Source organism: Mustela putorius, unplaced genomic scaffold, assembly GCF_011764305.1.
Source record: "Mustela putorius furo isolate JIRA1106 unplaced genomic scaffold, ASM1176430v1.1 tig00000275_pilon_pilon_pilon, whole genome shotgun sequence".
In the NCBI taxonomy this organism is placed as follows: Eukaryota; Metazoa; Chordata; class Mammalia; order Carnivora; family Mustelidae; genus Mustela; species Mustela putorius.
This window is the reverse complement of record NW_025421341.1, coordinates 21,918,035-22,155,589: the sequence shown is the minus strand read 5'-3', so window position 1 is coordinate 22,155,589 and position 237,555 is coordinate 21,918,035. Positions and strand designations below refer to the sequence as shown.

General features: G+C 54.5%; 1 protein-coding gene across 12 annotated transcripts; it reads left to right on the top strand.

Annotated features, from left to right (window-relative positions):
* The first annotated feature begins 7,754 nt into the window (after positions 1 to 7,754).
* TNS1 (tensin 1) lies at positions 7,755 to 206,474 on the top strand. Of its 12 annotated transcripts, XM_013061542.2 has the most exons (36): positions 7,755 to 7,907; positions 27,440 to 27,554; positions 38,691 to 38,728; positions 96,459 to 96,500; positions 109,481 to 109,522; positions 110,536 to 110,586; positions 116,344 to 116,393; positions 118,417 to 118,588; positions 120,737 to 120,787; positions 121,911 to 122,033; positions 122,460 to 122,524; positions 123,495 to 123,578; positions 126,988 to 127,100; positions 127,681 to 127,741; positions 127,975 to 128,050; positions 128,620 to 128,749; positions 130,209 to 130,274; positions 131,626 to 131,742; positions 161,652 to 163,256; positions 169,333 to 169,416; positions 173,801 to 173,997; positions 174,966 to 175,041; positions 178,548 to 178,640; positions 179,242 to 179,265; positions 179,707 to 179,745; positions 186,347 to 186,545; positions 189,475 to 190,541; positions 193,565 to 193,651; positions 194,364 to 194,495; positions 194,863 to 194,955; positions 195,621 to 195,698; positions 197,514 to 197,585; positions 197,838 to 198,006; positions 198,943 to 199,011; positions 199,477 to 199,509; positions 201,714 to 206,474. In XM_013061542.2, the coding sequence occupies exons 1-36, from the start codon at positions 7,812 to 7,814 to the stop codon at positions 201,856 to 201,858; spliced, it is 5,754 nt and encodes a 1,917-aa protein (XP_012916996.2). In that variant the 5' UTR covers positions 7,755 to 7,811; the 3' UTR covers positions 201,859 to 206,474. The 12 variants fall into 12 exon arrangements, with proteins under 12 accessions (XP_012916996.2, XP_012916999.2, XP_012916997.2 ...); XM_013061545.2 differs by lacking the exon at positions 109,481 to 109,522; XM_013061543.2 differs by lacking the exon at positions 179,242 to 179,265.
* Positions 206,475 to 237,555: the final 31,081 nt, after the last annotated feature.

Below are 237,555 nucleotides of genomic sequence, written 5' to 3'. Positions count from 1 at the left end.
TCCTTTCCAACCCAGTCCAAGCTTTCAGGAACAATAATGGGGTTCCATCAGCCTTTCCCTGTGAGGGGTCCCCCTGCCCCCAAAGTTGTTTCACAACTCCCGTGTTCCCTGCTCCCACCCTCAGCCTCTGGACCTTTCCCGCTGCCTCCCAGAGAGAAAACGTAAGGAAGGGGACAACTGATCTAGACAGAGCCAGGTCTGAGTGGTCCGGGTGAGGCCTGAGGGGTTAGGAGTAGATGTCTGTGTGGGAAGTGGTCCCCTACTCCAGGCATCCGAGATGGCCATGGATGGTAGGACTGAGTAATGGCTTCTGCCAGGGAATCCGTACGGAGAGTGCTGGGCTGAGTGAGTCTGGAGATGTGGCGATCAGGGAAACAAGGCTGGCCTATTTTCCTGCTGAGGAGAACAGGGATTCCCAATACTGAGGTTTTAGGCTGAGTAATGGAAAGCTGAAGACTCAAACGTCACTTGAGGTTTAAAGGAGAGTAGGGGAAGGAATGGGGTGAAAATAGGGGCCTCTCTGTAAGTGTGGTGTGTCATTGGAAGTTCTGCCTGTTGTCTAACTTGAGTCTCTCCTGCTTTAGTCCAGATCCATTTCCTCGTGTTTATTCTCAGGGTGGGTGGGGAGCTCAGGAACTCACCGTTTGGCTTTTTCCTTCTGTTTTCTTTGCCTGAGAGGCTTCCCTCAATCCCTCTTTCTTCTTGAGTTCCGGCTTCTTCTGGGCTCATGTGCCCCCATTCTCTCTCTCCTCTGGCCTGCTTCCAACATCGCATAACAATGCCGTTTTGGCTCATCCGGCTAGGACTCCTGGCTCCTCTTTCTTGGGTGTCCATTCCCCAGATGGTGGTGTGAACTGTGTGTTCCAGACAGGGTACTCTTGCCGAAGGTTCTGGTGGGGAGCGTCTGTCTGGTGGGGGTGGGTGAACTTGCTTTTAGAGTTGCCCCAGGGTGCCCCCCCCCCCTTACCCCCCTGCCCCAGGTTCTGAGATATTTGCTCAGTAGCTCCCCAGGGTGCCTTGATGACTCAGGTCTGGGGCCAGGCATTTTCACATTTAATTCTATTCTGACAATTACACATGAGGTTAGGGTCCTTGGCTCCATTTTGCAGAAGGGGAAACGGGCTCAGAACAGGGAACTAATCTCTTCCAGGTCATACAGCTGGTTAAATGTCAGGGTAGGGATTTGGACCCTGGTCTCTTCTGGCTTTGAACCTGTATCCTTTCCTTTGGGAGGTGATGCTTCCCATAAGCTCTCTCCTGGCACACTCTCAACGGCCCTGGGAGGGGAGAAAGGCAAAGGTAGCAGTACCCCTTCCACAGATGGTGCTGGGCTCCTGGAGGGGCTGTGCCCCAGCCTTGTCTGGGATGTTGCCTTCTGTCTTTGGGCCTGACTCCTTACCCCCCACGGCCTTGTGACTTGGCTCAGACACTCGTGGGGCTGCATCAGTAACTTCCTCTTCTCTGGTCTGCCTGGGGTCAAGGCCTGCTCTGCTCTGCCCTGAAGCTACCAGACAGAATGAGACTAGAACATGCCAGAAGTCGAGACTGAGGGCATCACAGAGGGGCTGTGGGACCCTTTGGGAAGCGGGAAGAGGGAGCCCTGTTGTACATTTCAGGTCAGGGGAGCAGAAGGAAGTCTGTGGGTCCCGGGAGGATGTGGGATCCAGGCAAGGGGCACAGAGGAGCCATTCCTTCTGGCACCTTCCTCCCTGTCTCCTTGTCCTGGGGCCGGCCTCCTGCCTTCCCATTTTGCTTGCGTCATCCTTCTCTCTACTCACGGGCTTCCTCTCACGTCCTGTCTTTGACAGTCTCAGCCCCAGTGCCTTCCCTGTCCCTGCTTGTCTGTCTTGGAGGCTCTGTTTTCCCTCCTACCTGCGGCTCAGTCTTCGGGTCCATCTGGGATCCGTCTCAGTGACTGGGCTCCTGGCTCCTCCTGGCCCTACTTCCTTCTCCCACTTCCCCGGAGTGCTGTAGGGCACAGGCGGAGGGCCCTGGGCCGGGTGGGGAAACCGAGAGTTCTGGGATCTCTTTTCCCGGACTCCCTCCCATTTCCTCACCCTTTGTCTGGGGTGGGCCAAGGAGAGGAGCCCAAGGCAGGGGACTGCGGGGAGGATGGTGCGGTGTGATAGGAGTGGGATGGGAGGGAGCTTGTTGGGCGAAGAGGGGGCAGATGGAGATCTGCTTATCTGTCTGTATCTGCCTCGTTTGGTCTCCGGATGTCTCTAGCTGTCTGCCAGTCACTGCCACTGTCGTTGCCTTTCTGTGTCATCTTGGTTCTGGGACTGGGGGACTTTAATCCGGCTCCTCTCCTCTGTCCTCCACACTCATCCCCCACTCTCTGTCCAGTTTTGGGGGCAGACTAGTCAGCGGGCTGGTTTCCCAGGAAGGGGAGGGGGCCGGGTGGCGGTGGGAGGGGGTGGAGGGGAATGGTAATTGAATTCTCTAGTTCTGATGCCACTGGGCTTCCCAGCCTGGGCCCTTCGCGGTCCACCTCCCTTCCCTTCCCCCCTCCCTTCTCCCCTCTTCCCTGCCCCTCCTCCCCACTCTCCATTCATCTTCCTCCCTCTCCCAGTTCCATCAGAATCAATTAGACAGTCCCTGCTTTAATCTCATGCAGGAGCCTGGGCTCAGACCCAGCTGCCCAGCTACTGGTCTGCAGTTTCCATGGGGGGCCCTGCAACCAGCATCCCAGGGGCGGAGGGATGACCAGGATGACCCCAGTGCCCCTGTTCTTACTTCTCCACCCCCAGATGCTCTTGCCTTCCCTGGAAGGGAGATGAGGCCTTGGGCTTCCCAATGGATCGATCCTCACCATCCCTCCAGATCTGTCCCCACCCCTCCCCCCTCCACCGTTTTTCATGTCAGCCGCTGGGTGGTGATGGAAGTCGTTTGGAAAGGGGCCCAGAGGACCCAGGATTCTCATCCTGCAGAATAGAGAGGGGTGGGGGTGGGGTGGGGATGGGGGCTTGAATAATGAGCTGCCAGCGCCTGAAGGCATTCATTGTACAGAGGAGAGTGACCAAGTTGTTCTCCCTCCCCGGGCAAAGCAGTCTAGTTTTGGCATTAGAGAGTGGGAAATGCAGGTTAGGTATCAGGAGGAACTTCCTGCCTGTTGGGGTCAGAGAAAGGGAGAAAGAGAACTTAGGGACTCACCTCTTTGGGCTATCTCTAAGAGGAGAAGCCTTTCCTGCCTTTCCTCCTCCCTGCCCCCTTCATTGCCTCCTCTCCTCTGCTCTGCAAAGCAATGGACCAAGCATGGGGGCCCTGCATCCAGTTCCGGCAGTGCTGCTTTCTAGCTGAGTGACCCTGGCAAGTCACGTTACCTCTCCGCGCCTCATGGGTAAATGAGTGTGTGTTGGGGTGGGGGCAGGAGAAGATGTGGGGTCTCCTTGGAGTTGAACTGGAATCAGGACTGGATATTGGGGAGCTGTTTTGGAGTAGGAACATGGGGCCCCTAGCTAGGGGCGAATGGAGAGGAGTTGGATCAAGACTTCACTGTACTGGCTGCCAGAGCCGCCAGAGCCTGAAAGCCACATTCTGCACTGGCCCATAATCCAGGGCTGGGGGACCTGACTGACTGGTGCACTTGGAAGCAGGAGTGGTCTTCCTTTCTTCTTTCCTTCCTTCCTTCTCATTCAATCAACCAACCAATCTACCATGTAATGTGTGTCCATCAGCCACACACTGGGCACCATACCACACGCCAGGGGTACAGTGGAGAGGCGGGTCGGCTCTTCAGGAAGCTGGCATTCTGGTGGGGAAGGGGTAGGATAGGGAGTGAGCGAATCTGTCAACAAGAGATGCTGAGCGCTGTGAAGAGATGCTGGTGGCCCCCCAGACGGATGCTGGAACAGTGTGCAAGGACTTAATGGGGCTCTCCGAGGAGATGACATTGGAGCCCACATGAGATGGGACCCCAGCCCTGCAGGGACCCCTATACTGTTTTGTGGAGGGACAATTGTTTGAGTTCTGAACCTTGTAGATGGTTGGGCAGCGAAATGATGGGAGCAGCCTGTGAAGTCTGTCTCCGCATGGTGATGGGTTCTGTGGAAGCGGCCTGGGCGGTGAGACCCCAGCCAGAGCCCCCTGGAGGCCACGGGAGGACTCGTTGTGGCTGGGAGGTGCTGAAAGGAGTTGGTAGCGAGGAAGCCAGGCCTGCAGAGCTGTCCCCATCTGATGCGGGAGAAAGGCTGGGAGGTCCTTGGGGAGCGGCCTCTGTGCATCTCTCTCTGGGTGTGAAAAGAAGACCTGGAGCCTCTGATCAGATGCCCAAGCCATTCTCCCCAGACAGGAGCCGCCTTTGTCCCCCTGCAGACAAAACCAGCGGGGGGCACCGTGACCCTGGGGGCCTGGGACAGAGAAGGCTCTGTGCCTCCCCTGAGTGGGTGGGCCCTCCTCCCAAGGCTTGTCCCTAGGGGTCTCGTGGCTGTGACCTGCTCTCTTATTTCTCTGACACCTTTGCTGGCAGCCTCTGGGAAGTTTCCCCTTCTGACACTCAACGGAAAACTCTGACCCAGGGAAAACTTGGGGAGAAAAGCCCAGAGTGGCCCCGTGTATGCCCCCTGTCTATGCCTCCATCTCACCTGGTCTCCAGGGGTTTCCTCCCTGGCCTGCAGTCAGCATCCGGGTCTCTGGGCTCCATGAACAAGAGTGGGCTGTGGAGGAGAAGAAATTCCTTCTCCCTTGAGCCCTGGCAAGTCCTGCAGCACAGCCTAGCTTGTCAGGGTAGACTCTAGCTGAGGAGAGAGGAAGAGAGAGGAACAGAAGCGGTCCCAGAGGGCGGCAGTGCGGGGAGCCAGGCCCAGGGACCATGGAGGCGTGAACAGGGCCATGTCAAATTGGTTGGGGGGGCGGGAGGTGGAAGCAGTCATTGAAGGTTTGGTTAACCCTCTGAGGATGGTGCTCAGCTTTTCAAAGGTTCCAGTGGGAAAGGAGAGTAGGGAGTCGGGGGGCTCTCGCCTGGCACCCACGTGGGCACTGTAAAGGTTGGGGGTCTGATGTGAGGTCCTCTGATGGACCAACCCCCCTTCCCCACAGCCTCATCCCGACCCCTCACTCACTCCATCCGTTGACTCTAATATGTGGTCCCCTGGGTCTGATCATCCATGTCTGGTCCATTCTGTGGAGCCTTGCATCTCTGTCCCTGATGCTCAGGGGCGTGGAAGAAGAAGGAGAGGGAGAAAAGATGTACTAAACCCTGACGGGGAGCTGGAGGCAATTTCTGGTGCTTTGAGTACTTTGCAGGAAAAGGGGATTGATATTGAGACACCTTTTGGGATTTGGCTCTTCCTCACCTTCCCCCACCAACCCACAAAAGTTTTGGTGGGAGAGGACGTGAAGGGGTTCTTGCTGAAAACTTTCAGGTGGTTCTGGGGATCCTGCAGCTGTTACTCTCAGGATTCTGACCTCCTCTGGTGGTGAACACGGAACAGAGGACTTGTGATTTGCCACAAAGCATCAAATTCCCAGGGGGCAGGGGGAGGCACATTTCTGGGTGTTGTCACAGCAGTGCATGTTGGGGACACGGTTACGTGGATCTTCAGGAATTGAGACATGGGGCATGAAGCTAGGCGGGAGGCTGGGAGGGGTGCGCTGGGGACCAGCTCCAGGCAGTGATGGACCTGACTTCATGTCCTTGTCAGCTGCACACTCTTCTTTTCCTCTCTGGAGGGTCCTTAGTTTAAGGACACCTCCTGCTGGGCAGTGGCTGAAGTGAGGGGCTCTGTCCTTCTGAGCCTTTCTCTTCAGGATCTCCTTGCTGGGATCCTGAAGTCGATCCTGAAGCTTGCAGTGGGTCTAGCCACTGCTTTCTTCTCTTTATTCCTATACCCCCTCCCCCTTTTCTTTCTGTGTTTGATGAGTGCCTTTGTGCCCTAAGTGCTGGGAAGACTTCAGGATGCTAGGAAGAAAAAGTCATCTGGTCCTCCTCTCTTTGGCCGAGCAGAGCCACACTTCACCCAATCCTATCTGAAGGACTTCCTCCTATTTAAAAAATTCAACAAGTGATTCCTTTCGATTAAACTTTGTTCCACTCACTATGGATTAAGCCCGGTTTCCTCAGGTCTCAAGTCTTATCCATTTCCTCTGGTGCCTTGTTGGGGAGGGAGGTTGTGGAGATTGCCTGACTTCCAGGGAGGAGGAAGGCCCCTGTGCATGTCTGTTGGAGGGAGGGTGATGTTGGGCCCCTTGCTTGGGGGATTGTGAGGGACTGAGAACCCTCCTGTCTGTCTTACCCCCTCTCTAGCCACATACCGGAGGGGACCTCTTCCTTCTCTTTCACTGTGTTTCTACCCGTCCCCCCTGAAGCGCTGCCCGCCCACTGCCTGTCTCCTGGGGGGGATCTGAAGTGGGGAGGGGGCAGGGGTCTGAGAAGTCTGCTGGAGTAGGGGAGAGCTTGGGACAGGGGTGTGGGGAAGGGGGCAGGGAGAAGGCATTGCCAAGAAAAAGGCCCCAGATGGTCCCAAGGAAGCCTGGCTGGGCAGTGCAGGCCGTGGGCCCTGCGGGAGGGGTCCCTAGCTCCCTGCTCTGGTGGCTTGTTGCTGTGGAGGCCCTTATAGGGCTCTGCTAGCATGCCACACCCCCTGGCCTTTTTCTTTCCGGGCTTGGCTGGCTGGCTGGCTGCCCTCCCTTTTTCTCTGCAGTAGTGGGCTGGGAACAAAGCTCATGGCTGCCGGTCCACCTCTCTGTTTTCTGGCCCTCTGGTCTGTCTGTCTCCGCTCTTGTGTCTCTGTGGCTGTATCTCTTTCCTTCCCTCCTGTGTCTTGCACCTCCTTCTCACTTCTCTTTTTTTCCCTCTCCCTAGTTCCAGGGGCACAGGATGGTCACCTCAGACAAGATTCCAAGAGGAGCAGTCCTCAGCTCACATCTGAGGACGGCAGGGGCCTAGAAGGGTCCCCCGCTCCGGGGGCAGGCATGGGGCAGGACAGAAAGTAAAAACCCCCAGTGGTGCGCCTGAACCCTGAGCAGAAGGTTCAGCCATAGCTCCGCTCTCATCCAGGCGAGCTGGTTCAGCCCCGGAGGCAGGGTCTCTTCCAGTCTGGGTGGGTTCTGGATGCTCAGAGCACACTCACTCTCTGACTTGGCTGGAGAGAGCTCAGGCAGAGGAGGCTGAGAGTGGCCAGGATCAGAGGGTGGTGGTGAGTGGGGACAGCTGGCTTAGGCTGTGCTTAGCGTCCCCCATGTGCACGCCCCAGCTCATGGATGTTCTGCCGGTCCTGGAAGCCGGTGGCGTCCCTGGAAGTTAATCACATTATGCTCTGGGGAGCAATATGGGATTGGAGAGAGGTCTGGAGGGAATCCACGCACGCACGCACGCTCGCTCACACACTCACTGCAGCTTGGAGCGCAATGCTGCCGCCGCCCAGGCTCCCAGCGCCGCCGCACCCTGCTCGCAGGTGGACTCCTGGCGCCTGGCACCGCCTCGGCCCGGTCCGGACCCGCCTCTCCTGCACCGCCCCGCCGGCCGCCCAAGTTGCCGGGGTGCTCGTGCCCGCCCCTCAGCCCGCCCGTGAAGCAGGCGGGTCAGAGGGAACCGCAGGACCAAGTCCCGGAGGGGGGAAGAGCCCAGCAGCGGCCCGCGCCTCCCACAGGGGCTTTCCGGGAGATGGAGCCCCGTCGGGACGGCTCCTCCGGCTAGTAGGGGGCCGGACACTCGGGCTGCTCCCGCGGGGCTGGGGCTCCCGGACACCCCCCCCCCCCCCGGGGCCGGGCTCTCGCCTTCCTCCTCTTCCCACTCCAACTCAAGCGCCCGGAGCGGCCGGTCCTCGCCCCAGACCCTTGCGCCCGCCAGAGGCGCCCACCCTGGGGTCACCATGACTCGGCTGAGCTGGTGCTTCTCCTGCGTGATCCGATGGGGCAAGTACTTCTTCACCTGCCTGCTACCCCTGCGCTTCTGCCTCCGCAGCCAGGTAAAAGCCCTCCGCCTCTCCTGGGACCTGTCCTCCCCAACCCCCGCCCCCACCCCCGCGCCCCCCTCCCCCCGGCACTCCCCAGTCCGTGGTCTCCTCTGCGGCCGATGTGTGGCCCTCCTACCATCAGGGACACGCCGTCTTGACCCTCGTCAGCCTGGCTTTCATCAGAGTCTGGGGACTCCCGCGGATGCATGAGGGAGGAGTGGCTGCCCCTCCCCCGCGCATCTGGAGTTTGGGTCAGAAGTCGGAAGGATAGTACTGAAGTCTGAAGTCTATGGGGATCTGGGCACAAAGGAGTGTTTCTAAGCGTTTTCAGCATCCCAAGTTTCTGTGGGAAGGGAGGACGAATTCCTGGACTAAGAGGACCCAGAGTTGAGGCTGGGGAATAGCGCAGTGAGATGGAAGTGGGGGCTGAAGGGGCTGGTGGTCTCAAGAGGAATTTCCCAGAGGGTGGAGGAACCAGGGAACTGGGCAGGGAGAGGACGAGGGCAGGAGGCAGTAGCTGGGGAGGAGTGTGGAGGGGTCTTGGGGACCAGACCACAGTGCTATGGGTCTGTGGGTGGGCGTGTCCTGGGGGATGTCTCTCTGTCTTTCACAGGGATGCCCCAGAGAAGTTCCTTGATGGTGCCTTCAGGGTGTGTTTGCTTGTGTGTATGTGTGTGTGTGTGTGTGTGTTTAAGGGGGGAGGTTGGGGAGAGGGTGGAGGTGGGGTCATAGCTAGCCCGCAGAGTAGGGAACTGGAAAATCTGTGGGTAACCTTAAATTCTCCCCTGGAGGGGCAGACACAACCCCAAGACCATGACCATTAGCCCTTAGATGCTTCCCCTCCAGTGAGGGGAAGGATTTTGGGGGCTAGGGTTCCTGAACAGGGAACTGGTTTTATCCGTTGTGCATTTTTTTGGGGAACCCGCAGGGTCACTGTCACACTGGGGGAGAGGGGCTCAGTACAGTTTTCTGATTCAGAGTGCTGGATCCAGAGCCTGTCTGCCTGGCTTTGGATTCTGGCTCTCGCATTTACTAGCTGTGGACCTTGGGCAAGTCGCTGAATCTGGCTGTATCTTCATTTTCACACGTGTCAAATGGAGATAATGAAACTGTCTTCCCCACTGGGTTGTTGTGAGGATTAAACGAGGCAATACATTTAAGATGTTTACCAAAGTACCTATTCCATAGTAGGTGTTCAATAAAAATTAGGGATGTTATCTTGATGATTACTGTGCCTTTCCAGCACAGGTCTCCTTCCTTGTAGACCTCCAGACAGGCTGGGACTGGGGTATGTGGGGATGGAGGGATTTCTCCTGGTATCCACTCTCTCCATCGTATGGGATTGAACGTTCAGCTCCTCCTCCCAGGTGCTGCCCCTGGGCCTCAGTTTCCCTCTCTGTCACTCCGCAGTGGGGAAAGGTGCCAGCAGGCTTCCACCCCAGTCACCCAAAGTGTGCTTTGAAATCTTCTAGCAAAATGCACTGTCCCCAGTGATTGGCTGGGAGGCAGGCGCTGCAGCTGTGGAGCACGGGGCCGGAGCCCCATCCACGGTCCAGCGGGCTCTGAGTTCACATGCTGCGGAGTCGGGTTTTCCCATTTGGGAAAAGGCAGCCTACAACGGGAAATGGCCAGCCAGGACCAGGTCAGTTGGACCCCGGGGTGCTTAGCAATCCCCCCAGTCCTCTTTTGCAGAGGGTGCAAACTCAGTCCTCATTCGGAGGGTGACCCAAACTCCTCCTGGGCCAGGGTCTGAGCGGGGCACTGGGGGTGAGGGGGTGGATGAGCAGCTGCCCCCTCGCCTCCGGTCAACCTCTGAGGGCCAAAGTCATGCGGAAATTAGAGCTGGGGGGAAAGATCAAGATGACCCACTAGAGCCCTGGGAATGATTTTATTAAAAATTGTTGGGATTGGGCCCAGACTCTGTCCCCACCTAGGGCGCTGATGGAGGAGAGGTTAGGGGAAGGGGATGTGAGTGATGCTCCTTCCTGTGACTGCTAGGGAACATGAGGCCCAGGCAGGGCCCAGTTGGAACCTCACCTTCTGTTTCAGGGAGCAACCTGATTTTTGGAATGCAAGGGGATGACCTCCAGCTCTTACTAGAGGGGTGGTGGGCATGGGGGCAAGGGGCAAGATCTCCCCAGCCCAGCGGGTGCCTCGGTAAGCTTTGGGATGGATGCCTCAGGCTACGGGCTGATGTGTCTGTCCCAGGCCCAGCTTGGCGAATGGAGTGTAGGTGGGACTTCAGCCCCCACTGACCCCTGGCACCCTGTGCAGTGGTACGTGGAGGCATGCTAGGATTCTAGCACCGTAGAACTCAAAAGCCGAGTGTGTATGGGGCTGGGAAGCAGGGCGAGGAGGCCTAGCTTACTGGAAAGGAGGCTCTCTGGCAGCGCAGGCCAGACCCCGTGCTCACCCAGACTTTAGGCCCTTAGAGGTTGCCAGTCTGAGGCTTTTCTCTTCTTGTAGGCTCTTCGGGAGCCATGAAGAAGCCGGTCAGTCTTACCCCAAACCCTGTCCCGGGCTTCCCTCTTTCTTCCCCTGACACCTTCCACCCAAGCCAGACCTGGGCCTGGGTAATGGACCCTAGCTGCGGAGCTGCAGCGCCAGCCCTTGGATCAGCAGTGGGAGGAGAGCTAACACATCACCGCCCCAGCAGACCCCAACGCCTCGTCCCTGGGGGGCTATATTGTGGTGATAGGAGCAGCAGAAACATTCTCAGTCCCCCACGAGAATGTTGAGTCAGTCACCCACCCTAGCTGTGTGACTCTGAGCGGCTTGCCGAACCTCTCTGTACCTCAGCTTCTGCATCTGTAAAATGAGAGCTGGTCGGAGCCTTCACCGGATGCTACAATGAAGTGCCTGAATAATTAGGATTGATCTCTCCTGAGGCAAGGGGTAGAGCAGTACTGTCTAAGGGACCAAAGGGTATAGAGTGGCCGAGTGCTGGGTGTCGATGTCCTGCGTGTCCCTGGCTGTCAGACTCCGTAGCCGGGCATTGGAGAGGAACCCCAGAGCCAGCAGTGCCCCCACCTATTTGACAGGAGGCATCTGGGACCGACTGGGAGGAAAGCTGTGGTGTGAGCAGCCCCTGCGTGGAGGGCAGTGGGCGGCAGGTTTGGCAGGAAGCTGGAAGCATGACTCCGGGCTCACAGGGGCTGCATGGCAGGCCACTGGGGAGATGTGCAGGGCCTAGGAACCATGAGATTGGGACTGTGTTCCCGACCAGTTCTGTGACCTCCCTCCTCTGCTGTGTTGCCGTCTGTTTGATGAGGGGGCTGGGTCAGATAAGCTGCACCCCAAAGGCCAGACTCTCCCAGTGGACATGTTTAATTCGGCAAGCAGAATTTTTTTTTAAGCCAACATTTCAAAATTTGGGTTTTTTGTGCATATCTTGTATGAAAGATTTTATATGATAATTTAGATTTGGGACCTTTTGACAGATTAAAGGATCTGGTGGTCTTTTGTCAGATGTCCCTGATGCCACAGTGGCTGCTGTCACTGAGGAGTCCATGTCCTCTTTAGCTGGGGCTGCCCTCTTGAGATCCCCAGAGACCCCTTCCTTGCCCACTCCTCCCATTTAACTTGTGTCGGGCCCCTGAAGGCTCTGACCATCACCTTCCTCATCGCCCTGACTGTGACTGCTGGCTGAGCCTGAGACTCTTTCCACCTCCCATGTTCTTGACCTTCAGCTTCTGTGCTAGTGGTGACAGAGACAAGGCTCTTTACCACCGCAGGAGATGGGCTGGATGACAGGAAGAACTTTCTGATGGATGAGTGTCGAGGGATAGGAAGAGTGGACTGGAGGGACCTGGGGCCTCAGCCTGGGAACTTGGGGCCATCACAAAAAGTGAACCTGGCAGGGGCCCAGAGGCCATCAGCTTGGTCATTCCGCAGGTGAGGAAACGTCAGGGGTGTCACAAAGACCCTGAGCTTCATTCCCGCCCTCGCTCATCCATCCCTCTGTGCCAGCTCAGTCCCCCTGTGACCACACGACAGCCCCAGAGCCTGCAGAGCGGCTACTGCTGGCTGCTGGGTCTGGATCTGGAGGGCATCTAGCAGGTAGGGTTCTGCGTGTAGATGGCGGAGCAGAGTGGAACTCAAACCTGGCAACGACAGTGGGGAGGCAGTGGGGGTGGCAGGGCACAGGGTGGAGGCGGGTTCTGAGGCTTCTGGGATCCCAGCCCAGAAAATCCGGCCAACCCACTGGCATGTCCCTGAGGTCTGCTGCAGACAAGACCCTGGTCCAAGCCCAAGGTGGAGAATCCCAGGCTGAGCAGTATTATCTGGCCCCCCTGTGAGTCCTTGGCCTGAGAGAGCCCAGAAGCCAGGGGGTGGCAGGAAGAGACGGTGCTGAAGCTGGGTGGGTGTCACAGTTGTGTGCAAACATGCACAGGCAGGACTGCCCGAGGCCCGTCCAAGGGGGTCAGAGGGGGAGAGAAGCAAGGTTTAGGAAGCAGACAGTAGATGCTAATGGGAGGAAAATAGCTTAGGACCCACTGACTGATAGAGCGACTCATTCATTCTTCAGCCGCGTCTGGTACCTGCAGTATGCCAGGCTTTGGGGACATAAGACACAGGGCATGTCCTTGGCCAAGGAATGCTCCCCTTGTGTGTGTGTGGGGAGGGGACACCAGGCTGTGAAGGATGAAGAGTGGGTGATAAACCAGAAATGGGGTCATTACGGAGTTAGAGATGCCTCAGGTGACAGAATGTAACATTCAACAGGGTGGTTAGGTAGCAGGAACGACTTCCTTACGGCAAGAGGTTCAGATCCAAGAGAGACCCCTGCAGGCTTGGAAAAGAGGGATGGGGACATTCTGGGAGAGGGTCCTTCCAGGGGGACCCCCAGCATGAGGGTCCTCTGCAGCCTAAGGGGATTGGGGAAGAGCTGGCTTGAGGTCTGCGGGGCTGCTTTGGGCTTTGTGGGAGACCCGACAAGCTGGTGTCACTGTGACTCGGTCTTCAGGCTTGTTTTCCGGCATTTCTGGGAAGCTGCAAGGTGATTTCTCAGAACTTCTGAGATAGCTGCCGGGAGGCGTGTCTAGCGATGCCAGCAGCAAAGGGTGGTGGGAGCAGGCAGGGGGTACGGGTGGACCAGGGTGCTGGGATGTCAGGATGTAGCTGGCTGGGCCCTCTGAGCTGTGGGAAGGCTGGAAGGGCTGGTGGCTGGGGCTGGGCTCTGAAGGGCCTCCTGAAAGCTGGTCCTTCTTGCTTGCCCTTGGCTCCAGTCTGTGGAGGGTGGGAAGGTTCTTGGGGGTGTCTGTCTGAGGACGCCCCCAGCGGTGGTCACAGGACCAGCTATGCGTGGAAATCTGGTGCGCTCAGTGTCGGCCAAACCATCAGTGAGCCCCAGCAGGCCTGGTAGGGAGCTCACTTGCAGCTCTGTAGTTCTGCAGAAGGACCTGGAGAGACTTGGAGAAGGGGTTCCTTCCCTGATTCCTCACTCTGTCTCCTTGTCAAGAACAAAGACTCTGAACTCAGGCATCTGCTCTAGCAAGGACCAGAATCAGACACCTTGCTTCGGTGTCCTCCCCTGACTTCTCAGAATCCCCAAAAGATAGAGTGTCAGTCCCTTGTGCAGTGCACAACCTGCATTTCTGCACATGGTAGCCTTCCCCTGGATGAAGTGTGAAGGGATCCCTCTCTTTCTGGAGTTAGGCAGGTAAATGTCTCAGTTGGACTGGGAGCCCATACACCTGGCTGGACAGGTCTGGCTGAGGGGAGAGGCCAGTTGTAGGGACCGAACCCTTGGGTTGTGCCATGGTGTTGACAGAGGGTGGCAAGGGCATGTGTTTGGGTGAAGTGGGGGAGAGAGTCAGGGGATACAGAAGGCTTTGTGCATGCCAGGGGCACGCATGGCACACTCGTGTATGTGCAGGGGAGCCAATCGAGGGGACTTCCTTGCCAGATGACTCAATCTAGAAAAGTGGTCTCAGAGTGCCTAGTCTAGGTGGGGCCCTGTCCTCGGTGCTCTGCGTGTTTATGTGAGTTGGACTGTGTGTCCTGGTGTATGTGTCTGCAGAAGGGGGTGGGGCTGAGTCCTCTTTCCCTCCCCTGGAAGGAGAGGGAAAAAGCAGAATGGGTGATTCACCAGCCCCACCCACCCTCACTTGGTCCAGCCTTGGCCAGAGCTCAAAGAGGAAAGTCTTTGGGGGGAAGGTGGGGGTGGGGGTGGGGGGGATCAAGACAACAGGGGCTGGAGCCGATTTTGCTGCATTCCCTTGCAGTGCTCCCCGGGAATACATTTCTATTCCGTACCCTACTTTTTACCCCTCTCTGGACCCCAAACTCTCACCCCTGAGCTAAGGTGGGAGTGAGGGGAGGGGAGGGCTGGAGGGGAAGGGGAACCCCGTGGGGGAGAAGCAGGCAAAATGGTGGGAGGTGAAAACTGGGCCCAGGGAGGGGGAGCAGGGGGGGTGGGGGAGGAAGTGGGGAAATGCAAACCAAATGTTGGCCCAGGCTACAGTCAAGAAAAACAGACTCTTGCAGGAGCCCGGAGCGGGGCTCCCTTTAGGAAGGGCAGGAAGGGCTGGGACAGATGTTTGGAGAAAAGAAAGAAAGAAGGGGGGAAAAAAAAAGTAGGAAAAAAATTGGAATGAAATCCACAGCCTGGGGGTAGGGCCATTCTCCCACAGTCTTGGGCCTGGTTTTTCTTGCGTTAGGGCCTGTTGCTGAGTGTGTTCCCAGGGCAGGGGAACTGGGACTTCAGACTTTAGGTCTGGAGGGCAGGAGGGCCTGCATCTGTTCTCAAGAGATGGGATGGGGCCGGGGAACCCCAGGATGTACAGATTGTGTCTGTCTGTTCATCAGGGGCCTGGGGACAGGGAGGGGGGCTCTGCAGTGAGGACCGCCAGCCTCAGATCAGAAGGCAGGAGCCCTGGTGGCTCATAGGGCCGCGTGTGTGTGTGTGTGTGTGTGTGTGTGTGTGTGTGTGTGTGTGTGTGTGAGGTGGGGGTGGGGGCGCAGGGTGGACAGGATGGTGATGGCCTGGCGGGGAGCTGTCTCCAGTAGCTGTCCCTTTGCCTTGTCTTGTCTCCTTCACCACCCCCCCTCCGCCCCCCTACAAAGCAGGGCTTCTGACCCCCAAGCCACCAGCAGCAGAGCCTGGGAGGAGGGAGGAGACAGGAGGCTGCGACGAGGGGGTGGAGTGGGGGGAGGAGGCAAGGAGGGAGGGTGAGCTGGAGCAGGCAGGGTGAGAGGCCCAGCAGATGCTGGCTGGAGTAGCGGCAGACTCCGTCTCAGAGCTGCCTTCTGCCTGCTCCGCGGGGGCGGTGAGCTCAGGGGGGCCGTGAGCAGGCTCCAGGCTGGGCCCGAGGGACGGCACCCGCCGAAGATGACGTGGATCTGTCTGTCCTGCATGCTCTGGGTAGGTCCGGCTGTTCCAGTTGGGAGGTCGTGGGTCTCCCCCCACCCACACACCTTCCATCTTAGGCTGAGGCTGAGAGCCAGCGTGGGGGAGTGTTGGTAGTGAAGGTGGAGGGCCTCTCTGCCTCTTGCGGACTGACAGAAGGACAGACAGACTAGAGCGGGCCCTCAGCCGGGGTCCTTCCCCATCAGCAGAGACCTCGGCCCTGGTTCCACTGGTTAGGACATACCCCCTCAGCCCCTCTCTTGAGTCCGGGAGCTGTCGTAGAAGGAAGCCATCCAGAAGTTTGTTTCTTTTTGGAACCTCTCCTTGGCCGCCCCCGCACCCTGCCACACTGTGGGGAAAACACTCTACGCCCTCGGGGGGGCTCAGCCCAGGCCAGAGGAGGTGGCCACGCTGGGGGCCTAGGGAATGGGAGACACTGACCTAACGAATGAAGCCTGAGGAAGCCTGGCTGTGGAGAGTTCTGCTCGGATCCCATCACTTTTATCCCTTCTAGACTCACTGTCAGCTTCTACCCGCTGCTGCCGCTTCCTTTCTAGGCCTCCCATCCTTACCAAGACCCTCCTGCCTCTCTCCCCTCCTGCCTCTCCCTTGTTGTGTCCCCCACTTCTCCCCACTTAGGGAGGTGTGTGTTGGGGTGAGGGTGCCGGATGGTGGGCAGACAGGGTTGGAGGGCCACATGATGAGGTTAAAAGTCTCCTGGGAGGGAGGGGGGCTGAGAGAGTCCTGACTGCCATGGGAGGGGTGGGGGGAGGGGCAGGAGACACCCCCCCCCCCCTTCCTCAGAGGGGTGAAGGCATGCACGGGGTCAGGAGGGCGAGGAAGTCATCCCTGGCTGAGGTTCATGTGGGTCTCCATGAGACTGATGGCTGGTTGCAGAGGGAGGGGGCTTTGGGCCCAGGATCCAGATGTGGCCTTTCCTGCCCCTTTCCCTGTTCCGGCCAGTCCCCAGGCATGCCCAGGCTGGGGACAGCTGTGGGAGATCAGATGGGGGCAGCCAGGTGTCCTTGGGGCAGAGAGGGGAAGGGTGGAGAGGGGGCTGGAATAGGGGGGTTTGGGTGGAGCTCGGGTGCAGGGGTGGGTTAGAACAGTCGATGGAGAGAGCCTGGAACGCCCTGCACAGAGGCTACACCAGTGATTTTTCTGGGCTGGTGTTAACATCTGTAGAATGGGAGCCTTGGCCAAGTTCATCACTCTAGGCCCTTCCAGCTCCTAGGACCAGCTCTGGAAGGCCTGCCTACAGGGCTGAGGATTGAGGTGGGGAGCAGGGGAGCCCTGCAGTGGCCCACATGGCTGTTAGGTTTCCAGGGGTGACAGGCTGCTGTGGATGGAGGAAGGGCCACTTCTGCTCAGAGGTCGTGGGAGAAGTACTTCACCTGGGCAGGCCTCAGTTTCCCCGCGGGTGAAATGAGGGTAGTGAAGGGCAGTTGCTGAGAGGTAGGCAGCAGTGCCCTGTGGACCTTCCTGCCCTTTCTGAGAGCTGGGAGAAGGTGATGGTGACCAAAGGCAGGAGTGGATACTGCCACTTTGGGGCCTCTGAGCCCTTTTCCTGCCCTCTCTCCTGGTCCCTTCCCAGCTCTGCCCTTCCCGGCCCTGTGGGCCAGCCCAGTGGGTGCTCGTCTGTGGGAACAGGGAGAGCCAGTGAGAGTGGGCTGGGCAGAGGGGATGGCCATTGCCGGGGGGCTGGAGTCTGGGGAAGTGTGGGGTGGACAAGGCACAGTTCTGGCCGTGTCAGAACTCTTGGCGCCCCTTCCCTCACAGTGGCTCCCCTCCCGCCCCCCACAGCTCTACCAGCAACCTTCCTCTCTTCCTGGTGGGACTTGGGTGTATGTTTGTGGCAGGCAATGGAGGGGTAGATGGCCCGGTGAGGAGAGGGAGCACAGAGGCCCTGGAGACCTCGCCAAGGGGCAGCTGGTGGCAGGAAGTGTGCAGACTCTGACACCAGATGAGGCTAGCTTAAAATCTTAGTTCCAGTATTTACCAGATGGGCCTTGGGTAAAACAGTTTCCTTCGTGAGACTCCGTTTCCTGGTCTGTGAAGTGGGAATAATAAAGCACACCTTGCATGACTGGGATGAGCACAGAGATAATGTATGTCGAAAGATCGAGTGTCCAGGCACACAGTAGGTGCTCAGTAGATGCTCATCCTCCCCCCACTCCAAAACCTCCTACCTGCCTCGTGGGATGCTCTGAACCCCTGTCTGCTGTGTGAGAAGATCTCCCTGGGAGGGCTGTGGTGCGATGGGGCCCCACCTCTGAGGCTTGTGACCACCCTGGGACCGCCCAGCTATCCTGAGGCCAACAACTAGCTGGGTCTTCCGCCTCAGGGAGGTAAACTGAGGCATGGAATGAAAGAGATAGGTCTTGTGCCCTCATGTATGTGCATGCTTGTCTATGCGGACGGAGATGAGGACAGGTGCTTTCTCTGGGCAGCAGTGTATCTGTGGTGCACGGTTTTCATGAGCTCAAGGAATAAAAATCATTTATTAGTGGAGGAGCGAGGCTACATGTTATGCATAACTTGATTTTCTCATCAGATGCTCCTGTTATTACATATTCAGGGAGGGTTTATTTAGAAAATAATTACATGCCCATTCACTGAGGCTTTTTGGGCTTGTGCTGATGGGGTTGGAGCTGCAGGTCTTGACCCTTCCAGAAGGGCTTGCTCTCCTCTCTGGAACTGGGAAGGTGTGTATTGAGGTGCTGGGGCTGAAGGAGTCCACAGAGGGCCCCGGGTGGTCGGGGGAGGGCAAGCCCCTGCCTTGAGCAAGCCCCGTGGCCTCTGGCTGGTCACTCGACTTTTCTGGACCTCACAGATGCGGAGAAAGTATTCTCAGAGGCCCTTTCCAGCTGCAGACAATGAGCGTTCTCTTTTCTGGAGCTGGTGTTCTTCCCAGAGCTAAGCGCGCGGTTTGGTTCAGAAGGATCAAGAATCCTCACGAGCCCACAGATTCTCGGTGTGTGTTTTCTGCCACAGAGACCCCCAGTTTGAACTCTTGGTTCTGAACCCGCTGTTTCTGGAGTGTTGTCCACTTCTGAGGACCGTGCCGCCCCCGTCCCCCGCCTTCCGGGCCTCCTGATAAGTGGGGCTTGGAACCTAGGCTGGGCTACACAAGACTGACTGGGGTCTGAAAGAAAACCGTCCTTTTGCAAAGCTTTCCAGAATGACGTCTGAGGCATGAAGTCAGGGACAAGTACCTCACTGTTTCTCTGCAGTGGTCAGAGGAAGGGCAGTGGGCTGGCTTTGATCCCAGCCTGCTACTTGCTAGCTGCAAGACCTTAGGCAAGTAGCTTCATGTTCGTGTGCCTTGGTTTCCCCACCTGTCTAGAGGGTCGTTGGGTTTTAAATGAGCGAATGGGTGCCTACATTTAGAATAGCGGCTTTCACACAGTCAGGGCTCAAGAAATGTTAGCTCTTACTGTCTGTTGGCCTGTGTTCAGAGCCCTTGGCAAGCTAGAGCAGAAGGAGAGCGGGGTTCTCCTGGTCCCCCATCAAGGGCTTTCCATTCTGGGAATCCTCCTGGGCAGGGTGGGTGGGGTGCGTGTGAGTGGGGCCAGGAGAATCAGGAGAAGGATGAGAAGGCGGAGAACAGTCAGGGCCTTCTCCTGCTGGCAGCGGGCACGAAGGTCTGAGCATGGCCTCTGGGGCCAGCCTGCCTGGATACCACGTGTTAGCTGGGTGCCCAGGTGAGCTACTTTGCCTCTCTGTGCCTTCCTTGGGTACAGTTACTTGACTTCAACAGTTTCGTTTGAAGCTCAGTGTGATTCTATACGTCCTGAAGGGCCGGGACGACAGTTCCAGTTTCCAGCCACGGTGAAGGGCACCCACAAAGGGGAAGGAGCCCGCCCAAGGCCCACATGGCTTCTGGGTTCAGTGTTCCTAGACAGAGAAGGGTAGGGGCTGGCGCTCTGGGTTGGGGGTGTGGGGGTTGGGGGTAGCAGCCGGTGTCGGGAAAGCGTTGTGTGCAACAGAGAAACCATCCAGTCACTGGGCCGCGTGGGCACCCCCACCGCCGGTCTGTCCATCGTACGGGTGGTTATGGGTGCCTACTTTCTTCAAGAAGCTTCAGATCTTGGACTAAAGATTACAATAAGGTGGGTGTTGCCAAGAGGGAAGCTGCGGGGGTAGGTAAGGGGGACCTCACCTGGACTGGAGGAGGGGGAGGTATTGCGGAAGGTGAACTTCAATGTAGGGGTGAAGCTGAGAGCTTAGAAGTCCAGGTGCAGCAGGTAAGGATAACTGTGGGTGGACGGGACTGGGGAAACTGCCAGGAGGTATTTGGGCAGAGGGACACTGAGGACAGAACTGTTGGGGCTTCTGGCCCATTGTCAGAGACATGGGAGTGCGGTGCTAGGGACTTGGGACCCTGCCTCTGAGAGGCTTGGATTTGAACCTCTGTTCCACCTTGCCCTTCCCGTGTGTCCAGAGCAGGTTCCTCAGGCTCCTCGTCACATGAGGGGTCGGTGAGGGAACCTGTGGCAGCCTCTTGCTGTAGCACCAGCGCATGCCTGGGGATCAGCCCATCGCATGTCTGAGCCCTGCCACCTACCCCAGGAGACCACTCACTTTAGGGCACAAGAAAGGACCCGGGACTGGCTGCTCAGGCATGTGGGGATGGTGTTTGTGAGGTTGCTGAGCAAGGCCGTGAGGCAAACAGGGGAGAGGTGATCCAGCTCCGGAGACTGACTCTGGTGCTGAGTGCTGGGCTCCCAAGCCTCCGTGTGCCCCTCTGTCACAGGGGAGGAGCTCAGTCAGTGAGGGCCTCCTGCCCTCCTCCCTCCGTGGAGAAGCAGGGCTGCTGAGAGTCAAAGAGCTTTCATCTCAGCCTGGCATCTGTGGCTGGTGAGGGGGGTGACCCGTGTCCTTTCCCTGAGGGCAGGCCGGTGGGCGTGTTGTATGATTACACACGGGGTAACTGAGGCCAGGCAGCAAATCCATTCAGTTCGCTCCTTCAGAAGTCGTTTAGGGATCGCATTCTTCCAGGTCACGGAGACATGGAACAGAAGTTCCGGCAGACACGGGCTCCCTAGTGCACACATGAGTGACAGATGACATGAAACATAACCCATGCCTCGGGGTTTGCTTACCAGGTGCCAGGCATTGTCTCAGAACAACCTGTGGGAGGCAACTATCATCAGCCCATTTTACTTATTAGTAAAGTGAGGCAGACGGGGTTAATCCACTTGCATGGGGCCACCTGGCTAACAGGGGAGGAGCGGGGACAGTCAGGTGCATAGAGGGCTCCAATGGGGCACCAGCAAAGTGGGACCAGGAGAGGAGGGGGTGCCTGAGGGTGAGGTGGGGGTGGGGAGTTGCTCAGCTTGAACGGATTCCCCGGGGAGGATTCCCCGTGGAAGTAAGCAGACACATCCAAAAGGAGGGACCTCCTGCAAAACAGCCCGGAGTCCTCACAAAAGGGAAATCAAAAGGTGGCGTAGCGGTCTAGATGAAAGCTGAAGGAAACCCAGCAAGGAGACGTGGTGCAGGGTCCTGATGGATGCTGAGTCCCAGAGCAGACCCAAACCAAAGACCCAGCTGTGATGGACGCTAATGGGGCAAAAGCGGGAATTCGAATATGAACAGAATCTTTGAGAACAGTACCCTTGACAGGGGGTTTCCTGCATGTGACCCTCACGGCGGGCTTGCTGTAGGGGCTGAGGCGGGAGAAACCACGCAGGCAGGAGAGGCACAACATGAGCAAACGGTGAATCACGGTGATCGGAATATGCATGCTCATCCTTTCCAGCGCTTTCAAACCCTTCAAAATGAGAAAGAAGGCAGGGGTGGAGACTCTGAATCCCGTGTGCAGTGTAGCACAGGGGGAGAGGATCTGGGAGGATCTCCCTGGGGGCATGGGGCTTGAGGGTGGACCCCCAAGGACCTAGAGAGGCTTGGCAGGCTGAGAGGGAGGATGAACATTCTGGGAAGGGGGAACAGCAGGGCAGAGACTCAGAGGTGGACACAGGGTGGGGAGCTGGGGAGCAGGGTGTGGGGTTTGAGATGCCAGGGTTGCCGGGGCTGGGTATGGACGGAGGCTGCTTCCCCTGCGGGCTTGAGGGAGGGCACATTTCGTCTTGAGTACCTGTGTAGCCATGGAAGGCCTTCGGGTAAGTGGGGGTGTCGGTGATCCCACAGAGCTGTGCTCTTTGGAGGCTGCATAGATGCTGTGTGGGGAGGAGGGCCTCGGGGTCGGCGGCCCAGGAGACTGTGGCAGTGGCTGTGGACAAAGTGACCCGGCCTTCCACAGGGCAGACATCCCGGAATCAAAAAGCACAAGAAGGCTGAGAGTGTTCGGGAAGCAAAATTCAGAGTCTGGCAGCTAGTTGGATTGGAGGGTGGAGGGCTGGGAGGAGTTGGGGGTGACTCAGAGTTTTCCACCCGGGCGACCAAGAACACCGGCAGGCCCTTAGCTGGCTAGCAGATTGGTGGTGGTGGTGGGGGGGGGGCGGTTTAAGGAACTTTGGTGTGTATGTGAGGGGAGGTAGGTCTGGAGGTAGCTTGCACTTGAAGTGACTGGGGTCTCCCAGATGCCAGCCTGCGGCTTCTTGGGGGGTCCGAGTCTTCCCCACAGAATTGACAGCTGATGCCAATCACGTCCTTGTGTCCCCACCCAAGAAGACAAGGCAGGGAGGGGTGGATGGCCAGGAGGCGGGGATAGCACCGACCAAGCGCCTGCTTTTTGGTGACTTTCTTCCCCCAGGCTCACTGGCCTGCAGACGTCTGCCCTCTGGCCACATCATCTGGGGGCTCCTAGTGGGGGTAGGGCTGGGGGAGCTCCTTGCGGAGGTGGCCCGAGGCCTGAGCTGAAGGACCTCTAGGGCTGTGAGTCCCCTTTCACTCAACACCCCCACCACACTCTGCCCCCATAGGGCAGGGAGGAACCGACAAACAGCCTTTCCCACCCCAGGGCCCAGGACTCCCGCCAAAGCTGTTCTAGCCAGATGTGCCACGCCCCTCTGGATGGAACTGTCTGGCAGTCTGGCTTGGCTGAATGGAGGGTGGGAAGGACAGGATCCCCCTGAGGCCCCGGAAAGCCCTTGGATGCTGGGTGGGGGTGCTTATCACAGACTCCGGCTCTGGGCTTGGAGGGTGGGGAGGAATGAGTTCCTGGCTAGGACCCCTTCCCTTCTCTGGGCTTTGGCTCTTGAGGGAGGCAGGTCCTGCCATGGCTGTGCCTCCTTTGCCCGCCAGGATCCCCCAGGTCCTCTAGGAGCTAATCCAGCTAAGACGGGTCGGGGAGTGCTTTGGGAGGCTGGCTGCCACTTGTCAGGAAAACATAACCAGTGGCTACCCCTGAGCAGAGCTTTGCCTTTGTGGGCTCGTTCCCGTCCTCTACCCGCGTCTGCAGAGTAACCCTGGGTGAGGGCCATGTGGGTATCAGACACCTCAGTTTCTTCTTCGCTAGGATTTTAACCTCAGGTTGGTCGTTGGGATGCTCTTGTACCCCCTTGCATTGAACCACACGTCCTCGTGGCTCCTGCGCCCTGAGTTTTGCTTTGCCTTGAATACTTCATAGATCATGTCTGGTGTCCGCTTACAAGGACAGTCCCTTCAGATACTGGAAGATCTAAGACTCACCCACCCTAGACTTTCTCCTCCAGCAGACTGGTACCTTAAGCTCTGTAAGTGACTCTTTCGATGACTTTGCCAGACACCCTGTCTTATAGCAGGACAAGCTAATGTTGCCCGAGGAGGTCACAGCCTGGGGCCAGTTGCCTGGAGGTGGCCTCCTCCCTCCCATCTCACTCCCCAGCCTCTCGTGGAGGGCTAAAATCCCAGGAGGCTCCCCTCTCTGTAACCATGAGCATGTCCCACCCCAATTCCTGCAGCCCCTTGTGTCAAAGTGGCCTAATGTTTCCCCTGCTCTTTCTATACCCAGACTATCTTGTCCAAACCCATCATTTTCCTTTGGGGTCTGTGAGGCCCAGAGAAGGCCACTGAAGTCCTCTAGACTCCCATCCCAGAGTTCCTTCAGCAAGAGAGCCAGAATGAGGTGGGGGGAGGGGCAGGAGTGGGCTTGGCCTTGGCCTACAGGCTGCTTAGATGAGTGAGGGTGGAGAATGCTTCTGAGACCCTGTTCCTGTTCTCCACGCCCGTGTGTGGAGAGTTTGTAAACTCAACATTTATGAGTTTGGGCAGGAGGTCCCAGGGGAGAAGTCTGGGCGTTTGCTTGTCAGCCTGGAAGTTTCTGCCTGCTTCCCATCTGTTCATTGGGCTGCCAGGAGCCTCTTTTGGGGGATTCCACTGTTCATCTATACTTTGGGGAGAAGGCCTCCTTCTGTGGGCTTTGGGGGCGAAGAGCTGGATTTGGGGTATAGACAGAGAGGTCCAGGGGCTCAGCTGGAATGGGGAGTTCCGCTTGACTCCACGGATTGGGAGAGGCAGGCTTGGGGGGTGGCTGGAGTAGGCCTGAGAAGTTTGGATTATAGGGCTTCCTGCCTGCCTCCTTACACAGGCCTTAAACGGAACCCCAAGTCCCTTTCCTGCACCTCCCCCCAGCCCAGGGCTGGGCTGCTGCCGTTGACTTTAGGCCCAGCCCCCTCCCTGGAATGTCTAAGACCAAGATTATTTGGAAGGCTGCCAGGCAGGGCCAAGCCGGGCAAACAGGGGAGGTGAGACTTCAGAATGGTGGGGGCTCACCTGTGTCTCCCGATGGGCTGGGGGACACTGAGTGAGGTCTAGTGCAGGACAGTGCCCAGCCCTGCCCCTGCTGCCACCCTGCCCCCACCCTCTGCGGAAGGTGGAAGTATAGCTCCTAGGACCCAACACTCCAGACCTGCAGGTCCCAGGCTCTGTTGCCTGGTTTAGCCACCAGGGGGCAGTGCCAGGCTCCCAACTCCACCGCCCACCGCTCCCTCTACCTCTGTCTGTCCTGGGCTTTGTCTCTGCTGGGGCTGCCTCCCTGTCATCTCTGTCTGCTTGTCTTCTCTTTGAATTTTGAGCCCATCTCCAACTTCAGAAACGTTGCAAATATAGTGCAAAGAACTTGTTTTCCCGAGCTGTTTGCGGGCGAGTTGCTGATGTCCTTTACGGGCTGGGGGAAGAACCCAGTGCCAGCCAGCCCCTGCCTTTGACCGCCGTATCTCCTCAGTCTACGGCCATACCACCCTGAACGCGCCCGATCTCGTCTGATCTCGGAAGCTAAGCAGGGTCGGGCCTGGTTAGTACTTGGATGGGAGACCGTATCTCCTCAGACTCCAGCGGTCTTTCTCATCAGTCTGGAAATCTCAGACTTGCCTTGACTTCTGTGACCTTGTCACTTCAGATGATCACAAGCCATTTAATTGGTAGACTGTGCCTCGATTTGGGTCGGTCTGATGTTTCCTCATGATTACATTCCACTTGTCCCTTAGGCAGGGACATGGCAGACGTAGGGTCCTGTTCTCCAAGCTTCCCCTCTGCGGGGCACGATTTCCATTCACCCCGTTACTGGTCATGTTCGCTTTGATCCCTTGATTAACGAGGAGTCTGCCAGGCAAAGTTACTTTTTACCCCTTTGTAATTTAGAGCCGTGGCGTGGTGAGGGTCTTTGAGATATGTGAATCTTCTGTTTCTCATCAACTTTGAGCTTTTTCACTTATTTCCCATATGGGCCTGGACTCATTTAAGCACTATTACCATTCCATATTGTGATGCTCAAATCTGCCCAGGTTTAAAAGCCTTTGGGGGCCCATTCAAGCTGGCGCCTGTGTCCTTTTGTCTGTCTGCTTCTTTGATTCTCCGGTTCCCTTTATAGTCTCCGTGTGTTTCTGTCTAATTTCTCTTATTCTCTGTGTGTGCTGGTTCGTCTCTGCCTTTCTTTGCCTCTGCCTTATCTGGGTCTTCTTTCCTTCCTCTTTGACTTTCTGTTGCTTTTCTACATCCTTCTCTGTTCCTCTCTCTCTTTATCTGTGTCTCTCTGATTCTTTCTGTCTGTCTGTCTGTCTCCCTTTCTATCTCATTGCCTCTTTGTTTCTCTGGCTTTCTGTCTCTCTCATTCTGTCGGTTTTTCGCTCGTGGCTCAGCTTCTCTCTTCCCTGGGACTCCCCACTGCAGTCAGTGTCTTCCAAGAGGATTCTGGACATACTGGGTTTGCGGGAGGCTGCCTCCCTCCCTCCTCTGAACACACAAGTCGCCCCCTCCAGCCCCAGCCCAGAGGCAATGGCGCAGGGTATGGGGAGGGAGACTTGGCAGAGAAGAACACTCCCTCCCCGGGAACTGCAGGGTCTGTCATCAGCTGTGTCTCTGTGTGTGGCTATGCGTGTAGATGGGAGTCAGGACGCTCTGGGCCCCGGAGAGGGAGAGAGCGATGGAGCTGCCAAGGTCTGTGCTCTGCTGGCCCCTGCTGCTGAAGCTGGGAAATGAATCCGGTTGGACACCACGGTGGGGTCCCCTGAAGAGGCATGGTGCTGTGAGCAGGGATGTCTTCCTGAACGGGAAGCTCCCCCAGCCCATGCCTGGGCTGAGGGCCGCAGAAGGAGGTAGGGGGTCTAAGCCCCGGTGGTGCAGGGCTTTGCGGTTTAGAGTGCGTTCCTGTACCTGGTTACAAAAGACAAACTATTGGGGCTTGAGGGTGTGGGGTCCAACCTTGCGCTGTCTAGAGTAGGAAACTGAGGCCGTGGTAGCGGTGGGCAGTGACTGCAGCAGGGGCTTACAGCCGGTCAGACCCAGAGAAGTCTTGGACCACCTGCCCACCTCTCATCTCATGTGTGTGGTTGGGCTAGTTTTAAAAAGGAGATTTAACCAGAACGCCTGTGTGGCTCAGTGGGTTAAAGCCTCTGCCTTCAGCTCAGGTCATGATCTTGAGGTCCTGGGATTGAGCTCCGCATCGCATTGGGCTCTCTGCTCAGCAGGGAGCCTGCTTCCTCCTCTCTCTCGGCCTACTTGTGATCTGTCTGTCAAATGAATAAATAAAATCTTCAAAAAAAAAAAAAAGAAGAATTAACAGAGCAATATTTTCTTTCTCTTTCTTTTATTCTTTTTTTAAGATTTTATTTATTCATTTGACAGACACAGATCACAAGTAGGCCGAGAGGCAGGCAGAGAGAGAGGGGGAAGCAGGCTCCCTGCTGAGCAGAGAGCCCGATGTGGGGCTCGATCCCAGAACCCCGGGATCATGACCTGAGCTGAAGGCAGAGGCTTTAACCCACTGAGCCACCCACGTGCCCCCAGACCAATATTTTCATAATGCAAAGAACTGCAAATAAAAATAAAGACGGCAGAGGCTTCTGGGCTGGGGCCCCAGGTGGTAGCAGGAGGGTAAGAGAGAGCAGGGGGGGTCGTGGCATTCCGTGGGTAAAGAGGCTAAGGACCATCGCCAGTAGAATGGGTAAAGGAAGCAGCAACTCTCACACGTGGGCTACCACACAGCAGTGAGCCATGTGGCTGAATCCCACAGATGAACCCCGAGCTCCAGACGCCAGACACAGGAATGAAGTTCACGACGCAGTGAAGTTTCAAACTCCGGCAAGACGAGTGTTTGCCCATAGAAATCACAATAGTATCAGGGTGCCTGGGTGGCTCTGTTGGTTAAATAGCTGGCTCTTTTTTTTTGTTTGTTTTTTTTGTTGTTGTTAAGAGATTTTATTTATTTGAGAGAGAGAGAGACCACGTGCACAAAGGGAGAAGCTGACTCTCCACCGAGCAGGGAGCCCGGTGGTGGGGCTTGATCCCAGACCATAACCTGAGCCAAGAGCAGATGATTAAACCACTGAGCCACCCAGGAGCCCCGCATCTAACTTTTGATTTTGACCCGGATCATGATCTCAGAGTCTACTTGGGATTCTCCCCATTCCCCCTCTCTGCTCTCCTCCCGCTCTCACACACAAATAAATACATAAATAAGATCTTTTTAAAAAAGTCACAATAGTATTTACCTAAGGGGGCTATTGACTGGGACGGCTATGAGAGAGTCTTCTGGAGTGTGGTGACATGGCGTACGTGTGTGAAATTGTATTGAGTAAGTCATGTGAAATCAGTGTCCCCGTATGCCGCCCACCTCGGTGTTTGGGTTTGGGTCCTGTTCAGCTCTCTTTCCTGGGGCATCTCCTCCCAGAAATAGGCTCAGGCCTGTCACCCCTGAAGGGGCTCTCTCACCTCTTGTTTTCCCCAGTCCTGGCCCACTTATCCCCGAGTTCCCCCGGCTCCTTTCCCGGCCTTGTGCCCAGGCCTGATCACTGTGCCTCTCCCCCCACAGCCAGAGGATCTGGAGGCCCCCAAGACTCACCACTTCAAGGTGAAGACCTTCAAGAAGGTGAAACCCTGTGGCATCTGCCGTCAGGTCATCACCCGCGAGGGTTGCACTTGCAAAGGTGAGCAGCTGGGCAGGCTACGGGGGACGGGAAGTGGGTCGTTGGGGGAATGAGGTGGCCTGGGACCTGGGCGGATGTCCTTGGGGTCCTGGCCAGGGGGGCGTGGGGGGTGGTTGCTGAGCATCTGAGCATCTGAGCACACCAGATGACGAGCTTGTGGGCGTTTGTGGTACGTGGCAGTGATGGGTGGCATGGAGATGGCATATGGCCTATGCGTGGATGCTGGGGCCTGTGGCAGGTATACGCCCAGTGGTGTGTGGTGTGTGGTTGGCACGTAGTGAGCGTGTGGACGGCGTGTGGAGGGGGTGTGAGTGGGGTGCGGCCAGCCTGTGGGTGTCGTGTAGCTGGCACGCACGTGGGGTGTGGGGATGTGTGGGTGTTGTGCGGCGAGCACGTGGATGACCCGTGGAGGTCCCGTGATTGGCACGGGGATGGGGTGTGTGGAAGGTGTGTGGGTGGCGTATGCCTGGCACTGGGAAGGGCACCAAATTTAGGGGTGAGTTTAAGAGTTTAAGAGGCCCCAGCTCAGACCGGGGTGGGGTTGGTGGCTGCTGGGCTTTTTCAGTCTCATGGGCTTCTGACCCAGCCTGGGGTCTGGCTGCCACTCTTGTCAGAGAAATCAGTGTCTTGCCCCAGATCGCACCGTAAAATCAGTGTAAAATCAATGGGAGGCCCCTGCGCCTGATCGCGGTGCCTGATGTCATCACTCATCCAGTTGCCCTGCCAGATGCCTTCCTCCCCTTCTCCATTGGCAGGGCCTCCCAATTTAGTTTGAGCTTCTCTGCTGCCAATTCCGGCTGTCACACCTCTCACCCGGAGGGCTGACTGCAGCCCCTTTGCCTCCTGACCCATCCTCTCCAACCCACCGCTCCTCACCCTCTCCCAGCCGGACTCTATGCAGACCTAGTTCTGTCTGTCCCTGGGTTCAGCCTTGGGAGCCTCCCCGGCCCCCAAGCCAGAGCCCTGTCCCCTTCCTTCACTGTGAGGCCTGCCGGCATCCACCCCTTGCCAGCTCTCTGACCCGTCTACTCCTGTCCCCCAAGTCCACACTCAGCCCAGCTGCACCCTGCTCGGCTCTTGCATAAACCAAGTGTGTCAAACATGCCGAAGGGGCCAATCTTGTTCTCGCCCTGGGCCTTGACTCGCGTGGCTCCACCTGGTCTTTCCCCTCCACGTCCTCCTCCCCACCCCCAAGTCTTAGTGGGGCTGGGAAGCAGAGTAATTATCAAAGCCTTTTGTATCACAGCGCTCACAAGGCTCTCCTGTGGTGCTCACAGCGTGGGGCAGGGGTGGTGCCTGTGTCACCCTCGATTTACAGAGGAAGAAGCTGGGGATCAGTCCCTAAGACTCTTGCCAAGGCACACAGCTGGCTGGGTCTGAGTGGGGCTGTCGGGGTGCGCTCCCTGGGGGTGGGAAGTCTTCCTAGACAAGGAGTTTCAGCGGCACAATGGAGTGGGGAGTGGGTGGATAGGAGCGTGTGAGTGTGTGCGAATGTACATGTGCAGGACATTCTAGGCACGTCCCGCTCTCGGCAAAGGGTTAGAGGTTAATGGTCCTTCGCTGAAGAGCTGGGATACCCAGATGGGATTTAAGCGGCCAACAAGGCCTTCTGCAGTACCCAAATTCGCCGCATAGTGTCACCCTCCTCCCCAGAGGTCCCACTAGGACGGGTGGTGGGTCAGCGTGGGGAGGTGGGAGGAGTCAGGCCAGAATTGCTGGAGGCGGGGCTTTGCATTTTCCTAGCGTCACTGCCCCACGTGACCCCGCCCCCTGAACCTGCTGAAGTTCACCCGTGAGCGTCCCCCCCAGATTCTTCCTTCCTCCCCCAGCGTGCCTTCCCTTCACCCCAGCGACCGCTGGCACTTCTCTGATAGGAGGCAGCACAGGGGTGGGGAAGAAGGAAGTCCGGCACTCACTGTGACCTTGGGCACACATCTGTGGCTGAATTTTCTGTGATGGTCTGTGGTCCTGGGTTCCCCTGGGTCTGTGGTCTGTGGTCCTGGCTTGAGGGCCTGGGTTGAAGAGGGGATGTGACCCGTGGGACTGGAAGGCTCCCGAGGTGAGACGCGGGTTTTACCTGGTTGGGAGCCTGGCCCTGCTGGTGTGAACCAGAGTGGAGGGCAAATGGCCAGTGGGCTGCTGGGCTGGTTTGGCAGCTCTGAATGAGTTACTGAGAAGTGGAAAGCAAGCCAGGACTAAAGTCCAAAGGCACCACCAGGTGTCAGCACTGGGCCATGGAAGGGCTGGGGTCTGGGGCCCAGCAAGGGAGGATTGAAGACTCCCAGCTCTACAGGCTACGGTGTGGCTTTTCAGCAAGACCGTCAGTGTCACCTGGCCTGAGGTCAGTGTTGGGGTCACTGAACTAACTGGTGGGCGACGCAGCAATGAGCCGACTCTCTGTGCTTTGAAACCGGGAGGTGGCACAAGCTGGATAGATGCTCTTATCCATCCATCCATCCATCCATCCAGGGCCACAAGGTATGCATTGTTGCTCCCTGGTGAAGGGGGTGATTGTGGACTAAAATCCAGGTCATGTTTTGTTTGCCAAGCCCAGGGTTTGCTGTGCTCTGGTTCCTTTTCTGGGGCTTCAAGTCTGGGGTTACAGAACCCTCTGGATTCGTGGCTGGGGGTGATGAGGGGCAGAGTGTCTGGAACATCGAGGCTGTCAATTCAGTCTCCACGGGGCTTGTGGCACCGAGGGAAGTCCTGCAGGCAGGGGCAGTGAGGACAATTTCCTAGAACTAGAGAAACTGGGGCGCTTGTCTGCCTGAACTAAGGTGGCAGGACATTCGGGCGTAAGTGTGACTGATAAACAGGCCAAGAGGTCACTGTGAGACGGCTGCCAGTCTTCTCCTTCGCTGAGCCCGCTTCCTCCTGTGTGCTGTGGGGTTAATAATAAACCCTGTCCCGGGTCCCTGGGCAGGTGGTGACTGTGAGGAACACGGAGGTTCTGTGTGTGGCTGTAACACGAATGCTGGCGTTAGGGACTAAGTGTCCGTGTTGGGGGAGACGGACGGATGAGACAATGGCAGGAGAGGAGGCCCGGGCCTCTGTTAGGGGTTTGGGCTCTATTTGTGGCCCTGCCACTCACAGGCTGCGTGACCTCAGGTGAGTTATGTCACCGCTCAGGACTCCGTTTCCTCAGCTAGAGAGAGTGGGCTGGACAAGAATGGCACTGAGGGCCATATGGGGGAAGGGGAGATCTGGAAATCTCCCTGGTTGGAGTCTGTGAAGGCCTGCTAACTGTCCCAGTGGAGGTGGCCGCTTTACCTGCTGCAAACACACGTGTGTCCATCTGCTGATCGTGAACTGTGCACCCTCTGGGCCTGATGCGGAGCCAGGTACTGGAGCCAAGACCCAGCCCCTGACCTGAGAGGCAGACAGGCCACCCGACAATCACAGAAAATGGCAGCAAAACTGACAGAGAGGTGTGTGTGAAAGGTCCTCTCTGACTTAGCAGAGATTTTCCTACCAGGGTTCATTAGGTAAGGCAGATGTAGGCTGAGTCTTGACGGATGTGTAGGAGTTCCTCCGTTCAAACAACGGGTTTCTCACAGATGCTTGCGGCAGTGCTCTAGGGAGGCTACAGCCTTGCCAAAGGGCTCTGGCCTCCTGCTAGGCTGAAGCCCAAGGGAAGAGACCACAATGCCAGCTTAAGAGCCCAAGGGCTGCCATCTAGGCCTGGATTGGGGGGGGCAAAGCTTAGATTACTTCTCTTCTCAATGCCTCTGATTGACCTGGAAGATCGGGGAAGTCGTCTGCTGTTTCCCCCAAGGGGGATGCACTTGGGAAAGATAATTAGGCAAATTATTAGGCAATGGGACAAACCTACCCAGAAGCCCTTACCGGCTGGATGTGGGGAAACCTGTTGCAGGGAGCTCTTTGTCCTCTTGTTACTTCACTGGGGACTCCAGCTTCTACCCTCTGCCTGAGGACCTCTTTGGGGGTCATTAGAGGCAGCCTGGTAAGGTGGGAAGACCCATGGGTTCTAGTCCTGGCTTGCCATGGCCCGGCTGTGTGAGCTTGGGTGAGAAACTTAACCTCTCTGGGCCTAGCTTTCCCATTTCTCTAAAGGACAGATTGGACTAGATCAGAGGCTCTAAACTCATCCAACAGACCTGTAAGGTTTTTCTGGACACGATTTAGGGGTCTGAGAAGGTAGGAAATGGGGAAAACTAAGGGGGAAGGCTTGAAGGGCTGGGGTTCTGGAACTCCTGTACACTTTAATCAGAACAGCTCTGGTTTTAGAGGTTAGACATATTGGGAGGCAGAATGGATGGTGGTCTTGCGCTTAGCCCAAATGTCCTGGATTCGTATCCCAGCTCTGCCCCTTACCAGTAAGAACTCGAGCAGCCTGTGTCACCCGTATGAGCCTCAGTCACCTCTCCTTTCATTTTTTTTTTTTTAGATTTATTTATTTATTTATTTGACAGAGAGAGAGAGATTACAAGTAGGCAGAGAGGCAGGCAGAGAGAGAGAGAGGAGGAAGCAGACTCCCCGCTGAGCAGAGAGCCCGATGCGGGACTCGATCCCAGGACCCTGAGATCATGACCTGAGCCGAAGGCAGCGGCTTAATCCACTGAGCCACCCAGGTGCCCTCACCTCTCCTTTCAAATGAGACACATAACACACCTCCCTCCTCAGGTTACTTCGGGAATTAAATGAGATAATATGTACACATAAAGAGCTCAGATCAAGCATTTAGTCAATGTTGACCAAGATCAACGAGGTTCCCCGTAATATTCCATCTGCATAAAAGTTTGAAAACTACTGGATGGGAACATCAAGGTTTCTTCTTGCTTGAACTTCAGAGCCACACGGCACCCACACCCCTGGCCATGCCCTGAGATACCTTGTATTACTTGGGGTACCCCAGAGAAACAGAACCAACAGGATGTATGGATGGATGGATAGATAGATAATCTATTTTAAGGAATTGGCTCATGCAATTATGGGGACTTGGCAAATCCAAAATCTGTGGTCAGGCTAGACACCCAGGGAAGAGTTGCACTTCAGATTCAAAACCAGTCAGCTGGCAGAGTCCCTTCTTGCTTGGGGAAATCAGTCTTTGTTTTATTCAGGCCTTCGACTAATTGGACGAGGCCCATCCACATCATGGAGGTTAATGTGCTTTACTCAACGTCTGCTGATTTAAATGTTAATCTTATCCATAAAAGCCCCTACCCAGAAACATCTAGGATCATGCTGAACAACTATCTCGGTATGATAGATAGCCTACCTGAGCTGACACATCATAGAAACCGTCACACACCTCCAGGCCAGGCTGTGGAGATAAGTGGGGCAGGGAAAGGCTGTGAGGCTGTGCACGCAGGTGGGTGGTTGGGCCAGTCTCTCTGCCAGCTGGAGAAAAGAGTTGAGGCCCACTGGGGGTGTGGGCAGTTCCTGCTGGGGTCAGGTGCACACCGAGGCTATGTGCTCATTTTCCGAGCTGAGGCTGGGAGGAAAAGGCCATTTAGATCCCAACAATGTTGGCTTCCTGTGTTCCCGGGAGGGCAGGAAGCCACCTCAGGACAGAGTCCCAGCAGCCCTGCGAGGCAGGAGCCGGCTCAGAATGGGGTTGGGGGGGGTGCGGTTTTCCATCCCAGCAGGTAACCTGTGGACCCCTCCACACTCTGAGGCTCTCAGCCCTGCCACTGGCTGGGCCCTGCTGGGCGGGGATGGGGGTGCATACTGACACCCATGGGCAGAGATGAGGCTCCTGGGGCTCTACCAAGCTTTGGTTTGACAGGATCCCTCCCCAGGGGGCTTCATCTTGTGGAGTCATTGGCTTACGAGGCCAGCCTTCTGCGGGAGCCAGGGGACCAAGGTTGGGTGGGTCCTGGGATGTGTGTCTGGGGAGGACTCAAGTGCGAAGCCCAGCAGGATGGGAAGGCGGCGTTTTCTTGCCCTAGTTTCCCCACAATGAGGAGGGGTACTTTGCAGAGTGGGCCTCCCTGTCCACCGCAGGCTCGGTGTTTCATAGAGTCTGGGATGAGTTCGGGGTCGGAACCCAGGCTTGCTCACGATTCCATTGTCGGAGGGAGGAAGAGACAAGTGGTGACTGGTGGAAAGACCAGTGGGTTGCCCCAGGCTCTCGCAGCGGGGAGATGGCTTGAGGATCCTCTGTTCTAGGGCTCAGCAGCTTGGGGACTTTCAGGGCTAATGTAGGCTAACTAACGAGTTTGAGTCAGCAGGGTGTGGTGGGGACCAGAGAGTGGGAGGTACTTGCTTCGGGTCACACAGCTGTAAGATGGTCCTCAGGACTAGAACCCGGTGTCCTGATTAGGAGACAGGGGCTCTCCAATGCTGATACCAGCTACAACCTTCCACAGAGCATCCTCGGGGCCAGCCACACACACGAAGTCCGTCAATTCTCACAACATCCCTGGGAAAGATGCTCCTATTGCCCCCATTTTACAGATAAGGAGAACATAGAGATTCAGAGTGGCTTACTGGTCCCAGGTCACAGAGCATGACCAACATCTGGGCTGAGAGCCAGTCTCCATGCAGCCAGATAGGAAAGCGGGTACATGGAGAGCTGGACCAGGCTGGATCATGGGTGGTGTGTGTCCTGAGACACTCAGAAAGCACTGGCCATGGTCCACACTGGCCCTCTCCCAGCAGGGGCTGGAGCGGAAAAGTGGGGCTCATTCACCCTCTCCTGTGGCTCTTCCATTGCCCCAGAACATCAGCATCGGTCCCAGTGGTTTAGGCTGGGAAGAATTCTTCCAGTTTTTAAATTTACATCACATTTGTTGAGCCCCATCTGTATGTCAGACCTTGTGCCAGGAGGAGGGGCAGGACACAAAACTGCCAGGTTGAACAGGACCTCACTGGGAGCAGAGAGGAGGGAGGGATCATCTTTGAGTGCCTGATTATTCAGGGAGGGACATTTTTGAAACGGGTCTTGGAGGATGTATATGAGTTCCCCATTTCAGACATACTAGATTCAGTGTCCTTTGGGGGAGTTCAGGATGGCAGATCTCTTTTGGGGCAGTGGCTGGAAGAGGCGGCAAGGGCGTTATAAGTGTGCTGAGGGGCTGGACAAGACCGTTCTAAGCAGGAGTGCAATGTGGTCAGTTTGCACTTGAGAATGGCCTGTGGCTCTGTGGATTAAAGGGGGCGGGGAAGGCTGGAGGAGAGACAGGACCCAGGGAAGATTAATTGGTCTGAACTGGCAGGAGGTAGGGAGATTGGACAGTCTCTTTGGAGTTACTTTCTGGGATATGATGACTAATTCTTGGTAGGGGGAAGGGAAGGGAAGAAAGAATTTCAGAGATGAACATGCCTGTTCCTGGTGTGCAAGGAAGGACTGGGGAGATGCCTTCTGGCCTCAGTGTCCAGTATCAGCCTTTAGCCTCTTGCTTTCTGAGGGGTCCTGGGCTCTGGTCTTTGTGTTGGTTATCTGGAGCCACACAACAAATTTGTCCCCAAACTTAGCAATTTGCCACAGATATGAAATTATGATCTCACATGGTTTCTGAAGGTCAGGGTTTCATGTGTGGCTTCATGGGTTGGTCTGGACCTCTCGCAAATGTAGTCAGGATGTCAGCTGGGGTCATAGTCATCGGAGGGCCTGACGGGGACCGGAGGGTCTGCTTGCAAGGTGGTTTGGTCATGCGCCTGCCGAGTTGGCACTGACTGGTGGTGGGGGACCCGAGCTGTTCATCATGTGGGCCTCTCTATAGCATCGCTTGGGGGTCCTCACACATCCTGGGTGGTACCTGGCTTCCCCCAGAGACAGTGATTGGAGACACCAGGGCTGAAGCCACCATGCCTTTGATGACAGAGCCGCAGGAGTCACATGCCAGTGTTTCTACAATATTCAGCGGGGTACATAAGCCAGCGCTGTTCACTGTGGGAGAGGATGACAGGAAGGCGTGCCTCCAGGAGGCAGAAAACACTGGCTGCCGCAGTTTCCCTTCCTGGAGCACATTTGAATGTGCCATGGATCTGGAAAGTGGGAAGCCAGCAGAAAGTGGCATGCCCAAATTCCATGTGACAGCAGGGGAACTGCCAGTTAGAGTAGGAAATACTGCCCCCTGGGGGAGACCGGAGAAGGGTGGCCAGACTAGGGGGCACCATTCCTGGAGGGCGCTTAGTCCAAGAGGGCCTCTCTGGGGGTGGGCATGGGTGCTCCTAAGGTGTACAAATCCACCGGCAGAGCTGCTGGGAACCTGCCACTTGAGTGGAGTTTGAGGAGCTTTTGTGTTCCGGGCTGGGGCCTGGGGAAGGTCTTCCTTTGCTCCCCACTGGAGAGCTCTCAAGGGCACCCTCTGCATTCCAGCACTCACGGAGCCCTCGGCTCACTGTACTGCAGTTGCCCAATGATCTCTCCATCTGCCCTCCACCCAAGGGCATTTGTTGAGTGTCTGCCCACTGTGCAACAGGCGGGGCTGCCCCGGACGGTCAAGCAGGCTGTTCACTGCCAAGGGCACCTACCCGAGAGAGCGCTGGAAGCAGCCACGCTTTGCTCTCCAGACCATGCACCCAGGTACAGAGTTGGGTCTGCCTGGAGAAAGGGCACCTTCTTGCCATTTCCACAAAGATGCTGCATTCAGCTGTGCATCCCAGGGGCTGGATCAGAAAGTGTTCTAGCTACTGGGGATTTGGTGTGAATGAGACAGGCATGCTCCCTGCCCTCATAGGTCTAGTGTAGGGAGGCAGACTTATTCATAAGCGAGCAGTAGTTACCCATGTTGACTTCAGACTGTGAACTGTATTAAGAAGGAAATTATCAGGGTCTTGCCGAGAAAGAATATTGGAGGTGCCTAATGTCATTTGGTGGTTAGGAAAAGGCTCTTGGGGGAGATGGATGGCTTTCAGTGGATTCTAGAAGGAGAAGAAGGATTTGGCTTGGTGAGCAATGGACAGACAGCTGGGGTGAAAAAGAATGGTCCAGGCAGCCAGAACAGCAAGTGCAAAGGCCCTGAGGTAGGAAAGGGTTTGGCGCATTCTATCAACTGTCAGATACTTGAAGTTGGAGTCCCAGAGGTCATTGTGCTATTGGTATCTTGACTGGGGTCAGTAGGCCCAGAGTGGACACTTAGGAAATGCTTTTGTGATGGATCATGAAATGTTGGGGGCAGGCAGGGTATGGCTCAAGGGAAAGCCGAGAGTGGGGTGGGAATGATTAAATGGGGGAACACATAAACTCCAGGGGAGATCTTCAGTCAGGTCCAACTCCTTAATCATTTATTAAGCTTCTACTGTGTACCAGGTATTGTGTAGTGAGAGAAAGAGAGAGAGACAGGTCCTTCCTCTGAAGGAGCCCACAGTTATAGGGACCAAGGCGGTGGGGGAAATGTGCTCTGTGTGGTGATAGCTGTGAGGAGGTAGGGAACAGAGGAGGGGCCCAGGACTTATTCCAGGAGGGTTGGGATTTGATCAGCAGAGGAAGGGGAAAGGTCCTTCAGTTTGGAGGTAGTGGCCCAGTGGGGCGCCTGCCTGGTTGGAAGGGCCAGCCCAAGCCACATGGCCTGAGGCTTTCTCAATTCCACATTCCAAGGCCAGGAGAGAAGGCATGGGGGTGGGGCTGGGGTGTCTGGAGGGGAATTGCCATCCTGGGGTAGTAGGGGTGGGGTGGGGTAAGGCAAGAGAGAAGCAGAAAGGCTAGACAGATGGGCATGATTTGATTTGGGTGGCCAGGGGTGGGTATGTCCTGGTGTGGTCAGGGGTGCAGAAGTTCCCGAGCTGGCCTGGGTGGCTGGTGGGGTTTGGAAAGGCTTGCTCAGCAACAGCTGAGTCACAGGCCTGAGTTGGGGCCAGGACTAGGTTCTGGGAGAACAAGGTCCCAGGCAGGGCCAGTGGCCAAGGTCACATCCTAGACTTCCACTCCTACAGACCAATTAGAAGCCTTAGTATGGACAGCCCTCTTTTGGCAGCTCTGGGCCTTCATCTATGCCTCAGTCTCCCCCTTTTGCATTCTGCTGAGAATCAGGTTGGCTCAAAGCCAGAGAGGGGTTGGACGAACTGTAGATCCAAGAGGCCATGGCAGCGGGCTGTGGCCCAGGGCTGTGCTTGCCAAAGATTTGGGGTTGGGGCTGCTCTCCCCAGCCTCCCTGACTCCTACCCCCACCCCCCCGCCCCATCTCAGCAGCTAACAAGGTCAAGTCAGTGCAGAAGCTCAGCTCAGGAGACCCCTCACCCCATCAGTGAGACCTGGTGGGAGGGGAACCACCAAACCCCAGGGAGGGCCCTGGGGGTGGGGCAGGCAGGGCTGGGACATTCCAGACTGAGGGAACCCCATAGGAAATTTGATTCCAGCTTCTGGTGGTGGGAGGGCAGAGTTAAGTCTGCTGTGTGTGTGTGTGTGTGTGTGTGTGTGTGTGTGTGTTTCAAATGATGCACAAGGAGTTTGTGAGCCTGCGTAAGGCTCATCTATACGTGTGTCCGTGTCCAATGCCTGTGTCGCGCTGTATGCTGGGGGTGTCCTGTGAAAGTGTGTGTGCTGGTGCCCCTGAGTCAGAGGTTTCCCTGGGGCATGAGTATGAGTGCGAGTGTGTGTGAGGCTATGTGTGTATATATATGTGTATGTGTAGATGTCTGGCCGGGTGCAGGGGGTAGTGGTTATTGGTGAGTGTGAGTGTGCATGTGTGTGTGCACCCAGGTTCTCCTGGACCGTAAATTGGGTGTGTGCGTCTCTCTCTGGGGGAGAGTCAACGATCCGGGTTCCTGGGCTGCCGGCTGCCTGCCTGCCTGGTGTGTATGTAATGGGAGAACCCCCACCCCACCGCAAGCCCTATTCCTTGGCGCGGCTGCCACTGGGCCTGGGTCCCGGCCACCTCTGCCCCTGGCACAGATCCAGCAGGGGAGTAGGTTCCCCCCCCCCCCCCCCCTCCCCCTGCCCCTCCCCCCTCCCCGCACACGCCCCCCCCCCCCCCGGGGGCTCTGGCAATGGGGGCTCGGCGCCTCCGCGGCCCGCGGGTCCGCAGTCCCGGGCGTTCCCGCCCCGCAGGCTCCGGGGAGCTGCGGCAGTCGCCCCCCTCCGCCCCCTCCTCCCTCCGTTCCTCCTTCCCTCCTTCCCTCCTTCCCTCCCGAGAGCGGAGTGCGGGCGGGGGTGGGAGGAGATTTCGCCCGAGTTTCCATTTCATACCTCGCGGCTAAACTTTCTTTCTGTGTCTCGCCCTCTCGCAGTCTGCAGCTTCTCCTGTCATCGGAAATGCCAGGCCAAGGTAAGCGGCCGCGGGCCGGCAGGCTCGGCCGGGGGGGCTCGGGGACGGGACTGGCTCGGGTCCGGGACGGGAGCAGGGGGAGCCGGCGGGCCGGGGGCGGTGCCCGGGTCGTCCCCCTGCCCTGCTCTTTGTTTATGCAAAGCTTCGGGCCGGGAGCAGGCTCGGGTCAAGGTGAAGGCGAGGCCCAGGGTGGGGGGCCGCCGTGCGGGGTCTGAGCAGCTCCTGAAGGTGCCTGGCAGGGACCAAGCTCCAAGGGAGGGGACTTGAAAGTATTTCCCTTAGTTGGGGGAGGGGGCGCTGGTTCAGGGAATGAAGGAGGAGGGGGATGCATTTCATTTATCCCCTGGGCGGCACAGAGCCCTGGTTGGCCCAATTCAGGCAGTCTGGAAAAACTTGGGATGGAGGCCACAGCCAAAGGAGGCCAGTGGCGGGAAAACAGGATAGGTGGGGAAGTGGGGATGAGGTCGGAGGTCAGGCTTTCCCCGGGCACAGAACCTCTCGCAAGATCATCTCACTCTTATTATTGGCCAGGTGGCACTTTGGTCCTCAGTTTCCCCATTGGTGTTTCAAGGCTGGCCTAGGTGAGAGAAGGAAACTGAGGCAAGAAGGCTAGAGGGTTGGCCTGGCTGGCTTGGAGCCCTGCTGCATCCTCTCAGGCCTGGACAGAGGGGTGATGGGTCAGGAGCAGGCTTCTTAGAGTGCTGCGTTGTGATGGCTTATCTGGGAGGGCGGCTGTTCTGTCACATGGGCCAGCTTTCTGGAGGTGGAAATGCCGGGCCTTACCTGTCCATCTGCGCCGCCCGCCATGATGGCTCATCTTCCCCTGCCCTTGCAGTCCACCTTTGCTGTTCACCCCAGATCTTTCTGGAAGGAGTTCAGTGAATGGAAGGAGGAGGGAGGAAGTTTCAAAAGCATGCAGGGGGCAGTGGAGACTCAGTATCTGGTTCATCTCATCCTTTGCTTCTTTATTTGCCGAATGACCTTGGGCCAGTCATGCAACCTCTGTGAGCCTGTTTCATCCTCGAGGGGACGGGAATAAGAAGAGGTTATTATGAGGATGAAATGGGATAATGGGTGTGAAAGTGCCCAGGACAGTGCCTGACGTAAGGTAGGTGCTCCAGAATGGAGTAACTGGTCATTATCATCAACCGGTCACTCCAAGCGCCAAGGATTATTTTAGAGAAGGGTGCTCATGGAGCGGACAGATCTGCGAGGTAATCCATTTCCTCCCTGGAGACCTTGCTCAAGCAAAATCCTTGGTTTTGCTGGGGCCGTCTCCCCATCGGTAAACTCCAGGTAGGAGTGCCCTCCTAGCAGAAGTGCACAGGGCCTGGCTCACAATGGGCACACCTGGAGAGCTGCCCCTCCCATCGCCTTCTGCTTTTCTGGTTCTCGCAGCCTTGTCTCCCGTGGTGGGGGCGGGCAGTGAGTTTCTGCTTCTCCCTCCATCTGCCTCCCTGTTCTGTTCATCCAGAGCAGAGCTTCTCCACCCTTTAACCCCAGAGGCTGCGCCTTCTCGCTCCTCCCCTGTCTACTCCCTTTCTCTCTTCCCTTCTGCACCTGCTTCTCTTAATAACAATGAATGTTTGTACAGCGCTTTGGGCTTTAGAAGGCACTTCAGTGCATTATCTGACTTTATTCTTTTAATCCATTATGGCGTAAAACAGGCTAAAAGATCCCATTGTTTTATGAATAAGGAAACTGAGGCACCCAAAGGGTGAATGACTTTCCCAAGGTCTCCTGGTGTAACTCCTCACCATCTTTGTCCCTGGGCCTTGGTGCTTCCTTCTAAAGATCCCATCTTGCTGATGTTCCTTAATCTTTCTCTGCCCCTCCCCCTTGGCTTTCTGTCTCTTGCCGCAGCAGATGCCTTTAGACAGGATGAGGGAATGAACACACTGGCAGTGAAGGGTCTGAGTCTGGCTGAATGGAGGCTGAGATGCCAGAGGGGTGCCAGAAATGATTTCTGGGGGCATAACCTGCCTGGCAATTCTTGGAAATGCTGGGGACTCAGAATCTCCCAGGCTGTTGGTTGTAGCAAAATTCTGCTCTGCCTAGCCCTGGAGGACAGCCCAGAGGGTAGAGGTGGACTGGCAGGGCATGGCCAGACAGACAGAAAGAGCCTTTTAGAGGATTTTCCTCTATAGGAAATGGGATGCACTGGTGGCGTGCACTCCACCCAGCTGGCAAGTCTTTCCCCTAAAACCACAGATCTTACTACTGCCCTGCCTTTTCCTCCTGCTGGGAAGGGCGGTGGGAGCCCCAGCGCACACAGCAGAGCTCTGTCCTCTGGATTTTATAACCAGATCAACTTGGAGGTCATCTCATCTATCCCCTTACCTCTAGACAGGGCTCATTACACAAATGCTTGCTGAGCTCTTTCCAAGGGCCAGGCAGTGTTCTGGGTATATAAGACAGATAAGGCATTTGCCCTCATGGGATTGACATTCTCCTGGGGGAGACAGACAATAAGTATGATAAACATGCTATGAAGGAAATGAACTAAAGCAGTGTGTTAGAGAGTGATTAGGCTAACGAGACCCAGGAAGACTTTTCAGAGGAAGGATCACATGAGGTGAGACTCAAATGTTGATGTTCCTTGGTGACCTGGAAGTTGGAAGAGCAAGTGCAAAGGCTCCGAGGTGAGATGAGCTTATCAAATGCTTGAAAGAAGGTCACCTCACTGGAGAATAGTGTGCCCTGGAGCATTTGGAGCACATAGGACATGATCGGATCTCTGTTTTGAGAAGGCTGCTCTGGACTTGAGCAGGCACAGGGTAGGCTAGGGAGATGGGCCAGCAGGTTGCTGACATAGTCCAGGTCGGGGAGGCTGGTGGCTTAGTCCATGGTGCTTGTCGGAAAGGCAGTGAAAAGGGGCCAGATCTGGGATACATTCTGAGGTAGAGCCCAGAACTTGGCTGATGAATGAGATGTTGGGTGTGTGAGAGAGAATGGGTCCAGGGATGACTCCCAGGTTTTTGGCTAGAGTCACTGGGTGCACGTGGTTCCATTTACCGAGATAGATGGAGTGTGTGAGAAATTTCTAGGGAAGAAGGTGCCAAGTTTTCTGCTTTGCTTGATTTCTTATTTCACAGCTTTTTTCCCACATGCTGGGGATTTCTTGCATATGTGTGTTCTCTCCTGTCCTCTCAAACTCAGCCTGCACTGGTCACCCCTCTGGAGAGTGGGTAGTTCTGGATGCCTTAACATGCCACCTTCCGGACTGTTCTTGCAACATGAACCACGATCTGATCTGAGAGGGGCTGTATTATTTACACAGCAATAGGATGTAACAATCTCCCCCCAAAGTTAGTAGTGGAAAGCAGCCACAAGCATTTAGTATCCCATGCAGTTTCCATGGGTGAGAAATTTGGGAGTGACTTGGCTGGCTGGTTCTGGCTGGGGATGTCTCGTGGGGCAACAGTCAAGACGTCAGCTGGGACTGTGGTCATCTGAAGGCCTGACTGGTGCTGGAGGAGCTGCTTCCAAGTGGTTCATTCATGTGGCTATCAAGTTGACGTGGACTGTTAGCAGGAGGTCCTAGTTTCTTGCCCCATGGCGCTCTCCATGGGGCTGCTTGAGTGTCCTTACAACATGGTGGCTGGCTTCCTTAAAGTGGGTGGTTCAAGAGAGAGCAACGTGCTGGCCACAATGTCTTTTTGTCCTCTCCTTGGAAGACAAATACAGTTATGTTTACAGAATCCTGTTTGTTGTCTAGGTCATTGTCATTGACTATGGGAGGGACCTATGTAAAGACATGATTACTTGGAGGCAGGAATCAATGGAGGGGCCACCTTGGAGGCCGACTTCACGGATGCTCAGAGAGAGGGCCAGGTTGACCTGGCTCCTGGGAGGGTGGTCCTTGGCAGTGTTGGGAAGGGCAGAGAGGTAGGAATCAAACCTGTCCCTCTACCCCTGCTGCCTTCCAGCTCTGTGACCTGTGTTGTAGAGAAACAAATGCACACCAGCACACAGTAGGCGCCTTTCTCCTTTCTTGAACCACAGGTGAAGACTGGAAGGGATCTCAGGTATTCAGTGCCCAGTTCTTGCCACTGGGACCTGCTTGAGAGAAATGCTCCTTGCTACTGAGCAGGGGCCCCTGAGTAGATATGAAGTACCTGTTTAATTGCGCAAAGGAGGGCTGAGAGCTAGCCTGTACCCTCAGCTTCCAGAATAGTCCCTGACTCATAGTAGGGGTCCGATGAAGGAGTAAAGGAGTGGAATAAAGGAATGTTGAGGAACAAGAGGTTCCTATTTAGAGAGAGGCAGAGGAGTGGGGATGAGGGAGGGCTTGAGAGCGGGAGAGAAGGAGCAGCAAAATCATTTCGTAATATCCTTCCAAATAGCCCTCTGACCTTCTGACGGAGATTCACGCTCCATATACGTTTAGTCATTTACATTTTCTAGCGGGAGTATAACTCACGTACCGTCAAGTACACACGTCAGTAAGTTGGTACCTGTATATGAACTAGATCAGTATCTAGAACATTTCCAGCTCCCGGAAGTGCCCTTTTGCACCCCTCCAAGACAGTATCCCCTAAAGGAAATTTCTAGTTTTACTTCTGCCATCGCAGATTAGTTTTGCCTCTTTTTGAACTTCTTATAAATTGAATCATACAGTACATTTACTCTTTTTTTAAAAAAATGATTTATTTGTTTTAGAGAGAGAGAAAGAGCATGGAGGGGGGAGGGGCTGAAGGAAAGGGAGAGGGAGTCTTAAGCAGACTCCATGTTGAGTGTAGAGCCTGACATGGGGCTCGATCCCACGACCCTGAGATCATGAGCTGGGCTGAAACTAAGCATCAGATGCTCAACCGACGGCGCCACCGACGGGGCTATTTTGAACAGACGTGACTAGGAACTTTTAATCATCTCTGTCGACACAGAAATTTGTAATACACAAACATCTTCATTCACTTTCTCGGTTCTGTGAGGTGGGCTGGGCTCATGGCAGCCCCATTTTATAGATCCAAGACTGGGGCCTGGAGAGGGTAGCCGACTTGGCTAAGGGCCAGAGGCTTTCTATGCGATTCTGGCACTGCCCTAATCCATGGGTGGGGAGCAAGTGAGAAGGGAAGAGAGTGAAACAGACAGAGAGAGGGCTGGTTTGGGCACTGGAGAGTCACCCCAGTGGATGGAAATGCCACCCTCCAGTTCCTGACTGCGAATCCCTTGAAGGAGGCAGATCCGAGCCTCCTTAGTCCCCATCCGTCTGTCTCATGGGGTCTTTATCTGTCCCCAGTTGCTTCGCTCCTGTTGAGGGTTAAAATGGATGGTCCAGGATTTGTCTTCCACTTTTATTCCAGCATACGCACAGTGTGTATATATACACGGCAGATTTTCGTCCGTTTTGTGTTTCTTCTCGCTCCCCTGCTCTAGGATTCCACAACCTCCAGGTGCATTTTATCAAACTAGCTAATTCTCATCTGTTTTCCTATTATTTTAAAGGGAACTTGTAAATTTAGAGTTGTCTTAGATTTACGGAAAAGTTGCAAAGATGATCTGCGGGGTACCCACGTAGCCCACACCGTTTCCCTAAGCCCTAATATGTTTTTGAGAAATGTTTTTCTTGCTCTTGATTTGCCCTTGTTTAAAATTTTCATCCCAGATGAAAAATGCTGCTCTGTCCAGCAGAATGCTCATTCCAGGTCAGATATGAATGAAAGGAAGGTACCAGGCGACTGCTGGGCAGGCAAACTGTCCCCGCCTCAGCCTCCAGGCGGCTTCTACTCACCTCCTGTTTCTCTTTCTCTTTCTCCTTCCCGCTTCCCAGACCCTGGCTCTTCCCTGTCCCAAGCACCAGCAATTACTTGGTCTCCTCTCCTGTACCAGAGTGTTTAAATCTCATCCTTGAAGCTTGAAAGGAAAGGAAATCCTATAATGAATTCCCGCCTTTCAGTCTTACGACACACCACCTTTCCCGCTCTCTCATAAACACACCTGCTTATGTTTCCTTCGTGGTTGTGCTGGAGGCTTGGGGTACTCTCCTGCTCCGGGTTATAGCTGGACTGGGGGAGGCTCACAGCCCCAGGACCCATCCGTTGTTCTTTGGCCTTGAAGGCAGAGTATTGCGTTTAAATCCTGAGTGCATCCCTAATTGGTTGTGTGACCTTGGGTAAGTTCCTTAACCTCTCTGTGCTCCAGTTCCCTCCTAGGACGGGGATGAGAGTAGGACCTATCTCGCAGGGCTCTCGGGAGCACTGAGAGTGATGACCCAACTATATGCCACGTTCTAGATCAAGTGGTGAAAAAGTTGCCAATATTTATTATTTTATATTCTTCCTGCCTTCTAACTCCTGGAAGGTGGGGAAAATCTGAGTGACCAACACAGGGCAAAGTGTGGACTTGGCAAGATACTGGCTTATGTGTTTCTTCTTTTCTGTCCATTATCAAGAAGGCACGAGGAAATGGTGCAGGCAAATATGATGTGTCTTTTGCTTGTTTGCTTGCCCCAGGGCTCCTGAGATTATAGCAGTGGTCCCAAAGACTTTATCTATACAGGAGAGTCACTTAGGGCGGTAAGAGTTTGAATTTAGTTGCTTTGGGGCAAGATCAGGCTTTGGGAATTTTTAAAGTGGCAACCAGCACTGGGAATGTAAAATGGTACGACCATTCCAGAAAGCAGTTTGACCATTCCTTATGAAGTTACACACACACTTGCTGCCTGACCCAGCAAAGCCATTCCGAGGTATTTACCAGAGAGAAATGGAAACATGCCCACAAAATACATGAATATTCATAGCAGCTTTATGCACAATAACCCCAAACTGGAAAAAAACAAATATTCAACAACAAATGAGTGGAGAATCATGTGATATTGTGGGCTAGTGGAAAATGACCAAGCGACGAAAAGCAATGAACAGTTGTTGCACATGGCGTTGTGAGTGAATGTTGATGATACTGCTGAGGGAAGGAAGCCAGACACAGAAGCGCATGCTAGGTGATTCCATTTTTCTGAAGTTCTTGAAAGTCGGAAGCCATGATGGCAAAAAAGTTGATTAGTAGTTTTCTGGAACTGGGGGTGGTGGGAAGCTTGCCAGAGCGTGTGTGGGAAATTTTTTGGGTGATAGAAATGTTCTTTATCTTGATGGTGGTGATAGTTATGCAGATGTATACATCTGTCCAACTCCTTGGACTATATCCTTAAAAGGGTTGCATTTATTGTATTTTTTCTCTCTTGATAAAGTTGATTTAATGAAAACCTTGCCAGGTAAGTCCCCTTGGAAGCCAAATTTGAGAACCACTGGTCTACAGTTTCCGAAGACCCGTCTCCATCATTTCTCTCTTGGTCTGGCACTGACCATCCGTGTCAGAATCTTTTTGTCCCCTTGAAAAGAAACCTGTACTCGATAGCTATTGCTACTCAGTCCTTCCATTCTTTCCCCCCACCTCTGCCCCAGTTCTGGGCAACCAGTGATTTACTTTCCGTCCCAACATATTTCCCTGTTCTAGAGATTTCATATGAATAGAATAATAGAAATGTATGGCTTTTGTGATTGGCTTCTTTCGCTTAGCGTAATGTTTTAAAGACACATCCTTTTCGTAGCTGAATAATATTCTATCACGAGAGTCTACCACATTTTGTTTACCCATGCATCAATGGGTGTACATTTGGGTTGTTTCCATCTTCGATTATCATGAATAACGCTGTCATGAATATTCATGTCCAAGTCTTTCTGTGACTGTATATTTTCATTTCTCCTGGATGCCTCGAAAAACACAGGTATGAACTGCACAGGCCCACTTTATACACAGATTTTTATAGGATGGTAAATGTATTTTCTCTTCCTTATGAGGTTTTTGTTAACATTTTCTTTCCTCTAGCTTACTTTATTATAAGACTATAGTATGGAATATATGTGTCAATTTCAATGAAAAAAATGTGTTAACTGACTTGATGTTATCGGTGAGGTTTCTCAGTCAACAGTTGGTTATTAGTAGTTAAGTTTTGGGGGAGTCAAAAGTTAAATGGGGATTTTCACTGCTCAGACTGTTGGTGCCCCTAACCCCCTTGTTCAAGGGCCAGTTGTATGTGCCTAGGAGTGGAATTGCAGGGTTGTAGGGTAATTCTGCTTAACTTTTGGAGGAACTGCTAGATTGTTTTTGAAAGTAGCTTCTATTAGTTTTCTACGTCTGCTGTAACAAAGTATTACAAACTCGTGACTTTAAACAACAGGAATTTATGGTCTGACATTTCTGGGGGCTGGAAGTCCAAAATCAAGGTGTTGGCAGGGCCACGCTCCTCTAACAGGTGTAGAGGAGATCCTTTCTTGCCTCTCCCTAGTGTCTGGGGGTTTGCTGGCAATCAGTGGTACTTCTGTCTTCTCATCTCGTCTCCAGTAACCAGGCATGTTGGATTAGGGCTCACAACAAGAAGCTCACTCTAACTTGATTATCTCTGTAAAGAACCTACTTCCGCATAAGGTCATGCTCTCAGATGCTGGGGATTGGGACCTCAATATATCTTTTTAGAGGGACACAGTCCAGCCCATGACATAGCTGCACCATCTTACATCCTCACCAGCAATGGGGGAAGGTTATCATTTCTCCCCTTCCTCGTCGCAGCTTATCTGACTTTTTGATTCTAGCCATCCTAGTGGATAGGAAGTGACCTCTCATCGTGGTTTTGCTTTGATTTCCCTGATGACTAGTGATGCTGAGCATCTTCTCATGCGTTTATTAGTCATTAGTGTATCTTTGGAGAAATGTCTATTCAGATTCTTTGCCCACTTAAAAAATTGGGTTGTCTCTATTAATTGAGTTGTAACTTTTGTTTTTATGTTCATGATACAGGTCCCTTACCAGATTTGATTTGAGGTATTTTTTTCCTATTCTGTGGGTTGTTCCTTTCACTTTGTAGCACAAAAGTGCAAAATTTTGATACAGTGTGTTCATATATATATATATATATATATGCAAATATATATAATCTTCATGACCTTGGATTTGGCAATGAATTCTTAGGTATGACACCAAAAGCAAAAGTCATTTTATATATATAAAATTCATTGCCAAATCCAAGGTCATGAAGATTTGACCCTAAGTTTTCATCGAAAAGTTTAATAGTGTTGGCTCTTGCAGTTAGGTCTTTCATCCATTGTGAGTTATTTTTAAAAAATATTTTATTTATTTATTAGAGAGAGAGAGCGAGAGATCATGGGTGAGTGCGTGAGCTAAAAGTTGTGTGGGGTAGACAGGGGTGGTGAGGGAGATGGAGAAGCAGGCTCCTTGCTGCTCAGGGAGCCAGATGTGAGGCTTGATCCTAGGACTCTGAGATCATGACACGAGCCAAAGGCAGACACTTAACCCACTGAGCCACCCAGACACCCCGAGTTAATTTTTATATAGGGTATGAGGTAAGCGCCCAACTGCATTCCTTTGTATGTGGCTAACCAGTCGTCCCAAAACCATTTGTTGAAAAGGCTGTTCTTTCCCCACTGAATGATCTTGGCAACCCTGTCAAAAAATCAATTGACTTTGGGTGTATGGGTTTATTTCTGGATTTGATTCTATTTCATTGATACATATGGCTATCCTTATGCTAGTAGCACACTATTCTGATTACTGTTGCTTTGTAGTAAGTATTAAAATTGGGAAGTGTGAGTCTTCTTTTTGAAGATTGCTTGGGCTGTTCTGGGTCCCTGAGTTTTAGGATCAGCCTATCAATTTCTGCAAAGCAACCTGCTGGGATTCTAATAGGGATTGCATTGAATTTAATCTATCCATCTGGGGAGTATTATTATTTTAACGCTATTGAGTCTTCCGAGCCAGGAGCGTGGGATGTCTTTCCATTTATTTAGAACTTCTTTAATTTCTTTCAACACGGTTTTGTAGTTTTCAGAGTATGTTTTGTAAAATGTATTCCCAAGTATTTTATTCTTTTCAATGGAAGAAATGGAATTTCTTTAAAGGGAATTGTTTTCTTAATTTCATTTTCAGATGGCTGTATAGAAATACATGCATAGTGTGTAGAAATACAGATTTTTGAACATTGGAGATTTATCCTGCAACCTGATGAATTCATTAGTTCTAATAGTTTTTATTTTTTATTTTATTTATTTATTTTTATTAACATATGATGCATTAACTGAGGGTTGCTGGGGGGAGAGGGCTAGGGAAAGGGTGGTTGGGTTATGGACACTGGGGAGGGTATGTGCTATGGTGAGTGCTGTGAAGTGTGTAAACCTGGCGACCCCTGGGGCTAATAATACATTATATGTTAATAAAAAAATAAAAAAAATATGATGCATTATTTGCTTCAGGGGAGTTCTAATAGTTTTTAAGTGAATTATTTAGGATTTTCAATATATTAGGTCATGTAATCTGTGGATAGAGGTGGTTTCACTCCTTCCTTTCCATCCTGGATTTTTTTTTTTTTTAAGATTTTATTTATTTATTTGACAGACAGATATCACAAGTAGGCAGAGAGGCAGGCAGAGAGAGAGGAGGAAGCAGGCTCCCCGCTGAGCAGAGAGCCTGATGTGGGGCTCGATCCCAGGACCCTGGGACCATGACCTGAGCCAAAGGCAGAGGCTTTAACCCACTGAGCCACCCAGGTGCCCCTATCCTGGATGTTTTTGATTTCTTATACCCTTCATCCCCCCAGTTTGCTGTCTAGAACCTCCCATACCGTGTTGATCAGAAGTAGCAAGAGCAGAAATCTTAATCTCATTCTTGGCTTTATTCACCGTTAAGCATGATGTTGGCTGTGGGTTTTTTGTGTTTTTTTTGTGATACCCTTTGTTAGGGGCATTTCCTTCTATTTTTAGTTCATTGAGTATTTTTTTTTTTTTTTTATAAATCAGGAGATATTACTGGATTTTGTCAAAATCTTTTTCTGCATCTATTGGGGTGATCAGTGGTTTTGTTTTTTCTATTCCTTTGATATGGATTGTATTAAGGAATTTAATTATGGAATAGGATTACTCTAGTTGATTTTTAGGTGTGAAAATAGCCCTGCATTCCTGGGGCAAATCCCATTTGGTCATGGTGTGTAATTATTATTAAATGTAGCTGGCTTTATTTTTTAGTGTGTAGTTGAAGGTTTTTGTGTCTTTGTTCATAACAGATACTGGTTTTTAGTTTTCTTTCTCTTATAACGTCTTTGTCTGATTTTGGCATCAAGGTAATACTGGCCTCACAGAATGAGTTGGAGAGTGTTTGCCCCTTTTCCAACTTTTGGAAGAGTTTGGGAAGAATTAATATTGATTCTTCTTTAAATGTTTGGTAGAATTCACATGTGAAACAGTTTGAGTCTGAGCTTCTTCTTCTTTTTTTTTTTGTGGGCAGTTTTTTGATTGTGAGATCAATCTCTTTACTTGTTAGGGGTCTCTTCGGGTTTTCTGTTTCCTCTTCAGTCAGTTTTGGAAGTCTGTATCTTTTCTAAATATGATTTTATTTATTTATATATGAAAGAGAGAGAGAGGGAAGAGCAAAGGGAGAGGGAGAGAGAATCCGAAGCAGACTCCATGCTGAGCGTGGAGCCAATGTGGGTCTCCATCTCATGACCCCAAGATCATGACCTGAACTGAGATTAAGAATCAGACGCTTGGGCGCCTGGGTGGCTCAGTGGGTTAAAGCCTCTGCCTTCGGCTCAGGTCATGATCCCAGGGTCCTGGGATCGAGCCCCGCATCGGGCTGCAGAGAGCCTGCTTCTGCCTCTCTCTTTCTGCCCGCCTCTCTGCCTACTTGTGATCTCTGTCTGTCAAATAAATAAATAAAATCTTTAAAAAAAAATAAAGAATCAGACGCTTAACCGACTGAGCTACACAGGCGCCTCAGGACATTTGTGTCTTTTTAGGAATTTGTCCATTTCCTCTTGGCTATCTAATTTATTGGCATATGATTGTAGTCTTCCTTCACGATTCTTTTTATTTCCATGAGGTCGGCAGGAACATCTGTTCCATTTCTGATTCTAGTACTTTGGGTCTTCTCTCTTTTGTTCTTGGTCGGGCTATCTAAATGCTTGTCAACTTTGTTGGCTTTTTCAAGGACCCTACTTTTTTCCTCTTAGTTTTACGGGATTCTTCATTTCAGTCACTCTGTGGCCACTGTTTCTTGAGTGTCCTCTGCGTGGCGGCTATGTCTCACTTGACTCCTTTCGTCCTTGAGAAAGCACACCTAAAGCAGATGTTGTTGGATGCGCTGTTGAATGAGAACACCGAGGTCAAACTCTGGGAAGCTGGGGCTCCCAAGCCTGATGACTGTTCCCTGCAGCGGGGCCCACCCCATTCTGCTTTTGGCCTCTACCACCTGCTGTGGAGGCCCGTTTTCCGATTACTAAGGGGGAGGAGCCATGGGTCGCTCTTTCCTCACATCACCTGTCAGTGGGTCCCACATCACCTGGTGAGCCCGTTAAGCATGTTCCTGCCACCCTCGGCTTTGGTTCAGTGAGCCTGGACTCAGGTCCAGGGATACGTAGTACTACGTAATGTCCCCAAAGATTCTGATGGTGGGGTTCCCTGACAGCACCCAAGTAACCCGTGTTTGCCCTGGATACTCCTCAGCTTTCCCGGGCTTACGTTCCCCAGGAAGCCACTGGTTCCTCCGGGCTCTGTGTTCTCCTGGCTTCCACTTCCCCCCTGGGTTATGGGTCAAGGATAACGTAGGTCTTGGATGGGAAGTTGTTTCCTTGTTGTGTTATAAAAATTTGCAAGAAGTTGTACATTTTTATTTCCCTGCTCACCCCTGCCCCATCTTCCTAAAGTTCTCTCTGAGGTAATAGCATGCAGGACCTTCAGGAGTTAATAAGTGAGCTTGGGGCATGTGTCCTCGCAGTGAGTATGCACGCACACACATACACACCCCGGCGGGGAGGGGGCGAGGCGGGGAGGGCTTGGGGGGGCGGGGGGGGGGGGAAAGAAAGTGACACTGAGCTTCTCATTTTCCTGGAATGTGGCTCCCCAAAGGTCTCATAGTTTGCAGTGTTTCTGACTCTGGGGCTGTGTAAACATCCCATAGGGGATTGCTGCCTCTGAGGGAACAGAGGACTTTGAAAGGGGGAGGGTGCGAGCCCAGAGCAGGGAGAGGGGGCGAATGGGAGTTGGAGACTTGGAGCCAGAGAGGGGGAAGGGAGAGGGAAACCCTGGGGTCCTGTTGAGACAGGACGTGTGGTAAAATATGTGGGAGGGAACAGAGGCCAGCAGTTTCCCACTGAAAGTGTGAGAGATCTGATGAGGCCTGGGGTCCGTGGTGTGGCGCAGATGGGGAAGCTTGTCCGTGCTGCGGGAGGGAACAGGGTGACTCCTAGATCCCTGGTCCATACCAGTCTCCTCCACTGCTTCCAGCTTTTAGCGTGAGGGTTTACAGTTTCTGCTGGAGCCGGCTAGGCAGAGAGGGTAAGGGAGAAGTGGGCTCCCCCCTCCTGGGGCACGGTGAGCCCCTCCCTCCTGGGGTCCTGAGCTGCCTTCCCAGAACCCAGCATTCTTTCCTGCATGGCTCTCCCTAGCGGCCAAGACTGTCTTAAACTTCTGAGCCTCCCGGGCCACTGCCCTCGAGCAGTTTCCAGAGCCTGCCTGTCCCAAGAGGGTACGCTGGGGAGTTGGAGCTCCTCTGGCCTTGGGGTCAGGTAGATCTTGACTCTGCCATTTATGTGAGCTGTGTCATATCAGACAAGTCTCTCAACCTCCGAAATCTGCCTTCCTCATCTATATAGAACTGGTGACATTGATATCAGCCAACCTTGCAAGGTTGATGTGAGGATTAGAGAAAATGGATTTGGTAAGATCCTGGCATGAGATAGGCTCTTTCTCAATACATGGAAACTCATATTTTATTCTGTTATTCTGAGACCCAAAGATAACAGACAGCCAAGTGCCCCAGAAATCTACCAGCTTGCAGGTCTGGCCAGCTCCGCCACAATGACAATGGCCCACACTCCCTCCCCCTCCCCCACATTGGTTCCTCTGCCTGGGGTCACCTCCTGGCTCCTTTTTCCTGTGCCCTGCTTTGCCCTGCCTCTGAGGACCTCTGAGGCCCTACCCCCTCTTCTCTGAGGGTTCTGGCCTCTGGCTGGTGAGTGACTTGGTCATTTGTACCCTGTAGCTGGCAAGCAGGCTGGGATGTTCGTGGGGGGTCATTAGGAAGAGAGGGGTATGTATGTCCTGAGGCAGAAGAACGCTCGGAGTGAGTCACAGATTAACCCCCTGGCCGGCTTCCACCTGCTGGGCCTGGGCACCCAAGCGAGGGTGTCCAGAGGTGTCTGGGTTCAAACTGGGTTCTGCTGAAGGAAGCCGGGGAGGAAGGTCACTCGTGGGTCATACGTGATTGGAGGAACAGCAGAAAGGCTCCAATGCCCTCTCCTGCGCTAGGAAGAGCACACTGGCTTGAATTCCACCACGAGTGCCTGGCTTACAAAGATCCCCTATCCTGGCATGGACAGGAGCCATTTCATCTAATCCTCACAATAACACGAAAAGGTAGGCATTACGGTAATCCCCTAGGACCCAGAGGAGGAGACAGGCTGGGATGGTTGAGCCTCCTGCTCACCCAGCTGGGAAGGTGGTGGGACTGGGGCCCAGAAATAGAATCCAGACTTACAGAGAGCCTCGAGGAGAGAGTCTGACCTGTACACGGTAGATCCGTTTCTGAGTTTTCTTCTTCAACACGCTCTTTGTGATGGGCTTCTGATCTGTCCCTGCCTTGTCACATAAGGGTTAAATGAGTGAATGCATAGACAGTGCTCAGAGCTGTCATGAATCCCAGCACTTTGTGTCATTGTCACTGCCTTGGGAGTGGGGTCCCAGACAGAGGCTGCCGGGTTGGGTGGAGGGAATTCTGTATGACCAAGCCAGCTTTAATCTTCAGGGAAGACAATGAGTATGGTCCCCCCAGACCAGGATGTCTGGTGAGATGGTAAGCTCTTAGCAGCCATCTTGTGCTGTGCAGAGGAAAGATGGACTGGGGGTAGTCAAGGTCTCTCTTGTTTTTGAGGTTTGGGAGCTTGGGAGTCTGAGCTGGATTTATTCCCTGCTTCCCTTGTTTATAGTGGAGTGACTTGGGGTCATTTACTGCAGATTCTCAGTTTCCTCATCTATAAACTGAGGTCATAAAGACCTTCCTGCAGGATTATAATGAGGTGAAATTAGTCAATATGGAGCGTGCTTTCAGCTCCTGGTGCTTAGTGGCCTGTGACCCGTGACATCTATGGTGGTGGTGGTGGTGTCATGGTCGTTAGCCAGGTCTGGCTCTCTCTAGGTGAGGGTCCCAGAGCTGGGAGGCCCATATACTCTGTGTCTCCTTATCCAGAGGCCAGATCTGTGTGCTGTGCTGTATGCACCCTGAGCAGCCTGCCTTCTTCCTTCTCTCATCTGAGCATCCCTCCTCTGATTCGTGGAGGCATCTGGGGACTTCCCACATCGAATCCCTCTTTCCTCCCAAAGACCTAATTCTTTAACTGCCCTCCGGCTCTCATTCTGACCCTTAATCTGTGTCTTCTTTAGAACTCACTTAAAAATTTTTTTTTTTTGGAAATGATTTTAAACTCACGGAAGGTTTGCCAAAATAGTTCAGAGTTCCCATATGCCCTTCATTCAGCTTCCCCAAATGTTGACAGCTTTACAGATCTGTTGTGTAATGATCGAAACCAGGAAATTAACACTGATGGGATGCTGTTACTAATCCACAGATCTTAGCAGAGTTCGCTGGGTTTTCCAGCACCGCCCCTTTCCGGATCCCAGACCCACGTCAGAATCCCATATTGCATTTAGCAGTCTGCCGGCTTTGCCTCTACCCAGCCGGGACAGTTCGGCAATCCCTCTCTGTCTCTCATGACTTGGACACTTTTGAAGAATACGTGTCAGATATTTGTTAGACTGTCTCTTAGTTTGAGTTTATTTGAGTCTATGTTTGCATCACTCCTTCTACATGGATAGATAGAATTCGACTGTTCTTTCACATTGTACTGTCCCTATTCAGCCCACTGTCTATGAGCCCTTATTGTTTTATTCAGTTATTTATTTATGTCAGTATGGTACCTGGATATTCACTTTTGAAAAAAAAGTTGTAACCCAATGCTATTATTATTATTATTATCATCATCATCATCATTTGGTCGAATTGACCCTGCCACGGCCATTGGGAGTTTACGTTGGTAGGAGTCACGTTTTTTGACATCTTATTTGCATCCAGGGTTCTTCCCAGAAGCGACCAGTAGGAGGTACACACAGACATATCTCTTTATAGTGTGCTTTGCCGGGATTGCCTTTTTCACACCCCCCCCCCCCCACCTACTGGAGGTTTAAAACTTCAGTGGGGAAAGTAGCCGCAGACGTGGTGGAAATGGCAGGAGAACTAGAGTTCGCCAAGGAGCCTGAAGATGTGCGGGCCTGGCTGCCAGCTTGTGATCAAACTTGAGTGGGCGGGGAGTTGCTTCTTGTGGACGAACAAACAAAGCGGTTTCTCGAGAGGGTGTCTGTTCCCGGTGAAGATGCTGTGGGGATGTTGGAAAGGCCATAGAGGATTCAGAATCGTGCACACACTTAGTGGACAAAGCAGAGGCAGGTTTGAGAGGATTGGCTCCAGTGATAAAAGAAGTCATGCTGTGGGTAGATGCTCTCAGACAGTGTCAGAGGAATGGTCTATGAAAGGAGGAGTCCATGCCGTGGCTAAGGTTATTGTCTTATTTTGCGAAGTTGCCAGCCTTTGGCAGCCCCTGCTCGGATAGGTCAGCTGCCATCAGCACGGAGGCAAGACCCTGCACAGGGCGGAAAGGTGACTTGCTGAAAGCTCCAGTGATGATTAGCTTTTTTTAGCCATTAAGTATTTTTTAAATTGTGTAAAGTTTTAGACATAATGCCTTTGCACACTTATTAGATTATAGTCTAGTGTAAACATAACTTTTACCTTTGATATGCACTGGGAAACCAAAAAAGTCATCTGACGGGCTTTACTGGGGCAGTTGGCTCTAGAATGGTAGTCTAGAATTGAACTTGTGCATCGTCTCTGAGCTATGCCCGTGTGTATTATGAGACTTTATTTGAAGGCAGTGGCTCACGCGGCAGCGGGGACTGGCTGGTGTGGGATCTCTAGGGCAGGCCGGTGGTCTAGCCAATCAGATAGAAGCTGGTGTTGCTGCCTGGAGGCAGAATTTCTTCTCCGGGAAGCCTTAGTTTTTGCTCTTTGCACCTTCAGTTGTTAGGAGGAGGCCTGTCCTCATGTTGGAGAGCGATTTCCTTTACTCAAGTTCAAATGATTGTAGATGTAGATGTCCTCAGACAACGTCCGGATTTTGTTTGGTTAAATCACTGGGTACTGTGGCTGAGACAAGTTGATGCAGACGGACATCACATCCACCCATTCTGCAGGAAGCACGATAGTCACTTAGCTTCTCATTTGTCAGGGTAGGTAGAGGGATAGAGAATACGGGGGCCCCACCAGGCTGATCTGGGATGGAAGTCTGCGCTTCTGGTCTGGGCCTGTTAGTCTGCTAATTTGATCTTTGACTCTTGCCCTCTGTGAGATTTGAGTAGATCCCTCCTTTCCTCTGTAAAATGCAAGAGTCATTTTTGTTCTCAGAGGACTCGGGGGGGATCAGAGGAAGGCTTTTGAATATCTCCTCAGAAGCCTTAGTGGGAACATGCCCTCCACAAGGCTTGGCTTCTGCTGCCTTCTGGGACGTGTGGCCAGTCTTCTGGGGACACACGAGCCTTCCCTTCTGGGAGAGGAGACGTTGGCAGCCATAGTCTGTCTGGTGACTGATCACTATGGGAGACAGTAATCGGAGTCATCAAAGTGGGCTAGTCACAGAGCACAGGCAGGAGTTGTGGCTATGAGGGGTGTGTGTGTGTGTGTGTGTGTGTGTGTGTGTGTGTGTGTGTGAGAGAGAGAGGGAGTGAGAGAGAGAGGAAGAAATACCCTGTTAGGGCCTTGGGTCACTTGTCCTCCTTCTTTCCATAAGAGAAAACTGAGGCCCAGGGTGGTTCTAGCTCCACTAGAGGAGTGGGTATGACCCCAATCACTGAGGGGACCCAGAAAAAATTCCTGGTCTTGGTGGAGGACAGTCTAGGAAGAGACAGGTTGAAATGGTAGTTGGAGTGAGTTGGGTTCATTCCGGAGGGGCTGTCTTCTGGGGGTGGGGAGCCAGGAAAGGGGCACCAGGGGACCGAAGGAGCAGCTGGGGCCCCTTGATTGGAATGTCAGGAATAGAAGTGGTTGTATTTGGCCAGGGGAGGGCTGAGCTGTCCTGACCTGGCAGCCAGTGTGTCTGTAGGACAGTGCATCTCAGCCAGCCTTGCACTGACCTGGAAAACCAGTGCAGGCCAACCAAGCCTCCTTAAGACCATAGCCTTTCTCACACTGACACTCCCCTGCCCCCCTCCCAGGCAGCCACTCCCATGAGAGGCCTCTGGGGTACGGAGGAGACCTAGGAGTTGGGGACTGGTGTCAGTGAGCGTCCTTGGGCAGTGAGCCTGACCAGCCCCAACCTTAGTTTCCTTGACTGTCCGATGAGGATGATGAGGTCTAGCTTGCTGGGTTGTTTTGAGGATCTTTGGGAATGGGGCCCGCGGTGAGGTGGGTGTCCTGTTCCTAGCTGAGGCAGTGAGTGGGGGCCACCTCTGTGTGCACCCGGCTCTCCTCCTGCCCCCCACTTGCGGAGTGAGTTAGCGGAGGGGCCCAGGGTCGGGGGTCTCCCAGGACACCAGCAAAGGCATAGTTTTCTCTCGCTCGGGAGTCCTCCCGCTCCTCCCAGCAGCTGCTTCTCCTCCTCCCCCTCTCCGATCTCCACCACCCCCCTCTCCCCCCACACGTGAGGATGATAAACACTCTGCCAGCTCCTAATAGGGCCTGACCTCAGCGTCGAGGCATCTCCCCTCGCCCCCCGCCCTCCCAGCCGCCAGCCGCATTCCTGGAGAGGATGGGGTTGGGCTGCTCTCCCCTCTCAGCCTCCTTTGTCCTGTGGGCTGCTGCCCACCCTAAGGCTTCCTCTGGTCCAGGCTCCTTGGGGCCTTGAGGGCCAAAGGGCCCCACTGTGGCTCTCAGACAGGATAGTTAAGGATAATCGCCGTGGTTATCAATGATCAAGCAATTAGACACCAGGTTCCGCACTAAGCACATTACATGGATCATGACAGTGAATTCTCCAAACAGCCTCACGAGGAACTCATTATTGCTATTATTATTCCAGTCGTGGCTGGACGGGCAGGGGAAGGTGGGAAGGCCCGGAGAAACAGGACAGAGATCAAGCTGCTTGCCCAGCCTCACTCAGGGAATGAATGGAGCCAGACCCCTGTGTTGCTGATAACACGCGACCCCCTCCCTACAGCTAGCATTAGGCAGCTCCTCCAAGCCAGGCTCCGGGCTCCAGCCCCGAGAGCAGATACAAGAATGGAGCGAGACTTGCTTAGCAGTCTGGGCACCCCTGGGGCATCTCTGCTGGCCAGAAAGATGGATGGGGATCTTCTGGGTGCCCAGGGCTTTATAGAAGCTTTGTGTCCCTCAAGCATTCCTTTCCCTGTTTTCTAGCTTTGCCAAGTTCGAACCTTGGGGAGGCAGATAGACTTGCCAAGGGCACCACCTTAACCCATTTGTCCTCGGGTGTGGTCCAGGTTCTGGTGCACCATGAAAGGATTCTTTTATTTCTATTTCCCCCCTGAACCTCACATTTGGAGAAATTACATGCATTTCTCCATTTTTGTTAGTCAAACACATTTTGGGTACTGACTTCCAGGAGGCACGGAATGACCTATGTTCCCGTGCTGAGTTGGTGTAATTCTAGCCCGAAGCTCAGAAGTGCGTTTTGAAACGTTGACCAAGGCTCCCAGCCTTCCATCTCTACCTTCCAGTGCCCCCAGCTGTCTGACCTTCCTTCAGCTTGCTGCAGTCCCTTTCCTGTCTGCCACTTTTGGGTAGCAACTCTGTGGACACTCAAGCCGATGGTGCAGTCCGGGGCCTACAGGCCCGCCTCTCCCTTCTTTCCCTCCCATAGCGCCTGTTCTTCTTGTCTTCCTTCCCAACTCTTTTAACACTATAGATCCGTGCTGGACCTTAGGCTCCGGATGGCCTGGTTACCTGGCTGCCTTCTTGGTTCAGCTTCAAGCCTGGGTGTCAGAGAGATGGGAGCTCAAATCCTGACTCTGCCATATACTGGCCTTGGGACCCTGAGAAAGTCCCCTCTTCTCTGAGTCACACTTTCCCCATCTGTGAAATGGGTATGATGTTGTCTACCTTGGAGGGCTGTGTGGGGATCAGGGACGGGAGATGGTGCAAGTACAGAGCCAGGGGGTTGCCCTTGGTAGACAGCAGCCACTGTTCCCCACTTCGGTCCCTGCACTCCAGCGGCTCACGGGCATCACCTGGTGCAGCCTCTGCGGTGGTGTCTTGGCCATGCTGGCACACCTGCTTGTCCAGGATGTCGGCAAGGGAGGAGTGACTCCGCCGCGGGACTCTGTGTGGCTTCCCTGGCGATGGGGAGTTTGGGTGGGCTTGGTGCTTTCCCAGCTGTGCCCGGGTGCATTTCCTTTGCCATTCGAAGGTTTCCGTTCTCACCAGCCTACACTATTATGGCATTAAAAAAAAAAAAAAAAAAAGACTTGGCTTTTATAACCTTTTGCTCATTTAAGTGATAGAATGTTTAGGCTTACTCTGGGGCATCTGGGTGGCTCTGTCAGTTAAGTACTTGACTCTTGGTTTCAGCTTAGGTGATGATCTCAGGGTCGTGGGATGGAGACCTGGGTTGTGCTGTGCTCAGTGGGGAGCCTGCTTCAGATTCTCTTTCCCTCTCCCTCTCGTTCTCTTTCTCTCCCAATTAAATAAATAAACTCTAAAAAAAAAAAAAAGTGTAGGCTTACTCTACAATTGCATATTTTTAATTTCTTTCAATATGCAAAAATATTAAAAGAAAATTGTTGAGCCACGTTTCCAGCTAAAATCATCTGAATACCACACTTTGGGGAACACGGATCAGATGAGTCCCCTTCCCCTGCTGTGCGTGTGTACGTGCATGCGTGTGTGCGTGTGTTTGTCAGTTCGTTATTGTGGGAGATTTAAAACATCTGCATGATGCACTCCTTTGCACCCGTGCTCCACAACTGTGAACTCTCCTTGTTTTCGTCTCATCTGCCCCCTCCCCCGCCCCCCCCCTTTTTTTTTTGCTGGAGTGTTTTTAAAGCAAATCCCAGACATTATATCATTCCACTGTAAATACTTCACTGTGTATCATTAACAGATAAGGACTTTTAATTTTAACATTACCATAATACCATTATTATAGTCAACATAATTAATAACAATTTCCTAGGAGCAGCTAAAACCTAGTGCATGTTCAATTTTCCCTGATTATCTCAAAAATGTCTTGTTTTTCGGTTGGTTTGCTTGCATCAGGCAAATGAATGTGCAAACCCTGCTCTTGCCTGTTTCTGGAATAATCATGTGTCTACATATATTCTTGGCTCTGCCCCTTCACCAATCAGCAGAGCATCTGTGATCCCTTTTCCGATGGGTCCTCATTCCTCAGTTTGTAGCCCTGGTGTGAAATCCACAGCCCAATATCCCCCCCCCCCCCATCTCAGCTTCCCCTCTTTGGCCTTGGCCTGCAGGTCTGCTGCCCTGTCCCCAGGAAAGAGGGGGGCTCTGGAAGGAGAGACGGTGGAGAAAGCGCAGCACCCCAGGGTGAAGCTGGGGGGGGAGGGGGAGCTCACACGCCTGTGTCCCTGAGATGTCCATGTAAGGCTGCCTGGCTTGCTCAGAGTGGGAGGGATGGGGTGCTCAGCAGGCAACGCCAGCTGTGGGGTCACACAGCTCTGGGAAGCACAGCTGCCTTACCAAGCCAGTGGCTGGGGGTGGCCAAGTCTTCATGGGGACACACCCCCTCTTTCAGCCTCACTCCCTACTGTGACCCTACCTCCTTCGCCTCTGTGCCCTCTGCCTTCATCGCCAGCCAAGGTCAGCTGGTGCCAAGCTTGGATGCTGCTCTGATCCTCCCTGATCCCATCTCCTTGGGGCTGGGAAAGTCACGCCCCAGAGTCCCCGGGGCCAGCTTCCTTCCGGTCTCCCTTTGCTTCTGAGGCCTCTGGCCTCAGCTCTGTTCCTTAGCAGGGCTGACTCCTGATTCTAGGGTCCTCTTCTTGGCTCCCCCAACCCAGCAAAAAGGAAACTTGGCGCCTTCGGGAAGCCACAGCCCCTCTCTGGGCCCCACTGTTCTCGTATGAGAAGTGTCCAGAACAGCTCTTGACCTCATTAACTGGGTTACCCAGAGAGACACTTGAGATGTAAGGGTGTGTGTGTTTGTGTGTGTGTGTGTGTGTTTCCACACACACAGACTTTAGAACTGCTGCCCTGGAACAGGGTTGGGCTATGAGGTGAGAAAAAGACAGAAGTGTGGGCTGCCCGGGATCACCAAGGTACACCAGAACTTTCGTAACCACATCTCTTATTTTTCCCTGTTGCCTTTTTCCTTTAGGGACCTCAGGTTCCTTAGCTTTGTTCTTTCTCTTTCCTGTCTGTCCTCTCTGTGTCCCTTCTGGGCCCCTGAGGACTCCATATGTTCCTGTCACCCTCAGGATCCTGCCTTGTTCACCAAGGCCCGGCCCTTTGTCCTGATCCTCTGGCCCTAAAATCCAAAGGACTTTCCCTTTTGGCTCCATAGGTGGGGGAGCCCCTTTCTCTGTCTTCACTCCATTTCTTCCCAAACCCTCGGGGACTTGGGGATTTGGGAGCTCATAGTCTTCTGTCCCTTGCCCCTAGGAAAATCCTGACTCCTCAAGGCAGCTGCAGGTGCCCCAGAACACCTGACCCTTCTGTGGAGGTATTGCCTGCGTGTGTGTGTGTGACTGAGAGTCCCCTCCTAAGCCTGTAAGGAACACGAGTCTTTTCCTCAAGGATGTCGCTGATCTGCATGGTGGCCCTGGAAAGATGTAATTTTAGAGTCAGCTGGGAAGGGGGATGGGTTGAGGTCCTGGGAAGAGCCCTGTCTTAGGAGCTGAAAGACCTTGGTTCAATTTCAGGGTCTCTTCCTTCTTAGCAGTGGGGTCTCTGTCGACCTCGGTCCCTTCCCCTGCAGGATACGGTGATGTTGCGGAGCGGGGGTGAACGCAGATGTGATGAGGTTCTGGCTGGTGTGTAACGAGCAAGGGGTGTGTGTGGGGGGGTGTGCTTGCTGGCCCTGTAGGTTAGCCCACATCTCAGGATGGACACATATGTCCCCTCCTTCCCTGCGTGCGTGTCTTCATTGGGGAGACCGAGACCTGCCATGTGCCTGGGGTCCCTGGCGAGGGGAGGGCGGCCAGCCCTCAGCCAAGGTGTGTGCACTGGCGGCGCCGGCTGCTGGGGCCCTTCCGGGACGGGGCTGCGGGTGGGTGGAATCCACGGGGGTGAGACAGCGAGGCCAGAACGTGCCGAGGATGCTTGGGGCCGCTTATCTCAGGCCTGGAATGCGCCGCAGTATTCTTAGCCACCGGCCTTCTCGCCTTTGGGATAACCACCCTGGGGGCATGGCAGCCGTCTGTCCGGTTCGGCCTGCCCAGACAGTCTGCAGGGGTCTATGCCAGGCCACCCGTGGCTGGGGCTCACAGGTGTGCTTGTGTGTGTGTGTGTGTGTGTGTGTGTGTGTAAGCACACATGCTTGTGTGTAGTGCATGGATCCCTGTGCATACATGTGTGAGTGTGTGTGTGTATGAGTGTGTGAGTGTGCAGGGCTGTGTGGCTGCATATGCCTCTGCCCTGGGGGAAGCAGGAAGCCCCAAGGGGGCCTAATGAGCTGGAGGGAGGGAAAGGACAGAAGGGGGGCTGCGGAACCCACCAGGGCAACACAGAGGCTGGGGGGTGGCAGTTGGATGTGCAGAGCGGAGAGGAGGGGTTGCTGGGGTGCTTGGTGCTTGGGGGCTGGGCTGCTCCCCTTGGTCAGAATCTCCAAGGCCAGCCGGCTGGTGTGCACATTGAGCCTCTGTCACGCCCACCTTCCCTCTGTGGGTAAATGGGTCCTCCCCCGCTCCAAGCCTCGGTGTCCGCCTCTGTTTAGGGGTCGGAGTAATAGCACCTGCCCAGCAGAATTAATGACAGAGGGAAACATACAGGGCCTGGACCATCCTGAGAGTTTGATAGGTGCTAATGCATCTCCCTCTTCATCACGATCCTGGACTCCTCCATCTGCCTTGCATCTGGGCTTGGCAGTCCCTCTGTGTTGGGACCCCCAGCTCATCCTGGCATAGCAGTAAGATGGAGGCCCAGAGAGGACACAGACTGGCCCTGGGGTCATCAGGGAGCTCTGTGGAGCTGTGAGGACCCAGTCCCTGGCTCCTGGCACCTCTTCCCACCCTCTGCCCTGCCTCACTCCCATTTCTGGGGTGCCAAGCCGGATAGGCAAGGGGCATCTGGCCGGCCTTTTCACCTGGGCCTGGCGCTGCACGTAGCTCAGGAGCAATCTTTGCAATACTGGATCTGTTCTTACAGGACTGAAAGTTCCATTCTCTGTCCTAACTCCCCTCCCGTGAGGCTTCTATTTTCCAGCTCCCTTGATTCTGCTGCAGATTCTCTCTCAGATGGAGATGAGTCGCCCGAAGGAGGGCAGGGCCCCAAATCCTCACCCCTTCTCCCAGTCCTTCCCAGGAGAGCTGGCCGTCTGGCTCTGGACTTAGGTCCTCGCACCTGGTTGGGCTAACCCCGGCTCCACCTTCCGTTCCTGACTGCAGCCAGATGGGGCGGAATTCCTAGGAAGCGCTGGGCCCATTTAGTGTTGAGCCCCCACCTGCCCTTCCTCTGCCCCCGCCAGCACATCCCACATCCTCTCCCTCGGCCCTACTGGGCCTCTCTGGACCTCCCAGGTGCCCGGACAGCTGCCCGCCCCTGGGAAGCAGGCCCAGGGTGTCAGCAGGACCGCGGAGGCGGGTGTGGGCACTTTGGCGCCTGGGCACGGTGGGAGGGGTGGGCAGAGGCAGGTGGGATCTGCCAGGATCCCTTAGCCTGGGCAGGCGGTGGTTGCCTTGGACCCCAGCCAGGGGACACTTGTTCCTCATAACCATCACCAACTAACCTGGAAGGAAAAGAAAAAAAATCAACAACAAAAACAACCATAAAAAAAATTTTTTTTGGAACCTGCTGTTACTGGCCGATCGGCTGTACATTATTAAACAGGCAGCTGGAGATCTGCCAGGGTAGGGTGCTTGGGCCAAGACTCACAGCTTGAACACAATGTTCCTAGGAAAACAGTCACCCATGGGGGTCCCCGGGGAGGAGCCCCCAGAGGGAGGGGCTCCAGCTGATGTCCCTTGCCCTGCTTACTCTTCCTGCCCCAGCCTCCGTTCTGGTCATTGGGGGAGAGTAGACCTGGGCTGCACCTGGAGCCCAAGAATCCTTTAGCTGGTCCTGTGGGCCCCTCACCAGCCCAGGGACCCGGGCCTCTCTTGTCTTCTTCAGGATTAACTGGATCCCTCTCTGTCAAGGCCAGGACTGGCTCTCCTGGAGGCTGCTGTGATATAGGGGCCTGCACCGGCCACATGGTTCTTGGGTTGACGCCATTGAGTTCCTCTCCGTGGTGACTTTGGGACTCCCTACTTAGCCTTTCTGGGCTTCACTTTGCATCTAACTACAATGTGAGGGTTGGATGCGTCAACTCTAAATTCTTACCATAGCTGTGAGCCTCACTTGGGTGGCCCTGGGGAGAGCCTGGGATGATTGTGTCCCAGAGTTTGGAGCCCTTCTCGACCCTTCCCTGGTCCCCTTGGTGACACTAGGAGCCATGTTTCAAGCAAGCCCTGGTGGGAGGAGCTGTCCCCAGCCATCCTGAAGCCAACCAGAGTGAAAAGGTCAGCTGTCTGAAGGTGACAGCAAGGTGAGAATAAGCGGGGAGTCCAGGGTTGGGGTGACTACCATCTTGGTGAAGCTGATGCTGCTTGAGGGGTAGATGGGTGAAAAGCACAGTGAGGGGTCCGGGTCCCACCAGGGCAGGCCTGCTACCTTCTGCATGGCCCGCTGCTGCTGCGCGTGTGTGGGGGGTGTTGGTGTTTGGGAACTGAGTCCTAACCTCTTGGTGATAAGGGGGTCCGGGTGCTTGAGAGCAGAGTTGGGGCTCAGGCCTGTTGCTGTGGCCACCGCTGCTTAGCTGTTGTCTCACTGGTTTTGGGCAAGTGACTTGGCCACTTGTGTCTGAGCTCCCCCCACTGTTCAAAGTGGGGTTAGAAGGACATCTCCCAGGGCCATGGTGAGGAGGGAACAGGCTAATGAGGCATGTGGGGGCTTTATATCGGGGTCTGGAGCATGTCCGGTGTACACGAGCTGTCAGGATCCATGCCACCCCTCCCTTGGGCTTTCTCCTCTTCCCCTCGCACGGCTCAGCACTGTTGGTGTGAAGTGTTGAGGCTTCTTTTGGGTGGTGTCCCCTCCTCTAGACCAAGGACTCCTGAGGGAAGGTGCCCTGTCTTGGCTTTCCCCTGGATCTGCCCTCAGTGCTGGCCCTGGGCCCCCCTCCCCGCAGGCACTCAGGAGTGTTTGTTGAATGAACGGGCGAACGGAGGCACAGAGGAAGGCCAGCCGGGATGGGGTCAGAGGCGGGGAAATAGGCAAGCACCTGGAGGGTGGAAAGAGCCAGAAACCGCAGCAGAGCTGGGAATGTCTATCCTGTGAAGTGAGGACTTGGGGGAGATTGTGAGCTGTTGTGTGTGTGTGTGTGTGTGTGTGTGTGTGTGTGAGACACACAGAGAGAGAGAGAGAGAGAGAGATTTCTGAATAAAGCTTTGAAGGGACTTGCGCTCTGCAGCAGAAACTAGAGGCACAGGAAGCAGGCTGCCTCTCAATGGAACCTTCCAGCCTCAGCAGGGCGTGGGGTAAACTCCGAGGGCCTGGTGTGGGAGAGGAGAGGCTGCGAGCGAGCATCTGTCGGACACCGGAAGGTGACGGGCCCGAGGCCCCCTCACACGCGGCTTCAGGGAGGAGAGCAGTGGCAATCACAGTTGATGTCTCTGAGCGTCATTCCTTACCTAGAAAATGGGGTTAACGGTGGTCAATACCCATAGGGTTGTTAGGACGATCGAAGTTATTAACCGCAAAGCTCTAGGAATAGTGTCTGGCACATGGAAAACTCTTAGTAAATGTATTTATGAAACAGGTCCTAAGAGACACACAGGAAGGAGAGATGAATCCCGACTCCAGGGTCCGGATGGTGATGGCATCTCTGAAGGAGGAGAGGGTGGCAGGAGCTTGGGTATAGGGAGAGCCACTCTGGGTCAGACTCTGCGCTCATCTCAGAGGGGTTAGTAACTTGCCTGAGGTCACACAGTCTTCGGGGACAGGGGTGGGGGGGAGACAGGCTTCAGAGATGGTCCATGCAGCACCAAAGCCTAGACACTTTCCCCTCTAGCCCTGGGCCTCAGAAGGCTAGGGCCTGGTTTTCCTGGCTCTCAAACTCCTAGAGGGACAGCACCGCATTTCAAAGTGGAGCATTTCAAAATGGAGCGGAGAGATCATTATCTGGTGGGGGGCAAGGCTAAGTCCTCAGGAGAGAGTCTCCAGCTCTCCAGCCCTGAAAGCACAACATAAATAAGAAAAAATGGGGGAGGAGGTGGGAGCAGGGCAAGGGCTGCCATTGTTAGCAGCCTACAGCCAGGGAGCAGAGAGTAAGAAGCAGCCCTAAGAGCCCTGGAGGCATGAGGATCAATGTTAAGGAGGAGGGATGATGAGAGGAGGGTCGGTTAGGGGGTGAGGGAGAGAAAGTCCATGCACATAAAATGAGCTGGAAAGCCATGCAGGTGATGGGAGACAGGACCAATCCCGTGATGGCAGGACCTGGGCCACGGGGCAGCTCCCCACGTCGGGCTAGGCTGCCCATTTGGGGCCAGTCCCCACAGAACGGTGGTGAGGGGTGAGTCTTGGGGGGTGGGAGGCCGGCTGGCCAGCATGAGAGCCGGCCTGGGACAGTGTGTGCCAGCCAGACGTTCAGCCACCAGCCCGGCTCCTGGCCTCCTCTGGCTTCAGCAGCAGCCAGCTTGGCGGAAGCTCAGCTCTAGTGCCGGGGCCAGCACGCTCCCTACTAATCAGTGCCCACAGGCCTGGTCAGGATGCTGTTTCGTCCTTCGCAGCTGCTCAGCCCCTGACTGATTCTGCCCTTTGGACATTCAGAAATGAATGGGAAATGGTCCCAGGCTTCAGGGAATTCATAGATGAAGGGGCAGAAAGGCAAAGGAGGTGGATGTGGGCAATAGAGTTTGTCCTGGCTCACTTTCTCCAAGACATTTTTCAAATACTTGACGATGTGTGTTGTGTCCTCTTTTTTTTTTTTTTTTTTTTTTTTTTTAATGATTTGAAAGAAAAATTGGCCCAATTTCTTTAACCTTTCTTGTACTTTGATTCAATAATACCTGACACTTCTGGTGGTGTCTGAGAGTCATGGAGGAGAGTAGAACTTTCATCTCCCTTGGTCTATATTCTATACCTCTCTTAATGCAACCCAAAGACCACGTGCCTGTTGGTGGCAGCCATAGCCTACTGAGAACTGAACTGAATTTCTGTTTTCATTAAATCTTAGGCCTTTCCTTTCATGAACTATTTTGTTTTTGTTATTGCACGAACTATTATTAATTCAGGGTTTTTATGACTTTTGGAACCTTAGTTTAGGACTTGACCCCAAGAGAAACGTTCCCTTACTAATTCTGGCCTGTTTATAAAGTCAGTTTTGCATTTTGGTTCAAGAGCGCCTTAGCTCTTCCTTTTTTGCGTTTTTACCTTTGTGTACTTGGTAAGCCTCTGTTCTAAGTCTTCATCTAAGTTACTGATAAGTATGTTGGACAAGCCAGGGCAGAGGACAGAGCCCTTTGGCAAGTCAGGAAGTTGACATTGATCTATTAATCAACACCCCTTGCCTTGCTGGTTAGGAATCTGCTCGGCTCTCTATCTCGTCTCCAAGCATTTCATCACAGCTCCTGCCAACACCTTCCTGAAATCCAGATAACTTCAGGTGTGGGGGATCCCCGACTATCCTGTCCAGGCTAGGGGCCTTGTAATAGTGGGGTTAGGGTGGTGGGTGTGCTGTGCGAGGGAGAGCTGTGGGTTCTATGAGGAGAAGTATCTGGGATGAAGCCGGTGATCATTGCTGGTGTAGGCTTGAGAGCAGTTCTGTCCCAGAGGCGATTAAAGCCCAGAGCTCTTACAGCTTTAAAATCGGGTTTCTCAGGGGAGACAGGGATTTGTGGGCAATGAACTGGCACAGCAGGGACTTTCTGCCAAGGACCAATGTCTGCCTAAAAATGTGTTCTGGGAATCTTCCAAGGGATCTTAGAGGTTGTCAGATGAGGGGATGGAAGCCAAGAGGGACCAAGAGTGTCATCTGGTCACCAGGGCATCGGTGGCTGGACAGGGCTGGAACTCAAGACCCTGACTCCCAGTCTGAGGCCTTGGGGCTAGATCCAAGGGCCTTTCCTGGCTGGAAACTGAGGCAGGCTCAGGAGGGAGGGGCTGCCAGCATGTGTCTTAGGCACAAGTTTTTGGCAGACCATTTCTTTCAGGCTTCTCCTGCCTTATTGATCCTTTGCTCTCAGACCCTGGGCACAAACCTGAGAGTAGGAAATCCGAATGCACAAGGCAGAGTGTGCCTCCCTCCCTGGGGTGGGGGGGAGAGTGTGGCACTGGGCTGAGGCTCTGCACTTGGCAAGATGCTGGGAATGCATGCAAATTAGATGCAAATGGGGTGGACAGGGGTGAGGAGGGGGTGCCCCTTGCTGTTGCCTCAGTCTTTCTTGCCTGAGTTTTTTTTTTTAAGATTTTATTTATTTATTTGTCAGAGAGAGAGAGAGAGAGAAGAGAGAGCGCGCATGCGAGCAAGCCCAAGCAGGCAGAGAGGCAGGCAGAGTCAGAGAGAGAAGGAGGCTCCCTGCTGAGCAAGGAGCCCGATGTGGGACTCGATCCCAGGGCCCTGGGATCATGACCTGAGCCGAAGACAGTGGCTTAACTGACTGAGCCACCCAGGTGTCCCTGGCCTGAGTCTTGAGGATGACAAATAGAAAAGAGACCTGGGCTGTGGAACCCAGCATCAGGAAGGAAGGGAGAGGGGCTCTTTGGGGCAGCAGGGTGAGGGTGTGGCTTTTGAAGCCAGCTCTGGGGGAGAGGGAGGGCCAGCTGAGTTGGGGGGGGGTGGTTCCCAGGAGTTAGCCCTGAGATGAAGGATCCTGGGAGAAAGCCCAACTCCTCTCTAGCTGGGGTGTTGGTAGGGAGACGGTCGTCTGAAGGGGGAGAGGGGAACCCAAGGCATAGACATTGACCAAATGCCTAGGGTGTTACCCAGGGCCTGGCTCCCAGTCAGCTGTGGTGTGGGCCAAGCAGGATCCTGAGGCCCAGGGCCTCTCCCCTTGGGACCTGGGCCTGTGGCACTGCCTTCCCTGCCATGGAGAGGGAGGACGAGGGTGGGGGCCAAGGGCGCTAGACAGGATAGCTCCAGCACCTCCTAGGAAGATTGGGAAGCCAGTCCTTGCCTGCTGGACGGTGGTGGTCTACTCTCTGCCCTGCTCAGGGTGAGAAGGCCCCAGGGATCCGGCCCCACAAGAGTGGGGGTTACATGACGCAATGGCCTCCAGAGGGAGTGCCAGGGACCCGGAATTCTCAGTTGTGTCGGTTGGCGAAACAGCCTTGAGTGGCAAGACCTGGGTTCAGATACCGTGTTATCAGCTGCCCTGTGGTTTTAGGTAAATTTCTTAATTGCTCTGAGCCGGTCTCTAAGACTGGGATAAGAATTAGAGACATCTCTTGGGTTTTTAATGGAAAAACACATGGGAAAGGTTTGGTGCAGGCTGGGCTTTCAAATCCTGACGCAAACAGAATAAGAGAAAACCCGGGAACTGCTCTGTGCTGGCCCATGGGGCCCTGAGGCCGGGGGAATCCAGAGTCGACATTCTTAGGCAGTCAGTCTTTCCCTTGACTTTATCTTTGCCCTTTCTTTTGTGTCTCTGTGTGTCCCTTTGTCCTCCTTTCTGTCACATCCCCTCCTGTTCCACTGGAAGTGCCTAACTCAGCACCTGGCCCCGACAGACACGATTCATTTTCTCTGTTCTTCTCAATGGCTGCTCTGTGGCCCAGTGGCGCTGTCCCACCACCCCCAGCTTCGTCTCTTTCCTCCTTCTAGGTCTCTGTTTCTGACCCTCTCTTTGTCCTGCTCTCTCTCCTCCTGGCTTTCCTGCCCTCTGTCTCTCTGGCTTCTATCGCCCCTCAACAAGCACCCATTGAATCTTTGCTAGATGCCAGGCGCGGCCCTGCTCCTTTCTGGGCTCTGTGTCTTTCTCTGCCTTCTTGCTGCCCGCTTCTCTCCCTCCCGCCCCTTCAGCCTCCTGCTCTCCCTTCCCCCAGCTCCACAGGCTCCAACACTGGTATTATTCAGTTTTATGAGAAACCCCCAGGCCTACCCCTGAACGGACCAACCACAACTGGAACCAGATGTGCAGTCCTGCACTAGGGGTGGGAGGGAGGGAGGGCGGGAGGAGGGAGAGGGGCATGGGCTGGCTTAGGAGGCGGGGAGGGGAGGGTGGAATGGGAGATGGGAAACCCTGGGAATCCCTTGCCTCCTTTGGAGGAGGGCGGTGAGGAGGGGAGGGAAAGGGGGCTAAGCAGCGTTCTGTAGAAAGCAGCTCTCACTCTGGATGTGAGCATGTGTGTGTGTGTGCACGTGCGTGTGTGCAGGCATGTGAGAGGCTGGGACTGACACTGGGGAAACCCCGGGGTGTCAGGGAGGGGTTCCGGGGGATGATCGGCTATGGGACAGCTCTTGGAAATCAAGGGGAAGGCTACTCTTTTGCTTTGAAATCCTCTAGCTCCTTGATTTCCTGTCTGTGTGGTTTCTAGAGACTTGCTGGATTGGTGCTGGAGCAGGAGGGCTGGGAGAGAGGGGGTAGTGTTGGGGTGGAAGTTGGAGCGCGTCCCTTCCAGTGGCTCCTTGCAAGGAGCTGAGGACAGCATCTCTTAGACACCCACCCCACTCCCCAATCTCCTGTGGAGGGTGTGTGCCTGGGAAATCAGGTACATGAACCTCATGTCTTAACGTGGTCAATTTTTCTGATGGTCAGTTTTTTATACAGCCTTGAAGATAAAAGTTGTCTTTTATCGTCTTGGTACAGTCTTGGGCAGAATCAGGCATTTAAAAGTGCTCTTTCCTTCTGTTTGTAACCAGTCATCCATCATTCATCCGTCTGTCCATCCATCCGTCCATCATCCATTCATCCATCCATCATCTGTCCATCCATCATCCGTCCATCCATATGTCCACCCATCCATCCATCCATCATCTGTCCATCCATCCATTCATCCATCCATCCATCCATCTCTTCACTATTCAGTTATTCAACCTGCATTCGTTGAGAGTCTGTGTGCCCACCTTGTGCTGGGCATTGGGTGCGCTAGGATAGCGGAAGGGAATGATGCATAAATCTTGGGATCTAGATCTCACTGGGAGATCTAGAAGTGCTCCTAACAAGTGAGTGTCCTGGTGTCAATGTTTGAGCAAGGGCCTTGAGGGTCCAGAGAAAGGGACAGTACCTACCAAATGGTGCAGATGCAGAAGGACCCAGGGAGGATGTGGCTTTTGAGTTGAGGCCTGATGAATGATAGAGAAGAGAGGGAATTGTGCCTTCAAAAAGCTCAGAGTTGGGGCTATGTCACAGGGCATCCTTCTGCAGAGCTGGGACTGGATCTGGTAGGCAGTGGAGGGCCCGGGACAGTTTCGTATTGATCAGGGTGACAGGGGGTGTGGCTTGGAATGAGGAGATGGGGAGGATGGCCCTGGAGCCAGTGTGCAGTCCTGCACATGAGGCTGGGGGGCTACTCTGTGGCCCAAGACTCAGGGAGGGGCTGCCACTTTCATGGCTGACTCCTCATCCACCTCTAGGCGAGTCCCAATTGGGACTGGCCTATGGGGCCCTGAGGCCGGGGGAATCCAGAGTCAACATTCTTAGGTGGAATCTCTCACTTTCCTCACCTGACCAGGACTGTCCCAAGCCCCCGGGCCACCCTTGGTCTGCAGGGGTGCAGGGGTTAGTAGGACAAGGCTCTCAGGATTCACCTTTGCCCCAGAACTGGGGCCAGGGAGGGCTGGGCAGGGAGCTGGGCTGGGTAGTTGTCAGGCTCAGAGACACAGACATTCAGCGGGGCACGTCTCTTCCATCTCTGTCCCTGCCGGCACCATCACTCTCACACACCAAGGCCACCTGCAAGGCTGGTAGGTTCTGAGATGCTGGCATCTGGGGCCCTGGGAACCCAGACTCTCCACCTAGGAAGGGGTGAAGTCATCTTGTCCTGAAGGCCGGGATAGGGAGGGCACAATTAGGCTCTGTCTCTACCCTGCCCATACAGGGTCCACAGGAAGGTGCCCCCTTCCCTGAATCCTGAAGGATCTCACTATCACCAAAACCAGGGAGGTGGGGTGGGGAGGGAGAAAGCCATCCGAAGCTTTGACCATTGGTGGCCCCAGATGCCCCTAGATCTTTCCTGAGGCTGTTTGTCCCTTCTCTGGCCTTCCCTGTCACTTTACTCTTTGAAGAACTGAAATCTGGGGAAGGGTTTGGCTGAATTAGTGAAGTCAGAGTGTTCGAACTGGAAGATATCCTGAGGAACTTTGGATTCAAACTCTTCAGACAGCAGGGGAACTGAGGCTCTGAGAGGCAGGTTGCTGGCCCAGGACCTCCCACAAAGGCGGCCTAGATGGGGAAGAGAAGGGCCTTTCCACCTCTGGAGGACTGAGTGGTGGGGAGCTTGGCTCTGGAGCGAGCTTGTCCAAGGCTGAGTTTCCACTCAGCACCGTCCTGTGTGGTCTTGGACAAGTCACCTAACCACTCCAAGATGGCTTTCTTCAGCTGGGATGAAGGAGATTCATAGATGAAGTGAGAGAGAATATTCTTTCAGAGTCTGGAGTGCGACAGGTGTTCAGCGAATGGCTTTTCCCTTCCTCACTCTTAGTTCTATGGTGCTTCAGACTTTCAGATCTTGTTTCCGCTGATATTCGCGCGTATAGAAAAGCTGAAAAGATTATGGCAAACTCCCTAGAGTCTGTGATGAATTCTTTGGTGTATTTGCTTTATCACATTTCTGTTTCTCTCTCCATCCATCAGTCCATGGTATTGTTTGATGCGTTTCAAAGAGAGCTGAAGCATGTGTCTCTTTAACTAGAGTTCACATCACTTTTTTTAAAAAAATATTTTTTTATTCAAGAGAGATAGCAATGGAGATAGCGAGAATGACAGGGAGAGAGAGAGAGAGAGAGAGCGCGCGCATGTGCTCTAGAGAACTAGCTGGATGGAGAAAAGAGTTTGGGGCTCGATCCCAGGACCCTGGGATCATGATCTGAGCCCAAGGCAGACGCTTAACCAACTGAGCCTCCAAGGAGCCCCCACTTCACATCACTTTTAAGAATACAGTCACAGGGTTTTCTGCTCAGCAGGAAGCCTACTCCCCCCCAACCTGCCTGCCTCTCTGTCTACTTGTAATCTCTGTCAAATAAATAAATAAAAATCTTAAAAAAAATGAAAATAAAAATACAGTCACAAAAGCTTGAACTCAGCCAAGAGAAGAAAGCAGGGAGTGTTTCAGAAAAATGGGTTCAAAAGTGAGATTCTGGGTCTCCTGCCACCAAATGAGTGGGGATTGGCAGAGAGCAGGGTACGCTACAGAAACTGGGAGTTGCTCCTCTTGTGATTATCATTGTCATTACCATCTGACCAAATATCCTTTTCCAGCCGGCAGCACTGTGGCCATTTCTCTGCAGCTGTGTTTTTCCCTGGTGTCCCAGACTTCTTGGCCACCTGTCCCCTTTCCCCACCTGTGTCCCCAGGCCCTTTGATGCCTCCCTACAGGTCCGGGGGAAACTGCTGGGCTGGTGGCTGAAGGAGGGGAGTCCGAACTTCTGGGCCCCAGGGCCCCAGTCATGTGCCTGCTGCCCAGCCATGGAGCTGGAAGCGGGTAGCCCGGAGCTGGGAGCCGGGAGCCAAGCGCTTCAGGGGTTAAAGGAGGCGGCGGCGGGCAGGCTGCTGGCCGGCTCCGGGAAGGAGGGGAAGAAGGCGGTGCGCTTGCCCGCCCGCCTCGCCGGGGGAGGGAGCCAGGCCAGCAGCGCCCAGGCTCAGTTGCTCCCAGCAGTGGCCCTGGGACCAGCTCCGCTCCCCTGCCCGCTCCTGCCTAAACACAAGGCTCACTCACGCCCTCCTCTCGGCAACCAGCTTCTGGCCTGCCACAGCTGCTGCCCCGTCATTGCCCACTGCTCTGTCCCGTGAGACCTGACACCCACCCCACCCGGTGGCCCTTCTGTTGGAAAGGTGAGTGTGGCGTGTGTGTGTGTGTGTGTGTGTGTGTGTGCGCGCGCGCGCGCGCGCGCGCGCGCGCGTGCACGCACACACACACGCATGTTGGCCTGTCCTACTGATGCTGTCAGGACCCCCGATCCTATAAATTAGGGGAGGGGGAGGTCAGCCCACCCGGTCACATGCCCTGGGGCTGGTCTATACCCTGGAGGCCAACCTGTCAGTTCCCTGCCTTCGGGGTCTGGTTCTGGCAAGGATGTCTGGGGTGTGGTTGTCCCTGCTCTGAGCCCATCCGCAGGAGTTTGGTTTGCTGGGGAAGTTGTGGGTGTCAGGGGCTGCTCGAGACTGAGGTCAGCAGGGCAAAAGAGGGGGAGGCTTGAAGTATTAGTCTCTTCCCCTACCCACTGGCCTTCCTGGGGCTGCCTCAGAGAGGGCTATGAGAGACGTGAGCCTGGGCATTTTTTCCCTGCCTCCCACTGGAGCTGCTGCTGGGCCCTGTACTCCTCCTTGGGGCTCTCCTGGCTCCCACCTCTCATCTCCCAGAGGGCGGGCCACAGCTGCACGGGAGGGTTAGGCAGGCCTGGAAGGGTTTCCCTGCTGCACTGCCCTCGGCTTGGGTCCCTGGGCATGCGGGCCCAGCCTGGCATGCGTGCCCGCTGCTGCCCTCCCCCAGCCAGGAGCTCTTAGCCCCTCCTCACCCCTCCGGGCAGAAATGGCTAATCCAGGTAGTTAATGAACAGACACACACAGCTGCCTTCTACCCCCCTTTCCTCTCCTCCCACCCCCCCATCTCCTCCTCTGACCCTCTGGTGCCCTGCCTGCCACCCCTTCCCAAGCGGGAGAGGCTCTGCCAACCTAACCTCAGTATCTGGCACACCCCCCTCCCCAATTCAGGACCAGATGTTCTTAGGCTGAGGCCACTATCGGAGAAGAGAAAGCCGGGTGGGGAGGGGGACCTAGGGGAGACCAGGAGAAGCCTGCTGCGCGGTGGGATGGGGTTAGCGGACAGGATGGGAGCTGGGTAGGGGAGGGCTAGACAAGCCACTGTGGGATGAGGCTCAGAGGAGGACCTGGAAACCAGGGGTTTCTCTTCTGGAAGTTGCAGAACTTCTTCCATGTGGCAGAGGGAAAGCAGGGGGGTCAGGAGGGCGTGGGGAGCACTCTCTTTCCTTGAGTCTCTGCTGGGCCCCTTCCTGGAGCTGCCGGGTGGGGTGGGGACCATTGTGGCTCAGACTTGGCCTTAAGTTGCTTCTAGTCCTGCCAGTTGGCCGCTTCTCCTGTCTTCCCCACCCTCGCTCTCCCCCAGGATCTCAGAGCTTGCTACAGCTGAGTGCCCCCCTGTCCGACCCCTGGCCCAGGGCTGTGGTGGGGAGCTGGCAGGAAGAGCTCTCCATGGAACAGTGCTGGGATCCCAGGGTGGTGAAGGTCTCTGCCAGTCTGTAGGACCCCTCCACCCCACCCTCCGAGCTGGGAGCCAGGTCTTTGATCTGGAAATGAGAATTTTCAGGTGGTGGAGGAGGCAGCATGGGACCCTCTGCTTCCAGACACCTGCCTCTCCTTCCCTATCACTCTCCCAGTGCTCTCCATACCTCACCTTGCTCAGAGCCCCAGCTTAGAGTCTCTGACGGGGTGGCTGCCTCCAGGATCGTATACACCCGGGAGCTGGTAGCTGGGTGGGTGGCGGGTGCTGGCTGCGGTGTGGGTGAGTTCAGAGCTGACCTTGCTGTTGGGTGACCATCTTCTCATCTCTGACGGGTTATAGCAGAAGACCTGGAGTTTGGGACTTCTCAGTGACATGTTTATACTGAGGTTGGAACAGGAAGCGAAAAGGGAGAATGGATTTTTGTTGGGTGAGGGAAGCTTGGCTCGGGTTTAACAGAGGGGTTCTTAACTAGCCTGGCTGGCCAGCCCAGGAGAATGGGGTCCTTGTAAGGTAGTGAGCTTCCCGTCTAGGGGGGAGTTCAGACAGAGGCTGGAAAACAGCATGGAAGGATTCCTGAGCTGGGATGCGGTTAGGAGAGATGACCCTGATGGTCTCTTGGGATGCTGAGGTCCTGGGATTCTTGGAGTCAGGAATTCTCTGACAGCCAGAACGGGGAAGCAGGAAGGCGGTGGCCTCCAGCCTGGGGTGTGGGCACTGCCTCCTCCTCCCTGCCGGTGTTTGGGGAACAGAGAGCCTGGTGCTCTCTGCTCGCACCCACTGCACACTCTCCTACCAGGTCTGCCCCAGCTGCTTCCTGCAAAGATTCTGAGTTTCTTCCGATTCTTCCTGTCTCACTCTGAGCCTTGCCCTGCTGGTTAACCCGACGAGGGCCAGCACAGATCTGTGGGCTGTGTGACGTGGTGTGGAATGGAGGGGGCGACCTTGCCCCCTGCCCACCTTCAGTTAGAGCCCGTGCTCCCTGCTGAGGGGGCTAACTGGTGGCCCGTGCGGGAGGATTAGGGGCTGGGGTGTGCTTGAAGTTTGACAGCTCAAGCCCCTGCCATTTTGTTGTCTTCTACCATAGTCCCACTACCCCCCACCATGGGAAGGGGCCTCCCCAGGCTGCCTGGAGGTAGTAGGCAGAGGAACAGTGTCAAGTTCTGAGATGCAGAAAGTCCCAGGGCTGGCCCTTGCTTGAGCCTCAGTTTCCAAATTCGTGACCTAACACAGGGTTGTCTGGGCAGCTTGAAGTGGTATGTGTGAGTCGCGATGGGGTTGCAAGGGAGGAGTGTGGGGGAGTGGGTCCCCTTGCTCCCTCCCTCCCTGCCACCTCTCCAGACCTGTTTCCCTCTGGGGTGGGCACCAGGCAGTGGGCGGAAAGGCAGGGTGGGGTTGAGGTTCGAGGTTTCTGAAATCCACACCCTGGGAGGCTGGGGCTTTTCATGATGTCAAATGTGGGCTTCTAGGCTGGGCTCAGGACCCGCCTGGGCTCGGTCCTTTCTGTCCCAGCCTGCATCTCCCCTCGGTCTCTGGGACTCCTTTTCTCCTTGGTGGGGAGAGTGAAGGAGTAGGGCCTGAGTTGCCCTGGTTATCCTCCTGCCTCCTCTCAGTCCTGGCTTCATCTGAGGATGAAGTCCTTCTCTGTGTCGAACTGGAGTCCTGTGTCTCCGGTCGGGACTAGATGAGGCTGCTTCAGGAGGACACGCTCTCCTCTGGTCCAACAGGGACCTAGAGGTGCGGGAAGGTGAGATGCTGAGTGTGCCCTTGAGTCTGGACGAGTCAGGGTTAGAGCTGGCATGGATGGCAAAAGCTCTCAGCAGCGGGCGGTTCTGGCTTCTTGGCTTATTTCTGGGGCCACGAGTCTCTGCCCAGAAAGGGGAGCTGAGGTTTGTCTGAGGGAGAGGAAAGCCCTCTCCGTTACTGGACTCTGAAAAACAGCCAGTGGGCACGATGCCGGGGGAGGGAGGGAGAGGTTTTGGGATACTGGAGGGACCATTGTCTCCAGAGCTGTATTCCCATAGCCCTGGCTCTTAGCTTTCAAAGCCATTAGGCACGCAGAGGTGTGGGCACCAGCGAGCTGGAACGGGAGTAGCCAGGTGGCTGGGCTGCCAGCCTTGCGGGCCGTGCCCACCTCCCTGGGTGCTCTGCTCCATTATGCAAGGTCACACTTGGCCCTCCTCTCCTTCCTGTGCTCAGATTGCCTTCAGCACTTTCCCAAGACAGAGGTGGCAGGAGGCACAGCTGGGTCCCTTGCTTGCCTCCACTCAGGTTGGTGACCTTGGCCATCTTTCCTACTTGTTCACACCTTGGTTTCCCTCAGAGAGATGGTCGGTCTCTGCAGAGTTGGAGCTTGATGGGGTGGGGTGGTGGGGGGTTGGGGGGCCCGAGCCAGTCCCTGGTGCTGCCTCCTCCAGGGCTAGTCTTGGCTCTGTAGTCCCTGCCTTTTTAGGGCTGGAGGCTTGTAGCTCAGGCCTGAGTGTTCTGGGAAGCAGGAGGGAGCGGGCTGGGAGGGTGTGGTCCCAGTGAGCCAATGAGCAAGGAGTGAGGTGACAGACTAGAGTTCTGTCCTGCCACCATGGTGAAGGGGAGTCCCAGTTTGAGGTCCAGTTTCCCCAGAAACTGGCCTCCTAGGCCTTCTCCAACAGAGAATATGGGACCCCTCAGTTTTCCTTGCAAACTTGCTGAGATCTTCTAACTGGATTCCAAGCTCCTTGAGGGCAAGCCCGTGCCTTTTGCCTCCCTGGTGGTCCATGCCGTGTGCCTGTCCAAGGGTGCTCAGCGCTAACTGACCGCCTGAGGAGGGGCGGAGGAGTGAGGGATTTAGACTGGGCCTGGAAACAGGGCTGTGTTGGCCAAGAGGTCTAGAGCGAGGCAGAAAACGTAACTCTGAAGGCCAGACTGCTGGGGCTTAACTCAGGCCGACCCTGTTTATTAGCTGTGTGGCTTTGGCAAGCAGCGGAACCTCTCTGAGCTTCGGTTTCCTCATCTGGAAAGCAGAGTTTTGCACCTGTTTTGGGGCATGGTTGTGAGTATAGAATGAGTTAGTTTATTTGAAACACTTTGAGCAGCGCCTGGCACATAGTAAGGGATTGATGAATGTTAGTAATTGTAGTTATTTTACGGGTCATGGCAGTGGTACTGGTGTTTCTCCCGGAGCCCAATTCTGCGTGGACTCCTTTCTCTCTCTTGTGGTGGTTGCATCCCTAAGACGGGAGGATTATGGGACCAGAGGGTGGAGACAGTGGCATCAATTTCCCTCTAGGAGACCCAACATCAGAGCCCAGAGAGGAGACTCTCCCCACACCCCCACATATGTCTCTCTCCTTCCCCCTTCTGTGAATGGGGAAAGGCAGGGAGCTAAGGGGACCTCCCAAGGCCTTGTCTGCCCAGGGGAGCCGATGCAGAGCTGTGTTTATGAAGGACTCTGAGAAAGCGGCCATCAGTGTAAACAAGATGCATTATTATAAACCCGTCCAAGCTCCCTTCCTTGGATCCTATCCCATTCCTTGAAGAGAGTCACTGAATCAGAGACTCCCACGCCTGGCAAAGACGTGGCTGGCCCCGCCTCCAGGCAGGCTACTCTTGATCCTGGGCTATACCCATAGGGATGGTGTCTGTATTTTAAAGTGGGATCTCTAAATAGCTCTGGGTATCTCTGAAGTCTAACCTGCATCCCTCTTGCTGCAACTTTAAGTTCAGTCCCTTGTTGGTGGGAGGTGGGGGAGAACCATGGCCAACCCTTCCTGCATGCGCAAGGCTCTGAGCGATGAACCCGTGGTAGGGGCGGGTCCTGGCCACACTCCTGCCTCATCCCAGACCTCTGTCCTTTCTGGGGTCCTCCACTTCTGGTGCCTCTGACGTCCCTCATTAGCAGGGGTCAGCCCCCAACGGCCTTTCCACCTACCCCTGGTTCCCACCCAGGGAGGCTGGGGTCGCTCCAGGTCGGGGGTGAGCTCTATTTCCGGACCCCTGACCCGCCCAGTTGCAGCTGCAGAAGGCATTAAGCTTTTTTTGGAGAAAGAATGGGTTTGGGTTGATGATGATGACAGCTGGGGAGGGTTTCTGAGCTCAGCCCAGCCCTTTCTCGCTTCCCCTCCCCAGCCCCTGCTCACCTCTGCTCCATTTCTAGGCCATTGCTCATCTAGAGGAGGGGCTTGCCTTTGGCTCTTGACCTTGACCAGACCTGAGCAATTCACTGGTCTACAACAACCTTTTCTGGGGAGCAGTCTTTGGGGTTGGCCCTGGGCTTGGTGCTGGGGTCAGGGTCGAGGGGCGGACAGAGGTCTCAAAGGGAGCATAAGAAAGGCCCAGAGCATGGGGGAGAGCAGTGCTCTTGCTGTGTTCCTACACTCTGGAATCAGAGTCCCTTCCTTTGCCCGGCCTGATGTCCTCACCTGTCAGTGAAAGGCTGGGGGGTGCAGGGGCTGGAAGAATCTGTGATTCCATCTCCCTGACTGAATCTTCCTGGTCCCAGGCTGCGAGAACTTCACCTTGGATTGACCTTGCTTCCCTCCTGCCCTGCCCCCACCTCTGGCAATTGCTGGCAGGAAGTCCTGCTGATTAGGGCCCTAATCACCAGCTGAGACTCCCAGAAACAGCCAAGCTGGTTGGGTAGAGAGGGGCAGGCAGCTGGGCACAGGGAGAAGCTCCCACCGAGGGACACGAGCAGGGTGTTAGGTGGTGATGGGGGGCCCTGCCTGTGACTGGGGGTGGGGCTTCTTGGGTGGAGGCCGTGCCTGGGGACCCACAGTGGTGGCCGTGTGATGGTGGCTGAGTCTGGCCTGGTACATGAGGGCCCTGATTATTCACTTCCAAGACTTTCTGGGGCACCAACCCTTTGCCAGGTAAGGTGCCGGGGGTATGGGGCTGGAAAGACCAGGGGGACACCGTCTAGAAGGAGACGAAGAGGAGTAGATGGAAGGTTTCTACCAAATGCAGAGGGGAACTGAAGAAGGAAGCAGTGTACACGAGCTGGTGGGGTTAGCAGAACTTTGGAGAAGAAGCACTCCTGGAGGTGGGTTTTGAAGTTTGAGGAGGAGTTCCACGGGGAGCAAAAGGGACAAAGACTTCTTCAGGCACAGGGGGACGGCATGCCTGAAGGCACAGTGGCACACATGTCACGATGGATGAAATAATGGCCCCAGCCCTGTGTTAGAGTCAAACAGAACGTGCTGTCCCTCCTGGCTCCGCTGTTTGCTAGCTGGGTGACCTTGGGCTGAACCTCAATGTCTGCATCTGTCAAATGGGGCTGATATCCAGCCTCATAGAGCTATGACTGGGAGGAAATGAGATCGTCTCTGTGAAGTGCCCCGCTCAGGGCCTGGCACAGACTAGACCCACCGGAAGTGTGTGTGTGAGAAAGGCTGGCTTTGGGCGAGCCTGCCGGTGTTGCCTGGGGCCCCGCCATGGAGGGATTTCTGGGTCAGGTGAACGAGGGAGCAGCAGAGGGCTTTCATGTGGGGAAAATGTGATGAGACTGTTATTTAGGATGATGATTTCGGCTGCTGTGAAGGCTGTAGTGGCCAGGGAGATCTGGGCACAGCCCATGAGCCAGTGCCCTTGGAGTCTGCTGTGTGAATTTCTCAGCCCCAAGTTGGGAAAGCCTCTCCCACTTTGCTGCATCTCTCCCGGGTCCTTCCCACGGGCTGCCCTCCTCTCCTGGATCAGGTGGCTGAGGAGGCCCTGGGATCTCCTTCCTGGGAGATCTTTCAGGCCAAAAGAGAGCCGTTGCTGGCAAGGCTTCCCACACAAGACTGGCATGGATGGATCACAGCGGGCAGGAGTGAGGGCAGAACGCGGGCAGCTCGTGTCTGTAAGGAATCGGGACGCTCCTTTTGGGGGCGTCTTCCGCCATCTGCCTGGCGCACGGCGGGCCCTCACTCTTTGTTGAACGAACAAACAGACAGGAGTGTCCCCAAGTCAGGGTGGAGGAGCCTGCCTGCTCGGAGGCCAAGGGTGCCTGGCCTGACCGTATGTGGCCTGGTACAATGTCTGCGCGGGGGCTGCCTGTCCAGAGCCTGAGGACTGCTGAAGGGTCACTGAGGCCGACGTGGCTGCAGGAGGTCTGTGGCGGTACGTGGATGAGGAAGCAGGGGTTTTGGGAGCTTGAACTTGGAGTGAGGTCCTCTTACGGGGCACGATGGGGCCAGAGGCCGGGGCGGGGGCAGGGGGTGTCAAGATCAGAGGCCGTGGCCATGCCATCTGGGTTTTGGTCTTGACCCCAACCTGTCGGTATTTTAGTTTACTCATCTGTCGAAAGTGGGAAATAAATAGAGCCATGGCCAGCACACAGGGCCATGCTCTGTGAACCTTGGTTACTCTTACTACTATTGTTGTTTGTGGTGCAGAAGGAGGGAGGCAGGCAGGGGCCTCTCAGGGATGAGTGCCCCAAGTGGGTGGGAAAGTCTAGGAGAGACGAGACTCCTTGAGAGGACCAGGCTCCTCGTCCCCCGTGAGCTGCCTCCAACCCCACACATGGGGTTGTGTCTGATGTGGCCAGCTGGGCTGAGCTGGGCGTGGGAGCCGAGGCCGCGGCCAGCCTGGATTCCAGGCTGGAGCCCTGGGAGAGCAGGGGTGAGCCGGGGCAAGGGGCAGGGGGAGGAGAGGTGAGCAGAGAGGAGGCCAGGACTCTCCCAAGTCCCCAGCTGGGACCCCAGGAATTCCTCCCATCTTGTCCTGCCAGAGGGCCTGGCCTTCTAGCTCCATGGCCTCCTGAAGGCCTGTGGTCTATCTCCCGTCTGCCGGGTAGATGTTCCTGATGCTCCGTCACTGTTAGAAAGTGATTGCTCCCCACAAAGCACAGATTTACGGCAGCTCTTTCCTTCTCCTCTCATCTGGGCTTCAGCTCTCCCGAGTCCAGTGGTCCAGCTCTCCCCAGGCCAAATTCAGCTCCCCTATGTGCAGCTGCTTTGCAACAGGAGGGCGTGAGGGTGGGCTGCTGGGGTAGGCTGCAAGGGCCGGCCCAACGGACTCCCTGTGGGCTGAAAGGACTTGCTGTGAGTGGAGGGACTGGTGGCAGGGGAGCCAGACGGCCAGCTTCCAGTCCCTCTTTGGCACTGTGCGACCTTGGGCAAATCATGTCCCCTCTCTGGGATTCGGTTTCTTCATTTGTAAGATGAGAGGTTGGCCTTAGGAGGGCCCTCCATTTCTCTAACCAGTGCTGAAATTCTGCAAGGCTGCGGATCTTTCTGAACAGAGAGGCTCTTGTTCTTGGGGCTGATGGAGGAGCCATCTAGCGTGGATGTGGGGGTCCTGGAAGGTCTTCAGGCATCTGCTGGGAAGCCAGCTAAGATGCTGGGAAGGTCCCTTCCAACCCTGGGATTGGAAGGTTCTTTGCCCAGTGAGCAGTCCTCTGGGCAGCTCTGTTTCCTGGAACAGAGTGGAGGGTAACAGCTGTCCGGGGTGAGTGGGCCAGAGTCTGTGGGGCTCCGTCCCAGTGACTCAGGTGGGGCTGCGCTGGCAGGATCGAGGCTAGCAGAGCGAGGGTGGGAATCAGCCCGATCTGCTGGCTCCTCTTGGCCACTCTCAGGGGGCAGAGTGGGAGTGAGTGATGTGCTAGGGGGCAGGGTGCCGAGAAGAGTGAGTAACCAGCACTTGTGAGTAATGGTCCAGTGTCTGCGCTGGGCAGGTGGCTCCGAGGCTGCCCAGCTGTCTGGGGCTCCGGAAATGCTCCCCGGAGGCCCAGCCACTGAGTCACGACAGCCTGAGTGCCTTAGATGCTGGGGGTCCAGGCCGGCATGCCCACCCCCATACCCCCTTTGCCTCTCTGCGCCCCTCTGCCTTAGCCCTTCCTCCCTGCCATCCCGCCACGCCCTCCAGGCCGCACAGCTGCCCCATCTTGTCGGCGAAGCACGCGGGTGACTTGGTGTGCCCGAAGGGGTATAGATTTTGCGGTCTGGCTATCCCGGGTTTGAGTCCTGGCTCCATTGCTCCTTGCTGTGTGACCTTGGGCAACTTAACTTCCTCTCCCGGAGCTTCTTGACCCACATGGAGAAGGGAGATTTGGCTGTTGTACGTGCCGTTGAGAGGACTCGGTCTGTAATACCCAGTACGTTCAAGAGGGTCTGAGAATTCGGTGGTACATCAAGCCCTAAACTCTGTTTTGCGACTCCTCCCCACCTCCACCCCTAAAACTTCTGCTCCCAAGCCTGTATTCCACGTTTTCCAGGATAGTTGTTCTCCTATCAGCTCTGCCTCACAGCTGGTACACTAGCCCTCCTCTTTCTGACATCTCTTCCCCAGCTTCCATCAGTGAGCCTTGGCCCTCACCTGCTTTTCCAGGAGGGTGGGCGGGTTGCGAGGAGGGGGCAGAGAGCAAGGGGAATTTGCTGCTGGCCCTGCTAGGTGGATAGGCTGGCTCCTGGGTACACCTTGAGATCTGGGTGAGCATTCACCCTCGACCCCCCGCCCCCGCCCCCCCTCTGCTGCTTCCCGCTCTCCCCTCCTCCAGTCTGCACCCACAGATCATTCCCTGCCCTAGCTTCCTGAGATCAGCTGTGCTCCGGGACCGTGTCCCCCGCGTCCCCCCTCCCCTGGGTGTGGGGGTGAGGCTTCTGGGCAGCAGTCAGTGCAGGCTCTGCTCAGGGTGGGGCTGGCAACCCTGGGGAGTGACTTTGCATCTGGAGCTGGCAGGGGTTCTGTGGGCTGTGTCTGCGCTGTGTGTGTGCCTTGGGGTGTGTGAACTGTGCGTCTGCACCTCAGCAGTGTCTCTGGGTCCCCGGGTCTGTGGCGCATATGAGCCCTTTCCCCCATCTGTTTAAAATCTGCCTATGCTTTCTGAGCCAGCTAGAGTTGGGTCTTCCGCTGCCCCTCCCTTCAGCAACCCCTTCCCTGCAGACCTGGTTTCAGAGGCGTGCATCTCCGAGGTTTCCCCGGAGAACAAGGAAACATTGCGGGGAGGTGGATATGCGTCAGATCTAGCCGAACAATGCCGGTGACAGCCAGGCCTCCGCTGGCCTTCAGTGCTGGCTTCGCTTCAAGTCTCTGCTGCCGGCTAATTGCGAGAGAGAGGGGGGCTTCCTGTGCCTCACCGCAGATGGATTTAAAGGAGCAATATGGGGCTGGGCCGCCCTGCCCTTGGGACTCTGGCTTCCGGGGCTCCTGGTGTGACCCATCAGACCAGATGGGGTTCCAGAACACCAGTCCCTGCTCTGGGTTAATTGTGCACAACTGACCTGCTAACTCCTCCTGGAGCTGCCGTCTGGGGCCCAGGACTTTCCTGTGTGAGTGCCTTTTCAGATCACTGAAGCTGAGGCCAGTGAAGCTGAGGAGGATTTTTTTTTTTTTTTTAATATTTATGGGAATCTTTTCCATTGTATTATAGGGTCCCAAGGTCTGATGGCTCAGTGGATGGGACCTTGTCAATCAACTACCTCTTCTCACCTGTTATAGTTCCTCCATTCTTCTTCCGCCAAGTGGGCTTAAGAACAGAGCCTACCTCCCAGGGCTGAAGTGATGACTTTTTTCTTTTAACATTTTCCTTTTTAAGGATTTTTATTTGAGAGAGAAAGAGCGAACACGAGCAGGGGGAGAAGCAGAGGGAGAGAGTCTCCAGCAGACTTTGAGTGCAGAGCCCAACACAGGGCTTGATCCCAGGACCCCGAGATCATGACCTGAGCCCAAACCAAGAGTTGGATACCCAAATGACTGAGCCACCCAGGTGCCCCAGATATGATGATTTGATGAGCTGAGATACATGCAGCCTTTAGAACGGGACCCCTGCGCATGGCCCATGCCGTGCAGCTTATGACCCTGGACATGAAGACATGGGGGGCACCATGTTGGTGGCCGCCAAATGGAGGGGATTCCCATGTGCTAAGCATGGGCTGGGTTCTGGGAGTTTTTAATTGTGTCAATTCAGTCAACGTTATTTAGTTGCACCCTACCACATAGGTCTCCTTCTCTCCATTTTCCAGACGAGGAGACTGCCTTGGGAAGTAGTGGAAAGTGGCGGTCTGTGGCAACATGAACTTGGAAGCCACACCTGGCTCCCAGCCCATTGCTGCTTGGGTCCCAGCTCTTGCCCTTTGGTTGGAAATTCACAGTCTCTCGATGTGTTGAGGAATTTGGAAGGAGGGATCCACAGAGAGAAGGTGTTAGGTGTGATTTTGCAGAACAGAACTGCTCCCAGCTCCTGGTTTTGGCTTAGAGTCAAAGCTGTCTGCTCTCAGGCGATGGGACAGAATGACCTGCAGGGGTCCAGGGGTCCACAGATGGCCTTTGAGAATATACACAATTTTCTCCTGGTAGCATGGACTTGGGTTTCCTTTTCACTTTGTTCTTTCTTTGGGCGTCCTTCAAATTTTAAAAAAGGAAGTAGGTAGATGCTGGGAGAGACTTCCTGATTGTCAGCAGCATAGGGCAGTTTGGGGAGCCTGAAGGACTCTCTTTTTTTTTTTTACATTTGAGTATTGCTGAAATTAGCATGCATCTTGCAATTGAAATGCCCATTTGGGGTATCATTTTTCCCACTCAAAAGCTGTTATCCAGTGGGTGGTACCCTCGGCAACCTGTAGCACCTTTAAGATTAGGAAACAGGGTGGAAAGCCCTGCCCTTTGCAGAGGTGGAAGGGAGAGAGAGAGGCCGGCAGGCCCTGGACCTGGCCTGCGAGCTGACTCTGGTCTGGTTTAAGAAGGCAGAGGGACCGTCTTGTGTTGGCGTGGGTTTGAGGGTGGCCCCCAGCCTCAGAATTCTCCATTTGGTGGCCTGGCTGAGTCCCAGCGGCTCCCCACCCCAGCCCTCCCTCAGCCTCCTTTGCCACGTTACAAGACTGCTGGTGCGCCTTGCTGCAGTTCTGAGACCTCTTGACTCCTTGGGCTTCCCCCTTGCTCTTAGCTCTTTTTCCCATGCGTCCTTCCTGCCTTACTCTTCTGGCACAGTTTAGGGTCAAAGACTTTGTCCCTTCAAGTTCTCCTCTAGGGACAGAAACCCTCAGTGGGGAGAGAGGGGGGTTGGGTGGGCAGTCTCCCTCTGGGCGTAATTTCTGGAAAAACAGATGGATTTGAATCCCAGTGAGATAATAGCCCTCTTCATACCTTCATTATAGCAGTTACTGGGTTCTTTTATAATTCCCGGTTTACATGTGGGCCCCAAGTTCCCCTCCGGGGCCAGGCCATTCTTATTCATCTCTGTCTCCCTTGCTGGGAACCTGGCACCGAGGGAGGGGACTAATTTAGTGCTGTTGGGTGAATGCAGGGTCTTGCTTCCCATGCCTGTCCCCCACTGCCCCCCCCAACCCCCCAGTTCCACCGAAACGTTGACCACAGACCACAGCCCTTTCCTTGACCAGATTCTTCGAGGAACTTCCTAGAAGCTGTGTTTTCTGTGCTGCAGGCCCTGTCACACCACCCCCTGCTTCGGAACAAATGGCCCCTCTCCAGGCGGGGAAGAAGGGCTGGGGTTTTTCCCGGGCTTTGGGTCTCAGGAGAAGGCAGTTCTAAATCTCCATTTCTAACTGCGCGTGGACACTTCCACTTGTATAGCACGGACACTGCTTGCTCCGAGGCCTCCAGGCTGGCCCCTTGGTGGTGTCCGGCTTCTCCAGCTTCTTCCATCCCCCACTAGCCTCTCTTTTCTGCACCCGGCCCTGGCTCAGCGCTGGTCTCACTTCGGCAGCCGCTGACTATTTTGGCCTGGATGTTTGGCCTCCAACCCCGTGCCTCGCCTGCGCCCTCTCTTACTGGCCCTGCAGGCATTGGGCTTGTCCTAAGCCGCTGGCCATGGGTGTCAGTTCAGCCTTCCATGCCTTGCACAAAGCGCCCCCTTTGACCCTCTTCTTCCATTTTGCCCTGCGGGCCTCGGGCCTCGCTGGCAGGTCTCCTCTCTGTTCTCCTGCCCCACCCGCCTCAGAAGCCATGCCCTGCGGGAAAGCCTTGCTGGGCCTCGGAAAGGTCCGGGTGGCATGGGGCTGAGCACCGCTGAGGCTTGCGACCTTGGGCCAAGTGTGTGACCTCTCTGAGCCTCATCTGGGAAATGGGCTCAGAGTGCAGTACGTGGAACGGAATTGGACCTGAAAGGAGGTGTCCCTGGCTGGAGCAAGGGCTTTGAGGCCGAGAGGTGGGGAATGGGGCCTGAAACAGGGAGACCCGGCCAGGTCCCGCAGGGCCGCAAGGACCATATTAGGGCATTTGGACTCCATCCCATGGAGCTGGGAAGGACTTTCGGCAGGGGAGTGACAGGACTAGATGTGCATTTTAGAAAGAGTTCCCTGGCTGCTGAGTGGAGGATAGGTTAGAGGGGTAGGACCCGAGGCAGAGACCTGAGTGAGGAGGTTCTTGTAGGTTCTTGTAGTCATCTCAGTGTGGCGGGCCCGGGCAGCCGAAGAGGTATTGGGGCAGAAGAACAGTCCTCCCACCTGGGAGGGAGGGGAAGGAGGAGTTAGGGCAGGCGGTCAGGTTTCTGGCTTCAGAACCTTGGGTGGCCAGCGGTAGGGGAGTGAGGTGGAGGCATTTGGTTGTTGGGGGGCAGTAGGGCTGTGGCCCAGGATGCTGACCAGTGTTAAGCCCAGGGCCCAGCTGTGCCTTCTTACCCCTGCTGGTGCTTTCCTGCGGCCCCACGTGACCCACCTCACCTGTGGGCCATTGCCCAGCCCCTCTGCGACCGCTGGCTTCCTCTCTTGGGCTCCCAGGGCCTGGCAAACACTAGAGGTTTCCCTGAACTCAATTTCTCTGTTTCTCCTGATCGTGGGGGTTTCATCAGAAGAAGACTGGCCTGGTTGCAAGCTCAGGCCTCCTGGAGTCACTACAGTCAGGCCTCCCGCAGTCACTCCTGTGAGTGTCTGGTGTCTCGGCTTGGGTTTAAGGGGAGGCACAGCTTCCCCTTACCAGAGAAAATGCCCTGCCACCAGCTGGGCCTCCAGCCTGGGCCAACTCATGCCATCCTTTGAGAGGGCTCTGCGGGGGACCAGAGCCTGTGTCCCACTAGGTCCACTGCATGCCCCCTTTCCTGGGGGTGCTCCTCTTGGCCGGGCACAGGAGGAGCCCTTCCGGCTCCCCGCCTTGCGGAGGGCTGGGCAGTGCAGGTTCGGCTGCTGCGTGCGAATATGGCTGGAGTTTGGCTGCAGAGAAACGTCTCTCTCTGGAGGTCCCTTTCTTGAACGTGTTACCAGACCTAGAGGTTGGCAATGGGCTGGGTGGCTGGTGCGTGGGGCCTGAGGAGAAGGTCCTGAGACAAGAGGGAGGACCAGGGAGAAGGGGCTACTGCCGGAGCGTGGAGAACAGGTTGACCGGGCCATCAGTTCAAGAGGCCTGTGGCCCAGGAGGGTTTATGCAGACAGTGTGGGCAGGAGTCCCGGGGGCATTGCCCAGAGTTGCCTCACTGGGACTCTCCTCTGTTTCTTGTTGGAGTTGGAGTCTGTGCTGGGTTTGGGAAAAGGCCTGGTCCCTGCCTCTGGAGGGGACTCTCGGCTGGAACATGCCCTGCCCCCCTCAGCTCGAGGTGTCCCTAGGAACAGGCCCCTTCTTGCCTCCAGGAACTGGATGCGCTTCCTTTCCTGATCGTGAGCAGAACTCTATATAAGGGAAGGAAAGAGCCGGGCAGGCTGGGAGCACGCTCTGGTGAGGACAGGCGGCCTGGAGGGGGGGCATAGGCCTGGGAGGAAATGGAACCAGGGTGGTAGCCATCTTCTCTTTAGTAGCCCCTGGCCCAGGGCCTGGGCCTTGGAAAGGGAGGCCGGTGTCTTGAGGCCCTGAACCAGGTTGGGGCTCTGCCTTTCTCAGCCCTGGTCTTGTCCTTGCTACCCCGACCCCGGCTGAGGCATTCTGTAGCTGCCTGCTGTGGACACTCAGGGCACACTGGTATCCCACCGGGCTTCTAAGCCATCCTTCTGTCCACTTGATGGGCCTGCCCGCCTGCCTGGCCCGGCTCATGGGGCCCAGCTATGGTCTTCCTTCTGGAGCTCGGCAGACTCGTCCCATGAAACCTGAGGTGCCGGGCTGTCCACGGGCTATGGGGTCTTCTGGTTCTTTCCTCAGTGATGTGGCATGGAGTCTAGATCCTCTGGGGATTGTGGTCTCTGTTCTTCTTGACCTCTGTGGTGTCGCCTCAGTGACGAGGGCTCAGAGGTGGCAACATGCTGGTCACGGGTTTCCCAGGTGGGGCCCAGAGGGTAAGCAGAAGCCCTGTGGGGTGGGTCCACTTGCTCCTCCTCGCAGGGCAGGGAGGGAAGAAGTCGGGGCAGTGCTGTCCTCCCGTGCTGTGGCTGGGGGAAGAGAGGGCAAGGCTGGAGGTCGGGGTCTGTCCAAATGTGTGTTTTGATAGGGTGGAGATGATGACCTCTGGGTTTTAGGGTGCCCAGTGGCCCCTTATCTGTGGGCTTTGGGCTCCCCTCCCCCCCCATTATTATTAGTATCATTACATATCTTCTGTCTGCCTTAAGCTTCACTCTTTACTTCTCTCTGCTCCCTATCCTCCTCAGGCACCTTTGGTGGCTCCCCAGTACCAGCGTCTGAAAGTCTTAACTTCTCGGCTGGGCCCTCCGAGTTGCCTGTGGTCCAGCCCGGAAAGAGAGTTTGCAGCCAGTCCTCCTTCCCTTTGTCCTCTTCAGTGTGTCCTTCCTCTTCCCCTTCCCCCATCCCATGTCCCACCAAAGGGGACTTGTAGTGGCTTTTTCCTCCCTGCCTTGTTCATGTGACCATTTCCACCCAAAATGCCCTTTCCTCATCTTTACCTTTTAAAATCCCATCCACATGCTCGGTGAGCCCTGGGCTCTGGACCAGGCCTTACCACCCTCGGGGCTCTTGGAATGGTCCTAGGTGAGATGCCCAGTAGACAGAAGCAATATGTCCTGAAGGCCTGGCGTAAGTGTCCCCTCCTCTGTGGACCCCACCTGGGACCCCTGAGTGCCTTCTGCTCTCACAGCCCCGGGTGCCCCCATCTGGCTGTGGAGAGAGTGTGGCGCGTGGGGCCAGGTGGCATTGGAATCAGGCAGACCCTGGTCTGTGTCAATTAGTGGCCATGCCATCTTGGATCTCACAGGATTGCTGAGAAGATGGCTTGAGATCCTGTGAGATGAGGGCACTCGTCTCTCCTCCAGAAGGTCCCAGGCAGTAGAAGGGATAACACAGAGTGCCTGGTACACAGTGAGCATCTTTTTCTGCCTTCTTCTGCGTCTGCCATTCCTCCTACTCTGAGCTGTTTGACTTTGGGCCGTTACTTGACTTCTCTGAACCCACGTACCACAAAGACCTGTCATGAAGACTATATAAAATGTATGTAAAGCACCCAGGTCAGTGACACACATAGGTGCTCTGCTCCTTCCTTCCTGTGTACCTTTGTGTATCGACTGAGATGGGGGCCTGGAGTTGTGGGGGCAAGGGCGTGGAGGCGGTGTCCGCGGGAACAGCCTGCATGTCCGTCGAGGACAGGTGTGTAAATACAGTGTGCGGTGCTTGCCCAGTGGACTAGTATGCAGCCCTGAAAAGGAGGGCACCTCTGATGCCTGCAGTGACCTGAATGAATCATGAGGATGGATGCCGGGTGTGACAATTGCTGGGGCTGCTTTAACAACATGTTGGACATTAGATGGCTCGCATAGCAAACTCCTCCTCAGCCAGTTCTGGAGGCGGGAGCTCTGAGGTCCAGGTGTGGGCACTTTTGATTCCCTCTGAGGCCCATCCTTGTGTCCACTCATGGCCCTTGCCTTTTGCACGTTCCCCTGGTGACTCTCTGTGGGTCCTAATCTCTTCCAATAAGGACACCGGGTCGGGCTGGATTAGGTCCTGCTGATGGCCTTGTTGTAGCTTCATCACCTCTTTCGCTCCATGCAGTCACGTTCCGAGGTCCTGGGAATTAGGACTGCAACGTGTGAATTTGGGGGGATGGAACTCAGCCCAGGACATGAAGTGAGATCAGCCAGATTCAAAGTGCTGTGTGATTCCTCTTATGTGAGGCGCCTAGAACACATAAATTCAGAAACACAGGAGCTGAGAGATCCCCAGGGGCTGGAAGGGAAGGGGGATGGGGCTCTTATTTAAAGGATGTGGGATTTCTTGTTTGGGAAGGTGACGAGGTTCTGGAAGTGGGGAGGAGTGATGCTTGTACAGCAGTGTGAATATGCACTTACCTGCTGTTGAAACGTTCTCTTAGAAATAGGTAAAATGGTAAATTTTATGTTGTGTGCATCTTACTACAATAAGATTAGAGAGGACTAGCTAGAGATAGGGGAAACAAAACAAAACAAAACAAAACAAAAACCAAAAAACCTTCTGCTCTGATCTTATGAAGCTAGAGTTAGAGGCTTGAGTGGTTCTCAGTTTTGGCTGGGGCAAGGTGGTCCTGTCTGGCCCCAGGGCCAGGCGGATGTGGGGAGCTTCTCAGGAGGGCTGGGCAAGTTTAGGAGCCCAGGGTTTTATGTAACCAGGGCCAACAGCTTGAGGCCCCAGGGATGGAGTGTCACCTAGTTGGGGACCAGGTCCTGCTGCTTGCGTGCTAGTGAGGTGACGGGAGGGCCGTGACAGGTACATGCCTGGGTTTTCTCTTGCTCTGCCAAGAACAGTGCCTGGAGCTCCCAGACCAAGATTTCACCTGCAGTGAGCCCTTTCCCAGCTGACTGACCTGGGACGAGTGGCACAATCTCGTCGAGCCTCTATTTTTCTCATCTGTAGAATGGGAACAATGTTGCTGACTCTGCAGGATTGGAAGGGCGCAGAGGGACAAGCATGTGGCAGGACTGGCCCCAGCACTTGGCGCATAGGATGTGCTCAGTGATGGTGGTGACTTTGGCCACTGGTGGCTGCAGGTGTCTTCCTTCCTGGGGCCTGAGTGTCCTACATCCTTCTGCAAGTGCTTTGTGTGCAGCCAGTATGTGTTGGGTCCAGTGCGATGAATGAGATGTATTCTCTGCCCTCAGGACACTTGTTCTCTCACAGGGGAACCAGGTTACAGACAAGGAAATTGACACCTGTTTAATTGCAAATTGCAATTAGGGCTGTGAAGATAGAGATAAGAGGGCTGGAGAAACAGTGTCTGTGTGTGGGTGTGTGCATGCGTGTGACTTAAGGGAAGCAGGGAGGACCTCTCGGCAGTGGCGGCATTGAACCCAAAGCCAGAAGTCTGGGAAGGACACAGCTAATGCAGACGGCTGGGCTGAGAGTGTTCCAGGTGGAGGCAACAGCATATGCAGAGGTCCCGAGGAGGCCCACAGCTAGGTGTGCTTGAAGGACTGAGAAGAGTCACTCCGATGTGTGGCTTTAGGTCCTGGGTAAGGGGGATGGACACAGAGTACTGGTGGAGAGGAGGGCAGAGCCCAGATCACACAGGGAGCCCTGGCCTGGAGGGCTGCTGTCTGGTGCGTTTGACCCCCGGGGGTGTCTCCACGGGTGTGTCCTGTTGTTGGAATCGCATCCAGGGACCTTCGAAATTCAGAAGGTATTAGTGGGTAGGGGACTGAAGAATGCCAGGCATTAGCTGTGGTCTGGGCCTGGCAAGTCACGCCCAGCAGTGCCCCCAGCTCTCTACCTTGCAGGATCCGAGCCAGACTGCGCCTCTGCCGTGGCCTTGGATGAATTGTTACCTTTTCTATGCCTTACTTTCTTCATCTGTGAAATGGGGAGAAGGAGTCTCTACCCCAAACATTTTGAGAGCTTAGGCTAGGAGCAGACAGAAAGCCACGTTCCAGGGGCTGTTGCTGTTGTTGGACACAGCTGTCCGGACATTAGTGTGTACGGAAGCACCACGTGCCCCAGAGCGCAGGAGCGCATCTCTGCCTGGAGCCTCCCTGCTGGGTTCACAGCCCGTCTTCCCTATCGGCTAGCTTCTTGACTTGTCCACGTCTCAGGCTCCTGGTCCGTAAAATGGGATGTTGAAGGTTGTTGTAGGAGCAGAATGAGGGAGTTCATGCAGACGGGCCTATAGTAAGTGTGATGTACGTAACTGTGGCTGTTGCTAGTTTTATTGGTACGTTTTTCTGAGTGGACAGACTGAGCATCAGGCCTGCTCAGCCTCCAGTGTGTAGCTGGGTTTTTGGAGCTGTACTGGGGGAGGAGGCTTACCTAAGGCTGACCTCCTGGGCCAAAGCCCAGGAATCCCTGCCAGTGGCTGGGAAGCGAGACGATGACATGGCTGGGACCCCGAGCTCCTGTGGATGTCCCAGAGTCTGCCCCCTCTGCAGAGAGAGGATTCCTAGCTCAGGTCCCTACAGGGCAGAGGGCGTGGTCACCGCTGACACCAGGGGTGTGGGGCCGGAGGGCACAGGCCACAGAGTGGCAGGGGGCCCTGGCTCTCCCTGGCACATTCCAGGCTCCTGAGAGGGTGGCCAGGGGCCAGGGTGCCGGAGGGAAGGAGAGAGCCTTTTAAGGAAACATTTCTCTGCTTACAAAAAAAAAAAAAAAAAAAGAGAGAGAGAGAGAGAGACAAGAAACACTGAAACACACAACAAAGTTAGTGGGCTGGCTGGCCGGCTGGCCTGGAATGCATAGCTGTGGGTGGCGGGTGGAGGAGATGCTGGGGGGCAGAAGACCACGAGGGGCACCCGGACATCAGGCCTTCCAGCTGGGGGTCCACCGCTTTGCTGCAGAGCTCAGTCCTTAGGGGTGGTGCTGCCTCAGGGGAAACAGGAAAGGGACCTGGGGTCGGGACACCTGGACCCTCCTTCTTTCCACCACTGCCTTAAGGTGGTTCTGGGAGAGAGGCCCTCCCCCTGTTTCAGAGGACACTGTCCGTTCCATCCCCACTTTAAATGGATCTGTAACCTCCCCTGACTCCCTAAGTCCCCAGACCCAGAAGGGAGACTAGAAACCCCTCATGTAACGGCGTGGGAGACAATGGCTATGGACAGGACTTGCTCAGGTCTGGAGGCTGAGGCCGGAGCCCGTAGCGTCCCTCCTGCAGGTTCCCAGCCTCACCCGAGCCCCAGCGCCAGCGCCAGCTCCAGCTCCAGCTCCAGCTCCGGAGGAAGGAGCAGAGCAGAGTGCTCTGCACTGGCTCCCACCCAGTGCCCGAGGGACCCCTACATGACAGAGTGGTGGGAGAGGAGACACTGGGAACCTGGCCCCATGAGGTTGAAACCTACAACCTGTGAATGGGGTTAGGGGCAGTAGGGCACGGGAAGAGGCCATGGTTGGATGCAGAACTCCTGCCCCACAGGTGCCGGGGGGGCAGTTGTGTCCCCCATGACTGAGACCTTGTCTGGCCCGCCAGCCACAGCCACCTCTGGGACCTTTCCTTCCTTCCCAGTCTGTTCTCCTGGGATCCTCCACCCCGCCCTGGACTCTGTCTCCCCCAGAAACTTCTAAAACACTCACTGATGGCTCCATGCTTGTGTGTATCAAGAACCCTGAACTTGGGAGAGCATTTGGCCCCCTGTTTCCTCTTTCTCTTGAACACAGGGGAAGAGTTTCCCTTCATATTTCATTTTGGGACTCAGACTAAATCTTCACCGCTTATCAGCTCTGTGACCTTGGGCGAGTTGTGTAACCTCTTGTGTATCCTTAGCCAAAGATGGACTAGTACCTACCTTATTGGATGTTTGAAAAGATCAAATGAGTTAATATGGGTCAAGCATTGATAATAATGCCTGTCACTCCTACAGTCCGTATCTAATGAGCGTAGCAATTGTTCCTTTCCTTTGGCCCCACATGTGAGTCTCTCAGTCTCGGGGTAACGGTGAGCACAGGGCGATAGACATGGAGACTCAGCTCAGGCTTCTTTGCTGGAGAATGAGTTGGGCAGGAAGTCTGTAGCTGGACTGGGTCGAGAACCCTGGGATGCTGAACTCCCAGCTTCTCCGCCTCTTCTAGAGCTCAGGGCACACTGTCACATGAGCCTTGCCCCTTCTGGGCTGGTGTGTCAAGCCTGGGGATCCCTCGGGCTGGATGGAGGACAGAGCTGGGTCAGGCAGAGGGGGGCCCGGCTGAGGGTGGCTTCTTGTGGGGAGCCAGCTCTAGCCGAGCCTGGAGGCTGTCACCATCGCCGCTCCGCTGAGCTGGTGGCCGGAGCTGGGGTTGCCTACTGTTTGAAGAGGCAGCAGCCCCGTCTTTGGCAATCAGGGGCTTGTGCCCAGACCCACTTATGCCTGAGGGAGAGCCTCCCCCCAGTCCCCTCTGTGGGCCCCTTGGGTTGGGAATTGGAGCCAAGATTAAGGTATGAGCTCCAAGAAAAACGTGTCCCAGCTAGAAAAAAAGAACACACTGAGTCTCTGATAAAGGGCCCTGCTAATTGTCAGGGTAGTGGTTTGGCTGCCTGGCCAGGATGGAGGTGTTATCTCAGGGGAGGGGGCAATGCAGCCCTCCCTCTCCCCTCCGTCTGTCTGGAGGCCCACGTGCCGGTCCCCACCCTCCATCTGAGAGGAAGATGAGGATGGTGTTAAGAATAAAATCTCGCCCATAAAGGGTGCTCTCACCCCTCAAGGCTTTCTTCAGAAGAACTGGCAGGGCCTTTCACCAACCTGCTTCCCTCAAGCTGTGGGGACCCCAGACTCTGTCTGCAGCTTTGGGTGAGATGCCTTGGCATTGGGGAGAACCTCCTTTCTTAAAGCTCTTAAACATGTTTTTAAAAAATATAAAACAAACCTTCGTATATTGTAGAACATTTAGAACATAGAGCAAAGAAAAAAAAAAAAAACCTTCTTCTTATGACCTGAACCCACTGCTACTAAAAATCCTGGTGCACTGACCTCCAGTGTTCTGCCTATTTTTCTACAGAATTTAAAAATTGTATGATATACGGGGCGTTTGGAAGGCTCTGTCATTTTAAGCTTCCGACTCTTGGTTTCAGCACAGGTCATGATCTCGGGGTTGTGAGATCGAGTCCCACATCGGGCTCTGCACTTAGCGCGGAGTCTGCTTGAGAATCTCTCCCTCTCCTGCCCCTCCCCACCCTGAACGTGCACACGCACGCTCGCTCTTGCTGAAATAAATAAATAAAATATTGAAAAAAAAAATCATGATTCCATTTCATTTTTGCCTTCTGCCACTCCCTGTCTCCCCAGTGTGATTGCCTGAGGGACCTACCACGTGGCCGCAGCATCTTCTAGTGACCTCTCAAGCCGGAGATGGTCAGTGTGTTAAGCTGAGGGAAGGGGTGTCTGGCATGGAGGTGGGGCCGTGGAATGGCCTCAGGAGGCCCTGGTTTTCTGTGTGGATGAAAGATACTAACCTTGCCCTTTCTCTGTTCCTCCCACAGGTGGCTGCCCCCTGCATCCCTCCATCCAGCCGTGAACTGGTGGTGAGTGACAGTCCCTTCCCTACCCTGCTGGGCTCTCTCCCCTCTTTCTTCAGCTCCTCTGTTACAGCTGCCTTTAGGCCTAAGCATGCTGCTGGCCCCAGAGGGTTCTGGGCCATTAGGTAAGGAGGAGGAGGGGGACACTTCCCCAGACCGAAGCTGGACTGGGAGGAAATGAGTCATGAGGTCCCTTCTGACGAGATGCAGGCCCTCTTAGTTCCATTTGAGACCAAAGTCCTTGGAAAAACCCATAAAAGGGCATCTCGCATGCCTCTGGGCCAGGCCAGGTGCCTGTTGTTCTGGGGCTTCTGGGACCAGGGGACGGCACCTTCTTCTACCTGCCGGGTCTCGGGTCAGGTACCCTTCAGCCGGAGGGAGGAGAGTGGATGACCTGACCCACAGAGCTCCCCCGCCTGGGCAGTGGCTCGCATTCAGGTGGCCCAATCCGCCTCCAAGCTCCTTGGCTGACTCTGCTTTTCTGTTCTGTCTCCGTGTCTCCCAGCCCAGCCTCCCCTGTCAGTCTTCCAGAAGAGTGTGGACAGGGACGGGTCTCCTATGAGTTGTGGGCTGTGGGGAAAGGGGCTCGTTCCAGACGGATCCCAGCTGGGCTGATCTGGAACACTGGGAGCTTCTCCTCCCGTTGCTCTCAGGCGTCCCCAGCGCCCCTTCTCCCCAGCCCGGTGCTGGAGGTAGGCAGGGCCCTAAGGCTGGAGCGGAGGGCTCTGCATGTATGTGTGTTTGCGTGTGTGTGTGGGGGGCACACAGGACAGAGGGCCCCTATGGACACAATCCTGTTTATTGATACAGAGGAGCCTCTGGTGACACCAGTGTGGGTGGCCGTTGGGGAGGGGGCCAGGGTGTCCTGGCACTTTCAGGCGTCTGTGCGTCCACTCAGCCTGGACACTGTCAGGACCCCTGGTCCCTCCTTTCCCTCGGACACCCACTTACTCAGTGACAGTGGTCGAGCCCATCCTCTTTCTGGACCCCAGCTTCCCTTCCTGTCAAGGGGAGTGCTTGCTCCCGATGCTCCCAAGGCCTTCTTGGTGCTGGAAGTGTCCCCTCCATGGAGGGTCATGGATGGGGTGAAGTAAGGTTTGTAGGGGGACTCTACGCTCGGGTCTCGGACGCTCAGACGCTTCGGGCCCATGGCCGCGTCCGTGTCCTCTGCAGCCCTGGCCGCCTCGGGCCCATGGCCGGGTGCCTGTTCTCTGCAGCCCTGGCCGGGCCCCGCCATGCTATTTCTCTTCCTCTCGGAGGCCCTGCCTCCCCGGTCTCATGGGGCTCAGACCCTTCTGGGCCTCAGCTCTGCCCAGCCATGCCTCTCCAGATGTGGAGTGTTCTTCGCACAGAGCCTGGTCACAGGTCATCTGACAACAGCAGGGGGTAGGGGGGGTAGGGGGAGGCCAGTGCAAGGCCTGGTTTGCAACCACCAGCAAGAAGTCGCTCTGGGGTTGTAGAGGGTCACCGTAGCGGGTGGATGGGGAGGGGATGGAGGAAGCAGGGAGTATAAGTCTCATCATTTCCACTCAACTGCCACCTCGCCCCTGAGAACAGAATGTCCTTGGCTGGTTCAGGGTAGCTGGGGGGTCTGGGGCTTAGGGATCTGCAGGCAGAAGCCAGATTCCTGGCCACTCAGAGCTTGTTTGTGTGAGGAAGGGTCAGGGGTTGGAACAAAAGGGAAGAGGTTGGCATTCGGGCCAGAAGGATTGCAGTTAGATACCAGAAGGTTCTTCCATCCCTGTGTCCTGTCCCACCTGTGAGGAGGGGGGCTCTAACATTCCAGGAGGCTGGGTCGGCCACGTGGTGATGGAGTGGTTGACGTACCAGATTGTGCTCCCTGAGGCTCCCCCCACCCCGCACCCCGCCCCGGCATGGTCAAGAGTGTGAGGGGGTTAGACTCCTTCCCTTTGGATCCTGGCTTCTCAGTCTCCGCTCTGTGACCTTGGACACAATGCTTAACCTCTCTGGACCTCAGTTTCCCCTCTACAGATTGGGAGTTGGTAATAGCCGCTGCCCTGTAGGGTTTTTAGGGAGAATAAAAGGAGCAAACGAGTGAATTTTTTTTTTTTAAGGATTTTATTTATTTGAGAGAGTGTGCACATGAAAGCACACAACAAGTAGGGAGGCGGCGGCTCTGGAGAGGGAGAAAAAAGCCCCCCGCCGAGCAGGGAGCCTAATGCGGGGCTCAGTCCCAGGACTCTGGGATCATGATCTGAGCCGAAGGCAGACGCTTACCCTACTGAGCCACCCAGGAGCCCCATGAGTGTATTTAATTAATCTGTATTCAGGGCCCTCCAGGAGCTGCCCACCTGATTTGGGGTAAAAGTCCAGCATCTTGCATTGGCATGTACAACCCTGCAGGATGGCTTTCCTCTCTGACATCTCCTTCTAGAAACTCTCTCCTTCCCTCACTCTGCGTTAGATACCTGGTTTTCTTGCTCTTGAACACAGCAGGCACGATCCTGCTCCTGGACTGTTGTCCCTCGTGTGCCTTCTGGCTGGGAGGCTCTACCCCCAAGTCCCCCTCGAGGCTCTTTCCCTCCCTCAGGTGTTCACACATGTGGGAGATGTCCCTTCTCCCCAGCAACTCCGTCTCCCGTGCCTGCTTTCCTAGTCCCTCCACCGTCTCACCACTGGGGACATGGTGCATCTCACTTCTAGGGCTCCCCTCCTCCCAGCACAGCAGCCTGTGTGGACAAGGGATTCATATCTATCAAGTTCACTGCTGTATCCCCACCACCCGCCACGTAGTAGGTGTTCACCGACTCAGCGCGCATTCACCGAGTGGCTGGAAGAAAGGCTTCAGCTGGATGCCCTGTGCGGGTAGGGGCTCAGCAAGTAGGGCTGCTGTTCCCTGGCTTGCCCGTGGGCAGGGGTCTCTCTGTTCCTGGGGAAGGGTGCTGGGCTCCAGAAGGACGCTCTGCTGTCGTCCCAGGGAGTGGGAAAGTGGCCCAGGGGAAACCGGGAGAAAGTTTGGCTTCCCCCAGAGAGCACTCAGCACCTGTTTCCTCAAGGCAGGCTAGGCAAGTGCTTTGAGCAGGTTCACAAGAGGGAGGAAAGGGCGGGTTGTATTTTTCCTTCCTTTTCCATTTGCTGCCTCCCCTGCAGCCCTGGCAGAGCTGGTCTGTGGTCTCCCTGCCCCCTTCCCTCGTGCCTCGCAGCGTGTGTGTCTGCTGTGGTTTCTCCAGGTCTCAGAGAGGGCACAGATCTCCCTCTGGCCATCTCACCTGTCTCGCTTCGATCTTACCCCACTCAGATCAGGAGCCCTTGTCCTGGGCACAGGATTTCTGCCTGCTGTGGGTCTGCTGGATACATTCTCCAGCCTGTGCCAGGCCAGCTGGGGCAAAGTGGCTTAATCTTCAACCCGTGTTTTCATCTTACTCAACAGATGTTGCCCAAGGCCTTGGGTAGAGGGTCCTAGGGTCACCTCCCTCCTGTGGGGTCCCCTGGTGGGGGCAGGATGGAGAGGTGAGAGGGCTTGTTTGGCACGGACACTCCTGATCCTTGGAAATTGCTGAAGCAGCTTTTCTCCACTTCTGAAAAATAAAGAGTCAAAAGGAATTTCCCGAGGGTGATAGCCAAGTGGAGTGGCCGCCAAGGTTGGCCGGATGGTGGGCCCTCCTGCACACAGAGCCTGGCACCCAGGAGACGTGCGCTGGGGACAGATGGGAGTGCAATGCCTCACCTCACCCAGAGCAGCCCCTTAGCAGGTGCTCAGAATGAATTGAAGGTGGGGTGGGGAGTCTGTTGGGACAGGAGGGAAGAGATGAATGGGACAGTGGGAATGCCAGGCTGGATTCTCCCGTAATAGCCATCAGAGCAATGGTGAGATGGTCACCCTATATGGAACTTTCTGCCAGACATTGTTCTGAAAGCTTTGCAAAAATAAACTCATTTATTCTTCATGACAACACAACAAGAGAGATGCTGTGGGATTATCCCAGTGTTACAGATGAGGAACTGAGGGGGCCACAGAGCTATTTGAAGGGGGTGTGGGATTTTGACTCAGTGGCCCAGCACTGCCGTCCGCCTGCTTGACCATCAATCATGGCAGACGCCATTCACTTGCACGACACCTGTGGTTCTCAAAGCCCTTCCCGGGACATCAGGCCACGGGGACCCCACGGTGGATTCTGTGGAAGTCGGGGCATGTTGTCAGAGCTACCTGGGTAGGCCGAGGAACAATGTGGGGCTCAGAAAGACGAGGTCACCTGTTCATGGTCCCACGGGAGTTGGGGGGTTGGGTAATGGGGTGCTGGGTCAGGAAGAGGCTTTTAGATTCCTGGTTCTGCTTTCTCCCCAGAACCTCCTGGATGCTTGCTGCTGATATAAATACTGATGACAGCCAGGTGGACTTTTCTGGGATTTCTTTTCCTTTCCTTTCCTTTCTCCTTCCCTCTCTCCCTCCATTTGTTTAAAGTAGAGTTGATACACAATGTCATATCAGTTTCACGGATTGGGATTTTGTAACAGCGCCAACCACAAGTGCACCTAGCGAGCTCAGGGCCTGGGATTTAGAGGAACGTCTGTCTCTTCATCTTTCTGTCCGTCTGTCCTGCCCACAAACATTTCCTGAGCAGCTGCCTTGTGCCTACTGCTGTGTCAATGCTGGGGCTGCAAAGTTCCTTTCTGCCACAGTGCGGCTTCTAGGAGGCGGGTGGGGTTGGGGTTGGCGTAGAGCCATAGGAATGAGAGGACTTTACACACCATTTGCTCTAGTCCTGCTCTGTTTCAGGTGAAAAGGAGGCTCTGAAAAATTCTTTTGACTTTAGATTTTTTTTTATTGTGGTAAATACTAGAACATAGAATTAATTACCTTAACTGTTTTCAAGTGTATAGTCATGGTATTAAGTTCGTTCCTGCCCTTGTGCAAATGTCACCCATCCATCTCCAGAACTCTTGTCATCTTGCTCAACAAAAGTCTACCCATTTAATATCTTTTTTTTTTAAAGATTTTATTTATTTATTCGACAGACAGAGATCACAAGTAGGCAGAGAGGCAGGCGGAGAGAGACAAGTCTACCCATTTAGCAAGAACTCTGCCCTCCCCTTCCCTAATCCCTGCTTACCACCATTCTCTTTGTATCTCTATGAATTTGGCCACTTAAGTACCTCAAGTGAGTGAACTCATATGTGTCCTTTTGTGAAGGGCTTATTTCACTTAGCACTGATGTCCTCAAGCCTTCCTGTGTTGTGATGTGTATCAGAATGTCCTTCCTTTCCAAGGCTGAATAATATTCCGTTGTCTGTCTGTGCCACAATTTACTTACCTGTTCATCTGTGAGTGGACATTTGAGCTACTTCTGGGTTTTAGGTGTTGTGAATAATGCTGTTTTCTTGCGAGCAGCCATCCTCCTGGGTGTAAGGTGGTGGTCTTCAGATTTTGAGATGACTTTCCCAAGGTTCTCAAGTGCCAGATGTGAGGCAAGAAGGCACCACGGTGCCTCACGGACGAGGAGGAGGATGTGATGTTCTGGACAAGTGGGCAGAGCCCTCAGCCTCGACGATGCCATCTTGCCCTCCATTAAGGAGAATGACTAGCAGTCATTGAACTCTAGGCTCTGATGATATTTCATCTTCTTGGTTTGAACTCTAGGCTCTGATGATATTTCATCTTCTCGCCACAAATGTCACGAGAGGCCATCTTGGGAGGATTCTAGAAAACGGAGCAATGTTAGGAGAGATGAGCCCGATAGAGTCTTGGTTTTCAAAGGAGAGAGAAAACTGGGCATTACGTTCCAAAGAAGATTCTCAGAGTGGCGAGGGAAGCTGAAGATCTGCATTTGTGCAACAGGGCTATGCGGTTTGGAGAGGGGAAATAGGGAGCAGATGCAGAATGGGAGTGAGAAAGTGGGCAAGGGGAGATTTGCTGTTGCTCCCTGGAGTAGAACCTGGTAAGTGGAGGTTCTTACAAAGAGGAGGAGACTTAGATGTAAAGAAGAGCTTTCTCCTGTCGTGGGGCGGGGAGTCGCTGTCTGTTGCTGGAACCCATACTCACCGACACGTACTCGGTATAAGGCGAGTGTTCCTGGCGAGTTCCTTCTCTTTGGGGGGACTGGTGGAAGTCCCGCCCGTAGACCGGGCTGTGAAAGGACATGGTTCCTGGAGGTCAAGGCATCCATGAATGTGCTGACCACCATCTGGGGATCTCCATTAGGAGAGACCCAAGTCAGGTGAAGAGAAGCCTTTGAGAGCCTTGTTCAGTGGGGGAGAAAGAGAGGAGTGTCAGATGGAAAACAATTAGTGCCTGTATGGGGGCTTCTGACCAAAGGTGGCCTTGGGGGCCTGGGAAGGAAGCAATCAGTCTGTGCTGTGGTAGTTGAGGAAGTCTGTCTCTTGTTCCAGGTCTAGTTTAAGGTTTGAGCAAATGGAAGAGAGGAGGGGAGGAGGAGGGAGAGCTGAAACAGAGAGGGGGCAGGGCCCTGGTATGAGTTACTGAGCCTGTTGGGAGCCGGGGCAAATCCAGGGTAAATATTTTTGGCCCGTCTGCCCTTGCTGGGGGGCTAGTGGGGACCAGGGAGTTCTGTGTCATTTTGGTTGGTGGCCCTGGCTGGGATGAGTGCAGGAATGGAAACAGCAAACATGGCATGTGTGGGGAAGGGCCAGATAAGGGAGGAGTCCGCAAGCCAGGCAGGGGAACTTGAACTTGATGAGCCAAGCAGTAGGGCCAGGATGGGTCCTTGAGTGGGGAAGCGACCCAGAGCGGGATCTGAGAGTCTGCTGCCAGCTGTGGGGTGTGGCTCGGTGGGGAGGGGCTGTGGGAGGAGTGCTGGGCACGGGTGCTCAGCTGGAGTAGAGAGAGAGCATGGCCAATGGTGGCCAGAGGGGCACAGAGGAAGGGCCTGGGGACGCCTGGACCCCCAGGGCCCTGGCTGAGGGGAAAACAGCATCCGATGCGGGGAAGGAGGGGTGGAGGAGTACTCCCCCGTGACCTGGCCGAGTGAGCGCATGCCGCCCCTGCTGTTGCCCTTTCTCTGCCAGGAACCCTGGGCCGGGTCCCTCCGGGTGAGCTGGGGCCGGCCTGAGGACAGGAGTGGGCTTGCCCAGGCCCCTCCCTGGGTGGGGGGCAGGGAAAATCAGGCATCACATTTCATTCCATCACACCCTGCCTGTTCTTTTTCTCTGGTGGCCTAGGCCTGCCCAGGAGAGGATGGAGCCCCTGAAGGGACTTCATGGGGAACCAGGCCATCGGCCTCCTTCCCAGCCTGGCAGGGCCTAGCCCTACCAGTTCCGCACCCTCTCTCCAGCCCCCCGCCCTCAGTGTCGAGGCCCACCCCCAGGAGCTCCCCCCTTTCCCAGGATGGTGGTAATTAATACGGGGCAGGGGGTGGGTGGTAAGCAGGGGGCAGACACAGGCTTGGAGGTGCAGACCTGGACACTTGGTTTCTGCATCTGCTCAAAGGGGTTCGAAGAGCTCCATGAGAGGCCCCAGCTGCTGCGGGATGTTGGGATGTTTTATCCTTGTGGTCCCGCTCCCGCTGGGCGGACTGGGGGGGTCTGTCAGGTGCCAGCCTTGCCATGCCCCCTCTAAGTGCCCAGTAAATGGTGCATCCCTGCTCTTCCCTTTTGCTTCCAGTCCCTCCCTTCATCTGCTTAGGGTTCTATTTGTGGAGCAAGTGAGCCTCGGATAACCTGCTGTGGGTCCCCAGGCTGAGGACGCTCCAGCCCCCCGCAGCCCTACCTGCTGGCTCCCACTGGCTCCCTTCCCGTCCTGACGGGCAGCGCCGCCTGTGAGCTCACAGTGGGTTGCCTTGGCAGGAGATGTGATGTCATGGGGTCTTTTTTGGCCTGAAAAACTGCCTGGATTCCAGGCCTCCCAGGGGGCAAGATTGGGGAGGACGGGAGGGGTGGAAGGGAGGAGGGTGTGAGGAATTTCTGGACAGAATGTTCCTCCGGAGGCCGAGTCGCATTCTGCGCCAGACCCCTCCCCCTAGCCTGGGCTTGGGCATCTACCCCTCCCCCCGCCATGGCCCTTGCCTTTTCCGTCCTCCACAGCAGCAGCCCACAGATACATTTTTTCCCAGCCCACCCTCCCTGAAGGCCACCAACGTGTCATATGCACGAACCTCTGGGCATCTTCCCAGCCACCCAGCCCCTTGAGCCCACACGGTTAGGGGTGGGTATGCATGCATGGAGGGGGCGTGCATGTCTTTTTTTGGAAAAAAAAAAAAAAAAAAACTTAAGCAAAGGATGTGCAGTTTCCCTTATCCGCCCTGTGGTTCACAACCCCTCACATTCAGGAAGTTCTCGCTGATGTCTGATCTCAGTGTCTCCTACTGCCGTCCACTTCCTCCTCTTCCTATGGCAGTGGACTGAAGGAGTCTCTTCCTCCCGAGGACCCGAGAAGGTTCCACTCCAAGTCACAGAGCGCTTGCTCCCGATGGGAGGGCTGTTGACCGAGAGGAACTTTTAGTGAGTGAGGGTCTTCGTCAGGGAGAGGAGAATGAACCCAGTATGGAGCGAGGCCAGGTCAAAGACCAGCTGTGCAATGTTGGGCAAGTTACTGAACCTCTTGGGCCTTTCATCTCAACTGCAAAGTGGGGTCATGCTTACCTCCCCTGGGCGGTTCCGAGGACCTATGATCGTGGAAGTAAAGAACTTGGTATTGTACCCAGATCATTAGCACTTTGGGAACTGTGATTGTTAGCACATTGCTGTTACGAAAAGGTACCCCCCCCACCCCCAAAGCTGGGCAGGAAGAGGCCAGGCAGGGGAGGCACGCAGGGTGGGACACTTGAGGGGGCCTGGCTGTCAGCGTTGTGTGGATGCACGTCCAGCAAACTGAGAGTGAACGCCTCCTGAACTTTCCTGCCCGAAGCTCCTCACCCCAGTCCCTGGTTTTGAGACCCTAGAGCAGAGTGAACTGGGAAGCACAAGGTGTGGCCATCAAGGGACACCAGGTCCAAACCCTGCCTCCTGCTTGGAGTTGTCCTGCCTGGGGGCCAAGAGTATTCTGGAAGACCCCTGGTGGGGCTGTGCGTTGGCTGCCCTCAGCTTTGGAAGGCCTGGGGTCCTGAAGAATGAGGTTTTGTTGGGATGCCTGGGTGGCTCAGTTGAGTAAGAGTCTGCCTTCAGCTCAGGTCATGGTCTCAGGGTCCTGGGATCGAGCCTCATCTCTGGCTCCCTGCTCTGCGGGGAGTCTGCTTCTCCCTCTCCCTCTGCCTGCTCCTTGGCTTTCTCCCTCTTGCTGTCTCACAAATAAGTACATAAAATCTTAAAAAAAAAAAAAAGCCAAAGACTTTGTCCTGGGCTTAGGTGTCCTGGTCTAGATGTGGGGGTGCTGTCTCTGTCTGGGTTCCATGGGCCATATCCTTCTGCAGCCGAGCCTAAGGGGGAGGGAAGAGGAGTGCCCGCAGGGAGGCATTCCGCTAACCGGGCCAGCAGACGAGGCACGGAGGCGAGGGGCAGAAGGTGAGCTCAGCAGGGGGCTCTCCTTTACCTGGGTGCCAACCCCAGTCTGGCCACAGACCCCACTGTGAGAGGTGGGGCGTCGTGCCTCTCTGTACCTCAGTTTCCGCATCTGTGAAACAGGGAGGGAGGAGATGGCTCTTCCCAGAGCCGGTGTTCTGAGGAGTGGTATGCAAGGATGGGCTGTGTCCTGGCCCAGATCCAAGCAAAGATGGAACTTAGAGACCTTTGCTCCAGAAGGGCCGGGGGTGCTGCGTGGTCAGCGGTGAGCGAGGTCAGGGGGTTGGGGAAGAGAGTGAGGGGCTCTCCTGGTCGGCTCACTCAGCTGGTATTTGCTGAGTGCCTGCAGTGTGCGAGGCTGAGTTCTAGGCTCTGGAGGCTGTGGGCACTTACGTGCTAGCAGGGAAGGAAGACCCTAAGTGAGATCAGGAAGCAAAATACATCGTGTGCCAGAGAGTGAGGAGTTCTAAGGAGAAAAATAAACCGTGCCACGGGGACAAAGGACATGTTTGCGTGGTTGTGTCCAAGGTGGGTAACAGCCCAGGCCAAGAGGGGCTCTCTGACGGTTGGCTCTGGCTTTGGACCCACAGCTCGGGTGTTCTGGAAGCTTCCCTACAGCATCGCTGGGGGTCTGGGGCAAGGTGGGGGCAGCGTCGGGGGAGAGCCTGCCCTCATGCAACCTGCCTCTTGCCCTTTTCATTCCCAGTAGCCCCAGAGCTGGCGGTGGCTGGGAAGCAGGGAAGCAGGGAGGGCTTCCATCCTGGGAGGACTGGGCGGGAGGAGAGGGGTGGGGAGCTCAGCCAGCATGCTGGGCCTTGTCTGCAAACGCTGCGGGGGGGGGGGGGGGGACACGGGGCGTGTCACTCTGGATGGGCTTTTGGAAATGTTTGCCTTTCCAGGGAGCACCTTGACCAGTAAGTTGCAGGCATCTGTGGGCTGGCCTAGGGAAGGGGTGAGGGCAGGGGAGCTGCTGTTCAAAGGCTGCTGGCTGGGAGGGAAGTTTCTCCAGCTGGGCTGAGGCCTGTGTTTTCTAATATTGGCTCCTGTCTCCCCGGTTTGCGTCGTGCCAGACTGGGGAGGGGCGGACAGAGCAGGAGGGTCAAGGTGGGGCGGCCTGGGCCTCTGGAGCGTGTAGCAGGGTGTGGGTGAGAAATGACAGCTGACATTAATGAGAGCTTCCTAAGGACAGGCCCCGCTCTAAGCGCTTCATGTGTTCCGTCCCATTTGGTGCTCACAAAACAGCACCCTGCAGGCCTGGTGAGGGGCCCCGAGGACAAAGTGACCTGCCTGGGGTCACACAGGACAGGAATCAGAGTGAGTTAGGACTCGGCCCCGGACGTTACGGCTAACGCTGTTCGCTTAGACCCGTGGTTTTCTAAGTGTCATTCCCAGGTCTGGAAACCTTTGAGAAAGGCATGTTCTTAGGTCCCACTCGGTTAGACCCTCCTGGCAGGGCCCGTCCCCTGTGTGTCCACAGCCCTCCAGGTGATTCTGAGGGCTGTTCGGGGCTGCTGGCTCACGTTCTGTTCTGCCCAGAGTCCGGGCCTCTTAGGAGGCTTCACCCAGAGCAGGATGAGAGGCTCTTCAGGGCCTGTCGTGGGCCTGGGGCACAGGGCCTGTCGTGGGCCTGGGGCAGTGCTTTGTCTCTGCTTTCTCCCTCCCACCCCACTTCTGTCCTTTCTGACTGCCCCCATCTAGGCAGGCTGGTGAAGAGAGAGGGGTTTGGGGTTGAGAGATCTGGATTCAAATCACAGTCCTACGGTGTAGAATCTGCATGTAGAAGGCCCCTGGGATCTGCTCTCCTGGTTCTCCTCCTCACCTGGAGGCCAGAGCCGCCCAGAGAAGACACGAGCCTAGGGTCAGAGGTCCCTGCCCGGTGGCCTGTGGCTTGGGAATGGGGGCTAGGAGGGGCTTGGGGGAGGACTGGGGTCTTCCAAGAGGGTGGAATGTGGCATCTTTTCCTCTCCGGAGCCATCCTCAGGCTCCAGGTGGGCTGACCTGGGGGTTGGGAGGGCCCCACTGACTTGCCTTCCCATCTCCTGCTCTGTTCTCGGGTTTTGTCTTCCTCCACTATCTAAGCTGCCTTGGAAAGCAGTTTTGACCTCAGCTCTCCATCCTCCAGGCTTTGGGGGGAAAGGAGTCCAGGCTGTTTCCTGAAAGAGTACTGCTACCTTGACCTCCACTGGCTCTTTTCCTCCATGCCCATCTTGGCCCTGCTGTCCTTCCTGATGGCAAAGCCTTTCAGAGGCCCTTCTGTCCATTACCCTGTCTTCTTCAGGGGTGAGGGGCTCACCAGGAATGGGGTTAGGGTGGGCATTTCTATTCGGAGTCACCAGCTCCTGAGCTGGTCCCTGTTCATCTTGGCAAAGGCTTTGCTTCCTCACCTTCACGGTCAAGCTCTTGTCCTTCTGTGTGACTCAGGGGACCCTGGAACCACTTCACTGGGTTGGTAATGGAGCCCCAGAGACTGGAGGCACGAAGTGGACCTGGAGTGGGGAAGTTTCTCTCCCGTTACGGGAGAGTCCAAGGAGGCCGCTTCTCAGGATGCCATTAGTAGAAAGCACGTCTGTTGGTCCTGGCTGGGAAGGGGTGGCACTGGCTCGTGGGACAGGCTCAGTCCACAGGGGTTATTGGTGGCCTCTACACATCCACCCCAGTCCCTGGACATGACCGTGGAACTTCCTACAGTGCTGCTTTGAATCTGTTTAGGCAGGTGGGATAAGACTCACCAAACCGTATTGGGGAACGAGACGTATTGCCGCGATGAGAGTATTTGTACCCTAAGGACCAGATACGTCGCCCAGAGGGCAGGCTTACTGGAGTCCCAAGATGGGAGGAAGTCCTTCTTGCTGGGTGTCCAAGAATGGCCTTGTGGGGGAGACGACAGCTCGTCGGAAAAGAGCATGGGCAGGGGAGCCGTCCCACAAGCAAAGGGCTGGATGGCGAATAAGCAAGGGGATCTAGGGGACAGGTCTGGATGGGGCCAAGCTCTGGGGCACTGGGGTCTGCAAGTGGCCAGGGCTTATGGTGGGGGGCCTTGGAAGCCCACAGAAGTTAAGACTCTGGCAGACCTTGTCCTGGGCTGTGGTGATTTCACACCAAGAGCCTGAAGTCCCAGGATGGGGTATAAATCCTATTGTTACCAGGAGTAGTTGATGACTTTACCACTCCTTTAACCTCCTCTTCTGTGAAGTGGGGCTCAGGGGAGCTCATGGGACCTACCCCCCTGGGTTCTTGTCGTGAATAAATGAGCCGGTGTGGGTGAAGGTGTCTGGCCCAGAGGTACAGGTGTGACTTTTACCTGCTCTGGGTTCCTTTTTGAGGGGTCAGCACTGAGTCAGAGGCCTTGGTGAGGTTTGCCGAGCTGGGTGGTTCTAGTACCAGTAAGATTGTTTTTCATTTTCCCAACTGCCTCCCAAGCTTGGGGTGAGCCAGGTTAAGTCTGAGCCTTGGGCTGATGCCATGGGGCCGGCTTCAGGAGGCATTCTGCCCATGCGGCCACCAGCCCTGGGGAGAGAGCCAATCCGTGGCTCTTCACCCTGAGGCCTCACACTGGTTTCTCCCTGTGTTCACAGCCCATCAACACTGAGAGTGCCCCGAAGAATGTAGCCGACACGGTGAGTGACAGCAGGTGGGCTGGGTGGCGGGGAACACCCTGGGCCACCGTGGGGAGGCCCAAAGGCAGAAGAGCGATATGGGGGGAAGGTGAACACAGATGTCTGGGGATACCCTTTTGAAGTCGATTTGAGGAACTTGGGGGAGAGTGATGAGGATGTGGGTCACGTTGGGAGCCAGGCACGTGACCTCACTCATGTGTTCGGAAATGGATTGCTAGGGAAGTAGGCAGGTGGGAGAGGCCCGTGGTTTAATGTGGGTTTCTTTATCAAATATGCAGAGTGCAAGAAAGCCGGGCAGATGTTTCCAAACAGATCTTTCTGACTTAGCAGAAAGACAGGCAGTTTCCCCGTTTCCTCCAGGCTGCGTGGCGGAGGAAGGGAAGAGAGTGGGCGGGTCCTGCAGTGGAGAAGCTGAGGCTGGCAGCCAAGGGACATCTCCTGGCCTTGGCCCGGGCTCAGTAGTGGGCTTCCGGTCAGAGGGCTTGCGTTCAGATCCTGCCTCTGCCAAGCTTCTAATTGTGCGACTGTTGGCAAGTCCTGGGCTTGTGTGTGCCTCAGTGTTCTCACGTGCAGAATGGGAACAGGAAGATCTCCCGGGAGAGTGGTCAGGAGACACAGGGAAGAGGGTTGGTTAGCTCTGAGGGGCTTTTAGTGGACAAAGAAATGCTAAACAGGGGCACCTGGGTGATTCAGTTCTTAAGTGTCTGCTTTCCGCTTAGGTCATGATCCCAAGGTCCTGGGATCGAGCCCCACATCAGGCTCCCTGCTCAGTAGGAAGCCTGCTTCTCCCTCTCCCACTGCCCCCGCTTGAGTTCCCTCTCTTGCTGTGTCTCTCTCTGTCAAATAAATAAAATCTTTTTAAAAAATGCTAAAGAAACAGCTAAGTTCCTCCGAGGCCCTTCTGCCAGCCCCTCACCCTCCCACCCCTGCCAGACCCAGGAGGTCAGAAACCACGGTGCCTTTTGAATACTTTCCTTGACTCCTTGTTCTGATTGCCTTTTCTCTGTCTCCAGGGAGAAGGAGCTTTCCGGGGTGGAAACACACGGAAAAGTCTTGAGGAAGACGTAAGTGTGGGGATGGGGTAGGGGAGAAGGTCCCGTACCTGTCCCATTTGGTGGAACATCCCTTGCCTCCTTTCCAGAAGGGCGGGCTGGAGTCACTCAGCTCCGTGGCCGAGCAGGGGAGGAGGGGCTGGGATGGTGAACAGGCCCCATGTACTTCTGCACTGGGCCTCCGTCTGGCTTTGGTTTCCAGCTTGGCTGGCTCTGGAGCTCATTTGCCCACCGCTTTGCCAGACCTTTGTGCTGCTGGGTGGGTGGCGGGGAAGGCAGAGAGGGAGAACTCTTGGAGGCCTGGCGTGGTGGTGAGCAGTCACCAAGGTAAGACCAAGGACTAAGGGCCAAGGTGCAGAAGAACTTGTGGGCTCTCAGGGTCATCAGACCTTGGGGTCTTGCAGGCTTGGCTTCTTGGGAGAACGGAGCCTTTGAAAATGTCAGAGTCTTCTGTGTGATTTCAATGCCTTCGATTCAGGAGCAGCCTGGAAGGTGGGCCAAGCCAGCTGAGCCCTCTGGGCTCCTCTTGCCATGCATTTTTGGTAGAGGTCAAGGGGCAGATTCCTACAATGGAAAGACCCCAGGGAAGGGCAGAAGGGGCTCTTTCAGGACCCTACTTTGAGCAATGCTTGTGTCTGGGCTTGTCCTCACATCCCTGGGGGAGACACCCCCCAGCGCTGGGCCTTGCTCTTTCTTCCCCACCCTCCTCTGACAGTTTGCCCCTCTGTTGGCCTCTCCATCCTTGCCCGCCCTGCTCTGCAGAGGAACAGGGAGTGGTTTTGGTGGTTGGCACGGGGGGAGCTGTTGATGGCATGAGGCCCTATCATCTGACAGCTGCCTGACCCATGGTGGGGAGGGCCCCGGAGGGAGGTGCTGGGGCCGCAGGAGACAGCTCCCGTAGGCAGCCACACTTCTGTGGGGAGCCTGCCACTGTCGCATTGCCCTGGGGCCCGCCCTGCGAGGCCAAGGCGTTCCCCAGCTGCATAGCCTGTCCGGAGTGGGAGCATGCCTCCTAAATTAGTGGGGAAAGCTCTGTTCAAGGTATGCATGGGTCCCCTGGGCTCAGAGTGCAAGTGTCGGGAGGGACTCTGGTCCAAGTCTGTGATATTTCGGGGGCTGGGGTGTGGGTCAGAAATTAATTTTTGTGTGTACCTGCTACTGAGGACGAACAAACTTAATGCACATAGAACATATAATATGTGCTCAATAAATATTAGCCATTCTTATTACTATTCTTTTGACTAAGGGCCAGGAGGTGGACTGGGTTTTTATTTATATATTTATTTATCCCTCCTGCCCCCCCCCCCCCAATGGCACATGCTCTGGTCTTAGTTGTTAGATGGGAAAATAGAGACTTGAAAGGGCTCAGTGACTTGGTGAGGGCCTTCTGCATCCCTTTCTGGGTCTTCTGCTTGGATCTGGTGTTACCGGCTCTCCGAACCCTTGACCCGGGGACGCTGTGTGAACCAAACCTTTTACAGTAGTCTGAGCACATTTAAAAGCCAAGTCCTAATGCTGCTGTTTCCCACAACTCCAGCCTGGGCCAGACGTAGCTGGTCGGGGAAAGCTATAGCAAGAGAGAGGGAAGATAGACATCATGAAGGACTTTTTGACGCCATGGTGGGTATGACCTTGGTCCTGGGGAAGAAAGAAGTGGCCCTTTATTTGGGACAGGACGTTATTTTAGAAGAAAATTTTGTTGATTTGGGATGAGGGTGTGTGTGTGTCTGGGTGTGCCACGGTAGGTAAGGGTTGTGTCCTGTCTGGATGTGGGGTGGGGGACAACATGAATCTTAGTTTAGCCAGTCTAGTGAAGGGAGCAGATTCTAGAATGGCCTGTGTACTGCAGAGGAGGCAAGACCTCACTTTTGAAGTTCCCAGACACCTGTCCCAGGTTGGGTGCTCCTGGGGTCATTAGTCCACACCCGCCCAGCCTAGGGCCCCCCTGCAGTCTGGCCCGTGTGAGGAGACCGGTTTCAGAGGCTGAGCCGTTGCAACCCTGGGCCTCCTGGCATGCTTGTGTGCCTGTTTGTTGAGCTGTTTTCCTGGCTCTGGCCCATGGCCCAGGACTCACAGGCGGGAATGGCTGTTTTCCTCTAGCAGGGCTGGTGTGTTAGAGAGGTTTGTGGACAGTGTGCTGTGTCGCACTTTGTTTTGGAAAAATCCAGGCTGGTGGGCAGGAAGGAGAGAGGAAGGGGTGTGGCTGGAGGGGCTGGCGGGGGTGGAGGGGGTGGCCATAGCCCCCAGAGGAAAGGTAGGAATGGGGATGGGCCCCTGACATAGATTGGGCACCAGTTTCTGGCTGCCTGACGTGGCCCCTGGTGTTTCATAAAGACCCTCCTCCCAACTGGGCCCCCTAGGGACTGGGGCTCAGGAAACGCCTTTTCTTTTGGTCCCGAGCTGTTGTGTTTGGTCTGTGGACCTCAAAGGCAGGCAGGACTCTTCCCACACAGTTGATTTTGCTCTAAACCGACCCCACCCAAGTCCTGAGGTTCCCGCTCCTTGCTGTACAGTGGAGAAGGCAGGATTGGAACCTAGGGCCGCAGACCTTGAGCTGCTCAGGAGTGTCTGAGTGGTGGTCGGCAAAGAGGACCGAGGCAAAAAGAGTTGGTTGGATCTGCAGGAGGAGGGGTGGGGGTGAGACACCAGGAGGAACTTCCCGAGAGTAAGAAAAGCAAGACCACTATTTTGGCAGGGGTAGGGGGGGATGGGGTGGAGTTTCCTTTCATGCTGTTCTCTCCCTGAGACAGCGACCATGATCTGGGTCTTTACAGGGAGAGAGTTCTTGGTGCCTAGGGAGTTGAATTGAAGTTGTCTTATTGATCTCGGTCTTGGGAGGGGCCGGGAGGAAGTGGACGCCTGGGGGGCCAAAGGGTTCGGACAGCCCCAGACAGGAGAAGAATGAGATACCCGAGGACAGAGAATTTACTTTTCTTTTTAAAATAAAATCTTTGTAGGACTCTTTGTAAAGCCGTCTGGTAGTTTTCCTTGGAAGCTTTAGGTGGAACAGGTAGATCTCGTGAAATCCCATGAGCGCTGGGCTGTACCCATTTTACAGATGGGTTGGTTCATAAGAGTGTCTTCCTTCATGGAATAGAAGTTCTCTGAGGTCAGGGACTTCACCTGGTCCCCGTATGTGCCTTGTATGTTGCCGGGCACATAGTGGATGGCACCCAGTGAGGGCTCTCAGGAGGAGGGCTCAAGCACTGTGATGGGTAGCAGAGATGACTTGTGTGTCCTACTCACTCCCAGCCTGCCAGAAAGAGCCTGCATGGGGAGGTATGCAGCAGTGGGGGGCCTGTCTCTGGCTACCTGTGTGAGGTCACCTGTGCGTTTTGGAGCATTAGGCCGTGCTGGCTCGCACCCCCTAGCCCCGCAATGGCGTGTGAGTCTCCATGTCCACTGGACTCAGACTTGTCACCCGTCTCTGTCTGCTTTCTGCCAGCAAGTGTCACATGTCCCCAAACTCTGCGGAAAACAGGAAGCCCCGTCAGTGAGAGGACAGCCCAGTGATTCAACAGGGGATGACCATCCAGCTGTTCCCATCCCTGTCATCTGGTGGGGTCATGGCCCACGGCAGATCCCTCCCCTGCCTCTCCTGCCCTGGCCAGCCTGGGGGAGCACAGAGGCTTGGACTTTGTCTTATCACCTCTGGAGGCGGCATGGCCAGACTCTGTTGGGGCCAAGTTTTTATTTATCTTTCCTGACTTTTTTGGGGTGGGGAAGCTGAGGAATGTGGAGTGTTGTAACGTTGGGAGGGGGGGTGGAGAAACGGGATCCAGCTCTCCTGCCCCATTCTTCCTTTTCACCCCGGGTCCCGGGAGGCTCCTGGCACCCCTTGGCTCCCCAGTCCCCACGCCAAGCCAGTCTCAATATCGCATTGTCTCCCCACAGCTCCGTGGGTAGGGACCTGTGGCCCAAGTCACACCTTGAGCCTCAGCTACTGCTGTGGCTTCCAGTGTTTGAGTCCCCCAAGCGTAGCTGTGGGTCGGCAGCAGATGAGACATGAGGGGCTATTTATAGCAGGAATCCCTGGGGCCTGGAGCAGGGCCTGGGGCCTGGGGAGGTTCAGCGACTCCTAATCAGGGACCAGTGAGATCAAGACGGATGGAGTGTCGGGTCTCTTATGTTCCTCTGGGTAGGTCGTCTTGTAACAGCCCGGTTTGGGGCTTGAAAACCAAACACGATCCCTCCTTACCACCCTCTACTCGCGCCCTCATGCCTGACTCATGTAAACCCAAGTCGTCAGGGCCAGGGGGTTGTGGAGACAGAAACTTCCCACGCCGACAGTTCCATTTGGCTCTCTGTTCCTCCCGCTGCTGTCACAGAGGCTGAGCAGTGGTGGGGCAGCTGTAGCCCGCACAGAGGGGGCTCTGGTTGCAGCCTTCTCTGGGGGCTGGATGGAGAGCCCTCCCATTTGCGGGGCTGCCCTGATTTTGGGCCCAGCCGAGAGGCAGGCCTTCGAGCCTACCATGCACCCCTGCCTGGTAGGTGCCGCAGGGCCCTGGCAGAGGCTGGAAGGCGCTTCTCTGCTCCGGGCCCCCGCCGTCAAACCCAGAGACTGAGGGCGAATCCTGCCAGTTGTCGACTTCCCCGGGGACTTGGGGCGGGGCGGTGAGTCGCTGCTTCAGTTTCCCCTCTTCCCGGCAGACTGTGGTCCTGTTCCTTCAAGAGGTGGTTGCAGCTTGGAGGTTGGGAGAGGCTGGGAGGCACGGGGAGGTTTGGAAGATGCCAGTGGGCTCTGAGGGCTCTGGCCGGGCCTGGGAGCTAGAAACTGGCCTTTGGGCATCAGGTGAGGTGGCTATTGGGGTGGGCGGCAGCTTGCGGCAGAGGCGATGCAGGCCTTGATTTTCTGTAGAGGTGAATAATGGTTGTATCTCTAACCCTTTAATTGGGTCAGATGTAAGAACAGTAACACTGCATAAGTAACCCATATGCCTACGTCCTTTTCATCGTCAAACCGCTCGGTAAGGACTGCCTCATTTTCTGTGGGACATTCTGGAAGCTTAGAGCGTCAAGCAGCACAAGATGGCCCGGCGGGGTGCTGCGGGGCCCCAGCCCTGAGCTTTCCTCCCTGCACCATTGGGTTGTCCTGGGTTGTTTGGGACCCCAGTGTGGGTCCGTTTGCCTAATTTTGTGCCAGGGAACCACCTTGGGGATGGGAGCAGCTGAGGAGGTGACAGACAATGGGCAGCGGGTCCTTAAAGTGTGATTTGCTGCCTCACACTGGCCTCGGCTGGTACACACCTCCTCCAGCTACTCTGGACCCCACACCAGCGGCAGCACCTTGGGGGGAGGAATGTGGGGGGATGGTGGTCGCCAACAAAGGCTCAGAGCCAGGCGGAGGGCTGCTGGACCAGATGTTCCTTCTTTGAGGCTTGTGGTCCATCTTTTCCCCCCGGACTTGCTATGACGCTGTCCAGGGACTCAAGACGAACTGTGTTTCCATCTGCTTAGTGACTGTTTTTTTGTGAGTGTGGACTCCGTGCAGATGGCACCAGCCCAGACTGTGCTCAGCGTTTGGGATTTCTTCCTTTCCCAGGGAGGGGGAAGCTGAGCCCTCTGAGGGCTTGTGTGCACACCCCCGAGGAAATGGCGCTGATGGCTTTTGGCTCTGGGTCGCTGTGTTGCCTGGGTGTTAGGGTGCCTGGGCTGGAATGTTGGCAGAGAGGAGAAGGGAATCTGTGTTTGTCCATAGCCCTGACTGCTCCCGTGGCCGGCCCTCTGCCGGGCCCCTCTGTAATGCCACTTCTCTTTTCTCTGTCCCAGGGCTCTGCCAGAGTCACCCTGAGCGTCCAGCCCCATCCTCAGCCCATCAGGTATGCCTGGCCTGTGGGGGGCCAGGGGTGGGGGTGCCGCAGTGAGGTCACTGTGGGTGTTTCCAGCAAGTCATGCCTTTGGGTTTCTGTGACCGAAGTCATAAAGCCACAGGTAGGGGGTGTGGGAGACATGCCAGCCACAGGGAGAGGATGCCAGTAGCTGCCCATTTGGAAATGCTCATGTTTTGAGTTTTAGCTTGAAGCCAGGCCTTGAGCTGGATTCTTTATGGTCCCTGCACGATCTCATCTAGTCCTTGCAACAATCTTGCAAGGTAAGTGTTTTGTTTCCGTTCCGCAGATGAAGAAACTGAGTCTCAGGGAGGTGAGGTGACTTGTTAAAGGTCACGCAGCTACCAAGAGGCAAGACCTGGGTGTGCCTTCGGGACTGGCAGGCGTCAAGGCCTGTGCTAGGTCTAGGTCCTTTTTGTGGGCAGGGGTTTTTGGTGTTGGAGGGCTATTTCTAAAAGGAAAGTTCTCTGGCTGGCTGGCTGGCTGGCAGGGGCTGGGGGAGGGGATGCATGAAGACTCGGGGTCTTGCTGATCCAGAATCTCTTTTCCTTGTGTCCGGGTTCTGTGGTTTTCTGGCTCAGGCTTTTCCCTTTCTGCCTCCCCTCCACTCCTGAGGCTCCCGAGATGACTGAGAATCTGGCCCTGGAGAAATGGAGCCCCAGCCAGAGAGGGCTGATGTGTAGCTAAAGCCCTCAGCCGGTTGTGGCCCGGCGGCCCACAGACAGGGGGGCCTTTTAGAGGATCCCCTTCTTCCCTTGCCCCGAGAACCACCTTGGGGTGGGTGGGTGCAGGGTGCGATGCTGGAATTGTCCAGGCGGTGGTGCTGTTCTGCCTTGGACATATCCCCGCTCCACCCCCCCCCCCCCAAGGCTGCAGTGAGAACCTTATCTTAGGGACAAAGGATGGTGGGGGCTCAGAGGTCAAATTCAAACTGGGCTCCTTGCCACAGCCCACTGGCACCTCTGCCACTTGGCTCCTCTCCTTGCTACCATGGAGAAGTCATACATCACCCTTGGCTCCCCTAGCTCCAAGCCCTCGATACACGCTTGGACTCAGAGTTGATCCTGATGGACATCTGGATTCTGCCAGTGCTGTCTTGTTCCTTGAAATATCCTGCTGGCATTTCTTCGATGCTCCCCCAGTCTTTCCTTTACACTGCCGTAGTGGAAGATTCCCAAAAGGAAATATGAGTGTGGCCCACATTGGATAGAGAGGGCAAGTGAGACAGTAGGGGGTTGGGGATAGGGTAGAAAAGTGTAGGGGTGGGAAAGCAGCAAAGACTCAGTGCCCTCTGCTCCCTGGGTCCTTCAAGATCACAGAGGCCACTGCCAAGAAATAGCCTAGGCAGGTGGTGGGAGCTGCCAGACGTGAGGGACAGCCGAGGAACAAAGGGCGGGGACTGGCCTGCCTCTGGGGAGGGCTGGAATGGGCACTGTGGTCTGGCTTGCCTGGAGCCCAGGTGAGAATGTCACCTGAGCTGCTCTTTCCCCCAAGAAGACTCCCCACCCTCTGTATAGCTTGGGAGCAAGGGGAGGGCAGCCTGCTACTCAGCCCTGGGATGCTAGAGAGCACCCAGCTCAGGCTCTCCTTCCTCTTCAAGATCTGTCCCGGGATGCTTCGAGAGATGGCTGCCAGACCAGGTGGCCACGGTGTGTCGGGAGGCTGAGCTGTACTCTTGGCTACCTCCTGTCCTGGCCCTGACCTCTGGGTTCACAGGTTGAAGGCAGCGCCGCCAGGGTGGATGGGCATTTAGGACTATTGTCATGACAGAAATGGCCCGAGATCCTGCCAGCCCCCGGCCGGGTGCACCCAGGCTCCCAGGCTGGCCTTGCTGACTGCACGGGCCTGGCCAGGGGAGGCCCCAGGCTTGGCTCTGGGTCAGGGGAGATCAAAGTCTCCTGGGATGGGATTGGGGGCCCCACGTGGTGTGCAGGGACTACAGCTACCTTAACCTTGCCCTGCGGAGCTGGGTCCCGACCTGGACTGGACCCCCTTCTGCCCCCTGTCTCTCTAGAAACATGAGCGTGAGCCGGGCCACGGAGGACAGCTGTGAGCTGGACCTAGTGTACGTCACCGAGAGGATCATCGCCGTCTCCTTCCCCAGCACGGCCAACGAGGAGAACTTCCGGAGCAACCTCCGAGAGGTGGCCCAGATGCTCAAGTCCAAGCATGGCGGCAGCTACCTGGTAAGGAGGGGCCCAGTGCCCCCGTCCCTTCTGCTCGCCACCCCCTTGCTTCAGGTGTCCCCAGGGCCAACTCCCTCTCCTTCCCGTGATTTATGTGCCTTGCTTGTGGCCTGAATCTCCACTCACTCTCCGGCCTCACTTTGCTGGGAGGCGTGTGTCACAGCTGGAATGTGGCACCTGGACCCGAGTCCTGTGTGCATGCACGCCTCTGTGTGTGTCTGTGCATGTGTGTGTGTGTGTGCACTGAGTTCATGTTATCGAGCATTCCCTCTGAGGCGGGCCCTGTTCTAACTGCTGTCCACATATTTAACCTCGAGCTAGCTCTAGAAATCAGGTTTAGCTGGAGCGCAGTGGGGGTAGGGGGGTCTGCCTCAGGTGACAGCGTTGGAAAGTGACAGAGCTGAGGTCTGAGGGCAGAGTTGTGGCACGGGCATCTTGTGGGGACCTCATGTGGCTGGCACTGGGGCAGGGCCTGGCCCAGGAGGAGTGCCGCATGGACGTGGATGAGGGGGCCAGTGGTGTTCTCTGATGTCAGAGGGCTGGCTTGAGGGATCAGGCCCAGAGGAGGGCTCGGTTCCACTTTACAGGGAAGCACCTGTGGGGTTGGGCTGGACCCACAGATGGGACGGGGCAGGCTCAATGCGATGTGAGCCGAGGCAGGCAGTGGGAGGCCATATTCGGTTCTAGGGCTGACACATTACACATGACCATAGCTGGCTGGTCTATAAATGATAGGATTAATTTTTTCACAGTTCTGGAAGCTAGAAGTCCACATAAAGATGTTGGGAGGGCCATGCCCCTTCCTGGGCTCTGGTGCTTCCCAGCAATCCTCGGTGACCTTGACTGGTAGCTCTATCACTCCCATCACTCTGCCTCTGTCCACACACGGCCTGCCTTCTTTCCTGGCTCTCTCTGTGCCTCCTCATCTCATCTTATAAGGACACCAGGCATCGGATCCCGGGCCTGCCCTAAATCCAGGATGACCTCATCTTGAGATCCTTAAGTACTTACATCAGTAAAGGCTCTATTTCCTAATAAGGTCACATTGTGAAGTTTCAGGTGGATATGAATCTTTGTGGGATGCTGCTGAACCCACAGAGGTCTGTCCGCTAGCCGTGGTGGGCATTGTTGAGGACTCTGATTCAGACATTGGAAGAGTCCTGGGTTTGAATGTAGGCTCTGCTCTGATGCACTTTGCCTCACAAAACCTTAGTTTGTGCATCTGTAAAATGGGTCTAATTACACCACCCACCTCTTGTGGTGGTTGAGAGGATTAAGCCCTCTGCTAGATGTAAAGGCCTCAGCGTGAGCTGGCCAACTGGGGACACTGGAGTGGGACCTCTGGTTAATGTGCTAAAGTGTGAGCCCTTGTGGGGTCCAAGAATGGCCTGGTAGCCCTCTGAGATTGTTCCCAGTCAGGAGTCCAGGATCCTGTGGGTCTCTGTGCTGTGCTGCCCTCCCTTTGTCTTACCCACAGCAGGCTGTGGGTCCTTTTTTCTCCCCAGGAAGACGGCAATTCTGTGCCCCTCCTTTGGAGGTGGAAAAGGGAATTCCAGGGACTGGGGGGAATCCTGTGGGACATGGTGAGGTGTTGGAGGGCATCTGCGGGGAGAGGGGTGTTGAGGGTCAGAGAGGGCCCACTCGGGGCGATTTTCCCCCTCTGAGGGAGGGTGTCCCGCTGCACAACTGTTGCATTTTTGGGTGATGAGGTTCTGAGATTGACGTGGGAAGTGGAAACCAGAGATGGCCAAATACTTGTCAGTTAACCCTCCCGGACTCCCGTTCGGGGTATGAAGACACTCACCTTGCAGGGGGCATGTGGGACCCGAGACAGGCTGCGTCGGTCCTCTTCTTGTCTTCAGTTCTGGGTGTCTGTCTGCTCCCTGAGTGGAGTGGCTGTGTCTATATACTTCCCTCTCCCCCTCTTTACCCTGAGAACCTGTAGAGCTCTTGTCGATCAGCGTGTGTGTGTGTGTGTATGTGTGTGTGTGTGTGTTTGTGTGTGTGGGTGTGTCTGATGGGATGCCATTGCAAGCTCTTGCACGGGTAGGATTTTCACTGAGGGCAGCATGCGGGGGGAGGAGAGAAAGAGACAGAGAGACAGAAGACAGCGGACACTATCTCACAATCTCTTCCTTTTCCTCCCAGCTTTTCAACCTCTCTGAGCGGAGGCCGGACATCACAAAGCTCCACGCCAAGGTGAGCTGATGCCGATCCGGGGTGGGGGCTTCCCATTGCCTGGAAGAGAAGGAGAATAGACGGGCTCTGTCTCCCTGTGGTTCCCGCTTTAGAATCTGGGGGGAAGTGCTGAGACCCTTCTGCCGATCCTATTCCTATTCCGAGTCTGTGTCATCTTCTCTTTCGAACAAGGAAAAGACTGTGTTTGTTGTGTTTGTAATACAAATTGCTGAGAGCCAAGCTGGATGCAGCGATTTCCTACCCAGCTCTGGCCCCCTGGGGTGCACAGAGTATTTCTGGGGTGAGGCTGGAGCTATGGAATTTCTAGCCATATTGAAATGCATTTTGCATTTAAACTGGCTGGGAATTGCCTTCGGCCCATTTTCACTTACTGGCTCAGCAGGCTGAGCGCAGGGCTTTGCACAGATGTGCTTGGGCTCCCGGATTCTGGCGCCCATTTACTTTGTGATCCTGGGCAGGTGACAGTTCTCTGGGCCTCAGTTTGCACCTCTGATAGTGGACAGGCTAGATGAGATGTGCTCTCTTGGCTCTTCTGAGCAAGAATTCTCTCTCCGTTTAATGACGTGTGAGTTAAAAGTTTCGAGGAGCCTGAAGGCTGCTGTTCAGTTCTGCCCTCTGTCCCCTTCAGGCTTCTCTTGGCTGGCCTGGAAAACCCATGGTTTGTGTGTCCGGTCCTGGAAAAGAGGTGTCACCGGCTGGGGGCCCTTGACTTCTCCTCTTTGTCCCTGAGCCAGACCTTGGGGTTGTCTGTGGGAGGAGAGTTTGGGGGAAGTACTGGGGGGCCCCAGCACATTTTGGAGTCAGAATCACGTGGAAGGGATCTTGCAGTCATTGGCTTTACAACACATATGGGGAAACTGAGGCCAGGACAGAGGCCATGATTTGCCAGAGGCCCTAGTGCGAGGCAATGTGAGAGCTGAGACTCGGGCCCTGGGTCTCTGGTCCTGGGTGGGTGTCCCCTGCATCCGCACCCTCGCCTGCCCTCTCGGCTGATGGGCAGGGCAGGAAGCAAGGTGGGTGGCTGCTGTTGTGGCCCCTGGGTATGGGGTATGTGCCCCCTCCCCTTAGCTCTGGTCCACTCTTTGGGACTTCCATCCCTTCTCACTCATGGCTTGGACTGTAGGTACTGGAATTTGGCTGGCCTGACCTTCACACCCCTGCCCTGGAGAAGATCTGCAGTGTCTGCAAGGCCATGGACACTTGGCTCAACGCAGACCCTCACAACGTCGTTGTTCTACACAATAAGGTCAGAGTAGGGGGTACGCCGGGTGTGCGTGTGCACGTGTGTGCATGTGTACACATGTGCCTATGTGGTCATACATGTGCACATGCGTGGATGTGGCCTTGGATGAGTGTGTGTGCCTGACTGTATCATTGGACTGTGTGAGCGTGCAAGTCTGTGTGTTTTCTCCTTTCTAGGAGATAGTAGCTTCTGTCCCAGGGGGCACCCCCAAGAAATGAGCTTGTGGGGCCCTCAAGGGTAGTAGATGACCGGCTGTATTTCTTCTCTTTGAGTCTCAGCTTGACCTGCTTTCCCTCCTCCATCCACTTCTCCCTTAGAACCACACCCCTCTCTCCAGCCACTGCCCCCCTTTTCTCCAGGCTTCTGGATGGGCTCTGGGGCAGGAGGGCTGACTTACAAATAAAGACTTTGTGTTTGGGGTTCTTTTAGGGAAACCGAGGCAGGATAGGCGTTGTTATTGCGGCTTACATGCACTACAGCAACATTTCTGCCAGGTAAGAGCCCCCCGTTCTTTGCATATTGTCAGTGGGAACCCCCTCTGCCCATCCTTCCTTGGCCTCTCCCTTCCTTGGAGTTCACAGGTGCTGGGGATGGGGTGGAGGAGCCCACAGAACGAAGTCTACAGCTCTGAGGCAGGTGGCTGTGCGTACTGGGGGGGCAGGAGAAGGGAAAGTTCCTCCCTCTACTGGGAGCACTGGTGGGAGCAGCTTTGGGAGGCAGGCCCATCTCTGGACACCCCATCCCACCACCATGTCGGGGCCACTTTTCCTTGGCAAAAGGCCTTCTGTTTTCCCAAGTGAGCTGGTGAGGGAGTCAGAAAGAAATGCTGGCTCAGATCTGGGTCTGGCAGAACCATCTAGAAGTGATCTTATCCTTGTGGGCCTCAATAAGGACTTTGGGGTTTAGGATGGGATGTCCTTGGGGAGTTAGGAACAGAGGGGCTACATCATCTGTCTTTTTTTTTTTTTATGATCTCTTTGCAGATAGATAAAATGTTCTATGGAGGCTTAGATGGTAGTTTTGTGACTTTAAGAAACTCAACCCAGTCTAATGTTCCCTTCATAGTGAACGTTTCCTGTGTACCCACTGTGTGCCCCTGTGTATCGAGTTCTTTGTCGATGTTATTTCACTTAATCGCCATAACAAGCTTCAAGAAGACACTGGTCACTCGCATTTGACAGGAAGGGCAGTCAGGTTCAGAAAGGTTAAATAACCTGATTCAGGACACAGGGCTGAGGAGTAAGTGGCAGACTTGCTATGGGAACCCAGGCTGTCTGGCTCCAAAGCCCGCATGCTGAGGCCTGCAGCATACAGGATAGAGAGATGCTGGGGCACCCTTTTCCTGAATGCTGCTCAGTATAGGGTGGCTGGAGGGCTCTATAGGTCTGGGAGAGCAGGGTTGGGGAGGCAAGGGGCTGTCGGCCATAGGAGTTGGCTCCTCTGAGCACCTGTCTCTCCCCGCAGCGCTGATCAGGCCCTGGACCGGTTTGCCATGAAGCGGTTCTATGAGGATAAGATTGTGCCCATTGGCCAGCCATCCCAGAGAAGGTGGGTCTCCAGGGTTCACAGCCAGTGCCTACGTGTGTGTGTGTGTGTGTGTGTGTGTGTGTGAGCTTGCTATCCAGGCTGGGGTTGGAATAACCATGCCTCGGGGGCGGGGGGTCATGTACCGAATGTGTATATTCAGGTGCTATCCTGGAGTGGTGTGAGCTCAGGGACACGGGTGAGCCCAGGGGCAGCTGTGTGCACCCACAGGTGGGCATGGCCATTGACTCCTGAGGCCAGTGCTGGAGAGCAATGGGGCCATTGATGGGGGACACATTGGTCTGGGTGCCAGAAGGCAGCTTGTATAAGAAGGCGGTGCTATTCTTGCTTCTGGGCTTCGATGAGCCTACAGGAGGCAGATGTCCTAGCCACCTGCCCTGGAGAGGTCAGAGATTCTTACCATACAGGTCATCTTCTGCTGGAAGAGCTTTAAAAATTTACCCAGGGCCTCTCAAGCACGTGGTCTCGTTGGAGTCCGTGGCAGCCTAGGCAGAAAGTAAGGCAGAGATGGTTCATTCATCCACCAGACAAGGTTTAGGTTCTCTGCTGCTTTCTAAGTGCTGGAGACATCTAGTTGAACAGGACAAAGTGCTTTGCCCTCAGTGAACTGATATCCCATTGGGAAGGATGGACCTCGCACTGTAGGTAGACCGACAGGACCATTTCAGTAATGGCTGGTGCTAGGAGAGGAAGAGGATGGAGTGGGTTAGACCTGATGGAGGAGGTTGGGGCTATTTAGTGAAGGGGATCAAGGAACACCGGTCAGAGCTGGTGGCTTTGAGGCCAAACCTGAGTAATGATGAGCTACCGTTTGACCATCCAGGGCATATCCCTATTTTACAGATGAGAAGCCTGAGCCTAGGGAGGGGACTCAACATGGCCAGGATCCGTAGCGAGTAGGCGCAGAGCTGGGAGGTACTCAGGGGCCTGTAAGTCAGGCCAGGCCGGGTTCCCCCTGGTCTCATGCCACCCCCAGTCCTGAGGGCTGGATTCTGCTCTGTGGATAACGCGCCGTGTAATGATGGTGGCTGGTCCACAGGTGAGCACAGGTAGAGTCAGGGCTAGTGGGCTGTGGGGAGGCTGCTGGTGAGGGCGAGGCAGAAGCCCAGGCCCAGAGGGGAGAACTGGAGATGGGGAATGGGGTCCAGCCACTGTGTAGCCAGAGAGGGGGGCCCGCCACCCATCCGTGTCCATGATGGGCCACACTGCTCCATGCGCTGCAGCTGTGCTGGCTGTTTCAGCAGGACACGAGCCATCAATATACTTTCAGGTCATGAGAACATGATGGCTTTGAGAGCGATGCGGTGGGCACAGGGGTTGAACTTGGGGAGAAAGTGACGCGTGGGGTGGGCGAGTTCTGAGGGGAGGAAGGAAGCATCCGGGGGCAGGTCTGCTGTAACAACGCAAGAGGGAAGAGCAAGCAGGCTGGCCTGGGGCCAAAGCATCCCCCTGGCTTTTCTAGCCCCTCTGAATGCTGACGGGGCCAGCAGGAGCCCCTGGCCTCTCCCTGCTGGGGTTCCCCGTCTTATCCCCCATCACCCCACCTTGCTTGCCTTGTTAGAAGGCTGCTGGCTCTGCCAGTGACTGTGTCTGACATTGTAGCGGGGAGTCCAAGCAGAAGTGAGTCCCCAGACCCGGTCTCCGGATCAGCCATCAGAAACCGGATGTCCACATGCAGAAAATTCTGGCTGGGCTGCCAGACGTAGCTGCTGTGGATCGAAGAGAGTCTTTCCCAGGGAGGAAAGATGCTGTCGTTCAAGTACCCACTTGCCACATAAGACTGGTGGCCTTGGTCACGAGTCTTGCCATGAAGGAGCAACGGCACCATGTAGCTTGGAGGAAGTGGGTGGAGCAGCCATGTCCCTGTAGTTGAAAGCCTGGGGACTGGGCTCTGTGTCCCCTCTCAGCAGTAGGAGTGTCTGGCGAGTCCACAGTATGCCGCACCCGCTCACACTGCACATGGCGGGGGGCGGGGGCATCTACATTATCTGTCTGCCTGGCAGCTTGTATCTGCAAGCGCATCTGCTTATGGGCGGGCAGTTCTGTCTGGGCCCGTGTGAAAGTGCGGCTGTTGGCTTCAGTGCGTATTTGTTGCCACTTTCCCGCCTTCTGGGTAGTGTCATTTATAGGGAATGGATCAGTTGGAGGAGAGGAGTGGGGAGGGGCTTTGCCTGCAACTCCCCCATTCATTGTCACCCCACCCCAGACTCATTGTCCCCAGCACACAGACACATCCTGTTGGCACGGGCTGGAGATCTGATAGGAACCGCCATTCCAGATTTCCGGTTTGAGTAACGGGGCTGGGGGCTGGGCAGGGGCTGAATAGGAACTGATGGTGCCCATCAGATTATCTGGCTTGGGGAGTGCGAGGCGGCCCCACCCAGGCCCAGGGACAGAGGCCTGTAGGCCTGGTGGGTCAAGGAGCCGAGAGACAGGAGGGGGCCGTTGTCATGGTCATGGGGGTTCTGGTTCCACCAGCCTCAGAGAGCCCCCTTGCCCCTCGCGGAGTCTTAGGATTAGTTCTGATTGGTCGGGCTGACCCAGCTCACGTCCTCTGGCCATTCAGACAAGGAGGACGCCTCAACCAAGCCCCAGCAGAAGGACCGACCTTTCTTTCTGGCAGGTGCACTGAAATTCAGACGGTTTTTCCTCTCTCCCTGCCCACCCCAATTTTGTGTGTTCTTGCTAAGGGTCAGCAACTCTTTCTGGACCCCATTTCCCCTCTCTTCTAGAAGGAATAGAGATGCGTTAATTCTTGCATTCTTCCAGTAAGATCCAGAAAGTATTGGGGAGTCTTGACCCTAGGGATAGATAGGAATGCTTAGTGGAAGTTAAATGTCTTTCAATACCATATATAGAGGGAGATTTCATACACTTCAGTGCGATGTAAAATAGGGACTGTAATTATTAAGCTCTTACTGTTTGCTGGACTGTCATGTGGCTGGTGGGTCTGTCAGGGCAGAACAGGGGCATTGGGTGTAAATGTAAGTTTGGTTTAAGCTTTGTGTGAGAGTATTAGAGATGTCTGATGGTTGGTCAGCCCGCCGTGTGCAGCTTAATGATGTGAGGGATGTCAGGGATGTGTGGGAGGAATTTTGGTCCAGCAGGAGGTTTTTGGGCTGGGAGTGAAGCTGGAACGAGATGCTCATGGTGACCACCAGGGGGCGCCAGAGAACCCCCCCAGCAGTCCTATGGGTTTGATGCAGCTCCTAGTTGAGCAGTTCCTGCCTTTCCTCCCTACCTGGGACTCCAGGCAGCTAGGAAGGACTGTGCTGGGGCGCAGACCCCAGCTTCCAGGTGACCTAGGAGAGTGGGGGGTGGGTGGGCTGGGCAGGGCCAGAAGAGAGACGAGGATGGCCCTGCTCTAGGACAAGGCTCCAGGCGGACGCTGCCTCTCTCTCCCTGCCCCCAGGTACGTGCACTACTTCAGTGGCCTGCTCTCTGGCTCCATCAAAATGAACAACAAGCCCTTGTTTCTGCACCACGTGATCATGCACGGCATCCCCAACTTTGAGTCTAAAGGAGGTACCTGCCCGAGCCCTCTGGCTTCCCTCCCCTCCCGGCTCCCACCTTCTTTTCTCAAGAGGCAGCCTTAAGGCATAAAAACGTGGGCTTGGGTGGGAGTCTGGACCGCACCATCTCCTGAGCCTTCTCCGAGCTCCGGGTCGCTTCATGGGATTGACTCTGGCGGTGCCGGCTGGTGTGGGAAGTTGGATGTGGCCATGGTTTTTCTAAACTCAGAAATGCCTCCCAGATGAAAAGCTAGTATTTCTTCCTCCTTTCTCTCTCTCTCTCTTTTTTTAAGATTTTGTTCATTTATTTGACAGACAGAGATCACAAGTAGACAGAGAAGCAGGCAGAGAGAGAGAGGGGAGGAAGCAGGCTCCCCGCTGAGCAGAGAGCCCAATGTGGGGCTCGATCCCAGGACCCTGGGATCATGACCCGAGCTGAAGGCAGAGGCTTTAACCCACTGAGCCACCCAGGCGCCCCCTCCTCCTTTCTCTTTTCATTTCTCCTTCCTACTTCTGCTCTCCCCAGCCTTTCCTTCCTTCCCCAACTCCCCCTGCCCCCACACCATGCCCGCTAACACCACCCTCCCTTACAGGGTGTCGGCCCTTTCTCCGGATCTACCAGGCCATGCAGCCTGTCTACACATCTGGCATCTAGTAGGTATTCCGCGGGAATGAGAGGCCGAGGATGCTCAAGGCCAGTGCCTGAGGCCCAGGCCCAGGGACAAGAGTGTGGGGAGATGGGGCCAGGACTTCTGGGAGGATCTCATCTGGCAGAGAGACAGAGGCAGCAAGCCTTCCCAGGAGCCCTCTGGCAGGGGGAGCAGGGAATAAACGCAAGGCCTGCCCCCCTCAGCAGCTCTCTTTCTCTCCGCTCCCCTCTCCCCCAGTAATGTCCAAGGAGACAGCCAGACCAGCATCTGCATCACCATCGAGCCTGGGCTGCTCTTGAAGGGAGACATCTTGGTGAGCCTGCCCCTCTGTCTCAAGCTCCCTCCTCCCTGTTTATTGTTTCTCCTTTCTTCCATCTTCCTGCTCCCCTCCTAACAGGATTGTCACTCTTGTCACACCAGCCATAGGTGGGGCCATAGGTCCTCAGGGCTCCTGCAAGGCCTTCCCCTGCCTCAGAGCTGAATATCCCTTCTCCTGTGCTTATCTCTTGTTCTAGAATATCTCCAGGGAAATATCTCTCTGTGTGAGCTGTTACCTTCTTGCTTCCTGTGGTGACAGGACTTCCTCAACTCTAACTTTAGTCTTTCCTTCTGCAATTTAAATTCGCTCCTTCTTTTTCCATTCTGTGTGCAGGAACTTCTTGGGAGGACAGTGTTGTCCCCAAAGGACAAGATTGGCCTCCAACATTCTGTTTTGTGGAAGTTTCCCCAGATAGCTTTAAGATTCTATATGGTATTGGTGACCTCTCCCTCATTAGGCTTGGGGGAGCCCTGGGGTCTTAGTCATGGAGCTAATAAGGAGCTCCCTGAGATCTGATTTCCCCTCCTCGGGCCCCTGATGGGCTCTGCTCTCCTTCCCACCAGCTGAAGTGCTACCACAAGAAGTTCCGGAGCCCAGCCCGCGATGTCATCTTCCGTGTGCAGTTCCACACCTGTGCCATCCATGATCTGGGGGTTGTCTTTGGGAAGGAAGACCTTGATGATGCCTTCAAAGGTGAGCTCACTGAATAGAGACATAGACCCAGCAGGGAATAATGCCATAAGGTAGAAGAGTGATAATGGAAGAACTACGGCAGCAGTGAAGAGGGAACCATTTCCTGAGGGAGGGAGAGGTGGTTAGGGAGGTGTCTTCCTTTACTTCTTTATCTATTTAAGGTTTTGTCTGTATCACATTGAAACTTGGGACAATATCCATATCCATTCACCCATTAACTCATCCACTCACCCATCCATCCATCCACTCATCCAAATGCATCCACCCATCCACTCCAAATCCATCCATCCACTCTTCTAAATCCATCCACTCACCCATTCATCTGTCCATCTATCCGCCTACCCATCTAAATCTGTCCATCCGCCCACCCACTCATCAATCCACCTATCCATCCAAATCCATCCATCCATCCTCCAAGAAATACCTGGGGGTCTATATGTGCCAGGCATGTGCTAGACCCTGGGATTACAAAGAGAAAGAAGTCAGGCCCTACCCTCAGGGAGCTCGCAGTTCCGTGGGAGAAAGAGACACACAATTGGGGTACTATGAAGTGGTGCATACAGTGATAGAGACATGCACAGGGATGACAGGCGGTCACCATCCCTCCTGGAATTTCTCTTCCCACAAGTGGTGGATGGTAGAATCTTTGTCCAGACTGCACTTAGGCCAAGAGCAGAGAATAGAGCTGGGGCTTGGAGGGTGGGGGAAGGGACCTGAGAGGAGCCTGACCCCCCCCAACCCCCCCCCCCACAATGTAGTCTGGTTCTTGCAGTAGAAGAATGCTTCTGTGATGAGTTTCCTCTGTACAGGAGCCGGGAGGGCAGAAACAGAAGATGCCATCATAATTACAGAGCGGAATGTTAGCGTTATCAGTCTTAACAGGGAAACATAAAGGGACAGCAGACAACATCAAGGTGGAGTCCGTAGAGGCAGGGAAAGTGGGGGCGCAAACTTTCTCCTCTTACACAAGGGAGTCAGCGGACACCATGGACAATAGCTCAAGAAATAGAGGCTTAGCTGTAGTATTTAAAGTTTCGAAGGCAATCAGAATAAATACTACTCCCACTACTATTAGAATTAATAAGGGAGATGGGAGTGAAATAATGCGCCAAGTTCATTATCTTCCTAGTGGTAAATCAAGGGAGATTACTTGAAATTGGTGTATCAGGAAATGGTGGCATAAAAATAGTGGTTATTTAGAGTCTTAAGGTAACAGCTTGTAGAACAAGAAATAGAAATGGGAATGGTTATCTCAGGCAAGTAAGACTGGGGCCAAAGGTGGGCAAGAGGCCTATTTCATTATCTATTTATCTATATATTTTTTATATATATGTGTATATAGTATTATAGTATTATTAACCATATATGTGCATATTATTTAATCTCTCTAGAAAGATTAAAGTTGGAGTCCTTTTTGGGAATTAATTGCTCATTTTTGTTTTTCCTTCCCCCTTTTCAGATGATCGATTTCCAGAATATGGCAAAGTAGAATTTGTATTTTCTTATGGACCAGAGAAAATTCAAGGTATAAGCTTATTAGAGTTCATTTTTCTACCCCGTTGTCTCTATCCTAATCTGTCCTCTCCCTACTTCCACAGTTCTCCCACTCATGTGCTCTACAATTATCAAGTTGCCTGTGAATGGGAGGCAGGCCAACAGTAAAGGATCTGGGTATCATAGTGGACCCCCAGCTAAACATGAACCAGTGACTTAATCTTTGGATAATAAAAATAAAAGAGCCAACCAAGAGGGGCTGGGCTGCGTATACTGTTCTGGTCCCATTAGGTCACCATCCCATTATATTCCGAGACTGAGGGCTGTGGCAGATGGAAGGAGGGGCTGAAGGCACATTCAGGGGTACTAGCTGCATGAGTAGTATTTATGAAAACTGAAGTGATTCAACCTGAAGATGAGAAGCCTGGTTTAATAATAGTGGTGAAGCCTTTAAACTTGTTGTATGTGGAGACCAGTTGTTCTCTATCCTATTTGAGAACAGAATGAGACGAGATGAAGTTAGGCTACAGGCGGAGGGACTCTGGGAAGATTCAAGGAAGGCCTGCCAGGTCAGGAAGGGGACTTGCCCCAGGAGGCGAGGCTTGTGGCTCATGTGGTCTTCATCTTTCTATGAGTACATAGGAGAGACTGCTTTTCCCCTCAGATTTCTGCCTGGAGCCGGGAACACCTTAAGTGGGAGGCAGGGGGATGGCTCAGATGACCTTGTATCCTCTCAGTGTCATGGCCATGGCTTCCCTGCTGTCCTGACCCCATGCCGCTCATCACCAACCTCTTCTACACTCCCCCTGACTCCAGGGGTAGCCTTTCTGGTCTCCTGGCACTGCCACAAGGGCCTCTGGGACACACAAAGGAAGAGGCAGACACCTAGCCAGAGGGCCCCCCAGCTTTCTCCTTGGGGTGGGTCTTCATTCCTCAGTGTCCTGCCTTGATTTACCTCTATAACCGGGTATGAGCCTTTTCAGGAATGCAAGGAACCAGGGGTGCTTAGGTGGCTCAGTCAGTTGAGTGTCTGACTCTTGATTTTAGCTCAGGTTATGATCCCAGGGTCGTGGGATCGAGTCTCGTGTTGGGCTCTATGCTGGGCGTGGAGCCTGCTTGGGGGTCTCTCTCTCCTTCTCCCTCTGCTCTGCCCTCTATCTTAAAACAAAATAAAACAAAAGAAGAATGCAAGGAGCCAGAGCCCTGGGTTCTCTGCCCACTTTGTGCCACTGGCCGCACCCCACCGTGGTCAGGAATAGGAGAAGCCCCTCAGGGAGCAGCCCTGGGAGAGCTGCTGGCTGCCTCTGTTTTTCCAGCTGCTGATCCTTTTTTTTTTTTTTTTTTTCCTTTCTCTTCACTGCACTCCTTCCCCCTTCCTTCAGGCATGGAACACCTGGAGAATGGGCCGAGTGTGTCCGTGGACTATAACACCTCTGACCCCCTCATCCGCTGGGATTCCTATGACAACTTCGATGGGCATCGAGAGGACGGCATGGAGGGTAGGTGGCACCCAGACTTCCAGCTCCCCTCCCCGCGGCACTGTCCTGCTCCTGTGGTCTTGGTGCCGCTGGTGGGCCGTGGCTCTGTACCAGGTTCAGACGGGAGGCAGAGGTGAGGTCCAGGGCATCTCCGAGAGCTCCCAGTCCCGTGGGGGCCGATAAGACAAAACAGATAAGACAAAACAGGAATGTGTGAAACAATGAAGACAGAGCTGAAGAATGCAGGTGAACAACCACTAAGGAACAAATGGCCTGGACTCTGACACTGGCAGGGGAGGGATTCTCAAGAGCTGGCATGGCCCTGGAGTGGCCTGGGAGGACTCCTTGGAGGAGGTGGTCTTGAGTGGAGCTCGATAGAATTCTTGTGCAGCAAATGCAGCACTTTGTTAGATGTCTTTGAAACCTGCTCTTAGATGTCTCCAGGCTTGCGGTCTGACTCCCCCTGGGTCGGAGCACTAGGAATTGGACCCAGCATGTAGGGCCTGCAAGCTTTCATCAATAGCCAACAAAAATGTTTGAAAGCTGGAAACCGATAGGCTCCAAAATCTGAAAAGTAAGCCGCAGTCGAAATTAATGCGTGTTTAATTTAGCTACAAAACCTAGCATTATGTCAAGTGGGCAGCAGCGACTCAGTTCAGTCTTTGACGGTTAGCTGTGGGTTGTATATGTTTGTGTGGTTCATTTGAATGTGGGTGGAGGGGCGGGGCTCCAAAAGTGAGCGTGCCTGGGGCCCAGGAGCCCTGGAGACGCCTGGTTGGGGTTTGGCATAGACTCGCTTTTCTGATTTGGTCCTGGGACTGCAGCATGCGGGAGCTGGAAAGAACCTTGGACTCTCGGCCCATCCCCTGGGTTTCAGCTGGGGATAACTGAGACGCCCCCTTGAAGGAAGGGTCTTCTGATTTAACCCCACGGCCCAGGATATGTCCTTTCAAGGACTCCAGCTCCCAGGCTCCGGGCTGCAGCTGGTCCTAGGGTGGGTGGGGGTGTGCCATCCTGGGGACTCTGGGCCCTGGGGCAGAGCTGGGTTAGGGACAGCCAGGCCTACTGGCTGCCCCCTTCTCCCGATCTTCTCCACCTCCCCGCCTCCTTCCACCTTCTTCTCCAGGGTTTTGGGTTTGTTGACTCTACTCTGCAAGTCTTCTAGGCCTTTTCTTGAAAAAAGATTCTCTGACCTTTGAGCTACCAGAATGAGTGATGGATTTCTAAGTGAGTGGGCCATGGGCTGTGGTTGGGCTAGGATTTAGGCCTAGATGAGAGCATGCTGTTTACAGGCAGGCAGCACTGCAAAGTGAATGGCTTGTCCTCAAGTCTACCTTAGTCCCCGCCCTCCCCATCTTCCTCCCTGTCCTCTAGGGGCTCAGATACCCCACTCTGCGGAGGCACCTCCCCCAGCGCTCCTCCCCCTGTCATCCCGGCCCTCCCTCTGCTGTGCTGAGTGCCTGGGGGAGAAGGCAGAGGATGAAATGAATTAGTTCTGAGCCACCAGTGGCTGCCAGCCTAATTGTTCATCATCCTGGGGATGTTTGCATTTTTAACAAGAGCACTTGGCAATTTCAAGGTATTTTCGGTGTGTCCCCATCGTCTCTCCCTTCTGTGGATTCCGTACAATGGTAAATGTCAAAACATTCTGTAAACCATAAAGTGCCAGGCAAGCAAAAGGTAAGATAGTTAAGGGGAAAAGAGAGGCTGGGGCAGGCCCGCTGCCCTGAGCAAAGGCAAGGGGCAGACGGCAGGGCAGAGGGAGAGCGCAGCCATGACAGGCAGGACGGGGGAGGAAGGAGCGGCTGTGTGAGCCCTGGGCTCTTCTCTGCCCCTTGCCTCCCTCCTCTCTCCTCATCCGCTCCCTCAGGCAGGGGGATGGAACCCGTGGGACTTTCTGGCCAGTGAAAGGTCAGCTCATCCTGCAGGGACAGAGGGGCTGCTGTGTGGAGGCTGAGAAGCTGGACCCGTGCCTGAAGGGTGGGAAGGGCAGGCAGGGGAAGCAGACGGAGGCTCTACTGTCCTCTTCCGTGACCTGGCCTGGCCCTGCTGTGGTTGGCCTGGGCTGGGAGCTCCGTGGTTGGGGTGGTCCCCGGGACCGAGCCTGCCTGTCCGCTGCTAGGCCGCATTCCCCCACAGGGACAGGAAAGCCAGCTGTGGGGTGGGAGCAGTGACCATTATTCCAGTCCTGCTTTTCTTCCTGGCTGGAGGCACTTCTGGAAGGTTCTAGGTTCTGGGGCTCAGAGAGAAAAGCTCTTTTTTCTGGTGAATTTTCTCGGTCTGGAGAGGGAAATAGGAGGTCTGGGCTTCTCTCCTTAGTTGTGGGCAAGTCCTATGCCTCAGTTTCCCTAGGTACTAGTTAGGGGAAGGGTGCCTAACCTCCAAGACTCTGGGGTGCCAGAGAGATGACTCCAGCTGGAGCCTCAAGGTGCCAGGGAGCTCCCTGGAGTGGCCCTAGGGCTAGGGGAATGGGCTCTGGCGGGGGTGGGGGGTCTCTCTGCTCCCTGAGGATGTCACAGACGGGCAAAGGTAGGCGAAGCCTGAGATGCTGTAGTAGAGTGGTGGAGAGGGCGTGCTGGCCTGGGTGTGGTTCAGGTCCTGGATCCTGCCCCCTACCACTGAAGGCCTGACTTAGCCTTCCTGTGGTCTTAATTTCCTCTTCTGCAGACATGGGGTGTCCTTGGCTTAATGCAGCAATTTTCATGGAAGGCGGTTTAGTGTTGGGGTCCAGAATGTGGCCTCTGGAGTCAAACCGCCCGGGTTCAGATCCTCTGACAAGATACCGTCCTCTCAGGGCCTCGGTTTGCTCTGCTGTGAACGGGAGATTCAGTTGACAGATCATTTTGAGCACCTTCTGCGGGGGTAGGAGCTGTGGCGGCAGCTGTTGTGGCTCCTCAGAAGTCTCTGACCTGTCAGTAGTGACCGTGGCCAGCATCTCAGACGTTTGCAGACAAAGCTAAGGGGGAGGCCCGTTGGCCTTGGGAGGCTGCTCTGGCTTTGCTCCGCGCCAGCCACAGTGCCAATCCCTTGCAAGTCACTGTTTCACCTGTGAGGTGGGCATTGTTACCATGCCTGGGTAGGGAAACTGAGGCACAATAGGGTTCAGTAAACTGTGTAAAGTCACCTCGCCAGGAAAGAGCAAATCTGGGTGTGGAATACCAGTGCTAACCCCCACACGATTTCGGTAACCGCAGATGCCTGTATTCCGGGTACCGGCTCCCATGACACACCCGGGTGCCACTGATCTTGGATGAATCTGCCCCTTCCGTGCCCACCTCCCACCACGGGATGGACCAGAGGAGCCCTGTCTCAAGTCTCAGGGTGGGGGAGGGGTTGGACGTCGTAATACCTCGGGCGCAGCAGCCCAGAGACCACCAGGCTGGCCCTGTGGCAGGTGCTTAGCTGGGCTTCAGTGCAGGGAACAGCTGAGGCGCATCCCTTGATGTCCCGACATGCCCCCCCACTCCCCCCACCCCCCCGCCCCAGGAGGGTGTGGGGATGCTTACACCGAGATGCCCTGGTGAGGGGATGGCCTCTCAAAATAGGGCGGGTGTCTGAGGTGAGGTGAGGCCATTTCTGGAAATGGCACGCCTCTATTTCAGGCCCGGTAAGGGAGGGGATGGGAAAGGCCAGGCCAGTCCCTCTGGAGGCTGCCTGGTGATTCCGAGGGGAAGGCTGGGGGCGCTGAGCCAGGCACTGGGGAACAGAGAGAGATGATCTCTGGCCTGGCTGCTCCTCGCCCCCTCCCTGCAGCGAGCGCCATCAGCCCTCTACCCCCTGTTCCTCCTGCTCCTGCAGGAAACCCCTGACTTCGCTGTCTGTGCTACTGTGTGTTTAACCCCTTCCTTGATGACCGCACCCGTCTCCCTCAGCCCCCCATTCCCAGATCAAGTTCCCACTCCCCCAGGATATCCCTGATCGGTCTCAGCAGCAAAGTGAGGGAAGAAAGTCCACAGGACTTCTGTTCTCTGGGGTGGTCTGGGCTGGTCACGGAGCCTGTCTGACGCCCTACTGTCACAGCGAGGGTCCTGAGGCTCGAGAGTCCGGGGACCTGCCAGAGGGAGAGGAAACCCTCCTGCATGGAGCCCCACTATGCATGACCTCAGCTCCTCCCTTGTCATACTGACCCCACTGTGCCAGTGGCCACACCAATGTGTGAAGAAGGTGGTCGTGCTGGGGGGAGGAGGTCATGACATAGGGCATGGGGTTGCTATTGCATCCAGGGCTCTGACTCTGGCCTCTCCCCACCTCTTTTGGAGCTCAGCGTATTTAGCTCCCCAAACCCCCTAATTTGGGTGATCCTTGTGGATGCTTTTCTGAGGTCTCACACCTTTGGATGGCAGAGAGCTCACCGCCACATGGGGCAGGCTGTTTCATGTCGGACGAGTCCAGAAACTAAACCAGAAATAGAGGGAAAAGGGAGTATTGCCTGTGTGTGGTGGACCAAGGCTGCTGGGACCATGGATGCTCGGGGACACGTACGGCTCCCTATACTCAGGCCAGAAGGAAGGGGAAGTGATAAAAGATGGAAGCTCAATATCAAGAACCTTCTGACTAGAGGAGGGCCTGGGCCTTGGGACCTGTGGCTGGGGAGCAGGGGAGCACCTGCCCTCTCCAGAACTCCTTACTTCGGGAGGAGTGCTGTCCTGGGAACCCCGCAGGCTGGTGTCTGAGGCTGCTTGAGCCATCACGACAAAATCTGCTGTGGGCTCCAAGAACAGACATGTATTTTCCCCCAGTTCTGGAAGTCGGAAATCTGGGAGCAAAGCGTCAGCAGCAATGGTCCCTTTGGCGCTTGTAAATGGCGGTCTTCTCCCTGCGTCTTCACTTGGTCCTCCCTGTGTGTGTGTGTGTGTGTCCTGATCCCTTTATAAGGACAGTGCCCGCTCATGTGACTGTGTTTTAACTTAATTACCTCTTTAGAGGCCCTATTTCCAAATATAGCCCCCTTCTGAGGGCTTGGTGGGGGGGAGCTTGGGTTGGGGGAACACGTCAGCCCATGACACTGAGAAAGGAGTTTTCTGGGTTGCCTGTAGTCGGATGCCTGGAGCCTTGGTCCTGAGTGGGGAGGCGTGGGGTGGGGGGGAAGAGAAGGTCCAGGGCGGATGGGGGGACAAGCGATCTGGCCCCCCACCAGCCTCCTCCTTGCACGCTGTCTCTGTCTTTCTCTGGTTTGGTCTGAGCCTGCCAGCTCAGCGCTCTGGCTGACACCACATTTCACAGCCTCCAGGAACCCCATTAGCTGTTTGGCCCGAGTTCTGAAGCCCCGTGCCCAGATCCCAGCTCCCTGTGGGTGGGAGCGGGGCTGTGTTTTTTGCCTATGCTGCACAGAGCAGCCTCCAAATTCCTCCAGAGTGTTCCAGGGTGAGCCTTCTCGGAAGCGAGTTCCATACCAAGAGCTGTGGGCTGCCTTCCACCTCCGAGCAGCCCAGAGGCTGGGCCAGGCGTGAGTTGCTCACTGTCCCCCCCCCCCCATTCACTTCTCCTGTCCCCTCATCTCCTCAGACACTGAGTTGTTCGAGGTCTCTCATAACTTAAATGGGTATTGGGGAAGAGGGGTGCGTGCTGGGCACAGCAGTGGACAGCTCAGGGCCAAAAAGAAAAAATGGAGACCAGGACAAGCCTCCGGGCCTGGCTACAGATGGCAAGGGTGACCAGGAACCATCCCTTTCTGGGTTTCTTAAGTGTGGTGCCCATCAGGCCCTCTTTTGTTTCCCTGTGGGAAGGCCCCCAAGAGCCAGGGACTGGTGACAAGGGGGTGTGGTTTTGTGCCCAAGCTTCTCAGCCCTTGGAGGATCTGTGAGGAGAGGCTTTCCCTTCCTCAGGGGCGAGCTTCTAGTTCTGTGAGACACCCAGCGCCTCCTCAAGGTCTGTTGTCTGAGCTGGGGAAAAGCCTTCATGATGGCAGCCAGGGGCCCCTGGTCTGCGGGGACTGCTCCTGAGCTGGGCTTGTCTAAGAATTGTCTGATTCTTATTTTATTTTTTTTGAGAGAGAAGAAAGAGGGAAGGGGAGAGACACAGCAAACAGTCAGAGAGTGAGAAGGAGAAGCAGCCAAGAGACGTGCAGAGAGAGACAGACAGGCCTAGACAGACATTGGCTTGGAGATGTGTGTTCTGGGTGCCCTTGGTAACTCCTTTTCTTTAGAGCGCCTTTATTTCCTATAACATGAGGAGACTGGGGGAGTGGTTCTTTCTGTTTCTTTGAGCTTAATCATTGTTTCTTTCTGTGAGTTGGGAGGCGTTAAGATGGACCGACTGATTTTCCCTCTCAGACCTTCCCATCTTTTGAGCTTGCAGCGGCGGTGGGCGGCGGTGGGCGGCGGTGGGGTACGGTGTGCTCAGTGGTAGTTGTAGGCGTCAGGAGAGGCTTGGTTTGCTGGGTAACAAACAGCCCCAAATTCTTACTCCAAACAAAAACAAAAACAAGCAAACAAAAATATATATTTATTTCTTGCCCATGCTGCCTGTCCAGTGGGGTCGGTAAGGGGTCTGCAATCATCGTATTTACTCTGACGGGCTGGCGGTGGCTTCGACCCATAGCTGTTTCCACCACTGCTGCCGCTGTGGGGAGTGGATGCTGTGATGTGTGCACTGTTTCTGCCTGGACATGACACACATTCCTTCTGGTGACATTTCACTGGCCAAAGCAAGTCACGCTTCAAAGAGAGCAGAGAAATGGTGCCTGGAAGACAGAAAGTAGAAGTAATGTGGAACAGATTAAGATCTATGGCAGGGATGAAGTCTGTGGGATCCAGAGTCAGAAGATCTGGTGCCGAGCCCTGTTGTTGATAACCATGTTCCTTAGTCAAGACACTTTGCCTCTCTGAGACCCAACTGTTCTATCTATAAAATGGGTACAAATAGCAGTACTTTTCTCATGGGATTGATGTTAAAATTCAAAGAGGTAATGCACGTGGAAGGTGAAATCCAGAGTGCCCAGTATGTACGATGCTCATGGTAATTTGTGTCCATCATCGTCATCGTCATTGTGATCATCATCATTATTACTGAAGTGCTAGAGGAGAGAAGGAGAGAGGTTATTTGAATGTATATGAGCCCTTTCTTTTTCAGAAGGAGTCCACATCCTTCTGGACCCTCTTCTCTCTGGGAGCCATCTATAGCTGCCCCTTTTCCGGATACCCACTCTTGGGAGTCAGGAGATTTGCCTCTGACATCACCTTGCTGGGTGACCTTGGAAAATTTATTTCTCCTCTCTGGTTCTCAGTTTCCTTATCAGTGGACTGAGGAGGATGGATTCCAAAGGGGGGATTCAGCTAAAGCCCTAAAGATGATAATGAGGCCAGTGCCAGTGATTAGATGATAGGGAGCCTTAGTCCCTGCCTGGAGCCCAGCACCCTCAACTCCACGTTCTCCTGGTTACACCTCACCAGGAGGCTCTACTGTCTCGTGACTGCTAGGCAGAACTTGTAGGGTGGTGTTATCAAGACCCTTTCTCTGTCTACCACTGACCTTAAATCTGTCCTGTGCTGTCCCTGCACCTGCCTGATACCAGGGCAAGTCCCATGCCTGTTGGGGCCACCCTCTGGTCCATTGACAGTGCGCCCAGTGCCAGTGGACTTGGCACTTCAGTCAGCCCATTCTTTCCCCCCCTTTTCAGCTCCTGCTGGGCACTGGTGGTGTGTGTATATGTGTGTGTGGGGGAGGCAGCTCACTAGGTTTTCCTGACTTGAGGGAATGAGGGTGGGAATCAGGAGGGGATTCCTGCCCACTGGGAACACTCTGTGTGTGGATATGGATGTGGATGACCACTTCTGAGCTCTTTGCCAATGGAAGATTCTGGAAGTGTCAAAGATGCTGACTATGTCTCTCCTGCAGCACTGTTGTGGGTGTTTTGGGGGCCCTCCTTGAGCTCTCCATAAGTGACTCCTTCCGTGTCTCCTTCAGGCGGGGGACTGCTGCTCAGGCAGACTGTCACAACCCTTCTGGGCCCACGTGTCCCTTGCTCCTTGCAGCCACCTCCTGCTGAAGTCGGTTCAGCCCAACAGGTGGCCCTCTCAGACAGCATCTGAGAGGGCCCCCGGCCGGCCTGCGTGCTCTTGGCCTCAGCCAAGCCTGGGATGCAGTTGGCCAAGGCAGCCCTTTTGTTTGTCCCCTCACCTGCCTCTCACCCTCCAGACTTTGGGCCTGAGCCAGGCTCTGCCTCCCCCCTGCTCTGTGCTCCGCAAGGCTCCCTGGGATCATGGGAAAAGCCTCCAGCAGCAAAACAAGACTCTGTAAAATTCCTCTTAGCCTCTCCCCCTTCCTGATCCTTTTCCTCCTTGACGTGGATATGTGTGACGTAGTTTAGAGCCGCAGAACAGTTTTCGGCCTGCTCTCTCTTAAAAAAAAAAAATAATAACAGCTGATACCACATATTCCCAATATCACATAATAAAATTGTATTCATTGATATATCTTAATACTGGCACTATACCTGTTTTAAAGTGCACGATTCAGTGGGTTTTACTAAATTTGGGGTTGTACAACCATCACCATAACCTATAACTGTGGAACCTTTGCGCTCCTGCACCATCGGCAGCCGCCCCCTGCCATGGGCATCCCCTCCCCTCGGTCCCCCCACCCCTGCCATGGGCATCCCCTCCCCCTCCCACATCAGCAGCCATCTCCCCGCTCATTTCTTGGCCCCACCCCCAGCCTCGTCTCCCTTCCGTCCTGACAGATTGGAATGTCCTGCAGATTTCCTGTAAATGGAATTATCCCGCACGCGGCTTCTGTCACTAGGCATGGTCCTTTCAGGGCGCCTCCCTGCTGGAGCGTGGGTCAGTGCTGGGCTTTGAGATTGCTGAGTAATCCCCCATTGCCGGCCACACCACATTTTGGGCCTACGTACCTCAGTCAACGAACGTTTTTTGTGTGTCCACTTTTTAGATATTTTAAAGAAAGCTGCAGTGGACGTTTGTGGACTGGTGTTCGCATGGACTCCAGGTTTTGGTTTCTCTTGGGTAGATAATCTAAGGGTGGAATTACTGGGCCATAGGGTCGCGATATGTTTACTCATTTGAGGACCTGCCGGACTGTTTCCTGAGGTGGCCGCACCGTGTCCCTTCCCTTGAGGATTCCCGTATATCCGTGTCCTCCTGGCCTCCTGCCTTCGGGACCCAAGTCGTCCCGGCGGGCGTGAGGCGCAGTGAGGATCTCACTGTGGTCTGGGTTTGCATTTCCCTCAGGATTCGTGATATTGAGCATCTTTTCATGTGGTAACTGAGCACTAGAGATCCATTTTTAGAGAAATTTCTATTCACAACCTTTGCATACTAAAAAAACAAAATTTTTTTTTTTTTTTTTTTTTTTTTTTTTCTGTTTGCTATTGAGTTGTAAGTTCTTTATTCTGAAAACAGGTCCCTCATCAGTAAGTGATTTGCGGGTGTTTTCTCCCGTTCTGTGGGGTGTCGTGTCTTCCCGCTCGTGATGCCAGCGGTGTTTCTCTGCATTGCTTGTGTGCCGATTACCTGCCTTCCATCCGGGCATGGGGCGTTCGTCTTCCTGGGGCCTCTATCACAGCTGAGATTCCGATACTTCCAGGTTAACATTGGGTAGCAATGCGGGGTCCCACCTTATAGACGACAAAACAGGTAGTAGCAGAGAAGTCGGTTCAGCCCAACACGTGGCCCTCTCGAACAGCATCTGAGAGGGCCCCCGGCTGGCCTGCGTGCTCTTGGCCTCAGCCAAGCCTGGGACGCAGTTGGCCAAGACAGCCCCTTTGTCTGTCCCCTCACCTGCCTCTCATCCTCCAGACTTTGGGCCTGAGCCAGGAGAGAGGTTGAGAGAGATTGAGGGGCTCTATCCAAGATAGTGTCCCGTGTAGATGATGGAGGCAGGATTCCAGCATGGGGGCCCTGGGCCCAGAGTCAGGGATTGATTTGGCTTCCTATCGTTTAATGATCTAGATCGAAAAGATAATTTATCTACAGCCCGAAATGCTTTCGGCTGCTGGGTCTGATCTCCTTCCAGCCCTAGAGCCGGTGCTTCAGCTGGCCTAGAGAAGCTACCTATGACACGGAGAGGGAGGCCACGTCTCGGACCCCTGGGTGGCAGGGGCTCAGCCCCCCCATGTCCCCATGTGCCTTCATCTCCCTGAGGCCAGGCAGGAGGAGGGAGGGTAGTGCCTCCTCCAGAAAGTGACCCCTTTGTGTTGGGAGTGAGGCAGCTGGGCAGCAGGGGAACACAGCCCCTGTGTCCACTCTGGAAGGACACGTGTGGCCTGTGGTGTATATTTGCCCCTGACATACTTTCATAGGTTTTGGCCTTCCTGCCTTCTGACCTTTCGGGTGAGACATGAGTAGAAGCAGGAAGAGAGGCGTGCAAGGTCACAGGTGGTCCCAAATAACTCACGAGGAGGTTCTCGGGGGCCCACAGTGATGCCTTTGCCACCTCTGAGCAAAGGGCTTTAAGGGGTGATCATCTGACCAAGAAGCTGGTGTTGGGTGCCAGAATGATTCTTGTTGGGAAATTCTAACCTGGAGAGGGCAGCCCTTCTGGCATGTGACTTCAGGGGCTGGGGCGACAGGGATGGGCAGAAAGGAAGAAATTCACAGCTGCTGCAGAAATCTGTCACTGTTCTGTCTTGTCCTTTGGACCCAGGGTTTAGTCTGCAGCAGGAAGGGTTTGAGTTATCCATCTGGTAGAACTTCCTGGCTTTGAGAGAGTGGATCAACTGTGGTGGGGAGGTTGGATCCTTGTCCTCTTGGCATCCTTGGGCAGAGATGCCAAGAAGCAAGGGAGATGGGTCTCTGTGTGGGATGGCCTGCACAGACATAGTAACAGAGGCAGGGAGGAAATGGCTTTCTAAGGAGGATCTGGTGCCTTCTCATACCCCAAGTGGGGGGAGTCCATATGCAAGGTCGGCCTGACCTTGTGGGCAGAGAAGATGGCACCACTGACCCAGCATCTGCCAGCCACCTGCTTAGCGGGGTGAGGCGGGGCTTGTCCAATGCCCTCAGATGCTGCGCTGGCTCTCTGCGAGGCAGCTGGCAGGCCGGGAGAGTAGTGTCTGCCCATGGAACATTCAGTAAACCAATACCCACCAGAGTGAATGTGCCTTTGGTCCTCTGTAATCTCTGCCATCAGGTGGAGGTTGGAAGGCCGGAGCTGCACTCAGAGCAGACCAGAGCTCCTGGCCAGTGGCCTGGACTGCATGTCGGCCCTCCTGCCGGGCTCAGATATCGAGCTCTAGGCAGGGCAGGAGGAGGGCACTCTCCGCCCCTCTCCCCCTCCCGCTGGACCTGTAGACAAGTGTAAAGTAGCTAGAGCCCACAAGACCCCAAGATACTGACTCTAACCACGTGCAAGGAAAGACACTGATGCTTCCACTAATCAGATCTTGTTTTTCCCCCAAAGGTGGCTGCTTTTCACCCATCATCCCTTTGGGCCTCTTTCCCTTCTTCCTTCTCTCCCTTCCTTTGCTGTGTCCTTTCTTCCCCCCAAATCCTTACCGATCGCCTCCTAGGTGGTGGGCCCTGCACTGGCTCCTAGTGCTGGAGACGCTGTAGAAAGTCGTGCCTGCCGATAAGGGCAGGAGGGGTTGTGGCACCAGCCACTGTGCCCCGTGGCCAGGGGCCACGGCTTCTCAGGAGAGAAGCATCTTCTGGGGATGGTGGCACTCTGCAGAGGGGCTGCGTTTGTACCGAGTCTGGGAGGGGGTGTGGCATGGAAAGCAGAATTGTTTTCCAATCTAGAAATGGAAAAACAACCTTGCTCCAAGCCTAGCTAGCGGAGGGAAAGAGGAGCGGTGGATTCAGACTGACCTCACTCTCACCACTTCTGTCGTCCTGGGGTGGGCAGGTGGGATACTGGAGTGGGTAGAGGTGAGGGTGAGGGGAGTGCCCGGGGGCGGGGGGGCTTATACTGGGGTCCGGGGGGGGGTGGGCGAACCAGGAGAGTCAGAGAAAAGACAGGACAAAATCACACACACAAAAAACACAGAATCCCGCAGTGGGTGAGTCCCTCTTGCCTTTTGTTGAACTTTCTGAGCCTCAGTGTTCTCACCTGTAAGTAAGGACAAGGATGGCACCTGTCGTTCTGGGGCTGAGAATTACATGAGGTCACCTACAGGTGCCTGTGTCTGCGTCTATGCATACTAAGTCAGCGGTTCATGTTTGTTGTTACTGATACCATGACCTGACCTTGGGGGCTACTTTATAAAATGTTTCCCAGAGTGCAAGTCAGTTCATTTTTGGATGATCGTGGTTATGGAACTGGACTTTGAACCTTGGCCTCTGACTGCATGTCCAGGGTTCTTCCTACCACATGGAGCAGGTGTCCAAACCTTTTCCCTCCAAACACCGGCCACATTCCCATGGGGGAGCTTCTCCCTCTGCTCTGGGGTTGGGGGACTTGTGGAGGCCACAATGATAGCTGGGGGTAGAGCTGGCCCTAGCTCCCAGGGTCTTTCCAGGGTCTTCCCCTCCATGGACCCTGCCCCCCACCCCGGTACCAGTCCTCCACAATGTCCAGGCTATGGGTTATGGTGACTGCTGGCACAGCCGTAATGTTTCTTCTTTCTCTTCTTTTTGGAGAAAACAGAGTACAGGAGCGTGAGAATAACATGATGGTAAGGGTAACCTTGAATCCGCTCCACTGACAAAGAAGGAAAAAAGAAAAAAAATCGCATTTTTTCTTTGGTACATGGACTAGCCTTAGTAACATTTACTTGGTCAACAAATAGTCACCAAAGGCCTACAATGTGTCAGTCACTATTCTAGGTACTGAGGATACAGCAATGAGTGAGTGAACAAAGATCCTTGCCCTTGTCTGATTCTATTCTAGTGGGAGAAGAGAGGCAATGAAAAAGTTTTTTTATTTATTTTTATTTATTATTATTATTTTTTAAATATTTTACTTATTTATTTGACAGAGAGATCACAAGTAGGCAGAGAGAGAGAGAGAGAGAGAGAGAGAGAGGAGGAAGCAGGCTCCCTCCCAAGCAGAGAGCCCGATGTGGGACTCGATCCCAGGACTCTGGGATCATGACCTGAGCCGAAGGCAGAAGCTTAACCCACTGAGCCACCCAGGTGCCCCTGAAAAAGTTTTTTAAAGACATTATGAGTAAACGACAGAGCTTGCTGGAAGGCGATGAATACTCTGGGAGAAAATAGAGTGGAGTAAGTGTGATTGGGGGGAGTTGAGGGTAAGTTGAAAATTTTAAAAACGCTGATCAGCCGAGCCCTCACTGAGGAGGAGATATCTGAACAACGACTTGAAGGAGGTGAGAGAGTCAGCCAAGAAAATATCTGAGGAAGAGCATTACAGCAGCAGAAGGGCAGCAAGTGCAAAGGTCCTGAGGCAGCAGCTTTCCCAAAACATAGGCTTGGGAAGCACGAGGGGTCCAGTGTCACTGCAGTGAAGACTGTAAGCAGTGAGGTCAGAGGTAATGGGACCAGGTCACTGCGGGGTCTGGTAGCCATTGCGAGGATTTGGCTCATATCTTGAACTTTTTCATCTAAGGGTGTGGCATAGGTATCCTTCCATAATAGCTTATAAAGAGCCGTTTTACCCCCTTCAGATGCATCAGTGCACGGGTGTTCTATGTTTTATTTAACTGGTATTTTATTTCACTGTATTTAAGTAATGTGGACATTTATTTCTATTCTTTCATCATTTTCAAATATGCTGCAGAGAATAACCTTGTACGTCACCATTTTTGCTTGTGCAACTCTATCTGTGGAAGTGGAATTTGTAGAAATGTGATTATGGGGTGAAGAATATATATCATTCTGATAGTGTCAAAGTGGCCTCTGTAAGGGTTCTAGTGATTGACACTCCCCACCAGCGACTTGGTTAGGGACTAGGAGGAAAAGCCCCCTCTGCCTTCTATATGTACCCTCCGTATGTGGGACACTGTGAGGTGCCCATTATTCCCTTTACTCCTCAGGACCCTACTGTGAGCTGAGTAGTCTTGTTCCTATTTCACAGGTGAGGAAACAGGCACAGAGAGGTTAAGTAACCTGCAAGTGTTTGCACAGCCATTTAGGTATAGAGCTGGGATTCTGATGCCCACCATTCATTTCTCACCATGGCTTCGCAGGGGCAGGGGTCTGAAGAGCTCTGGCCCCTGCCCCCTGCCCCCCACAAGTAGGCATGTGGACCTCACAGCCTGGGGTTTGGGGCTCCTGAAAACAAGAGTTAAAATGGAAAGTTTGCCTGCCCAACTCTTCCGGCTGCTGCACCTGCATCCCGGAGACCCCCGCCTGCCAGCAGCAGGCTCGGAGGAGGCCCTCCTGAGGGACCTGGAGCCACAGGTCTAAGCTGCCCGCCCCCCTTGTCCCTCCCCTCATCAGCCCCTGCGGTGAGACCTGGCAGGCTGCAATCCGGCTAATTCTGCTCCCTGGTGGGGCGCTCCCCGCTGCTGCCGTCTGCTGGGTCAGCTTGCTCTGGGGATTGGGTTTCGGCATTTCACTGATGAAAATAAATCAACCTCTTTACTGCCTAGCATGGTCCTCATGAGCTCTGCAGCCTGGCGTATACTTCCAGATTTCCTGTAAGGCACTATTTCTGTTCTAGCCCCCGGGGGGCCCTGGGGCTGCCGCAGGAAGAACCTCAGATGAGCCTGGAGCCTGGAGCCTGGAGCCCCCCAGGCTGGAGTAAGCAGGAGAGGAGAACCAGGCTCCGTGCCTGGCTGAGCCTCTTCTCGGAGGTGGATCTTTGAGCATCTGGTGTTGACCAGGAGTTCAGGGGTCACCTGGTTGTGCTCTCCCATTGCACAGAGGAGTACACTGAGGCCCATTTAAGAGCACTCCTTAGTACTCTGCCCCCTGACTCCCAGGCAACTGCTGTTGCTACCAGACAGCCTTTTTCTAGGTCTGTTCATTGTGTGGTGGCCAGTTAGGGATATGAGGACTGACTGAGTGGGATTTGGCTGCAGCAGACCGGATGGAGAGATCCGACATCCTGGAGAACTGTCTTGCCTTGGAGGGTCATGAGAAACGAGAACTGGTGGCAGGACTGGATTTTTTTTTTTTTTTTTGAGGCTCCTTCCACCCCACACATCTGTCTAAATGGGATGAGTGACCATGGTGCATGGACGTGGGGGAACAAGGCAAATTCTAGAGCGTTCCGACAAAGCCCCAGCAAGGTTCTGTGTGCAAAGGGGACTCTGGAGTCTTGCCCCAAGCGTCCTTTTCTCCTGCCCCTCCCTTTCTGTGCTCAAGCCTTACTTGCTAGCGCAGGGCTCTCTGGCAGGGATGTGGGTCCTCCTGCCTCCAGTGGTAGCCCTGCTGGGGTCTCTCCCCTACCCTCCAGGGCCAGGGCCCGTCTGACCTTGGGGGGCTTTATACAGGCCACAGTGGGAATCCCTCTTCTGGGAAGCAGCTCAGGAGCTGTAGTGGGTGGGCTTCAGGAGCTCCGACTTCCTTGCTTATCCTGGACCAACCAACCCTTCACATCCTTATGGCTTGTCAATGCCCTGATGCTTGTCAGAGACTGCCTTGGGCTGCTCTGATAGCTTTAAAAATTGTCGAGCAGCAAAGTGTTCTTTGATGTTTGTCCTCCTCCTTCTCTAGGGGCAGTGAGATCAGATTTTGATATGAAAGCTCAAAGCTGCTCAGATCTTTTCTTCTCCCTTCCTGCCTCCCTGCCCCCACTCCCTCTGTCTGACCATTGCTTGCAAACCTTCCAGAACCAGGCAGGCGCTCTTCATGTGACACAAGGAGAGAAAGAAGCCTGGGGGCAGTGCCCTGGCTTCTGGGTCCTGTCTGGGCCTGTACCCCCTGGTTCTGTAGCTTCTGTGGGTCAGGAGGGTCACTTCTAGCTGGTCCCTCTGCAGCGGGGATGGCCAGATTCTGGCCCATGCTGGGTCAGGTGCGTGAGCTCATGTGTGTTGCCTAGCAGACCCCCATGGAGATGCCCATGTGAGCCTCCTTATACTGACGCACATGGATGGGCCCATTTGGGAAAGGAAGCAGAGACTCCATCAGATTTGCCATTCATACCCATACCCATTCAGGTATAGAACCACATGGACCCCTCTGCCTATACTCACCACCTGTGCAGAGAACCCCAAAGATCCCCCACTTGACAGACACCCACCACCCATTCATAGACCCACACGGACCTCTACCCCCCTGCACACCCCACAGTGTGCGGTGTTTGATGGAGACTCCAGTTATCAAACTGCATGGCCAGTCCAATAACTGGTAGTTATGTGTGGTACCTAATGGGCCTGTTTGGGGTCAGGAATGGGGATCGACCCCTAAGTGCAGAGATGGGTTCCTTTGCATGAGTTTTGAACCAGCCCTATAGCAGCTCCCTACAAGTTGCCAGACATGCTTGGAGCCCTGGAAGCATCATTAGGATATGTGCATAAAAGCCCTCGGGGACCACCTAGATGGGAACAGCGGCCCCAGGGGACCACCTGTTTTGGGCGAGTTCTGAGCCAGCACCGTGGTTGGTTGCCACTCGTCACTCCCTTCTTTCTGCTGGATTCCACCAGCTCCGGCTCTGACCCTTTGCCCCTCATGCTCCTTCCTTCTTCCTCTCTGGGAAGCAGAAAGAGCCTGAACGTCCGAGTCAGACTGGCCGTGTGCTCTGAAGCAAGCTGCGACGTCCAGGACTTAGTCTCTTTATCAGGAAGATGGGCATGATGGTATTGCCCTTGAAAGGCACTTGTGGAAGCAAACGTGAGAGGGTTCGTCGAAGGGCAGACCCACAGTATAGAACCTGCTGTCCCCATTCTGGGACAGGCTCCCGTTCTTCCTGGGCCCTTCCTGGGTCAAGCTCCACAGTCCTCTCTCCATTTCCCTCCATCCTTTTCCAGTTGGCAGCCGAGCCTCGGGAGGCGGTGAGTGGGGAGAGATAGGAGGAGGTGTGTGGGTATGCCCCCGACCTTTGTCCCACCCGGAAATTTGCCTGGAAGTTGACAGTCCCCTTCCTGAGCGATCCTCTGGCACACTGGCCCTTGCCCCCTTCTTGGGGAATGCTCTTCTGAGCTGGGCCCTGGGTTGGGGGACAATTGGAGACCCTGGAAGGCCCAGGCCATGGGAGGGATGCCCAGAACCTGCCCTTTCTTCATCTCCCCAAGCTTCTGGTGAGCCCTGCCTCCCCTCTCCCGTGGGCTGGAAGGTGGGAGGAGGTCCCAAGGAGGTCCCACACACAGCATCCCACCCTGCCGGGGAGCGGCGTCTCCACGTGCTCCCCTTTGCCCACCTGACATTTACTCAACACCTTAACACCCGGCACACCCTTGCTTTTCTCCTCCGGTGGTTCTGCGTAGAACCAGCTATTTTAGAGTTCAGAGCTCGTCTTGTTCTTCTCTCGCCATCCCTACCGTTTTGGAGACCGAGGACCAGGAAAAGGAAATGACTTACCCAAGGTCAAGTGGTTCGTTAGTGGCGCAGCGGAGACCGGAAACTGGGACTCCTGAGTCACAGTGCCAAGTTCTGTCTCTCCCGCCCCAGACTCCCTCTGCCCTCAGGCTGGCTCACGACACCTCAGGTGGCACACTTGAACTCAGACTGGGTCGTTGCTTGTTGCCAGGCCCCGCCCTCTGTGTTGTAAGATGTTTAGAAACATCTCCACCCACCAGATGCCGATAGCATTTCTTCTAGATGAGACAGCTCCAAATATTTCCAGACATCGTTCCTCGTTCTCTGGGGGGACACATCACCTTGGGGGAGGACCGCTGGCCTCCCTGTTCCCTCAGCCCTTTGCCTCTGGGTTCTTAGCTCTCCTGTGTGTAGGGTGAGAAAGCCAAGCCCTTTTGTCTTATCCCGCTTCCTCTTTCTGTTCCAGGGTCCGCTGCTTGAAAACCAAAACACTCCGCCATTTTGCTCCTGGGTGGTTAGTCTCTATTCCAGTCCTGACCCAATACGCAGGGCTTGGAAACTTCTCCACCCTGAGTCTTGGCCACATTGGGGTGTGTGTGGTGGGGGCTTGATGAACTCCGGATGTCCTCTGGGTTGATCATGCTGAGACTATAGGGATCAGCCTGGGCCAGCAGTCCACAGCTGGGCCTTGTGTGGCAAATCTGGGGCTCCAGTACTACTGAGCCTGAGGGGCTCCAGAAGGTCACCAGGTTATATCCCTGCTCTAGATCTTACATTTCATGAAACTGCCCTGCCCAGGGCTATCCCAGGGGACAGGGCCTATCCAGCCACCTGGGAAGAGTGAACAATATTTTCACCTCTCAAGCTTAGCCTCACGCATCTCCCATGTAGAAAGATTTTCGCCCTAGGTATTTGAGAAAAAATTTTTTTTCTTCTTCTCAAATAGAAAGTGGTTAAATTGCATATATCCTTTTTCAAACCAGATCTACCACACCCCGTGCCCAGTACTTTCCTACTTGTGTACAGGACCCCCGTGCCCCTACCCCCGCTATGGTCCTAGGCGGAAGCCATCCCTGGAGGTGGGAGAGGCGGTAGCATTTATCTGGCCTGCTCTTAGCAGTGACCAAGCTGGAAAGTCTTGGTATTTATTAGGTGAGAAGCATCATGTTCTCAGAGTCTGGGCTGTTTCATCTGATGCTGTATTTATTAGGTGAGAAGCATCATGTTCTCAGAGTCTGGGCTGTTTCATCTGATGCTGTGATTTTCGAAAAGGGAAAGGGTGAGGCAAATGATACGCCCAGAAGTTGAAGCATCTGTATCCCAGGGTGACAGGGTCACCATCGTGCAGCTCAGGGTGGAGCTGGGCTCGGGAACGAGGAGGGGGAAACAGAGGTCGTGGGCATAGTTGTATATATGTGGCTGCCTCATTTAGAGCATCTTTCCATGCTTTATCTGCGTTTTATCAGTCTTTGCAGTACCGTCTGAGATAAAAATATTAATGTACCCATTTTGCAGATAAAGAAACTAAAGCTCAGAAAAATTAAGGAATTGGCCCAGGGTTGCACTAAGCTAGTAAGTGGTAGTGTCTGGATTCAAAGCGGTGTCTGCTTGACAGCCTAAGCCTGTGTTCTTAGCCACTGTGTCCCTGACAGGTGCTAAAGTGATGTGAGCAAGTAGGGCTGGGTATAAACATTAGGCCTCATTATTAAAGGTATGGTGTCCAGAAAGTGGAGGTGATAGGCTTATGGGGCTCCTTACCAGTCCAAGAGCCAAATTTGTTGTTTGTGGGTCCCTTGCTTCAGAGGGATAAAATCTGCTGGAAGTAAGGGCTCAGGTAAGAAAGAGAAGCAAAGGGAGGGTATGGTGTGGTGGGCTCAAGGACTCCAGGTTGGGTCCAGGAGAGACTTGGGGGGGACGTGCACACCACGTTTAGTATCTAAAGAGCTCTCATGTGGCAGAAATTTGGCTTGTCTGAGCCATCCCATGGGGCACCATACAGCCAGTTAGTGGAAAAAAAAAAATAGGGTGCTGAAATCTACTTGTTACAGCATCGAAAGATGAAATGGGTATTTTGGGGCAATAGTAAGATTCCCCACAACTGAAAATAGTTAAGCACATCTAGCATCAGTTTCCCCCAAACCTGGGTGCCTTGCGTTCTCAGCTGGGGAGTGTTTTATGATTCAGATTTCCCAGGCTCCACCTCTCACAGTTCTGCTTCTGAAGGTCTTGGGTGGGGCCAGGGAGGTCAGGGTTTTTGTAAGAGTCTCTGAATTGGCTTCTGGTGCAGCCAATCCCAGGACGGGAGCAGAAAGCCATAGGACGGGGTTGTTGCGGTTGTTGCTTCCAAGGACAGCGGTGTGGTGGTGTTTCCAAAGTATGTTGGCCAGGTTGACAGTTACATGTAAAAGGATTTTAGGTGCATTTATTTTAATGCATAGTGGGAAAAAAAGTATAGACTTTACCCTGGTTGGTGTATATGGATATACGGATGCTTAGAACGACTTGAACTGAAGTTTATTTTAAAAATCACGAAATTTTATTGTATTTTTAATTTTCTTTTAAATGACAAAATTTTATAAAAACAATGTTGTTGGGATTCGCAGGTACAGATAAACAAGAGGTTCGGTGGGAACTGGGTGAACTGGGGTTCGTGGGTTAGTTCCGGGAGGCTTTGAAGAGGTAGGAGGAAAATCGTAGGAGTTTGTCTGGATTGTGATCTCCCAACATCCTGGCGCTGGGAAGATCGGAAGTCCTCCTGTCCCCAGTTCTGGAAATCCATTTCTCCCCTCCCTATTCTTTTTTTTTTTTTTTTTTTTAAGATTTTATTTATTTATTTGACAGCGATCATAAGTAGGCAGAAAGGCAGGCAGAGAGAGAGGGGGAAACAGGCTCCCTGCTGAGCAGAGAGCCCGATGCAGGGCTCGATCCCAGGACTCTGGGATCATGACCTGAGCCGAGGGCAGAGGCTTTAACCCACTGAGCCATCCAGGTGCCCCTCCTTTCCCCCTTCTTAATGACTCCTGTGAGGTCTGTGATACTGGGTGGGGGTGGGGGGTGCTTGCCCATCTCGTCCCTAAAGATGTGGTTAAGACAGGACATTCAGTGCCATACTTGTTCTTCCTCTTATTTTCTTCTTTACTCTCAGAAAAGAGCAGTGAGAGAGTGGGTGCCAGGGAAGGGGCCGGGGTTGAGGTGTCAGCTCAGGAGAGGGAGGAGCCGAGGGTCTGGACCTGGCATGCTTCTCCTTGCTGAACCTGCAGTGCCCAGGCCTGGCTGTGGAGGGTCTGGGCACTGGGGTTGGGTTGCTGCAGAAGCACTTTGGGGTTGCAAACTAACTGAGGTCCTTGAGGAGACAGCAGGCCCTGAAGTGCCCCTGGGGCTGGCTGCAGATGCCAGGCCATGTCTCACCCACTCTGGGAGTTGGCGTGGGACATTCATATGACGTGAAAATAAGGTACTAACATCACGCGCCTAAGAGTTACGGTCTGGTGTCCTGCTCCCAGAGACTTCTGGCACTTCTTAGGGCATGCCAGATCATGGTGGGGACTTGGGGCAGCTCTCATGGCTTTGGCAGACGCACCTGCTTCAGGTCTGGGTGCTTGGGGATGAAGGTGGAGGTCACTGACACTCTGAGAAGTTATCCTCTCTGCCATTCCTGGTCTTTATAGATTGGAACAAATTGAGTACTGACGGCTGGTCAGTTGGAGGCATCTTAGGGGGCCTGGTAGATTGATGTCCTGGGCCAGAGTCCCATTTGGCCTTCCCAGAGTCAGGCCTCAAGAATTGTCAAGGTTGCTGGGCCAGAATCCAAAGCTTTGCCCTGAGAATGTAACTTTGAGGCTCCTGCTTCCCCCCCAGAACTGCCTGGGTGACAGCTCGGTACCTTTCCTCAGGCCTCTTGTCACCTCTGGGAAGTACAGGGGCTTGTGGGTTTTCTTTTTTCTTGCCCTTTTTTGAGCCAAGGAAGTGTCCTGGCTCCGAGACTCTACCCCGTGGTGGGGGTGTGGGGGAAGGAGGGGGAGAGGGAGGGGAAAAAAAGATTTCCACCTTATTGTTCAGCAGCTGGAAAATTGTTGTCATCTGTTCTGCCTTTCATTTGCTGAGAATGGAAAAAAAATGTGGAAAAATTTGAGGAAATAAATCTCAGTACCCTCGTAGGAACCCTGGCCCTTCCCTCTCTCCGGCGAGCATCCCGACTGCTCCGCTCCCCGGCCCTTTCTTCTTTCTTCCCACTGCCCTGGGCACCAGGGGCTGTGATGGGTTTGGGACGGGGGCAGGCTGGGCCTGGCTGTGCTGGGGCAGTTGCTGGGCTGGCCGGGGCTCCTCACTCCGTGTGGAGGGCTTGGGAAGCCACTGTGATGTCATTCAAGAGCTGCATAGCTACAGGATGATAAGTGAAACCCTGGGGACCCAGCTGGCTGAAATTACAGACAGAGTTTTATCCCACTGGCTTCCTACAAGCCAGAGGGAGGCGGGCTGAGCTGGCCAAGAGGGGGAGAGTGAGGGAGGGAGTGAGCAGAGGGAGGGGTGGTGCGTGCAGACTGGGCAGGCAGGCGGCACGGGCTCCTCCCACCTCTGACAGTCTGCAGGAGCCTGAGCAGGACACAGCCAGCCTTGGGGCTGCAGCCATGGAGGAATTATTTGAAACTTGAGGCACAAGGAGCAGAGATCAAATCAGAGCAGCAGTTCCTCCTCCCCTTTCTGCCTCTCTGTCCAGAGGGTGAGTGTCTGCTAGGCATTTGTGTGGGTCCTTGGGTGGCTCTCCACTGGACCTGGGGCTGTGAGGCTGCTGGGCTTATGCACCGGGATCTGCGGTGGACCTGGACCTGGGAAGTGTGTGGGGGTTGCATGGGGTCGTGGCCCATGCCAGCGCCTTTGGAGGTGGGTGGGGGTGGACCTGGCTACCTCCCTCCTGGTTCCGCTGCCCTGGGACAGGGAAGAGCTGCTACCTCAGGTCTGGGGGGGTGGCTAAGTCTGTGGGAGGCAGTGTGTCTGAGCTGGCCTCAGTCTTTGGGAGTAATGACTCATGGAGGATGAAGATGGGGTGGTGGGTGAAGGAAATGTGGTGGCAGCCTGGCGAGCCCCTGAGACACCCCTAGTGGAATGTGTGTCCAGGACACCCCCCCTCCCGTTCTGTGGTCTGACCTTTGTGGTCCCCCCAGTGCTGACCATTCCTCTGCGGGCCACCCGCGGGCTCCCATTCCTGACTTTGCCCTAACTTTGGCAGGGCTTAGAGTGGCTCGATCATCCTCCTGGCCAGGGATCCCCGAGTGTCCGGGCGGGCACCCTGGCCTGGCAGAGAAGGACTTTGGTTGTTGTGGACTCGGGCACTATTTTTACTGTCCCGAGCGCCTGTGATATCTGGTGCCCGGATAAGCTGCGGGCGCGGAGTGGGAGTGCCAGGCCCTGCTTATAGTGTCTGGCGTGGGAGCTGAAGGCCAGGCCGGAGTCAGGAGGCTGGTCTTGCAAGTTCACATTTGCCCCACAGGGCGTGGGTCGTCCTGTGACCTGGGCAGGTCACTCCAGGTCCTGGTCCCTTGGGTCTGAAATAAAGGTCAGAATTGAGTTTTCTGTCTCTGCTCCCTCTCTCTGGAGGAATTCAAATCAGATGGTATCTGTGAAAGCACTGTGGGTCCTTCCTGAGGAAGGCCTGGGGACACATCCGTCATCAGCCCTTGATGAAGCCCCATGGATTATATTGGGCCGTTCTTTGCTCTATGGCCATGGTTGGAGGCCTTCCCTCCCGCCCCGCCCTCCCCAGACTCCAGCCATCTTCACCTTGAAGGCCATTAGGAGAAAGCACTGAACTTGTCCGTGCTGGGTGACCTTGGTGTGGGGATCCCCTGGGCCTGCTGAGTGGCACTGTCCTTCTGTAATATGAGGGGTGGGCAGTGGATTAACTGATCCCCTGAGACCCTTCAGCTGAAATCTCCATGGATTTAGAAAGCCGTCTTGGCTTGGCTGACTTCCTGGAGCAGCGGGAGACAGGAGCAGCCTGTGGGAGGGGCTCTAGTTCCCATTTCTGTTTGCATGCTGGCTTTCTCCGTCCTGGGGCCCTCCGGCTGACATTTAGACCAGGGCCCCATTTGGCCATTGGACCTTCTCTCTTTCCTGTGCTCCTCCGCCCCACCCCCAAGTCGACAGAGGCAAGTTTGTGGGGGACTCTAGAGTGGTCACTTGGACTCTGAGAAGGCAGGGGGTTCCCTCTGAGTGCTCTCAAGCAGGAAGATAGACAGGTGTCTGTTGGCTATGCCTGGCCTCATCTGTCTCTGCCCACAGGGCCTGAGGCCCCATGCCCATGAGTGGGCACCTCCCAGTGTGAACCTTATTAGGTCTCCTGGGCTGCACCTGTTGCCTGCTCTCCATCCCAGAGGCTGTGTGCTTTCCCTTCAGAGACTTGGGGACTTCCCTTCACCTCGAATTCTGCTGACCTTCAGAATCCCCAATGGAGCCCATTCCCATTTGGAGATGTTCCAGATCTCTCTGCAGCTGGGAGGAACAAAGGACTGCTTTAGTCTCCGGCTGCTGTGGGATGGGAGGTTGGCATGGGTTGGGGCCAAGACTGTCACAGACAGGGTTACAGGAGATCCCCGCCACTGTTGCCATGGCGTGTCAAGAGGACCCCAGATCATGTCTGAGCTGTCCATCCTCATCCCCGCCTCACACTCCCCTCCCTAGGGCGGGCTGCGACTCAGTGGGCTCCTCTGGGCTGGGCCCCACCTGCGCTCCTCCAGCTGGAAGATCGTCCTTTTTTGTGTGTTCTTCTATTCCTCTCAGAGGCAGCCTGGCATTCTGCATGGAATCCCAGGCAACAGAGAAGGAGTCCAAGAGGCAGCACCTGTAGATTCATACGTCGACATTGAAGATCCATAGGTGGTCTTTGAGGACCCCAGCAATTATGTGCACAATTTGTGTTTATGCATTTTGAGGGCAATTAGTCAGGACTTTCATCAGATATCCCAAAGTGTCCTTAGCTATGGAAGTTAACATCCGCCCGCCTGGAGTATGGCTCCAAGTTGTCTGAGGGACTCCCTGGGGTGGGCTCTGGTTCAGGACCTCCGCTGTGCCTTACCTGGGCCACCAGCTGTGTAGATGCCTCTCTCTCATGATGTTTTGGCTGCAGGGCTTGTCTTTTTCCTTCGGGAGAAGCTTGGGTCCACCTTGAACCTCTGATTTGTCACGTCTCTGGATGGTACCTCAGGGGCCGACAGGACTATATATAAATTCTTGGACTATTTAATGTGATTCAAGAAGCATTTATGAAACATGCGATGTGTGCCAGGCCCTGCGTTCTGCAGAACGGTGCTGTAAGCCGTGTGGGTTAGGCATTAAGCTCTAAGAGGCACTGTTGGCATAGACCATATTGTGAAGGGTACCGTCTGGGAACCAGGCACTGGCAGGGTGGCGGGCGGGGGGGGGGACAAAGGCTCTTTCTCAAGGAGCCCCCACTTAGCGGGAGGACAAATACGGATGGCAGTCATGACCAGCCTCCGGGTGATTTGCGTTCCAGGAGTTGTCTGCCCAGGGCGACAGAAACTCAGAAGAGGTTAAGCTCAGTCTGGAGGGCTGTGGAAAGGGTTAGGTTGAGGGATGCTTCCCAAAGAAGTTCAGGCTGAACCTGAAGGAGGAGAAAGGGGTTTTCCAGGGAGTTTGAGAGTTGTGGGGGGAAACACGAAGAAGGATTTTTTAGGAGAGGGAACAACAGATGGGAAGCCCAGAGTAGGAAAAGCATAGGAATAGTAAGAGGAGTGAAGGGTGTTGGGGGTATTGGGGACAGCGAAGGGGAGGCTTCAAAAGGCAAATGGGGGGCCAGATGATAGGAGGTATGGCTTGTCCAGCAGTGGAGGGGTGGTGTGGGCTTTACTGGGTGGGTGATAGGAGCTGTTAAAACATGCGAAACAGGAGGGAAAGAGGAGAACATAGCATGCCAGGATGTGCCATGCCTAGTTTCAGGTACTTAGCTCCTGAGTCCTGTCACTCAGCAAACCTGCAGGTAAGCATCTGAATCTTCACCCCCCAAGCTTGGAAGCCAGGCTCTGTGTGGTTAAGTGGCAGAGGCAAGCGACTTGACATTAAGATGGGGACCGTCCTTCTGAGTAACGGTTGTATCTGGCACAACGGTGGGGTTGAAGGGGCGCTTCTCCTCTCTGGCTTTTCTCCAGAACCACATCCCTGGGGCCTCCCTGGTACCCAGCCCCATCCTCTGGCTCCCACATGCTGCCCCTCAGTAGCCCCACCTGGCTCCCTCCATGGCTGAGGGAGAGTCTGTGATGAAATTTCCAGTTCACATGTCCAGACCTTGCTTCTTCTTGGCCAAGCCTCAGCCCTTGTCAAAGGCCACCTACTTCCTAGACGTTTGCTCATGGCCTTTGATGCTCCACTCCCTGTTGAAGGATCTGAGATTCCCTTTGGGTGTGCCGGGCCCAGGTCTACCTCCAAACTACCGGTATCCAGGGTGGGCATGTTGCCTCTTCCTACTGGCATGCTTTGATTTTTCTCCGCATTGGTTGGTCACTCTGCTCTGGGTAGTATATTTTAATGTATTGCTATTCAGCTGGACATGGACCCAAAGGGATTTTTATCCTGAAGGGCCCCAGCCTGAAAACTTAGTAAGTCACTCACTATTCAAAACCAGCCTGCTGGTCGGACGAGGTGGGGTCGCTGCTTGCTGACCACCAGAGGAACCTTCTTTCTTAGAGCCGACGAGGTTCGAGCCTTTTATTTTCCATGGTTGGGCCATCTCTCCTGACCACCAAATAAGCAGACTTTCTCCGCTAGACGTTAGTAAGAGAAGTGGGGATCCTTCTTTTCAGATCCAAAGGGCTGACTTTTGGGGTCAGCGTTTCTCAAGATATCGTCCACTTGTGTGAGCCCCAGAGCCTTGGGAGAGTTAAAATACTGCTTTTTTGGCCTCGCCCCAGGCCTATGAGTGAGTCTTTGGGGGCGGGACCCCAGCATCTCCATTTTCAGGAATCTCTGGAGCAGATTCTTATGAACCTCGAAGTTGGAAAACAACTGTCCTAAACCCGGGTCACCTTTGCCTCCCATAGTCCTTCCGTTCTCTTTGCAGCATGCAGGCAGTACATGTCTCTCTTTCCCTGCCTCCTGGCCTGTACTGGGCTTCTAGCACCACACACACCTCTGTGGCTTGCTGGAGGGAGCCTAGGAGTAGGTCCATGTCCAAGTCAGCTGGGGATTTTCCTCAGAGCTTTCCAAAAGTATGACTCGCACATCTGGATTACGGCCGCCGTGGAAGAAGGGCCCCTTGGTGCAATCAAGCTCGATGTCGAGGGTGGGGCTGGGGCTTGGGCAGCTGCCGGGGGAGCCAGGAGACATATTCAGACAAAGCAAATGGGGCCTTAAAGGGACTGTGGGCGTCTCGGCTTCCCTAGAGAAGCAGCCAGGGAGATGGCCCACAAGGCTGGCCGACCTGCAGGGCTGGGAGCTCCCCACTCTGGGCTGCCTGCAACCTGTGTTACCCAGCTGTCTGTCCTTCTCCTCCGTGGTGACCTGTGCCGCTACCGATGGCCCTGGTCTGGCAGGTTCCTCCTCTGTCCCCGCTCCCTGCCACACTGGGTGTCCAATGCCTTCTCACCTGAGAGGATTTGCCTGAGCTGGCTGTGCCCCCAGAGGCTGTTGGGACTGAGTCGGATCTCGTGACCTCCCCCCCAGCTTGAGAGCCCCAAAGCCATCTTCCCCCACCATCTCCTCTGGCTCTTTCTTTCCTTGTTCTGCCTGCCTCTCTCTCTTGCTCTTCCTGCCTTAACAGAGTGAAACCGACATTGTGTTCCGGCTTCTTGTGGTCCTGCTAAGTAGCACTTAATGTGGCCGCAGTGGCGGGCAGAAGGGAAGGACGAGCATGTGTGTACCGGTGTGGGGGGCTGAGGGGGGCGGCGCTCATCTCTTGACGGGGGGAACAGGGCTACCTGCCATGCCGGGATCACGCCAACACACTGGGCTTTCAGCGGAGCCTTCCTGGGGGCTAGACAGACCCGGGACGGGCCTGGCTGTCCTCACAGCCTCCTCTTGATGGGGAGACGGAGACCAGTGAAGGTGTAGGACAGCCTGGAGTGTGGGGCAGGCGCTCGGTGGTCAGGAGCAGCCGGCTCCTTCTTGGAGGACAGCAATAGACATTTCCATTCATATCGTGTGGAAAAGATTTAGTTAAACAATCTGCACTTCTTCGATTTTCTAACTCAGCCTCAGTGGCCTGGCAGTTACTATTTCCGATGTTGCTGCAAAGAGTGGTCCGTGTGGGGGTTAATTACACGGCAGAATAGGTTTAATATTGATGTTGTTGCAATCAATGAAGGGGCCCAAAGGGGCAAGATATCAGGTACTGGTAGTCAGTGTGAATTCTTCCTCCCTGTCTCCCTCAGGGGATGCTTTCATAGCTCTCTTGCCAAAAGCTCTTCTTTTATGAACCCAAGTGAGATGCGGGAGTGGGTCTCCTTTCTCCCTGAAGGAAACAATAGTTTTTGGTTTACCCTGGTTTGTACCCAGTGGTTCTCATTCCCCCCAAGTGTAAATGGGGAGCTGGACACTCTATCCTTTGCTTTGCTGTTGTTGCCTCCACTTCCCAGACCACAGGAGCATGAACTTGGGAGGTTAGGGGTTGCCGCGGCTGGAGGAGCTTGCTGGCTTCGCAGTGTGAGCCTCCTTTTCTGGGGCCAGCCACTTTCCAGGCACAGTGGGAAGGAAGGACAGCTCTTCGGCCTACCACTGACTGGTCTAAGGGGCCCCCCCTTCCTGGGAACCACCCCAAGAAATCTGAGTGGAGCAGAGCTCTTGTCTTCGACGCTTCCCCCCATGGAAGCCGTTAGCTGGGGTCTCTTTCTTTGTGTGGCAGGAGCCCAGCTCTTTGGAAGAACCCGGCATGCAGGCAGCCTCTCTCCTTCAGTAGCTTTGACACCTTCAGAGGTGAGGACAGGCCAGTTGATCTCAGCAGCCCTTAGGAGCCCCAGCATAAGGGCCAGATTCAGACCCATTCCCGATCCCAACAAGCCCCATCCCCTGAAGTCTGGGGCTGTGGCCACACTCTGGCCCAGTGTCCCTTGGGACCTGCTGCTGGCCAAGGTCCCAAAGCCCTGGGGAAAACAGGGGACAGAGAGATGGGTCTGGAGAGTTAGGTGAATGGGCAGAGAGCATCCAGCATGTGCGTGGACGCTGTGCCTCGTTGGGCACCGCTGCGCTTGCTCCCGGTGACGTCATTTGGTCGGCCTGTGGTTTGTGTGTGTGTCTGTTGATCACGATGTTCCTGTTTTGTGGTCGTCTGATCCCTTGTTTTTGGCTGTGGGCTTCTGTACGAGTGTTTATTTTTAGAGGCTGCCACTTCTGGCCTGAGGGCTGATCCTTGGGCATGGTAGGCGCTTGTATTTTCTGAAATGATTGTGGCTTTAGATTTAAGTATTTATTTTGGGGTATTGCTGCCTTTTACATGTTTCATTTACTCTGCGTGTGTGTTATATGACGGATGGTGTGAAATAATAAAAATGGGATGATTTTTGAAGTTCTGATTTTAAATTAGTTTTGCCTTTAATTTAGTTTTGTTTTAATTAAATCTTAAATTAGTTCTGATTTTAAATCAGAGCTTTACCAGATACCGTATGTCTGTAGATAAATGGCTTCACTTCTGTGACTCTCACTTTCTCCTGTTCCTGAAGGAGGCATGATACTCCCTGACTTGTGGGACTGGAAATGAAGTTTGTGTAAAGTGCCTCAGGGACACCTATCGAGCGTACCCCGAGAGTGCACAAGGGGTTCAGTTTGGGTGAATTGTGGGTGTTTGACTTGGGTGATTACCAGCTGGCGTGTGTGTCTCGGGACGTCTTTGTGTCTGGTTTTCCTGTGTGTGGATGGTGTGTGTGTGTGACTCTTGGTGTCTGGCTGGACTTTGCCCTATTAGGACTTTCTTTTCTTGCCAACTGAGGGCCTGCCTTGGAGTGAAGGGAGGGGAGGGGTGTGTGTGTGTGTGTGTGTGTGTGTGTGTGTCGGGGCTGGAAGCTGGGCTGCTGACTGTACAGGGTGTGAAATCACTGAGTCCCTCTGGGTGGGGACGTTCTTCGTTCCTGAGTCAGCCCTCTGGCCCTGAGCCACCCAGCACTCACTATTTCCTTTCAGAGAAAGTATTGCTCATGGGGTCGCCAGACAGAATGACACAGGGGACACCCCTCCTTGAGGAGAACATCTCCTTTTGTGTTCTGGATCCCTAAAATGCTTCCCCTGCCCTCTTGCTCTCTGGATCCTCTTTCCAGAATCCCAGGAGCCCAGCACTCTGAGTGAAGGCGCGTCGCCTCTGATGCGGGGACTGCTGGCTTTGCAGAACCCCATCTTGACCCAGTACTTTCGGGTCCTTGGGAGGCTGGTGAAATGCCACGGCCATGCTTTGGACTGGGGCCCCTTGCTCCCAGGCTCCCCCTCCCCGCCCACTTTGGCTTCACAGCCCTGGAACTGTGTGTTACGGCCCCACAGCCTGGGTAGGGGTCCTTTTGTCCTTGTCCCTCACATCCCTGACCTCAGCTCTGTCTTGAGTGGTGCAAGGAGATTTTAGGACTCGGGGAACGGCAGCTCCTCCCTCCCTCCCTTGGGGAGATGAGAGGGTGTGCCAGCCTTTCACTGACACCTGTCGTTTGTCCTCCGGCTGTCTTGCAGAAGTGGTGGGACACACTCAGGGGCCTCTGGATGGGAGCCTGTACGCCAAGGTGAAGAAGAAGGACTCCCTGCATGGCAGCACTGGGGCCGTCAACGCCGTGCGCCCTGCCCTGTCGGCTACCCCCAACCACGTGGAGCACACCCTCTCCGTGAGCAGCGACTCAGGCAACTCCACAGCCTCCACCAAGACAGACAAGACCGATGAGCCGGCCCCCGGCCCCACCAGCGCCCCCGCTGCCCTGAGTCCTGAGGAGAAGCGCGAGCTGGACCGCCTGCTCAGTGGCTTCGGCGTCGAGAGAGAGAAGCCAGCGCCCATGTACCACACGCAGCATCTCCGGTCCCGCCCCGCGGGGGGCCCGGCTGCACCCGCCGCCGGCCGCCACATCGTCCCAGCCCAGGTTCATGTCAACGGCGGGGCCTTGGCATCCGAGCGGGAGACAGACATCCTGGATGATGAGTTGCCCAACCAGGACGGGCACAGCGTGGGCAGCATGGGCACACTGTCCTCCCTGGACGGGGTCACCAACACCAGTGAGGGGGGCTACCCAGAGGCCCTGTCCTCACTGACCAACGGTCTGGACAAGTCTTACCCAGCGGAACCGATGGTCAATGGCGGGGGCTACCCCTATGAGTCCGCCAGCCGGGTGGCGCCTGCCCATGTCAGCCACCCTGCCCCTGTGCGGCCCTCCTACTCAGCACAGGAGGGTTTAGCTGGCTACCAGCGGGAGGGGCCCCACCCAGCCTGGCCACAGCCAGTAACCACCTCCCACTATGGCCTTGACCCCAGCGGTATGTTCCGCTCCCAGTCCTTTCCGGAGAGCGAGCCCCAGCTGCCCCCAGCTCCGGCCCGCAGTGGCAGCAGCCGGGAGGCTGTGCAGAGGGGTCTGAATTCCTGGCAGCAGCAGCAGCAGCAGCAACAGCAGCAGCAGCAACAGCAGCAGCAGCCTCGTCCCCCTCCTCGCCAGCAGGAGAGAGCCCACCTGGAGAGTCTCGGGCACAGCAGGCCCAGCCCTCAGCCACTGGCAGAGACCCCCACCCCCGGCCTCCCTGAGTTCCCAAGGGCAGCCTCCCAGCAGGAGATCGAGCAGTCCATCGAAGCACTGAACATGCTGATGCTGGATTTGGAGCCCGCCGCGGCAGCCGCCCCCCTGCACAAGTCCCAGAGCGTGCCGGGGGCCTGGCCAGGGGTTTCCCCACTATCCTCCCAGCCTCTCGCTGGCTCCCCCTGCCAGCCCCATCCCCTGACCCAGTCCAGGTCTGGCTACATCCCCAGTGGGCCTTCCTTGGGAACCCCTGAGCCGGCCCCACGGTCCTCCCTGGCCCTGGAGTCCTTCCCTTCTGGCAGGCCATACTCACCTTACGATTATCAACCATGTCCTGCTGGGTCCAGCCAGAGCTTCCGTCCGAAAAGCCCAGCCTCCTCCTCCTCGTCCACCTTCCTTCCAACCACCCAGAGCCCTCCAGGGCCTCAGCAGCCCCCAGCCTCTCTCTCTGGCCTCCCCGCTCAGCCTCAGTTCCCACCAAAGGAGGCAACTTCAGACCCATCCCGCACTCCAGACGAGGAGCCACTGAACCTGGAGGGGCTGGTAGCCCACCGGGTAGCAGGTAAGAGCCGTGGGGACCACCAGCCCCGGGACTCCTTTCCTACTCCCTCCATGCCCGCCCTCTTTGGTCTTGGATAATCTTGCTGGGGGAGGTACAAGAGTAGCCTTCACCCCATGGCAGGTGCTGCTTTGACTGGGGAAGAGGCTGTCACGTGCTAGCCATCCCTCCCGGCATTCCTCGTCCATTAGGCTCCAAGGCAGGCATGAGATTCAAAGATCAGTGTCTTATAGTAAAGGGACAGGTACACAGGATTGTAAGCTGTACTATGACAGGGGTGGGGACCAAAGCCCTGGAGCTGGAGGGAAAGCAAGGCTTACCAACTGGAGCAATCAGGGAAAGTTTAGAAGTGGTAACTTTGGGGCTGGAGTGCAGATTTTCTAGGCAGAGAGAAGAAGCTCTCTGCAACTGCCTGCTGTCCTCAGGCTTCAGTTCCTGGGGGAAGGTATGGAGAAGCCTGGAGGGAGGGAGGCTTCTATAGACTCAGTTTCCCCCTTGGGCCCTCCCAGAGGCATAACAGAGAAAGGAGGGTGTCCTTAAGGCCAGGGCTCTATCTGAGTGCTCATCCTCTGGTGGGTCCCCTCCAGGTATGTCTCATTTTGGTGGGGAGGCCAAGGTTCCCCTTGTTCAACTTTCCTGTTAGTGCTTGCTTTTGGATGTCTGTGTATGAGCAGCAGGTGCTGAGAAACATAGCTCCATTTCCTACTGGAGAATGGGCTTCATTTCTGGAGGTAGGAGAGGGGATGGGGCAACCAGAGAGCTTACTGGGGAGATCTAGACAAGAAATGGCAGAGTGTTGCAGGGCCACGCTGGGAGGGGTGGGAAGGGCTCTCTACTTTCTTGCTGGCCTAAGGCCATGACCATTCCATGGGGGCAGCCACACTCAGTGGGAAATCCTGTGGGTTTGTTTAACTGTGGAGGTCAGGCCAGGCAGAGGTGGGCTAGAGATGGGGGCTAGGGGACTTTTTGCCAAGCCCCTCAGTGGACAGGAGAAGAGGGGCCTGGGCAGCTGACTCTGCCCTCCACCCCTTCCCCTAAATGTAGGGAAGCTGAGTCATCATATCAGCTGCAGGGTGAGAGGGAGACCCCTCCCTGAGGTTGGACTTTGGCTTTGGGGAAGCAGCTAAGGGCAGGCTGGCTGGCTATTGGGCTGGGTCCAGGACCTGGTGTGGGGGCAGGGATGTTCTGCTATACTTTGGAGCAGAGCATGGTCCCTAGTTCCACTCTCAGTAACTTCAGATTGGCTCTGATGAAAATATTTATGGCATGGAAATTGGCCATCAGGGTTTCACCTCGCCTGGAGAGCTGGTCCAGAAGCACATCATTGCTTTTAACTGAATGTCAAAACACAGGATGAGTAGCTCTCTAATTCTAGAGGTGAAAGGCTTTGTGGTGTGGTCCACATGGGGCTGCCATCTTCTGCTTTTTCCCACCTCTGAGCTCCTGAGAGAAGGACCCTTGGCTTCTTTGTCAGAGGTTTTATTCAAGGGAGAGGAATGGGGACCTCTTACTACTTTATAGAGTTGAGGTAGCCTGGGGAATAGTAACACTCTAACCTAATGATGGACAGATTCTCTGAGGAAGCAGAGTGAATTTGCTCTCCCTACCAGAAAATCCTTCTGTATAGCTCTCCTGGAGCTTGCTGTAAAGGAAGCCGTATCTTAATAGCTCCAGAAGGATGCCCATCTTAATGTGTATCTCCCCTCAGTCTTTCCTCTCCTACCAACTTCTGAAGTCTTGACTGTCAACTTCCATATCCTTAGTTGCTCAGGCTTTGGCTGCCAAGGAGTCATAGGGAGGGAAAGATGTTGGTACAATGTCTCTGTCCCCAATCCTGCTATCATCTTCTCCCCCAACTGTGAGTGAATCAGTCAGGAGAAAGGATTAGATGTAGAGAGGGGACAGATATATTTGGTCCCCAGGGCTATAAAGGGGCCTCTTTGGTCCGTGCTCTGTCATGAAAGTATTTCTTAGGTCAGCAGGTCCTGTTTGCACAAATTCCTCAGTAACCCTGCAGAGTGTCTGCAGTACTTGTGTAAGCAGAGGTGCAAAGGCAGGATCATTGTGTACAACAACCTGGGAGTCAGGCAACAGGCCAGTACCACTTCTTCCTGCTGCTTCTATGTTCTTCTGCAAGAAGCTTGAACATAAGCTTCAGCATGTAACCCAGGAAGCTCAGATCTGAGGGAGAACCCCTTAATGGCCATGAACTGGATCTGGTTTCTCCTGGCTTTTCTCCTGCAGGTCTGCCTTTTCTTCTTTGGCTCAGTACCTCCTCCATACCTCAATACTAGATCCCTGGCTCATTCCATTTTGATCCAATGACTCCTTATCTCTTATTTCAGCTTGGATCTCAGAGAATATAGGGGTAGTTTTCTTAACTTGATAAACAGTAGGTACCAGGAATCTGTAGCGTATGTCACACTTTCTTGTGAAACATTAGAAGCATTCCTGGTACACCAGGGACAAAATAAGTATGCCTGTTATCACCACTATCACTTAACATTGTATTGGCTATCTTAGCCAGTGCAATAAGACAAGAAAAAGAAATAGGAGCCAGAGTCGTTGAGTCCATGTTATCTTATGATCCTGAGTCTGTGACTGGACTGATCTCAGATGTCTCTAGAGGTAGAGATTTCTATGCATGTTGGTGATCAGATGTGCATCTTATCTTTAAGGAGTCTAGAGTTTAGTAAGGGGAGAAAGAACTTGAACTTTAAAATGAAGTCATTCCCAATAGTGAGATATGGAGAAAGTTCTGCAAGGAGTGAAGAAAAAGGAAAGATCAGTATCAGTGGAAGAGATTGAGGAGCATTTTGAGTATGAATTTTAAATAAGAGCCTTGGGAGAAGAATAGGAGTTTGGAAGTGGATGGGGTCATGGGAGAGACAGGGTTCTTGAAGAATACAGGAAAGCATAAGTGTTTGACGAATATAGTAGATTGAGAGCATATTGGCAGTGAGAGAGAGTCAAGGAAGGTAGCCTGGGACCTGCCTCTGGTTGGTCTTAAAATACCAGACTAAAGAGCTTGAATCTTATCTAGTGGCAATGTAGGAAGCTGTGGCCATGTTTTAGTTGGGAGTATGCCATGATCAGAGCTATAATTTAGGAAGATGTATCTGGTGGATCTGGGCAGGAAGAATGCAAAATAGGAGAAACTCTGAGTTGGGAGATGTCATTGTTTATTAAGTAGACTGGGTCAGGCAATTGTATTAGGGTGCTGACCATGGAGATGAAAAAGAAGAGATGGGTGCCAAGGATACTATAAGAGTAGAGCCAATGTACTTACAAACTGATTGGGTGTAGGGGTGAAGGAGAGGAAGACATCAAAGAGGATTCTGAGGCTCCATGAATAGGAACAGAATGCTAGTTCCATTAATAAGCCAGGAGTTAGGAGGAACAGATTTCATATAAGATGAAGACATCAGTGTTCCTTATTTTGAGTTTGAGGTGACAGTAGAGCCTGTACATAGACATGTATGGTAAGCAGCTAAACATCTGGAATTGGAGCCTGAAAAAATAGAAAAAAACTATAGAATTTGGAGTCATCCTCAAAAGACATGGGTTAAAGCACTGGCCATGAATGAACTCTCTATGTCAGAGGGCATGGAGAGAAAAGAACTTAGGATGAAATGGCTATGAGAGGAATGGAGGGGAAGGGGGCTGAGAAGAAACGTTCAGGACAGTGAGAGAAGACAGGGACAGTGGGTCACCACAGAAGTCAAGACAGAAAAGGATTTCTAGGAGCGGGGGTGGGGGGTTCACAGTGTCACTGGAGAGATCATGAGGAGGAGGACTGAATTCACTGGGCTTTCCAGTTAGGTGGCCCCAGGGATTTTCAAAGACATATTTTCAGTAGAGCAGTAGTGGTAGAAAGCAGATGGCAGGATTGAGGGGTGAGTGCAGAGAGGCAGTGCAGCCAGGATGACCACTGTTCTTTTGAGTGGTTGTATGATAAAAGCAAAGAGGATGGTAGCTGAAGAATGCAGGCTGATATGAAGAGCCTATTTCCCCCCCCCCTCTAAATATAGAAGCCATGAGAATGATTTTAGAGGAGAAGCAGAAGTTGAATATGGAGGGAATAGAAAGAAGAAAAAGATGGAAGAGAAAGAAAGAAGTTGCTAGAATAAGACCAATAAGGAAGGACGAGGGGATATAGGCCTAGGAGCCCAGGGGGATGATTAAGGCTCAATGAGGAGGTGAGATACCTTCTTGTGGAGTAAGAGTGAAGGATGAATACAGATATAGGGAAATATATGTGTCAAGCTTTGGGACCTCGAATTGAGAACCCAACTTTTACATTTCATCATGGAAAGAGGAGATTACATCCAGGTCCATTCAGTCATTCATTCAGCGTGCATTCCTCGTCTGTGTTAGTCTAGGGTCTGGAAAGATGGTGGTAAACAAAAGAGGTAAAAACCCTTGCCTTCATGAGGGAGGTGGACAATAAACACATAAGCGAATACATATATAATCTGCCAGATGGTGGTAAGTGGCACAGAGATAAAACGAAGCAGGAAAGTGTCAGGAGTTGAGAGTGGGTAGGTGGTTGCACTTGACATAGGATCAGGGAAGGCTGCCCTGGCAGTGAGGGGATGTACAGATGGAACAGCAAATGCAAAGGCCCTGAGGTTGAGGTGTACCTGATGTGAGGTGTGGAGTAGGGCTTGAAGTCGAAGAGGTAATGGGCCTGGATGCCAGCTTGTAGGGGGCCTTATAGGTGATTCTAAGAGCTTGGGCTTTTACTCTGTGTGCTGTGCGCACAGCAGTGATGTCATCTGACTTGTTCTAAAAGAATCGGTGTGGCCAGGATGGAAGGGAGGTAGATGGTGAGGCAGCTGCTGTGGAAATGGTGAGAAGTGCTTAGGCTGTAGACAGTCTGGGAGGTGGAGCCATCAAGGCTAGACGTGGGAAATGAATGAGAAAAGTCAAGGACAGCTCTAGGGTTTTGGACCCGAGCAACTTAAGGATGGAGTTGCTCCTTGCTGAGATGGGTAAGGATGTGGGAAGAGCAGACTTGGAGGAAACGTCGGCAGTGTGATTTTGGCCATGATAGTTGGGAGATACCCTCGAAGCTGCCATGGGGAGAGGTTGGAACTTAGAAATGTGGGCATCGTGATACCGGGACATAAGGTTGCCAGTGTATGGTGTCATGTGAAGTGTGACACGTGTGGTTGCACCTGGGGGGAACACACGTGCAGCAGAGGTCCCAGGGCTGAGTCCCAGAGCCTCTTGCATTTGGCAGTTGGAGGCATGAGAGGGAAGTGGCCAAGAAGCTGGTGTGGATTAGCTTGTGAGGCGGTGTGTTGGGGAGGGAGCAGGGTTTCCTGTGCAGCCCCCGTGGGAACAGGGAGTCAGTGAATGCGGATAAAAGGAGGGTGTAGCAGGTCTTCATAGTGCATTAAGATGGGCTCATTTTAAGGACTTTCTGGTGGTGCCCAGCAGCCTTGGGCAGGAGTAGGAGTGGAAGGGACTCCAGGGAAGAGGGTTACAGAGGTGGGGGTGAGGGAAGGATGAAGGGCAGGGGGATGCTAGGATGCTAGGGACTGTGGCCCTTGGGCTCAGGCTGGTAGGGTCACTGCTGGGTCCAGAGGAGGCAGGTGACCACGAGAGGACAGAGGTCCCAGGATGGGGCCGTGCTGACTGTGAGGACAGGTGAGTTGTGGGACAGTAGGATTGCTCGCCTGGTCCCGGGCCAGCACCTGCTTGCCCCTTGCTGGGGTTAGAAAAGTGAGAGATGTGGCATCCTGAGGGACAGCAGGAGGTCCACCTGCCCACTGGGGAAGCAAGACCCCGGATTCACCCTCTCTTCTTGTCTCACACCCTCCCACCTCCCTCCAAGCGTGTGGCCAGATCCCAGACTCAGAACACCAACTAATCTTGATTTTCTCTTTGTTTCTGTTTTGTTTCGTCTTGTTTAATGCCTCGTCCCTTGCGTTCTCCGTGTGTTCTGTGTCCATCTGTCCTCTGTGCCGTGGGCGTGGTGCCTCCCTTGCCTGGTGTCATCCCCTCCCTGCCCCCCGCCTTCTCTTCCCGCTTGCCTCCCTCCCTGCCGGCTCCCTGGGGTCGGGGTGGGCAGCATACAACGCCAAGCTGCAGGGCATGGGACACACCGGCTTCCAGCTGCGTCCTCTCCACCGGCTCCGATCTTCCTCCCTCTCCGGTTGGTTCCCCTCCACCCCTTCCCCCTTACCAGTCTCTGGCCCTCACTGTAGCTCTCAGCTTCTCTTCCCTTCTTTCTCATGGACTTCTTCTAACCTTTGCCCGCTCTCATCCTGGGTCATTTTTCCCATCCCCCTTGCCTTTCTTCCTCCTCCTTCTGTCCTCTTCTCTCCGTCTCTTCCCATTCTCTTTGCCCCGCCCCCTGCCCCCGCTTCCTTACACCCCCCCACCCCCGCCACAGCCTACTTCTCCCTCCTGCCTCTCTCAAGACTCTCTCCCCCTTCTTTCTGCATGAGCGAGTGCTCCCACTTCTGCATGGACACAGGCCTGATGCTTTTGGCTTTGGCCTTACTTGCTAGGAACAGGGTCTGGGGTGACTAGATGAACTTTCAGGCTCCCCACGGACACACATGCCTTTGTAGTAAGTGTGCTCGGTGAGGGCGGGGACAGCCCAGCCCTCTGGCCACCCTGGCCAGATGACCCAGGCTGCTGGGCCAGGGTCTCAGCAGGAGCCAGGCTGTGCTTTGCATGGGTCACCAGGCTCACGACAAAGAGTGGCGCCCTGGCACCTGCTGTTCTGTCTACTCTTGAGCATGGTCCTCTGGGGACACGGCTCCCCCTCTGACCTCATCCCGAATCTCTGATCCCAGGACCCATGTCCAAGAGTCAGAAGCCCTGGGTGTGGTCCGGGCTCTGCCAGTGACCACCTCTGTGACCCTGGGCAAGTCTCGTAGTTACTCAGAGCTCCATTTCCTACCATGGAAAAGGGAGTCATCATAGCCTACCATGTATATTTTGCATGATGGCTTGACGTGCCCCAATATGCCCGCATGGAGGGTGATGCCCACTAGCATCTGCCCATAGGCTGTTAGCTCTGGGAGGGAGTTGCCCCATCATTTTCCCTGCCCCTCCAAGCCTGGAGGCCTAGGGGAGAGATAGGCCGTGCTCAGGTTCCCCCCAGGTCATGGCCTTGAGCACTTCCAGGAAAAGGTGTAGGGGTAGTGGGGATTTTTGACTCCTAAGGGCAGTATCTGGTGTTTGCCTAGACCCTCCTCTTCCCAGTCCATGGAAAAAGGGGAGATGGCTCTAGCAGAATGCCCCCTGTCCGCCTCCTCTCCCTTCCCTTCACCCCTTCTCGGCCCAGTGGTGGGGAGCGCAGTGTTCAGTCGGACCTGGGCGTTGGGGGCAGATCTGGGACAGTGGGCCTGTCCCGAGGGGAGCTGGCTTGGCTTGCCCTGGGGCTGCTAGTGTGATCGCTGCCGTGTGGCTTTCTGGTGCCCTGGCCCGGCAGGTGGCCTCCCGGAGACCCTGGCTTTCGGAGCCCCAGGCATGCTGTTGGACACCCAGCCCCGTCGCCTGGAGCTGAGGAATCCAGGCTTTTGGAATTCGGAAGGCTGGAAAGAAGAGCTGGGTCTGCGGGGGTGGCCGTGACCAGTCTGGGGGCCAGCGGGGGGATAGGGGCGGCGTGTGATGAAACCTGACTCCAGGCGTTTGTCTATGGGACTCGGGGCACCTGTGCTTTGCCAAAGTGGGTGTTTGGGTGTGTGCTAGGGCTGCAGCCCCCAGAGGTCAGTGTGTGTGTGTGTGTGTGTGCGCGCGCACACGCATGCGTGTAGGGAGTGGAGCACATGGACACAGAGGCCTCGACAGAGACAGGGAACCAGGCCAAGTGACCGAGAAAGTCCTGGGGTTGAGGGTGGTGGTGTGGAGGTGTGTGGCAGGGACTAAACCTATTTTTAGCATCGGTCAGTCTCTGGGACATGAGGGAGGGGTGTTGTCTCTGTGACACTGGCTGTTAGCTTGTGTCCAGCCGTCCCAGCTTGGCTGAGGAACAATAGGACTCTCTTCCCTCCCCGCTGCCATGCCCTGTCTCCCCTCCTGTAGAGAAGGACAAGAGAGAGGGGACATGGCTCTCCAGCGCTCTGGGGCATATCTGGGCCTGCCAAAGGGAACAACAGTGAGATACTGTGTTCAGAGAATGTGAGAGGCTCTGACTGGCCACGGGTGCCATGGGGCACGCTGCAGGGAGAGCGGCCATCTCCGTGGGAGTGGAATGTGGGGTCTTTCCCTTCTGCAGAGTCCAGCTCTTTGGGGGTCACCCGGTCTATCTCTCCCCCCGCCACGGGACTTGAGGAGGTGTGGTTGTTCTCAGATAGCTGACTATACCAGGATCTCGCTTCCTCTGCTGTTGAGAAGCCCCTCTCGGGCAGTCTGGCCCCTTCTCAGCTCAGCACCTGACTGGAGGGTGCTTCTGGGCAAACTGGAGAGCGTTTTCTCTGTCCCTCGGGGAGATTTAGGGCCTCGAATGGAAACAGACCCACTTTTCAAGGGCAGACATCAGATCCCCAACCAGGGAACCCAGCCACCCCTTGCAAAGGCACAGGGATCTGCCAGAAAGAGGCTGCTGGGCTGGGTGAGCCGGAACTGAAACCAGCCCTAATGCATTTCTTTTAACCTTGGAGCTGAACTTAGCTCCAAACCCCTAGAGCCTTTCCCAAATGGGCCTCCTTTGTCACAATTATTATTAGAAAATCAATGGTTATGTCTGTTTCTTTCTAATGTTTTTGCCAGGAATGAAACACGCGGCAGCTCTGGACCAGGCCGCCCAGGAGGCAGGGACTCGGTGGAGGTGGGAAAAGTGGGGCGCAGGCAGGAAGATCCTGCAAACATGGCATGGTGCTCAGGGCAGCCTCTTCTCTGATGGCTGGGACCCTGGGGTGGCTGTGGCCTGGGGTCTCAGGAGCTGCCCAGCCCTGGGAGAGCCTGCTGCGTCTTTAATCTGGCTTGATGGTCCTATCCTGGTCCTAACAGACCATTGTTAGGACTGGGTAACCTCCCATTTTTCTATTTGGAAAATCAGGGCATTTTAAGAGGAGGGCTTATTTGCTTTAAGTCAAGCGGTTTGTGAGTCTGGTTCACTGTCCCTTCCAGGGCTCTTTTCTCTTGGTTGAGATAGCAGGCAGGCTGTCCTGAGTTGTAGAGTCCCAAGAGGAGGCTTGAAACCTCCCCCCATGCTCCCCCATACACCAGTCCTGCTGCCATCCGGATGGGGCCCCCAGCTATGTGATCGGATGAGTGCGTGTCTCCGAGGGACTGTGTGTGCGTGTGTGTGCGCGTGAGTGAGTGTGTGTCCTCCCCTAGTCTGGCGTCGGCAGCCTGCTGTTCATGACAGGTCAGAAGGCTTCCCAGCCTGGGATTTTCATGGCAGCCTTAGCGGCTGTGCCAGGACCCAGAGCAGGGGACACGCAGACCCCACCATGGAGGGCAGGTGATTCAGTCTGGAGCAGGCCTCACAGGCACATCCTGGGGGGACCGGTGGTGTGTGTGTGCGTGCATGCAGGTGTGTGTGTGTGTGCACAGAGTGCTACGGGACAGGGCGTCCCGATGTGTCGGCCACAAGGCCGGCACAGCCAGGGTCCCACGTGCCTTCTGGTGCAGCCCAGAACTTCCCCTCACTTAACCTACTCCTGCAGGGTGTGGTGAAGGCAGAGCTGCGGATGTCCTCACACAAAATCCCGAAGACAAGAAGCCTATCTTGGCTTCTGGGCCGTGGGGAGTACGTTTTCTAGGATTCTGGAGCCAGCTCAGAGAGGCTCAGCCCAGCTGCGGGGAGACAGAGTAGGAAGGAAGGCGGGCGAGGCTAACAGCCTGGGGAATGGAAGGGAATGCAGAAAGGCAGATGGAGCGCATGACTTCAGGCCCTTGGCCTGATGCTCCAAGGGGAGGGGAGGGGCGGGGCGGGAAGCTGGACCATCTTTGGGGCGCAACGAGGGGAGTGTAGACGAGAGGCCAACATAAAGGCGGTTGGTAAAGGTTGTCAGAGGTGCACGGGAGGAAGGCTGGGGAACCCCAGAGAAGGCCAGCAATATTCTAGGGTCTAGCTGGGGCTGGGGACTTCATGACAAGGCTTAGTCATTTCTTTGTTTCTTCTCGGGAGCGCCATCTGCGAGATGATGCATGATTTGCTCTCTCCCAAGTTCTTCCCCGCGGGCCCGATGTTGCTTGTTGGTTGATGCAGTCACCTTGGAGATGGTCTCTCCTCTCCCCATCTTCCCTCACTTGCCTGGAAGCCCTGGCCCTCGGCCTCCAGGGTTTGAAAGGCATTGACATCTGTTTCTCGTATCAGCCCTTTGTGCTTTGGGCCCCAATCCTGTGCAGGGCGGAGAATCCTGGGGAAGGCCAGCCCCACCTCAGTGGATCCCCCACCCTGCAGAGGAAGCCTGGGGTGTGGGCAGAGGGAGGCAGTGGGGAGTCCGGAGGTGAGACAGGCCCAGCTCCAGTGTGGACCCTGGCTGAGACACACCTCCTCCTCTGGGGAACTGGGCCTGATCGATCCTTTCTCGTCTACAATGCTCATTGCCCTCTCTGCCCCGCATTCCTCCCAGGGGTGCAGGCTCGGGAGAAGCAGCCTGCAGAGCCTCCCGCCCCTCTCCGGAGGCGGGCAGCCAGCGATGGACAGTATGAGAACCAGTCTCCAGAACCCGCATCCCCCCGTAGCCCTGGGGTTCGTTCCCCTGTCCAGTGTGTCTCCCCTGAGCTGGCTCTCACCATCGCCCTCAATCCTGGAGGGCGACCCAAAGAGGTGAGTCCTTGGGCTGCATCCTGTGGCCAGAGAGAGAGGAGTGGAGCCCGCCTCAATGGTCTAGGAGTCACAGTGTCACCTGCGTGGCCCTGCCCTATCAGGAAACTCAGTCCTCACCCCTGTCTCTTCTCTGGCACATGGAATCTGGCATTTCCTCCCTAAATAGCTTATATGCTCCCTCTTTTTTAGATTAACACTGAGATCAAAGTTCCCTCCTTGATTCCTAAAGAGTGCTGTTTAGTAGGATGGTAAGGGTACGACACAGATGACCACAGTCTCTAAGCTCCCAGCCAGGCCCTATAGACTGACAAGAGTGGTTTTGAATTCTTTCTAGGTGTGGGTTTCCTTGGGAGATCTAATTTCAATGCCAAAATGTCTGTCTGTCATGGGAGGCAGTCTGTCATGGGAGGCAGTAGCTCTCACACTTCAAAGACCACCAGGGAGCTTGAGAAAAATGTTAATTCCCAAGTCCACCTCCAGAGATCCCAGCATATTAGATCTGGGGCAGGGCCTAGGAATAGGCGTTTTAAACATCCATGCTGGAAGATTCTGATATGAGTGACCCATGTCCCATAAAATCCAGGCTAGCGAGTCATTCTGGCTAAAAATGGCTTTTGGACATCTTTTCTCTGCTGCCTTCTGGCAGGACCCGAGTCCCCCACCCCCAGCCCCATTCTCTTTGGCCCTGTTGCGGAATATTTCCAAGGCAAGTGTTCCTGATTTCCACCCGTGCTGGATCATGGCTTTGCAAATAGAACTTCTGGTTCTCTCAGTGACAAAGGAGTTGGGGTTGGGGGGTGGGCCATGAATGGCCAGGATCTCCCTTTAAACATTGTGGTTCCTCGAGGAGGGGTGGTTGGTAGGGCTGGCAAGGGGACATGTGGGCTTGTTACCTGGTAAACCGTGCTCTTCAGAGTCACAGCTACCAGTGGGCCTCCCCTTCCACCTCCCCTCTTCTTCTCCCGCAGCCCCATCTGCACAGCTACAAGGAGGCCTTTGAGGAGATGGAGGGAACCTCCCCGACCAGCCCACCGTCCAGTGGGGGTAAGAGCTCCTCACTAAGCCTGTCTTCCCTGGGTCCCCACAAGGCTCTCTCTCAGCCCCGGCCCGAGTAAGCACCTTGGGTTTGTGGGGAGATGCTGACGGAGGGCAGGGCTGAGATCTGTCGCTCTGGGTCTAGATGGCTCGTTTCAGTTCAGCATCCCTGTCCGACTCCTCTTCCTTCCACTGTCCACACACACACATGTGGGTGTGCTGTAGCCACCCCCCACATCGGGATCCTACTGACCTTCTGCGGGGTCTCTGGCCTCCCAAAGTCTAGAATTTTCCTAATCATTGAGAGGTTTTGCATCTTGTGTGCAAAACTCCACCCTCCCATCCTAAAGTGACTCTCGGTGACCTGCTGTGTATCTCTGATCTTCTGTACCCCTTGAGCCCCATTTCTATCTACATCCGGGCACCTCTTCCATTTCACGCAGCCTACTAAGTTTTCATCAGGGGAAGAAAGGAGTCCCCAGATCATCTATCCTCAGTGTCCGGGCAGGAATATTCAGTCTCTAGCCCGTGATGGACTCATGGGAGAGGCAAAGCCTTGATGGACAGAGGCCTTTCCATCCAAAGAGAAGATCTGGATGTGTGCAGGGCTGGGGTTGTGTACCTTATGGTAGACGAGATGGAGAAGTTGGAAGTGGGGTAGCCGTGGAATGACAGCGATGGAACGTGCCTGAGAAGGACTCAGGGTCCCCGTGGCAGGCCTGGGGCAACCAAGGAAGGAGAGACCAGGGAGGGTGGAGGGTGAGGACGGAGACCAGAGCTGGCAGTATGTATATTCTCCCGAGGGCTTGTATGGGCTGCTGTCTGGGGCACGCAGGAAGCCAAAGCTGGGAGTGGAAGCCATGACCCTCCCCAGGGTAGCGTGGCCCAGTGGAGATCCAGCCCAAGTCACATTTGCGATGGAGCATTTTCTAGTGGCTGCATTGAAAAACATCATAGAAAACTGGAGAAGTAAACCGTAATATTTTTTTGTTTAACCCCAACCGTCTAAAACATTATCATTTCAACAGATAGATCAAGATAAAAATATTAATGAGATATCTTACAAACTTTTAAAAATTTTTATTGAGATTCAATCAGCCAACACATCGTACCTCATCATTAATTTCAGATGTCATGTTCAATGATTCATCAGTCGCCTCTAACGCCCAGTGCTCTATCTTTAAAAAATTTTTTTAATGTGAAAAGAGGCTGGTGAAATTACTTTTAAGATGTTTTACGGAATTCGAAAGATCTATTATATTATAATTTCAACATGGAATCAATATAAAGAGATACATCGCATTCGTGTTTCCTACCAAGTGTTTGAGACCTGGTATGTGTTACACCTGGAGCGGATCTCAATTCTGATTGGCTGTACAGCCGTCACCATCCTGCCTGCCATCTCAGACAGTGTGCGCCCAGGGTGGGCTACCCAAGAGGCAGCTCCGTGGCCTTTTGTGACTCCCTGGAATCGCTCTCCCTCCTGAGGGTGGTCTTAACCCGCCACCCTCCCGCATGCTCGGATTCACTGTTGGTCCAATCAGCCAGGATCTTGGGCATCACCCCATGTGGGATGGAAGCCATCCGGGCAGAGTCAGGCTTAGGTTTTGTCATATGTGTCTGTTCCTGTTCTTCACTCGCTGCCCTGGCCGGCCCTGCTGCCCTAGCGGGGAGAATAAGTCAGAGGTTTCATCAGTGCACAGGGTTGGGAGAGAGGACAGGGGCGGAGAAATGCAAGGAATTCCTCTCTCGGGAAGCAAAAACCTTGCCTGGCTTCGGGGCCGCCCACTCGTCTGTTTCAGCAGAAGAGCCCGATGCCAGGGGACGGGGGCACGAGCGACTAGGGAGCTGGAGGAGCTGGAGGTGGAACCAAGAGAAACCTCCCCCTGCCTCACGTCCTCTTCGTCTTGTCTCAGTGGTCGCCCTGTGCCTCTGCAGCACCTCCTTTACCAACACATGCTGGCCTGTGGGCTGGAGATGCTCCATGGGTGTTCAAGGGACTGTGGTCTCTGAGGCTGGGCTCATTCCTCCATGGTTAATTACATTCAGATTTATTCATTCATTTAACAAACATTAATAAGGTCTATTGCAAGACGCCATTTTTAGTAATGGGCAGGGGGGCAGAAATTGAATCTTTGTGTGGTGTGTGTGTGTGTGTGTGTGTGTGTGTAAGGAGAGGGAGGGATAGAGACATGCAAGCTTAGCCTTACCTTTTTACTGGGATGTTTGCATTTGTACACATTTGTCCCCTCTGCTGTGTTATGTCCACTGGACATCTGAGGACGGTGTGCGGACACAGTCTGCCCCATCCAGGGCCCTCTGATTTCTCACTATTTCTGTGTGTACCTGTGTATACACCCACATGTGCACAGAGAAGCTATGTATGTTGCTTATAGTGAGAGACTGTAGCTTTTTGTTTCCAGTGGGTCTCTCTGTCTTTTGGGGAAAGGAGGAGGGGTCCAGGAGGGTCCTGGGGCTGCCGTGTGGGGACCAGGCACCCGAGGGCTATAGCTCATTTGTTGGGGCCATTAGTGTGTGGCAGGCAGGCTTGGGCTCTGGCTAACCTGTGTGGCTGCCTGTCCTCAGGGCCGGTGGCCTCTGCATGCTCCCAGCAGCCGTGATAGGAGACATGGCAGCTGCCCCCGAGAAATCGTGTGACTGGGCATACCAACCACCCTACCATTCAGCTTGGAGTGCCATTCAGCACGTCCTTGGCTGGTGGGACAAGGCTGACGGCCCTTTCTGACCTTGCGTGTTCCATGACACCTCTAGCCCAGCCAGGCAGCTTGGAAGGGCCCTGGGGTTTGCGCAGGGAGTTGGTGCTCTTGCCAGAGGAACACCGAGGTTTTGGGGGTACAGAGAGCCCCACACTGAGAAATTCTCTCTTCCTGGGGTTTACAAGTGGCATGGTCGGCTGGGGGTCAAAGACCTCCAGCCGAGGGCTGCCCAGGGGTCTGAGGGTTGGCATGGCTCCCCCCGTGATCCCTTACTCCCTCCGTCCTTTACAGGATGTGCCTTCTTGTTTTCCCATTTCCTTTTGTTCTCTAAGCCCACCCAAGTGCACAGTGTGGAAGGACTTGTGTGTGTGTTGGGGGAGCGAAAGGATGAGGGAAGAGAGAATATAATCCGGAGGAAGTCAGAGATAGCCAAGGAAAGCCGTGTGTATGTTGTGAGCTATGGCGACGTAAGGGGACCGCAGTGATGCCCCTGGGGGCCCCAGGATAAAAGTTATTTGCTCAAGGTTGAGGGCCAGGGCCGACTTGAGGGGCATTTGCTGACTTTTTCACTCTACCGGTGGAGCTGTGGAGAAACACGGAAACAGGAAAGGGCCGTGGGAGCAAGGGAGGAACCGCTGGGACTGGGGCCGGCTCCTCTGCCCTCCTTCCTGCCGCCCTGCCCTCACCGACATGTCCTCACTCAAGGGGGTCCCCGTTCCTGCCCCCCCTTTTCCTCTCCCCACTCCTCCCTCATCACCAGGCTCACTCCCCGTGTCTCCTCTCTTCTTCTTGGCACAGTGCGCTCCCCTCCAGGTCTGGCTAAGACACCCCTGTCTGCTCTCGGCCTGAAACCCCACAACCCAGCAGACATCCTGTTGCACCCTACAGGTGGTGAGTGACTCCAGCTGGAAGGGAGGCGGTCGGGAGGCCAGAGGGAGGAGTAGGGGTTGGAGGACCCCTGTGGTCCGGGGCCGAGCCTCGGGATCTCATCAAAAAATGCCCAGAGATGATGGGTCCTCAGGACCCTCTGGAAACAAGAAAGCCTGGCTTTGTGCCCACAGTGCGGTCAGTCCTGAGGACGGGGGCTCTCTGCAGGGGTTGAGGGGGATAGGTCCCTCTGCAACCTCGTGCCCATGGACAGGTAGGGTCAGTGCCGCTCCAAAGGGGCTCTGACTTGGGGATTTGGACGCTTGGCCTCAGTTTCCTTGGAGTTGGTTAGCTCCCTGCCAGAAGCCTGGCTCTATCCCCCCGTACACACACACACACACACACACACACACACACACACACCTGTGCGCGTGCACACACACCCCAGTTCCCACCTCCCACTTCCTCACCACATCCCCCAGCTCCCCTCCTCCCTGTGGGCAAGGGGAGAGTAGAGGGCGCTGGTCCCTGAGTGGCCATTTTGAACAGGCTGAGACCAGAAGGTCGTCTCTGGTTTTAGGGCTGGGCTGGGGCTCTTGGGGCCAACTTTGCTTTTCTTCCTTAGTCGCCAGAAGACTGATCCAGCCAGGTAGGAGGGCAATGACACGCATGTGTGACCCACATGGACACACGGCCGGCACAGCCTCCCCCTTGGGAGGTGTCTGCATGGCCGCAGACACTGAGTCACCGGGGAGCACAAGGGGCCTGGGGCTTCCTCTCACCAGCCAGCACACTTCTGCTTGAGATGCAAGCCCCAGGCATACGGGCTGGGAGTGGGGGCCGTATGTGTCCTGAGCTATGTGTCCTGAGCCCGCAGGGCCGTGTCAGGGTGGACCTCACCTCTTACCCTGGGCTCCTCTGCCCCGGTCTCACCCCTGCTTTCCTGCCTCTTTTTTCTCAGCGGATTGTCTTTCAGGAAATAATCTCTGTTAATCGATCTCTCTCTCTCCTTTCTGCTTTTCCTCTCCTCCTCACCTGCCTCTCTTTCCTGCCTCTCCTTCCTCCTACCTCTCCTCTCATCTTCCTTCAGAGGAGGATGAGGGGAAGGTGGTGACCGAGCTTCCCAAAGGTAAGTGTGGCTTTGCTGTGTGGCCGCTTCCTGCTCTCTGGGTCTGGGAATGGCCATTCTTGAGTAGCTTGCCCGGGCTGGCTCAGGTGTAGCTCTCTTTCCTGACAGGTCTCAGATGACTGGGCACATATCCTATTGTCCCCCCTACCCCCACCCCTTGATGAGCTGTCACTCACCCTGGATGTTGCCTGAGTTCTGACAGGCAAGCTGGGTTGGGGTTCAGGCATAGCCAGCTCCAGGCGCCAGGGCGGTGCCATCTGGTGTCGACCCCCACCTCAGCCGCACCCCCGCTAGCTTGCCTGGGGGTGCTGCCAGCCCCCTCGATGGGCGAAGGGATGCATGTTCTTCTGCTGCCTGGGGGCACTCCATATGTGTCACTCAAAGCAGGCCTTCTCAGCAGTCTTAGCCGAGAGTAGGCTGCTTGAAGCCCGTGCTTGGGGCTTATCAACACAGATGGTAGGAAGTCTGTCCTTCTGGGAGCTTGGATGCCACTGGGGTTCTCAGAACAGCGATGGGTCCACTCCCACATGAGTGAGTCGGGACACCCATGCACATAATTTTGATAGTTTCCTGGAGTTCGCATGCTTGTGGCTCAGCTTAACCCTCGATTTAGATGAATTCTGTGTTGTACGTGAAGCAGGGAATGGGACGTAAGCAGAGAGGGGACTTGATTGGGTTGGAGGCCTTTAACTTATTAGGGACAGAATTCAAATGACAAGTCAGAGCATGAGGTGAAATGAAGAGGGTGCCAGCCTAGGCCTTCTGTGTGTGGCTCTGGGCATCTGTGTCCTCCTCTCCTTCACTAGGGGGCCTTGGATCGGGGCGGGGAGGCTGAGGTCCCTTCCAGCTCTGACGTGTTAGATGTTTTGACCTCCCACCTGGGTCCTGGTTCTCTGCAGCCTGGTTTCCTTAAAGGTTCTATCAGCCTTTCTCTCTCTCTCTCTTTCTTTCTTTACCCACAAACACTCTTAGTGGGAGGGTCTGAGGGGAGATTATCCCAGGAGCTGACAGGCCCTGGATGCTGTGTTTTCCCCTTGGGGACGATGCTTCAGAGAAGTGAGTATTAGCAGTTATGAACTGAGACCTGCCCATTTTGCCTCACAGATGCCTCTCAGCCTTCAGGGCCCCGAGGCCTCCGGCCCTCTTCCCTGTGTCCTGGAGCCACAGAGTTTGGAGGGGAAGGTTCTTGCAGATCTCCTCAGCTATACCCATCATTTTCACGGATGGGGGGCTGAGGCCTGTGTTGTGGGGTTGGGAGTCTGGGGCTTCTGCCCCAGGCCACAGTGAGGAGACAGCAGGACCCAGACTGGACCTACTCTTCTCTGTCTCCTCCTCATCCAGGGGCTATTTCAAGGCCCTCCTCCTGCTTCCAGGCACCGTGCCCTGGGATTCCAGCGTGGGGTTGGAATTGCTGTTGCGGCCTGGGGGGTGGGGCAGGAGAGGGGCAGGCAGCAAGGCTGTGGGCAGCCTGTTCCATTTTTCCTGACTCATGTACCACCTCCCGGGTCAGACTAAAGCACATTCTTTGCTGACCCTCTGAAGTGTGGCTTGATTTCCCTGCTGAGACTTTGATGAGAAATTCAGAAAAAGATGCCTGTGAGGAAAAATGATCAGAGGCAGGATTACCTAGCCAGAGGAAGAGCAGACTTTAAGGGAATCTGCTCTGGTCAAGGCACTGTACTTAATGTTTGTCATGCATTCATTGTCTCATTCACTGATTCATTTATTCAGTATTTTATGTGCCTACCTGTGCCCTGGGCCTGGCTCCGGGAATGTAGTGATAAGCAGGACTGTGATTCCTCATCTCATGGAGCATAGGCAGGAGCAGAAGCCAGAATTAAATTACTTGGAATTACATATTGAGAGAGTGCTCCAAAGGGAAGGGATATAGTTTAGGAGACTTTCTAGCCAAGAACCTGACTTTGGCTGAAGAAGTAAGATGTGAGGGTGAGTGACTTTAACTTGGTGAAACTGGCAGGTGAGAAGAGCATTCCATTTGGAGGAAAAGCATGTACGAAGGCCCTGGGGTTGGAGAGGATTGCATTTCCCCCCCCAGGAATAATATAATCAGTGAGGCTGAGAGTAAGAGGGAGCTAGCAGATGGAGCAAGGGGGAATGTGGTCCGGATGAGGTTCAGCAGGCAGGAGTAGGACCATGTAGGACCATCGTCACATCATCTTGTTTAGCAATCACAGATGCATCCAAAAGAAAGTGGTAGGAACCCCATTTTACCAATGAGGAGATGATGTTTAGGGCTGTTAAATGTCTTGTCTAAGGCCTAACACGGTCAGTCAGGGGCACGGCTGAGAGCGAATGCCAGATCTGTGGAGGCTGCCCCCTTTTCCATGTGACTGTGCTGGGCACAACCTCTAAATAGTGGGCCTGGGGACTGGGCACTCTCCTCTATGAAGGAAGGAGAGGAAGAAAGCCTGCAGCAGTAAAGACATGAGGTCAGCATCAAGAATATCTTCCCAGATGAAACAGGGAAAGAAGGTGTGGAGGCTTCTTTTGGTTAGATTCTGTACGGATGACCAGGTGACTAGACCCTTGGGGGTGGGTGTGCAGTGGCAGGAAATGCACCTCGGGGTAGGGGTGAAGAGCTGACCGCGCCCTGGGCCTGGTGGGGCCAAGTCACTCTTCTGCTTCCTTCTGCTCTCAGCAGCCAACAGCCACTTAGAGTAAGTCTGAGTTCTGGAATGTTCCATGTGAAGCACCCTTGGGCCCTACCTCTCCTACTCTTCCCATCTCCTTTGGGTGCAGCTGCCCCAGGACTGGACGAGAGGAGGAAAGTAGCAGGAGGGGGTGGGAGAGAAGGGTGGAGGGACACAGGAGCGGGTGTGGCCAGGACAGAGGCAGGCGCCGGGAGGGCTGCTTAGAAATGCTGGTGTGGGGTGAAGCAGGAAAGAACGAGAGGGAGCTTCCCCATCTCTGTTACTTGATCCTGGCTGCGCAGGTGAGTAGTCTCATTCCCCTTGTACAGATGAGGAAACTGAGTCCCAGCAAGTTTCAGCAGCCTGGCTCAGGTCACCCCCTCCAGGAGTTGAAAGAAGGGGGATCCTGTGGTTGGGAAGAGAGAAAAAGCCAAAGAATAAGCAGAAAAAGGAGGTGTTTTCAATATAACTGAGTCTGAAACTGGGGAAACTGTTTTTGGCCCTAAAGATTGGTCTTGAACAGTTCTGGAGATGGACTCCAGAAAGGAAGTAACTTCCCGAAGGTCCGTCCTGCTCTGGGCTCATGAGAAACAGAGGACTTGGTTCCTTTCTGTCCCCTGGGTGGGCCTGGCAGGCCAGGAAGGGGTGACAGATGGTAGCGGACTAGCCGAGCAGAGACGAGGATGGTGGTGTGTCAGGACCGGGGAAGGGTGGGGAACAGGTGAGGACAGGACCGGGTGGGCTGGGTCGCTGAAATCCTGCAAGCCTGGGAGTGGAGCCCTGGGGCTGGTTGGCCTCTGAGCCTGAGGACTGTTTCCTGCCGTGTGGAAGGAAGGCAGATGCTGCTTCTCCCTGGGGAAGCGATCCTGTTCCCTGAGTTCAGGCAGAACTCTCGTCTGGCTTCTGTGGTTTACAATCCGGTGGCCGTGGGGAAGGGACGATGACACGGATGCCTCACGAATGTGACCACACTGGGCTTCCTGACAGCCCAGAATTTCTGATCCGCCATCCCACCGCCACCCTGTGCCAACTATGTGCAGGCCCCCGGCCTGGAGCTCAGGCTGTCACGTTCAGGCCAGGAGCGGTGAGTGGAGACATAGCCTTGGGTACCGGCAAGCAGGTGGGATTGGAATCAGTGTCCACGGGTCCCTGCTGTGGCTCTGTTCTGACGAGGCGACAGGGTGGTGAGGCCTGTTTTATCTGTTTTTCTGCTGGTGGAAGGGATATATTTTGTTGTTGTTGTTGTTTGTTTGTTTTTACAGGTGGGGTATAGGCTAATGTGTATTGTTTACCCAGTGTATGGGCCCAGGTCGTGGTAGGAAATGGATGGCTCATTCTATGGGACAACAGAGAGGTTCATGGACTATTTAAAAGGTCTGGGTAAAGCAGTGATGGATGGTGAACACCCCCGGGTGATCTCGAGCAGGAAGAGGGAGCCATTCCCACACCAGACCTCAGGGAAAGCAGAGAGCTGGCGGAGAGGAACCCTGACCGGAGCTGTGGTCTTGGGTAGAGGGAGGCAGGCGCTGGCACCTTGACCTTTGCTCCTCACTCTGTCTCCCATCTCCTGCCAGTCTCTTTCACAGGCTGAAGGCCAAAGCCTTCTGGGACCCTGGGACCTGAGGGTCTGGGTGATGCGGTCAGTAGCGGCCTCCAGGGGCGCAGAACTGGCTGGCACAGACTTCAGGAATCACTCACGGGGGCTGTAGCTTGAACTTCTGGGGTCAGCATGAATTCCAGGGGATGAGAAAAGTGAACGTGTGCCTCTTGGGTCCTAGTTCTGATGCATCTCTGCATGGGGTGGGGGGAGCTGGAGGGTGAAAGTCAGGCGTCTGCTAGCTTGTAGGGTAGACGCCTATCGGGGGCTCGCTGTGTGCCCCGGGGGTGTGTGGGGCACAGCGAATAGAGATCAGCAATTGGCCTGGGGTGGCCGGGGAGCAGATGGAGCCCTCACTATCTCCCTGTGGGAGTGGGGTGGCAAGTGTTGCAGGCACGGGGGTGAAGCCTGGAGCCTGGAAGGGTAGGAGGAGTATTCAGGAAGTGACCCAGAAGGGTGAGGTGTGGGAGGGGACGGTCGGCCCTGGCATCGTGTCTCCACTAATGTTTCTATGGGGTCCTTGTTGCATGGCAAGGATGCAGCTGGTCCCCCAAGACGAATCTGGCTCCCTGATGTTTAGCTGGCTGGCGTATGTGCTGTGGGTGAGGGGGCAGGCTCTGGGCCAGATTGCCTGCTTTCCTGGGCCAACTCTGCCCCTTGGTGCTGTGTGATGGGGTGAGCTGCTTACATTCTCCAATTACTGACGTTCTCCTACTTTCCTCGTGTAATTGTTTGCTATTTTTATCATTATTAATAGTCGAGGCCGACATGCTGGCAGACTGGGTGGCTGCCAGTTCTCGGCATCCCCAGGATGCTGGGGCCCTTTCTAGGCCACCAGGAGCCAGCGTTGAGGGTCAGGAGATGGTGGCCACTGATTTGCTGTGTGTTCTGAGGCAGATCTCTCTACCTCTCTGGGCCGAGAAGAGGGGTGAGGTCAGGGGTTAGCCAACTGTGGCCAACTCTGGCCTCCTGCCTTTTTTTTTTCCCTGCCTGTTTTTGTAAAGAAAGTTTTATTGTAACACGGCCCCGCTTTTTTGTTTACGAGTGATTGCTGAAAAAGCAGACTTGACTAGCTAGCTGCTCCAGTGACCGTTTTCTAAATGGCCTGAAATATTTACTGTGGAATCTTTTACAAAACAAAATGTGTGCCTGCACCGGGCCAGAGGGCCTCTGCAGTGCCTCCAGGCTCCAACCCTCAGATGCGGGCAGCACAGAATCCAGGCCTTTGGAGGGAAAGCGGTCTGAGGCTCCTGGGAGGGGAGTGGGTGGCCCCCGGCTGGTTGAGGAGACTTTGGAGGAGGCCTCTTGCGAGGCTGAGTTCCGCCTATATGGACACCAGTTTCGGGCACGGAGCTGGCTGGCTCTGCCTCACGCCATGCTTGTTTGTCCCTTTGCTGACGTCTCTCCCTGCCCCCACGTGCCCTGCCCAGGGCAGCACAAACCCTCTGCTTCTTCTCTTTCTCGGGCTGGTTTCAGCAGATGCCCTGATTGGGGTCAGTGCATGAGCTGTGCTCCGATCACGTCCTACTTGGGGGAGACAGGGCAGGGCCGGATTTGGAGGTGATGGGAACATCTTCTATCCCTGATCATGTCCCAGGAGAAGCCAGGAGTGTCCTGCTGCTTCTCACTGTGTCACCCTGAGTGCCTTTCAGGCCTGGCTCCACAGATCTGGGAGGAGGGTCAGGCAGATCCTGGCTGTGAATCAGATCTCCCGGTCTGCCTCCAGATGTCACATGTCCTCACCTGTAGAATGCCCATTCTGGCCCCTGTCCCCCAACTCCCCAGATCTTAGGTTCTTCTAAACACCAGGCAGGGATAATGATGTCAGTATCTAGAGGAATGCTAAGTGTGTCAGGCACGGTGGGTGGGTGTGTCTTGGCGTGGAAGGGACTGGGCGTGTCTCCCCGGCATAGGCCTGTTGCTAGGCCAGCAAGCCTGTTTCTGGATTCTGGGCGTGGGTGGAGCCCACGGGAAGCCTGGCACTGTTCTGAACATGGGCAAGGCTGGGCCGGAGCAGACTCCAGCCATGCCAGGGGGCACCTAGGAGGGAGGAAGCAGCTAAAGGGGCGCTTAACTATAGGAGGGAAGATTCCATGATAACTGTGTTCAGAGGCAAAGTTGGAGTCCATTTCTGGGAAGCTTCTGTGGGGTTCTGTGGGGGCTCTTACAGCGTCTCCACGATACCGAGAAGTTGGGTAGGCATGGGCCGGCTGATAGAACCCCAAAAGTGCCCTTTGCATGCTTGGCTGTCTTTTTGGGGGCTGTCCCCACAGGCTGGAGAATTCCCTGGCAGGTTGGGAGGGGTCTGCACTCTGCCCCCGTGGATCTCAGTCTCTCTTCTGCCCCCTTCCAGAGCCCCGGAGCTATGTGGAGTCGGTGGTGAGGACAGCAGTGGCTGGACCCCGAGCTCAGGACCCCGAGCCCAAGAGCTTTAGCGCCCCAGCTGCCCAGGCCTATGGCCATGAGACGCCCCTGAGAAACGGGACCCTGGGAGGCTCCTTTGTCTCCCCCAGCCCCCTCTCCACCAGCAGCCCCATCCTCAGCGCTGACAGGTAAGCAGGGAAGGAGGACCCAGGCCTGGATCTGCCTAGAGCATGGTTGGGCAGAAATCATATCCAGATAGCTGTACCTTGGAAGCAGGGGTGCATCAAGAGAGCACCTTGGGTGCCAAAGCCCACGGGGAGCATGAGCGTGGATGAACTATAATTCCCAGACTGAATCTGATCCCACTGTCCGGAACTGTGCTGGAAGGAGTGAGGGCCATCGTGGGGCACCAGTCCTTCCCACAAGTTCAAAACCTAGCCAACAGCAATCACTCTGTAGCAAGTGCTTCTGGTGTGCCAGGCACTTTGCTAAATGCTTTATCTGGTTATTTTATTTAGTCCTCTCAGCAATCCTGAGCAGTAAGTACTCTTATGATCCCATTTTTTAGAAGAGGAAACTGAGGCAATAGGGAAGCCACCTAGCTTGCTCAAGGTCCTGCAGCTACACAGTAGCAGAAATAGGATTCGGACCAAAGGCGTCTGGTTCTAGAGCCCCCGTCTCTCCTCTCGCCTGGGCCTGCGTCTCTGTGCCTGCCTGTCCCAGGGTGATAGATGTGCCCAGAGCAGACATATAAGGGTTTGGAGCTCCCAGCGAGGGGCCGCTATTTCTGGCTAGGGATGCAGAGAGGGTTTCTGGGGGGCTGGAGGTATTGGTGGTGAGGCCAGAAGGATGAGCAGTTGTGGAAAGGTGGAGGAGGAGGAGGGAACGGGCATTCTAGAAGGAACAGCGCAGCCAGGGCAGAGGGCTGGGGTGTGGATGTATTGATGCGTGGGGCTGAGGGCATGCACTTGCAGGTGGGAAGGTGGCTGGACAGCTGGCATTCTCAGTGGGTCAGACAGAGAGGAGAGCCTGGAATCAGGCCGGGAAGGGCTGTGAAGTGGGAGGCCCCCATGTGTGGACTGCAGGGGGAGGGGGCTGGAGGCTTTGTGACAGGGAGAACGGGATCTGACATGGGAGAGGGAGCTCAAGATCAGCCCTGCCATAGGGTGCCAGGCTTGGGGCTGCTGACTGGGCTCGCCTGCCCCGACCAGAGCTCTCCTCCAGGAGGGGAGACTGCTAGGCATCCCTCTGCGTGTCCACCCCCTTTCCTGCCTTGGCCTTCCATGGGGCCCAGAAACTCTCCAGCCATCCCCTCCTGTTATCACAGGCCAGGCCCAGTGCTGAGTTTGCTGTGTGCCCTACGCCCTCCCTTGGCCCGGTGCAGCGTGCCCCTCCAGGTTAGGGTGGGAGTGGCCCGGGGGGTGCAGAGGCTATGTTCTCCTGTGTTCTGAGAATTGAGAACCTCAAGCCGAGCAAGCACCCTGGTCCATCTCGCCCCCTCTCCAACCTCTGCCCAGGGCAGACGGCTCCATTTCTTTGGCAAGTCTGCTTCTGGGCAGAAGGTGAATTCTTCCTTTAAGGGGATTTTCCTAACCTGGCCAGCCACCATGGCTCCTGTTCAGGGCGCCCTGATATTAGGATGTCTTCACTGGTTCTCACTCAGATTCCTCCTGCTGTAGAGTTGGCTCTTTTCAGGGCTCAGGAAGCTGGCGGTTCTGCCGTGGGGTTAGTCTTCCAGAACTCCATGTCACTGGCTCTTACCCCGCCCCTCTCAGCTTGACACATCCTTCCGTTCCTCAGAGTCCGTGTTATTCCGTCCCAGGAATGGCATTCCACTCTAGCTCCTTCTGGGATTCGAGGTAGACTTTTTCTTGGCCTGGCCCGTGACCTGCTTCTTGCCCTTGGCTCTTGCCTGACCCACCACCCCAGGTCCCCCCCGGGGACCTGAGCTTATCCATCCTGGCCTCAAGACTCCTTCCAGTCTGTAGCTCCAGACTTCGACCCATCGTCTTGTGTAAGGACTGCCCCCCCACCCCTGGTCCCTGTCCAGGGGCTCCTGCTGCAGACCTCGCCTGCTACCACCCTGCAGCCACAGCTCAGACAGGGTCCCTGTCAACCTTTGCCTCTCCTACCATATCATCAAGGGGTAGGACTTTGGGTCTGGAAGGAATCAGGGTTATCTAACTCAGCCCCCTTTTTTGCCATGTGAGAAAAGTTAACCAGGTTTTTCAGAACCTAGGTTTCCCAGCTGGTGGCCGCTGCATTGCCCTGCTGTACAGATAGTTGCACAAAACTTCAGAGGAGAATCTATGATTGTGGCCATTCCCCCAGGGCCAGCCCCCTCTGAAATGAATTTTATTGAAATCTTAGAATGGGGAGCAACCTCTGAGCTCATCTAATCTAACCTCCCAATAGAGAAGACCCCCCCCCCACACACACACAAAACATTCAGGTCAAGAAGCAGGTCAGCTTCTGCTTAAATACTGCTAACCATAGGAGTCTCATTACCATGCAAGGCAGCTTGTTGAATTAGGGGCCAGATCCAACAGCTGGAAAGCAGACCTTACAATAAGCTGAAATCTCCTTCTGGGAGACTTGTTGTCTTTGCCTTTTGGAGCTAACCAGGAATGAAAGCCCGATTCCAGCGCTCTCTGTGTCCAAAGACGATCATAGTTTTCTGGGAAAAGTGAGTCCAGGTGGAGATGCTCCCAGCAGGAACAGGAGCGAGATGGGTCGACCCCTCCCTGGTGTTCAGTTTTGGTGCTATTGGAGGTGACATGAAGAGAGCTATCTTCAGTGTCCCTAGGGAGACCCCCTCATTTTGACTTGCTATTTAGGAGCCAACAGGAGCAGTGGGGGAAACACGGGCTTTGAAATCAGATGCAGTTGAGCCGGAAGCCTGGTTTTTTACTGTGTGATCATGAGCTCAGTGCTTCACCTCTCTGAGCCTCCGTCTCTTCTGCTGCTGCTTCCATGGGGTGATGTGCAAAAGTCATGATGTTTTGGCACACATGCCAGTGGAACTCTTATTGTTGCTGGTGGTGGGAGGGTGGGCTGCGTGCTCACGGAGAGCTTGTCTTTCACCTTGACATCTCACTCGGCCTCCTCTCTCTCTAGCACTTCGGTGGGGAGTTTCCCGTCCGGGGAAAGCAGTGACCAGGGCCCCCGGACACCCACCCAGACTCTGCTGGATTCAGGCTTTCGTCCCGGCAGCCTGGGCCAGCCCAGCCCTTCGGCTCAGAGAAACTACCAGAGCTCTTCTCCTCTCCCGCCTGCGGGCAGCAGCTACGGCGGCCCTGACTACTCCCTTCAGCAGTTTGGCTCCCCGGAAGGCCAGGCGCGGTCTCAGTTCACTGTGGCCGGCGTCCACACGGTGCCTGGGAGCCCTCAAGCAAGCCACAGGACAGTGGGCACCAACACCCCCCCCAGTCCTGGCTTTGGCCGCCGGGCCATCAACCCCAGCCTGGCTGCCCCTGGTAGCCCCAGTCTGAGCCACCGCCAGGTGATGGGTCCAGCAGGAACTGGTTTGCATGGCAGCACCGTCTCCAGCCCCCAGGGTAGTGCAGCAACCACTCCGGGAAGCCCCAGCCTGGGCCGGCATCCTGGGGCCCACCAGGTTCCTGGCCTCCATGGTGGTGTGGCCACAACTCCGGGAAGCCCCAGTCTGGGCCGGCACCCCGGGGCCCACCAAAGCAGCCTGGCTCCTGGTCTCCATGGCAACATGATAGCCAGCCCGGGAAGCCCCAGCATGGGCCGGCACATGGGAGGGTCTGGATCTGTGGTTCCCGGCAGCCCTAGCCTGGACCGGCACGTCGCCTATGGTGGTCACTCCACTCCCGAGGACCCAAGACCCACACTGTCCCGGCAGAGCAGTGCCTCTGGCTACCAGGCGCCCTCCACACCCTCCTTCCCCGTGTCCCCTGCCTACTATCCGGGCCTGAGCAGCCCTGCCACCTCCCCGTCGCCGGATTCAGCAGCCTTCCGTCAAGGGAGCCCCACACCAGCCTTGCCGGAGAAGCGGAGGATGTCCGTGGGAGACCGTGCGGGCAGCCTCCCCAACTATGCCACCGTCAACGGGAAGGTGTCCTCCTCACCTGTGGCCAGCGGCATGTCCAGTCCCAGCAGGGGCAGTACTGTCTCTTTCTCCCACACGCTGCCCGACTTCTCCAAGTACTCCATGCCAGGTGAGCCCCTCCTGCCGCCCCTGCCTCGACTGTGACGGGTCGTCTGCCGGTTCAGGTATCTGTCTCCACCTCTGTCTTTTGGGCATATGACCTTGAGCAGATCACTGATTTCTGGGGCTCAGTCTCCTTGTCTGTACAGTGGGAGTTGGAGGTGTCCTCAGAGTAAGTGTGCTGGGTGCGGATTCCGTGATGAGGATGTGGGTGCCCACGAGGATGATGAGGAGGAGAGTAATAATGGTGACCTTACTGTGAATGATGATCCTTTCCCCCAACCTGGCTTCTGCCACCTGTTGAGCACGTGCTGTGTGCCAGGCTCTGAGCCACTCATGGGCTCCTTAGTCTTCACGGCTGCATGGCACAGTAGGTATTCTTGCCCTTGTTTTATTTTATTTTATTTTTAAATTTTATTTTATAAATTTTTTACTATTTGTTTAAGAGAGAGAGAATACAAGCAGGGAAGGGACAGAGGGAGAGGGAGAAGCAGGCTTCCTGCTGATCACAGCCCAATGCGGGTCCCAATCTCATGACCCTGAGATCATGACCTGAGCCGAAGGCAGATGCTTAACCCACTGAGCCATCCAGGTGACCCCCTTTACAACCCCCATTTTATGTAGAAGCAAACCGAGGCTTAGGGAGGCTCAGTCATTCATCCAGGGTTACACACTTGACAAATGATTTCTGATCTGGGCCCACATACCCTAAAGTTTGTGCCCTTAAAGCGTGATTGGAGTTGAATGATCATGTTTCCATACTTGTGATTTAGCCTTCCCTTGAAAATCTGCCTTCCCAACGTGGACCTCCTACGTTTGGCCACTCACGGCACTCTGTCCCCACCTTTTGATCCCCCTGTGTGCATGTCACTAATAACGGATCAAGAAGCTAGCTGCCCTGTGGGCCGAGGCCAGAGGTTGGGCACTTTTGCTTGAGTCTGTTTCCTACCGGCCCGGCTTTGCAGAAGCCCATGTGTGTTCACACACTGAATTCTTCACTCATCATCAGAACTAGGCATTTTTCTCCTCTGTGGAGAGGGCTCATTATTAAAACACAAAGGTCGAGGCCTCAGCTGATCTGCAGCTCTCAGGCAGTCCTGGAACATGACTGTTGCAGAGCGGCCCCGGGGTTCTGGGGCATTCGAGGATGATTTAGACAGTTTCCGGCAGCCCAGGGTGGGGCCCAGCTGCCTTGATGCTCAGTGTGACTCTCCTGGGTCCTGCCCTGAGCCTGCCAACTCGGGACACCTACAAGGACCTTGCACACCCCTGCTTCCTGCTGCCCACCAGGGACATCTGGTTCCCAGCCCCTCTTCTTGGAGGATGGAAAACTTCTAGTAGTTAGGACATTTCCTGTTTCCCACCATCTTCCCTGCTTAAAATAGCCATTGGAGTCAACACAGGAAGGCACATGGGGCTCCAGCCGCCTCTGACAGCTCATTAGGCCCCAGCAGCAGTGGGGGCCTGGGCCTTCTGAGCAGAGAGAGAGAGAGGCAGCAGGCAGCCCTTGTGGCCCAGATGCCTAGCCCAGAGCACCCCCCCCCCCTCCACGCACAGCTGCCAGGAAAGGGAGCTGTCCTACCCCCTTGCTGTCCTCCGGAGGCTGGTCCCAGGGGTCGAGCACAGTGTAACTGACAAGTCGAAATGAACTGAGCATTGGACACACAGTCTAACTCGTGGCTCGGTCCTCACCATCAGCTTCCCAGCATCATCAGCCCAGGCTCCCTCTGTCCCAGCTTCTCTTCCAAGAAAGGAGAGCAAAAACACATATGCAATTGGAATCTTCCTTTCTCCCTCTTCCTCCAGCCCCCCGTTTATTTCTTTGGTGCCAAAACATGAAGGAGGAGCTTGGAGAGTGAGGACCACGCATTGGCGGCTGTGTTTCCTTTCCTGGGAAGGACTTACAGGAGCCTTTCCAAGAACCAGCTGTGTGATCTGGGCAGGTCCCTCTCCCTCTCTGATCCTCACTTCTCTCATTTGTAAAGTTAAGTGGTCAGACTCGATGCTCTCTGAGCATCTTACAGAATCTAAATGCTCCATAAAGCGTCTCTGGTCTGTGGAGGGTCTGAGTGAGGGTCATTTGCCAGAAAAGTGGGGTAGGTATATGATGCATAGTAGATAGCCTCTAGGCCACCCCCTCCTCTGTTCCAGGGCAGATCCTCCTCTGTTCCAGGGCAGGGCTGAATTTGTTTGTGATGCAGAACACGGGCTCTCCATATAGGGCGTGAGGGGTGCTGGGGAAGAAGCCATGGGAATGTCTCTTTCTTCCCTCATCTTTGCGGTGGTTATGACACAATTGGGAAGTCCATCTTGTGGAGAGAGAGGCCAAAAGGTGGGGTGCCTTACCCTGTGGGAGAGAAGCTGCAGGAAGGGTTTAGTCCAAATCTTCTGGAGAAAGGAGGGGATGGAGTGGAGGAGGCCTTTCCTCAGCTCGGGGAGAATGCAGTGCCAGGCTCTTGGACAGGAGAGCAGCTTCATGATGCGTGACAGTTGGCCAGAGAGGGGAAGGATGGGCAGGCTGCTCAGGGTCCCCTCCAGCAGCGAGGACACCGCCTTCCTGTGCTAGTTTTCTGTGACCACCGTGACCAAGTGCCACACACGTGGTCACTTGAGACGACAGAATTTAATCCTTCCCGGGCTGGAGGCTAGAAGTCCGAAGTCAAGGTTTTCGAAGGTTTGGTTCCTTCTGGAGGCTCGAGGGAGATTCTGCACCAGGACTCCTCTTAGCTTCTCATGGTGGCTGGCAATCCTCGGTGTCCCTTGGCTTATAGATACACCCTTTGGTCTTTGCCTCCGTCTCCATGACCCTCCCCACGTGTCTCTGTGTCTTCCCCTCTTCTGATAAGGACATAAGTCCTATGGCATTGGGGCCCCTTTCACCCAGCACGACCTCACCTTACCTTAATGACATCTGCAGAGACCCTATTTCCAAATAAGGTCATATTCACAGGTGCCCAGACTTAGAGCTCCAACAGATCTTCTTAGGGGCTACAGTTCAACCCCTAACGCTGTTTCTCTCTCTTCCTCTTGTAGACAACAGCCCTGAGACACGGGCTAAAGTGAAGTTTGTTCAGGACACTTCCAAGTATTGGTACAAGCCTGAGATCTCCAGAGAGCAGGGTGAGTCCCAGGTGGCACGAGGGTCCTGTGGTCCATCGGAGGTCACTGCTACCTGCCGCCCACCGTGTCTTCCTTGGGCACGGAACACAAGCAGACTTCCTCCTTTTTGTCACACGTGGCAGTCACAGGTCAGACAGTAAGAGGCACCTCTCCACGGTGAAGCGTGGGGGTGGTGCAGAAGCAGGGTTTGTAGACCCATGAAGGATCTTTAAAATCAGCAAAGTCTGGGTTTTCCAAGTAAAGTAAAAGGCCAGCTAACGTAATAGCAGATCTCGGCCCCATGTCTACACAAAGTGGAAGATTTGTGCACGTTTTACAGAAAGAGCAAACTTGGGATAGTGGGGCTGGGGATGAGGCCCACTTCAGGCGCCCCAGGCAGGCAGGTGTTGGCGACAGGTTCGAACCGAACTGTTGCCTGTTGGTTTAACTGTAGTTGAGGGGAATGCACCGTGTCAACTGGCTTCTGTATTGTGTGTGGCTGCCGTCAGGCGGCCGTGGTGGCCCTGTGCTTACAGCAGGGGCTGCACTGCCTGCTAAGCCCAGAATATCTACTACCTGGCTTTTCATAGAAGACACTTGTCTCCTGTAGCAGAGGAGGACCCTTCTGAACCTTCGGTTCTAAAGAATGAGGTTCGATAGGCCTCGAGTCACAGCTAAGATCACGGCCATCTCTGTCCTCCCCCCCACTTCTCTCCTCTCTTCTCCCTCCCAGCCATCGCACTCCTCAAGGACCAGGAGCCAGGGGCCTTCATCATCCGCGACAGCCACTCCTTCCGAGGGGCCTATGGGCTGGCCATGAAGGTGTCTTCTCCCCCTCCGACCATCATGCAGCAGAATAAAAAAGGTAGCTCCCCCTCCTCGAACAGGGCTTCTGGACAACATGGTCGTCAGTGCTGTGTCCTCAGAGACTGAGGTGCCTGAGGACCCCAAGAGCAGCAGGGGCCTGGTCCCTGCTGAGTCAGACTCTTGAGGAGGGCAAGTCCTGGGCCTGGTGATGGCTGGGGTCAGAGCACAGGGAAGCAGGATTATGGGGACCCTGTGGTTGTATTTGCCTGAGTGGTGGTCTCTCCATTCTGGGGTTCCGGCCATACTGCCCATCCCAGCCTTGCTCCCCTCCCAGAGCCGCAGTGGGGAGAAGTGATGGAGTGCCACTGGCAGGCGGAGGGAGGGTGCCACGAAACGTGCTCTATCCTCCTCTCTTCTCATCCCAGGGGACATGACCCACGAGCTGGTGAGACATTTCCTGATCGAGACCGGCCCCAGAGGAGTCAAGCTCAAGGGGTGCCCCAATGAGCCAAACTTTGGTAAGCTGTCCCCCACTTCCACAGCCTGCCCGCAGAATCGCAGGTGGTCCCTGGTCCCCCTTGTCATGGGTGCAGGGACCAGTGGCCCTCGTCCTCTGTACCGTGGCTGCTTCGCTTAGCCACAGGCCTTTTCGTATTTGTCCCACTGCCTGAAAAGCTTGATCATTGGAATTTGAATTAACAACCACAGACAGCCCCCTACGATGTGAAAGTCACCGTCTGGGAACCTTTTATTACCTCTGGTCTCCTCACAGTTCTGCCTGGGAAGTGTTATGGCCCCATTTCCCACATGAGGTTCACAGAAGCCAGACTTACCCAAGGAACACAGAGCTGATAAGTGACTGAGCTGGGATTTCATCCCACGATTCTCTGCTACCTCTGCTGCACTGCCCTGAGAGGGGCCCCAGCAGCCGGAAGGACTGAAGAGAGATGTTGGGAGGAATTTTCTGGAAAGGACCTTTGTGGCAGCTAGAGGGAACCTCTGGAACCTTCTCCCTTAGATCTTGCTAACAAGAAGGGGGTGGGTTTTCAGCTTCATTGTTGGGCTAAGGGAGAGGTGATAAAGAAGCCAGAGATTATGGATAATGGGGTGGAGTGTCTCGGCTCCTCAGCGCCCTGGCCCGCTCTCAGGGACACCGGTCCTGACGTGCTGTCTCCTCCCACAGGGTCTCTCTCTGCCCTCGTCTACCAGCATTCCATCATCCCACTGGCTCTTCCCTGTAAGCTGGTCATTCCAAACCGAGGTAGGAACGTGAGACTCCTTGCTCTCCAAGTACATCTCCGAGCTGGCCTCCTTCTTGTGTCCGCTCTGCCAGCTGCTCCAGAACACAGGCCAGGGTTGGAGGACATGGGTCATTTTGCCAGTCTGGGGAAATTCAAAACTTCTCTCCTTCCCCCCACCCCCACCCAATACAAAAGAAGGAAAAGCTCTTAAAAAAACTTAACTCCAGGAACACACATAATTGACTTGCCAGATTGTTCTGGAAAATTCTCTGGTGGCTTTAAGGAATTCTTTCACAAATCTTCAAAATACAACCCAGGGGAGGCACTTGAACTAGGAAACAGTCATGGGGAGGACCATGTATAGAGGCTGAGATGGGCACTGGTGGATGGGGCTGAGGGGAGGGGGAGGGGAAGGAGGATTTATGTGGTGGGGGACGTTCCCTGGGGGTTGGAGGTTGGCATGAGTGAAGAGGAGGGAGTGCACTCGGAGGAAGAGGTGGCCAGGCTCTGCCTGGCGTGGGAAGGAAATGGGGCCAAGATGTCCTTGGAGTTTCCGGTCGGCTTGGCTGTAAGGGTGTTCTCTGACTGAGGGGTTGCGGAACTGATGGGAAGAGCAAGGCTTGTTGGTTGTGGGAAGTATAAATGGAACCTGAGAGCCTTGGAATTTATAGGTGAGAATCTGAGTGGGACCATGGGCCCAGCGAAGGAGAGTTTAGCCCTTGTCAGAGAAGTGTTTCAGCTTTGGAGGAGGGCAGACAGACATCCAGGACAGACACTGGATAGGGTTCTGCCACCCGGCCCCACATACAAAGGCCAAGCGTGGGGGACTGTGCTTGGCCTTGACCTCGAGGTCTAGGAACTAGAGACTGGGTCCCTTCTCCCCATCCTCTGTTCAAAACTAGGATATTCAGGAGTGTCTCTGGGAATTTCTTCCAGTTTCTCTTGGAGCTCCTGCGGTTATGCCCACACACACAACCCCCAGTATTATTTGATATTTTCAATGTATCCAACTCAATTCATTGAATTATTAATGATAATTGACCAACATTATTGGTTTAAAGGTTCAAATACAACTTAAGTAGCATTATTAACCCCACATTTTGGGCACCAACTAAATTATGGTTCTATGAAACTTATGAAAGTAGTGGAGCAATTATAAAACTGTTTGATATTTACATTGTAGAAAACAGCGCTTTGCAAAGTCTGGTTTCCAGAACCACAGGGTTGGCCATCTTGGGAACTTGGATGCAAATACTCTCAGGCCTCACCTACTCAGGAACTTGGGGGTGGGGCTTGGCCATCTGGGTTTTCGTAAGCCTGCACACCAGAGTCTGGCGTGTCAATAAGAACCGACAATACTCAGTTCTTATTAATATTGAAATTATAGTTTTGTCGCATTAAGGGCTTGATGGCTTAGGGCCCTCATGGAGCTACACAAAGACACACCCACGGGCAATGACAAGAGCGACATCCATTGCCACTCAAAGACCTGCTTTATGCCAAGCACTGGGCTCCCCCTGTGCATGGAACATCTCAAAAACCCAGCAAAATGGGTACAATTGCATCTCCGTGTTATAGCTCCTTGGCAGATGCTGGGGCGAGAGTCTGAACCCCACACTGTTGGACTCCAGAGCGCTCCCCCCGCGTGCGGCACACTTGCCGTCACTGTTGGAATGTTCCGACTGGACATGCACGTGCCACCTGCCAGGGCCTGTTATGAAAAGTGGTATCCATTGCACAAAGTATTTGCAGAGCTTGCCTGAGGCTCAACCAGACGTGTGCTGCTTTCCAGCTCTCGAGTTTTAATTACCGGCTGAATTAAACTTTTGTTTCAGACCCCACAGATGAGTCGAAAGCTAGCTCGGGCTCTGCCAACTCCACCACTGATCTGCTGAAGCAAGGGGCAGGTGAGTGGCCGCCCCAGCCTGGGTCCCCGCGCGGGCTCCTCCCCTCTCCTCTGGCCTGCCCTGTGCCTCCCTGCAGACCCGAGTACCGCCAGGCAGTCCACATGTCTGTGCAGATGCCTGGCTGGGGGGCTGGCCTAGAATTCATCCACTCCTTCTCCCCAAAGAGCTGACGTGGTGTGTCATCCACCCCCCCACCACCCCTGCCACCCCATTGCGGCCCCACTGACTCCTCTCTGGGCGGGCTTATTCCAGCCTGCAATGTGCTCTTCGTCAACTCCGTGGACATGGAGTCGCTCACTGGGCCACAGGCCATCTCCAAAGCCACTTCTGAGACGCTGGCTGCTGACCCCACACCAGCTGCCACCATCGTTCACTTCAAAGTTTCTGCCCAGGGAATCACACTGACTGACAACCAGAGAAAGTAAGCCTCTTCTACTTGCTTCCATGTCGGGCTCTCTCCCGGTGACCGTCTATCCATCTACTTAACCACCCGCTTACCCTTTGTTCCTTGTACTCACCTGTTCGCCCACCCACCTATCCGCCTACCCATCCATGCATCCATCCATCCACCTGCTCGCTCATCCAGCCACCTATCCACTCTTCTACCCACCCACGCACCCATCTACCACCCACGCACCCATCCACCACCCACGCACCCATCCGTCCGGTTACTCATCCACTCACCAGTTGATTTGCTCATTCCTGCATCCATTCATCCTCCATTTATCCTCTCCCACCCATTTATCCCACCGTCCATTTCTATCTCTATCCATACATGCATCCATCCTTCCTTCCTTCTGTCCATCCATCCATCCACCCACCCACCGTTCCATCCATCCGTCCATCCATTCTTCCTTCTGTCTGTCCATCCATCCACCCACCTACCTTCCATCCATCCATCCATCCATCCATCCATTCTTCCTTCTGTCCGTCCATCCATCCTTCCTTCCATGCATCCATCCTTCCTTCCTTGCATCTTTCCTACTACAGTTGTGCCTGGATTGAGCACACAGCCATAAATACAACTGACAAAAGTGCCTGTTTTCTAGAGCAGAGGCTTTCCTCTCAGACTCTCCCTCCTACTTCTTTCCTTCCTCCTCCAGGGTCTGCTCATTTTTCTCCTTCTTCAATACCAATTTCTTCCTTCTTTTCCCACTTACTAGCACTTGGGACATGTTTCAGTGACACGTCTGTTTGTCCCTGGGCATCGCTTCTATGAGTGGCCCAGGCCATCTTGTATATAAGGTGGAGGTCAGTCCGTGACAGCTACACGTGGTGGCCTGACCTGCAAGGGGAGGTTGGAAGAGAGTGGTCACTTCCACGCTCATTCTCTGTTTACCTGGTATCTGTACCTCAGGCTCTTCTTCAGGCGACACTACCCACTCAACACTGTCACCTTCTGTGACCTGGATCCTCAGGAGAGAAAGTAAGTCTTTTGCAGACACCTTCCCTTCTGCACACTTTTAGAACACTGGAGTCTCCGTGTGTGCAAGTGTGTGCACGTGTGGCTGTGGGTGAATATTCTTGGTTCAACTTGAAGGTCTGCCTGTGTCTGTGAGACTGTGAGTAATTGTGTTGAGTAGCTATCTGAGTTTTTCCCAGCACACATTTGGAGACCCTCCCAGGGACTCAGATACTTGCTTCCATGCCCTCTGCCATATCCTTGACCTTGAATCTGCTGCTCCTCTGCACACCAGAGAGCTCCTTGGGAGACAGGCTGCGGTGTTCTCTTCACCCTCAGTGCCTCCCCCTGCTTGATTTTTGGAGGCCTCCATCCACCTGGAATGGGGTCTCCCTTGCCTTCCCCCAGGAGGCCTGGTCATGTGAGGGGCTGGGTTCTAGGGGGTGAAAAGGTGTAGTGTTTTATGCGATGGTGTGTTTCTTTCCACAGGTGGATGAAAACAGAGGGAGGTGTCCCCGCTAAGTAAGTGTCTTCTCCCCTGCCCCAGCGGGCTGCTTCAGGGGGAGGCCTAGAATCTGGGGCCAGGGGTAGGTGAAGGGTAACAGAGGCCTTTGTGCCGGGGTCAGTCACTTGGGAGAAAAGCTTGGCCAAGCAGCGAGGACTTTTGCCTTCTCCTTTCTTGAGGCTGGGGCTAGTCTTGTCACCTTGCCTCTCCTAGGACCAGACTGTCAGGGAGCTGGGGAAGTGGACAGGGAGCTGGAAACATATTGGAGGCTGTGGCCACCGGGCAGGGGGTGGTTTGAATGGTCTTTCTGCCCAAATCCTGGCTTCCTTGATTCCCATTCTCACTCTTTGGTTGAGCCTCTGTGAATCCTGTAGTCTGCAGGGAATCTTGCTGGACAGTGGAAAGCTCCATGAACGCCCTTGGGAGCATGCAGAGGGGCTGTGTGGGATGGAGGGGACCTCGCCGTGCCCGAGGCCATGTAAAGAATGGGCGGCCCGGCTGAAAGGAGGGCCCAGGTGTCCAGCCGTCTCAAAGCACGCCTCACACCTGCTTTAGGCTTCTCTGAGTTCCCAGGACCGTTAGGGTCTCCCAAGTCCCTGACCCAAGCAAGCAGGCCCAAGCTCTGTGTCTGAAGGAGTTCATCCTTGGTCACCACCCGGCCCTGTGATGGGGAGATGATGGGTGGGGGACAGAAGTGGGCTGCTCCCAAGCCCGGAAGTTGTTCTCCTCATTCTGGAGCTGGGTTTGTGCTGAGCTTCCTGCTGACGCGACCTTGCTCTGCAGGGCAGAGGCCCAGGAGAGCCTGGCTCAGTCAGGGGACAGCACTGGGGGGGGGGGGGGAGGGTAGGTGTGCCAGGCGCCTGAGGCCCCAGATTTCGGGAGGTGTGTTCTCAGGTTCCTGCAAGTGCTCCTCCCTGCCCTGGGGCTGAGGTTTCCTGCCTGGATCCATTCCCCCCAGCAGAGAAAGGACCTGGCAGTCATTGAACTGGCGGGGGGGGGGGGGGGGGGGGGGGGGAAAAATAAACAGCAGGGAGGGCAGGCGGGCCATGTTTAGGCTGGTGAGGTTGGCTGGCTCCCCACCCTGGCAGAACCAGGCGGCCAGGCTTGGCTCGAGGTCCTGCGGTGGCTCGGAGCCACTCCCTCCCTCCGCCCTTACTGCCCTCCTGGGCACCAAGGAGCCTGAGCGGCCTGGAAGGGAGGTGCTGGCGCTTGGGCCATGGACCCGGGCATCCCCTGCACTTGGGCAGGTCATTATCCCGGACTTCGGGCCCTAGCTGCTCCAGGCTCCTGAAACAAAGGTGGGGACAGCAAAGCTGTAGGAAGTCCTACGTCCGTGTGCGTGTGTGTGTGTGTGTGTGTGTGTGTGTGTGTGTTTTATGCGTGCGGGTGGTGGCAGGCAGGACCCAACTTTGCTAATTTTAGCTGTTGTGGTCCAGTCCTGGGGAGAGGGGTTTCCATCGGAATCTCCAGCTGTCCGATTTCCCCATCTCGCTCTAATTAGCAATGTGCCGACGGGGAGGGGACCCGGGCTCACATTCTGTTCTCTGCTCATATTTTTAACTCTGTTTTGCAGAGAGAATGCCAGGTCACTCTGGTGCAGGGAGTGGGGGTGGGGAGGAACAGGTGTGGGGTCCCCCATCCCCTCCCATTCTCTCGAGCCGAGGAGAAGTGTGTGTGTGTGTGTGTGTGTGTGTGTGTGTGTGAGTGAGTGTGAGGGGGGTGGCAACCCCTTATCCCTTTGTCTTCCTGATCCTCTCCTTGTGTCTGAGGAGGCCAAGCACTGTGATGGGCCGTCCGTGTTTCCTTCACGTGCTTCTGTGTTGTGTGCGAGAACAGGCTGGGCCGGGTGGGGCTGGGAAGTGCCGCGAGAAGCCTGCCTAGGAATGTCCCCGTTTTATTTTTGGTCTTCCCACCTCTTGCTGTCCAGTCTCCTCATTTGCTTCCAGCTCCTCCTCCCCCATTGCTCCTCAAAGGGGAGTGACTGCCTACCCCGAAACCAGGGACACTCTCATCCCTGGGACCTGGCTTTCTGGGGCTGGACCAGAGGGAGGATTCTCTCCCGTCCCTGTGGGCAGGGGGAGGTAGGAAGACCGGGGAAGGGCTTCGAGCTGAGGGTGGGCCTGCTCACACCGGCAGCTCTCCCAGGTCTCGGGCGTCCCCCACCCCCCAACCCTCCCCTCACGCCTGTCACCCCCTCTCCTGCTCCTGCCACCCCCCACAGACTCTTCGGCTTCGTGGCCCGGAAGCAGGGCAGCACCACCGACAACGCCTGCCACCTCTTCGCTGAGCTTGACCCCAACCAGCCCGCCTCTGCCATTGTCAACTTCGTCTCCAAGGTCATGCTGAATGCCGGCCAGAAGAGATGAACGCCACCCCTCGCCCAGGGCCAGGGCAGTGGGGATGGGGCATGTGGGGAGGGGACCCATGAATCCTGACCACCCTTGAATCCAGAAGGAGGACTTTGGGCCAATTTTGGAGAAGGAGAGAAGAAAGTGCAACGTGGGGAGGGGGAAGTGAATTGCAGAGGGGAAGGGGGAGAGAGAAAGAGAGAGAGAGAGAGAAAGAAAAAGATGGAGGAGAATAACTCGGATTCCCCTGGGTAGATGGATACTGTGGAGCCCCCAAAGCCTCCACTGCCCACCAGGTCCACCTGACTCCCCCCACCCCTCTGAGAGGATGGGGCTCCTCAGAGGAGACCGACCAGCTCCTTGGGGATCTGTCATTTGGGAGTAGATGGAAAAGCTCTGTCTCCCTAACCCTACTGCTTGGCAAGGAGAAATCAGATTGAGAGCATCCTTTTCTGGCCGCCTCTGGGGTAGATGGGTGAACCAAATAGAGCCAGCACGGAACATCAAGTGGCCGAACTTTTGCCTTTGAAAGTTTCTGAGTCCTGGGGTACTGCAGGGTCTCGGGACTGTGCCTCCGCCGTGCAGTGTGCGGGTGTGTGTAGAGGGTGTGTCGTGGGACCACACCCTTGTCCCCACACACTGACTTCCACGTGCCTCTTAGCCAGGGTCGTATCACCTAGCCTTGTCTGTGCCCGTGTGTTTGCATACACATGTGCCTCCTGTCCAGAAAAGGTGACAGCAGGGGGTGACAGGGCAGCCCGAGGGGACATAAGCCCCGTTCCCCAGGATTCTGGGTCACAGACTGTGGGTCCCTTTACCTGCGCTCTCGCGGCCCTGGGTGTTGTCAGCCGCTTCTCAACAAAGACCCCGGCGGGGCAGGGGAGGCCAGAATATTGGTTTTGGAGGGAGGTGAAGACACACATGTGCGTAGTTTTGGGGAAGAGAGCCACCAGGAGGGGCGGCCTCGGCCTCGGAGCTCAGCGGATTGGACAGATTGGACATGTGTGGTCCCTCAGCAGCCTGGGCAGGTCGCTCCCACTGCCCTGAGCCCTCAGCCCGTTCTTGGGTTTTGTGCCCCAGACCAGCCTTTCCTCATTTCCTTATCTGCTTGTTGCCCTTCTGGGTGTGGGGGATTGAGCCTTCCTGCCCTGCCCTGCCCTGTCCTTCAGGGTCCTCAAGTTGGAGCTTGTCCTGGGGAACTTGCTTTCAGAAGCCCTGCCCAGCAATCCCCAGAAAAGGCCCCCGAAGGGCTCGTGGGTCCCTCTGTGAGTGTTTTGGGGCCTGATTTCTACCGGACTGCCTGGGATGTCCTTAGCAGATTTCTTGTTGCTGCTGTCTGTGCATCCCACATGGCCTGCCTCCCATGCCAAAGCCTTGCTGTCCCCCCTCCTGCCTTGGTTTCCCTGGCAGAACCAAGCTGCCCACGGAACAGAGGGGCCAAGGGATGCATTGAGGTCAGAGGGCCAAGAGGCCAACTGGGCAGTTGGGGACCCCTCATACCACCACCCAAGGACTCTAAGCTGGAATGGAAAATTCACCAGGACTCCATTCTTGGGGGGCTTCTTAAGCCTATGGGGTCCCTTAGAGAGAGGCATTGTACTGATATATAAATATATATAATATATATGTGGGACATACTGACAGAATCTGTAAGCTAATAAAATATAAGAAAAGGTTAAAAAAAAAAGAATAGGTAAATTGACGAGAAGTATTTATTGTTTTCCCATATTGCTTTATTGCCTCCCGGGGCGTAAACCAATTCCCATCCCTTTTTCATGTCTAAGTGAAGTCTGAGATGTAGGGGCCCTTTATTCTTGGAGGAAGCAGGGGCTCAGTGGTGGCACCTGCCCCATTCCCTTGGTCCCCTTATTTTCTGGCAAGCCCGGGGCACAACAGTCAGCTCCCAGAGAGGGCGGGGGGGGGGGGCTGCCCTCCTCCCTGTGGGACTGCCGGGACAAGGGTGTGTGTGGTGGATGGGGACGTGTGTGTCTTTTGCATTTTTTTCTCCTCCAAGAAGCTGTATCTGTGTGGACGTTCTGTTTTCAGGGAGTTGGAAAGGAGAGTGTCTGATGGTGGGGAGCAGGCCCCCGCTTCCTAAAGGTTGCAGCCTTGTACTTGGTGACCAAGGTTCCTCCAAAGCGCTCTTCCTTCTGGGGCATTCAAGCCGGATACCCAGAAATCCTCCCCTTCTCCTTCCCACCCACCCCAACTCTCTCCCCAGATGGGAGATATTTCCTCCCCACTTCCTCTGTAAATATCTTACATCTCCCGCTGGACGTGGCCCTGGGCGCTTGCCCCTCCTGGTCTGGATGGCCTCTCCTCACTCGGGGCCTGGCGGAGCGGCAGACCCTTCAGCAGCCAGCCCTGGGCCTTCACACACGCTTTCCTACCGCCCACCGGCAGCCCCTGCCTCCCAGGCACGGCCAGCCTGCCCCGCTCAGGCCTGAGCCCAGTGTGACCCTGGGAGGGACCAGGGCATCCTGGGAAGCTGAGCAGCTCAACTCCTCACTCACTCCCTCGCATCCCTCTGGAAGGAGTGGGTTTCCAGAAGAATGCTGGGGAAGGGTACCCCAGTCTCCAAGTGGCCCCACTTTGGGGTCAGACACTGGTTGGGAGGACACTGTGGCCCTCTCATGTCTCACAGGTTAGGTCTGTGCACCCCTGCGTGCGCACGGGCACACACACACACACACACACACACATATACACACACACACACAGCACCGCAGTATATTCTTGCCAAAGATTTCCTTTAAGAGAAAGCACTTTTAATCATTATTGTTATTATTGTGTAAATGTCTAACCTTTTCTCTCCTCCCTCCCCCGCACCCCTTTTTGCTGTTACTGTTGAATCTGTCTGTCAGCCAGGAGAGTGCTGTCTGGTCTTGAAAACAGGCTGGCAGGGCCAGGGTCCGGGGGAGGTTGGCAAGGAGGAACGGGAGAGGCAGGGTCAGGTTACAGGGCGGGGTGCAGATGCCAGGCAGGCTCATGGCCCCCCCTGTGCTCCAGCCAGGCGTCTGAGGTCGGCCTGGGGCCTGGGGCTGGCCTGAGCGGTGTCTGGAGGGAAGAGGGCAGGGAAGTGACATCTGTCTGATTCGGTGAGAGACAGTCAACGAGGTACAGGGGAGTTCATGCCGGTAGACCAGGAGGAGAGGGCAGAGCACGGGAACAATGGAGAGGTGACCCCAGAGGGGGAGAGGAAGGAAGGGAGCTGTTGGGTCCACCTCCAGTGGTTCCTGAAATGCCCCTGCCCAGCAGTCTTGGTGTCCTGGCTTCCTTACCTAGTCAGCTGCTTGAGGGCCATGTACACTGTGTCCGAGGTTTAGGATGGGCCTTCTGATCGCCCTCTTCATCGGAATCTCTCCTAGCAGCTCTGAAAACTCGTGGACCCCTTCTCCCTTGGGTTTTGAGGAATCCCTCTGTGTATCAGAGACTGGCAGGACAGGAACAGTGGGGCCTGGTGGCCAGAAGAAGCCACAGCCAGCTGGACAAGTGTGATCCTTATAAAGGGGGCTCAGGAGGAGTGGGAGGATACTCCGATGTGCCCCAGTCCAGGTCGGGCAGGCTCCTCCTGCCACACAAGGTGTGTGGAGGCGTCTAGAAGCAGAACATCTATGCCCTGGACATTTGTCCGCCAACCTGCCCTCCCGGGTCTACCGCGCTTCTTTGGAGCTTCTCAACTTTAGGCCCTGGGAAGGTCAAGTAGGTCCATGCCCTGTCCGGGGGCTCCCTCCAGCCCCTACATCTCCCCATGCTCAGGGTCCTTGGAGAAGTTGGAGGCAGAGGCCAAGATCCATGCCTCATCCAGGTCCAGGCCCCAGGACCTGGAGACTGGAGCTCCTGGCCAGTGTAAGGCTAGATGTAGGTGTGTGCGCGTGCGCGCGTGCGTGTGCGTGAGGGGTATACGGTGCATACTTTGCTGATCTCTTTAGGAAACGTGGGGTTACCGTCAAAGGGAGTGGGTGGGCAATAGGACATCCAGTTCAATATCACCCAGCCGTGAAAAGAATCAGGAGGGCCCTTGCTGGGAGGAACCGCAGTATTGTTGTTGGGGATGACTCGCTCCCCTGGGTGGGGCTCTGGCAGATGGGCTCCTTCCTGACTTCTCTGTCCTCCGATGTCCAGACTGTTGGAGGACTTCCATGTACGTCCCACACCTGGCCTCTTCCTGGCAGTGGGGTCTTTGCCGACGGATGTCCCAAGTTCGGTTTCTGATCAGTGTTAAACAGGTGGAGACTCTCCTGGGTGGCCGTGTTTGGTTTGTGTGTGAGAGTGAGCACATCGGTGTTCACACGCCGTGTTCCCCCATTTTCTCTCCTCCCTCTGTCATGCCGTCCAGAACAAATGTAAGAGATTCTTTGCCTCCGCCTCCCGGCCTCCCCGGCCCCTGCAGGAGAGACAGAAGAACCCAGCCTCCTCCCGACCCCCTGGCTGTGTATTTATATAGATGGAAATATCCTTTCTATTTTGTATCATCGTGCCTATAGCCTCTGCCACCTGTGTAAACCCCAATCTGCGCTACTTCCCTGGATATGAATGTATCGAAGCCCTTGCCCGCCCGCTCCTGTACAGCTGCTTTGTCTCCTTGTGCCCATTGTATGGCTTTATTCATGATAAAGCGAAAGAAAAATCTGTGTCTTTCTCTAGCTGTGTTCTTTGGGAAGGGGTCTGCCCAGGGCTCAGCGGTGAGCACAAAGGTGCCCCCTCCAGGCTCCGGATGTGCGGTGGGCTTCAGGGGGTGCCTCTCGCATACGGCTCCCCCATCATTCTCCCAGTGGCTTTCCCGCCGTCCAGGTCTCCGTTCTCATTGCCATGAAAGTTTCATCTGGACTCTTTTAGCGAGGAGCGAAACTCAAACTGGTTTAAGAAAAAAAAAAAAAAAAAGCACTCTATTGGCTCTCGAGGCCCAGCGGATCCCGACAGCTCCAACGTTGGAGCCAGAATTGGTCTCCATCCCTCAGCTCTGGGCTGGGTTCCCATTCAGGCAGGCTGTGCCCCAGCGTTGGGCCACGAGGCGCTCCCAGCTCATATCCAACCAGCGCGGCAGCCCCCGCAGGGAGCTCTTTTCCCCAGTATTTTGTGCAAATATTAAATGCTAGGGCAAGTGCTCTTTAACTCTGATGGGCCTTGTTTGGGTCATAGGACCAGCTCGGAAACAACCAGTGTATGCAGAGCTGGTTCTCTGGACAGCCTCTGGAGCCTTCTGGACCACGGCGAAAGAGGGTGTCGTTACGTTGAGGCGACAAAGAAGGAAACTGAGTCTGTGAGAAGTCACCTAGCTTCTAACAGGTGGAACTGGAACTTGTCACCACTGGTGACAGCTGGCATTGAACAATCCCGCTAAGTTCTGGAGGCCATGCCGAGTGTGTCTGTGTGTTTTGTCACACACGTGCTCCTGGGAGGAGGAAGGCCATCTTTGAAAGAAACCGAGCTTCAAAGACGTGGGGAGATTGCTCGAAATCCTAAGGCTGGTAATCAGCCAAGCAGACTGTGAACCCTGAAAGCCCATGTGTTTCCTAGCTCATACCCCTTCCTTGGCCCTTAGGATTTTGTTTACGAGGGAAGGACAGACTCTGATGAGTGAGAGGCAGGCAGAAGACCCAACGGGGGGAACTGGCCAGATGGGGGGCCTGGGGACTGGGCAGGCTGGCCAGCTTCCCACAGAGTGGACCGGGACTCCAGGTGTGTGAGCAGGAGATCACCCTCTAGTGCCACCCAGGTGTGGATGGATGTAGCTACCTCGAGCTGGGCCTGGGCTAGTGGATGAGAGAGACTGAGGAGATGGCAGGCTGGGACCTATGGCTGGGCTCTGAGGCCTGGCTTTGAGGGGTCCCACCAGGGAGGTGACGGGTAGGGGGTGCATCTGTGCTCCCAGGGTGCCGGGAAGAGGAGGAGGAGGGAGAGAGCAGGCTGCTGCTGGAGGGCTCTGAGGCAGGGACTTGAGTCCCGACACACCTTATTACACAGAAGACCCTCCATTTCCTATGAGTGCGGACCCTGCGCTATCAACGTTGGCATTGCCCAGAGCTTATAGGAAAGGCAGAGGCCTGCAGACCAGACACTCAGGAGACCCCCAGGAGACTTGCATGTGTGCTGAAGCGTGAGCAGCCCGGTGGGACTCAAATGCCCTTCAGGGCTCGCCTCCGCCCTGCCTGAACGATGAGGACCGTGACGGCTCTTGTCTGAGCCTCCACTGGACAGGAGGAGTCGTAGGCCCTACCAGCTGGCGGACCAGGGAGTGTCGGCGGACCTAGGCGGGGCGGGAGCTAGGCTGGGGCGGGGCCTGGCGCTGAGCAGGCTCTGTTGTGGGCAGGCGTTTGGACTGTGGGCAGTGTTTGGAGAGGCTGCCCTTGGAAGAGGCAGGAACAGCAGCAGGAGGGCAGGCGGGGCAGAGGGTTGGGGTTGGGGGCCAAAGAGGAGTTGTCTCTCACTTGGTCTCAAACTTGGCTGACAAGTGCTGAAGCCTGGGTGGGTCACCCCCTGAGGTTCTGAGTGAGTCTGAAGTCCTGCGGGGGCACTGGAATCTTCTACCCCTCCGACGGGGACTCTGGCCGGAACCAGTGTGGAAGACCGTTGTGCAAATGGAATCCTCCACGGCAGGGGCATGTGTCCACAGAAGCACGCGCACTGGTGAACAGTCTGGAGGAGGGGCAGGGGAGGACGAAATCCCCTCTGGATGGGCTTGGGCGTCCCCATGGCCTCCTTCCCCATGTGCCTCCCTTGTCCCCTCTAGGGGCTGAGCCCGATGTCCCTCCTCCTGCATCTAGAGGGGTTCCTAGCCCCAACCCTCCTGAGCCAGAGCTCTTTGAGGAAAGAGAAGCTGTCTTTGTCCCCTGCGGCCATGCCCAGGCCCTCGAGATGTGAGTAGAAGCGTAGGATCTGGGAAATCCAGTTCCAGTGGGGCTGGATTTACCCCCCTCCTGGGGGTTAAATTCTGCCTTCCTCTTTTAAAGACTTGGATTTTCCTCATTCCCTGGCAAAAATGACTAATGATTAGTCTCAGCAATTTCTAAGCAAGCCAAAGTATGGGAAGGCGACAGCTGCTTCTAAACAATGGCAGCAGGAATACTACAAATGCACCTGTGTGCGTGCAGACACACACACACACACACACACACACACACACACACGAGACCTAGCCCACTGGGATGTACTGAGTCCCCACGTAGGCATCTCTTTTGCTACCTTCTTGCTGCCAGCAGTCTGGCGTGGAGACTCAGTCCCAGGGTTACAAGCCGGCAATGGGACAGGGCTACTCCCGCAGTGAGCTGACCTCTGGCTGTGCTAATCAGCAGAGCGGTGCAGTCAGAGGAGAGAGAGAGCAGCCCCATGCCCCTTGGGTTCTGCAGGTCAGGCCAGGGGCCTGGTGCAGAGTGGACGCAGGACATGGGCAAGCATGACGCAGGACATGGGCAAGGAGTGGGTGGAAAAGGGCCAGTGGGCTGCAGCCACGAGGAGCCCAAGGACTGGGACAGCTCAGCTTGGAGACACAGAGGCGTGGGGAGGCCAAGAGGATGGCTGTGCCATGTCCTGTGGCCTCTTGCAGACAAGGGAGCCCACACTCTCTGGGCTTCACACCTCCTAGGGGAGTGCCGCAGAGAGCACAGAGTGGAGGGGAGCTACTACAAAGTGTGCCCTGGGACCAGTGAGCCCCTGACCTTGCAGATGCAGGAGTGATGACTGCATCTATCCCAGGTGTGGCTGCAGGCACAACCTAGGAAAGGCCCCTCTTCCAGCCTGAGCCGGAAGTGCCCATGCAGCCAGGCCCTTGGACCAGAGATGAGCTTCTTCCGCTCTGACCTGCCTTGGGAGAGCTGGCCTCTGAACCAGGCACAGCTGATTTGGCTCTGGCTTTGCCAGGGCCTCAGGAGAGCATTGTCCTTTCTGGGCCCTAGTTTCCTCATCTGTAAAATGGGAGAATGCCAACCTCAGGTGGGGGGTGTGTGCAGGTAGGACACCCCCCCCTCCGTCTACAGCTGGGCTCTGGGGCCTTAAGGAATATGCAGCCTTGCTCCTCCTCTTGTGCCTCTTGCCTCCTCCCCATCATCTCTCAGGCCTCTGGGGGGACTTGGCAGCAGAACAGACTCATGGCTGAACGCCTCCCTAATGATATTGATCTAGCTGGCTCCTGACTCCTGACCACAGGCTCGGGGCGGGGGTGGTACTGCCGCCTCTGTGGCTCCAGCTTTTCTGGGGGTTTAAAGATCATCTCTGGCCATCAAGACAGGATGTCTAGGTTCCGGACCCCTCTTCTCAGCCCCTTCCCATTCCCTGACTTCTGGGTTGGTCCTGGGAAACCAGGGGTCGGGGGTGGTACACAGGGTCACAGACTCTGTCCCCCTACCCTGGCTCTTATCCTGCATGAGCGGACCTGACCTGCCAAACCACCACCCCTTCCTCATGGGACTCAGACTGGTTGGGGACTTCAGGAACAGAGCCTGTGTGGGCCAGGGGTCCTGGAGGAGGGCAGGAGACCACCAGGGAGAGACGGAGAAAAGACACCCCCTAGAGCTGGTGGAGACCTTGGGGTTCCCTTGGGATAAATCGATTAGCCCGTGAATAAGCCTGAGATGTACTGAGTACCTACTAGGTGCATTGTGCTAGCCCTGAGTACCTACTAGGTACAGGCACTGTACTAGGCCCTGAGTACCTACTAGGTGCAGGCATTGTACTGGGCCCTGAGTACCTACTAGGTGCAGGCATTATACTAGGCCTGAGTACTTGCTAGGTGCAGGCATTGTACTAGGCCCTGAGTACCTACTAGGTGCAGGCATTGTGCTAGGCCCTGAGTACCTACTAGGTGCAGGCATTGTGCTAGGCCCTGAGTACCTACTAGGTGCAGGCATTGTACTGGGCCCTGAGCACCTACTAGGTGCAGGCATTATACTAGGCCTAAGTACTTGCTAGGTGCAGGCATTGTACTAGCCCTCGAATACCTACTAGGTGCAGGCATTGTACTGGGCCCTGAGCACTACTGGTGTGTTTGTTTCTCTTGCAGCATTCTGGGTTTCATGACAGCGGGGAGGGGGAGTGGGGACAACATAAAGAAGCAGCTAGTATGTAATTACAATATGATAAGTGCCCTGGAGGACAGTGCACGGTGTGGAAAGAGTTTCTAAGCAGATTCTGATGGCCTGGGGAGAGCAGAGGTGTCCTCGAGGATGTGACTCTATCCAAATGTTAGGGTCCACAGAGGGAACAGGAGTTGATTGGGCAGAAAGGAGAGAAAGGGTATTTCGGGTGGAGGGAACAGCACGTGCTAAGGTCCAGGGGCAGGAGGGGCATAGCATGCTTGAACCTTGGGTGCCTCCCCTGGGCAGTGTGTATTATAGTGTTAATTTCACACTCAATTGCAGGCCAGAGAGAAAAGTGGTTAAACGCACAGACTGTGGGCTCTGGGTTCAAATGCTACTCCATTCTTATTAGCTGTATGACCCTGAGCACCCCGAACACCCTGAGTTGTTCGACCTTGCTATCAGTGTAGGAAGGTAATGGTTGTCTCTGACTCAGGTTGTTGTAGCAATTGAGAATCTCTGCCTGTACAGACATTTTGAGCAGCACTTGGCAAATAGTAAGTGCTTGATAAATGTGAGCTGTGTTTATTATCTGCTTATTTGACCTCAGACCCCCTCAGACTATTAAGTCCTTAAGACTTCTTGAAAAGTGCGTATCAGGGGAGTGGTGGGGTTAGATTAGTATTTGGCCAAGATGCCTGGGCTCTCTGTTTCAATCTCTCTTGCAGCTCAGCCCAGCTATACGTTAGACGATGTTCTGATGTTACCTCATTTATTTATAAAACGACCCCAGGAAATAGGTAATACAGCTAGGGAAACTAAAGCTTGGAAGATTCAGTAGTTTGCTCGAGATCTCATAGCTGGAAAGTGCTCGAGATAAATGTGATAGGTACCTAGTTTCTTTCTCTCTCAAGTAAAGGCTCTAGCTTCTATCAGAGCTCTGCGTATGAAGTTGCTTAGGAACTTAGTTTTGTCGCTCGGCCATCCTCAATATGTGGCCAGAAAGGCTGATGCTCCAGCCATTGCAACTGCATTCCAGGTGGTGGAAAGGAAAGGTGGGAAGAAAAGATCATGCCTATCTCTTTAAGGACACAATACACTGCTTCCATTGTATATATTGTTTCTGCTCAGAAGGCAAGGACTCAAACTACCATATGGCCTCAACTAGCTACTGGGAAATGTTATTTTTATGCTGTGTGGACAAGAGCCTGGCCATACGTCTGGGGACTTCTTACTAAAGCAAGAAGAGGAGAGTGGGTGCTGGGAGTCACTGTTAGTTTTTGACTCATGCACTTGCAGCTGTGGGAGGGAGAACCGCTCTGTGGGGACACTCTGAGGGGAGTGTCCGCGCCGTGCTTCCTTCTGTGGCCTCACTCAGACCATGCTCAGCAGGCAGACATGGAAGAGCTTCATCCCTGACCCAACGCAGAGGTGATGGAAGGCCTGTGGAGAAGGACTGGGCCTGGCGACAGCACGCCGAGTTGAGAGGCATGGGTTTGAGCAGAAGTTGAAGACTCTGGAGGTGCATGTGTTGAGCAGAAGTTGAAGACTCTGGAGTGCTGTGGGACTTCAGGTGGAAAGAGTCACTGGGCATTTAGGAGTGAGGGGTCAGGATCCTGGAGTCAGTGATATCACATGGCATAGTCGCGCAGGTCAGCGGTCACCCTCTTTCAGGGGAAGGACCTCGCCTCTGGGGGTGCCCCCCAGCAGCCATGTCTGTGCGTTGGGGTACCTTGATCGCTTCCTCCCCAGGATGCTGCAGGGTGGCCCAGAGGCCAGGATCCAACTCCAGGTGGGCTCTGGGGTGGCAGATGGCTGTAGGAGCATCTCAACTTTACCTCCTGAGAGGTGACAGGACACAGGGGAAGGATGGTCCTGGGTCTCAGTACAGAGGACAAGGACCAGGGGTCCTTGTTTTGGGGTATGGTCCAGAAACTGCAGAGAGTGGCCTACCCAGGGCCATGCCTCCCAGAGGATGCTGCAATGCTCCCTAAGGCTCAGGTCCCCGGCTGCTGAAATTCCTCACTATGTCTGTCCAGAGGGCTGGGTGACCGAGAAATTGAGCTGAATCACGGAAGGATTGTTGTGCGCCTGTGGGTAGAGATTCATCCTGTTCTAAAGGCATTATAGGGATGGGGAGGGTTGTGAATGGGACCAGGGCATGTGAGGTTGTAGGGAGGAGGTAGAGGAAGATGGCCCTGTGAAGAAGACCGGAGCTCTAGAAGGGGAGGAAGAGCTCGTGTCTCCATAGGCAAGGGGTAAGAGTTTTGTGGAAGAAATGGACAATCGACAGACAATCCAGCTGCCCCCCCAACCCCCGCCCAAGATTGCGTCAAAAGCCCTGGGAGAAGGTCACTGAAGTGAGCACGAAGAGGTCATCCTGGCTTCCTCCTCTGGGGACAGACAGCAGAGCATGGGGTTGAGGAAGTGACTTAGCACAGTGTCTGGCTCCAAACAGCTCATGGTATTTCTAGAATCGGTGACTCTGTGAGCGAACAGGAGGTAGCGAGAGACAGCCAGTGTGGACAGCTCTTTCAAGAACCCTGACCTCTCCCCACCGCGATTCATGTCTCTTCTCCAGCGTTGCTCTCTGCTCTCAGGTGCTCAGCCTGCGTTCAGGGCCTGGACTCGGAAAGGGGGTGACTTGCCCTGGAAATTGGAAGCCCCCTGGGGTTAGCCCTGCTGAAGGAGCCGTCTGATGCCTCACTGCTCTGCTGTGGTATCAGCAGGTGTGAGCTGGGGAGGGAGAGGCCTTTTCTGAATGAAGCTCCTTCAGATCACTAGAACTGCCAGACTCTACCCCAAGTAGGGGAGATAAGGGAGGTGAAAATCAGGTGACAGCTGGCCGCCTTTGTGTGTGCCTGGTGTGACATTACAGCTCTCTCCCAGCCCTTCCTCCCGGATGTCCTGCTCCCTGGGGTGCTGATAACCCAAGCCCTGGATTGGTGTTGCGGAGGGCAGACCGGGCTCCAGGCAGATGCAGAGGGGGTGTCTGGGCCCTGCAGGGCCAGCCCCACGGAGGAGGCCCAGGGAAGACGTTCAGCTCAAGGTTTCCTCCCGAGGGGGCCCTCCCTCCCCTCCTGCCTTTCTCGCCTTCCCTACCCCTTCCTAGCTGCTTTTTCTCCTGTTTTCTTCCCTGGGTACTGTCCCCTCACTTTGCATCTCATTGCTCCATCTCTGTCCCCTAGGCCACCTTCCCTATGGTCACTCGTAGACAAGCTGCAGCTCCTGGCTGTGGTCCTTTAGGATGGGATGGACCAGGGACCTCAGGGAACAGGAGGGAACTAGGCATGGGTTGAGGGTGTGCTGTGGGACGGCTTTGGAAGTCCAGACGGGGCTGCTATTCTGGTATCTAAGCTTTTCTCCTCCAGCCTTAGGGCCACACCACAGCTGGCCAGCTTCCCAGTGCCGTCCCAGGCCCAAGGCTCCCCCCGAGTGGCCAACAGGGGGAACTGCAGGCACTCCTGGAAGAGGTGTCTGTGCACCCCGGGTAGATCCAACTTCCAAAGTCCTGAGAGGCCCGTTTACTTAGAGCTGGAAGCCAGTCGTTGGGCACTTCGAGGCAGGTGTTTATTAAAAGCTCCGGGGGAGTGGAAGGGACAGAGACCTGGAGGCCTCTGTTTCCATCACCAATCCTCCTTCCTGGCTGACTGGAGCTGTTCCAGAGCCCCTCCATGACCTGCTTGGGGACAGGGCCAGAGACCCTGCAGGCAGCTGGCAGCATCAGGAGTCACTGAGGCCCTGACCAGGGGATGGCTCCGTGGAGGGGCACTGGACTAGCAGCCAAGAGATTTGGGTACACTGGGGCTGGCCAAGAGAATTCCCCTCTCAAAACTGCGTGTCTGCGTCTCTAACTTGGGCCTCTGGGCCAGTTGATGGGTCTGGGTGCCTTCTTGCAGCCCTGCACAACCCAGCTCCGTGTTCTAATCCCCCGGTTCCACAAGCCCCATCTGCCCGTTCCCCAGCAGCCAGCCTGCTTTTGTCCCTCCTCTCGCGGGGGGGCAGGTGAGGGTCTCTCAAGGCACGCAACGCAGCTGGTCCCACTTGCCCCTTGGGGTGACCGGATGCTCTGCAGATTCTGTTCTGCTCGCCGCTGTGCCTCTGCCCCCATGGGAGCTCATTTCTGCAGGGTCCGGCCTTCCAGCAGCTTCCCGTTCACAGGGCCTGGGGTCTAGGAACCAGGAAGGCAAGCATCTGAAGTCCCTGGATGTGGTCATGTGGTCATTTACCTCCCTCCCTCCTCTTCAAGGTCAGTGACGCCCGTGAGAGTGAGCGTGAACTTCCACGTTCCTCTCGAAGACTCCCAGGCCACTAAGCTCACCAGACGGCCCCAGGTCTTTATGAAAGAGAAGCCGAATGTGACCAAATATGAAAATAAATAAATGAACAGGCCCTCTCCCCCCCCCGAAAGGAGTGACAGGGGCGCCTCTGTAGAAACAGGACTGATGTTCTGATACCCCAGCTGAAAAACAAAGGTGAGACGTTTCCAGCGGTCTGCACATGGAACATGGCAGCGGAGTGCGTGGTGGGCCATCCCTCCAGTGTGCTTGGCGGTTTCCTAGTCCCTGACTCCAGGCCAAGCATTTGACCTCTCTATGCCTCAGTTTCCTTGTCTGTAACAGAGGGCAGTCATGCCAAAGGAATCCTTCATGCAGGGTGTCCAGCTTGGAATTCTGGGAGGGCCGTCACATCTACTGACTGCCTGCGATGTGTGAGAGACATAGGATCTCATGTTCTGTGAACTCAACAAGGTGGTCATTATCACCCCCATTCCACAGATGAACAAAGCAAGGCTCAGAGAAGTAACAATTCATAAGAGCCCATCTAATGATTCGAACTCACATCTGTCTGCTCCCAAAGACTCAGCTAGGAAAGTACAGGTGGAGTAGAGGCCGGAGCCTCCTGAGGGCAGCGTCCCAAGAAGTCGGAAGTCCTTGTGAGACCAGAGAAGAGCCAGACAGGAGGGAGGGAAGAAGACAGCCAGGGATGGGCCTTAGGGAGAGGAAGACTGGGGGCTCATGAGATCTGGTTACCACTCATCTCACTGTGCCCTTTGTGAGCAGGATAGCTGAGCTCAGAGAGGGGAAGGGACTTTCCATAGGTCACTTGGCCTCATGAAGCCTGGCTGGTCCAAAGGTTCAGGGACTGAAAGACCTAGGATGGTCCTCAGGAGACCGAGAAGGCAGATGTTGTCTGTGAGATGCTTCTGGGGAGACTCCAGGGCCTGACCATGGGTGGCAGAACGGACAGCAGTGACACTGTGGACAAGGGTGCTGGGGGTGGTGGTGGTGGTGAGAAGACAGAGGGTTGACATGAGGCCAGAGCTGGGAGATCCCCGAGACCACACTAGAGGGGTCACCTTCCCTGCCTCTAGTGGGGCTGGGGATGTTCCAGGGCTTAATGGGAGAGAACCTCCGGGAATGTAGGGGAGGAGGGAAAGAAAAGCCACAGAGAGACAGCTCCTGTCCAAGGACATCATGGTTAGAGTCTGAGTCTACTGGACATCCAGCTGTGGCCACGAGGCCAATTACATGGCCCAGAATTCCCTTCCTCCTTTAGAAGAGGGAAATGGGCAAGCTGCCTCATTCCAACGTCCTTGGACCTGGGGAAAGCATTGGTTTGGGGAACCGGGGCTGTAGAGGCTTAGGAAAGGGGATGTCGCCCCCTTATGGCCATGCCATGGTTCTACAACGACAAGGCTAGACGACCCGAGGAAGGGCAGCCCCCAGCCAGCCCACAGTTCATCACAGTTGAAACACATTTTGAGTTCCTCCTGGGCCTGGGGCTCCCTTTGTGGGAGATATCCAGGAGCAGGGTGCGTGTCAGACGGTGGCGGCTTTCATGTTTCATTGTTGTGAGTGGTTTTCTCCGGAGGAACGTGGGGCTCTAAGGGCTCCAGGCACCTCAGAGCAGCAGCTGTGGGAAGGACTGTACTGAGCTCTCCGGGCCAGCCGGACCCTGTGCAGGGCACCGGGGGCCCAGAGAGGAGCAGGCTGGACCATGCCCTCCACCATCCCTGCGGGACCCATGGAGAGGCCAGCTGAGCGGCACGCAGCCATGTCCAGGGTGGAGGGACACAATATTAGGGGCATAACCTCTTCTTCTCCGGAGGGGTTTCTGCCTAATGCCTTGGCCTCTCTCCTCACCCTTCTTGGGTTGGGGAGTTTGGGAGGAGAGATGGAGCTCCCTGCACTTCTCTCTGCCCCCTCAGAGGCAGCCTGCTCCTAGAATGGTTGCATTCCAGTCTCCTCTGCCACGTGGCTGGGGGCCTGGCCTTTGCGGGAGCCCTGGGGTTGTCCCAAGCTGCTCATCCCTGGTATGGGAGGGTCTCACTTTATGAGTGACACAGAAGCAAGTTAGTGTGGCCCCTGCTCTAAAAGTCGCCTTGTCCCATCAGTTCTGTCACTAATGTTTTGACCTTTCTCTTCCCCACTTCAGGTCAGTCAGTTGTTTCTGAATTCAGGTGTGGAAAGAGGACGTTATTGACTGCTTCTCTGAATCCCTAGGTTCTCAGCCAGTGGTGGTCTTGCCCATCCAGGTGACATCGGTCATAGCAGAGGGTGGAATCCTCCTGGGGTCTAGTGGGCAGAGGCCAGGGATGCTAAACAAACAAACAAACAAAACAAAACAAAACAAAAAACAACTTAAAATACTCAGGACAGACCCTGAGAACACAAATTATTCAACCCAAATGTCCACAGTGTGGGGCTTGATAAACCCAGACCTAAAGCATAGGGTGTTAGGAGAAATTACAGGACAGGTGCCCAGTTCAGCCTCGTGGGGAGAGGTTGTATGAAGTGCAAGTTCAAAGATGGCTCCTGGGAAGAGGTAATATCTGGCTTGGGTTTGGAATATAAGTTGGCGATTTCCATGCAGATGAAAAGTGTCAAAATCAGACACATGGAAGAATATCCAGGCAGTGGGAACAGAGTGAGCGAATGCATGGAGGCAGAGAGGCTGTGGTGTATTTATATGGGGCATGAGCACTTGGTGCATGAGTATGTCTGGGGCAGGCGTTGCCTGAAAATGGTGAGATTAGGCTGTGGAGGTGGGTGGGGCCGGGTATGGAAGGCCGTGTCCACTTTGCTATGGAGTATGTTTTTATAAAGTATAAAACCCCACAAAATGCGTTAAAAAAAGTGTGCAAAACACACGCGTATATAAATGTTGAGCACAATTAATTATCAATCACATGGTGCTGTTTCCATCTTTGGCTACTACAAGTAAAGCTCTGTGAGCGTTTTTGTACTTCTCCCTTGGGGTTCATTCTTTTTTTTTAGAAATTATTTTTAAAATTTAAATTGTATTAATTAACATATAATGTATTATTAGTTTCAGAGGTAGTGGTCAGTGATTCATCAGTCTTATATAACACCCAGAGCTCATTACATGACGTGCCCTCCTTAATGCCCATCACCCAGATACCCCATCCCCCTACACCCCTCCCCTCCATAACCCTCAGTTTGTTCCCTATAACTAAGAGTCTCTCTTTTTTAAAAATTTCTTTTCAGCGTAACAATATTCATTGTTTTTGCACCACACCCAGTGCTCCATGCAATTCGTGCCCTCCTTAATACCCACCCCTGGCTCCCCCAACCTCCCACCCCCGACCCCTTCAAAACCCTCAGGTTGTTTTTCAGAGTCCATAGTCTCTCATGGTTCACCTCCCCTTCCAATTTCCCTCAACTCCCTTCTCCTCTCCATCTCCCCATGTCCAGCTAAGAGTGTCTTATGGTCTATCTCCCTCCCTGATTTCATCTTGTTTTTTTTTTTTCCCCTTTCTTCCCCTGTGATCCTCTGTTTTGTTTCTTAAATTCCACACATGAGTGAAATCATACAGTATTTGTCTTTCTCTGATTGACTTATTTAGCTTAGCACAATACCTTCTAGTTCCATCCACGTTGCTGCAAATGGCAAGAGTTCATTCCTTTTGACGGCCGAGTAGTATTCCATTGGATATACAAACCACATCTTCTTTATCTACTCATCTGTCAAAGGACATTGGGGTCTTTCCATAGTTTGGCTATTGTGGACATCATTTCTTCAGCCATTGGGGTGCAGTTGCCCCTTGGGATCACTACATTTGTATCTTTGGGTTAAATATCTGGGGTTCATTCTTATGAATCTCTTTTGGGCATAAACCTAGTAATAGAAGGACAGGGTCATGGGGTATGCATTTATTCAACTTCAGTGGATATTATTAAAGAATTTTCCAAAGTTCTCATAGGAATCTATACTCCTACCAATAGAGCTAGAGACTGCCCCATTGCTTTCCATCCCCACTGACACTTTATATGGACACCTTCTTAGAAGTTAGCTCTCCTGGAATGAGTGTGATGGCAGGAAATTCATTGTATTTTTTAAGAAAAAATAAGGTTTATTGATATATAATTTGTATATAACAAAATTCACTATAGTAGATTGACAGGTCTATGAATTTTCATTAACCTCCACCTTTTTGTAATAAAAATACATAGTATTTCCAACACCACCACACCAGCCTCCAAAGGTCCTTGCTCCTCTTCAGGTCAATCCCTTCTGTCACCCCCAGGACGTGGCAACCACGGATCTATTTCCTGTCGTTAGAGTTTTGCCTCTTCGAGGCTATGTAAATGGAATCTTAAAGTAAGTGGCCTTTTGAGTTTGGCTACTTTCACTTAAGCAATACGTTTTTGAGATCCTTCCAGCTTGTTGCCTAGATGAACAGATGGTGATTTCAAAAGTGAGGTGGGAACTATAGAAAAAATCAAATGGAAAGGCTCGAAATAGAAAACACAGTAGCAGACATGAAGAATGCTTTCGATGGGCTCGCCTCTCTCCTTCTGTAGCATCATTTCCCACATGAATGGTTGGCTCATACGGGGGAGTAACACGAATGAGGAAGAATGCGATCAGTTCCTCGGTTGTGTGTGTTTCTTAGAACAAGGTTTCCATTTGTCTGGGTTCAAAGCAAGTTCTGGTTCAAAAGGAAGGCGTGGCCTCCCAGGGCTGTCAGGCCCCCAGCTTACCCAGTCATACATATGTCATGCTCGCCTCGTACTCACTCTGAATCCTGCTGAATTCCAGCGCAGAACACAGCCACTGGATTCTGGGCTCACTGGGTGTTGCCAATGGCTGTGTGTGTCTGGGCAGTAAAGACTCATGGATAAGCTTATTGCTGCATCTTCTCTGCTCATGGGTATTCTCCCTAGGCTACTGGGCTTGAGTTATGAAACTCGAGTTCAAAGGCAAACCATCAAGAATTCATGACCTTGATAGCAGAACATGAGAACGAGCCCAATGGTAGGGTCCACACACCTGTGAAGCTGACCTGTGAGCCCTGCCCCACTCTTCCTTATCTCAGGCCCATTATCCAGAGGGAACTTCACGTTTATGATGCCCTTCAGCAGAGGAATGGATAAAGAAGATATGGTCCATATATACAATGGAATATTACTCAGCCATCGGCAAGGATGAATACCTATCATTTACATCAGCATGGATAGAACTGGAGGGGATTATGTTAAGTGAAGTATGGCAAGCAGAGAAAGACAACTATCATATGGTTTCACTTATATGTGGAACATAAGGAATAGACCATAGGGGAAGGGAGGGAAATCTGAAGGGGGAAAAATCAGAGAGGGAGATGAATCATGAGAGACTATGGACCCTGGGAAACAAACTGAGGGTTTCAGAGGGGAGGGGGCAGGGGTATGGGGTAACAGGGTCATGGGTACTAAAGACGTACTTGTTGTGATGAGCACTGGGTGTTATACGCAACTAATGAATCATGGAACACTACCTCAAAAACTAATGATGTACTATACAGTGGCTAACAGAACATAATAAAAAAATGAAGTTTTGTTTGTGGTTCCCTCTTCTATAATATGCTCCTGTTTCTTGATGATTGTTTCAGAGATTATGCAGTCATTTTCCGCAAGGATACACTGACAGCTAACTCATATAATCCCCTCCCTTTGCTTTCCACCTCTTACCAATATCACTACCTGTAGTCCATCTTTTGTCTATTTTGGAACTTTCTAGAAGATGCGTCTTTATTTCTTGTTACATAAATTATAAAAATACATCTTGACTCCCTCATTTTGTAAGTTGAGGATATTTGGGTCCATTTCCCTCACCAATTGTTTCCCCTCGCACATTTATTTTTTTTCACATGTGCTTTTACTGACTATATGAGTTTGTTTACAACTAGATGAGGAGACAAATACGTCTTGAACACAGTGGAAGTTTACTTCCGGCTCCCAGTGCAGCACTGGTCGGTGACTAGGTTGGCAGTTCATTCGTTGATTTAGGCTGATGGAAGCTTGAAGAATTCAATCACGAATCATGGGGGTGTCCAAGGTGATAATCTGTTTGTCAGCCAGCAGGAAAGAATAATGAGCACGGACAAGAGGAAGCGGGCCATGTCTCTGGGCCAGGCACATGTCACGTCCCTCACACCCCATTCGCTGCAGCTCAGACTGAGGTACACTTTTTTTTTTTTTGCAAGGGATTTTGGGAGATGTATTCTGCTTAGCTGCCCAGAAAGAAGAGGAAAACGAAATAGTTAATTTTGGCTAATAAGTAGCAGTCTTTGTCCTTTGTGTATCCCCAAGTTTGTAGTCTTCCTATTTTCTTCAGTGATTACTTCAGAGGCTGATTCTTATTTATTTATTTAATTTTAAAAAACTTTAATTTTATTTTATTTACATTCAATTATTTTATTTACATTCAATTAATTAACATATAGTATGTTATTAGTTTCAGATGTAGAGGTCAGTGATTCATCAGTTGCATATAACACTCAGTGCTCATCACATCACGTGCCCTCCTTAATGCCCATCACCCAGTGACCCCATCCCCCCAACCCACCTCCCCTCCAGCAGCGCTATTTGTTTCCTATGGTTAAGAGTCTCTCATGGTTTGTCTCCATCTCTGATTTGGTCTTGTTTTCTTTTTCCCTTCCTTCCCCTATGCTCCTCTGTTGTTTCTTAAATTCCACATATGAGTGAATTCATATGATAATTGTCTTTCTCTGACTGGCTTATTTTACTTAGCATATCCTCTAGTTCCACCCACATTGTTGCAAATGGCAGGGTATCACTTTTGATGGCTGCATAGTATTCCATTACACACGCGCGCACGCGCACGCGCGCACACACACACACACACACACACCATCTTCTCTATCCATTCATCTGTTGATGGACATCTGGGGTCTTTCCACAGTCTGGCTATTGTGGAAAGCCAAAGTATTGACTTTCCAATACTTTGGCTTTCCACAATACTTTGTGGAAAAGCATTCCACCAATACTGCTATTTGTGGCTGCTATAAACATTGGGGTGCAGGTAGCCCTTCGGATCACTACATTTGTATCTTTGGAGTAAATACCCAGTAGTGCAATTGCTGGGTTGTAAGGTAGCTCTATTTTCAACTTCTTGAGGAAACTTCATACTCTTTTCCAGAGTGGCTGCACCAGCTTGCATTCCCACCAACAGTGTAGGAGGGTTCTCCTTCCTCCACATCCTCCCCAACACCTGTCGCTTCTGACTTGTTAATTTTAGCCATTCCGATTGGTATGAGCTGGTATCTCACTGTGTTTTGGTCTGTATTTCCCTGATGCCAAGAGATGTTGAGCATTTTTTCATGTATCTGTTGGCCATTTGTATGTCTTCTTTGAAGACATGTCTTCTGCCCATTTCTTGATTGGATTATTTGTTCCTCGGGTGTTGAGTTTGACAAATTCTTTATAGATTTTGGATACCAGCCCTTTATCAGACAAGACATTTGCAAATATCCTCTCCCATTCTATCTGTTGCCTTTTGGTTTTGTTGACCGTTTCCTTTGTGGTGCAAAAGATTTTTATCCGAATGAAGTCCCAACAGATCATTTTTGTCTTTGTTTCCCTTGCCTTTGAAGATGTGTCTAACCAGAAGTTACTGTGGCTGAGATCACAGAGGTTGTTGCCTGTGTGTGTTCTCCTCTAAGATTTTGATTGATTCTTGTCTCACATTTAGGTCTTTCTTCCATTTTTGGGTATGGTGTAAGAAAATGGTCCAGTTTCATTCTTCTGTATGTGGCGGTCCAATTTTCCGTTTTTTCCATTGAATATTCTCTTCTGCTTTGTTGAAGATGAGTTGACCATAGAATTGAGGGTCCATTTCTGGGTTCTCCTTCATAGGCTGACTCTAAAGCTGAAAGTCAACGTCAGGGTTGACATGAACACAGCTGTATGGTCAGGGTTCTGCACAGGACAAAAGCCACTCTAGATAAGCTTGAGTGGGAGGGAATTTTCTAAACGAATTTCAGCATATATGGAGAGGAGGAAAAAACAGACTTTAGGTTAAAATTTCAAGAACCGCTCCCCAACCACTGCCAGGGTTCTGTGATGCCCACACTCAGGGGGCCACACTCATCTCCAGAACCACACTAGCCAGCTCCTGTTCCTAAGGGGAGAAAACTGTCTAGATGGGGGAAGCCACCACTAGCTCTAGAACCACCGGGAGCTGCTCTGAACCCATCAGTCGCGGATTAGCTGCATCCAGCACTCCCTCGGTACTCCTGAAGTTTGTCGCTGGACCCCCTCCCCTTTGTGTTAATCCTGTGCACAGAAAGCTGCACAGCAGTAACAGCCCCACCCCTGCTTTCAAAAACCCGAGTGCATCTATCTGATTGACAGAGTACCAATCATATTTAAAATTCCAGGTGTATGGGAACCCGGGAAATGCAGCTGTCCGTTTTCCAGCCTTTTCCATATGGAAATAGTCAATAACATTCGAACTATGTATGCGCCTATGTACACAGGTCTATATTCAGACATTATATGTATAGCCACACGTTTATATTTGTATTTATTCTTACATCACCTTCAATTGGCAGCCGGGTTCGCACCAACATATCTACTTTCCCTGCCTCCTCCCTTGCTAGATTTCCTAGTCCCAACCCCAATAGGGAGAAACACGGCTCCCATTATCCGCAGTCCACTCCCTGTTTGTCCCGTCTCTCTGGGTAACACATGCATTTTCCTCCCGCCCCCAACTTGCACCCTCTCGCCCAGACACCTTCATCTTGCATCTATTAACAAATTGTTCACCCTTTATCTGAAATTCCAGTTTAACTGAGCATGCTCTATTTTTTTTTATTTGCTAAATCTGTTGAGTCTGGATGAAGGGCTGTCCCAACGTCAGAGCCCCTGTAGGGTCAGCGGAGGCCTTCGGGGGACTGCCAAAGCTGGGCCCTGCTTGGGCCCTTCTCCAGCATGCGTGTTGGTCTCTAGAAGGCTCCCCCATAAACTTCCTGCTTGCCCATCTCCACCTCAGCGTCGGCCTCCCGGACACCTGACATGAAACACCAAGTCTCTGCTTCACTCCTTCCCTGGTCCTAAGACTCCTGACCACACTGGTGAAAATCAAGTTCCCAGAGCAGTCTTGGGTTTACTTCGGAAGGAGGACCTAGTAAGAGCTCAAGATGCCGGCCCGCAGGTTGTAATGACTACGGTGACCACCAGGGGGCAGTCTTTACCCACAGGTGAGCAGAGCGCGTTCCCGGGAGGGTGAGGGGTGGGCTCAAGAAGAGGGCGCTTCGGCTCGCCTGTGTACGTGCGGGAGGGCACGTTTGCGTTGTGCGGCACCAGAGCCCGAGTGTGCACCGCCCGCGTGTCTACATACGCGCGTGTGCCCAAGTATGTGCTCAAGTGCCTGACCCTGGGCGGGTCGTTCTTGTCATCAATTTTCTCATCTGTCTAATGAGGGGTCTTTCCATTTTGACAGTCTGTGTTCCTTTGTCCCTCAGCACCGCTGGGTCAGCTCTAGACATTTCTGTTTCCTTAAAAGAATGGAAAATTCCAGGCCACTGGGTGGAGGTGGGGGCTAAGTGGAGAGAAATGGAGAGGTTTTATTTTCTGCTACCAAAAGCCATGCTTTAATTGCTTTTTTTAAAAAAGAAAATCTCAATTTTCATTGCAACAAAAGTTTTCTTTCAAAATAACCAGAGTTTGTAAGGCCTGTGCAAAGGTGCTCGTGCCCCTGGACGGTGCTTCTCTACGCATTTGCAGGGTGGGGTCCCCACCACCAGTTCCCAGAAGCGCTGGGATTTTCCACTCAAGTGCCCCTTAATGCAGCAGAGAAAAATGAAGAGGGAAGAGCTAAGGCGGCGGGGTCACCCTTCCTGGATCATTTGACGGCTGTGTCTCTGGATCTCATCTGTAAAGTGGGAACAGTAACATCAACACGAGTATCAGTATTATTTCTGGCCTTTTATTTTAACGTATTTGATTTCCTGGGGACTTGAGTTCTTTAAGAGGTGAGCTCGCTGAGGAAGAGTGCACAGCAAATGCTCCCTGGGTTCTTATCCTTAGCGGCCAGCCTACCTCTCAATGCCTCCGCTTTGCCCACCGCGTGGGCTCCGCGGCGAGAGGCCAGGCTGGAGTCTGCAGGCAGCAGGTGCCTGGAGATCATTCCCCGAGGTCCAACATCGGCAAGCTGGTCTTCTTGGGAAAGGTGCAGGGGTGAATGATGAGAGCAGAGGCATGGGTCACGGAGTGCTTGCAATCTGCTGGGCTTGTTTCTGAGCCCTTTGGGCATATTCTCTCATTAGTGCAGGTAATGGGCTGTATTGTCTCCACTTTACAGATGGGAATACTGAGGCGAGGACAGGTGAAGTCCATTACCGAAAGTAAAGGAGCTAGCAAGGGGCCGAGCCAGGACTCTGACCTGGGTGGCCGGAGCCCAGAGCCCTCCACTCCAAGCATCTGGAGCAAGGAAGTGGACTGGCGGAAAGAATCCCTAAGTGCAGAAATCATCGATTAGTCAGATCAGGGCATGGCAAGGAAGGATGTGTGCATTTCCTGCCTTCTACATGTCTCTCCAGAGAGCATTTCCCTCTCTGCTCCCCTCATAGCCCTCCCAGCCTGTGGGGACAGGAGGGGTCCCCTGTCCGTCTCTGCCGGACCCTCTGGGGCTTCTGCTCCTAGCTCTGGACTGGGTGGCAGAAGCCCTGGTGCCTCTTCCGTCAAGGATGGACAGAGGCATTCTTTTTCTTTTTCTTTCCCCAATGCCATTTTGTTAAAGCAGAAAATCCTTGAGGAGTGAAGTCACATTTTCCATGCCCCTGAAAGCTCAGGCGAGCCCACGAGTATTATAACCAGAAGAGGCTGGGGACAAAGGAAGCTTATAATTTTGTGAACAGAGGCTTGGGAGAGGCCTGCCTAAGAGGGCTTTCCAGGGGGAGGAAGAGGGGAGAGGCAGAATTGAGAAAAACCCAGAGTGGGGGAAGTCGCAGGCCTGGTCAGCGAGGAGGCCTGGTACCCGGGCAGAGATCCATTGGGGGTCGGGTTGGTGGAGGGCATGTCTCCCAATGTCTCCTGCCTCCTTGCCCAGTCCCCCACCCCCGATGTCCTGGGGGATTTCTGCTAAACTCAGTGCTGTCTTGCTGAAGCCTCAACTGGGCTTGGGGCACAGAGCACAGCTAACGAGAAGCCTTGGTTCTTTCCCTCAGTTTCCTCATCTGTAAACTGGGCTGGCGAAGGCTCTGTCCTGGAGTGTGTCCCCTTGGCCTGGTGATGGGGTGGCACTCCTCTCTCACCTGCTCAGAGTTCACTGCTCCTCACTGTCTTTGGGCCAGACCACAAAGGAGGGACTGTCTGCTGATGGTACTGTTGTTTTTTTGGGGGGCCTGGAGGCCTGCCCTTGGCTCAGATCAAAAGGACAATAAGAGCTAATAAGTGCTCTGGGCCAAGTGACTTCCTCTGCAACTTACTGTGCGTGACAAACAGGACAAAATTACAAGGTAGGTGCCTGGCCACCATTTGCATTTGACAAGACTAACCCCACAGGGGTACAGAACGGGGACATCAGGATCCCCATGCTGGGCAGCCATCCCCATCTGTCTGCCCAGTCCATGAGCACAATCACTGCATGGCTCTGCTCTGCTCACCTCGGTCCACAGCCTCCCAAATGTTGGGCTTGGACCTGGGACACTTGTCACAAAATGCCTGTTAGCATCCTGGAATACAGCTTGAGCAATGAGGACAGGACAGGAGGACCTCTGAGACCAGTTAGAGACTTGGCTCACCATGAGAAGACCCCACTGAATTTGAAGGAGGGATGGAGAGACAGAGACACTGAGAGATAGAGACACTGAGGGACGGAGAGGGATTCAAAAAGGGGGAGCGCCACCATTACTGGGGAGACGAGTGTCTTAACTGAACATAGTGCTCTGGGAGGGAAGAGGAAGGTGACCTCCTGTGCATGTGTGTTTTGATCCACAACTGGAGGGTGCCAGGGGCCTTGCCTAGGGAGGGAGGAATCCTCACAGAGGAAACAGGTCACCAGCTTGGGGTGGGGAAGAAGCTGGAGCTGGAGCCTGGAGCGTCTCTGCCACCTGCCTAGGGGGCGGGCTTCTGCGATCTGAGACTTAGAAAAGAGAGAAGGGGGCCAGAATTAGAGGAGGGACGGGTGTCCACGTTGCTCATTCTCCTCAAGAAATGTTTTCCCCCCAAACACTCATGTGCCTGCCCCTCCAGCCTCTGACACCCTGCTCCCCCACCCTGGCTGCAGCCCAGACCACCTGCTATCAGGACCCACAGCTTAGGAGCAGGCAGATGGGAACCCCGGAAGGTGGGGTCTAGAATGCTCACGTCTACCTGATGGCCCCATCCCTCTGGTCTGGGGGACAGAGAGCTGACCCCCGAGGCAATGCACCGGTCCCATGGGTCCCCCTTTACAGTCTGCTACCCCCCCCCCACCCCAGGAGCTTGCTTGAGTGCTGTGGAGTGAAGGCTAGGAGTCCCCACTCCAGAGCCAGACTGTCTGATCTAAATAAATCCCAGCACTGCCATTCAGTACCCAAAAACCCGTGCCTCTGTTTCCTCCTTTATAAGTGGGGGCTATGGGGGTGCCCTTTTCAAAGTGTTTGAGATATAGCTTTCAGAACATAACCCAGGCAGGGAAGCCGTACCAAACGTCACCTGAAGCTAAACATCACCCCTCCTCCCCGAGCATCTTCGAAGTTTAGTCTGTATGCCCAGGGGGACAGGGAGATCCAAAAGAGCTGGTATTGTGGTAGCATTTCCGAGAATTATTTGCCCAGAGAAACCTCCTTCCATGGAGTATCTAGTGGGATTAGAGTATCTGTGCTCACGGTGGAAACGTTGATAACCCAAGTCTTTCACTTTGACAGTCCAAAGAAAAGTGACTGGGGACCAGCTGGGGCTCGTGATCAGAGGAGAGCAGGCTAAACTCTGCTCCAGGATTGTGCCAAGGGCTTCCCGTTGTGTTCCCAGGAGCCTCAGTGGCTAATGTCTCTCCAGGGTGTCTCGAAAGACCTGCCAGGCTGGCAGCATACCTCCCTACGGGAATGACTCTGCTGTTGACATGCGGGAGTGGCACCCACACTCAGAGATGGTGAATGAGGATATCAGGGGAGGGCTAGCCAGCTCTGACCCTGGAGGAGCTGGGCTCATCAGCTTTTACTCCCAGGACCTGAGCATGCTTGGGAGAGGGCAGCAGAGGGGAGACGGCACACAGCAGAGCTGGAAGGGTCCTTGGCCAATGTTGGGTCTAGAGATTCTCATTAGCTGGGCTACCTTTTCTTCAAATGGAAGTGCAAATGGAACCCCACTAGAAGAAATAAAATGAGGAAAGTAAAGCATCCTGGTTGAAATATGCATGGGGAGGCCAGAAGAATGTGATCTTGTTCCGCCCCTCCTTGTTATGGACGATGGAGGTCATTCAGAGCCATGTTTCCAGATCCTTCCCCCTTCCTCTGCTCTTTCTGTAATGGCTCCTATTCTGGGAGGTGCCATCGGACATATCTGCTGGGGGTTGGGGGTTGTCAAGGCTCAAGACCTAGGCTATATGGGTGAAAGCAAAGAGGCCGGTTGGACCCCCTCTTCTCCTGAGCCAGTCTTCACCCCTTTCTGGCATTTTCACTGTGGGACTTTCTCTGCTCCGGGAAAATTGGACTTTCAGAATCACATACCATCCCTGCCCCCTATCTGGGGTCTGGAAGCTGGAGTTGCCGTACTCCATCTGGATGGTATCCTCTTTCGCACTGATCTCCAGGGAAGATGATGTCTGCTTATCCGTGACTCTTGAATCCCACTCTCCCTCCTTGGGAAACATCTCCCACGCTCTAACTGTCATCATTTCCTTGTGACTTCTGCCCTGACGGCTTCAACTCAGAGTCTTACTGGGTTCCCAAGGTCAATGTAACCTCTCTGTCTTACCCCTGCCCCGACTTTCTCCTCTCAATGCAAGTGGTCTCCTAAAGCCACTGTTTTCTCCTGAGCTTCCATTTCTGGGTCACCCTCAGTTTGCCCATGTTCCCTTGTTGGAAACTCTTCTAAATGGGGCAGGAGACACTTGGTGAGAAAAGATGCCACCCTCCCCCAACCTCCGTTCTGAGGGGTCAGGTTGGCCACCCCAGCATCAGAGGTCCACGCAGATTTCTGTAGCCCTTGTTTGTCCTGTTCTAACTTGCTCATTTGCAGGCCATCCTTGTGACTGCCAGGGAGAGTCTCCCTTCTCTGCCCAGCCTATTCTCTCTACCCAAATGGAGTCTCAGCCTTGGCAGAGGGTGGAAAGATGCTGATGATGGGCCAAAACTAGATCTGCAGGGCCTCGAACATCATGCAGGGGCCTGAGAGAGTCCAGACTCTGCTGAGCCTGTTCACTCATCTGGAAGTTGGCATCTGCCTGGTCCATGAGTGTGGATGGCTCTCTTTTTGTGTGCATGAGAGGGAAAGCAGGGGAACGTGTAGCATCTTCTTGTCCATGCCAGGGCCCTATGATCCTGAGGGTCAGGACTTACGGAATGGTTCACTGCTGGAGAGGGTAGAGCTCATGGAGCATGGCATCATCATATGTGACACTGTAGTTCCCAGACCTTGTCACAAACTTGGAGTGGTCAGGAGTCCTTCACCTGCGCTGGGATTCAGGGGTCCCAAAGGCCATACCTCAGTCTGGGGCTAGGCACATACAATGTTCACATGGGAACCAGAGATAAAGCCTGTGTGTAGATTTACTCCTATGGAAAGGGCCAGGCTTTGCCCTGTGGAGCCTGCAGGCTGTGGGGACATACACAGTCCTGTTTACCATCCCATATGTCCTTCCAGAGGGTATGCCAGCAGCTTGTGGGGACTGTGGGCTCTCACTGGAAAACCAGGAGCTGGGTCCAGGAAAGTTGATTTTCGTCTCCTGAGATGCTTGCCCAGGCCCCAGGCCAAGCTCGGCTGAGGGCTGGCAACCGACTGGGAAATGCTCAGCTTCCCTGTCATTGTGGACTCCAGAAGCAGCCTCTAGGGAGGAGAAAATCCTCATGGAGGGCGGCGAAGCCTAGCCATGCTGATGAAACAAAACAAAAGGGGGTGAGTTACTGAAGAGGGGATAGACAGATGTTCCTCTGGGCTAAAAGTGCTGACTAGTGAATCTGATCGAGGGAAAGGGGAGGGGAAGGAAAGGAGGAAGGAAAAATGTTGGAGATATTAGAGAAGCCCAAGAGGGCACAGTTGCCCCTTTCTGGAAGGGAAGCCATGGAGAGCTACAGCTGAAACATGAACTGAACTTGAAAGGAGACAGTAATCCTCAAGATGCTCTGCTATTCAAGATGGCGGCACTAGAGAAGTTGACTCAGGCAGAGGAAATCTCTGGACTTTGGCTTTGTCTCTGCGGGGCTTTCACTAGAACACAAACTCCGGAAGGCAGGTGTTGCTGTCTGTTTTGTTCATTGCTTCAACCTCAGCATATAAAATAGAGGCAAGTACTGATTAGGTTCTCAAAAAAAGAAAATAAATAGAAGGGTTGTTGAATGACTAAGTAACTTGAGGGCAGGGATATATGTGAAAGAACATTATATTTTAGGGAAAGAGCTAAAAGTCTCTTCCAAATCTACTCGGGGGTCCTAGAAATGCTTGTGAGGGGTATCTTAGGGAATATTTGGGTCATCCCACTGTAGGGAACAAATTGAGGCCTATAACTGGGGGAGAAATCAGTGAGAATATTGAAGGTTGACCCCAATTTCAGGGAAAATAATTGAAGAGAGGGCCAGGGATTTGGACCACCAGGATCTTCGGCCCTGAGCAAGACAGGCAAATGTGTGCCTTTCCCAGGCATGGGGAAGCCATGGGTGAAATCCATCTATCACTTCCTTAGAGGACAGGAGAGCCCCAGCCAGCCCCAGAGCAAGGCAGGCAGGCCCCCTCCCCAGTGTTCCCACAAAGGGGTCCAGTTTCTGTTTACACTTACACAGGCTGCAGGATGTGAGGGGTGGTCCCGCTCAGGGGGTGACTTGACGAGTCAGCCCCTTCTGGGTGGGTGAGGAAGGATGGAGGAAGCTGTGGAGGGCAGACCTTTTTTGTCAGCTAGTTGCTGCATCTTAGAACCTTGGCCACAAGTACCTGAGAGAACATTTCAGGTGCTGATTCTACAAACACTGAAAACTGACCCTGTGCAGGGCACTGGCTCAGGAGTCTTTTAAACAGTGGCAAGGAAAGGCAGGTGTGGTCCTGCCTGCATGGAGCTTAGTGTCAAGGGGAAGAAAAGACTTGGTTAAGTAACACAGACTGAGGAGTGTGTTCTAAGGGGCATCCAGCTCCAACACTTGAAGAAAGGACTATCAGAGGATTTGTGGACCTCTTTAAAACCACTACACCATCCCAAACCAGACTTGTGTGAACTCCTCCTTCCCCAAACCTGATCCCACCCTCCTGGTGCCTATTAGAGCAACAGGTGCCCACTGAGCAAGCCACCGGAACACCCTCAACTAAATCTGGGCCAGATTTAGTAACCTGTTTACAATAAACAGAATACTGTGATGTTCTCTGACTTCCAAGACTAGGTCATAACAAGCGTTGGAGCTTCCATCTTGTTATTCTCCCTGGAGTCCCTCGCTGAGGGGCAAGTTGTGACCATCTTGTTGAGGTCTAGGTGGTAAGGAGCGGAGGCCTCTAGCCAACAGTTGTTTGGGTGCGCCATATTGGAAATGGATCCCCCAGCTCCACTCAAGGCTTCAGAGGACAGAAGCCCCAGCCGACCTCTTGCCTTCTGCTTCATGAGAGACTGTGAGCCAGAACCTTCCAGCAGAAACTGTGTGAGATAAAACAGAAATAGACAACTAATACAGAGGTCCAGGAGTAGATGTTGGGTAGCCGTTGTTTTGACTTGAAGTTAAAATTTGGAAGTTGACAGCATTTTGATGGTGGTTGAGACATTTAGGAAAACATAAGAAGGAAGAGGAGACCCAGATTGAGCCATGAGAAGTTGTATCCTTTCTGGGCTCTGTGGAGAAGGGTGAAGAGAGTTTCAAATCGTGTTCTGTGTTGTTTCTGGTTTGGTGGAGGGGACTATGTGGACGGATGGAAGAGCTAGCCCTGCTAGGCCTCTGGTCTGATTCATGGTCCTGCCTTTTCTGTTTCTGGTTGGGGTTTAGGGTAAGGTTCATTTTGGGAGGAAGCCAGGATTTGACTCTAAAATATCACAAATGGCTAACCCGAGGCAATTTCTGGTTTTATAGACGAGGAAGCTGAGGCTCAGGGTGGCAAAGTGACTTGGTCAAGGGCGGGTAGCCTCGGAAGGAGGTCTGGGTCTCCATCAGGTTTTCTTGCTGTGGAGCCCACTGTCTCCAGCACCTTCTGGTGGGTCCTGGGGGAGAGAGCTGGCCAAGAGCAGAGGACGGATGGGTCTCTGCCCTTGGCATTGTACCCTTAGGCCTGGGAAAACAAAATGCTTGTCCACCATTACACTGTCCTCTCCCTATTCGTGTCCTTCTTCATAGCTTTCTTGGAGTGATGCTTGTCCTCTGAAGCCTCCCATGTAGCTGTCCTTCCTTGGCCCCCAGGCCTACTCTAGCCTGTTTTTCCCAGACCATCCAGTCTATGGCCATGTGACATAGCTTTCTCCTTTACCTTGCTGCACCACTATTGGTGCCCACTGCACTGGGCTCTTGAACCTAGTCTGAACTTGTGCTCTGTGGCTCCACGATCTCCCCTCTAGCTGCCGAATCCCCTTCCATGTGGGACATGCAACACTTGAGTCCTCCCAGAGTGGATGAGGAGCTCCTAGAAGAGGAGCCAGCAGGCCTCTGGGTCTGGGCGCCTCAGCCCCGTGTCTGGCTGTCCTCACCCCCCCCCCCCATCCTTCCTCATCCCTTTCCACCACTCCTCATTGCTCCCCATTTCTCTCCAGCCTTCTCCAACCCTCCTCAGCCTTTCCCAGCCCTTCTTGTCCTTCCCCATCCCCCCTCATCCCTCCTCACCCATCCCCAGTCCTTCCCAGCCCTCTCCACACCTCCTCCTCCCTTCTTATTCTTCTCTCTTCCTCCCCATCTCTCCCCAGCCCTCTTCACCCCTCCCCATCATTCCCAGTCTTCTTCAGCCCTCCCCAGCACCCCAGCACCCCCAGCCCTCCCCACCCCTTCCCATCACTCCCCATTCCTCCTCAACACTCTCGACCCCTACTCACCCCTCCCTGTCTCTCGACGCCCCCAGCCTCCCCATTTCTCCTTTCCCTCCTCAGCCCTCCTCAACCCTCCCCATCACTCCCCAGCCCTCCTCATCACTTCCAGTCTTCTTCATCCTTCCTCATCCTTCCCCAGCCCTTCTCATCCCCTCCCCCACCCTCCCCAACCCTCCTCAGCCCTCTTCATCCCTCCCCATCCCTCCTCATCTCTTTTCCTCTCTTCTCACCACCCCGTCCCTCTCTATCCCTCCCTAGCCCTCCTCATCCCTCCTCACCCCTCCAGCCCCTCAAGCCTCCAGGCTGTTTCTGAGGTTTGGAGCCAGCACAGAGTTTCCCCTGACCCTGTATTTTCTTCTGCCACTTCTCTTTACTTGAAACCATTTGTAAGCAAAAAACCATTTGGGGTGTCGTGTTTGTTTTTCCCTAGTTCCACGGGAAATTACTCAGAATGTATAAGTATGTGTTTTCCTTAGAAAATAGATTCCTTTACATTTTGGCTTTGTGGTTCCCAAGGCAAGTGGGGCCTACGGAAGCCTAGGCTGCCAAGAGGGCTCCCTATCCAGGAGTCCTGTTGGCCTCAGGATTACATCCTTGTTCCTCTAGACTAACCCGCCAACCCCCCGCCTTGGGCCCCCTCTTGGAACCTTCATCTTCTGAAGTCCAAGGCCTCTGCCCCGGTGGGCTAGACATCTTCCCATCAGATTCTCCCAGATGTCTGGACTCCAGCTCCTCTTCCTCTCCGGGGGAGATGTTGAGGCCTATCAAGGTAGGGAGAGGTTTCTGTCTGGATCTCCAGCACAGACCCAAAGCCAGAATTTCCAGGTTCTAATCCTGACTCTGCCTCCTGTGTGCTGGTGATGAGGGCAGAGCACTTCACCCCTCTCTGTGCCATGTTTTTCTGTCCTGTAAATGGGGGAGTTGCCAGTACTTGTGTCGGAGGCTCCCCTGAGGGTTGGGGAGAGGGTGTGTGTTGGGCAGTGAGCACAGACCCAGCAGGAGTGGGCAGGGCATGTTTTCTCCCTTGTCTCTGTCCGACCTGTGCTGTGCTCCCAGCCCCTTCCTCCTGGCCGGCAAAGGGAGGCTTCCAGGCGTGGCTTCTCCCCAGCCCCCAGGTTCAGGGCTCCTCTCCCAGGCTGGGCTCCCTGACCCAGAGCCCTTTCTCATCCACCTCCAAAGTCACCCTTCTATGTGCACACCCATGCTCACCATATCCAGAAGTGGGAGCAAAACATGGGTTGTCAGTGGAGAGGTGAAATGGTATCTTTGATAGGTAATATTTGTAAGTATTACATGGAACAATATTCATGTAATATTCCATAAGAACAGAAAATTATTCAGCCCGAAAAAGAGTGAAATTTTGACACAGGCTACAATACAGAGGAACCTTGAAGACATTTGGCTAGAGAGGCGAGCCAGGCATAACCGGACGTAGTGTGTGGTCCCATTTCTAGGAGGTCCCTGGAGTAGTCAAATCCATAGACAGAAAGTAGAATGGTGGTTACTGGGGGCTTGGGGGCTAGGGTGTGGGGTTTGTTGTTTAATGTGTAGAGAGTTTTAATTTGGGATGATGAGAATGTTCTGGAGATGCATCGTGGTCATGGTGGCATGACAGAGTGAAGGTACTTGATGCCCACGGTTCGCTTACACACGGTTAAAATGGTCAGTTTTATGTTTTGTATATTCTACCACAGTCAAAAAGTCAGAAATAAAAATGCATACATCACTGATAATAATAGATTTGCCTGTTGGGACCTTCTGAGAGGGGCCACACAGGGGTGCTCCCACTCTGTGGGGGGCACGGAGGTGGATGAGTCCTCCTGGAGGGGCTTTGGGGCAGGGGATGGATACATAGTGACTAGAGTGCATCCCTTTAGGGAGTTGTTCTAGCCTGAGAGCTGAGTTCTGGGGGGCAGTTGAGGGAAATTGGAGAGGGAGACAAACCATGAGAGACTGTGGACTCTGAAAAACAATCTGAGGGTTTTTTTTTTGTTAAAACTTAAATTCTGTCCCTTTTCTTCACATTTATAGTCATGGTGTTTTTATTTATTTATTTATATTTATTTTTAAGATTTTTAAAAAATTTTTTATTTTTTATAAACATGTATTTTTATCCCCAGGGGTACAGGTCTGTGAATCAGCACTCACCAAAGCACATACCCTCCCCAATGTCCATAACCCCACGCCCCCTTCTCCCAACCCCCCTCCCCCCAGAAACCCTCAGTTTGTTTTGTAAGATTGAGTCACTTATGGTTTGTCTCCCTCCCAATCCCATCTTGTTTCATTGATTCTTCTCCTACCCACTTAAGCCCCCATGTTGCATCACCACTTCCTCATATCAGGGAGATCATATGATAGTTGTCTTTCTCTGCTTGACTTATTTCGCTAAGCATGATACGCTCTAGTTCCATCCATGTTGTCGCAAATGGCAAGATTTCACATCTTTTGATGGCTGCATAGTATTCCATTGTGTATATATACCACATCTTCTTGATCCATTCATCTGTTGATGGACATCTAGGTTCTTTCCATAGTTTGGCTATTGTGGACATTGCTGCTATAAACATTCGGGTACACGTGCCCCTTTGGATCACTACGTTTGTATCTTTAGGGTAAATACCCAGTAGTACAATTGCTGGGTCATAGGGCAGTTCTATTTTCAACATTTTGAGGAACCTCCATGCTGTTTTCCAGAGTGGCTGCACCAGCTTGCATTCCCACCAACAGTGTAGGAGGGTTCCCCTTTCTCTGCATCCTCGCCAGCATCTGTGATTTCCTGACTTGTTGATTTTAGCCATTCTGACTGGTGTGAGGTGATATCTCATTGTGGTTTTGATTTGTATTTCCCTGATGCCAAGTGATATGGAGCACTTTTTCATGTGTCTGTTGGCCATCTGGATGTCTTCTTTGCAGAAATGTCTGTTCATGTCCTCTGCCCATTTCTTGATTGGATTATTTGTTCTTTGGGTGTTGAGTTTGCTAAGTTCTTTATAGATTTTGGATACTAGTCCTTTATCTGATATGTCGTTTGCAAATATCTTCTGCCATTCTGTCAGTTGTCTTTTGGTTTTGTTAACTGTTTCCTTTGCTGTGCAAAAGCTTTTGATCTTGATGAAATCCCAATAGTTCATTTTTGCCCTTGCTTCCCTTGCCTTTGTCGATGTTCCTAGGAAGATGTTGCTGCGGTTGAGGTCGAAGAGGTTGCTGCTTGTGTTCTCCTCAAGGATTTTGATGGATTCCTATTTGACAGACAGAGATCACAAGTAGGCAGAGCAGCAGGCAGAGACAGAGAGAGAAGGGTGGGGAAGCAGGGTCCCTGCTGAGCAGAGACCCTGATGTGGGGCTTGATCCCAGGACCCTGAGATCATGACCAGAGCCAAAGGCAGAGGCTTAAGCCACTGAGCCAGGCCTAACCCAGGCGCCCCCAATCTGAGGGTTTTGAAGGGGCGGGGAGTGGGAGGTTGGGGGAGCCTGGTGGTGGGTATGATGGAGGGCACGAACTTCACGGAGCACTGGGTGTGGTGCATACACAATGAATTCTGTTACACTGAAAAGAAATTAAATTTAAAAGAAAGAAAGAAAGAAAGTCTGCCTGAAGCAGGATGGCGACACGTGAGCTGGGCTTTGCAGGCTTAGGCTGATGGGAGAGACGAGTAAGGCTGGGGAGCATGAGGTGGAGGCACAGGGGATTATCTGGGCGGCCAGTGGGAGAGATGGAACATGTGACACAGGACAGGAAGGTCGGGGCCAGAGTGTGTGGCCTCTGGGGGTCTTGTCAGGGCAGCTGACCCCTTTGAAGATCTGTGGACTGGAATGGCCAACCTCTCTTCTAAGACCCCAGGATGCCACTAAAGGAATGCCAATTTCTTTTTCTTTTTGTTTTTAAGAGGGACAATTCCAGGCACCAGGACAAGCTTTTAGGTGATATTTGGCAGATGTCCAAGTGTTTGTTACCTCTCACACCAAAGGTGGTCATGGGCTGCCTGATCCCCATTTTGCCATTGTCTCCATAAGTCGTGCTCTGGGAAGCCCGTTCCTTCCCGAGTTCCTTAGTGCGCCTGCCTCTGCTTTCTCAGGATTCCTCAGAGCCTGCCTGCTCCAGGATGCCCTCCTGGGCTAAAGCAATGACACCCAATGGAATTCATCTAATTGGAGTCAAACTAAGCTCTCTTCCTCTTAAGGGAGGAGAGTGCGGTATTGAGGGGCCTAAACTCTGGGGCCAAAGGGGTGGGGTAGGCTTCAATCCAAACTGCTACTCAGTAGCTCTGTG

Coding starts and splice junctions, on each gene's coding strand:
- TNS1 (XM_013061542.2), top strand. CDS start 7,812: ATGACTCGGCTGAGCTGGTGCTTCTCCTGCGTGATCCGATGGGGCAAG. Junction 127,101..127,680: donor CAACTTTGAGTCTAAAGGAG/GTACCTGCCCGA, acceptor CCTCCCTTACAG/GGTGTCGGCCCTTTCTCCGG. Junction 175,042..178,547: donor CAGCCCACCGTCCAGTGGGG/GTAAGAGCTCCT, acceptor TTCTTGGCACAG/TGCGCTCCCCTCCAGGTCTG.